Below are 288,358 nucleotides of genomic sequence, written 5' to 3'. Positions count from 1 at the left end.
GTCCCATTTGTTTCAACAGGAGTTTGTCTGAATATCGACACATTCTAGAAATTACTTGCTTAGAAAGGAAATACATAAATGTACTTCATGCATGCTGTATAGTCTAATAAAGTACTAGCATTCTCCTTCTGCCCAGGGAAGAAGGCAATGGCAAACTACTTCCGAAAATCTTGCCAAGAAAACTGCAGGGGCTAGTCCAGGCAGTTGCCAGAAGTCAACACTGACTTGAAGGTTAAAAAAAAATGAATATGCAATTACTGTAGTCCTACAACTTTATTTTTTGGGCACTTTTCAAGTAAGAAGCCTACTGCAGTATGCTGCCAAGGGCCCTGGAAACAGGAACTCCAGGTGGGGTATCTTTCTGCCTGAAGAGGGCAGGGAGTTCAGGTTGATTGCTTATGAAGCTTCTCTCAGATTCAAAAGTGGGGAAAGGATGGTTGCCATTTGGAGAAACAGATTTGATAAGGCCCCTGTGGCATCAGGAAGGCCTTTCACAAGACCAGTGTAGTGACCCAAGCACCAAATGCCTCGGAAGGAACACTAGCCACTTCCATGCAACACAGTTTGCATTTCATTTCCACCTCACAAACCAGTTTAAATCTGATTTTCAGTTGTCTTCAACTGTGGAGCAGTCAGGAAAAAGCAGCAGCCAGTCTGTTCTTCCTCCAGTTGATCAGTAACGGGATTCCACAAAGAGCGCCCTGTCCCCTGAACTGTCACAACTCATGGAGTAACAAAATCTACCCTCCCTCCACTTCACACAAGACAGTAAATAGCTAGCGCCCATCCGACACCTATCTTTTCATACATGCTGTGGGCACTTTTATGGGAGTCTGCACATATATGCAGATGTTACAAAGGAAAGTTGAGAATCTGTTAAGAAGCTGCTAACTAGAATGCTTCACATGCAATTACATGCGTGTATATTTGGTATCATTAAATGAGTGTGCAGGCATTTAATGATACCACAGTGAGATGGTAAGACTGGGGCTTCCAGTGCTGGGCCTTTATCATTCTCATTCAGTTGGAACAAGGAGAAAACGTGTATTTCTTTCCCCCCCGCCAAAGATGTTTCAATGAAACTCTCAAAGTTGGGGTTCATTTATGAGAAGTTTGAAGTGTGTATTTCTGTTTTGCCTGAAGGCTTTTCAACTAACTCCTGCAGTCTCTTTGGCTTTCTAGGCCTCAGTTAAATCCCACAAAAACACTCAGGAGGAAGCCGGGTGACAAGTGAAAAGTGTAAACAGGTATGGCAGATGAGAGACAGGGAATTGAGCACACTAAAACACCAGCAAAGAAAGTCTGATTTTAAAGCATCCTGTAGAGGAGCTAGAAAAACAGAGGGTTCTGCCTTAGGTAGAAAATGTAGGGAAACTGGTAGATCAATTTTCTCATTTCATATACATTTTGTTAAAAGTTTTAAACAGAACATAAAAATCAACACAAACTAATACAAAAATAAAGAAAACAAAGAGAAAGAAAAGTGCAGAAAGAAAAGATAAGAAATAGAAAGAAGCCGCTTCTGATTTCTTTTGCAGAAAATATTATTTCTTACTCTATGATTGCAAAAAGAGAGAGAGAGATTGATATCCTTACAATATTATTTGTTTTTTTGGAGCAGGGTCAGGACAATGATGGAATCATGAAACATAATACTAAGGATTCAATGCTCAATTTTTTGAATCAGCATCTCTGGAGGCTTTTAATTTACTTGGAATTGCTTGGTTAGAACTGCTTACTTCCGAGGTGATCTGATCTATGCTGGAAGTATCCAGAAGTTTCAAAGTTTTGGAAGATTTGGTGAATAAATCCTTAGAACTACATACTGTAGTGGTGGTTGGCCAGAACAATGGGAACTTGCTCTGCACAAATAATTCATATAAACAAATCCATGCCATGGGTCAAATTCCTCTTTTTTAAAAATTAAAATGTTACCTTATTCGCTTCTTTTTTGTGTGTGTTTATTTTTTTATCTTTATACTCCAGCTATTTATTATGTTTATACCTACCCAATTGCCTGACAACTAAAACATTTCCACATTACCAAAATTAGATTGTTAAAGATAAATATTTGGGATTAAAATAGGAGTGGGTTTCTTTGTGATCATACACTCTAGTTCTGGGAGTGTGTTCAGAATATCCAGTTTCTTAATTCTTAGCATATCTGACTCTGGATTAAAAGATTTTAGGGCTCTTTTCTATTTATCAACTTAGAAAAGAATTCCCATATGAAAAGAACTTTTCATTACAGTCTTCCTCCACCATCTTCATTAATATTATCATTTCACTTGTAAATCACTGTTCTTTTCAAAGGGGTTGAGGATGATACATAGCAAAATAAAAATATAGCCATGCTGCCTCACAGTTTAAAAATCTAACGAAACACACACAGACACAAAACACAATAGACGGATGGCTCTCAAAAGTAAACTCAGCTCAGATCACATCCCCCCAATTTTTTTGTACTTGTTTGAAATTAGACAGCATGGGGCCAGGTGCACTTCAGAGGGAGAATACTATAGCTGGGATGTTTGTCATTGAAAAGACCCTGTTAAAGGTGATTAGGTTTAAGTGACACATAAATTAAATAAATAAATACCTGTTAAATCATGTCATCCCTGGCCAACCTTAACTCATGAGTAAATACTTGCCCTTACACAGTCATGTAGGAATATACACAAATATGAACATCTCAAATTGGGGCCTGCCTCAGAGATGGTACTTTAAGGATGGGTATGCGTGACCACAACTTAGCCATGTCTCTTAGCAACCTGGCAGCTGTGTATCATCTTCAACTTCTGACCTGGTTCAAGAATAGCTTGAAAGGCATTGCAGGTCTCCAGCTGTGTGATTATTAAGACATGGATAAATGACATCAAGCTTGTGAATAGCCATAGTTGGTAAACTAAGATCATTCATTCAAGGAACTCACAACTTAGAGCATATCTTCTTCTACCTGAACTCTACTTCCATTGAAATGTGATAAAAAGGCCTGGCTGTGTTTAATTTGCCAAGAAAGTTCCATCAGTCTAGGAAGACAGGGTCTTTTCGCCTGGGACGGTCACTTTTGTTTGTGGCCTGCACAGCAATGCATATTTTAAATAATATTTGCTTATCCTTTGCATATATGTCTGAGTTCCAGTCTGGATCTTCATTGCTGAATTGGAGCTGGGCAATGATAGAATGTGAGAGTTTAAACAAACAAACAAACAACCAAAAAACCTGCTGAATTCTAGCCTTCCTGGCAGTGAATAGCATGGCTTAACCAAAAGAAGCAGAAATACTATCATCCCTCATGTTCCCCTGGGAAGCCCTTGATTGGCTGACAGACTGAAAGGCCGCTTGATTGTAGAAATACTATTGGTTGGGAAACTTGGCTGTTCTTGGCCTCCCGTGTCCTTCCTAGGCAGCCATCCAGGATGGTCTGTTATCTGTGATCTAATACCATAGCTTGTAAGAAAAAAAGGAAGGAGAGGATATATGGAGAGAGAGGAGCCAAATTTTCCAAATTGGGTAAAGTGCCAAAGGGGGATAAGGTGTTAGGAGATGGACAGGGATCCAACAGCTGTATTGGGTTGGCATAGCTGGGCAGCAGGGACGAAAACGGTCAAATGAAGTTGGCTATGGAGAATGTCAGGGAAATAGAGATCAAACAGTAGAATGACAGCAGCAAAATTGAGACAGACAAACAAAATTAGCGAGGAGCAAACCAAGGAGGAAAGGCAATGAGAGATGCAGCCTAACAGCCACAAGCATCACCTTCATCAGGAAACAACAGGAGCACAGGGTGGGTTCCATCCCATTTCCCACACTACTAACATGGGTCAAAGTGGGGAGTCTCACAAACCTAAAAGAGTCTCAGAATCCATGATAGTGATTAAAACAGATGACTTGACTTGACCTGGAGCTGATCCAAGCTTTCCACAATGGATACAATCACTGAGAGGTCAGTAGTGTTATACTGATGTGGCAATCCTCTCAAATGCGAATGACATATCCTGCATCTTTTAACTTTGGGTGGTACATGCACTTGGGGATCCTCGTTTGACTAGGTCTTCTCAACACATGTTTGCTGTTTACAGATAAGGATAAGCCAGCCACCCTTGGTACACTGGCTGTTAACACATCAGTGCAACCTAGGCATAGCACCCTCACTACAGCAGCTGTGACTGCCATGTAAAATATAAGATGCGGAGCTACCACATTTCTCAGTCTGTCAAGATGTGTTTCGAAAGACAGGAAAAACCTACCTCTTAAGTCTTATATTAATCAACTGATTTAAAGTTTTTGGTTGTATTTTAAATCAGGCAGTTAATTAAATCAATGCAATTACAGTGGCTTGTTAAGCCAACCACAATATGTAGATCTAAATGCCTTTTGTAGCTCAAAGAGGAAGGTGAAGCTCATTCTCAGAGGTAAATTGGTGCTCACTCTCAGGCCCAAGATTTGAGTATTATTAAGGGTGGCCAAGCACAAGTCTGATCTGGTCTACAAAGAGGACAATCCATTGGAAAATGTTTCTGCATGCAACTGAAAATTTCAGTAAATGTGCAAGAGCACCATAATTTATAAGTGCATTCCTGTAATCCCTTGAAAAGCCAAGTAAGAGGCAGGGTTTCAATTGCATGGTTGCAGCTACCATCTTCGCTTTTTTGACAGCCCTTGTGTGTGGTTAGCTGCCCAAAATAGCATCTGCGAGATGGGCAGCCACATATATAGATTAAATAAATATATAAATATCCCTGCTGGCAACTTTTTACATTCTAGGGCAGTGTTTCTCAGCCTTGGCAACTTGAAGATATGTGGACTTCAACTCCCAGAATTCCCCAGCCAGCATGGCTAGCTGGGGAATTATGGGTGTTCTAGGGGAAGGGTAGAAAAACCTTCTCAGTCAAGAAAGTTCAGTTATCTGAGACCAATCCTATCAGAGGGTCACCTCCCAATAGAAGCATAGTCAACATAAGATATGAATTAAGCCAGAGCCAGTAGGAAAAGTTTGTAGATGGGCCAAGAACTGTATGAAATTAGGCTGAGGTACACATGCAATCCTTGAACACACTGCCCATCAGAGAGCTCAGCAATCAGAAGCAACCTAAGTCTTCTCTGCTCCCTCTGACCCTCCCAAACACCCTGTACAAATGGCCACAGGATCAAGGAGTACATAAAAGATCATACAACTTGGATGGGAAATTTGTGGCTTCCCAGATGTTGCTACATTTCATGCCCCAGTATCTGTCATCATTGCCCAAATTAGCTGGGGTGCTGGGAGTTATAGTTATATGTATATATGGTTTTTGTTGGGGGGGTTGTGATTGGTGGTGGTGGTAGCAGCAGTAATGTCCCACCTTTCTCCTTGAAGAACATGCAAGGCAACTTTGTTTAGCAATATCAGCCATAATGCAGCAAGATCTGGAGGACTGCAGAATTAAAACTGAGCCCTCAGGTGAGAAATCTAAACAGAATTTCTGAGCAGGACAAAAATTTTCTTAGGATTTGGCAGGATGCTACAGCTGACCAACTTACCAAGGGATCCTTGGTATCTATGAGCGTGCATGAGAGAGTTGGCTACTTGTACACCAAGATTCCCCAAATATTAGGGGATGGAAAAAGATGATGATGGGAGGTTGGTGTCACAGAAAGAACATAATGTACTCAAGGTCAGATGCACAGTCAGTAGTTGAGGTTCTAATATGCTTTATTTGGAAGAAAAAGAAAACTTGACAGACTGTATACCCAACATAGGGGAAAGAAATGGCTGACCAGACACCAGCCATACTGCTGGAAACAGAACCCAGCTGCTGCAGTTCCCTGTCGAATCTCCCCCAACCCCCATTGACAGACCATCAGTGCTTTGACACCACCATAAATCCCTCCCCCCACCTAGAAGCTTGCCAGTTTGGCTGGTAGCCAGATTTCCTTCTGCAGCCCTGCTGTCTATCGCTGAGATGCTCTGGGGTGATGGAGTGGGAATGGTGGCTTATTAATCCGCCTGTGCCCCATTAGAAACATCTGCATCGGTGGGGGAATGTGGATGGGGGAAAGTAGAGGTATAAATGAATTGCCACCCTGCAGGGATGCCTAAATATGAAACTCCTGTGTTCACTGGATGAATCCGTATATGTGTGTAAATGTGTGCACAGGGGTGATGGGGCTGCTGCGGGAAATTGGGGTGCTCTCCACCTCGCATCTCTTCTTATTCTCCTGTCCTTGCAACGAGTCCATTACGGACTTTGTCACTGTGATCTCTTTCATATTCACTTCTCAGAAATACAGCAGCTTGTTCCATCTGGCTCCACTGTCATGCTTCCCCCCTCCCACACTTTCACCAGCCCAAGACTTCCCCTAGCAGCCATTGCTCTGCCACAGAGCAAGGAATTTCACTGAGGACATTGGGCTAGCCATAGTTTGGTCTGCAACAAAGAAGGGAGGGAGGGAGGGAGGGAGGGAGGGAGGGATTCACTTATGTCCATGAAGCATATGTACTTCTCAGTTGGCACCTTTATCTTCAAATCCCAGATTCCCACCAACTGTACGGTATATGGCCCTTAAATGTTAAAGAATTCTGCCCATGCCCAGATGTCATGGTTTGACATACAAAAGTTATCCAAAATTTACACTTCTGTGTCAGCTCCTCTCAGCTTTTCTGCTTCAGATGCACAAAACTACAATTCAGTTTCACTTTTGGAATTTATAATCCCAAGTGCAAGGTTGCAATAGTCAGGGAATTCATACAATTCCTTTTCTGAGACTATTAGAGACACCAAGAGATTGAGAGAGAGAGAAATCGCATTGTTGGACGCCTAAGGCTGACTTACGGACAACATAGTTGGACAAGGACATGCCTCTGCAGTAGTTATGAAGATGTGCTTGTCAGGACACCATGTTTAACTTTTTGGCAAAATTCACTAATGGACACTCATAAAATTTTTTTTCAAAATATTCAGAACATTTCCACATATACAATCACAGTTATTGTTACAACAGCCTTGTGAAGAAGATGGGTATTATTACACCTGTACAATACAGAAGGGGTAGAGCAGTGTTTCTGAACCTTGGCAGCTTTAAGATGTGTGGACTTCAACTCCCAGAATTCCCCAGCCAGCCTTGCTGGCTGTGGAATTCTGGGAGTTGAAGTCCACACATCTTAAAGCTGCCAAGGTTCAGAAACACTGAGGTAGAGTTTACATGCCATCCCAACCTGGTGCCATCCAACACTTGGGAGTTGAAGAACTCAACCATATGGCCAGGATCAATTGTGATAGGCTCTCCGGCAGGAAGCTGTTAATGACCGAAAGGGATTCACACTATTAATGCTGTTCACGTGGCTCATATATTCTCTTCAATTGGAATGGCTCATATTGTGGTGGGATTCCCACACGTATCCCTGCTGAGTAGAGGGGCAACATGTCAGAGTGGCTGCCATCAGTGAAAACATGTGTGAATGGCGGAGAGAGCTTCACATGGTGAGAAAATAATGTCTAAAGGCTACTCTGTTCAGTGACAGCAGAGGTAAAATCTAAATCAGGGACTTCTTTGCAGTTCGCAATTCTGCGACTGATTCATTCTGCTGAAAAAGCAAGCCACTTTTCCGAAGTAATAAAGTATAGCAATTAAGCGATTGCACAGGGGACAAGAAACTTTTGTTTTTTTATGGTATTTTAGTAGCATAGTGGTCATGAGGCAGAGCTATGAACCAACCACATGGCTAGTTTGTTTTGCAGTTCTGTTGCTTCAGGCCTTTCCTCACTAATGAGTTAAAGTGCTATCTATCCATCTTTGTGTCTGTACGAAGCAATGCAGGCATAAAAACGGCGTCCCCATTGCCGATCCCTATCCTGCCTCTGTTGCGTGTGTTCCAGATCGCTGCCAAGTCACGGTGTCCTGATTTGCGAGTGGGCCTGTCACTGTAGACAAGGTGATTGGCTTTCTCCTCTGACTTCACAGCTCTCGCCTTTCAATAGGTCACCAACCAGCGGAGAAAGCAAGCATCAGGGGGTCACTGCTGCACCAATGGGTTGGGTCTGACTTCATGACCCTGCTTGGACTTCCCTAAGCTGATTGGTCAGCTCCTCCTCCTACACCCCATTTGGGCATCTCCCAAGTTATAACAATACTGTATGAAAAAAGGAAGCGCATGGGGAAATAGCAGAAATAGCCCCAGCGAGGAGTGTGGCAGTTATCCATGATTGTCAGCTAGCTAGGTTCTGTAGAATGAGGTAATGGAAACTAACAAACTGTGATGAGCCATCACCTTTTCTACTTTACAGGGAGGGAGAGGTGATTAAAAGGAAGAAAAACAGGGAAGCTGCAGTCCAGCATTCCTCAATGTTTTCTGGAGACTGCCATGAGAAAAAATAAGGTTGCTGCAGATCAAGGTATGGGTACGTTCCAGAATACGACTAAAGTAGAACAGCGCAAGCGTATCAGTACTCCTTCTCCAAATAGAATGGCTGAGGTCTGCACAAAGAGGTATTGAGCGAGCGCCCCCCCCCTCTTCTTCCCTACATAAAACCAGGGATCTCTGCTCTGCCCTCTTCTGCCTCGTTTGAAGCCTAGAACTAAATTGTATTAAAAACAAGGAGGGGAGGGGACTGGTACGAAAGGAATTCATACAACAAAGTGCTAATGGAAAGGGCCGATGCTGGGAGAGAAGTAGCTGTGATTAAGACTGGATACAATAACAAGAGGGACGGGCCATATCCACATTTCCAAGTGTTCCCAAAACACTCCTCTGACCAGGGGCATCTGCAGGTGAGAGGTTGGGGCAGGGTGTTGAAAAGGTCAAGATGGTGGCTGCAACTATATGATCAAAGCCTTGGCCCTTTTCTACATGGATCCTACTTTTTTTCTTTGCAACCTACCCCTCCAGTAGGACTCAGCACTGGGAATGCTGAAAATAATGGATATTAAACCATTCTAATCAGGAGTAATTCCCTGAAAACTTTGAACCTCCAGAGAGCACTTTTTCATTCTTGAGAAATGGCACCACTAAATGACTCTCTCCTTCTTTTCCTGCTTCCTGTGCCACCCTCTGCTCTCTAGAGATGTTTGGAGAGGTGAGCTGAGGATCCTAACCTGCTAAGACAAAGACCATCACTGTCCTATCTTCAGCATGAAGGGAGATGTGAGTGGTGAAGCTTCTCTCACGCCCTGGCAGGAAGAAGGAGAAGGAGGTGGAGATGGAGATGGCAAGCCAGGCAGGCACATGGACAATTGGACCTGTGCTGTATTCTGTGGGAAAGGAATTGGAAGTGAAAACAGTTAGGAACTTGAACTTAGAGCAAGGTACTTATAGTACCATGAAAAGAACAACCTTATTCAAATAATAGGTCAAATTATGAGGTTGCCCTTCTTTTTCCTGCTTTTAGGCATGCCATGTCTGGGCTGCAAAAATCCATGGAGCCACTGGATGCAACAAAAGATTATAATTGGGGGGGGGGGTATTGCTTTGGTGACTACTGGTGGTCATTTGGATTTTTGCAGCCCAAAGATGGAATATCTACTTCTATTGAGCCTTTTCAACCTCATGGCTGTATTCATACTTTTTTTTGGGGGGGGGGCTTTAAGTCATTGTTGACTCCTGGTGAATGCCTGGACAAGAAAGATTTTGGAAGTGGTTTGCCCTTGCCTCCTTCCTAGGGCTGAGAAAGAGAGTGACTGGCCCAAGGTCACCCAGCTGGCTTCATGCCTAAGGTAGGACTAGTCTCCTGGTTTCTAGCCCGGGGCCTGAACCACTACCCCAAAGTGGCTCTCACATTCATGCTACTATTGATATATTAGTATTACCTTTAGAATTAGTGTTTCAGTTATTCAGGCTGGGATCTAATCTTCTGGAAAGCTTGCTTAAGACTTCTCTTGCCCAGACTATCTTGCCAATTTAGCTAAACTAGAGTATAGTGGCTGAGCGCAAGCTGCTTTGTATTTTTTAAGAATTTTGAAACATGGACCTTAGCATCTGGCCAATTTTGTCTGGCCTCAGAAGCTAAGCATTGTTAGGCCTGGTTCCTGGGAAGTCAAGAACATTCCATGAGAAGGCAAAGGCAGCCCATTTTCATGCTGTGGCCAAGGAGTAAGTTCAGTTTGTGGGAATCTTTTCCTTTTTATGGTACATCTATTGCTTACCCCCCCCACACACACACACACACAAACCATATTGCTGGGCTTTGAGTGGAGTGAGTTTTATCACAGACAGCAACAGATTTTTAAACATTTAAAGATTTATTGTTTTTAATATTTGAGATTTGAGGATGTTGTTGTAAGCTGCATAGAGTCATTCAAGTGAGAAGGCATAAAAATAGTTGAAATAAATAAATAGGTCTTGCTCTGGAGGAGGTTCTGTTGGTGGCAAGAAGAATGCTCTGTGAATTGTATCAACTTCTCAGATGTATTTTGTTTCCAAAGCCAGATTTTGTAAAATGTTAAGCCCAAGTAGTATTATTGCCACATCTACAATATCCGTTAGAACAGAGGGCTTTTGTTCACAGAAAAATATTTGGACCACTAATTTATACCAGTTAACTGGCATATCCCACCATAAAGCATAATCTGTGTAATTAAGTTGCAAGAGCTGACCTGCAGCAGTAAGGTGCTCTGAAATTATTAGTTCCCAGACCACTGGTAACCAACTTTCGGCAACTTGATGGATACGGCAAGATGTTATGAATAAGTAGAAACAGGTCAACCTCATGTTATATTTTTGTTGGTTTTCATTTGTTACTAGTTTGTGTTTGCATTTGCCTACACTGATTTTTTTCTGCTATACTGTATACTGATGGGTACAATATCCCAGTGTTTCTCAACCTCAGCAACTTTAAGCTGTGTGGACTTCAACTCCCAGAATTTTGGGAGTTGAAGTCCACATGGCTTAAAGTTGCTGAAGCTGAGAGACACTGCACTATACTATGCAAAGTCTGTCCCTCTGTCTGCCTCTGCCTCTCTCCCTCTCCCCCCCTCCCTCCCTCCCTCTCTGTATGTGTATGGAGAGAGAGAGAGAGAGAGAGAGAAAGAGAGAGAGAGAGAGAGAGAATAGATTCTCAGGTATAGACATGGAGAGAGCCAGTGTAGTATGGTGGTTAAGGTCCTGGGCTAGGAATCAGTAGATCCAGGTCAGGCCAGTAGATCCAAATCCACAGGCCAGGTTTCTGGGGTCAGTCACTCTCTCACAGCCTTGGGAGAGTTGAAAAACATCTCTCAACCAGCCCACCCTGGATCAGCATGATAGGTTATAACTTTTAATCAAGAAATCTTCCTCCTGCAGTGGGCTGGATTTGGATCGGTAATTTGGATCGGTAATATTAATATGGATACAGAATCAGACACGTACAAAGTAGCAAAATGCTTTTTTTCATTACTTCATGAACACAATTACAAATATAAAATGATTTATCTATTCCTATCTCTATAATTACTATATAGCTATTTAATTAATTAAGCATATTCTTAAATCTGTTCTATCCTAGTTTAGCATAAGTCCTAAAGGATTTCTGTGAAAGCTGTGTGGTTGGCATTGTTAGCAATTATATAGTTTTAAATATCAGTTCTTAAGATCTCCCTTTCTAGTTTCTGCTTAAAACCGAGCTAGGCTTAGACATTTCACCAATGAACTTCCTACATATTTAGTTACACTTCCCAGGGTTTCCATCTTCCTCTTCCACCTTTTTCAATTATATGGACACTGAAACCGACTGGTTTCACAACTAAACTTTAGAGCACAATTTCTAAAAAGAGGCAGACCTGCTTACTATGAAGATGAAAGACTAGACTTTGCAAGGTTGTAGATTAGAATATCCTAGAAGGAGCTCATGACAAGGTACTTCTATGATGTTGCCAAGAAGAGTACATGTGTGTGTCTTGGACGTCTCCAGGAGTTGGCCATGACTCAAAGGAGTTTTTACTTTTTCCATAATGTCAGGCCCCAACATTGTATGTGCCCTCCAAAATCTTGGTTACAGCCATCAAGAGTCCCTCCAAACATAGCTGCTGCCTTGTAATTTTTCATGACGCAGAAGAGGAAAGCAACTAAATCCTTGGGGGAGGGGGGTAGTTTAATTAAGTTCAAATTTAGTTTAGCTCTGGCTCTATCCCAGCTTTTGCCTCAGCCCAGCCCACCTTTGAGAGAAAGCCCTCTCAAACGCAAGTTGAGCCCTTGGCCCAGAATTGCAGCCTTAGTTTTAGAGGTGAGGTATGAAGCATGGCTGAACGGTGGGATGAACTCTCCTCAAGTACTTTGTACAGTGTGCCTTTAATGAACAGATTTGCACAGGGTGTACAGTGACACCATACCTTCTCGGGAGGTGCATAGCCTTTATTGTGTTGTGTTGTGTTGTGATTTGTTTTGTTTTGTTTTATTGCCACAATGGTTGCAAGCTGAGCTATGCACAAATGGCCTCTCAAAACTGCCTACTTCATTTGTCAAGTAGAGAAAGGGGGGCGGGGGGATTATTTGCTCCACCAAGTTCTCAGTCACTCACCCATTAGCAATCGCAAGAGAACATTTTCTTCTCCTTTCCTCCTAAGTTAGTTACTGTAGCTGCTGCTAAAGCAAATGGTACTAACAGCATTTTTATGTCAGCAGCTTGGCCATTATTTTGTGTCCTCCACAGACCTAGTATTATTCAAGATATTTTGAAAGGAAAATGATGCCCTTCCCAAGCAATCAATCAACCAATCAAGGAAGAGAATATTCAGAGACTATTCTGCAAAGAGGACTTTTTTCTGGAGATGAGGGGAAGGTTGAAAATAAGAAAGATACCTTTTTGTATTTCAGCAACATGTCTTTGGAGAAATTTCAGCTCAACTCTACATTCTATGGTCATTCAGATCAGCACCACTTGTCTCCATGAGCATCACACAAAATTATTGTGTTCCAGGAAGCCCCAGTACATCCCTTCGTGATCTGAATATTAAATGGATTCAAGTTACCCAATTCTGTGATCTTGAATGTTTTCTCCAGTGGGATTGCTAGTCATACCATAACCATAGCATTCTGTGAGGGTCTGGATGGGGAAGAGTGGGCTCTGACTCAACCCTTGCAAGGCAGAGTGGCTTTGGGTTTTTGCCCCCACCCCAGGTCTGGTGATGGGTTATCTCTGACTCTCGATGAGGTAGTGCTTCCCCAGACAGAGCTAGTGTACAATTTGGGTGTCTTCCCGGACTTGTGACTCCTGCTTGAGGAGCCGGTGGCTGTCATGGCTAGGGGAGCCTTTGCACAGATATATCTTGTACGCCAGTTGCACCCATTTCTGGACTGGGAGGCCTTGCTCATGGTTACTTACGCCTTGGTCACTTCTCAGTTGGACTACTGCAATGCACTCTTCATGGGGCTGCCATATATATATATATATTGAATGTTTCAATATAGTAAAAATATACAAAACAAAAAAGATAGTAAGAAAAAGATAAAAAGGAAGAAAATGAAAAAAGAAAACATACAATTATGCCTTCCACCTTCTTTTGATTGAGTAATTGTCTTCTTAATCTTTTCCCCATCCTCTTCATCCCTTTTTAATCTCTGAATCCCAAAATCATCAATTTGATCTTTTCTTCTTTCAATAAAAAGTCCATATAAGGTTTCCAGTCTTTCAAAAAAATCTGTGTCATTTTTTTCTCTGACCAAACAGGTCAGCTTCACCATTTCTGTAAGTTCAGTTAATTTTATAATCCAGTTTTCCATGGTCAGTATTTCACTGTTTTTCCAACCTTTTGCATACAGTACAATAATCTCGTCACAGTTACCATATATAATATTAATTTCCCATATTTCTTTTTTAACTCCTTGTCCATAAAACCCAGTAGGAATAATTCTGGTTTCATCATGATGTTAGTCCACAATATCTTTTGCATGATGGTACGGATTTGCACATACCCCTTTTTATTTATTTATTTATTTATTTATTTATTTATTTATTTATTTAGGTTTTTCATAAGTCTGCCATGCATGGTAAAAAATCCCCTCTTCCTTTTCACGCTTCCAACACTGGTTGCATGGGGCTGCCCTTGAAGACTACTCAGAAGTTATAACTAGTTTAGAATGCAGCGGCCTGCACAGAATTGGGCACCCCTCAGTTTGCTCCCAGTTCCTTTCCAGGTACATCCAAAGTGCTAGTTATTGCCTTTAAAGCCCTACCTGGCAATTCTTTGTGGCACCGCCTCTTCCTGAGGATATGTGCTTGCCCCACTAGGTTAGATAGAGTAGATACAATCCAGGTCTTTGCCCTTACACGTTGCCATCTAATGGGGCCTAGTAAGTCTGCATTTCCGCAGCAGCTCCTGCCCTATAGAACATCCTCCCCCCTCCCCCCGGGATCTGGCAGGCCCCCACCTTCTTAGCCTTCTAGAAGGCCGTAAAGGGTTGTCTTTTCCCCCAATCACTGGGATAGGGTGAGGTTGGAGCCTCAGGACTGTATTGTTTGATGATTTGGAGATTATTGATTAGATGCCAGGTTTTTGGTTTTATTGTCTTTAGTTTTATTATTGTGAGCTGCCCAGAGCTGTGTTTTATAAGATGAGTGGCTATATAAGTCAAATAAATAAATAAGCATTCACATGATAGTTTCTAAAAATTTGAAATAGTATTTAGAATGCTAGGGAGGTCTTTCAAGAGTCAGTAAATGCAAGGCATTACTTTTTTCCCCCCTCTTGTATATTCTTATATGTTGTTCTTTATAACCATATGTTTCACTTGAACATTTTCTATAATCATACAGTGGGTGCTGAATTAGCAGTTTATTCTATGGACAATTTAAAATTGTGTCCCTATCTGAAGCAAGAAAGAGACCTGCATTATCTTAAAAACTAACGTGTTTATTTTGTGGATCTGATAAATTGAATTCCAGTCCACAAAAGGCATGCAGGTAGTCCTTGTATAGCAACCACAATTGGGACTGGCAACTTGGTCTTTAAGCAAAGCAGTCGCGAAGTGAAATGGCAACTGTGCTTATGATCTTACTTCAGCTTTCCTTTGCTTTACAGACCTGCAAAAGTCATATATGTGAGGATTGATTGTAAAGTTACTTTTTCATCACCATCATAACTGCAAATGATGGCTAAATGAGCCAGTTGACAAATGAGGACTACCATATCTTACAATAATTATATTAATTGTTAAAGTGATCCTGGCCCAGATGTGGATGAGATAGAGAATATAGAATTTGGTCATCTGAATAGTTTTTGTTGTTGTTGTTGTTGTTTTAAGTAGTGGCAATAGTAAGCTTCAGCCAGCAAATTATTTTAGTCTTCCTCTAGAGGACTGGATGATAGAGTTAAAGAATTATTATTGCTTAATACATCTCATCGGTACTTGGACAGATGTAAATCTTTGCTCTCTGCTAAATAGAAACCTAACAAGCTTTATGCATTTAAAACCAAATATTTATTACACTGAACAAGCAACAGAAAAATCTAGTAAGCTGGCTTCTAGTTATAAGCAAGGTACTATTAGATGGACTATTCAGGGTACGAATTAGAATATCTATACAATTTCCAGACTCATTGATCAACCGCTTTTGAATTTTACTCTAAACAATATAATACTAATTCTTCTGCAGAAGATGAGATGGATTTTTTTTAACAGGAGGCCAATTTATACATTTATCATAAGATCAGGTTTCTAATTTTGCTTGACCTTTCCTGTTTTAAGAAATCATCACCACAATTACATTTATAAAATTGGGAAAGATTCCTTGACCTGATAGTTTTCCAGTTGATTAGTATAAAAAGTATACTAGGTTTGTTTCCTATTTTTACTAGAGGTTTTTAGTGAAACTTTTGAAATACACCCCTGCCTTTCAGTTGTAATGAGGCAAACATCACAATTATTGCCAAGTAAACAATACTTCTATAGGTCTTCTAACTATAGACATATTTCCTTGATACATCTAGATCAGTGTTTCTCAACCTTGGCAACTTTAAGATGTGTGGACTGGCTGGGGAATTCTGGGAGTTGAAGTCCACACATCTTAAAGTTGCCAAGGTTGAGAAACACTTATCTAGATGCTAAGATTGCAGGGTATCCTAACTATAGTGTATTCAGTTCAGGCTGGATTTATACAGGATTATCAAGCTAACAATTTTAGATTTTTAATTGAAGTTCTTGCTTTAATTCAGAATAGAGGATTAGGTTATGGGGTTGGTTGGTTGGTTGGTTGGTTGGTTGGTTGGTTGGTTGGTTTGAGGGGAGGAAACGTAGCGGCAAGGAAGAATAATTTCAAGCAAATGTGGTTAAAGTTTTTGGGGTTATTCTTAATATGACCCCATTTTTGTTTTTCCTTTTCTGTTATTTGCTTTGCTGATTGATTCTGTGTTGTGTTCATCCTTTAATCAAGTTGTCTCTATTAGTATTTTTCCTTTGTTGATTTCTTTAGCATAGTAAAAACATTTTATAAAAAAAACAAATATTTCTGTCCTGCACCAATAAGCAACTAAAAAGGAAATACGTATTAATTTTGTAGATATCTGCAAACAGTATCTATTGGATGTTGTATTATAGAAACCATGAGTAAACGTTTTGGACCCTGTAATTCAGTTCCACAATAATGACAGGCAGGAAGTTTCCGGAGCTTTCAGGAGCCTATCGGGAGCCACAGTAATATGGAGAAGATGCTGCTCTGCAAGGTACATTTCCTACTACATCATTATCCAAAACAAATGATGAAATTGGGAGAGTACAGGGAAGCCATGGATGAAACCGAGCCTTGAGCCACTGCAACACATCTTCTGCCCCTTTTGTAGGTCTACTGATGTTGCCTGGGTGTTCGAAAGGGGCAAGTCTTGCATTGTAGCACTTGCTTTATCCCCTGTGCCCCTGTAGAAACTGTGGACTTGGTGGTCACATCTGTACCTCCATCTACTCAAGAAGCATATTCATGCAAAAATGAATCGGGGATAACAACACATTCATTTCTGCATAAATAGGCCATGTACATCCTCATTCCTCCATAACTCCATGTGAAGGTATTTGCAGCTGATGAAATGTAACCTGATGCTCTTCAGGTATGCTTTATTACAATTATCACAATCGCAGTGGACGATGATGGGTGGGGGGCAGTACCTTGGAGAAAGTTGGATTCAGGATGCTGCTGATCTCAAATGGATCTTTTAAAAATGTCCTCCTCAATCATTATCTGTTTTATCTCTTCCAGAAGCTTTCCAATTACGAGTCTTTTTGGCTGTTCTCTTCTTCTATTACTCTTTCCATCTCGGTATCATTGGCACTATTACATCTGCTAGCTACCCTACAAAACCATACATTCAGTTTAATTCAAAGCAGGGGAGGGAAACCATGAAGGTGTGCAGCCACTGAATTATGTAAATATTATGTAATATCCTGAAGTGCCCGGGGAATTCATGAATTCCCCTTACTCTAGCAAGTGCAAGTATAATAAGGAGTCATTTCAGTTTCCTTATTATTTCTGATAGACATATCAGGAATCAGAGAATGAAATAAATAATCAAACAGAGATCAACTGCTTCTTTCCTTTACTTGATGGCTTTCCTACTTCATGTTAGCAGTTTATATAACACCATTAAAAGCTAAAGCTGAAGCTCTTCCATTAAAGATCAGTATGAATTACAAATCAAAAACATCACTGATTTGTGAGCTCAGTGGAGCTTATTCCCATTTAAAATATATGTGTTTCCAGCCATGCTAGTCTTAACAAACTAGTTTTTTTGTTATATCTACATCTCCCATCATGGGCATCTGATTGGAGAATGCTATTGCTTGCACTCTACACTTATATTTCTGTATGCACTGTCATGAAGATATTTTGTTCTTCAAAATTTGTTTATGAGTCCAGAAATAAAGTAGTACATTCGTGTGTGTGTGTGTATTTGTCTTTTTGTGTATATTTGTTTTTTTCCAGAGTTTATTTCTAATTGGCATTAGAGAGATTCTTTGGACATATATGCCCCTTAGGTATTCCACTGTCTTGTCTAGGGATTAAGATGGCATAAATGATTTAATAAATAACAGTAATAATTACTATATTTACAATCAACCAACCAAACATTCCCTGTAGGGATTGACATGCCAAAATTTTACTAATTTCATCACACAGAACTGTTGTTTCTAGCACCCTTGCTCAATTAAAGAAATTTTAACTCTCATATATGTTTTAGTCAAAGGATTGATTGATTACTTTAGACCAGGTTTATGGATAAGCACTGGCTGAAACAGAAAAATAAAACTTTAAACTCTCCTTCAGATGAGGCAGGAACCTGACATCGCTTTAAGAATATGTATTCTCTCTTCCCACACTCACAGAGTGGGGTTTTTGAAGGATGTATGTAATATTAGTAATTGGTAAATCAACTGCCTGAACATTTTAAATCAAACTTTTGACAGATTGTATGGGAATGATCTGTGGACTAGATGGGCCTTTGGTCTGATCCAGCAGGACTTTTCTGATATTTTTATGTTTGGAGAAATTTCAGACATAAAAGTTTCAGATGATTAGGCACAATCCTACATACATTATTCATTTCTGCAAGTAATTTATTTATTTATTTATTTGCTTGCTTGCTTGCTTGCTTGCTTGCAAAATTTTTTATACTGCCCACTCAAAAAGATTCCAAGTGGTATATAATAAAACTTTAGCAGTGTAATACGTCAGCTAAAAAGGCAAATGCTATCTTACAGTGCATGAACAGGAGCACTGAGTCCAGATCATTGGAAGTGACTGTTCCACTTTATCTTGCTCTGGTCACACCCCACTTATATGACTGTCTCTAGTTCTGGACACCACCATTCAAAAAGAAGAATGACACACTGGAGCCAATTCTGGCAAGATAGTAAAGATGGATGTGGAAACCAAGCCCTGTGAGGATTGGTTAAAGGATCTGAGTATTACGTTTTGCATACAGGAAAGATGACTGAAGGGGGATATAATACTAGTCTTCAAATATCTGAAGGACTGTCACACAGGAGAAAGAGTAAAGTTACTTTCTATTGCCCTAGAAGATCGGACCAAAACCAATGGTTTAAAGTGATAAGGAAGGAGATTCAGGCTCGGTATCAGGAAGCATTTTCTGACTGTACAAGCTGTCAGACAGTGGAACGGGCTGCCGCATGAAGTGGTGAGTTTTCCTTCGCTAGAGGCCTGCAAACTGAAGCTGGGCAGACATCTTTCAGAGATGGTGTAGTGCAGTGTTGTCCAAACTTGGCCACTTTAAGATGAGTAGACTTCAACTCCCAGAATTCCCCAGCCAGCATGGCTGGCTGGGGAATTCTGGGAGTTGAAGTCCACTTATCTTAGTGGCCAAGTTTGGACAACACTGGTGTAGTGGATCCTGCAAGGGATTGAACTAGACTTCTGTGGTCCCTCCTCCAGCTCTATATTTCTATGATTCCATGAATATATAGATGCATTCCACAATAACAATATCTCAGTCTTAAAATATAATAAAATCCTAACCCAAATTGCAGAAAATGGTCTCTTAGCACTTACCAAGTAGGTGTTGAATGCCTGTTTAAAAAAAGAAGAATACTCAGTGCTTTCCAGAATGCCAAGAGCAAAGAGACAGAACACACTTTTGAGGGTAGCATCTTCCATAATATGGGAGCAATCACAGAGGAGGTCTATCTTCTAGTCCACATTCTTCTCATCTTTCAGAGAAGTGGGAACATTAGCATGCACTCTCTAGACACCCTCACAGGATGGCAGAATCATACTGGATTCTTGGTGTAATCTAGTGTGATGCCATAATGAACTTTATATGTAAAGCACTTTTGACTTGAGCCTGAACCAGTGCAGTAACCACAAATGGGTATATTCTGCAAAATCAAATTTCCCTTGAGATCAACTTGAGCCATGCATTCTGCACCAGTTGAAATTTCCAAGATGTCATCAAGAGCAGTCCCTTGTATATCACATTGCAATAATCCAGGGACTTGGCGATAAGGACATAAGTTATCACCAAGGCTTCCTGGTTCAGGTAGGTTTGTAACTGGCAAAGTATAGCAAAGGCTTCCTCTGGTCACAAGACCTAACTTCTGTTCAAGCAGGAGATATAAGTCCAGGAGAACCCATAAGCCACAGACCTAATCCTTCAGGGGGAGTGTAACACCATCTACAGCAACATCTGGAGAGCCTAAACATTTAAAGGCAAACAGCAGTTCCATCATGACACCAACTCAAGAATTCTACCTCATCTTCGACCTAGCCTGGGGTAATGATCTAAAGTTGACCCAACATGATGCATAACCTCTCCCAGCAGTTCCATATAGACATGGGGGAGAGGTTGAAGCTCTGTGGTATTCCACACTGGAACAGCCTCAGATTTGATCACTCTTCCCCCATGATTTTTTAGTAGAAGTGGAACCGCTGAAAAATGGTCCCTCCAACCTCCAACCCTTGTATGTTGAACTTGTTTGGAAGGATAACATGGACTTCAAATCAAATCAAACTTTATTCCAGTCATCAGCCAGCAAAGAAATTGACACTCAAATATCCAAAATATCCAAAACTAATTGACAATGTCAGGATAATTAGGAAAAGTACATACAGACAAAGAATTTTGACTAAAAGACAATATTGTTTTCTCCCCTCCTTCCTGCATCCAAGGTACCGTGGAGCCTTGCTGTCACTCATCCCATTGGAGAGAGCTTTGGCTGGCAACATGGTAGAGGGCAGTACAGTGGTGGGGATCCTAAATTGCCATTTCTTATGAGAATCCCCCTTTTATTGTACATTTTGGATAGGACCCAGACATGTTATCAATCAATTCAATTCAACAGGAGAATTAAAAACATGTACTTAAGTGACTCCAACTGAAATCAATGGGATAATGAAATATTTTACATTCACTAGACTATGACCTTGGTTGGCTAATTGCTCCCTGCAAAATTGATCCCTGCAAAAGCTAATTGCACAAACAAGTTTCTAGAACCATCCATGAAATGGTTCTTAGCTAAAGCACCATAACCTTATGGGATTTGATTTTGAGCAGGCTGGGAAATGTGAGGATCAGAAACAAGGTTGAAAAACCATTCCTGGTTGTTGACAGGTCACTTTTGTTTAAAAGCTGTAAAGTGAAAAATAGGCTACCCATGGAATCTTTGATTAATGGGAGCTTTTCAAATGAAATGTATTGAGACATGTGCTAATGATGCTCTATTATGTTCTGTACACCGCAGCATTTACTCATTCTGCTACTCATTCTGCTATGATCCATTATGAGTTTCCAAACATGAGTGAAATTGATCCCTGCACATTGATTCCCACATTCCCACCTTGGCCAACTCAAAGTAGAACCTGGACAAGATCAGCCTATGCCATTTAGGAACCCAAAAGACCAGATTGGGGGAAGCTGGGGTGATAAGGGGGGACGGGGAGGTGGAAATATTGTGTGGCTTGAGAAAATAAGCAGAATTTTCTTGTTTATTTGTCTTTTCTCCTACCAATTCAGCACCACAATCTTGAGTGCATGCTACAGCCTTTTCTTTATGGATGTTTTTATTGATTACATTTTAATCCCATGCTTCCTCTAAGGACTTCAGGCCTAGGCACTTGTTTGCCTCTTAATTCATAACCCCTTGAACTGAAAGACATAGTTCCGCAAGCCACCCCTCAATATGAAGGGCTAGATTCATCACTGGGCTAAGTGGTGCACCTGCATCTCCAGGGAGCCAAGACTGCCAACTTCACTGCAGGCCAATGGCATTTTGCTGCCTGAGGCAGAACAAATAATGACTTCAAGCCACCTGTGTCAAGGTGCAGAGTGCCCAAAGTCAACTCAATTAGGAGGCATAAAAACCAATCCCTGCCAGTAACAATAGAGTAATAACAAAATGAATAACTATTCCTATCAAGCCATGTTCTACCTTTTCATGACATCCCAGATCCGCTGCCTGAGACAGCTGCTTCATTCCTAAGAGCAGAACTGGTCCCAGCTCAACCAGTTCCTGTTTTGCAGCGTCACTACAAGATGCCTGCTGCCAACTGTTTTGCTGGCCAGTCATCAGCAGTCCACATTGCTTCGGTCTTCTCTTGCCCAAGAAAGCCACATCCTAGAGTCTTACTTCTCCCCTCAGATGCTGTGGAGCAGGAAGGGTCCTCCTCATTAACCCAGGTTGGCTGACTCTCTGGAGGAGAACAGACTGTAAATCCACAGGGGCAGAAGAATCTGACAGCTCCACTTGAACCTGTGTGGCAGAAAGGGTGCTGGTGCAGGAAGGGAAGGTGCAGGACACAGGTGTAGACATCAACAGGAGAGAGTGGCAGATCTAACTGAATGCAGCAATCATCTGAATTCCCACTCCAGCCTTCCCAGGCTCAATCAGAATCCTTGATAGTTGCTGTATGAGCCACTGACATTTCCCTCCCTTGCCTTTCTCTGTGGAAGTGCTTCAATTCTTCAGCTACCTCCTGGGCATTGCTGGATGAGAATTCTGGGAACTAGGAGAAGCTAAAAGGGGCAGACTCAGAAACACTAGTGAGATAAGGGCTAAATCTGGCCCATACTCTTCCTTCTGGAGACCCCAGTTACAGAGAATTGGTGTTGTTTTTATCTATCCATCTTGGATTCACTAAAGTATAATGGCATGTTCAGAGAGTGGAATAGAATATTGGTGATTGAGTCTTTGGGTATGTCTGGGCATGTGTGTGTGAGAGAGAGATGGAAGGGAAAAGAGAAATGATATGTAATATGGAAGTTGTCTTTTTTAGAATTTAGAAGTAATTACAACTATTCAATCTACCAGAATGAACACACTTTCCAGTTTGATCAGCAAAACACTAAAAAACAAAAGTTGGGTTAAAACAGCATGTTAAACATTAAATACAGATTAACAAAACACAATTGATGTGTTCATATAACATGTAATGCCCTTCTTCCCTTCCCCCACACCTCAAATATTTTGGATTAATGTGATTGGTTCACTCAACTGGAGTGTCATTCCAGAACAAGCTGAACCATAAACTACCAAACTATTTTAGACTAGCCTAACATGTTGTGGGAAGAACCTACGCAATGCATTCAATAGCTCTATTGCGATAGAGTCACCGTCATTAGAAGTTACTGGGTTAGCTATCACCAGGAGTAAGGTGGCCTTTTAATTCAGTGATCCAGGTACTGAGATCATAATACTGTCATGCTAGTGATGGCCAGATTCTTTAAGAACTTGTGAAAACCTGAAATGCAAGATAGGGTTGGCCCTACATCTAGCCCTCAAGGGCATTGCATGTGCACCCAAACATAACCTTATCATAAAGACATTTCAATTCAACACCAATGTTAGGCACCAAATCATTTTTAATTTATTTTCAAGGTTATTAAATATATCCTATCATACACATATATAAGGGGAAAAAAGTCTATCAGCATTACCATGAAGTATAACAATAATGACTGACAATCAGAACAAATGTTGAAGTTACTTCTCATTCTGATAATTTTTTCCTATTTACTGTAAGCGTGTACCTATGAATCTAGTTCCAGGATTCTTGAGATGGAAGAAAGTTCATTGGCACCCTGGAAATAAGGTTTATTAGGAGTCCTTCATACTGTTTGGATATTGTTGTTTGTCAATAAGTGTAGAGGAAGGCAGAGAGAGCCTTGCGAAGGAACGCAAGCGCTGTTAGCAGATAAAAGAGACAGTAATCAACACCTCAGTCCTGGGAAAGGTGGGAGCATGAGAAAGAGATTCAAAATAACCACACCTCGATTCTGTTTGGGAAACTGGCAGGTTTTCAGGATTCTATTATACCATTAGAAATAGAATCTCATTAGTCCTCGTGGGGTCTGTTTCCTGACCTGGCCTACCTCTAAGTGTTGAAAATGAAATGAGTTCCTGACACACTTTGACATTTGTAATGTGGCTGCAAGGAATGGACTCTGAATAGGGAAGCACCGCAGCATGACTCCATGCTAATTGAAGACTCTCTCTCTCTGCACATGTATGCATTTCTGAAGCTGCCTCAGTATTCAGGCCAACTGAACCATTCAGCCCACTACTGCCCTTGAGCCAAAGAAGCTTGGACAAAAGTCTTTCCTAGCTAAGCTTTTTGTATAACCACAAATGCAAGCGGATGTGTTCAGGTTCTTTGGCATTCACATGTACCTTTCCCAATCACAAATAAATCAATGATCCAATGCCATTCTCTCCCAGAATCAAGGAAGCTCCAGAGAACTGAACTGCTGTTGTTTTTTACAAGCTGAACAATCACTCAAAAGAAGCACCCAAAGAAAGCCTACTTGTCTGACTCTTAAGATGTGAAGGTTAATCTGTTTAGTGAAAGATGTCCAAATTCAGTCTATGCATGGACATTTTTGAGGTCACTTTATGGATACATGAAAAAGTAGAAAGGAGCCATTATCAGCTGAGCTTATGTGTACAGCCCTAAGAAATCATATTTAAATTAATGGCCCAGTACGGAGATTCCATTAGCTATCATGGCTAATAGCTATGGCTAGATCTATCCTCCACAAATAAGTCTAATACCTTCTTGGACCTATATCAGTCAGTGGCAAGGGTCAGATCAGATTGTGGCACTGAATTCTGGAAATTCAGGGAAACCTTTTTACCTTATCTGCCTTGAATGTATTGCCTTCTCCCTTGTTCTAATCATTTAAAAAAGGGGGGGGGGGAATTCCATCCATATGTCCAATTTCTATCACAATTTCTCTTAATTGCTTTTTTAAAAAAATACATTTTAAGCTTTTCCTTTTAGCAAGTCACTCTAATACTATCACCATTTTGGGTTCTCAACCCTACAACATCCATTTTTTGAGAAATAACTATCCATCAGACTTCCCAAATGCAGTTCCAGTATTTACCTTAAACTTCAATGGCTGATGACTATGCCAATTTTAGGGCTTGGCAGAGTTGACTCCAACACATCTGGAAGACACCGCGTTGGGGAAGGTGCTATGAATACATGGTATGAGATACAGTGTTCCAAATATAATTATTTTGTGAGCAAGAAATTAGGCAATTCTGCTACCTAACAGCCAAATATTGCATAAGTTTGCTTCTTTTCACTTCCATCCCATTCTTTTTTTTCTTTTGTCCAATATTTCCTAAATTATATGCAAATTACCCTGTGAGTCTGTTTTAGTTAAAGAAGAGGGCTAAAAAATATTTTCCTGAATTCAGGAAAAATGAATTCACTCAGAAGGGACCCCTGCTGTCAGATAAAGTAGTTCTGTGAGATGGTGGGGTAAACCACCCTGAAGAGCTCAAAAGGTACCCCTTCTTTCCCACTATTGATAGCATTTTGAAAGAGAGCCCTTTCATGTGGCCCATCACCATCTAGGTCAGTAGAATAGGAGATGAGCAGTTCAGATCTAGGGGGCACAATCCATTAAGAACTCCATTCAGTGAAGGGATCTGGGGAGGAACAGTATTTATTTGTTTCCCATTCCATTTCTTGAACGGCAGATTTTGGAGTAGCAAAGACTGACAGTTCTGATCCATGAGATACAGAATTATAGGAATGTTTACTTGTGCAAATCCAGGTGAACTGGATTGGAATGGAAGCAGCACGTTTCAGTTCAGTTCAATTAAGACCCTGCAAAAAAAAAAATTTCCCAGGGTGAGGGGGAATATGCTCCACGTTAATTAGTAATGGTTGGGGGGACAGAATTTGTCCCCTTTGCCACAAAAGAAAGCAAGAGAGGAGCACAACATGGCACATCCCCCCAATGCCCAAATCCCAGTTCTTTTCAAAAATAAAAGAAAACAAAACCAATCAATTTTTTTTTGAACACCAAACAGGAAGGAAGGTTACCCCAAGTGGAGGAGGGTAGGCCCTCTTCTGCCATGGGTGGGCTGTGACCAGAGCGTATGATAGGCTGTGGGGGTCGAGGTAATTTTTTAAAAACATATGGTCTTTCATCCGTTCCTTCAAGGCACATTATGACCAGCCACATCAAGGTACATTCCACTATCTAGTGTTTTTCTAACCCCCTGCCCCCATTCCCAAAACCGCAAATTCTATTGTTCCCACCTCCCCTTGCTATTTTCTTTTCCCCCAATCTCCTTCATGTTGTAGATCTGCAGATCTGGAGTCAGTGTGGTGGCTGGGTGAGATCTTTCTCTCTCTCTCTCTCTCTCTCTCTCTCTCTCTCTCTCTCTCTCTCTTTCTTTCTTTTCCTTTCTTTCTCAAGAGTAGGGAGTGACAGATGGTGGTCTCGCTTTCCCCAGAGAGCGAGATCTCCCTACACGCGAGCGCATGTCAATCTCCGCAGCTCATGTGATAACTCCAGCGGATGACGTGCCAGCCATATGGTCTGGCATCAGAGTTGGTACCCCTCTGCCTGCTCGAAGCGTGCCACTTCCCTCCTCCTTTTGGATAAGACAGTGAAGGAGACGGGGTGGACCTCAAGGCGTCTTTCCCCCCCTTTCCTCCCCCCCATTTTTTTTCCTCCTTACTCCCAAAAGATGCGGGGTCTGAGGACTTGAGGACTCCTCAACTCAGCTTTGGAGGTAAGTTATGTAAGGAAGGGGGGGCAGAAACTTAAACACTAGGTTGCAACTTGTCTCATCTCACCCCACCCCTGGCCACTTTTTAAATCCCCCCTTGCAGTTCTTATCTTTCTCTTTTCTCTCCCCCCCCCCCCCCCAGTCTTTTGCACACCCCAATCGATTTGTATCTTTGAGGAAGAATGAATGAAGTGCAGGGTGGGAGTGGGGAGAGATAGAAAAGCTGTCTCTACATCTCTAAGATGTAATAGATCCAAAACCTTTTATGTAGTAAAGGCCGGTTTTGTATAGGAAGGAAGCTTATTTGACACCCATTCAAAACCACTTAAAAAAAAAAGCAAAAGAAAGCAAAAGAAAATAATTTGGTAATTTGTCACCCTGAAATAAAATTATGTTTTTTAAAAGGTGTGGGGCAAAATGAACACACATACAAGCACATATACATGCATGCATGCATACATACATACATACATACATACTGTGGCCTTATAGAATCAGATCTCCAGCAATTACGGTGCGAAAAGCTTCCTATCTTTTCTAATCTCATCTATCAAGGGATTTATTCTAGCCTCAGGGTTTATCTGCGGCGGGGTTTGGTTCGTCGTGGGCTTCTCTCTCTCCGTCTCTCTCTTAACACTCCCTTGCCTCCCCCCCCCCCCCCCCCGCTCGGAAGGCAAAATAAAATGACTGCAAACACTCGCGCACAAAACTGGCACATGGACCCATCAGTTTCTCCGGCAGCTCAATCTTCTCCCAGGAAAATGGTCTCAGGTCTGGATGTGCGGGTGATTGGGGGGGGGGGAGTGGAGAGGGGGGGTGAGAGAGAGGGAGAGGGAGAGGAGCAAGCAGGAGGAGGAGGAAGACGGATCGGAAAGGGAGAATCTGCCGAAGATGCCAGAGCCTCGAGGGTCGCCCTGATAAGGAGGAGGAGGAAGAGAAGAGGAGGATGGTGATGGTGATGGTGATGATGATGATGATGATGATGATGATGATGATGATGCCATAGCCAGAGAAGGAACGTTTGAATCCTTTCTCCTCCTCCCAGGGAGCATGGAGAGAACCCTCGGACAGGAAAACCGGCGGGGGAAAAAACAAAAACCGGGGCCCGACGGAGAAGTTATCAGGATTTTGACAAGCAAGGGAGGGACGCGGCGTGAAGATTGCGGGGTCGGTGGGGTTTCCGCGCTGCGAAGTGTCTACCTTCAGAAATGTAATGCTCGTTTTAATTCTTCTTGGAATTAAACCTAGGAAAGCTAAAGCAAAGGTTCCGGTTTTCTAAGCGGAGAAGGGGGCAGGAATTGGAGAGAAAAGTTCGAGGTTTAGCTGGGCATTCTCGAGATCTCCGCCTCAGAGCTGTGCTAGCGAGAGCAGCCGCCGTATGCTCTAACGTGCCGGGATGCAGATGAGACAGGTTTAATGATTTTTAATTCCATTAAATCTGGTAAACTAATCAAAAGACTTAAGGGGGGCGAGGCTGAAAAACACAGCTCTGAGTCCCCGCAAGAAACGGAGAAAAATCCATTGTATTTCGATACAACAAAAGGAAGGGGGGTTATTTGTAAAGAACCGGGATCAAACAGAAATAATCAAGCTCAGCTTTGCACCAATTCAGCGGGAAAGCAATGCAGACAGCAATTAATGTTAATCACACTTTTTAAACGAGTCAATTGTTTTCAGGGAAGGAGTGGGGGAAACCTATTTCAGGCAAGTTCTTAACAAATCTTCCTGCCCTCTCCCCCTAAAGCTCTGGCTTTGTGTGTATGTGCGGTGTATGTGTACATACCCGTGCATATGTGCAATACTTTAAAAAAATGAAACGGGGAGGGAACAAGAGAGGTTGGCTGCCACCATGCAAAGGTAAAACGAGTACATTTCAACAGGGGTCCTTGCATGCTCTTCGCGCAAATTGGTTGGGAGGAGAGATTCGTTTGGGAGGCTGCTCAATAAAGAGGTTCAGACAAGCTTTAGAACAGTTGTATCCTGTGATTTGGAAGGTGGAATCCCCCCCCCCACACACACACACACAAAGGTTAGGTGAGAAACCTGGGTAACAAGGAAGACATTAGGCACAAGCTTTTGCAGAAGAAGGTTTGTTTTGGAAACTCCGTGTGTGTGTGTGTGTGTGTGTGTGTGTGTGAGGGGGGGAGGGAGGGAGGGAGGGAGGGAGGGAGGGAGGGAGGGTAATGATAATTGACCTATAGTTTAAAACCGGACCCTAAAATAATACCATAAAAAACTCCAGCTCAGCTGGGAACAGGTTGAGGTTTTGGCAAGAGGTGGGTGTCTGAAGAAAGTCCTTCTTTCTCCCTCCAAACCACCCAAGGATCTTGTGGCCAGGCTGACAGCAAAGGTCTCTATTTGAGGAAGGGAGGGCCTTCCAACATCTTGGCCTGGAAGATTGAAATCTGTATACCAGAGAAACTGACAGCCTTCCCAGCAATTGGCTGGAACAGGATGAGCAACCAAACTATCCGTGGGTTGAGGTAATCTTCCAGGGGTCCAGAGTAGTTGATTAGTGGCTGTTGAGTGGTGGCTGTTGAAAGCAACTTGTGTGACTATTTTTCGTTGCCATTCTTCCCTTCTTTCCGGCCCGCTCAATCCGTGCGCCTTTCCCCTCCCTCCCTTCTTCCCCGCCCCTATGTCACCCCTCCAGCCACCATGTTGACGCGCCTCTTCAGTGAACCCAGCTTGATCCCAGAAGTTCAGAAATTCTCCAGCTGGGCGGACGATTGTGAAGAGGATGAGTCGAGCGACAAAGAGGAGCGGAAAAGCAAGAGCTGCCCTCTCCAGGAGGAGCCGAACGACGCGGAGGTAAAAGAGGAGAACGACCTGGGCGCTGATGAAGAGGAGGAGGAGGAGGAGGAGGAAGGGGTCGAGGAAGCGGAAGGCGATCGGCCTAAGAAACGGGGCCCCAAAAAGAGAAAAATGACCAAGGCCAGGCTGGAGCGCTCCAAGCTGCGGCGCCAAAAGGCCAACGCCCGGGAACGCAACCGGATGCACGACCTCAATGCCGCCTTGGACAACCTCCGCAAGGTCGTGCCTTGTTACTCCAAAACGCAGAAATTGTCCAAGATCGAAACCTTGCGGCTGGCCAAGAACTACATCTGGGCCCTGTCCGAGATCCTTCGCTCGGGCAAGAGGCCGGACTTGGTGTCCTACGTGCAGACTTTGTGCAAAGGCTTGTCCCAGCCGACCACTAACTTGGTGGCCGGTTGCCTCCAGCTCAACTCGAGGAATTTCCTTACCGAGCAAGGCCAGGAGGCCGGGAGATACCACGGGCCCAACTCCACCTTTGCCATGCACCCCTACACCTACCAGTGCTCGCGGATCTCCAGCGCGCAGTGCGCTTCCAGCACCATGGCTAGCTCCCACGCCTTGCGGACGCACGCCTACTGCGCCACCTACGAGTCCCTCTATGGGAACGCCTCACCAGACTACAATAGCTCGGAATACGATGGGCCCCTGAGCCCCCCTTTGTGCGTGAACGGGAATTTTTCCCTCAAGCAAGACTCTTCCCCCGACCACGAGAAAAATTACCATTATTCTATGCACTACTCCGCCCTCCCAAGTTCTCGCCCCTCCGGGCACAATTTGGTGTTCGGGTCTTCCGGAATGCGCAGTGGCGTCCACTCCGAGAACGTTTTGCCTTACGAGATGCACCTCCATCACGACCGAGGTCCGATGTACGAGGAGCTCAATGCTTTTTTCCATAACTAGCGCCTTTCCCCCTGTTCCCACCGGCGCTTTGGGCGTCGCGTTCCCCTACCGGTTCCACGGGTAACCGTGACCACTTGTAGATTTCCAGTGGACTGGACTGGGAAAGGGAGGGGGTATTCGGGTGAAACAAACTAAACAGAAAGAGACAGAATGAGAGAGAGAGGGAGAGAGAGAGACTAAATAGATCCTCGGCCTCCTCTGATATTCCCCTGTACTTCGTCCCGAGAGCTGCAATTTTTTAATTCAACTGTGAACCACTTTTCTCCTAACAGTTAACAAAAAAACGGAGGGGGGGGGGAATAAAACAATAATCATTCCGATCCGTGAACTAATTGAGCCGGACGTTCTTGTTTTGAAGCTGGGGGGGGGGGGGGGAGCCCGATCCAACAGCCTCTTGAGCTGAAGCACCGGGTTTGAATCCTTTCGAATCTCGTTGAATTCGACGGGTCGCATTCGGTTTTCAGTCAAGGGCTTCAGTTGAAATGGAAAGTCGGTGGAGTTTTTACGCGCCTTGGTTTCCGCGGGACTCCAAACGTGATTGGGAGTCACATTATAAACCGAATCTGCGACTTCCCTGTCCCCACTAAGTACTATGAAAAGAAATCTGGTGCAATATATATGCTAACACAATTTTATATTTAAAAACAAACAAAAGAACTCTATAGCTAATAGACTGTTTAGCCGAGATTTTGCCCATCCGAAAACCAAGTTTTAAATCCAAATTGGTATTGTTAGGAGAGAGGATCACATTATTCAAAATTAAGGAGGAGGGGAGAGTCAAAGTTTCACCCTATCCTAATGGATTGCCTATACTAAATCATGCCTTATGGGTATTTAAACTAGAATTTTCTTAAAGTTCAATATGGCTTTAGAATAAAACAGTTTGTAAAGGGCAGGTGATGGGAGGAGGTTTTCCATCCTTCCAGCAGTTGAATCAAGAATTCCCCGAAAAAAGTATCTATGCCGTCTGCAATCCTTTACATGTTTAGCTGGGAGTTAGTCTTATTAAGCTTAATGGGACTTACTTCCGTGTAAACATGTATCAGCTTGCACAAGTAAGGGTGTTAAAATATTTGCAAACTTTAAATCAAACTTTCAATGCAGTGAGAACTTGAAAAAGCAATAAAGGGGCAAACAGATGATAAATATATTCTATCTCTATCTATGCAAGTAGGTACTGAAACTAGGGAAAGAGATTTTTAAAAGGAAGGGAAAGAGGAAAGAAAAAAGAAAAACATCAACAACAAAAAGAATCCATATGAAATGTTAGAAATATGGACCAACAAACTCGCTGAGGTTTAAAATCGTGCACTTTTTTGATTTGGGGGAAACGGACTGTGGGATGTTTCCCTGGTATTTAACAATCACTGACTTTTTGAACCACCCTTGTAACCCCAAGTAACTTATTTTCCAAAATTTGTGTGTCATGCTGTTTTTTACCTGTTTTAAAAATGTTAATGAAAAATGTGGGGGGAAAAGATTTTTATGAAATGGCAAAATGTTTTGTTATGCATGGATAGGTTGGGGAAACGCAAATATGCAAATTTTAAAGGTGATGTGAAGAGAACACTATTATGCTTAATATTTATGTTGGCTTATCCCCCCCTCCCTTAATAGTAACCTACGTTCTTTCTTTCTGTAATGGGTTTTGGGGAGGGGAAGCATATGTTTATGTAACAATACACCATATATAAATCTCTCTATAAAAAAAAACAAAAACAGTAACTTCTAAGGACTCAGACCAGTATATTTTCCCCCAACACAGTAATATTTCATTTCTTGTTCATTTGATGACTTTATTTGAGCAAGAGGAGGATAAAAAAAATATTGCCTCCAATTTTTCCCTCCTTTTAATATGACCTCCATCACCTTTAGACATACCAGCATTTTTAAAATTCAAAGGCAAAGAACTTACATTTCTGAACAATGTTTTTAAAACAAAACAACAAAAATCAACAATGTTTTACAGAAAAAGAAAAGAAAACTAACAGAGAGAGAGAGAGAGAGAGAGAAAGGAAGTTGTAGACAATATGAAATGTCTATGGGACACCAGAAGTGCTTTTTTTTGTGTGTTTCTGTTCAGTTTCCTTAAGATGAATAAATATTTACGTCAAATGATATGCTAAACAAAAAAAAATCTCAAAGTCTTGTTTTAAATAAGAAGGACTATTTTATCTCTATCTATCTATCTATTTATTTATCTATCTATCCATCCTAATCCTTTCTAGTTTGGTTTATAGCACGGTATTCTGCATTTTAGAGAGGAAAAAAAAATTTACAACTCCTTTTAAACAAAATAATACAGGTCAAAAGGCAAAGAGGTTATAAAGTGCAGACCTTCTCCTTGCCCCTTCCAAAATAACAGCATCCACATTTTTTAAAAATCAGGAACATGGGACAAAGTTTAGCTGTGAACTTCAGACTTAAAAAAAGATACATTATTGGTTAGAAAGAGAGAGGGAGGAAGTGTAAAATTCTGGTACACAGTGGCATGCTTTAAACATTAATTTGTTGCTCTTTCCTGAAATTATTTCCAACATTTTTTGATGGTCTGAGTGCTGCAAGTCAGCTATGATCTTATTTAGTGAATTGAAGCAGCATCCTAAGAAGACAATTAATACATAATAGATGTTGACTTGATTCCCTCAGCACTAGTTTACTTCAAAGAAGTAACGCTAAATGTATATATAGGCAAGATCTCATTCTTTCATTCTGGCCAGTCATGTTTCCAAGAGAGGGGACTGAGACAAGCTCTCAGTCCCAGAACAAACTCTCAATCCAAAGATGACCCAAGACATTAAAATAACTTTAAAGCAGCTTTAGTTTGACAATCAGCCTTCAGAGGCCTGCTTAAAATATATTTGAATTCTTCCACCATCTTTGTCTGTTTCTGAACACATAAAGTACACTTTTTATGTGCTGTGGAGTGGGGGAGGAAACCTACTTCTCATTTTATAAAGACTAATGCAGTTTCCTCCTCTTGGACAGATGGCATTTTCCCTGCATACTCACCCCCCCTCACCACGCACATACACACACACATACACATGCATCACTTCTCTCTCTGTTTCTTTCTCTCACACACACCCATACGCATAGCCACCCACACCCACACAACCCCACTTTCTTTGTAGTCACCTAAGCAAGTAGAAATTCAAGACAAAGTACAGACAAACGCAAATGATGTGCTCCAGTTTTAAAGCAAGCAAATCATATCTAGCAACTAAACATTGATGAATAATAAATTGTTGACCGCTCCTCTCCCATCCCGAAAGGTTCCTCTTCATTTATTGAGGGAGCCAGTCCAATAAGGTCATCTGGGAGCTGTCCCAAGCGCGTGTGGTGCTGAACCGGAAGCTCCGGAAAAAACGTGCCCTTGATCTCTAAAACCGCTTTTCTCTCACTCAGGAGATCTCGGAGCTGGTTAGCATTCCTATCTGATATTCAAAAGCTGCATACGGAGACAGGAGAGATGTTGCCCGCAAAGCCAAAAGTTAGACCAGCAGGCACGAGTTATGTCCCGGTGAAAATTCTAACAGAGATAAACATGTATATTTTACTTCTGGTGGGCGTCACAGTGTCCTGGTCAATTATGGAACAGTTATTTGAAACGGGGGTTGAAGAGAGAAATCAGTCACCTTAAATTAATCATGCAGGGGCAACCACTCGCTCCAAATGTTCCTTCTTCTTGAGACAACCCAGCCCTAACCCATTCGAAGCCTAGTTTATCTCGTGAAAAGCTGAATTTGAATTTTTGGCTGCAAAAATGGAGCTCTGGTATGTGCAGGTAACAGCAGCAACCTGAATATAGACTGTATCTTGCTTGCTCCATGATCTCCACTGTTGGCACCGCTATCCCCTAAGGGAGTTGAAGATGGCATAGGAGGGAAGCTTTATTAAAAACCTCCATAATGTGGTAAATTTCCTTGGCTTCCACAGAACAGGTCGTCTACTTCCGGTTCTTGCTGATAGCGAGAATTTGCTCACCTGCTCTTGGAAAGTCTTGGGAAAATGGACAGTTGTAAGTAATTCTCTATCTTTGACACACACATGCACACACTTTCTTTCTCTTTCCTCAAGTACCCCTTTTGAGGAGGAAAGAATGAATCCAATAAATAATAAATAAATATGAACTAGAAGCCATAAGATCTTTAGCTTTTGAGTACTTTCTGAGAAGTTTCATTAGCTTTCATCTCTCTTTATACCTCTCCTTCTTTTTTCCTTCATCATATTCTTCCTTCTCCCGTCCTCGCCTTCTTCATTCTCATCTTTTTCTTTTCTTCCTCCTTCTTCACCTCCTCTTCCTCTTCACCTCCTTTTATATGTAAATCCCTTTTGTCCCCACATCTAATAAAATTTGATTTTAAAAACAAACTGGGTACAAGTGGGGGTGTCTTAAACAGCCCTTGGGCTCATTGCACACCATCTTCAGCCATTTACTCAGGTTCCAAAAAGCCCTTCCCCTCCACCACCTTTCTCTTGCCTTTTCTTTTCCCGCAAGTGCACTTACACATTTTTTATACATTTCTCTGACTTTAGCCTGGGAAGTCACAGGGAAAGTGATGGCCTCCTATGTAGTCCTTCCTGCCCCACCTTCCAAATCAGTGCACCTCTGAAACAAGGGAACCATTGATTTGCCTCACAAGGTCAGCATTTCCTTCCCTTTCCATTGATGGCTGGGCATTCCAGTGCTGGAGTTCTGGGAAAGCCAGCTGTACTCTATGACTCTTCTCAATTGCTTTAAGGCTGATTAAAGCCTAAATCGGCTCCAATCCATGTTTTTCTATTTAAGTGACTGCAAATGGGCTGCACACATTCCCCCTCTGCTTAACTAGGGCATAGGTCTTTCACTGCTGTCTAGGCAAGACCACTGCAGCTTCCTTGGAGGATGTAATCAGTAGGCTATAACCATGGAAGTGATATTAACCTGGTTTAAAACAGGAGCTCGAGACAGGAAATCATGAATCAAAATTGTCAATCCTCCTGATCTTCCTTTTCTACCTCCTTAAGTTATTCTACACATCTACCCATGTTCTCTTTGTGTATGTTTGGGCAGGGTGTTCCCCCCCCCCCAGTTTTCTGGAAGCCTGCACACCTGTGCAAGAAAAGTATGCATGCACATGCATATACACTTGGCACAACCTCTGCAGTTGCAGATTCAACTACAAACACTTTCAGCCTTAAATACATCCGAATTTCTGAACAATTCAATTCAACAGTCATCTTGAACATCCCTCGGGTGAGAGGGCCGGGTATATATTGAAATAATAAATACAAAGTAGTAACAAATGGCTGAGGATGCAAAGGAGCTGCAGTATCCATGCATGCACACATATACACACAGAGAAATAATTCTCATTAAGCCTTATATTTGCAGAAAGTGCTTGCACACTAATATGCATGAGTATACAAATGTACATATATATGTTCCAAAGATTTTTATGCAGATAAATATTCAGTAACAGGTATGGCTCAGTTTCGAAACTGCCCGATTAACTGCATCCTCAGATGGTCTATGGCATTTACCTAGAGATTGACTACATCATCACACCAGTCTTCAGATCTCTATTTTAGGAAGGAAGGAAGGAAGGAAGGAAGGAAGGAAGGAAGGAAGGAAGGAAGGAAGGAAGGAAGGAAGGAAGGAAGGAAGGAAGGAAGGAAGTTGTTTAGAAAGACCCTGAGGACTTAACACTTGCAATTATTTTATCTATTTTATGAGGAAATAGTGGACTATTGGCCACACATGCAACTGTGCCTGAACTCAGTGAAAGTGAAGATGAAAAGCTCTTTTCTCCATTCCAAAAAACAGAAGCTGTTTAGGCATTGGTCCATTTCACACATACCTATTTTCTTGATGGGGTGTATAGAGAGAGAGAGATGAGCAGGAGAAAGATATCTGCACTGGCTTATGAGATTGGACACATGGAAAACCCCTGGTCTTCTGAGCTGGAGTGAAGTCATTCCCAACCTATGAAGCACACATCTGAGCTTCACATATGAAAGTTAGGAGGGGGCATATTTCTTGTTTTCAGATGCCAGTGGTTATATGTGAGCTCAGACATATTTTCTTGGAAGTAAATTCCATTTAGACTTTAAAGTGCTGCAGCCCAGAGACACTTCATTACAGACATGATACAGAGGCCTTCCCATCTCTCCAACATGAACTGTTTGAAGCCATCAATCTACTGCATGTGATGAATTTAGCAATAATGGATATGGAGGTGTATTTCTATACACTGGCATAGAAATACGTGTTTCTGTTATAGGAACAGAAACAGCTGGTCACAGCTGGTCAAAGAAGATAGGGCAGATACTTCATCAAAAGGCTGGTTCACACATGTGCTATCTGAATGCTCATTGCCCTCAGCTGGTTCACACATGCTTGCCCATCACTTGATTTCTCTGTGAGATGTACCACCATTGAAATTCAGGTGCTGTGTGAGGGGTTAGATTTGCGAAGGAGCACTCCCACGAGCAAATTCCTGTTTTGCTGTGGCAGCCAGAAGAGAGAGGAAGGCAACCATTCAAAACTACTCAGCGATGAAACACTCTCACCTGAATGTCTGAACTAGGTAACATGGTCTCCGAGAAGACACTGGCTGTGAGGATTATTCTGCCAGTCTCTGGCTTCTTCAAAGCAGCATCTCTTTCCTTAATGCTGGCAGATCCTTCTTGACAAAAAGACTCCTGAACTCCTTGCCCTTGCCTCATGCATATCCTTCACCGTAATGGACCTCCCTCTCCCAAAAAACGTATACATAGAAAGAAATGACAGCAGCCTTGAGCAACACGGCAAAATATTTCTGAGTCTGGGCTTCTCAGAGGATCATCTTCCCCAATAGGGTGCCCTCCTAATCCAGATAGTTTGGAACTACAATGCTCAGAATTTCTAGCCAGCATAGTCATAGTAAGCCCAGCACATTTGGGCTGGGGAAAACCACTCCTAAATAGCGTTAGAGGTTCTTCTAGAATGAAGACAGAGACCGTCTTAAACCCAACTCCGACTCCCCAAGTTTGAGGACAGAAATTAGAATTTCGATATGAATGGATTAATAACCACCATCATCTTCCTCTTTGTCAAGGTAACATTATATTTTTATCTGCACGGAAAGTGGGGGTAGGACCCGGAGACGTATATGTTTGCTACATCGAGTGAAGCCCTTCAAAGAGCTACTGTAGTTGGTTTTCTATAAAGTGACCTACTGGAGAGATGGATGGACGTTTGGGAACAGTCTGTATCACACAGTCCTATCTTTCCTTCGGGAGGGAGGGAGGGAAACACTTGGAAGATGCCAAGAACGAGGAGCTTGTTGCATCAAGAAAAGGTGGGAAACTTCCGTGTACGTTTAAAAGCGGATATATGTTTAGCGCAAACCTCCCCACTCAGAAGTTGAGTCCTGAAAAGTTCAATGGGACTTACTCTCAAGTAAGTATTATGGAATCTCAGCAGTAAAAACGTCGTGGCAATGTAACAAAAGACTCTCAAAAGGCTGCACACTTTATGTGTTTGAGCCGTGACTGCTTCGGAAGAGTTTTGCTTGTGCGTTTTTGATACAGAGGAATCAAGCGTCAGTTCCGGAGCCTTGAAGGCTCTCCCTCCGGCTAATCTGAAACCCCAGTGGTCGGTGTGGAATCGCCCTTCTCTCCGTGCTTTTCAGAGCAGGGACGGAGTGGCACCCAACGACCGCTTTCCTGCCCCGACCTTTCCCCTAAAGTGGGTGCTGCCGCGCCAAGCGCCTTCTTGAAACCAGGGACTCCCTATAGATACCGCGTCCCCACCTGCGCATTCCCAGCCCCTCCATCATCCCGCCAGCCCTTCGCCCCCTTTCTCCCCCAAATAGGGACAGCTAAGTCCACCCACTTTCGGGCCCCAAAATAAGGCCCTGGGCTCGCCGAAATACAACGTACAGTACAATCCACGTCTCCCCAGCGAGGGATGGAACCGATCAAGGGAAACGGAAGAGTGATTTTTTCGGAGAGTTTCTGGCCCCAGGTTCTCCAAATGAGCTTAGGACCAGACCAGAGAGGGAAATGAGAGCGTGTGTCTTATTTCAAATCGTGTGAGTGTGTGTGTACGCGCGCGCACGCATGGATATAAATATGAAATCTAGCTGAACTCCATTATGTAAGAATGTAAGTTTGGTAACTTTGGAGGGAGGGATGCCAAAATAGCTGCATATATATAATACACACACACACACGTACACCACACGCGCACAGCACACTCTGCAAATCAACTCAGAAAGTTTTGCTGGTGGGCAGGGGAAGAAAAGCGAGAGGGAAAGCACAGGTAGCTCGCAGGTAGCTGTGTCTTGAAAGCATCTTTTTAGTATTACAAAATATGCGAGTATTTTCTCCCTCCCCATGCTTGTCGGCTCCTCAGAATTAGAGCAGGACCCTGATTTCTGGATTTCCCCTTTACACTGAGCGGATTTCCTCGGTCTGGGCGAGGGCAGGGTCTCTGCTGCTGCTGCTGCTGGACCCCTATCTCCAGCTAGCTAGCTTAGCTGGCATCTTTCTGGTTGGCAGCGCCAGCTTCCCGATTTCCGCAGTAGTAAAAGAGAGGCTCTCTGTAGGGAGTTAGATGCCAGGCTGTTGCCCGTGCCAACTGCCAGCCAAGGGCCACTGAAGGGAAGTGGTTCGTTTGCTACAGCGGAGGGTCGGACATCTGTTCACTCCAGAGCGCTTTTAAAGGGGAAGGCCTCTCTTTTAAAGGGGAAGGCCAAGGCATCGGGCACTAGCCTGCCCAAGAGTACTCAGGGACACTCGTCTGGGCGGGCTGCGAGAGCCCTCTGGATCTGGGCAGCGGGAGGGGGACAAATCATCCATATACCTCACCTATAAAATTCAGAGATGGCGTTTAGGTAAGCTGCCAATTGAGAGAGGTTTGGGGGAGGGGCAGGGATGGTTTCACCGAGTACTTTTGGGAGGTGGAGCTATACTCCCCCCCCCCCCAAAGCATCCTTCAACTAACCCCCATTTTCAGATTGGGAGTGCCCCTCATCGTTTGTGACCCCGCGGATTCCCCAGTTTTCTTTGTCAAGGAAAAGCGCTTCACCGGGAAACCAGAGCCCGCACACGCTCCACTTGCGACCCCGGAGGCTTTGGCTGCCCGCTCTGAAGTGTGCTCCAGGGGTCACCCACGGCGGGTCTTCTGAGGACCACTCCACAGCAATCGTAGTGCATTTTCAAGGAGGGCTACGAAGAAAGAAGGGTGGATGAGGCCTGGGAGGAGAGCCAGCCCGCTCCGAAAAGGGCGGTGTGGATTAGATCAGATAGAACACACCTATAACAGTTAAATCTCCCGGTGAAAAGGCGAAGCCACAGCCGAGCCCCAGCGTCACGGGCGCTCACTGCCTCTGCTCGCTCCGGATCTGCGGAGGCGAGCTGGGAAATGATCTCTGTTTGTCGCCCGCCTCTCTTTGGAAAGAAGTCCAAATTAGGATCCGGAAAATCCTTCTTTTATTATTAGTCATAACGCCGGTCATTGTGCGAGGCGAGCTCCCCCCCCCCCCCCCCGCGCGCTCCACATTCCCTACATATATAGCCCTGGAATCCACCTTCTTTACTGGAAATATAACCGGAGCCTGAAGAGAATTTCTCTTAGAAAGTTGGGGGTGGGGGGAGGATGAACTGCCCCCCTTGGTTCTTAACTGCAACTTCCCCCTCCGCTGCGCTAGAATGAGGGTGTTTTCCTATTTTTCTCTTTTTCATTGTACTTATTATTGCTTCCAAATCCAGAGAAATGGGGAGGGCGAGCGAGCGAGCGAGCGAGCGACTAAAAACATCAAGATCCGTGCCAAACGGCCCCATGGCTCCGTCTCTGCCCAGTGGCCGGGTGAATGCCAGGCTAAGCAGAAGGGTGGGCAAAGAGGATGGGGAGGGGGAGGAGGAGACCTTGCTTCAGTTTAGATTTCGTGGCATCTGTTCACTATTATACAGTGTAGATTTTTATATGGACAGCTAAATTAAAGACAGATTTCTGCCAGAATTACAGATATTCTTTTTAAAAAGAGAGCGCGATGGAGTAGGGAAAGCAGAGAAAAGGCACTTGAGATGTGGTGGGGGGAGAGGAGGAGGAGGAGGAGGAGGAGGATATAGGATTAAACATCTCGTCTGTACTGATTTATTTCATAGGTGAGCGGTGTGAGGAATAAAATATACATTATAAAACAATCCCATGACCGTCTTGACATTCTTCCATGTCTACCTGCCCATCTTTACTCTCTAAAGTTAAGTGGCCTAATCGTGGCCCTTTCCAGTTTGCCCCAACGGTCTGCCCGCGTGTCATTCCCAGCCCCTGGATAGACACTGTGCTTCCTTCTGATCCTTCGATTCCTCGATTCCTTGGCCTTCTCCTCCCAGTCTGCCCACTTCTGGTCCTCTTCTACAACATTTCGCGCGGCTCCGACATAGCCTGTCCTTTTCTTCTCCTCCGACCATCCCGCCTCCCTCTCCCCCGCCCCGCCCCGCCCGCGTGGCGGACCAAAGGGGGACCCGAAAGGAGCTCTGGACCCCTTGAAACAGACAGGGAGGCCAGGGGAAACTGACAGGCTCCGGCCAACCGGGGACGGCAGTGCGGAGCCAAATTCCCTCCTTCGGAGACGCTCGGAGGCTAACCTAGGTTCACTAGTGTCTGAGTGTGGAGGAGGAGGAAAAATAGACGAATCCCCACCACAAATCCATGGAAGAAAGTTGGGGCGCAGCGGGAAAGATTCCAATTTGTTGGAAGGAGGGAGCTTGCTGAAAATGCAAGAATTTAGGGTACCTGTGGCAGAATAAGTGCACAAACAATGCGGCCTGACTGGCATTCAGGATGGAATTAAAAACTAAATGATCGATAATTTATTAATCTGTAATGATGCTCCCAAATGTGCCAGTCTGTATTATACATAGAAAAGCAATCCACTCAACTTCTTGTCTGAAATTAATTTATACTCTCTTCTATTGGGAAATCTAATTCACAAAAAAGTGTGTGTGTTTGTGTGCGTCCAAGCAGATGTCTTAAAGTGAGGGAAGCCTTTCAAGAAAGATCTTAAAGGATGGGAGAAAGCTACGAGAGGGCCGTTGTGCTGAAGCCTGGATGGATTTCTTGACTGACATTTGAAAGAGATGCAGCTGAGTGAAGACGAGAACATTTCGGCAGGCTATGCAGAACGGGTAGAAGTGACACCACAAGTCCTAAACTGGATTAAATGTGTTTTTACACACACACACACAAACACTTTCTAGTCTGACAGATTCCCACCGAAAGAGTTAAAGTAGGGACATCTGTGCCTGCGAACTGCGGGGAGATCAGAAACCGGCCAATGAGGGTTGGCAGAAAACGTGGAACAAATGCTTGATACTTCGGAATGCCGAGCCGCCTGGCATGTTTTTGTGTTCTCACACACACAACAATCAGGGGACCTATTGGAAAATGGAACATCATCCTTTGCCCTACTGAGTTTCTGTACTGGTTCCGGCCTATGGGGGGGAAGAAGGGAAGGCTGCCGGAACCAGTACAGCGGTGCTTCCTCTCTTCTCATCAGAGAAAAGGGTTTCAGCTCTCGGGGGGTTCTTTGAAAGAAAAGAAAAACGAAAAGAAAAGTCGCAACGAAATGCTAAAGATGGTTTGGGGCTGCACTCTTAACATCCATTTTCTCGCGGAGCTGAGACGGAGGACATAAACATGGGCTGCGTTCACACACACTAGCTAACTAGCCTGTTAGTCAATTCACCCATTGGCTTGGATTAACTAGGAAGTTTCCCTGCCCAGACGCCACGAAACGACCGTCGTGAGGCTTGCGCAAGAGAACTTCGCACCCCCATAGATTAGGCCCTTAGTCGGGCAACTCTGTTCGGGCCACGCCACATCCAGGACTCACTCTCGATTCCGGTTGTTCCGGGGTCAGACCTGAGTGCTGGAAAAGCTGAAGAGAGTACAGGTGGGCGTGTGCGAAGAGCGCTCCTTGGCTCAGGAGGATCCGTTCCCGCGGCCCATTCATCCCTCCCATCCTCGAGGGCGATTTCTAGGTCTGTATTCTGGGGCGGGGAGAATTCAGTCCCGGCCCTTCTTTTGGCAACCAGCCCCCGGGAGGGACAGATATGAAACTGATGCGAGGGGAGAATAAGGCCGGGGGTGCGACTGGCATTCCCACTCGCCTGAGTTGAGCTGAACCGCCTCTGTTCGCGGCGACGAAGGTTACCGAAACGGGGCGCGTTAATAGCGCGTCTTTCCCCTTCTTGCCTTTTGCAGTACGGTACAATGTCCCGGGTTCTCCTCCTTACTTAAGTAAGGACCAGGAATAGCCTGCTTCCTTTAAGTCCGCCAAGTTAGGCCTCCACACTAGCCAGTCTCCCTCGGGAAAGGCATCTCTGAGCGTACCCTCTCTTAAAGTGGACTTCGGAAGAGAAAGAGACTGAAAAGAGAGCGAGACTAGGAATTGCGACTTGCCACGCTCGCTTTTTGCCAGCCAAAATCGCAGACTGTGGGTTTGGGTATTTTTTTATTTTAAACCAAGAATATGAAGCTTCGCTCCAGGGGGATCTTGGTGCCATTCGGTGCTCGTGCCAGCTGGGGGGAGGAGAGAGGAATAAGGCAGAGAAGGAGGGGAGAAACCGCGTCTGAAATTCCAGGACATCTGTTCGCTATATATGATGGCGCTCCTGATAAAAGGGCCCTGCAGCCGGAGAAGCCAACATCCCTCCCTTGCCGATTTCCCTGGGAAAAAAAAAAACGTGCAGTTTTTCGGGGGGAGCGGGATCGCTATTTCGTATTGCGCGAGGGCAGACCCCGACCTTCCTGGAATAGCAATGCCCTGCCCAACGCACTCTCCTTCTGCAGTGTTGAGGTTTTGGGGAGGGGGCTGCTGGATCGCCCAGACCCCCGCCCCGCACGCGCGATCTAATTAGGGATGCAAATCCGCCCTTTTTCCCCGCAAGCTGGCAGAACCCCGATTTTGGCAGGCTCCTGCGCAAAGGTTAGAGGACAAGCCTGGTGGCAGAAGCCAAAATCAATTACTCCGTGCCCCTGTTATTACCAGTTTAATTTGGATAAAGACTTAAACAACACAGCGCCCAGCCCCAACCCCATCCACGGTTGCGACAGGGTCGGAAAAGGCAGCGCAGGCGAGTCCCGGCACCAACAGCCCCAGCCCCAGCCCCAGCCCCAGCCCCAGCCCCAGCCCCAGCCCCAGCCCCAGCCCCAGCCCCAGCCCCAGCGAGGGCCCGGAAAGGGCTTGGAGGCAGCCTAAAGGTCGGCGGGTTGGAGACGAAGAAGCAGGGAGGGCGAGGGGCACCCTGCCAAACTCACTGACCGGGACGGAGGATAACTTTCACCAGCCAGCCCCCCCCCCCCCCCGCGCAAAGAAACAAAAGCGATTAAGCCCCACTTCCTACAGGGCCGGCCTCCTTCTTTCCTTCCCTCTTTTTTTATCATCCCCTTTTCCTACCGTCTTTCTCTTTCCCTCTTATCTTTTACAGTATTCTCAACTTCTTTTTTTATCTTTCCCTTTTTCATTCCTTTTGCTCCCTCTTTTATTCAGTTTCCCATTCTCTTGGTATGTTTTTCTCCTTCTCTTTAATTTTCCCCTTTATCTTTTCCAAGCATCTTTCTCCTTTCCTTTCCTTTCCTTTCCTTTCCTTTCCTTTCCTTTCCTTTCCTTTCCTTTCCTTTCCTTCTTTTTTCTTTTCTTTTTTCTTTTGCCTTAACAGCAAAGTCACCTTTCTTCCCTCCAATTAAAGTAATCTTTGCAAGCTGAAAACAGAGGAAAAATAATATTTTGGTGAATTTTTTTTTAGGAACATGGGAGGCTGTGGGGAGAAAGTTGTTCCAATTATTTCTCATTCACTTTTCGGATGTTAATAAAACAGCATATTAGACACAGACTATAGCCGGCAGGTCAGTGCCCACTTACGTTTTGGAAATGTCAAAGGGGCTAGGCAGAGATCGGGAAATGCTGGAGGTGCACGTACAGTGTGGTAGGGACAGGGACCTTGAAGGAGGATTATGATGCTGGGAAATACAGGATGACTTAATGGCATTGGCTGAGTGGGGACCTTCACCAAGCCTGTGCTCTTTATCCCAGTCCCTTGTAATCCAACACCTTTATTCCAGGTCAGCCTTCCCTGAGAGGGTGCCCTCTGCATAGGTTGGACTATAACCCTGTGATCTGCAGCCAGCACTGGTTGGCTGTTCTGCGTGACAATGATCAGAGTTGTTGCCTAGCAGGGCTGGAAGGCACAGTCTGGTCCGGTCTGGTCCGGAAGGCTGCTGCAGATTAGCTATCCATTCCCTCCCTGGCTGCCTTCTTTTGCTGTGGCAGTTTTTAATGCCCTGAACTCTGGCACCTCCGGCAAAGCTGACCATCCAGAAGGACTTTTTCCAACAAGGATAGCTGGCAGTGGTACACCATTTGACTGACGAAAGGGGGCAATTTTCAAAAACCCAATATTTAAAGAACACCTGTCAGGCTAGAAACATATTAATAACACCACCACTTTCTTCCTCCACTAAAATAACACAAAGACAAAACACCATTGTGGCAGATTCTTCCTCTGCTCCCTCTAGTTCTCTTTCCCCTTTTACTCCTCCTTCCTTCTTTTGTCCCCATCCCTTCTAAGCTTCCTTCTTGAAGAAGCCAAACCTCCTTTTGTTCTTGGGATCATGAGAGAGTTACTCCTCCTTTTCCTTTCTATTCTTCTGCTATGCCCTGTGAAGTACACACACAGGTCTAGCTGCTTTAAAAGTCTGCAGAGCCAAAAACTAGGACAGGCCTGTGTCCTCTCAGGCACAATGAGCCCTGTTCCAAGGAACCAGGTGGCTGGCACCTGATCCACTCTTCCAAAACGTCCTTTAGAAACAACCCCCCCCCCCAAGTGGAGGAGGGAGTGCTGTATGGCAGGGAGGTGGGGGAAGGAAAACTGGCTCCTTCTGTTCCACATAGCTCTGGTTGTTATTCTCCTGGCTTCTGCTAAAATTGCACAATAGATCCCTTCTGAAGACATTGGGCCTGGAAGTACAAGGTGGTCTGTTTCAAAGAAAGAAGGCCAGTTTGTCTGAATACACATGCAGGCAGATAGAAATGCCATTTCACCACTGCCTTCCTGGTTGCTTTTTATGGTATATACTGATTGGAAGGAAAGGATTCTTCCTGATTGGTTTGCAGAAATGCTCAGAACCAAGCTAATTCTGAAATGGATAAAGTCTGGCAGCAGACCTGGGGAAAAAAATAAGATAGAAAAGAGGAGCTCATCAAGTGATAGATTAGTTGGAGAACATTTTCCAAGAATAAAGTCCTCTGAGGTTTAGGCTGATTTTCATTAAGGGGAACAAACCTAAAACAAGTACATAAAAAGTTGTGGAGAGCACCATTCAGGTAGATAAAACACTGAAAGGAAGAAAGAGAGGAGGGAAGAAAGGGAAGGGGAAAAACCCTCTAAGAATAAGTGATGCTCATTTACAGCAACACAGAGGAGATATTTCTTCGCCCTGTGCATTGGTTCGTTCCTTCAACCATTTTTTATATTCTTCAGCCAAAAAGGCAACACTGACTGACATCCAATCAGTAGAAGCAAGACAACCCTTCTCTGCAGAAATACAGCCTAAAAGGCAAGATACCAAACGCTGCAGGGGGCGGGAGGGGGTGGGGGGAGAGGGAGGGAGAGTTGAAGCAAACAGCAAATTCCAATACAAAGTTAAGCAGGCTTTCTTATAATGACCAGCTGGCATGGAAACAGAAATGGTTCAACAACAGGAGGAGCCAAAAATAGATGGCCTCTCGGCAGAACTGTTGAAAGCTCTTATCTTAACTCCTACCTTTACAACAGCCAGATGGAATAGGTGCCGACAGGTGCCAGTTAATGCAAGGGATTCGGTGCCACAAGATTTGATTAAGGTTACTAGCTTAAATTAAAAGAAAGGACAGGGAATAGACAATTCACTGGGGATGCTGCAGATCTATAAAGCACAGACTTACTCATTTTAACTATGAATGGAACCTCCTTGCTCGGAGGACGTGTGCCCATTAATCCTTCTTGCTGTTTGAATCCCATGATGTCCTGCTTGTGACCTTCCAGAGGCATCTGGCTGACTGCTGACAGAAACTAAATGCCAGACCAGAAATAATCCTGGGTCTCATCTAGCTATGTAATTCTTACATATGCAAGATGTTTTGCAAGCCTAATTCAACAAGTTGGTGTTAATTATTGGGACAGGTTACCTTATCTGGACCCAGCTTAAGGACCATAAAATTATTGGCTACTGCCCTGCTAGCTTGCCTGTCAGTAAATAAGAAAGGTTGACTAGCAGGCGAGACAAGATCTTCTCAGTGGTAGCCCTGTGATTACAACATTCTGGTTAATTTCTACGGAGCTAGTCCTTAAGAATATTAATACAGTATTCTCATATTCAGTAGAGGGGTGTGAAATGAAAGGAAGAAAATATTTATTGCCCAGCAAATATTAATAAATTTCAAGGCAGGGCATAATCAATTAAAGCAATAGGACAATGAAATGAAACAATACAACCCCATGGTTTCCTTCTCATTAACCATAAACCGATTCTTTGCAGCATTCCTCTTTGTATGTTGCAGCTGATAAAAATGTTGACTGACTAAGCAATTGCATGAATAAACAAATGCTCATGTCCCCCTCTTTTGATCCTTTCATGTCCAGTACTACAAAGCAAGTTTTTCAGGAATGTAGAAAAAGAAAAATGAGTTAGTGAAACAAAATTTTTGAAAGCCCATATATCTACTCCCACCTAAAGGAAGATGGGCCACACTTAAATCCTTTGCCTGATCCACTGGACAGACAGGTGAAATTGGGAACAGCAAGGTCCAAGTTTAAATCTCAGTTCAGCAACAAATCCAAAGAGATGTCATGCATTAACTATTACTTTATTTACACACTTTATATACTACCTTTCACTTCAGTCTATTTGTTGTTCTTGTTGCTGAAATACCTACCTCTTGCTTCTCTTTGTAATGTCAGACCTGCAAGGTTGGTGACAAAACATGAACATTAATACAGTATAAAAATTTATGTTGTAAAGGCAGTGATGATTTAAGCAAGTCTTGGGAATAAGTGTCTGGGAAATACCCCCTCCTCAGTTTTTAGATGTTGCTGTTGCAGCTGCTATTCCAGCTGCTGTTCTTCAGAGGATCCATGGTGACCATAGGAGAGAAATGTGTAATACCTAGCAATCATAGCCAGGTAGTACATAAGTTTTGATCCCTTATATCTTTAGAAGTATACCTCAAATGTTGTAAAAAACACCTAAAAATAGCAAGGGTGCCCATAGGCCATAAACATTTCTTTTGGGGCGGTGTCTTTCAAGCTACTTACCTGCAAAATATTTAGTATCCCTGCTGATGTATATTAACATTATTGTGCCCAATTATTTTTTTCCCACAGTGGTGGTTATCATATTCTCCTACTGGTTCTCCAAGCCTTCATTCTCTTTTTCTTTTACTGTTTTTCTGTTGCGTGCATCTTATGATGGGGAGGAATCCAGCAGACCTATTCTTCTTTGTAAAATATTATACCTATACTAATACATCTATCTATATCTCTCTCTAGTTGTACAAAGAACAGACCTCTGTGTGTGTATATGTGTATGCATACATACATACACATTATTCTCTCTCTCTCTCTCTCTCTCTCTCTCTCTCTCTCTCTCTATATATATATATATATATATATATATATATGACATTATATAAAGAAACTAACCAACATGCATCTATTCTGAAAAGGGGAAAGCAACAAACAGGTTCTGGAAAGCAAGCTTACTCCTTAGGGAACCTAGGCTGTTGCAGTGTCCGGTTCAATGTGCACCAAATGGCAAACGTAGCCTGTTGCTGCATAATGTGTGAAGTCACCTTCAATAGTTGAATCTGGGGAAGTCTTTTTAAAGCCAATCTTCCCCACCTTCCAGAATACAAAATTGGAGAGGGAAAAGAAATATTATCTTGCAGAGGCTCACCACAGGCGAATGAAATTATTATTTTTCTTCCTACACAAAGTTACAGAGGCAGTATTTATGTATAAAAATATTTCTGAACAGCTTAGAAATAACATAAACCTTCTGAATACTCTCCTGGAGCAGGTCTCACTATGCTAAATGGGACAACATGTTTGGGAACAGGCTGAACATTTTTTTTTCAATAGCCAAAGTTTGGGGGGGGGAGAGAACCCTTCCCCTCAGAACAGAGGGCATATTTCCTACATGCAGTGGGAAAAAAGCCAGCATAGGCCTAAATTCAGCACAGCCTCAGAAACTCAGGTGATGACAGAGGAGAGTTCCCATACAGGTGTGTGACAGTTTAATGCATTTCACAGAAGACCTAATGCCCATTTATTTCCCATATTCATAGAGTAATTTAAAACATGGGTTTTCTGGGCCTCTTCCAACCCACATTAATTCCAGGACCTGCCCCTCATATCTGCATTTACAGAGCTGCTGCGAACACTTTCCCCTCAGTGGCGGTGCATTCCGGCAGCCTTCCTTCTGCTGGTCCCTCACTCGTACATTCACAGTCTCTCTCCCTCCCGCCCTCCCAAGTGACTATAAGCAGGCTGGTCGTCATGCTGGTACTCACAGCTGCAACCCATCTGCTTTGATTGAACGCTGACATTGATGAGACAGGTTCGCTGTTTGAAGCATCCTTCTTTTGCTTGCACTGGCTGCGGCAAGATGAGGATGAGGTGGGGGCCTTTAAGGGGAAGAGAATCAGATGAAACTTGGAGGGATGGGAGGCCCGCGTGCATTACGGGGAGCATTATGTTTGCAAAGAAACTGAAATGCATTTGCAGTCAATCCTAGAAGCGGAATGCCCTTATTATTTTCTTTGCTCTTCACATCTCAAGCCACTCCAGACGAGGAAAAGAAAAGTGACCCTTGGTTAGAATCGGCTGATCTGGTTATACTAAGTGGGTCTGCCAACACTTACCTGTTGCTGTGTGTGAGAGGAAATATCACCTGCTCAGTACATCTGTTCCTACTGGGTGAAAGGCCAATCTGGTTGGGAAGGACCAGAGTTGAAGTCCAACATATTTGGAGAAATTGGGAAACAGGGCTCTGACCTCTTGGGTACACTCTATACAACACGACACAAACTGAAGGTGGTCCTCTTTTAGCATCGTATTCCTTTCATTACGTGTAATGCAGCCTTTAGTTCAGAGGTAGAAAGCCTTGCAAGCAGCCCCTGCAGTCCTCCAAAAGACGCTGCCAAATTTTAATTTTGAATGTGACAGACAGGGAAAACAATTAAAGTAATCAGAGAGTAATCATAGTAACTGTATGTAATTAATTGCATTTAATATCTTAATTGCATTTAAATTTAAACTAAATCAATTTTAGTTTTTGTCCTGGCTCCACCCACTTTTTTTTTTAGATTTTTTTTATCCCGCCTTTATTATTTTTTATAAATAATATAAAAAATAATATAAATAACTCAAGGCGGTGAACATACCTAATACTCCTTCCTCCTCCTATTTCCTCCACAACTACAACCCTATGAGGTGAGTTGGGCTGAGAGAGAGGGACTGCCCCAAAGCCACCCAGCTGGCTTTCATGCCTAAGGCAGGACCAGAACTCTCCTGCTTTCTAGCCTGGAGCCTGAACCACTACACCAAACTGGCTCTCTTCTTTGTCTTCATCCTATTTACCTGAAGTGCAGTCTTCAGTGCACAACCCCGGGTGTGCCAGAGTTGTACACCCCTGTTTGGAACTGAACTATAATTATAATAGTTCAGAATAACTATAATAATCAGGTATAGTACATCAGTAAACAGTAGCTCTGCGAATACAAGATAGCTAATGCTGGTTCGTCTACGCACTAACCAGTGTATCTGCAAAGGCCCTGGTTTTCTTGGTTATTTGCATTCTGGAACTCAAAGCCACTTCCTCACTAGTGTCATATAGCATCTTCTCAATCCATCACCCTGCCATTACTGAAGTGATATAAAGTTTGTCTTCATTACTGTTATTTTGGTATAACGATGGTTAGATCTGAAGATGCTCTGAGTTGCTAGTGGATAAAGAACCAAAAGAACCAGCAGTTCCAGTTGGCAGCCAGAGAGTAGCAACAGTGGTTACTGTCTACATATAATAAGTATCAGGTTCTGGATCTTTAGCTAAGACTGCAAAAACAAGGAAACCGTCAAGCCCAGAGCAGGCCATAGTACAGTATATGGCTGTTGGGCTGTGACCAGTTTGGTGGATGACACATTATACAGGTTTGCTAGAGTGGGATTGAGAGCCAGTTTGGTGTAGTGATTAAGGTACCAGGCTAGAAACCAGGGGACGGTGAGTTCTAGTCCTGCTTTAGGCACAAAGCCAGCTGGGTGACCTTGGGCCAGTCACTCTCTCTCAGCCCTAGGAAGAAGAAGGCAATGGCAAACCACTTCTGAAAATCTTACCAAGAAAACTGCAGGGACTTGTCCAAGTCTCCAGGAATCAACACTGACTCAAAGGCACCCAGAAAAAAAAGGGGGGGGGGATTGGGTGCAATACAGGAACAGATCTGGGAAGAAGGAGGTGGCAGTGGCCACAATAGGGTGAGAAGTCATTCCTTAGGTGCTGCGATTAGAGAAAATGAAGCTGAATCAAAGAGAACATTCTGGAGGATTATGAGAATCTTTCACAGGCCTTCCGTTGAGGACAAGACATCTGTGTGCACAGTATGTAGAAAAGCATTGCAGCCTCTCTCAGAGTTTTCACACCTACAAATACTGTTGCATCCAAGCTATCAGAATGGACATTTTGCTGCTAAGTGCTATTTACTGTTTGCAGATTAATGGAAAGGATTCACCAGTGTAAGACTTCCTTTAAATTATTATGTTTTTATTGCTTTAATATATGAAAAAGAGGAAAAAAACAAGGAATGCAAAAATAAAAACAAAATTTATTATAATACATGTTTAAGGATCTGGGACAACACCATATTTCCATCATAAAATAACATTTTTTTAATTATACCCCATGCTTGATAAGTTACTAATTCTTCATACATTGATAAATTCCAGTGTTGGGGAATATAAATCAGAATTACATTTAATTTTTAGATTATACTATATTATTGTTTCAAAAGCCATATTAACAAATGTCTGGACTAAAGCAAAATAAGCCTATGTCATATCTGTGAGTATCCTCTTCATCATCTTATACTTCCAAAATAAAAAGCTGACAACCCTTTTAAACATTTTTCTGAGGTTACTAATAAACATGAACAATATTTGGTTAAGTTGATCTCATTTTAAGATCACAATAAAGATACTGTACAAACAAGTTGCAGGCCAGGGTACAGCATGGAAACTGTGTAGCTTGCTCTTGTGGATGATCTCTGTTGGGACAAGGATTGGGGAAATGCAACCTTCCTGATCCTCCTTGGTTTCTCAGCAGCTTTTGATACCACTAACTATGGTACTCTTCTGGAGCACTTCTGCTGGATTGAAAGGAGGGGACCCATTTTGTAGTGATCTTCTCCTTCCTGAGAAGGAGGTTCTATTCAGGGGGTTTAGAAAGAAAAAATTGCCCTTCACAAGACTTCTACACTGTGAATGCCTTGGGCTCTCTCCACTCTCCACTTCTTTTTAACATCTACATGAAACCCTGGGGAAGGTCATCCACTGGTAGTGGGGCTGGTATCATCAATATGCTGATGATACCAACCTATTGTATATATCTTGCCTCTGGTCCAAGCTGGCAATGTAGTAAAAATGCTAACCCAGTGCTGGAGACTGTCAGAATCTGGATGGGAAGAACAGATTCAGATTTAATCCCTGATGGAACAGCTTTGGGTTTATGGGACAAACAATTCCAAAGAAATACAATCCTTGACTCTGAACTGAGTTCTACTCTCCCGTTCAGAGATGGTTCACAATTTTGGGATCCTCTTCAACTCATAACTCCTGCTTGATCAGCAGGTTGCAACTGTGGCTATGAGGACCTTTGTACAGTTACATCTTGTGCACCAATGGTGGCCATTCCCAGATCAGGAGGCCACTCATGCCTTAAGACACCTCCTGCTTGGATTATTTTAATGCACTCTGTAAAGATGTCCTTGGAAAGCATTCTGAAGTTACAGCTGGTACAAAATGCAACAGCCTAGGTAGTGATGAGTATAGTGATATACTCATGTGAACCTGCTGCTTCAGAAGCTGAACTGGTTGCCAGCTGGCTTCCAGGTGCAATTCAAGATGCTGGTTGTCACTTTTAAGACCCTACATAGCTCTGGACCAATATATCTGAGGAAATGCCTTCTCCTGCATTTATTGGTTCATCCAGGTCTCATCTATATAAGACTGTTATCTGTCAGAACTTCAGAATCAGGCATTTTTTATTGCTGCCCCCATCCTTTGAAATGCCCTCCCTTTGGAATGAGTCCGTAGGGAGGAGTTTGGAGATCTCAACCCTCCTCTTCTAGAAGCCCTCTGAATCTACACACCCTGACTCTATCTCTTGCCATGGTGTCTAGCTTGGAAGTTCTTAAAGCCACCTCTTATGTTTTAGGAAGCGCCTCACCTTGTGCCCTTCCCCCTAATCTTTGTGTGAGAAAAACACAGCTTCCACACTCTGTGTTACTTTCTGGCAAGTTAATATGAAAGAAGATGAGAAAAAATAATGAATTAAATTATATACCTCCTGTCCATATAGCATTGTGGCATGTGGCTAAGAGAATAATCCACCACCACCCCTTGAGAAATAGACTACTCTCACAAGAGATTAACAAAATCAAACTTCATATAGGAAAAAAAGGAAAAGAGAATGTAAAAATCCCCTGTAAGCTTTAAACAGTCACATGCAAGACATTCAGTGACAAAAGAAGATAAAAAATATAGAGCTTTTCAAATCATAGTATTTTAAAAGGATCTCCCATATAAAAATATCAAGGAAAATATAAAGGCCAGGTATATCATAAGATGATACTTGTCTGTTTCTATTTGGAGGCAACTCTGCTATAAAGTCCCAGGTTGCAAAGACATACAAGTACTTAGCTTATATGTAGACAATAAATACCAGACACAAAATATTAGACTTAAAAGCATACACAGTCAAAATAACAATCATATGCAACATTCCTAGTTAAACTTGTAACCTATTTCTTAGAGTGACTTGATGCCTGAAACTAAAATCCCCTAATTACTTGCTTTTCACAGCTACAGTACTCAGCTTCTTGGTATCCTTCCTTATGGAGAATTGCCTTCATTTTCCAAAAGAATAAAAGCCTTTCTGCTAGGAGAGGGAGGGATTTAAAGAATCAGCTTTTTGTTATGTGCTAAAATAAGCATCTCTTCCTTTGAAAGATGCAGATTGGGGATGTCTGCTTGAGAAGACATACATATTGGGATATCTGAGTTCTGTTGGCTGGCAAGAGAACTCCATTCATGATAAACCCACTGATTATCTGTTCCCTTCAATTCAACAATGACTCATATGCTGCTCTTTTTCTCATTCCATATAAGTCATTGCCAGGTGACAACAAGGTGTAAGATATCTTGGAACTCAGAGGACTACAGGAGACAGGTCACTTTTCCACTCACTGCTTGAGGCTAGGGATTTCATTTGAAAACTGTATCTTTAGATCTGGTCAGACTATTTGTTTATCTAGTCCTATATTGCTTGTTATTACTGACTGTGATTCTTCTAGTTGGGCAGTGATTTTCCTTATTATCCATTTTATAATGGGAAATACCCATGGGATCTTCTGTCTAAAAGCATGTGCTTAACACCTCAGCTATGATTCTGTGACACCATGCACTCCCATGTGCTATTTTGTCCTTATTCCTTGAGCGCTCCTAAATTCCTGCATTGATGAACTCAAAGGGGTTGAGTAGGGGTGTGTGTGTGTGTGAAAGGATCAAGTGGACTATAGAGTCTCTGACCCATGGAACAATGTAAAGGCCTTTTTGAACAGCTTTCTTGCCCCTTTCTTTCCTACCTGCACTCAAGTGCCCAGCCAGCTTGCTCCACCATTTAAAAGCAGAAACATCATAATATCAACCCTAACAAGTCTTAGAATTGCTTCAAAAATATCGAAACACTCCCCCCTCACAAAAAACTCTTGTTCAAGATCCAGAAGAAAATAGACTATTCTGCCCCCTCCCCTAGAAAGTGACATGGCCCCATCCTTCTGTTGTTGTTGTTGTTGCAGCATATCCCACTCCTGGCACCTCTCCTGAAAAATTAGAAGGCCTGTAGACTCCAAAATGTTGTGTGGAAAACAACAACAGCCATAACAACCGTCATACCCCTTTCTTGCCTTACAGGCTTATGATATTCCTCAGCATTTTTCCAAGAAATCCTCTTCCCTCTGAGAGAATGTTTGTGAACCCACAACATCACTCCTGCAGCTCAGTGTGTAAAAACAAGCCACAGGTGTCAGGTTTGATTGAGTATTTTGACCAGACATGTAAAATTCACCCCACCTCACATAGCTGGTCCCTGGAGAACTGGATCTCTCTATTCCTCTTTGACTTTCCTGGCCTTCATAAGCTCTGTTCCTGCCCCTATCCTTTCTCTCTGTTCCCTATTAACAAAGGGACACAGATTGTTACCAGTAGCTTATTTTCTGTGTGTGTGTGTGTGTGTGTATCTTGAAGCCCAGGAGGTGACTAAACCCTTTTCCTGTTAGAAGCTCCCTGAGTATCTCTGGAGCTTCTACTGCAAAGTAAACATCTGTTATTTCAGCTTTAATCCCATTAATATGGCAACAATCTCGTCAAGCACTGGGAGAACAGAGAATAACATCCTATGTGAATGTTGCTTATAGGCTCTGTGCACTCTTGCTCACAGACAGTCTGAGCTAAGCTTACAAGGTCCAGCCCACTCCATTGTTATGTTGACTTTTATTCTTCATTGGACTGATTTTGCAGGTAATCTTCTGAACAGATTAATAGAGTCTACAGGTCTAGCCGACAAACTACACAAGCAAACCAAACCATTCCTATTTTCATTTAAAGTTCCTAGAGATCATGGGATAGTGAAATAGGAAGAATGCCAGCTTCAACTAGCATGTAAAAGATAAAAAAGGTGAGTTTTTCCCATACCTCGCCTAATTTTGCTTTGATTACATCTGATCTTGAATTCTTTGCAGCTATAGTCAAACATTTGCCTATTGCCTAATAAATGTTAAAATCATTGGTTGAGGATTATAAGAGTTGTGGGCCAATGCATCTGAAGAGCAGGAGGTTGGAGACTGCTGGTGTAAATGGCAGGTATGAGCCATGGTGAATCTCAGGAGAAGAGAATGGAAATGGATGTCGTTGCTTTAGGACACTGCTCACTAAGCTAATCAGTGCCAGAGGTTTTGTTACCATGAGCACGGAAGAAAGTAGCTTTTATAAATAAGACAGATTTCAAAGGCAGGCAAAAGAAAATATCAACATGCTTTACAGCCATCTTATCATTTATTCTACTGAATGTGCACTGATATTAAAGAAGTGAATTACTTCATGGTCAACAGCACAATTTAAGCACAGTTTATGAAGTTCAACCACCTGAATAAATGCAACTTACTTCTTCTAAACCAGGGCCAAGAAGATCAGTTGAATCACAACCTTGATTGTTTAAATGAGTTCTACCCATCATAAAAGAAACTGGTGCCCGACTGCATGCCAGTTGTCCAAATGGTCCCTTATCTGCTTTAGAATTGCAGATCTTAGTCCCACTCTGCTTTTATGATGGTCTCATCTATTTAAAACCCTAGCTGTGTAAACCTGGTTTTTAATCAATCAAAAGGTTCTTCTATGAAAAAAGGTGATTCTAGTCTAGATGCGTGTGTGATGGCAACAGGCAAGGTTCATATGATCAAATGGAGTGTAAGTAGATCAAAGTGGATTTTCCCCTCTTAAAAGTCAAGGTGGTACCTGGACTGTTTCACTGTGAAGTTTATGTGAGAGTTCTCTGCTTACCTGATGCTCTTCCTTGCATTTTGAAGTTATTTTAGTTTGCTTTAGAGTTCAAGCAATAACAAGTCCAATTCATTTATTGTTTACCATTCACAAGGACAGTCTGGTCCAGTGTTTGCATCACAGCCATAAAAATCAATCCCCAAACTGAGCTTTTATTAAACTTGTTGGGTAGAATTATATTTATTTTGTATTTATTTGAATTTATTAGCCACCCAACTCCAATGGATTCTGGGCAGTGTACAAAACATATTGGACAGTGTGGTCATCTTGTGAGTTCAAGCCCAACATTTTCTCCCTCCTGGCACGCTCTAGGTGTGTTAAACTACTGTGTGCCCACTTCCTCAGCCAGCATGAGCTCTTTGGCTGAAGATGATAGTGTTGTAAACTTAAACCATTTTGAGAGCACCAATCTACAAATAGCTGATTTATTTCATGCTAAAAACTGCAATTAGTATCTATACTTAGAACTCTAGTTCAGAAGTATTCACTGTTGTGTTCTTTCTTAGAGGCTTCTTATCACTGATCCCAGAGGAAGTTGTAACTTAAAACTATTATAGGCCTGATCTAGGCAGTACTCTCCAAGTTCTCTATCCCACTCCACTCCCTCTTCCTGTCTGGTTGCATGACTCCTGGGATTTGTAGTACAGATGGTCCTCACTTAATGATCACTCATTCAGCAACCATTTGAACTTGTGACGGTGCTGAATGAGTGGTACTTATGACCGGTCCTCTAAGTTCTAGCCTTTGCAGCATCCTGCGGTCATGTGGTCACCATTTGCGACCTTCTTTGCTGGCTTCCTACAAGCAAAGTCAACGGGGAAGCTAGTAGGAGGACTCAAATGGTGACCACGTAATGCCCTCACTTAACAGCCTATGGTGATTTGCTTAATGACAGCAACTGGAAGTGCTAGAACTGCCATAGGTAAGCAACGTGGTCACATGACATGATGTGGTCACATGACTGTATGACTGCATCACTTTGTGATGGAATTTCCAGTCCCAATTGCTGTCATTAACTGAGGACTACCTGTACTACATTATGCTTATCTACACATCTTACATTTATTTTAAAGCAACGGACACCAGCATAACTGTATCTTTACAATGTCCCCACTGCCATGCACATTTTTATTTTATATATACTTATTGGAAGCTGAAACCCATATTCTTCTCTCATTTGCAAGAATAAATATATGAACTGCCTTTTTTAAAGAAGAGATGGACAATAGCATGACTTCCACCTATCATACTGTACTCTTTCTCCATTCTCTTTTAACAAGACAATCTGCAACATTTCATAGAATCAAAGAACTGCAGACTTGGAAAAGGCCATTTAAGTCATTGCATCCAGATCCCTGCTCTGTACAAGCACTGAATTTAAAGCATCCCTGACAAATGGCTGTCTAGCCTCACTTTAACAAACCCAGTTAAGGCTAGATCAGTCTCCCCCTTGGAAACAAGCTGCACTGTCAAACTGCTCTTACTGCTAGAATGTTTTTCCTAATAATCAAACAGAATCTGCCTTCACTAAAAGACCATTATTTGGTGTCCTGTGCATGGGACAATAGAGAACCAGTCTTGATCTTCTTCTTTTTTCACCTACACAGAGACGTGAAAAAAATGCCATCATTATATTCCCACTAAGTTATTATTTCTCGAGGCTAAACACACTCATTTCCCTTTGTCGCTTCTCATAAGACTTTGTTTCCAGTCCTTTGATCATCCGTGTTGCCCTTCTGTATACCTATTCCAGTTTTTCTGAATCTTTCTTACCAGAACTGGACAGAGTACTTGAGGTGGGGTTTGATCAACGAAGAATATAGTAGAACTATTAATTCCTGCAATTGGAAACTATACTTCCTTTGGTGTTCTCTAAAATTGCACTCACCTTTTTTTAGCATTTTCTTAACTAAAATCACATTTGCCTTCAACTTGCTGCATCTGAATTTTTTATTCTTTGCTTGATGCGCTTCTATCTCATTCCTATGAATCAGTCAGAATGCTCCTCTTCATAAGAGAAGCTCCGAATGTGTCATTACCATTGTTTCAGCCAACCCAGAAGACTGAACCATTAGCTCAATTTAAATTCCCAGAGTTTTCCAGAATATCAGTGGCTGCAAGTGCCAGCTCAGTGGAAATCAAATATCAGTCTCTTGAAACTTCCTCTTATCTTAAAGTGAAATAGCTGGAATGGAAGTGTGGCCAGAGAAGCTGTGATTATAAAATTATTCTAATGTTGCTGTGATATTAGAATTCCTGAACCTTCATTTCCAATTTGCCCCCTTGAATTCACCTTTCCCTCCTGATTTTACCTACAGATGTTGGTTCATGAGATCTCCTGGGTTTTGATTCTATCCTTGACTTTGTTAACTCCAGAAGACATGAAACAGGCTTACGAGACATCACTTGATTAGAATAAATAATAAAACAATGCTTCCAAAAATAAAGGAAAAAAACTTTCTTTCCAACTTCGTTCAGCTATGATTTATTGAATAAACCTCAGTTGGCTGAGCTCACAATGAGTTCATAACATATTCAAAGTCAAAATTGGGGGGGGAAATCATGGCTTAGCACAGTTTCTTATCTGGCTTTGAGAAAAAGAGCTGCCAAAGCTTCAGACTCTCCAGAAATGTGAACCTCTAATATGTAAGTCTTTTCCACTAAAAGCTGGGCAGTTTCATTTGATATATCCTACATGCAGGTTGACCTCCTCAACAATAAATAGCTTACTAGATTTCTCTGCCTACTGTCCTCCAGTGTATTGGAGAACTCCAATAGCTACGTTGGCTAGGGATGATGAACGGTGCAGTCCAACACCTCTGCACAGCATCAGGTCAAAGGAAGCTGTGCTATGCCCAGTAAAAAACTAGAATTAACCCTCAGAGAAAGTAAGAGATGGATCAATCTTTTAGCATGCTCCTAATTAAATTATACTTGACTATAAATCTTTCAGAAAGCCCCCTTAACCCCATCATAAAATAATTTAAAGAGAGAGAAATAAATAAACTGTTTTGGGATCATTGTATTCACCTGCCTCCCCTTTGATTATTATAACAATTGAGCCTATTTAATGTTAGAGCTGGACAAATTAGGCCAGGACATAGCATGATCCCAGTAAAGTAAATAATAAAAAATAAAAGCAAATGAATTCCTGCCAAATTAATCACATTTATCGCCATCTGTGATGCTAATCCTAATTCTGATCCTTTTTGGTGGCAAAAATCTAAACTCCCCACACACCACACTTGGGGAAGTGAGTGTCACAGAAGGAAGGGGAAAATAGGAAACAGGCAGTTCATGCATCTATAAGGGCAAGTGTCACTGGGAAAACATCTGTCTAAAGATATGGGTGATGGGGTCAGGTGCTTTGGGAAGAAGCCAAGAACAGAGTTGTCATCCCCAGCAGCTGGGTCCTCCATAAAGTTACCTAATTTATCTTTTTCCAACCTGGGTACCTACTAATATTTTAGTTCCTATCAACCCCACCAACATTAAGCTGATCATGTGACTAGAGATGATGGGAGTTATCCTATAACATATCTAGAAGTGTCAGGTTGGGATAGTTGCTTTATTTTTATTTTTATTTTGTGCCTTCAAGTCAGTTTTGACTCCTGGCAACGCCTGGACTAGTCCCTGCAGTTTTCTTGGCATGTTTTCAGAAGTGGTTTGCCATCACCTTCTTCCTAGGGCTGAGAGAGAGTGACTGTCCCAAGGTCACCCAGCTGGCTTTGTACCTAAGGAGGGACTAGAACTACTATATTTACCCAAAAGGAAGGCTAGTTCTGTTCCCTAATATAATTCATTGCTAAAATGGGAAGGACATACAGCATTAGATTCTGAGAATTTGGTAATGGAAGCAAACCAGTTTTTGCTTTCATTCTAATCTTGCCTTTTTGCTGTGGAGAACCATCTTAATTTCAGTACTGTTTTTCTTTTGGATAAATTCAGAATTTTAAAAAGCCATATAAAGTATTGGATCACTGCAATATGGAAACATTCTTCCATTTATGGGTCCTCAATCTAATTGCCCAATCACCTTCTAGAAGAGGTATACAGTACTTGAGTTCCAGGGCTGCCTATGCCCCCCCCCCCAAATCCTTAAGTGGAGCTCCTAGAACTTCTCTAAAAATTGCCACCAAATTTAAACTTTTAACATGACAGAAAGGGGAAATTATTAAATGCATGGGAAATAATTATACTAACTGTGCATCATTCAGTCATTATTACATTTAAATAAAAACAATGCTACTTTATCTTGGCCCCATCCATTTCCTTGTTTTGACCCCCACCTACTTTGGGACACTGTCCCCCAATACAGCACTCAAAAACTAAATGTGTTCCTTTCCTTGAAAATGTTTATGCAACCCTGAAGTTGAATCATGAGAGGGAGAAGATAGTTTCCCTTTCTTCACACCCAATGCTTAATTTTCTAGACTATTGTGATGTACGTCCTCCACTTGTTGCATTTTTAGAGGGGAAAAATGCCCCCAACCAGGTATACATACAGTGTGGTCCCACAAGTTTTTTGCCTGCCATTTCCATCTTTGTGGAATTTCTTAGATGGGGTGGCCATTTTGAGAGCTCTATGAAACAGCAGAGAGGCAGTCTGGGGTAGTGGTAAAGGTACCAGGCTAGGAACCAGGAGACCATGAGTTCTAGTCCTGCCTTGGGCATGAAGCCAGCTGGGTGACCTTGGGCCAGTCATTGTCTCTCAGCCCTAGGAAGAAGGTGATGGCAAACCACTTCCAAAATCATGCCAAGAAAACTGCAGGGACTTATACAGGCAGTCATCAGGAACCAACACTGACTCAAAGACACACACACACACATGAAACAGCAGTAAATATCATACATTGTAACTTATTCCTTGCAGGAGACAATCGTCTGGTTCACAGGGACCCCATGATTCTAAGGAATGAAAGACTGTGGCTGTAATACTGTTCTGGCTTCAACTGCCTGGCTCAGCAGCCCTGATGACCCAGGGGATAGAGAATTAGTGCCTCCTCTACCAGGCCCTTACCTTTAAATCTTTGGCACCATCATCCTTCAGGAGCAGAGCATCTTTAGGAGGAATTATCCACAACCAGAACCAGCTCTATCATGGGAGCCCTGCTTGTGAGCTGTCTGTAGGAAGGGATCATGTGCTAGTCCTGAGCGCTCCCAGCACTTGACATGCAGTGAATTTGGACATGCTCCCAAAGTAAACCTGACAGGGAAGCAGTTGACTTAGCATAATAGGCACAGGATCCTCTGCACTCACCATTAGCTGTGAAAGGCTGCCTCTATGTGTGGTACCAGCATTTATCACCCACAAAAATGTAAATACAATTAAAAGCCACAGGAAGAAACACTTACACATTTCACTTCATTCTAATTCAATCTAATTACAATTCAAATATATGTTAAAATGTATTTGCGGTCTCTGTGTATGTGTCTGTGTATAATTATAGTACATACACACATACACACAAACTCATATATGCACACATGTTCCTGAATTTTACATTATATCTTATTGTCCAGTCTCTATCCCCTCTCACCATCATTGGCTAAGAGACTTCTTCATGCGCTAATTAAAGCTGTTTTTTGAGTTCTTGATGTGATTCTGACCCATTCCTGCACAAATCTCACTTTCCCCAAAAGCAGCCAGTGGTCATAAGACTTCAACTGCCAGGGTACGCACACGGGCAGAAGTCATTCGTTCAAGGGTATCCATGGGCTGTGGTCAAAAAAGTCAAGGTGGAAGCCACAACAGTTCAGTTGAAGCTCCACCCATTTTTAATGTGAGAGGCATATAAAAAACAGGTGGAGCTTCAATTGTAGCATCTTGGCCACTATCTTGACTTTTTTACCATACCCTGTGGACACCTTGCATTAGTTCCCCACAAGGGAGAGACTCTTCCTTGTAGCAAAAATTAGCTGCAAAGAAAAGGTCTCTGTAGGTATGGCAGCATTTGGCTGACCTCGTCTGGACTCAGAAGCTAAACTGAATCGGGCCTAGCTAACCCATGGAGGGGAGTACACTTGGAAGTCCCAGGACACACATTAGACTGGGGCTGAATGTTGAAAAAGCATCTTGAAAGAAGGCAAGGGCGAATTGTTTCCCTACTGCTGCCGAGAGAATTTCATGGACCATCAACCATGGTGTCCATGGGGAGGGTCAAAGTGATGCAGGCTGGGTTGCGCATCACTTTGTAGCATTGTGCAACAAGCCCTGGCCCTTTTCTACATGCACTGCAATGTCCATACATGCCCCAAAGGGGTGAGTTTGCAGCATGGGACGGTGACACTGCTTTTGTCATCTTGACGAAAGCGGCAAAAACCCAAGGGCCAGTGACTCATCAGGAGTCAAGAAGGAGACCTAATCTTTTGCACAGGAAATGTACTGTGTACGTGCTTTGGGGCCCACTCTTCGTTGCATCGTTCTAACTTTAAAAATCCTACCTTGCTGGCAAGAACAGCTATTATTTACAAGGTAAAGTCTTTCTCAAGCCTCATTCCCCGAATAGTGCAGAATTCTCGTTTTGCAAAAGCCACCTGGCAAGAGCCGAGCAGTGAAAGAGGGAGCCCTGAGTGGCTGCATCCTTCCTCTTCCAGGTCAAGAACACGGGCAGAAAGACCTGAGCCTTAGGCTTCTTCAAATCCTGAGGCTTCTGGTTGTATGAACATTAGGCATGTTACCATCACAGGGGCCTTCTCTGAACCTAGAAAGGAGGTGTAAGGGTGAAACAAGCGATAACAAAAGAAAATCCCAATTATCCTAATTTTACAAAGCTGGCCGCCTTCCACCTAGGCTGCCGATTCCTTGAGGGCAAACTGCTGAGTAGACTGGGCGACTGTGAATTTTCAGAAGGCCTGGAAGGTCTCAATCTGCTCTTGCCAAGTTGTGATCTGAAATTTCATGGGGGCTGGGGATGTGTATTTCCTCCTCAACACAGTTTGGAAATCTCTTTTCTCCCTTTTGCTGATTCTTCCCAACCCCATTTTCCAACAATACATACAGTATTGCTGATTGACACCTCTACCCTTTTTTAGGAGTATTCCACAACGTAGGAAGACAAATGTCTGGAAGGTTTAAGGGGGGCTGCTCTCTCACTCTCTCGCTTCCCCCCTGTGATACGTCCACGAACACCCCACACACACCCCTACAAATATTTATTCAATAGATACAACAAGGAAGTTGTCAGGAAGAAAGAATGTCAGAAAAGCAGCTACCAAAAAAAAAGAATTAGGAAATTGGAAGGAGGAGGAGGAGGAGGAAGAGGGGAGGGAAGGAGTTGGTGTGAGGAGGGAGACAGAGAATAAAAGGTTATTCACATCTTTCAAAGGTACCTCAGGGAGCATTTGCTGCAAATGTCTATTGGCGCTTTTTTATTAAAGTTGCCAAAAAAATTGTGTTAGCTAATGGATTCTTAATTCTGTCGGAAAATGAGTGCAGGAAAATTATGCTATTCATCTTATATTGGTTCGAAATCACATCTGACATCTAATCGATCATGGTGCGCAACATTAACTCTTTGGATCGGGACCAAATTTCTCCCCCCACCTCGTCCTGTGTGTGCTCCATCTCTCTTTGTGAGTGTGTGGGCGTGCGCGTGCGCATGTACGCCTCCATTTAACTACTTTACTGCTGGTGTTTTGCACCCATCAAAAGGGCTTTAAAAAAAGGTACATGCCATGTGCTGTGTGAGTTCGTTCCGCAGCATTATTTTCATTCCTCATTTGCTGACAGATTGTGATGTTGCCTTATCATCAATTCTCCCCCTCCACCTCTTTTAATGCACATTTTAACTTCTCTATTCCTCCTCATCAATGCTCCCTCAGTGACCTTTACTTGACCTTGTATCCTCCATTCTCCTCTATAAGGAGAAACAATGGAGAAATTGGCTATTTTACTGGCATCTTTGCACAGAATTTTGCTGTGGTTATTGATTTTTTAATGGGGCCCAGAATCATAAAATCTCCCGCTCTGTAGAGGAACATTGCTTCTCTGCTAAATGTTTTTGTGCCTATTCCAAATTAATATGTATTTCCTCTGAAGTTTCTTATAGGGAGCACACTCAAGGTCACCCAGCTAAAGTTGCGTACATTTTAAGCACCTTCATTTCTTTTCTATTAAGGAACCTCACCCTGCTTTCAATGCACGTGTGTTACTTCAGAGATTACTGTGATGCCTGTTAATAATAAAAGTCTCATCTAGGAAAAACTGTCCAATATTTCCAAAATACTGTATTTTAAATAACTACTACTGTTGCTTGAAATGTTTTGTGCATTTCTTCCCAGGGCTGGCATATTTTTCTACACATTTTGAGTTTGCATGGTATAAAACAAGCAAACTTTGGATCTTGTGAATCTACAGCTACTATCAAGGAGCTTACAAGGTTGGATCTTTCTTTCTCCTGAAGAGAGAGTTCTCTCCCCAGAGAGAGAGAGAGAGGGAGTAAGAGAGAGAGCAAAAATTCAATGGCCCCAAAAGGAACAAAATGTAAATAGCCTAAATAAGGAGATAGATGCTTATAAGACTAGTACAGCTACTATCTATGTGAGAATCACAAGAGCAACAAAGGTTCTGACTACCTACAGGGGAGAAGAACATTTTTTTCAGCCACAAAAGTTGCCTGGTCAAGTCTTACCCTTCCCTGCAAACTCTAATCTATGACCTAATTGTGAATGAAGGGTCAGCCTGATATACATTATAGAGACCTGTGGGGAGTTGGGGAGGGAGATTGGTCTCATCCAGCTGTGCCTGCCTGGGTCCTCAGTACAGCACCAGCATAAAGTAGAACAGTAACCAATGTCCCTATGGCCATAATCCACTGTCCTCACTAGAAGACCCTTCTTTGGTGCTGAGTTCTGGGGCTGTGCAGGTTCAGATGTTCCTGGAAGAAAGAGATTGTCAGGACCAGTCTGAATTATATGACTTGAATTATATGATTGAATCAATCTTGATCACCATGATGGATAATCTTTACAGAAAGTGAAATGGGGGAGTGCAATCTTGCTGGTTCTCCTGGTACTCTCTGTAGTTTTTGATGCTGTTGATTATTACTGTGAAATCCTTCTTGATGGGCTTTGCAGCTTGAGATTTCAGGATACAGTATTTTACTGGGTTCCACTCCTGCCTGTAGGAGCATGTTCAGAGGATGGCTTTGAGTCATCATGTCTTGGCTCCATGGCAATTAAGCTGTGGGGCCCACTGGGACACCAATGCTATATAAAAACTACAGAATACCATTGAGGATGGCTTTCAAGAGGTTTGCAGCAAAGTGTTGTCAGTATACTGGAGCTCTAGTTTTTTGTAACATCTGAAACAGAAAAGGCTATGCAGACCCTGGACTAATGTTTGGATGCAATGGTGGGCTGGATGAAGACCAATATACTGTGACTGAATCCTATTTCTAAGAATTAGGGAGGTTGCCTCCTCTGGATGAAATTGTACTCCTGGGTAGACCAAGAGTGCGCCGAGAGCTATGGTTTTCAATGATGGCTCAGACCCCTGTAATTAGGAGTGTCTTTTCCAGCTCATCCTGATTAATCAGCTATGGTTATTTCTGCACAGGGATAGCCTGCCCATAGCAAGTCAAGCCCTGATACTGCAAGGCTGGACTATTGAAATGTGTCCTACATAGGAATACCTTTGAAACTGAACTGGAACCAGCAGCTAGCACAAAAATGTCATGGCTAAAAGGGTTGCTGAAAGAGACAGCCTACTGTGAACCCATTCCATCAGTTCTGAAGCAGCTGTACTGGCTGGCTGTGTGCTATCAAGCCAAATTCAAATTGTTTCTACTGACATATAAAGCCCAAATGCTTTGAGATCATCTTGTTCCTTATATAGCTGCCCAGCTATTACAATCAAGGGTGGTGTTCTTTTGAGCACAATGCAGCAACTCAAAGAGGATATGCTTAACAGAGGAATGCGGAGTATGGAAACCCTTCCACGTCCAGCTATTGGTGCTGAGTCTTGTTAGCTTCTGGCCTCAACTAAAACTTAGCAGTTGCCCAAGACTTGAGCTGAACCTATGCTACTATGTCATTTAATATGTCTACTATCGTATTATGGCATGGTTTTATGGTTTGTTTTATCATACCCCACTTGGCAGTGACTCATAACTAAAAGGCAATTTTTCACAAATATAAATAAAATGCCATGGTTCTAGCCCAGAGTAAATGTAGTATCTAAACAACTGAAACATGAATGTGATGGAAAACCTGCAGAAAAGCAATATTTTTCAGACTGAATAAGTATGACGTGGCCCTTTCATCTCTGGTATTCTTGTTTTGAAAAGCCTGCTCTGGAATCTTCCCCAGTGCCAAGCCAAGCAAATTGTTGCAAGCATTTTCCACTGGCTACATAGAAAGTATTTTTGCCTCTCAGGATTTTTGCATAGATCACTTACTGAAGGTGCTGTCTTCATGAGCATTGGTGGCTGGTGGCTACTAGTTAATGTACATACTTCACCTGCTTAGGCCAAGTGCAGGGAAAAACAGTCTGGGTACTGGGATTATAGTCAGCACGGAAGGCAGAAGTGTGTATAGGGAATTTGCAGCTGGTTGACAAGAAGGAGCTATTACTCAGAGGGCAGGGTGTTTGCTTTTGGGAAACTGGTGGTATTCAAAGATTAACATTGTCTGTCTGGGTGTTTGCTGGCTTCTTTATGTCCATAAACAGATATTATGGAAGTCTTATTAAATCGTCACTGTTGTCATCTCAAAAGGAAAGTGACCACTTAAAAGGTTGCCTTTTCCCTCCTCTCCCAAATGTCCTATTATTCAACAAAGTGGTACGGGGGAAACAATAGAGAAACACCCTCAGTCAATGGGTAGAGAGGCAATGTATGGAAGTCACAGATACATCGCACACAAAGGGAGCCATGCTGCCTGTGCAACCCATTCTTCCAGCATCCAGACCTTTCAAACATTGCACAAGAATCTTCCACACCTGGGAATGGGGGAGATACCAGGAAGTGGTGGAAGGCATTTCAGCCCTCTTACATTCAGCCCAGCCCACACAGCCATCCTAATTTCACATGCTTCCCAACATCTTTTTCCCTGGAATATGAAGTGCTTTTCTCTACCACTTTCATCCTTCCTAATGCACATGTTTTACACACACACACACACACACACACACACTATATACACACCAGTCTGGTTCCTTTTCCATATTTTTCTCCTTTTTTTTTTTTTTTGGCATCATGCCTCTTGTGGGACGGGGTGGGGGAAATGGCAAAATAAATATATAAAAGGAGGCCTTATGGAGCCCACCAATCTAGACTCAGAGATGCCTAGAGGCAAATGTTAATGCAACAACAACTCTGAGAAGAAGAAATCTAAATGACTAAAGAGGGGGCAGCTAGAACCATATGTCAGGAAGTCTTAGGATGGATTTGAGGGACGATGGGCTTCCATCTGCCAGCCTAGGCCTTTCTGCTTCATCCCTGTGGTTTCTGCTTTTGAGAGAAACCCACCCTTCTCATACAACCAGTATCCTCCAACCTACAGCCTTCCTGGGGGTTGAGAGAGGAGTCCAATTCCCAAAGGCCATGCTGGCTGGGAATTTTGGGCTCTGCAGTCTCAATCCATCTGGAGGGAGCCAGGCCGGGGAAGGCAGACAGATACTGAGGGTATCCTCAACACCATTGGCCACAGTTGCCAACCCAGAGGAGACAGTAGGGGGGAAAAAAGGATTGGCATTGTGGCAACAGGACCTGCAAGCCAGCAAGCCGAGTTTTGATGGGGAAGGAGGATTGCTGACCAGACCTATATATAAGAAACTAAATGGCAAACAACTCTCAGATTCAATGTTTCAAAGGAACCACACGTTTATTCTATTTTATTTTTGGTATTCTCCCTTCTCCCTCAACTAAATTTAGACCGTAAATTTAGCTTGTGGCTGCATTTTTAAATTTTTTTCTGGTTAAAATTCTTGTTAACTCAAAACCTTGCATGCTATTTTGTAAGTCTTCGGCCCACTAAAGATATTGCCTGGACTTTTTTCTCCTTGTATTCGAGCTTGCCTTTTTCTTGTTTTTGTTCCTCTTACCTCTGTTCTGTAGCATGCACACTAATGGTACAGCAATAGCTGCCAGAAAACATATGGGCACACTTTGCAATCCAGTCCAATTTATTCCATACTAAATCCCCTTGAATTCAACAGGATTTTAGTTGCTTAGTTGTTCATTTTCCAATATGATAGATGCCATCATTTGTCAACAATGTGCTGTTGCGCTCTACATGGGACAAGCTAGCTTGTCACTGTGCAAAATAATAAATGGATCCCAATCCGACATCAGAAATGACAATATTAAGAAACAACTACAACTACACGAGAATCGTCACAAGGAGGGAATGGTCAGTTCCCCAGGATCCTCTGCCACACAACTAATCTGTTATCATCTTTAAGATGCCTCAGAATTCTAGGCTGGTCTTGCAGCATTCAAACATGAAAACTATTTGAGTCTAGAAGCCACTGCCCTGAAGTTCACAGGAAAACAATTGGATGGAGGCAGACTTGCTTTTTCATTCATCTTAAACCATATGAAACAATACTTTGGTCCCCAGCTTTGTTTGCCACATTCCCCCCCCCCCAGTAAACAAACAGCTGTTCATTTTTCCTATTGTGGCAGCTACAATCCTAGTTTTGTACTTTTGCTAAATCAAGTACTAGACCTCTGGGCCCTGGTGAGGCCAGGAGTAAGACTAGATTAGAAACAGTCAAGAGTAAAATTTAAGAGGAATAGGCAGGTCTGAGCTGGAATCAGACAAAATCTGGAAGATTGTGGATCTTATGGAACACAGTGAATTGTGGATGCGAACCAAGAACCTGGCAAATAACAGAGCATCTTGTGTGGCACCATGGGAAAAAAACCAGGTTTATTGTGGTACAGTATAAGCATATGACACCATAGGCCCTATTGGCAAAAAAGGCTTAACCATATTTATCTTCACCATGGTTTGCTTAGCTCGCTTAGTTCAGTGAACTATAACATGATCTGCTAAAGTGTCATGGGCTAATTATTGGTTCAGTGTGTCATGTGAACACATTCAGAAAATAGACAACCTGTGGTCCTCCAGATGTGTTGAATTACAGCTCCCAGCAGGCCCGGTCTGTTAGCCAATAGCAGAGAGTTGCTGGAAGTATAGTTCAGTAACATCTGGAGAACCTCATAAAATTTTCTATTTCTCCTCTCTCCCTACAATAAACTAACACGGGTTTCTTCATGGAAGCATGTAGCGTTCATTCATCTTTCAGACCTTAATTCCCAGATACAACACAGATTTATTAAAATTCGAGTTGACTGGCAACATATAGTCTCCCAAGCCTCTCCTTTAATTATCTGAGAGCTTGTAGGACCCCAATGTTATTGGTTGTAACACTTTAGAGCTATATGATCCATACAGATCCATTGTATGCATGTGCAAACTTTATTGATCCAGGATGAAGCAAACTATATTGTCTGGAACATCTCAAACTGCTTTCAGTTTGGAGGATTTAATTCTAGAAACGGCCAAATTCCTCCCAGAATAGCATGGTCCTGGAGGAGTTTGGCTTGGTCAGAGGGAAACAGAACAGAACATTCCAGGCCTGGATCAATGAAGTTTGCACATTTCTGAAACACTGGATGCCAAACCTGTTGTAGCAGCAGCTCTGAACAAACAGTACCTCAAGAATCTATTATTGAGGTTCACACAAAGGACTTCAGTGGATTCTTGAGGAAGGGGCATATAAAGATTGTCCCACATATTACTGTTTCCCTCGTACTGTTTGTAACTTGCTGCTGCTTCTTTCATCTCTCAGACACTCTCTGCAGGTGTCCCAAGCAATGATAATAAAAGCTCCCCCCCCCAAGTTATCATATTTCAGCTCCAAAATAATATTGATTGATATTTCCATTTCATCAAGACAGGGACTGATATAGAATAGTATACCTCTTCCTTCCTTCCTTTTGCACCATGAACCTACTGCCTGCCAATCTATTCATTTCTATTAAATTTGGGCCACCAGATGTTGCTCCACTTTAATTTCTAGCAGTCTCAGCCAGCATGGCCATTGGTGAAGAATGCCGGGAACTATAATTCAGGGTCATCTGGAGGGTTATTGACTACCCCATTTTAGATTCTGAAAAATATTCTTACAGCACCCATCTCTTTATGGGCCTCCAACTGTGGTGGAATTGACCCCCCCCAGATTGAATAAACTTGAGAAACACCCCTATAGTGCTCCCCAAGCCCCACCTCCCAACAACTGATATGCTTGCAAAATGTCCCCTCTACTTCAGAGCTTATAAGAGTCTACCTAATATCTCCCACCTAACTTTGGTATCTTCAAAATTGTTGAAGCGATATGGAGCTCACTTTTATTCCTGTGTGGTATAAATGTGGAATATTTCCAGCCCTGGTCATTAGGACTAGTATAACTGAGCAGCACAAACCAAGACAGGTACTTGATGTCAGCAAAGAGATAGAGGAGACGCTAATGCTTTGCTTCCCTCTAGTGGTCATCTGGAGTTTTGCAGTGTCGATCTGGTAATCCTCCTGATCATGGTCCACTTTATAAGTGAAATCTGCCTGGCAAAATGGGTGGAAGTGTTCTTTAAACACCAACACAAATCACAAAAACAGCAGTTTAGATTTTCACAGCTTTTGACTTGTGGGGGGGAAAAACAGGTGTTTATAAATAAACAGGACAGCAGCAGGCTGGGTGGAGTCTCTATTTTTAACATGCAAAAGCAAACAGGTGTGCTTAAAGATCAGATGGGCTCCCCCCCACTCACACACCATACACACACACACACACGCACACGCACAAACTCAAAATTTGCTGGCAGATATCTGGTGGCATTGAATGAATGGTTCATGATGCTCCCAAGACATTAATGAATGATTTTGGAGCCAATGCAGAAAATCAGTTGTTTGGTCATAGAACCACACAGCCTTTCTACAGATTCTCGTACCTTTCACAATGTGTAATGAAAAAAAAATCAGTGGGGACTGCTGCTTCTACTCCCCCCCCCCCAATGAGGAAGCAGTGATGAATCTGCATCCGTTGAATCCATTGAATTTCTTCTGTATTGTGATTGTGTATCTATTGTGCTGCTCAGGCTTTAGCAGACTTCAAATTTCTAATGGGAAAAAAAGAAACTAATCCCCAAGAGGTTATGAGAGCATTCTGCGGGACAGAAGCCTGGGGTTCCACTCAGTGGAATGAACAGGGAGCCAGCCAAAACACTGGGGCAGTTTTTCCACATTTAGAAAAAACACTCTTTACAATTTAAAAAGATAAGCCTATTCAATGCCGCATATAAAATTACCCACTTGCTCTGCCATCCAGCATTCAGAAAAAAGGCAGCCAAGACTATGAGGAGTTTGTAGCTTTCCTCCTACAAAGGAAGGTTTAAGTGCTTTAGAGTAGATACTACCATATCTGGCCCACAAGCATCTGGATGACCACAAGGTGTCAGCCAAGGGCAGAGTTTGTGGGGGGGGGTTGCTGCCATCTAGTGGGCATCTGGTATATTGAATTTAGGTGGATCATCTATTTGCTTAGAAAATAATTTATGTGGGTGAATAAAACAGACATAAAGAGTCATTAGGACATCAAGCTGATATGCAATTTGACAGTGGCACTTCCACGCCACCGCCCGTAACCCATTACTGTTCCACCATAGCTCCAAGGTATATAAAATATGTAATGCTTTGTTTCCCATTATTATGGGAGAGAGATTTTTTTTTCTGCATCTTTTATGCCACAAAAATCAGCAAGAAGTCCTGCTCCTCCCTTAAAAAGCCATTAGAACTCCAGAAACCAGCAAGTAAAACTCTTGATCACGTGTCATGCAGACAAATTTTCTGACTTGCTCATATTGGCAAGTAAAGCTACTTTTCTCAGCATACTTTTAGAAGAACGATTACTTCTTTCCTGAAAAAGCATGCTGATGAACCTTGACCAGCAACCTCAACCAGCAGAGCTTACAAGCCAATAAACATGAAGATGGTTTAAAAGATGGCAACTCTAGTTTAGAACAAGATTACCGTTATTTATTGGGCCAGTTACCCAACTCGACTAAATGATACACTTCCACTCTCCCCATGCCAGGAAAAGCTTCATTTGCTGTATTTCTGCATGGCAAGATGCTATTGAAGGAACTGGAGGTGGGATCTAAAATGAAATGAAATAAAATAAAATAGTCCCTTGGCAACTGTACCCTGGGAAGGAAAGATATCTGAAGTCTTACTTTAAGGCTTCTATGGGGCAAAACTCTGCCTGTTCTGAAGCTTATTGACCACTAGAGGGATTCTAAGATTTTTAAAAAGAGACTCTGGGGAATTAGCATTCTTTTATGAGAACAGGCAAGGGAGGTATAATGGGCTTGCTGCAAATATTGTCTGAGATGTTGAAAGACATTCCTACTTTTAAAATGAAAAAGGTCCCAAATATTCCATTTGAAAAATGCAGCATATCTGCATACAACTGTTACCTTCCCAAAATGCCTTACCAACCTCACCGCCTGAGTTTTGTATGAAATAGATCATACACACTCGTAGACAGAATTGTTCAGCAGTTTCATTTCTAAATTTCCTGATCTTTAGGCTTATAACAAGGAGATATGGTTTATGTTAATTTTAAAAAGTAATGTCTCCTTCGGGTTGAAGTCAACCCCTGGTGACCCCGTGGCTACGTCCACACAATTTGTTTGGAAAGTGGCTTAGGACTGCCCCTAGAGATGATGTTTTCAGCCTCCTGGCCTAGCCCACAGTCCTAGTATTCTGAAGGCATCTCCTACCCAAGTACTAATCAGGCCTGACCCCACTTCGCTTCTGAGCCCAGACAAGCAGGTGGGCCAGGTGCTACCGCCCACTGAGGCAAATCTAAATCGACTCACTTACTATAATTAAAGGATAACATTTTATAAAGGCAGTTTGCACACAGCAAGTTTCTCCCACACCAACTATTTCATGAGCTATGCATTAAGCAGAGATTAGGTATATATTTAGTGGAGTATAGTACGACATTTTTCCCTGTATTGTGCTAGTGCTGCTAGCTGTAAGTGGCTTTGAATAATGGGAGTTGCAGCACAAACACATCCAGGGGACTCTAGGCCAGTGAAAGCTGCCACGTATGTCTGAATGCAACACAAAGCTCGGCCCAGCGTTTTCTTGGACTTGCAGTTTTTCTACATGCTGAGCTTTGTAGTCCTGGGACGGCATTCCAAGAGGCAGCCTTCATCCTCACCTCCAGCAATGCTGTTTGATTAAAGCTTTATCCCTTGATTTGGCATTGGAGTTCCAGGGCATAGGAATACCAACAAGAAGGCAAGGGCAATTCCTCATCCCATTTGAGCCCATGCCAGTCTGAGATTGTGCCGCCTTTGTGCGCTCCCACAATGCCAGGGGTGTTCAGCAGGCTCGGAAAACTGAGCTGATTAACTCTGCAAGCTATTTGGCTTGGCTCCTGCTCCAGAAGAAGCACTGCAGTTACAATCCCACAGCACTTTTTCTAGAGCTATGGGACCGATGGTTTTCTGTTGGAGGGAGCGTCAGCCTGTATCCACCATCTAGGATTTCCCTACTTTCCCGAGAAGTCAAGGTGCCATGGTGCTTTGATGCTCCCTTCCTGGCTTTGCCACTTCCCCATGCTGTGGTCTGTTTGTTTGTTTCCTTGACAAGGAGAGTAAACATGGTAAGATGAGGCTTCAGGTTGGTGATGGGGTGCCAGTGGCCTGCTGTTTTTTTGCACTCCTTTACTGGCTGTTGGCAATAGTGCCAGTTGGCAGAGTAGTGCTCATTGAGACCACTCGTGGGGCAGCAAAACCAATGGAGTTAACTCCCCATGTGGAAGTGCCCCAACAGTAATTCAATCCTGCCACTTTACATTGATCAGATCAATGTTAAATTACCATGGAAATATCCAAAAATCATTTATTCTTGTATCGCCTGGGATATTTGAAAATGCTAGTTAAAATGCTTCAGGAGAAGAGTAGTCTAGAATTTCTTCAACCATGGAGATGGTTGAATAGACAGCCTTCGGGGAGGTAGAGCTCTCCATCTGCCACAAAGCATTGTTTTTCTTTTCATCATAAAAAACAAAGAGAAAACAAGAAAGTGATTGGTATAAAGTAAGATTAGGGAACCTATGGCCTTCTAGAAATGGATGGCTCTCCAATTCTCATCAGTGGTGAAGGACAAAGGGTACTGTGGCTCCACAATGCCTGAAGAACCATCATTTCCCTATATTGCTGGTATAGCCTTCCCCAAACTGGTCTTTCTTCCCATACAATAATGGCAGGGCTAGGCTAAATAATCTTGTACAGTTGCAAATGGGAAAACAGAGTTAATTTACCTTCAGAATTAATATGAAATTAAATTAAACTTCCATGGAAAAGAAGGTATAAAACCAGCCTTCAAAGTCTCCATCTTGGCTGCAAAGTTCCTAACTTTGAGACTTAGGCCAAAAAATAATTATTTTACAGTATTTTCTTAAAATATAGGGTGTATTAGATGCAAAACCAAAGCTGTTCTGTTCTAATGTTGGTAATTTTAACTCTAACTAGGAAAGCATGATCTGATCAGCCTCAAGTTTTGCCTCTCCCTGCTTGTTGTTGCTAGAACACATCTTTATAGGCTGTGATAGAGGCTTTAATTACTCAGTTTGGCAGGGCGAGAAACCTTCATGCTGGCGAGCTACGGCTCCCTGAGCCGAGCTGGGACTGGAGACCGCCAGCCTTGAGCCCCAGCTGCACGCTTCGTTGTTGACATAATGTTGAAGATTTTTCAAATGTCTGTGTCAGAAAAAGGAAATTGACCTGTGGGTCTTGCTTCTTTTATTATCTTGTCAAAAAGAAGAAAGTGATAGAGGGTGGGGTGGAAGTAGGAGGGATACTTTGCTCTCAAACCAGCCAGGTGAGTAGGCTCTTGTGGTTTTATTGCAAGGAGGAGCTCTATGCCAAAAATATTATAAGTCCAAAACAAGGTGGTTAATGCAAAGCCAAAGTCAGCTTCCACCCAGGTCTGGGACAGGATTTTTCCAACCCAAGAAATCTGCTGCTGTCTGTGATTGGAAATGGTGACACAAGCTGGAAGTAAAGCAGGTGGAAAGTGTTGCTCCGTTAGCCAGGCAAGGATAGACGTATCCTATTTTTATATTAGGCCCATCTGTCCATGCAGAAGCACCATACTTGCCTTCCAATCACAGAGGCCAGTGCAGAGCATCTGGGCTTTAAAAAGTGCACCCACAGTCCTAGATAATTTGCTTAGCTGGGTCCCAGGGTAAACCATGAAGCTTACTGATTGAGACACCAGGATCCTTGACAAAGAAGCTTCAGTGGGATAAGTTGACTGGCCAATACTTATATATGCATCAGGTAAAATAGCCGTTTCAAACAGTAGATATGGAAGTATGGAAAAGGTCAACAGATCAAGGCCAGACCATGGACCACTGCCATCTGGCTTCTCCATATCTGTCTTTCTGTTCTGCATATCTTCAGAGGGAAACATTTTGAACTCGAAGGGAAGGTAGAAAGAATGCCTTTGTTGCAGCTGTTGGTTGGCCTAAGATGGATGTAGGGGGCAGGCTCCCACTTCATTGATGGGTCCTTTTTGGCCTGCCATTGTGGCTTTCCAGTTAAAATCTGGTTTATGGACCTTTAAGAAAGTTGAGCAAAAACCTTGAAATTGGCTATCAGCCGTTTGTCCCTGGATTGAACAAACACAAAAGTCACTTGATATAGTCTTCCCCACCATGATAATATGTATTGCATATACATATATATGCTTAAATTATAATAAATATTTCTAAATTGGCATCCGTGTCCTGGGGGGTCGGCAATGCACAAGTGGGAACTCTGCTCTGACATCCAACAGTGTTTCAACTTTGTGTGCCCAGAATTCTCTTCAAGGAACTAGGATTCTGTCACAGGTGAATAGGATCTCTTAGAAGACATACTGATGCAGAATGTATTCTCAGAGACTGAAAAATACTGATCAATGCAACTGATCTTTTGCCACATCCCATCCAGAGAAGAGAAACCCTCTTGTGGTTCCTAATCTTGGTTCCCAGATTCACCCTGCAATTGTTAGGGGGACAAACATGCACAGGCCAATTCTGAACCTTCCTCTCTTCCTCCTCTTTAGACAACCTACAGCAAGTCTTTCCCAGACAAGAACTATAACCCAAAGAAGTACCAAGAAGAAGCTTTTGTGGAAGCTGCAATTCCTTCTTCTTCCCTGTGTCCCCGTTTTTGTTGGTAGCTGGGACCCCACTGTGTGTGAGCTGCTGAAAGAATCAATCATCATAATGATGCCGCAGCCTGCCATGCATGCTGACTCTCTGTGGGAGCACCGAGGACTGGAACTGGTGCCAGCATTCCAGACGGTTCAGAGAGGATGGGCCTGAAACTTGCAGGAGAAGAAGGAGGAGGAGGCTGGTGGAATATGAATAACCTCATTTGTGCTATGGCAATTGCATCTTGGCAGCACTGAAGTTCAGTTGACGTGACCAAGAAGAAGAAAGGCTTGATTATAACGACTTGGTGAATCTTGGATTGATACGGTTGTTAGTAAGGCAACCACAAGGGAGGAGCCAAGTTCTCCACAAAGGTTCAGGAGACTGTCATAGGACCGTCTATCTATTCCCAGCCACGGAAGGTGACTGGACAAGTTTGGGCTTTGGACTTAGCTGCCACCTTCAGCTCCTAGAGAAATATCACACTACTAAAGTAAATCAATAATCTTGCTCTGATCCAAAGTAAGCATTGATTCATGTACACAGTATATTTTCAACTCCATTTGCACCAGATACAAACTTTGCTGGCACTGAACTGGATTCTACTTCCATAGCAACCCGTTTACTAGTAAAGAAACCCTTATATCCAATATTTTGTGAAAACTCCTATTCTGGAAAATTATAGAGTTCTTGAGAATTTAAACAGAAAAGGCCAGTCATAACTGCACCATAGCTTGGGGGAGTTTCCACAAGAATGGCTGTTGGTTCTCTCCCCAAAAGAAGAGACTTCACTGTGGGAGGAGGAGGAGGAGGAGGAGGTTGTGTTCATACAAGGAACTTCAACTTCACCCTCAATTACAAATCTAGCAACTGTAATTGCATAATGTACTTGGTTAGTTTTAACCTTGGTTAAGTTTTTGAGGTTTAGCATGCTATATGTAGCCAGTCCATTTGGTTATTTAACAGTTGACTGTATTGTGCAAATCCAGAAAAAGTTTAATTCAGAAACTAGGTTGAGCTAGTATGTAAACACAGTCATTGCCTTACCAAATGCTAGTTTCTCAGTCTGCACCCAATATAAAACATGGAGACAACAAAACTGATCTACTTTCTAGGATAGTTTATATGGTTACAAAGAAATATACTGAGCATGCTAAGGTTATAGCTTGAACTGCAATCTAAGAAAGCTGGATTGGTTTGTCTTTTTTTTTTTTTTGCTGTGTTCATTATAATCTTAAATCTGGATAAGAAAATACAATTACTGTTTTCTGTATCTCAAATAAATAAAGTATATTAAGGCTGGATCAAATGGCCTGATCCCTACAACATGCCAATGCAATGCCAGGCTAGTCACAAGTTACCCAACCCCATTTCTGCCTTATCTAGTATGTTGTATGAATCCAGCCCATCTGTAACATGGAGAGTGGATAATATTTACAAGATTATTTTGAGGATGTGTTAAGATTTGAGATTCACTTTTGCATACTAATTGGAAAAGCTGGCTCAAAGATTGGAAAGCTGGCTCAAAAAATGTAGTTCCAAGACAGTTACATTGAATTAGAACCTGGTTACTGAACCCAGCAAGACCTACTTCCAAGTAAACATGCATAGGGTCTCTCTTTGCATATGTCATTTTCTTTCTTGTTCTTTGTTCTTTGCTTTTCTTTGGAAATTATTGCACACAAAAAAAGGTGGAAGATGTTAGGGAAATGGTTGGATAAATAGGAGAAGGCAAGGATATTCCATGTGGAACAAGCAGATTTTCTGAGATGAAAAGAGGAAAGAGTCAAGGCTCACTAAAAGGAAACAGGTGCAAGAAGAATGCAAGAAAAGAGACCCAACTAGGCAAAGACCTGGGGTAGCTCTTACAACTGTATGTGAAAATATTGTCAGTTCTGAAGCTATTTCCCTTTATGAGCCCATTGGATCTGGCTTTGTCTTGGGACAGTGGCAATGTAATCTGGATATGGGGAATATTAACATCAGTCCCTTGCCATGATCAGATCACTCTCTGATTGTGTTTTCCTAAGCACCCCCTGCTACAGAGAGGTAGGACCTATTTAATTGGTCTGACCTAGATGCCTAATGGAACCTCTTGGGTTCTTGATGGAGTTTGGAGTTATTTCTGAGGCTCTGGTACATGATTCGACTGAGACCTTAGTCACTTCATGGAATGAGAGGGTGACAATGGCCTTGGATTGGATCTTGCCTGTGTAGCCTCTCCCTGCTCATTGGATCTGGTGAACCCACTGATTTTCAGAGGAGCTCCAGGAGATGAAATGGTAGAAGAGATGCCTAGAATGCTACTGGAGGAGGTCAAAGAGTGAATATGACTGAACATGGGTAAGAACCTTTATTAAATGTTATCTTGTGGCAGTAATAGCAGCAGAAACTAAAAAAACTGTTATTGCATCTGCAGATTGCTGACCAGTGATCCCCTTTAAAGTGACTTGCTTCGGGGGAGGGGGGCAGATGAACACCTCCAGAGCCATGGTGAGGAATATTCTAGGCATCTGTTGGATAAAGTCACTCGGATGCACTCTGAGCAGGACTCTAGCTGTGCAAGTTCATTGGAGCTGACTGATGACAGTCCTACCCAATTTTCTGGGATGAATTTGGACTCATGAGGATCCTCAGGGCTGTTAGCTCAGCCACCTGTGTTTTAAAACCACCTGCCTGATTAAGGCTTCCCAGGAGACAACATGTAGTTGGGCCCAAGCAGTGGGGAATTCATCCTTGAGTGAGAGGTGGTCCCACCTGCACTTAAGGAGTCAGTGGTTCACCTCACTCTACCCCTCAAGAACCCAAGGTCCCAACGATACAGAACAATTTTTGTCCCTCCCCTTTTTGAGAAGGTAGTCAGACTGTAGCTTCAGAGGGCCTTGGAGGAAGTGGATTATCTGGAGCTATTTCAGTCAGGTTTTAGACCTGGTTATAGAATTGAGACAGCTTTAGTCACACTTGTTGATGACCTGTGGATAGACTGATATAACGGAGGTGCATCCATCCTGGTCCTCCTTGACCTCTCAATGTCCTTTGTTACCATCAACTATGGTATCCTTCTGGACATATTTAGTGGCTAAGAATGGGAGGCATGGTGTCTCCTTTCTCTGTGGTTTGTTCCAGCTGGTGAGGTATAGCCCTAAACCCTTAATATGTAGGGTGCCACAGGGCTCTACTCCCTTCCATTTCATCTCCACAAGGCCAGTGACTAGGTTCAAACAACAGGGTGGGGTTTGATATCATCAGTACATCCAGTTATATATTTCTACCCCAGGCCAGCCAAGGTGCTTTCTCAGTGTCTGGAAGCTATCAGGGGCTGGATAGGGATGAACAGGCTCAACCCTGCAACAGGGTTTGAGGAACCCCTAGAGCTGGGGACCTACCATCTCTGGCTCTAAATGGGGTACAAATTGGGGATTCTCCTAAACTCTCAGCTCCTATTCAAGGAGCAGGTGGCAGTCATAGCTAGAAGGGTCTTTGCACAGCTTCAGTTTATGTGCTAATCGCACCCATTCCTAAACTCGGAGGCCCTGCTCACTGTCATTCATGCCTTGGTCACCACCCAGTTGGACTATTGCAACATGCTGTACATGGGGCTGCCATTGAAAACCATTTGGAAGTTGCATCTGGCCCAGAATGCAGTGGCAGAGGTAGTTATGGGTATACTTTGCTTCACCTGTGTAACACCTCTACTCCGTGAGCTACATTTGTTCCCAGTGGACTTCCATGTGTCATTTAAGGTGCTGGTTATCACCTATAAAGCTCTTCGTGGCACAGAGCTGGGTTATTTGTGAGACTGCCTGTCTTCAACTGTGTCTGCTCAACCCCACAAGGTGTGGCAGGCTGAGCATGCTCCATCAAACAATGTTATCTAATAGGACCCAGAAGGGGTGCCTTCTGTGTTGCAGCATCTGTCTTATGGAATAGCATTCCCCCCAAAATTCAGATGGCCGTGACCTTGCTGACCTCCTGTAAGGCCCTAAAGCCCTGGCTCTACCCCTTTGGGCCTGGGTACTGGGTGAACCTGTCAGTGGGGGAACTATTTGTTTACTTGGGCCTTAATCTAGGCATGCAATAATCTTCTGACTTGTTTTTCATTGTTATTGTGGTTATTTTATTGATTGCTAGTCACACAGAATCATGCAATTGGAGGGTCCTATATAAATCTATGAAACATACAAGCAAATAATCTGTCTCACTGTAACTTCTTAAATCACGTAAAACCTAAAATGGAAAGAGATACAACTGAGGCCAAGACTTGGGATAGCTCCTTACAACCATGTGGGAGAATCTTGTCAGTTTTGAAATTATTTCCATTTATGTAGCTCACTATCATTTCCTAAACGATGAAAGACCCGAAATGCAATTCTACCTCCTTTGCTTTCCCACCATTTGAAGGAACATATGACCTCCAGAGATGTGTTAACAATGTCAGCAGAATACTTGTTAGTACCATTTTGCCTCTGTTTTGATTTGAGTTTAGTCTGCAATTAAGCCTAATTTTCCCCTTTAACTGTAAGTGGGCTACAGCATGGACCGCTCCCATCCCTTGCATTACCTGGTGAAAGGACCACTGGGTATAGACAGTGCCCTCTAGACTTCATTTTTAAAAAGTTTAAAATAGACTCAGAAATATTGGGGAAAAAATGGCAAACATATTTTCATGAGTAAGGAAGTGGTATAGCAGCCACTTAAAGAGGCTGTCATTTGTTGACTTTAAGCAAAAGGTGTTTTAAAAATAATTAATTCCAGATGGCATCTTCTTTAAGTGGCTCTGCTTGCACTAAATCAGGACAGGCATTACCAAAGCCTGAAAGCCATAGCTACGGACTTTCTTTGGGGTTATCCAATGGTAGACTGGCAACCTAAGGCAATCTGACAGAAAGACAGCAAATTGTTAGTTACAATATTGATTTATTAATATGCATTGCCAAGTTGAGAGAGTGGTGCTTGATGGACTTCTGCCTCAGGTATCAGAATGAGTGGACTGGACTTTGGTAACATGTAGTCTGCACTCTGAATTGGAGACTGGAAATCATTTGCTATTCTACCTTGGGCATCAAAATGGCTTATGCCAGGGCAGAGCTAGGCTGGCAGGGAGATGGGGTATTCATTGGACTTTGCACTGATTTTAACCAGGGATGCATAAACACTGTAGAAGTGGAGAAATATATACAGAAAATTGAATTGGACATAATGAGTCCCTGAATAATTACTTGAAAAATGTGCAGGCAGTGCCTGGTGAAATCTCAGGATGAAGAGCAGTGGCTCAGTGAAATTTTCCAGGGGAGAGGCAGATTTCAGTGATCTGCATGGCTTCTTGTATCTTCCTCGTATCTATCAAAACATGGATGGAGAGTACATGAAGCTAACCATATTTGATTAGGGTGGGGGATTGTTAAGTACATCATCCTGAATTCCATGACAGAAACACTGCAGAATATAAATATGGATAAACATATAAAACTGGATTGTTAGGCAAAATAATAAAATTTGCACAGCAATCTATGCAAAAACTGAAAGGCCATTCAATATGCATAATTTATACAGATCAAAGAATTCCACTTGGCACATTGTTTGGGTGGCCTTGTCCAGGAGTCATAAACTAGGAAAACTTTTGATGTATTTAAAATTAATAAAGTACCATGTTCTGATCTTTACCACTGCAATCTATTTTGCACTCCCCTCCACATTTAAAAATGAGGGAGAGGGTTGAATTGATTTTCATACCTGAAAAGTAGTATGGTTTTCTTATGGTGCCAACCAGATTTCTTTTTGAGATCTCATTGTACTGTTTTCCTCTTTACACCTTCCCTGCCCCCTTGAATTAGGTGCTAATTGCACTTAATATTCATCCTTGCCATGGAGCAAGGGAGCCCCAAATATGGAAGCAAGCTTTACCTCAGCATTCTATCCCTCTACAAACTGACAGATTGCCAGGCAGGCACCTTAAGCTGATGGCACAACTTTGCTTGGCCAATAAAGCAAAGTGTTTATAGAATGGCATAAGCTTTGCAGAATGGTGCAAGCATGGAAAAGCATGGAAAAGCATGGAAAAGAGACTGTCATATTTCATTTAATGGCCAGAAGAGTGCTAAATGTGCATATGGCGGGAATCCACAGGGGATTTCCAAAGAATCACAGAATGGGCATTTGAATTCAGAGTTCTGCTTTGCAAACATGTCTTTCTGTTTTCCTACTTTCTAGCTATTCTTCCCAAGTGCAACTTTCTCAACCTTTATACTTTCTCATGTTTCTCTACTTTCTCAAGTATAAAGATATTATGGAGAGAGCCAGTTTGGTGTAGTGATTAAGGCACCAGGCTAGAAACTGGGAAATCTAGTCCCACCTCAGGCACAAAGCCAGCTGGGTGACCTTGGGCCAGTCACTCTCTCTCAGCCCTAGGAAAAAAGCAATGGCAAACCACTTCCAAAAACCCTTGCCAAGAAAACTGTAGGGACTAGTCCAGGCAATTGCCAGGAGTCAAAAACTGACTCAAAGATGTCCAGAAAAACCCCACTTGGTGAAATCTAGAAGATTGAGGGGGAGTTGATGAATATTTTCCAGGGCCCTTTCCCATGTTTTTTTTTTGTTTTTTGTTTTGGTAGGGGGAAGGGTGCCTTCAAGTCAGTTTTGATTCCTGGCAACTGCCTGAACGAGTTGCTGCAGTTTTCTCAGCAAGATTTCAGAAGTGGTTTGCCCTTGCCTCCTTCCTAGGGCTGAGAGAGCGCGACTGGCCCAAGGTCACCCAATTGGCTTTGCACCTAAGGTAGGACTAGAACTCATGGCCTCCAGGTTACTAGCCTGTTGCCTTAACCACTACACCAAGCTGGCTCTCATTTCCCAGGGTTACCAGAAGCAAAATTATTGATAAAAAAAATTCACAGATATTGTAGAAGACACTATGCAAATATGACAGTTCACAGAATTCAGCTCTGCTTTCTTGGCCTCAGAACTTGGAATGCCTGGCCTTAACATCTGAAAGGACTGTGGGTGGCCTACAGATCCCAGGAGTGCAGCTTCGGCTGGGCCTCAGGGCCAAAGCGCAAGGCCTCACAACACAAGGTATGGTTCAGAAAACGGTAGCCGATGGGGCCGCAGCACCTGGACCTGCATGGACATCCCGGAGCCACATGGCATAAGTTCCTTTCTTGTTTCTTTTAATCTTTAAAACCCCTTTGTTTTATCACAAAATGGGGCTCATTCTCAGATGGGCAGCGGAAGCAGCCTCCATTTTATTCCTGTAAGTCATCAGGGAGCAATGATTTAAAAGAATTTAAAATGAAAAATATTGTGTATCTTTTTTCCTTTACAAAAATCATTGGGCTTGGAGATGAGTCTTACAACCAAACAGCAAAGCCACTGTAAAGCATGGAAGGGAAGGGTCTGGGGAAAGAGCAGTGCCACTTATGTGACTGCAATTTAAGTATCACTACATGCATGCCATGCCTTACACAGCGAACCGCGATGAACGCAAAATGGCAACACCCACCCACAATGAGATCGCCATCCCAGTGTCACCATTACATACTTGTGCCCCATCATCTGATGCCAGTGCATATGCTGCACCATTTGCATGACGCACATGCCATCATTCTGCTCCTCCCCCACCCACCCCCAGAGTTGCCTATGCATGGCAGTTTGAAGACCCTTGCATTAAAACCATTAATTCTATGACCTAAAATTATCTAGCTGCACATGGAGTAATCCTGATCTTTATTTGGAGTATCAAATGCTGAAAGATGATGTGTTCAGAAAACCCCATAAAGCAGCCCTGGGAGGAGATGTACGTGTTTCACTGTGTGTTTTGACTCTGCAAAAAGATCTTATCACTTGTGTTTGTGTGCATGGAGAGGAACACCGTTCTCCACCTCCCTCCCCCCCCCCATTCCTATCCTGCTGTCGGCCTCTCTTCCCACCCGCCCGTGCCGTCGTATTTTATGTGGCACGACATCTTATGGAAACCGCTCACCCTCCGACCCCACCTGTTCCCAAGCTGCGCAAAAGCCCATTAATGAAGTTGGGCTGGTCCAGGAAGCCAGCCAAATCCTTGTGTCCTCATCAAAAGAGACATCTGTCCTTATGAAGAAGGAAGCGATTCCCCAAGGGACGGAGGGAAGGAAGGAGGGGACGAAGGCTGCCAAGGGGGGTGTTTGTGAGGAGCGAAGCACTATCTCTTTGATACTGATTACCCCTTTCCTATTGTTTTTAAGTGCAACATTCCATAGCAGTCCTAGAGATTCCTTTTCTCCCGACCACAAATAGGGACAACGGTTTGAGTTCCAGGCCTTGAATGCCCTCATCCGCTGCTTCAAACCTGCACCACCTTGTTTCTGCATATCGGGGAGGGGAAGAAATTGTTAAAAAGCTCCTGACTTTCTTTTATTCATGTGTTGTTTTATTGCTGGCAAAAGCTGTCAGAGGGCGACTTCTGCCAAAAAGCATCCCCGAGCATCTTGGCCTAACATACAAACGGCATGCTAATGTGGAAATTTTAAAGAGCCTCTTTTGGTTTTTAAATCAGAATTTTAAATGAATGGCAAGGCACAGAAGGGACCCAGTCAAACGCTAACAATAATAGCGCATCTTTCCCCCCGCTTCCCCCCACCCCGCCCGAGATCCAGCAGGCAAGGAACGTGGCAAGAATTTACCACACTGGGCCTTCTTCAGGTTGATCTGTTCTATGTTCCATTTTTGAGGGAAGTGAATACTAAGTTGGCGTGCTTGGAAGTACAGAATTAGGAAGCTGGAGATATTCTCTTGGAGATAGGCCACAGCTAGCCTACACCTAAATTATCAAAACAGAGTGATCCTGCACATGGGCAGAGTGCTCCTCTCTGCAGCGGTGTAAAAGAGCAGAGCTTTAAATTAGCTGTTCGCAGTGGGCAAAACCTTCTCCTCCCTCCACCCCTTTCCTCTCCTCACTGACACCACTTCTTACAAGAAAGGAACAAATCCATGTCAGCATTACTTATTTATATAGCGGCATTACAATTTCTTTATCTGCAATCATAACACACTTGATGACTGACAACTGAATGTGTGGACTGACTATCAACAATTGGAGAGAGCACTCTGCCTGCAGGCCCTGTTAGAGAGAAAGGTGTCAAGATGTGTGTCCTTCACAATGAAACAGGAGTGTTTAAAGACGTTTAAGGAGCACCTAAGAGAGGGAGGAAGAAGAATCTTTGCTCTGCAGGTCTTCTCCACAATTACTTTTCTCTCCGCTTCCTGAGGTGGTGTTTTGGGGGAGGAGGGCAACACTTATAGGAATGGGGAGGGCTTTGCTGTTCACATCTACAAGCCAAAGTTTGCAGTTAAAAAGGAGCCTCGCCCATTCTTGCTACAAGAGTCGAAGTGATCTGGGTTTAAATACATGGAACAACTCCCATGGAGTCTGTCTGAGTCCTGCGGTGATTAAAGAATACTATGCAATTCAGCCTTCCCTATCCTGGTTTCCTCCAGATGTGGTGGACACTAAGTTGGAGAAGCCTGATGGAGAAAACTAGATCTGGGATGGTCTGCTTACTCAACTGCAACTCACTGTATGTTTATTCTCTCAAATATTGATTGGTTGTCACTGAAGGAAAATCCTTCCTCTTCCCATAGTGTTTTCCATGAATTAAAATACAACTACACACCGACTCATATGCCACACGTATACATGGGATACCTGGCCCATGTGTGAACTACTTCAGCCTAGAAGACCCCCTGGCAAAAACCAGTGATTAATATCACTAGGCACAAAGACGTGGAAGCTAATCACTACTTAAAAGCCATGGCTTGCAGCCATTCTTTTTAAGTGGCAGTTATATATGTGAGGGAAAATATATATATATCTGCAGCTGATGTATGTTGAATAAATATAATCCCAGTGAAGCATCCCTGTGCATTCCTATACTCAATCCTTTATTTCAGGGGAGGAGACTATCTCCACGCAGGCATCCACAAGGAGCAAGGGTTGCAAGTGACAAAATGTGCATTGCAATGTCATGATTAAAATTCTGCTCCTTACATACTTCTAGGCAACATTGTGATGAAAGTGTGATGGGACAGTGCTTACACTATGATGTCACAACGTATGTTTCATTATTTTGGCTTCATCACGCTTAGGTATGGACATCCACAGTATTCCTATCCAGTATTTGCTGAAGTACAACTCACAGTATTCTTTCACCATTGGCCATGATTGCTAGACTATTGAGAGTTGAAAACCATCAGTCCTTCACCCTTGTCCTCTTTTGTTGCCACCTTTGTGTATGTCTCAGACAGGTACACTCACAGTATGTTTAAGTTTTACTAGATAGATAGATAGATAGATAGATAGATAGATAGATAGATAGATAGATAGATAGATAGATAGATAGATAATAGGAGAGAGAGAGAGATCTGAAGTTACTTCACTCTCTCAAACTTCACATAGCTTCCTTACCATGACTTTCTTATCCCTTTTGACACACCGTTCTGAATATTTAAGTTCCATCAGCTTTTCACTCATTCTCACACATTCATACATTTCTCAAAAAGAGGTTGCTCCATGATGAGTCAATGTGAAGCTAAAATATTACATGGCAAAGGTTAAGTAGTGCTTGTTTGTTTTCTTTTTGGCTTCAAGTCAGTCTTGACTCCTGGGGCTATGTAGACAAGTCCATGTAGGTTTCTAGGCAACATTTTTGGAAATGGCTTACTAGGGCTGAGAGAAAGTAAGTGGCCCAAGGTCACCATGATGTAACTTTGTGCCTAAAGCAGGACTAGAATTCAGGTTTCTCCACTCCTAATCCAGCACCTTGGCCCATGGAGTAAACTTCCTCTCAGTGTTCTTCTGTATATCCCATTAATTTCACATGCAGGAGAATCTCTTTCTGAGCCGGGCCCCATACAAATTAATAACAGGGAGCAATCTGCCTTTTAGATTTTCTGCCTTAATCTTCAATATGGCTTAGGCCAGTGTTGTCCAAACTTGGCCACTTTAAGATGAGTGGACTTCAACTCCCAGAATTCCCCAGCCAGCCATGCTGGCTGGGGAATTCTGGGAGTTGAAGTCCACTCATCTTAAAGTGGCCAAGTTTGGACAACACTGGCTTAGGCTGTCCTTTTCTCATCCATCTATTCATCTTTCAGATGCATCTTTCATGTAAAACCTTTTAGAAAGAAGCATCTCTTAGACATGAGCTTTCCACAAATTGCAAATGGCTGCTTCTTTTCTTTTCTCTCCTCTCTTCCTCCATAAAATCTATTTATTGATATGAACCATGCATGTGATCTAGGAAATACTGGGATCTGAGCACACAATATTATTCAATGTTATCTTGTTTAGTATAATGTATCACAAAGAGTTTTGGAGAACTCAGTTGCACATTGTTTTGTAACCTATTTTGTTGCTGTAACAAATAACATGGATTTTGTGATTTTATTTATATTTCTGATTAGATGTAATGGCTTCTACATAAAAACAAATGCATATTAAAACAATGGGAATTCAAAGTAACATCATTTACATCTGGCACAGCCCCCATAAGTAAATTAACTGCATGCGCATAACTCAAAGAACTTTTGAATGAGTAGCCTCACTTAGAATATTTGTCCATGATTTAACAATAAGCTAAGTTTTACAAAGCCAGAGATGAGGGCCATCTATGGATTTCTCCCTTGAATATCCCTTCCTGGCCAAACTGCAGTTTGTGTTATGTGAGTTCTTCCTTATATCCTCATTGGGGAACTCTAACCTAATGTTTCTTACTAGACAGGTATAAGGTCAACATCAGATCTTAGTATGTTACATGAACTTCTTAAACTAGCAACATTAAACTATAATACTCCACTTAGGATGTACATAAACACTCACATAATGAAAACCATGATTGTGGCACAAAATCAGCCAGAGAGAAGCATTAATCCATGATTATTTGAACAACAGCATATAAAGCCGGAATATCTAAATGTAGTCAGTGATTGAGGGACCTACTCTAAAGTTTGTTATTACTACATGAGTCTCCTCTTGCAATTGGGCAACATTTCACCACTCTTAAAAAGATTTGAGTTTACCTTTAAATACATTTTTTTGAAATGTAATACTTCTCCATCTTGTTTGTTGTAAAATCCTTTTGCTAAAACCCATGTTATAATTAAGAATCTAGTGATTTTAATCAAAGCATATATTTTGGACTGTTACAGAAAAATTTGATTGAGAAGTCTGCCATTGTCTCTTCATTTGTTCAAATCTCTTACACTTCCTTTTTAAAATATTGAATTAATTTTGGCAATTGAACTATAAAACCTTCTGAAAAACATTATCCTTACTACAGCACTCAACAAACAGTTGACTGAACAAAATGAGGTCTTTGGTTTAGCTAGCTCATTTGTTATTTCATTTACAAATTTTTGTTTTGTTTGTCTGTAATTGGAATAATTCTGATGATTACTTATGTAATTTAGAACATTTGTATATATGCCACCTTTAGAATCCAATTGAACCACGTAATGCAAATAAAATAGCTAATTAAAAACAACAGTCATCATAATTATCAACCTGTGTGGCAGAAAAAAATCCTGTAACATGAAGCCTGGGTTTACATATTATACTAAGACATAGTTGGCTTTGCCTTAACTATAGTTTATTGAATAGGAAATAACTAGTTGGGTTCTTACAACATAACCATAGACCATGGCACATATATCCACGAGCTGGATTTGCGTAAAACATTAAGCCAGAAGCAAATAAACCACACAGCTATGTCCAGGGGGAAGGGGAACAACCCACAGGCCACATGTGAGTCCCCCCAAAGCCCCTTCTTCAACCCACAGAGTAAAGGGGCAAAATGGGTGCCTTAAGCCTTGCAAATCAAATCAGTAATGTCCAGATAAGGCAGCACTGAGCATCAGGCACACATCAATAATAAAACACTGAGGTACTAGAATGAAAATTGGTATCCCCATGTAGGACATTATCTCCTTTTGCCTCCAACAAGCACTGGGAATTCAAAACATGATTCTCTCTTACAGTTTCAGCCCCACATCCTTTTTATGGGAAGAGGAAAAATGAGAAAAAAAATGTAAAACATTCTGCAAAATACTCTTCAGTCTATTTTGCAACAAAGAGGCCAGTGCAAAATTCTCTTCTCTAACATTTATATAGATAAAACAAGATTGCATCAAACCAGTACAGGGAACAGAGTTTCAAGATCTGTGGTCCATTTAAGCTCCAGCAGCTGCTTATGTCAAAAGCAGACTCAGACTGGCTTCTCAAACTACTAAGCTATAATGTGATTTTTCCCTCCTAGTTTGTGCCTTAGCCTAGTACATGAAATCTGTTTATAAATCATGACTTCTGGTTTACAAACCAAATCTGAACCCAGGCATCTCTACTTTTTGCCATAAATCATCATCAAACAATATGTGAACCAATGTCTCCTTCTACTGCTTTTATTAGTGATAATTTTATTGTGTGTACTGGAGTTAGCAAAGTTCTCAGTCCAGGATCAAATCCAGAAGATGTCATGAACCATCTAGGAAATATTAGGAACCAAAAATGAATGTAAAGAGTTAAACCAGGGTTAAAGACATCAAAGCAAAAGAGTAATACAGATTCAAGAGCATAGTCCAAAGAACAATCAAATGTTCCAAGAGTTAAAGAGACAGGATGTCAAGATCAGAGTTTGAGCAAAATTAAACTGTTGTTCTCAGCAATTAGCTGTGTACAACCTTTCTATAATCAGAGCTTCTATTTTCAAGAAATTGATTTTTGGTTTGCCTTGTTATAAAGATAGAGACCAAAATGTTCACATGCAGATGCCAGCGTTATGGAGAAGTCAAGCTGAGTTGATGCTTCTGTCTTCCAAGTTGGCAGCCTTCAAATCAAACATGGATGGTGATTTTTGTAAGCTTCTTTCTGTTCTTCCTCTGAAAAGGAGGAGTCTTAGTTATAGCAGCAAGACAGAACTATATACTGTAAGATAAAGAAAAAGCATGACTGCCTATGTTGCAGGCTAAATAACAACATCAGTGTGATATGACTGATTAAAATGGCAAATACAATTTTAGGCCACATCATAAGAAGTATAACTTTCAAATCATGGAAGAAATAGTTCTACTACATTTGTTGTTGGTCAGAACCTAACTTAAGGATTAGATCCAATTCTGGGCACAACTTTTAAAGAAAAATTAAAAGAAACTGGGAGAGGTGCAGAGAAGGGCATTGAGAATGATCAGAGGACTGGAAATGAAATCTTATGGGGAGAGACTGAGGAAATTAGGCATATTTAGCCTTGAGAAAAGATGAGGGCTGGAGAAATGAAAACCAGCTGGGTGACTTTGGGCCAGTCACTCTCTTTCAGCACAACTCACCTCACAGTGTTGTCGTTGCTGTGGGTAAAACAGGAGGAGGGAGTATTGTACAAAATAAAGGTAGGGTATAAATCAAATGAATAAATGAATATTTTCAAGTCCCTAAAGAGGTGTCACAGAAGAATATACCCTGTTCTCTATTGTTCCAGACTGCAGAATATGGAATTCTGCATATTAAGAATATATGTTCTTAAGTTATAGGAAGGCAGATTCATATTGGCAAGAGAAGTTCAACAACAGAGCTAATTACCAAGGGAAGTGATGAGTTTCTCTTCCCTGGATACCTGGATTCCTGCACTGACCCAGAGACTTTGGTGGCCTAAATGGTCCTTCCAGCTTTGATTCTGTGATTCCATGTGAGATTTAAAAAACAGAAAGTAAGTGGGTTTTATTTGGGCTCTCATTCAGCTTTTCTTCCTTGTAGGTTTCATCGTATTATCTGGACTGAGCTGTTGAAGCAGGTATAAGTGTATCTGCCAGTGAAAACTATTTCAGTCTTTAATGTTGGCTTTCTGCTGGTTGAGTTGGTTGCACGGCTAGCACCCTCCACAACACTTTCCTGGCAGTCATAATTCCAAATGTGAAGCACAGTCTGGAGCATCACACCTCAACCCCCCCCTTTTATACATATGCACAATATACATGTCACATGTTTGTGATTAGCTACACCCATGTAGCTGGTGAAAGCCTATTCTCATCTATAGGCTGACTCAATCTGGGCTAGTCTGCATCAACAGATTGCATTTTTTAAATGTTTTAATCTTTTCTTCCCCTTTCGTTTTTGCAAACCACATGGTGTTCCCTTAAAAAAAATAAAAATAAAAGTCACCCAAATCAAACTCTCCTCTCTCTCCCTCCCTGCAGTCTTGGCCATCACGGTGCCAGCAATTTATTAAAGATGAATGTACCGATTGTTGCTAAGCAACAGGTCTCGGCACAGGACAATCAGAGAATGCAGCGTGCTGGCAACCTGATGGGAAATGTGCTTGGAAAAGTTGCCCAGAATTGAGTATCACCCTCAAAGCTGGGCACAAAGGTCCTTCTGAGCCTTTCCACATAATTATGTAAGGCATGCCCCAAATACCGTGTTCTTTTTTTAAACCTTCATGCATCATCCCCATAAGACAGAACTAGAAAATGGCAGTGAAGCATCACACCTGCATGTGGTGGATCTGGGAAGGAATAACTGACATTGCTGGGGGTTTTTGAAAGGTATATGAACTACATGGCAAGTTGCCTTTTTTCTGTGCTAGTTGTTGATGTATGTATTTACAAATTACCTATATCAGGGCTAAGCCTGGGGCTCCCTTCCTATTTGGGGAGAGGGGAGGCAGCCACATTGGGTAGGTAATGATGGCAGGTGGGCAGGGCTGCATCACACACTTGGGCACAGCTGGGATTCTCTTTTTTCTGATGCTTGCCAAAGGGGCGAGGTTGAGATTTTTCTCATTATTCCTGTAATCAGACCTTTTTAGAGCTTATTTTGCAAAGGTCACGTGCTCCTCAGTTCAAAATGGTGGGAAGCTGAAACCAGAAGAAAAAAAAGTGGTGTGGGGCCACCTAAACAGCCCTGCTATGATCCATCCCAGAGGGTGTTTGAAGAGAGCAAAAAGGAGAAGCTACCATAGATTTGAGGTGCAAAAGTCAAGACAACCACTAGATGGCAGCAAGGAATTTTTAGGTTTTTTTCCCCTAGTAGATGAGGCATGCTCGGGACTAATTTAGATCAGTGTTTCTCAACCTTGGCAACTTTAAGATGTGGCTGGGGAATTCTGGGAGTTGAAGTCCACACATCTTAAAGTTGTCAAGGTTGAGAAACATTGATTTAGATTGTTATTTAAGAAGCTATTTCCTTATTCATTTGCTAACAATATGTATCAGATTATATTCTTCAACAAAGTTCAAGGTGGCTTACAAATATGTAATATCAAATAATTAATCTAATCAAAAGTTACATTAATAACACTCAAAAGTAAACTCCCAGTATCAATTTAATCCTCTTTCAACAGACATTGTCTCCACTGAAAAACAACTCTACATCACTTCATGTTCTAGCCAGCATTCAACCATGGCTATCTATGTTTGCCATGTGGTCTTGCAGGGTCTTCCCTCCTTCACCTCTTGAGAAATCAGTGTTTTTATTGTTACAGTTTGGGCATCAGGCCTACCCTACTGGAATGACAAGACAATGAGAACAAAATCCAAAGCATTTCCAAAGGGTCAAAGAAACCTGTTCAGACGCTCTTTACATCTATTTGCTAGCCCTGCTGGTTGGGAATTTTGAGACTTGCAGATCCAGTACATCTGCAGACATGGAACATGAAAAAGCTGCAGGATAGAAATCATGGACAGGCAACTTTTTAGGCAATTGGTTTCGTTTCAAATGGTGAGGGTGTGTTGTGGGTCCATGCAGAAAATGGCTGTCCCATTGGGAACTGCACTCACAAAACTCAATGGCCAAAAGTCAGACTACTTTGCAACATCTCACCTCCCAAGTGAATTGTTTGTTTAAATTGCAGTAGAAGAACCTTTAAGGAAAACAGAGAGTCTGGCAAGCACTAAGGGAGATGTTCACTGGCATGTCGGCACTGGTGTGACCTGTAATGCCTCCCTCAAAATAAATTACCAAATAAATAAAGCATGAACTTCCTAAGGTAAGTTTGGGGACAGAAAGGAGACAATCCATGAGGACTGAGTGCACTTTGTGGCTCCGGGAGCCTGAGTAACATGTCCAGTGGAAAAACAAAACAGAAAGTAACAAGAATGGGTTGAACACCTCAAGTCCTCTTAAGAATATTTGTAAAAAGTCATAGTCAGCCACCTGAACAAGAAATGTTCTCTTGGGGCAGAAATACAAACTGCAGGTTGAGAGCCTCTAGAACAGTGTTTCTCGACCTTGGCCACTTTAAGATGTGTGGACTTCAACTCCCAGAATTCCCTAGCCAGCCATGATTCTGGGAGTTGAAGTCCACACATCTTACAGTGGCCAAGGTTGAGAAACACTGCTGTAGAAGCACTCCACTCTAAAATGCAGTCACAGTGCAGCTGCCTCGTGGGTATTGTTGTTCTGTGTTCACATGATTCATTTTGATCTTAGGTGAACGGTTCTACAGTATGTGATTAACTTGTCACTTTGCTGTTTATTGAGGAGGGAGGGACCTACTGGCTTCCCCAAAAGGGTGACAAGCTCTCTGAATGAAAAAAGAAAAAAAAGAAAAAATGAAGTACAGTAGAGGTTCTGACTTGAACACATAGGAAGGAGGGAGGTGTGTATTAAATAAGCTGGAACCAGACTGTGCACATGGAAATGTAGAATCCCCAGTTATCATATTTATCCTTCTTCATCTTTCTGAATGCAAAAAGAGGGCATTATGGTATTAGAAGGAAGGCTTTAAATGAATTGGACTCTGGACTAGCAAATATTTTGGGGAAAGATATATCTGTTCACCCCATTCTCTCTTAGCTATGAGAAACATACATACATACATACATACATGCATACATATTTAAATCTAAATCATGTGAACTATAGAATACAATCTCCCATGAGCGGTGCAGCTGTTAGGATTCTAGATGGTTCTAAGAGCATCCACGGCCTGTAATGTCTATTCACTACGCATGTGCAATTCATTCAGTCATACACTGTCTTGTATTACTGTCAAAAGGCAATTCAAATATGATCCAGCAGCAGAATGGGTCTGAATGCCAGCTTGGATCTGACTTCAAATCTCACTTGACTATAAAACCATTTCTCAATCTAATTTATCTCACAGAATTGTTGTAGGAAAAAGTGGGAGAGAGGATGAATTGTATCATTCATGGATGGATGGATGGATGGATGGATGGATGAATGGAAGGAAGGAAGGAAGGAAGGAAGGAAGGAAGGAAGGAAGGAAGGAAGGAAGGAAGGAAGAGATATAGATATAGATATAGATATAGATATAGATATAGATATAGATATAGATATAGATATAGATATAGATATAGATATATCTGGTAAAAAACAGAGCCTTTAACTCTCATGTTTCTAAAAGACAGCAGAAAATTGACCTTTAGAAAACAATTATTGGCACTAAAGCGTATGTGTGTTTGAGGTCCCTCATTATTTAAGGCACACTTACAACTAATAGAGAAGCAAACAATCCTCCCCGCTTCTGTATTTTTGGGGGTGTTTGGGACCCACCAGCAACCCCCAGTAGCTGTAATTTTACTTGCATCATTTACATATGTTGAAAAACATGCATCTTTCAGGGACATTACAATTTTTATGTGAACATGTAAAATATTTTATATTTATCAATTACAATGACATTACATAAAAAGATTGTCTTTTGGCACAAATTGTAACACAGCCTGCAATTAAATCTAAATATCTGTAAAAGGTAAGGCTTGGTAAGTAAACTAAACCAAGTCTCAACCTAATGCACATGCAGCTGAAACTGTATTTCCTTATTTTCCCCAGCCTTCTCTTCTTTTTACTTCCTCAATTGTTCTGAGGCTTAGATTGTAAGCTCATCTGGGCAGGGACTTGTTTTCCTATGTAAAAGGCTAGGTGCACTGATGAAACTAAAGAATAACAACAGTTTAAACATAAATTTGCAGCTGTCTAGCTGAGCTATATGAAATGCAGACTGATACTTGCCAGATGTTTCTTCTATAAGTAGTACATGTCATCCAGCTCCAACTCCATGCCAAATAACTAGGACAAATAACCTCACCTTGGCCGAAAACACCTTTGATCTGTCTGTGTGTGTGTGTCTGTATGTTCATATGTATCTCTGTGTTTGTGAATTTCTCCCTTCCCCCTCCTTCTGCAACCAAAGAAAAATAAATGCAGCAGGAAGGGTGCAGGTGTGGGGATTCAGTGTGCATTGAAGGGGAAATGGGAGTTGCTCTAAAGTAGGTAGAAGGAACATCTGGTTCAATTTGGAGTGACTCTTGTTCAGAGTCAGAAGGAACCGTTGTCAGATGCTTTAGGAAGCAAGAGGGAGAGGAAAGCTGAAGGCATGCATACCCCAGGAGGAAAATACAGGTAGTCCTTGTTTAGCAACTGCTTTGTTTAGTGACCATTCACAGTTACAACAGTGATGAGAAAGTAACTTTGCAACCAATCTTCACAGGCCTGTAAAGCAAAGGAAAGCTGAAGTAAGATTGTAAGCACAGTCATGGTTTCATTTAGCAACCGCTTCGCTTAACAACTGTCAGTCCCAACTGTGGTCACTAAATGAGGACTATCTGTAAAACTAGTGAGATGAGATTGGAACCCAGAAGATGGAAGATCAATGCTGAGGTGGTCAGTTAGGACTGGCAATGCCAACTGAGCAAGTAGGAAGAGGCTGCCTCCATTTCAAGAGCTTTGTTTCCCATCATTTCCACCTTTGATTATGAACCATGCTTACTTAAAAAAGACAGAGAAGGAAGCTAAAGCAGAGATTCTCACCACAGAATAATGATCTGCACATGATCTGTGTAAAGTACGGGCCTGTACTCTGTAGGTTTATTAGGCTGCCTGAATTTTACTGATGGTCCGAATTTCATCTTCTGGGCCACTTAGAACAGAAGGATTTATGGGGAGAGGGCGGTGAACCAATGTATTTTTTTTGCTTGCAAAAAAATAAATGTTCCTTTTCACATGACAAGGGGAAGGACCTATGAAAGGGCAAAACACTTTGCCCTTACATTGAATCCCATCGGAAGGGGAAAACATTAAATACATGCACAGAGGTGTTCTGCTGGTGGGTACTTCTTTAGGGAATTGGGTGGGGGATGTAGACAGAGAGAGGGCTTTTTTGCCTTGGGAAATAGCATTTTGCTTGAGGGGCAGCATTTCTGAACATAGTCATTGGCAGACTTAGTACTCAGAGATATACTGAGGGAATGGGGCCAGTTTGGTAAGGTTCTTCACCTATCCATTGTGCATCAGAGTGTACACCCAAATAACTATCATTCTTGCTATCTTATGTTTGAGATTTTGTCCAGAGGTATCTCCATGAACTGTGCTTTTGGCTTGGGTCCATTTGTGAGTCATGTATTTATTGCATTTTTCTACATCTAATCTTCCTCTCAAAATGGAGTCCAGGATGGCATGCATAGGCTTCTAAACTGGCCTCCCATCCAGGCCTTGAGCATAATTAAACCTGCTTAGCTTCAGAAATATGACTTCAGATCATAAGCTGTGGGTTACAAAAGTCAATAGCACTGCCCTGAATTAAGGACATTCGGGAATATTTCCAACAGTAGAAATTCTGGAAGTTTCTGTCCAAAGACACCTGGAAGGCACGAGCTGGGGAAAGTTGCCTACAGCCACTTGGATCCGTCAGGGACTGTTAGCCATGATAGCTATCTTCCATCAAAGTTAGGGACTATCACAACCATATCTGTGGCTGTGGAAGTGAATTCTATAAGTGAAGTGCATTTTGATAAAATAGTCCTGACTCTTGCCTGTTTGGAACCATTATTGTCAAATGAATTCAACAGTCCTGATTTATCAGGTATTATGACAGAAGAAGAAGAAAACCTAGTATTCCCTTTTGCTTCCCATTTTCCTCAATATATTTCATGGGGGGGGGGGAGAAACTGTGGGGTCTGGGGTTCTCTGAGCTTGGCTGTTTTCTTGCAAACGTTTCGTTACCCGGCTAGGTAACATCTTCAGTGCTAGAATGGAATGGGGTTTGCCCCCAAAAAAACTGGCCCCAAAGTCCACTGGTGGAACTAAAGGCAGGCAGAATTAAGATATAGAATGTTAACGTATGTCAGGAATAAATGAGTGCCACAAAGGAGTATAATCTGTTTTTCTAATATGACCACAAGCAGAGTGTTAGTGGAATTAGGCCGACAGCTGCTACGTTATTTTTTCCTCTTTCAACCCCCCTTCTTTGCCACCCCTCCTCCCAATCACTCCACGCGCCAGTAGGAAAAAAAAAAAAAACAGCACCCACCACCATCCTATTTCTCTGCCTCCATTCTGCGGTTTTTCCGCAGGCACTGCTGCCGAGTTGGCAGTCCTTCGGCGTCACACCTTACTGCTTTTCAAGATTGCTCCATAGAGAGCTGGGGAAAATGGCAATTTTGTGTTGACGCCGCTTGGCAGCGGGGGAAGAGTGAAGAAAAAGTTGGAACCCGTGCCAAGGCTTCCCTAGGGAGAGATTGGAAAGATAGAGAGAGACAGGCATAGTGAAAGTTCAAACACACACACATCACATACATGAAATACAGTTGACGACTTATGCATGTTCCAGCCTCACGGACCATGTTGAAATCCACAAACTTCATTCTAAACATATAAACATGCAAATACATGTTGTGATGGGAAGATGGGAAGAGAGAAGGTGCTGAAAGTGTGTTCCTTTCTGTGTGTTTGTGTATGTTGCTTAATTTTTTTTTTCTTTTGGATAGCAGTAGAATGCAGTATGCAAATGAGATTGTTATTACCGCAATGTTCATCAAGCTGAGCTGAGAAGACATTAATAGCCTGATGAATATGCATGTGAATTTGTTAATTAAGTTAATTATTCTGCTGAAAATGCATTCGTCTTCCAAGGACATTCTCCCAATGATTTCTACATGCTCCACTCATTAGTCATGCTATATTTTATCAGTGAAATGAGTTTGCTTAAGTTGTAAAAAAAAAAAAAAAAAAAAGGAAAAGGAAATACAAAATAAACGAATGAATTAAAAAGGGAGGCGATAAAGGGTAAAAGTGTCAAAAATAAATAGGGAGCTAAAGAATTTAAAGTGAAAATACCAAACAAAAGTTTGAAGGACTCTGTGGTTTGGAAACAACAATGTGATATTCCTACATTTTTGCTGGAGGAGGGAGCAGTGAGGGCAATCCAAGTGCAGTCAATTTGCCTTTCCGTCTGTCCATCTCTCTTCTTTAACTTCTGTCTTTTGTTTGATGAAAAAAACTTTTTTTTATTCTGGTGCCAAATTTCCAACACATTAATTAATTGTTGTAGCCAATTAACTGTAGTTGTGCAAATGAGTTTAGCACTAATTACCATGCAGTGCTTGTAATCACATAAAAACTTGCTGAGAGAGAGAAGGAGGGGGAGAGAAGAGAGAAAGAAAGGGAAAAAGGGAGGAAAGAGGAATAACTGATAAGGGCTGAGCATTGTTAGCTTAAAACAATGCTGCATGTGGATACTCTAAATTAGGGTCACCAGAATTCCAGAGCCACCAGGACAGGAATAATCAGACAAATATTGGAAGAGGTTCTAGCCAAAGATCTAAATACTGTATGGAGCCCCAAAGATATCTAGGGAGTGGCTTGATAGATCACAGGGTGGAGTCTAGCTGTTGCATCATTTAATTTTTTTAATGAAGGCAAGTATTCAAAAGCAAAAATGTTTCCCATATATATGGTTTCACTTAAAAACAATCAAATGTTCAATGGCGGTTTATGAGTTTTAATATGACAAAAATGTTCCACTATATAAAACCATCTTGGTTGTGGCAGAATATTGATACTCTTCTTGTGACTACCTTTAGGTTGAGAATTGCCTGTTGTTTGCTTCAATGGAGCCATTACTGATCAGCCCAAATAAGAAAAATCTCAGAAAGAACACCTAAGACTCTGTGGTGTTATAAAACAGTTTCCCCAACCTGCAGTTCTCCAGATGTTTCATGGTCCTGCTAACTGAAGATGATGGAGGTTGTATTCCAAAACATCTAGAGGACATCAGCTTGGAGAAGACTGGTCTAAGTAAGGATGGAAAGATACCAAGAAGGAAAATACAAGATCCTGACAGTCTCAGTGAATACCAAGTGTGTGGTCAGAATTACTGGAATGGCCACCCAAGGCCAAATCCAGCCAAGAGGGTCTAAAGACCTCCTGTTGGAATTGACCTATAAAAAAGTACACACAGAATTGAAAGAAGAGACTCCTGTATTGTTAGCTTATGTATGCAATGCTTCAGTTGTTAGCTATTCTTGATCATGGTGTTCAGAATCTGATCACCATTAAAAGTTCAGAGTATGCAGCATAATACTGTATGTTGGCATTGCTCTCTTTGGACCAGCATTTCAAAGAGAGCGGGCATTTCAGGTTTATTTGGACATCCCAAACTGGCCATCCATTTATTAGATAATAATTCTGGAAAAGGATTTATATTAAATTAGAACTCATGCTGTGCTACAAATTATAAAGATTTCAAGAATTGTGAGTTGTGGGGGTTATCAGTAATATTACAGATAGGAGAAGCATCAGTAGAAGTGTATTTTTTACAGACAGTTATTGAAACAATCAAATATGTTTATGACATGAACAACATTCCATATATATGCCTACCTGTTAAAGTACTGTATACATGAACTTGCACTGAATATCCTTTCTTCTATCAGCTCCCATACTGATCGAAGTAGGGTGCATAATGATTAAGAAAGAGAACAAAAATCTCAGTATTTCTATTCAAAAGAAATACTCAATCCACAATGATTGTTACATGCTATATAGTAGACAAGTTGCATGTCTGTGTTTGTGTATGTGTGTGCGTGTGTGTGTGTATCTCCACATGCTCTATCCCAGAGCAATTTACATTACAGCGCTAAAACAGCAACATCAGCTATATAATAAAGTAGTACTTAATAAACACATTAAATAAAACAATAACAACAATAAGAAGCATTTTAAAAGTCCAAAGACACCCATCACACATAAAGTTTAAAAATAAAATACTGAGATTAAGAAGAGAATACTTACTTATAAAAGTAGGCATTTAGGCATACAGTATGCTTGTTTATAGGCACATATAGGAATATACTTGCTTATAAAAGTGTGTGTGTGTGTGTTTGTATCAGTGTTTCTCAACTCAGCAACTTTAAGACTTCTGGACTTCAACTCCCAGAATTCCCCAGCCAGTCTTGCTGGCTGGGGAATTCTGGGAGTTGAAGTCCACATATCTTAAAGTCGCTGAGTTGAGAAACACTGAGTGAGAGAGAGAGGCTGTACACTCTTCAAAAATTATTCAGAAGCAATGCTTCAGAACTGCACAAACACAGCACCTCTCTGCTATTCATTAAAGCAGACCCTCTTTTTCAGGGTTCCATGCCAGCCTTTTAAAAAAAAAGGCACAGCTGGCTTTTTTCCCCATTCATTTTGCACAGAAGCCTGAAAAAAGGCCAGCTGCTTTAATGAATAGCTGAGAAGTGCATTTCTGAATCATTTCTGAAGAGCACTTGCATGCAAGGAACTATTTAAAAAGGATGTCTTGTCTGCTTGTGCTACACCATATGGCCTGAGTAAATAGTGTGTGCTTGCATGCCACTTGTGCAAATGGCAAGGACTGAAGAGTTACCACACCTAAATTATAGTTGGAAAGCAGCTTTCTCCAACCTGGTGCCTTCTGGGAATGTAGTTGCCAACCAGCCATCAGTGTTTGGAAGGCTTTTTCTGTGCTGCCAGGCCTTATTTTTAAGTGATGGGGTGTCTTGCATTTACAACTCTTCACCTCTAAGTGACTGGACACATCTGAGACACTGCCACTCAGATGAGTAGCTTTTGGTTCCGTGCAACACAGCTGACCAGGAGAAGGTAATTCGATTCACATTTGCCCTGGTACAATTTGGAATTAAAACTGCCCTTCTTTTATAACAAACCACGGTCATGTGCTACTCTGCTCTGGGGTGATGGAAGCTTAGGGCAGATTGCACGGCAATTACTCCTGGTATGCCTGCACCAAGTCCTCTATCTCAGTGTATAATTCAAGAATCCCACGGACTTCAAGAAGGAGTTTCAATGCAAAAATAAGGGATAAGGTACAGCATATTGGAAATTATGATAGGAACCTCTTGCCCTCATTTATTAGTAATTCCATAAAGGTGGGGTCTCTTTGAATGCTTTTAATCTCTTCTTCCTGGGCTTTTTACAACTTGGACTGAGCTGTCGTTTATGAAATAAGCTACCAATGAATTCCTCTCCTCTCTGCTCGTCCTTTATGTCTAACAATCTCCCCATTGCTTTCCCAGCCTCCCAACAATCCCTCACAATTTATAAGGACCTGAATATTATAAATACAGATTTTAGGACTGAGCAGTGCTTTGGATGAGATTCCAGAAAGAAGGAACAGGGACACAAGCATACCATTTGCCTGAAACTCTTTAAAACAGACATATTTTCTGTGATTGCCGTTGGCAGTTGCCTGTGATCCCTGGAAAACATACTCTGTTCATGCTCTGAAATGCTTTTTTAGAATTTACTTCGGAGCACTGCACAGCCCTAATATATAGACACAAGGGGTACTGGTGTGGGTATGTCAGTAAACATATAGACAATATTACTTTCCAAGCAACATTAGTTCAAGCCTTCAAATATTTGCTATGCCTTTAAGCATTGCAGAAATAGCCACTTACAGATTTAATCTGGATACCTAGGGCAGATGCATCCCCATGCAAACTGATTATACAACCGAGTTATATACAGAGAGAAAAGAAAATAATACTTCATCTGCGTAGGAAAGTTGGCCATACTGAAAAATTCTACAGCTCTGCAACCTGACATGCTGCTTCATACCTATTCAGCCTTGTACTGCCACTAAAAGTCACAAAGCATTCTTGTGTCTCAGTCTGTGTAAGGAACAGGACACTGAGAAGACCTAAAGGCACCTTCAGATGAGCTTCCCCAGCTAGTTTAGACTTTCTCTAAGCTCTCTTTGCACTCCTTTTCCATTTAAAGAGCAACCTTCTCTGTTCACGTCCTCCTAACTCCACTCTCACACCATGTCCCAATAGCATGACTTCCAGATCACATAGGAAATGCTGAAAGAATGGACTTGTAAAGGCATTGTCCTTTGGAGTTTAACATCCAAGTGATTTCTGAAGCTATAGATTCCTAGAAGAGTCTCGATTGCACTCCAATGCTTCCCTGGACTTTTTCAGACGCTGATATTAAGGTACTACCCACCAGTCCTTAAGCTGATAAAATAATATGCCAGCATAAACTGTGCTGACCCCATTGCTGATCCCTATTCTACCACAGTAATGAGGCTGACAGACAGTGCTGCCCTTACTTATTTAATGCATGATATTAAATTGGTGGATTGTCCCGGCTTTCCTTATCCTCTGACCAGTTGTCACTTTCCACTGAGAAAAATAAGAATCAATCATGTTTTAGAGAGATACTTAGACAATGGGTTTATCTAACTGTCAAGTTGCCTGACTAACAGGTGGCCAAGGCTAAAAGGGAGGTCATGTAATGTGAGGGATTTCTCTCAATGCTCCTTTCAACCCATGCTCCATGTTGGAAACTTCTGGCTTTCTTCCTTGTTTAGATCAACTTCCTGTGCAGCACAAACCTCTTTCAAGAAAAATGCTAAACCAGTGTTTAGAAAGCAGGTTTAGTGCTCTTTCAAAAGAATGCTAAGCCCATGTTTATAATAAGCTCACATAAGACCTGACAAGCTCAATGACAAGTGCTGGCCAGGCTTATGCCTTGGTGAAACCCAGTGCCCCATCACTTCTGCAGCCCAAACCACAATGGCTATGGATGGCAATGCCCAGTAACCAGAGGGGAAGGTTGTGCCCAGCACCCAAAAGTCCCAGAAGTAACTAGATTAGCTGGATAGATCCTAATCTCCACCACCTCAGCAACCAAATGGTAAATGAAGTATGCCAGATTGGGTCCACACACACATACACACACACATCATGCCAGGAAAAGAGGGAAAACACTAATGGAACAACAAAGGACAACTTTAATTTGCCTCAACAGTGGCCTGAGGATGAGACAAATGCAGTGCCACGAGGACATGGCAGAAAGAAGTGTCACTGAGGCATGTTCATGTTGTGGTAAGGGGCAAGTAAGGAATAGTGTCTTGTAAAATAAAGACAGTGTTTAAGGGCAAACATCCAGGGCTTTAGTTGGCAGATAGAACAGGAAGGCTGCCAGACACACCAGAACTGGATTTTCCCATTCTGAAAAAAGAAAAATGAAACACAATAGCATTTAAAGGACAATTAAGTCTTGGATCTAAAATTACATATGTTCCATCTCTATATGCTTATGTAATCATCATTATCCTCAACAACAGCAACAAATCACACATCTCATATTTATTTCTCAAGATGCCTAGCATCTTGATAAGTGGAATAGGGGACAAATGTAGCCAAAAGCATTTACACAACCAACCAAGTGATGGCTTTAGATTACAGTGTATTTTAGCAGAAGAGATTACTGGAGGACAATTTGTGGTACAACTTTCTCTCCTTCCTGAACATATTGCTCCTCTATCTGCAACTTAATTTTGCAGAATAGTGTTCCGTCGGCTACAGTGCTTCACTTCAAACCACGTGAGATCTGCACAACTTAAGTAGCTGAAGTTTAAATGGCTTTCCTCCACATTCCAGAATTGGGGGGGGGGGGGAATAGCTCTGCTTACACAATAAACAAATGAAGAATCAAATCGCCACTTTGTCTAGTCTAGTCCTTCTATTACTTCTGAAAGGCATTGGTTTTTCAAGGCCTTGGGCAAAAGTCATTCTCCTAACCCAGCTCTTTCAGATGCCATAACTTGAAATGCCAGGGATGAAACCTGGAAGTTTCTACATGCAAAGCATGTACCGCACCACCAAACAGTAGCTTCCCCCTTGCTGAACTGCAGATGGGAGGATGATGGCTAAGAAATTGTGAGTTCCAACCCCTCAGCTTTCTCAAAGGGGAGAGGAAAGGCATTTTGTGTATGCTCAGAAACATCAAGGCCTGTATATCACCCCAGACCTTTGGCATTAAAAACAAATGCTGAGGTTAAAGTGCCAGATAGCCTTGGTACAAATTAAACCCTGGTTGGTTGCCTCTCTGCCAAAGAGGGAAGGAGTTAACACATGGTGTGGGCATACTATAAATTTCCTTTTGCAGAATGCAGAGGGAACTGAGTTAGGAGAATGGGGGGGGGGGGTAGCTGGGAAAACGCCAGTAGCTTGTCTCTAGGTAACAATAAAGACTACAACCAAGGAGCATCTGCTTCCTTTACTCCTGCTGCATCACAATGTTGGAATAATGTTAATAAATTGGCAGGCACAAACACACCCTTGCACACAGACATGGATTGCAAGGCCAAGCTAAGCTGACCCCATACTTAGACAAGAACGGAGAGATAATTCAGAAAGAGGAATCTTTAAACTACCGTATCGCCTGTATCCTATATGTCATATAGGGTTATAACAATGCTTGGCACCCTTGGGGCTCGCTGTTCCTAATATCTGAACCTTAGTGCTCTGAGCAGCACATGCCCAGAATGCTGCTGAAGCGAGCAGCGCTGCTTGTGGGCAAGATGGGAAAGTTAAACAGGGGCACTTGCTAGATATGGCCAGTGTTGCTAGGATTGCTGCCAATGCAAGCAGGTAAGTCCACCAGACTCATTAAAACAGGTGGAAATCCGACAGAAGATAATCTGTCCCGGGAGGGAAAGGGAGGCTGGTGCACAGTAACCGATAGAAACAATGTGCCTGCACAGATCTTACTGTAGCCTTAGGAAGATTGAGGACCAAGCAGTGACTATTAGTGATCCACCCTGGATATGGGTAAAGATAAAGGGAAGCAACTTCCGATCTCCTTTGCGCCAGTTACTCACATAGCATTTTTTTAATAATAGATATCTTTCCTTTTCTTGTTTTTTTTTATTACTCTTCACTTTTTTCTTTTACCTTTTATAATCTTTTTCTTTTTCTATCTATTCTTCTATGTTTCTATAGTTCTTTAAATCTTTGTGAAATCTTCTTTTAATAACAATTATAACAATATTCTTATTAATAACAATTATTTTTAAAAAAGGATACGCTAAAGAGACTGTATTGCTCTCCCATGGCCAATATGTAAGAGTCAGCTATCAATCCTTGTAAACCCATACTGATGTGTACACATGTATGCATACATGTATGTACACGCTACACACACTGTAATGTTTGGTTCCCAGACTAATAAAGATTCAGGAGACTGTTACATAAACAACCAACTGCAAGCATCTCCATTATTACTGAAAAGGCCTGTCTCCTTACCCGATTAGAGGGTGACTGTTAGAAAGAAACCAAAAGAATAACACCCCCCACCCACACACACACACAATGTATTAGGAGATAAATGGGATGTAAATGAGAAATAGTTCAATTGTTGTTGAAATTCTTGTAATCCCATCCCTTCCATTTCAATAAATCTTGCTAAAGAAAACCTTATGAGAATCTTGTTTGGGAAGCATCACTTTTGATTTGAGGCAGCTGCCAAAGAACTTGACATACATACACACAAAAAGCCAAATCAGTAGTTTTTAGGCCAGGGTTTCTCAACCTTATCAACTTTAAGATGTGTGGACCAACTCCCAGAATTCCCCAGCCAGTATGTTTAAATGGCTTTTCTCCACATTCCAGAATTGGGGGGGGGGGGATAGCTCTGCCTACACATGCTGACTGGGGAATTCTGGGAGTTGAAGTCCACACATCTTAAAATTGATAAGGTTGAGAAACCCTGTTTTAGGCACTACTTTCACTAGGATCAACCAAAGTGGCACAAAAAGGTTGGATTCACAGAACACAATAATCCTAAACCCAGGTTAACAAAATACAGCAGCTGGGGTTGTATAAAATGCTACATCCAAATAAACCATATTATGCTTTAACCATGTCATAGCCTGAATCAGACAGCATGCTAAGAGAATAGGTGGGTTCACCCAATATTCCAATGACAAATTTTTTATCCTAGACTAGTACATTGTGAAAATCTAGCCCAAATGTGTGATCATAGTCACTTCCTTGTGAGATGGGTGGTGTCTAAATTTGAAATATAAATAATAAATAAATAAATAAAATGTGTATTTAGAATGGGAAAGTCACCACCTTGTCTTCTAGTGAAGACCAGCACAAGAATTTCTCACCTGCACTTTAACTTATAGCAGAAACATTTAAGTTGTGTTACTGAACATTTTTTTATCAAATTCCACTTGTAAGCTCTGTAAAAAAAAAAAAAGAAGGGGATGAAAATGTCTTAATTAAAATAAATAAATGTAAAACCTTTTTTAAAAGAGCTCTCAGTTAAGGATGCCTTCCAATTTAAGAAATGTTACGTTGCAATCCTATACCCTTTTTCCTGAAAGTAAGTTCCATTTAATTCAAGCAAACTTACTTCTGAATAAAGCTGAACAGTCAGTTAATCAACTATTTCATCAGTCAATCAAATTTGCATATGAATGAAATTGCTTATGAGAAACAGGGATTTTATCCCTTCAAAAGATGCGTAGGTATTGCAATAGTCTCATTTTTAGAAGAGCCATTTCTTCTTGGATCATGAAAGATAGAGGGGTCACTTTTCAAAGGCAATACATATTACACAGTTTTTGTACGACGTTGTTTAAAAAACCAATTTCTCTTATTAAATGGGAACACTTTTATCAGTCAATCACATTTTTGGTGGATTAATGTAACTTGTTAGCCAAATAAAACACTGCAATTTCTTTATAGTTTAAAAATAAATATTATTATTTTATAATAAATACTTTTTAAAATAGCTTTATCTAGTAACATTGGAGCCACATTCTTACCGTGCTTTAGTACATGTAAACTTTGAACTCATGGACATATACATATTTGTTTACACACACACACATACACACGAACATCCATACACTCACACAGATGTGTACCAGAATGATGAGGTAAGAGAGAGATGTGCATCTCTTCACGCTGGTGGTGCCAACCTGCCTCTCTCCATTTCTTCTAAATAGGCAGCAGTGAGAGCAGGAATACCAAAAAATGGATGGTCAGTGAGGCAATGGCCATGCAAGGAAGGAGGCGGCATATGCACGAGGGGATTACTTAGCCTGCCAAACGCCTGCATTTCTGGTTTAGTGCACACAGCTAGCCTCTGGGCTCAGCCAACCTCAGGATAGTTAACTGAAAGAAGGGAACTGTAAAGCACTATCATCCTCAAAAGTCTCATATCCTATTTCTGTCCTTTTTGACTACTTCCCTTGAGGCCCCAAACTTCTTTCTTCTGAATGTGCTATTTCTCTCATCCCTCAGTTCTTTTCTCAAACCTCAGCTTTTCTAAGACATTCACTAAACCTTTAATCCTACTGCCAAAATGGTCGACACTTCAGCGTTTTGAGCCCAGCCTTCGCGTACCAGAGTGAGCTCCTGTTTCCTCCCCCAGTTCCTGTCAACCCAACAGTTCGAAAACTTAGGTGAGTAGATAAATGGGTACTCTCACTCCAGTGGGAGGAAAAATGCTGGCGGCGCCTTGCAAAAGGAGTCGAGAGCAGTTGCTGGCGCTCGCCCGAAAAAGGCGCGAAGCAACGGAAACCCCGCCTCCTGCGCTCACCAGTTGGGCTCTGCTCTAGGAAGGAGGCTCTGGCAAACCACTTCCGAAACACCTTGCCTTGAAAATTGCAAAAGACTCGTCCAAAAGCAGTCACTGCAGAGTCGGTAACGACTGAGTGCAGATTAAAAAAAAAAAAAGTGATGATTACTGTATATTTGCCCATACATCTCCTTCTCTTTCCATTTTCTCTGTTGCTTTTCCCACTCACAACATTGTGACTGTGCACTTTCACTTCTTGCACAGATGTACCCAGGTACATATGCACACCCACACACCTAGCAGGTTATGGATGGATGGCAACCATCCTTCCCTATGGCAGCTGTCAGTGTTTGGCCCAGGAAGTGTAGTTTTTATCCTAGGTATTCCTATCTGTCCATTTGTCCGTCTAAAATAATCATCCATTGATGGGCAAGATTAGCTCTGCCTATTTCAGTTCTTACACTCTTCTGCCTCACCCTAGCTAGCAGGCCTCACTTTGCTTTCTTTCTTCTTCTCTTATATCCGCTTGATCCCTAGAACAGCTTCCTCCTCACTATCTGTTTCCAAGCAGTCATGCCCATAAAAGCACACTGGACTGATGGATCTGTTTATACATGAAACATTCTTGCTAGTTATTGTACCTTCCTGCTTCTTCTCACCTACCTAACAGGTGTTTGGAAATCAAATTGTGCCAACCAAATCACCTTTTTTTCCCGGTGCATTCAAGGTTTTCAGAGGTTCATCAGAGTTAAAAAAAATCCTGAGAGAAGCAGGTTTCTGGCCTGGGGTGCCAAGTGATTTGCCTGTGGCAGTCCTGAGTCAGTTATACTGTCATGGATTTGGAGTCAGGAGAGTCAAACCCCTGGAGAAAGGCAGCTACCTAAAGCTCTTCTCCCCATTAGCCTATCAAACTCACCATACAGTTTGCCACGAGCCAAGAATCTGTAGAAAGATATTTTTAGGACAAATAGTCAGAAATGACTTGCAAACTTGAGGCAAGTCACCCATGCCTCACTTTATGTGAACTTTTCTTGCCATTCAATTCATCTTTCTCCATATTCTCCTTCTGTATATTCATTCGTCAGTCCCTGAGCTTTCACTGTTCTCCTCAGCTACATATTCATTCATATATTGCAGATTCAAGTCTGATTAGAGACCATACTGTTTGTGTTTTGTTCAGCACCTTCTAACACTGGCATTCAGCTTCTAAAAAGCTGCCCTTTTCAATTGAAAAGACCTGATTCATAATCCCCAAACGTGCAGATAGGCCGTGACGATTTACAAGTGATCAGTACTGTTACAAGAATAAGGAATACTCTATGCATTGTGTATAACATATACAGTATGCCCTCACACACAGACTTCATGCACATCGTGCACATGGGGTAAACATCTGAACTGGGTATGTGGCTGTAACACTTTCATCTCAGAAAATAGTTGGAAGGAGTGTAAGGACTGTCCATATCATATATCCAAATGTATTGACTGCACAAGTTCATATATTCTGTTCCCTGTGCAGATGGCGGCTTCTCTCTCTGCTCTGTGCATTTCTAGGTTTTCTGAACATGCGAAATAGGTTTTAGGAATGGAGACAATATCTTCTGCTAAGTTTCAGAAACCATTCTAGATGGCTCTTTTAATAAGCAGTAAATTATCACAGTGTGCATACAGTATGTGTGGGATTGCTTTTAGTAGCCAGTACCAACGTAAATAAGAAGGCAGAACATACCATCGGATGTCTTGACCTTCCTGTATTGAGGCAAGAGGTCTGCGGGAGCCTTCTGCTCACACTGGCTTAAAATTGAGTGGAAGTTTCCATGTAACCAGGGAAATCCATCACAACGATCATTTGTGCAAAGTATTCTGTTTGCTTTTAGGTACAGATCACTAAAAGTCTCCTGCAGATTTTGCAATTTAACATAGAGCAACTGAAGACAACTGGCCCATCTGTCCTACTCCTCTTACTTGTACTCGTGTATCCAATTCAGCTATAACTTCTGAACAGAGGTGGCAAAGAAAAATTCATCATACTTCTAGTACTGAACATAAAAACAAGAATACAACTAAATTCACCTAATATATTATACAGACTAATATTACCGAACTAGCTGGACCAGGGCTGGCCCTATCATTTGGCAGAGAAACTACGTTGCTACAGATAGCTGATTGAGGGGTGACAAAAAGGCAGCAAACAGTTAATTATTTAATTTATTACTGTATTTTTATTATCAGGGAGGGGAAAACTGTCCTTAATACTATTTGCCTTAGATGAATGAATAATTTGGCAAGCCTCAGCAATTGTGCCCCTTGGGGAGAGAGAGAGAGAAAAAGAGTCTGTGTGTCAGTATTGGGTGGCATTAACTGCCGTACTTCAGGCAGCAGCATTCTTTGGGCCAGTCTTGTTTCTAGGTAGTCGCCAACTTTTTTTTTAATCAGCACCTGCTCTTATGCCTGTAGCAGCACACTGATGTTAGCCTTACCAGGTAGACCAGACAGGAAACATGACCAGATAACCTGATTCTACTTTATTGTAAAGCTACATTAACAGAATCCTGCAAATCTGAAAGTACAATTCTCCCCCCGTTTCCTTTATACCCCAAGAAATTAGGGAAGGTCTCTTCTGAGCCTTTTGCCCCGCCCAGTTGCGGACTATGCTATCACTTATCTGACCGTTCCCTAGGCAGCATCTCTGGGCCCAGTCTCCCAACGTCATTCCCACATACCATTACGCTGATCCATGCCCAAGCAGATGACATTTCCTGCCATATTAGTTAAATACGAGATCTAGGCTGCAAAAATCCAACCAACTACTACACAGCAGCAAACTGACATAGAAAACTCCCACTCTTTGCTGCCATCTAGTGGTCTTCTAGATTCTTGCAGTCCAAACATGGTACCCCAATGCTACATACATACATTTCAAAAATGCTTCAATTATTATTATTTCTTTTTAAAAGGTGATATTATGTATAAAAAATAGCAATATATCAAGGTAACTACTTATTTATTTACTTATTACGTCGATTTATATAGCTGCCCATCTCAGTACATGACTTTGGGTGACTCACAATATTAAAAGAAATACAAAATATACAAATACAAAATAAAACAAAAAATAAAACACCCAGCAGCCGGAGAATCATAAAAAAGCCCTCAGCACAGCCAGGAAATGGGCTCCGTCACACACCTGGGGCGCACGCTCAAACACAGAAACAGGTCTTCAAGACCTTGCGGGAGGCCAGCAGGATTGAAGCCAACCTAATTTCTGGAGGGATGATGTTCCAGAGGGTGGTTGTCATGGCAGGAAAGGCTCTCCTATGGGGCCCCGCCAGCCAACACTCCTTGGCTGAAGGTACCTAGAGCATGCCCCTCATGCTGCATTGGATAGCATGGGTAGAGACAACTGGGAAAAAGTCCCGTAAGTAACCCGCCCCCAAGCCCTGCAGGGCTTTAAAAAGAACTACCAACATCTTGAATTGCACCCAGAAGCAAACTGGCAGTCAATGCAGCTTGCAGACCAGTGGTTTCACATGCATTGAATAACTGGCACCATTAATTTTGCACCAGCTGAAGCTTCCAAATCCTCTTCAAGGGCAGCCTCATGTAGAATGCATTGCAGTATTCCAATCAGGAGCTCACAAAGGCATAAATGACCATAGCAGTGCCTCTCATCCAGGAACGGGTGCAAATGATGCACAACACAAAGCTGTACAAAGGCCCTTCTAGCTACAGCTGCCACCTCCTCTTTGGGCAGGAGCTGTGAGCCTAGGAAGCCCCCTAAATTGCACAGTGGCTCTGAGGCAGTGCCACCCCATCCAGAACCAAAGATGGAAGGTCCCCAGAACCAAGAGGCCCAAAACCCCAAAGCTACTTGGTCTTGCTTCGGTTGAGTTGAAGGCTGTTGTGTCCCACCCAGGCCCCCACAGCCTCCAGACACTAAGACAAAACTTCCATGGCATCACTTAGACAGCCTGGGATGGAGATACAAAGTTGAGTATCATCAACATACTGATGATGCCTCACCCCAAAACGCCAGATGACCTCACCCAGGGGCTTTATGTAGATGTTAAACAGAAGGGGAGATAGTACCAAACCCTGTGGCACCCCACGAAGTAGGGTCCAGGGGCTAGACCTTTCCCCCTCTCATCAACACCAACTGGAACCAACCTCAGAGGAAGGAGGGCGACCAGCACAACACTGTGCTGCCCACCCCCAACTTTTGGAGCTGATCCAGAAGGATACCATTATTGATACTATTTAAACTATATTATTATTATATAGAAGAACTCTGTGTGTGTGTGTGTGTGTGTGTGTGTGTGCATATACCCACACATATATATATACACAGACAGACAGACAGTATATGATGAAGGAAAAAATGCAAAAGTAAAATCCTATATTAAACTACCTAAAAAACAAAACAAAACAAAAACAAAGACAAAATAGTCTAAATAAATTTAAAAATGGAGAAGAAAACCCTAAACTAAATTAGGAAGCCAAGACAACAAAGCAAAATACCTAAGTGCCTAAATTATATCTACTTCTTGGTATAGATATATAATAGCCCATTCAAAGATAGATAGATAGATAGATAGACAGACAGACAGACAGACAACTGAACTTAGGTAATTTTTCTATTTTTGCATGTTATGATTCAATTTTTAAACAATGAATTAAACCAAGACCATACGGAATCATACTGTCTGGTCTTGCCTTTCCATCAGTACAAAGCTGATTCAAAGTCTCAGAGTTGACAAACTTCATTAAGCTATTATGTAGAGTCTTGGATGCAAGCATATCCAGAATTCTTCATAGCATGAAAGAATCCAAATTTGGGACCTATAATTTAGCAAAACATTAACATCTTTAACCCTTACCTGGCTTCAAAGAACCTGGTTTACCATAGTCATAATATCTGACCAATAAGAAATTACAAGTGGACATGTCCATATCATACACTAAAGTTCCTTTAAATGTATTACATCTCCAGCATAAAAATGGAGAGCCAACCTTTTTTAAACATTCCCTGAGGGATGCAAGAGCTTTTTTTGCTAACTACTCGTGTTTTTAAGTTGTAAGAATCATTTGATATCCTTTAAAATCTGAAGCCACTGATTGAGCAATATAGGACATTCCAATTCTCTATTTTTCTATACTGTCCAAATTTATTTTTGAAAATTTCAAACTATTTTGGCAATAATAAACTGTCAGTCCTACGCGCCAGTGCTACCATGAAAAACACAACTGTAAAGATAGGGCTCTTAAAACCTCAGAAACTGTTGGGGGGGGGGAGTGTCCCTTTTTTCTGTACAAGATTTTTGAAGTTAGTATTCCTTAAGATAGGAATGCTTGGGGCATGCAACCATCCAGTCTTGAGGTGAAATAAATTTCTGGAGGACCATGGCAGCTTTAATCCTTCAGGCCAAATAAATCTCCAGAGGCTTTTTGGGCCTAGCATCTGGTACCCCTAAATGTCTGCCTGGGTAAACACATTCCAACGCAGAGGAGGCGGTGTAGGCCAAGCTAGATGAAATCTCCCTGCCACACATTTGCACTTTCTTCCAATGACACTAAATATTAATGAGTGGCCTACATTAAATCCACAAGCACCTGACTCTCCCTCCCCTCTCTCCTTCTGCAGGGCAGATGCCCTGGCGCATCACCGCAGAAACCATCATCTTTACTAGCAGGAACCCACCCTCTCCTCCTTCCCCCTGCCATCCCCTCCCCCCACCGCCAACTGGGGACTCGCCAGAAGGCAAAGGGAGGCTGGTGCAGCTGAGCAGGAAGAGAGCAGCACCAGCTGTGCATTCATTTCCAGAGGTTTCAATTCTAGCCGGCCTTGCTATTCTTCCTTTCAACAGAGGCAGTGAAATTACAAAGTACTAACGCTGGGGAGAAAGGATAAAATAGGCAAAAAGAAAAAGAAAAAGGTGTACCTGTGTCTGTGGGGCAATCATATCTTCTTTGAAGAACTAGAGTAAATATTAGATTCCTCTTGTTGACTATTCTTCAGCCAAAAAGAATAGGATTGCCATCTGATTGGGGGGAAAGTCACGATCTGGCTAGTTCTGGGGTTTTTTTGCCCATTGGCACACCTGCTCCCAGAAACGAAAAGGAAAGCAAAAAGGAACAAGGCTAGTTATTTATCCACCCCACCCTATCTCACCCCCTGCTTTAGTTTTAGCTATACACCAAATTAGAGGAATCAGGAGCTTGTGTTTCCAGCCTGCCAGAATAAATTGGGTGGCAAGCCTTAGATTCCATCCAGGGCAACCTCAATAACTCATACAGAGTTATAAACTTGCAAGAAAAGCGATCAGTAAGCAAAAATAGGACTGATAGGTTCATCTTTTAAAAATTATTGGTCAAGAGCCGCATTTCTTGAGGAATTATCTGTTTATTTCATTTCATTCTTGGAATTAGTACTTGCCTTTCTGTCAATGGATGACACTCTAGGCAGCTAATAAAATACATTTAAAACACATTAAAAACCATACCATAACAACAAACAAATCTATACACACAGATAAATCAAAGGATTTAACTTTTATTTTACATTTTTCCCATGTGCCCCCAACTTCATCATTTGATCAGCTAAAACCTGCATGCTAATGATGAACTGAGCAAAAGCCGGCCACTGGTGGGCCCAGATCCAAATTGGCACAGGCCTGTTCATTTCCTCCCTTACTTTCTGCCCTCCCGTCTCTCTTCCCCAAACAGCAGGTGTGTCTGGGAAGGGCGGCTCTTGTCACAACTTTGAAATGAACTCCAGAGGACAGCTTGCCAAGTTAAGCCTGAGGGAGGCAGGCTGCCATCCCCCTGACCTATTTCTTTGGCTACTTTATTGGTTGCGCATATTTCTAGAGAGTTGTAAACCATCAAAAGGCCTTATCCATCAAGAGTGCACGCCAAAGGCATACAGCAGGGGTCAGCTTTCCTGAAACGCTTGGGCTACACAATGTGGGGTTCCCAGTGCCTCCCTGGATTTGGGGCCATTATGTAATATGTGTGTGTGTGTGTGTGTGTGTGTGTGTGTGTGAGAGAGAGAGAGAGAGAGAGAGAGAGAGAAATGAGTGCCTTGATTCTTTTGTAAGTTTCAGGCCACCATTCCCTTCCCAAATTAGGCCCCTTGCTGCTTTTGGGGGTTTAAGGCCTGGAGCTTCATGAACCTATTTGATACTTCAATGTCCCTAACACTCTGCCAAACATTTGGACTCCTCCCAGCCCCATAACCCCTGGGAAGCTGAAAAAGTACACCCCCACCCCCACACTGCAGGAAAATTGCCTACTCCTGGCTAAACGGCATCCATAACTTTGTTTCAAAGAGGTGGTTGGCCTCTTCCAATAGTTGCTGTTGTTATTACACACACACACAGGCAGATGCATGAAACATTATTAATACATACTGCCATGAAAAGACCTTTGAGCCTTGCTGAGAATCGGGCCGTGCATATTCTCACCCAATCTGAGAAGAAAGATGTGGGAACTTAACTATGGACACCTAAGAATCTCATCTTTTTGAAGGCCAAAGTAAAAACAAGCTGCTGCAAACCTCTGTCTCAGCATACCTATCTTGAGATTCCTGCCTTGCCCCTGGAGATTTCTTCCCATTGGCCAGGGCTCGTCCTTAGAAGTAGGGAAGGCAAATTATTCTCTTTGATTCCTTGCCTGTCCTACACACACATCACATCCACACTCTACCCATTTCCCTTTATGCTGTGTTCCATCCAAACAGCCCAAAGTGGTCCTTGATTGATGGCAGTGTTTGCCCGCTAAGCGCACCCTGCGGTCCAATCCTTGCACATTCCCCAATTCCTCCCCAGTCCCTATTCAAAGACCGACTGTGTCTCATGTCAGTCCCCGAGGTGCTATTAATTAAAAATACATCCAATTAAATGGCAGGTGAGGACGTGCCACATGAGCTCCCTCCCCCTCCTGCTACGATTGGCTCATCTGTGCTTCGATTTGAACGAGATGCAGAGAGAGGCTACAGGAGAGCTCTCTGAACCTGTGCCAACATAGGCCATGCCAGTCTGTTCGGGTGGTGCTGTGAGTGTATGTTGCTGTGTGTGCATATGCAAAAGAGACGTGGCAGGCTGATTTCCATAGCCAATGGTTGGCATTATTATAGTTTGTCAGCTGCGGCCTGCCCCATTTTTATGCTTGCTTTCTCCCAAATACCAAACTGAAACTAGGGGGAAGAAAAGCTTATCTAATAGAGGGAGAGTTTGCTAAGCCAACAACAGATTCATTTAAAAATAAGTCTGCGGAATGGAGGCCTTACAAGATTTGGCTAGCAATTTTGAAGTGTGACACTAATTTCAATTTCTCCTTGGCAGTTTGGCATGGAGTACCAGTGTCCCAAGCTTCTTGGCCTCTTCTGCCCATTTTAGCAGCCTTCCTCTTCCTCGGCTATATTGTGCAGGCTTTACTTCAGTTCTGTGGTCTCCTAAGTCTCAGAATCCAATTGTGGGAGCTTCATAATCAGTCTGTGGGACCCAGACTTGGACTGGGGATGGAGGTAGCAAGAAGGCTAAATTATTTTTCTCAGTCTGGTTTTTGTAACAGGAATCAATTTCCCAGTCCACTAATATCCCTGGTGAGTATTGTGACACATGCTTAATAACAATAACCAAAATACACTATAGAAGTGGTGAGACAGAGACAGAGATAGGCAAAATATGGAATCTCTGAATGCTGATTTAGTCAACAATGTTAATTTTACTCTTCTCGTGGTGGTACAATTGCAAAACACCCACCTTTTTGCTAAGCTGGCAATATAACTGTGTCCTGTTAAAGGCAAAAATCCAATAGCCTTGTCTTTCAGTAACACTGAGGTAAAGGGAAAAGTATGAAGTTGAACGAACGTTTCAACAAGTTAGTTCTATATCAATATCAGTCATCTACAATGACTCATAACAGTATAAACAACATTTTTCATAACTCATGGGCTCTTTTTGAGTTCTGGTTCATAGTTATGTGTCAGCTGATAGTATCACATATGATTCTATGTTCTAATTCATTCTTTTCTGAAAGAAAACACTGAACGTAGTGGGACTTATTTCATGTAATATGAATCTATAAATTCTATAAATATTTTCCTTGGTCATGGATGATGTACTTAGCTGTTACAGGTAGTTCAGATTAACTGGTATTGATCAAAGATGCACTGAAATTGAATTCTGTTGGACTGAGCCACAAACTGTATCTTTAAATGCCATCCAAGGAAAGCTTGACTCCTACTGCAACATCTAATAGTGACCAAACATGTAGTCAAACATACAGTTGGCATTTTACATTGCAAAAGTTGAGATAGTGACACTGAAAAGAGGTTCTTAGGCTGAAAACTGAGCTTTGCTTGTCAGACAAATTTGGAAACGAAAGTACTCCTTCCAAAAGCGATATTGAAAGGAGCATGGAGCAACATGGAACAAATCACAAAAAACTTGCAATGGGCCTGGAGACGGGGTGGTTAGTTCAGAAGCCTACATGGAGGAACAGGAAGTCCCCCAAAGGTGTTCCTTTTTAGTTTTGGAATCTGCCGCATTTCTTGCCGACTTCACATTCCTGCTAATTGGAGATTTTAATCTTCAGCGACTTTCTGCTCAGGGGTGCTGACAGGATCACCAGCTGTGCAGCTATTCCAGCAGCAGCGGCTTTTTAATCAAGCCATCTTGGCAGGGAAGGTGGGATAGTGGAATTGGGGAAAGGGAGGGTGAGGTTCGGAGGATGAGGAAGGTGAGAGCTTGGTGTTTGCCCCCCTCCAAGGGCAAAGCTAATATGTGGGGGGGGGGAGTAGATTTTCCCTGCAGAAACCAAGGGTGGCAAGACCCCAAGAAAGACGTGCATTTATGCAGACTACAGTTTCCCACCAGCCATGTATTAAAAGGGTAAATATTTAAATGACATCAAGGAGCAGAGAAGGAAAGCCTCAGACTGTTTCCTTTTTGTAGCAATCTTTAGCTACTATTTTAGAAGGCTAGAGAGCAGTTTTTGGCTATATACAGTAAGGATAAAGAAATCGAGTTTCTGCTTACAGTATAATTAAGCGTCTTCCCATTTTTCCCCTCACGGCCATGATTCAACCATTGAGAGACTTCAAGTGTTTGCATTGAAGTGGGGGATATACGAGTCAGCTCCAAGATTTGGCACTATGTTGAGCCATGGGCAATTAATGTCCGTCTAGCCTGCTTCTGATACAACATGGGGCCTAAAGTTCATCAAATGGTCTGACAGAAAACAGCATCCTTGATTTCCTCTGGTTGTCTGGTAAGCAGCATTTTTGGTCCTCTGAAGATGGAGGTTCCTCTTAGCTATCAGGGCTTATCATTGTCATGGCAGATTTTTCTGCCCTTTCTAAAATCTGCCCTTTTTGGAAAAAATTATCAGCTAGGGCAAGAATCTACAATACACAGCTTTGGGGCTGCAGGCCTCCCTTTCAGTCCCTGCTACAAAGCCTTGGCGAGGTCCCACAGCCAACAGCTACAGCTGAATTGTCCTTATTAAGAGGATAAAAGGAGAAAATTACATAGTTGGAGAATTATTCTATGCATGGTATTTAAATTTATTTTTAATGAAACTGTAATTAAATTAAATTCAGTGTTGTTTTATCTGTCTTAACCCTAGCTTTTAGAATGAAGCCTCTGGCATGGTGTTAAAAAGGTTTGCAGACCTCTGATTTAAGAATCATTGAGAAAGAAAAAAGAAAGTGCATTACCAAAAAAGAAAAAAAAAGATGAAAGACAGTGTGCATACATTTGCATATGCTAATTTATATGCATAAATGCCAAATTCAAAATAATTATGCTAATCTAAATGAATATACACCCATCTTGGCAAAATGATAGGATGATAGTGACTAGGAGGTCTGCACCAGCTCAGTCAGTTCAGTCTGTTGTTCTGGAGGGAAGCGCTCTTATCTTTAAAGTCGATAAGGATTGGTCTGTATTTCAAACAGAATGTTGTATAATATAGTTTGTACTCTTATATCTTCACAACATATTTTGGTAATCATTGTGTTATTTATTGTGTGTGTTGAAGCCAATAGACTTCATGTTCTGTTCTTAGGAAAGAAGGTGGAAAATGTCACTTGCTACTCAGCAGTCCTATTTGCATTAGTTTCTGCCATACTCTCCCATTTTTATTTTTATTTTTTTTATTTAACCAATTTATATGGCTGCCCATCTTGCAAATGTGACTCTGGGCAGCTAACAACACACATAAACAAAAGCAATACTAACAAAGAATGAAAACCTACAGTGGTCACTGAGAGTAAACCCAACAGACCAATTAACAAAAACCTCTCAATAGCTTATCCAACCTCCTGACTACCAGGCACACTTATTAGGTCCCATTAGATGACATTCTTTAATTGAAGGGACCTGGACCATGCCCCTCCTGTTGGACCTAGAAGGATGGGTAGGAACAACCAGGGAGTTGCAGTCCTGCAAATAACCAGCCCCATACCATGAAGGACTTTTTAAGTGACAAGCAGCATCTTCAGTTCCACCCAGAAGCACACTGGGAGCCAGTGCAGCTCACAGAGCAGAGATGTAACATGGGTATACCATGGTGCACCAATAATTGTCTGCACTGCTGCATTTTGGACCAGCTGCACCTTCTAAGTGGTCTTCAAGGGCTGCCTCATGAAAAGTGTGCTGCGGTAATCCACTCAGGATGTGATTAAGGCTTGAGTAACCATGGTCAGTGTGTCCTAGTCTAGGAAAGTTGTGCAAAACCTCTCCTGGCCACGGCTGCCACTTGCTCTTCAAACAGAAACTGAGTCCAGGAGGACCCCCAAATTGTGCACCAGTTCTGTTTGGGGTACTGCAAACCCATCCAGAACCAAAGATGGAAAAACACTGGAGTCAGGGGACCTTAAAACCCACAGCCAATCAGTGATTAGATTTATGTCCCACCTTTATTTATTTTTTATAACTATATATTTTCTTGTTTTCTATTTTCCCCACAACAACCACCCTGTCAGGTGGGTTGGGCTAGAAAGAGTGATTGGCCCAAAGTTCGCTTTCATATCTAAGGGGAGACAAGAACTCAACCGTCTCCTAGTTTCTAGTTCAGCACTGTAACCACCACACCAAACTGGCGCTTTATAGATCCTCTACACAGAAGCAAGTCCAATTTTGAGTAGGTTTAAGATTGTGCTGGCATTCTTAATCTTCACCAAGGCCCAAACACTAGCCCAGGCCAGGAAGAGAGAACCTGCGGCTGACCAGGTATTGCTGAACTGGAGCTGCAAGCATGGTTCACGAAGGGTTATGTTAACTAAAGCTGTTGTGAACTATAGTTGAGTTACATCTGGAGAACCCAAAGCCCCCTTAGTCTGTCCTCACAGTAAGGGCTCTGATACTTTTTTAAAAAACATCATTTTGATTGCTTTTTTCTATAACTTTCTCAGCTCTATGATATTTTCCAGAATTAAAATATTCCCCAAAGATAAGGACTTTCACTCCAAACTTGTACAGTTTTCAATATTCTGTCATTTATTCCTTTTGTCCTATAGAATCTGGGAGAAATATTGTCTGGAGAGCATGCTGAAAATACTGCATCAGAAATACTTAACCCTTTCCCCACATTTTACAAATCTAGAGACCCCTGATAAAAAAAAAGAATGGCTTTAAAATCAGTTTAAGTCTATTGTATTGTTAGGATTCTTAATCTTTGTACTATATCTGAGCTTTCACAAAGAATAAGGACAGTAGGAATCCTACTGTAGGATAAAACATACACAACTCCTGAGCTCATTATTAAGGTTGGAGCATTTTGAAATGTCATCTTTAAAAGAAGTTAAAACAGTTATGATTAAGGGATGAATGCAGGTTTTGTTGTTGTTACTGATTATACCAACCTATATCAAGTACAGATATATCTCCATCTGGTAACTCTTTTGGCTTTCATCGGACTAAAGTTATTCAGCTAGAAACTAAAATGTGGTCAATACAGAAAGAGGGCTGGGGGTGGGGAGGGAAAGAGCACCCAGTTTATATAGCAGAAAAAAAAAGAATAATAGGTGAGATCTGTCCTGGATGCAAAATAGGGGATCAAGGAGCTTTCAACACAAAGGGATCCTTTTTATTCCCCATTAGAATCCTTCCTACAATCTTCCCTCCACCAACCCCATTACCCTTAGGTGCTGGAAAGTCTTATGACTTCCAGTCTGAGAAGCATCCTCACTTGGCTTTCTGTGAACCCATATGTCATGCCAACTTTTCCATCTTTCTTCAAATCCATCCTCAAACCACTATTTAGCATGCATTCATTAGCCAGTTACACAATTACTACCCATCTTCACACTCAAGGGAAGTTTGAGAGTTGAAAGTAGGAAAAAAGATGGGGCCTGCAGACCATGTCCATACTTCTTCATCTAGTTTCACCCACCCCATCCCCTCTCAATTTCAGGCATTCATCTTGCTGTGTTGTGTTTTTATTTGGGTTTAACTGGATGCAGTTAGATACTTCTTGTAATTGTGGTTCTCAAGACAGCAAGGGCTATTATCATGAATGTTGTAGTTCTGCACGGAAAGATCTGAAAGGGGCTGGGCCCAGCTCATATAGGATACTTAACAGAAAGGCTGCTATGGGCAACACTTCCCACGTTGAGCTCTCACAGACTCTACACTTATTCATTTTGATGAATATAAGGATATAAATATTAAGTATGTTTTATTCCATTTCATCACATAGGTCCATTCTTATCCCTCTTGCTCTCCATTTGTTATCTTTTCCATTGTCAGTCTTAGTCTGTAAGCTCTGTGATGGCAAGGACCTATCTATTTCTGTTTTGCTTTGGTTAAGACAGACTGTTCACATGGCGTGCTAAGCCATAATGTGTTTTGTTTGACTTGGACTTAGCTGATGTGAACCCAGCCCATATTAAATGCTACGAACACGGCACTCTATATAATCAGCTGACATGCACAAACCATATTGTTCTTCATACTCTGCAGAATGTAATTGGAGTTGTTTGGCCAGTTTGGATTTTCCTTAATGTAAAACTAAGAAAGTGGGAAAGATTTTTTAGCCCTGTGCAGCAGAAACTAGAATGGTTTTTTCCTTCCTTCCTTCCTTCTTCCTTCCTTCCTCCCCTCTCCCTCTCTTTCTCTCTCTTTTTGTTTCCTTCCATTTTAGTGAACAAGGAAGAGTGACTTTGGATACATAATGTTTCTTCAAGAACCTATCCAGACAACTTTGGCTGCAAATATCTTCCTTCCTCAAATGGTAAGAGGAAATGAAACCAAAAGAGAGGTCCGATGGGGTTAACAAGACATGATAACCCAAAAGTGAGATGCCAGAATAGTATTTCCTATGGAAATGCTTGGAAGTTTTATTGGCATGAGCTGCCCTCTTGTGTCTAAAAGAAAAATGCCAGTTGGCATGAAGAGGAAACCAACCAACTACCCATCTTTAAAGATCTGCATTTATTTTATTGCACAGCAGTATTTTGTACAGTACTTTTGTTATTCAGGCTTATGTTTACAGTAATTGTGTAATGTATTTTTATATTTAATTTATGCAGTGTTTCTCTTTATCACATTTCAGAGAGATAGATTAATCATCCATTTCTTAATTTTTTTAATATTTCTATTCCAGTATTCCATCAAAGTAACCATTTTTAAGTTAGTAAAAAATTAAAACTAAAACTATTAATAACAAATATTAAAAACAAGACTTAGTTAAGACAGAACAATAAGCACTCTAAAACAGCCAGAAGCAGACTAAGAAACTCAGCATGATAAAATTTAAAGATCTTCAACTGTATAAGTGGCAATATTGTATGCTTTCAGCAATTACTACTAGCACCACCCCTGGTAAATGTCCTCAACTCTTAACCTGGGGAAGAAGAGCAGAACCAACGGTGATAAACTGAATCTAAATTGGGAAACTGTGTCTCTCCAAAGAGTGACTCTCTCCACAATTGGCGACAGCTTCCATCAGCTATGATCACGATCCATGATGGTGTAGTGATATTAAGGTATTGCACAGAATTGCGAGACTCATGTTCAAGTATACTGTCAATTATGGAAAATCACTTGGAAAGGGCAGAATGTGGGAAGAAGAGAATTATGATGCAATCTTAAAGAGGGAGGATAGATGATAAATTCATTTGTAACTGCTGTAAAGAAGATTGGAAGCCTCTTCTTTATATATTTTTTTTCTTTTCTTTTTCTCTGTTTACTTTCTTTTTTCACTTACTTGTCTGTCTTCACTCTTTTTCTTTTCCATAAATGTATACTGTATGTTTGTCTTTTATTATTGTAAAAAATCTTTTAATAAAAATTATTAAAAAAGAAAAAAGAAAAAAATCCACTTGTTTTCGACTAGTCATTCCATCTCAGGCCAGGCCATGTAATTAGGCAGTTGTCAAAATGAAGTCTCTTGAACTTCTGGATAAAAACTCAAAATATAAATCTAACAAATAAAACGGTGATGGCTGTGGCTGATGGGAGATGGAGTCAAAGAATATCTGAAACTCACAGGTTTCACAACCCTGACCTGCATGAACCCAGACAGCTGAAAGAGTCTGGATTGATGAAGACCACTCACAGGAACATCATTGGTTCATCAGCTCAGAACTAATTCTATCACTGCTACCTGCAAATTGCTGATTCTGGTGAACCATCTAATGAACTCATTTTTGGTTCTATGCACAAAGTACATCACTCTTTTAGAAACCTTTAATAACCTCAATGGTAACAACAGTGCCATATAGGTAGTCCTCGTTCAGCAACCCCAATTGGACTGGCAACTTGGTTGTTAAGTGAAGCGATTGTTAATGGAACCACAACTGTGCTTATGATCTTATTTCTGCTTTCCTTTGCTTTACAGGCCTGTGAAGGTTGTAAATGCAAGGATTAGTCGTAAAGTTACTTTTTCATCACTGCCGTAACTGTGAACAGTCACTGAACAATGCAATTGCTAAGGAAGGTCTATGTGTAATCTCAATCTGCCATAATCTCACCCGGTAACCACTCTTATTATACTGGCTTTCTAATTGTATTCAGGACAGGAGTATAAATTATGGATGTACTTCAGATCTGACTAATCCTGAACTGACTTGTTAATCTGGGCAGATCTGGGAGATATGTGAATGGCAGCAGGGAATCCAGAAATGATTTGGATATATTATTTCAACACCCCATCCCTAAACTGTTGTGACTGAAGTGCCCTCCCTAAGCCACTTACTTTGAATAAAAGCTAGAATACTCAATCACAAAACTAGATCTACCCTTTCCTTCTTCTGTCTACTCTGTGGCTCTCCTTATATAAAAAGCTTGATGAGAATGTATACCATTGTGCAGACATGCATAAATGCTCATTCTCTCATATATACAAAAACACACATAGACGCATGGGGCTTTCATAGCTATGAGATAGCCATGGGCTGGATTGGGAAAGAACATTTACATCGTCGCCCTTTTTTGCCTTTGATTAGAATGCCATCTAGCGTCCTTCCTTAACACTAAAGTTAGAGCAGGAAGTATATAAAGAGGCTCAAGGCTCTGTCTATCCATCCATTTGCCAGCCAAATAATTCTCTGAAAACTGAGAAGAATAGGACCTAGTTTGATGTGGGGAGAAAAACCACAAAAGCAAAAGAATCAGTTTGCAAATGGGTTGGTTCTGGCAAGGGACTGTGGAGGAAAACATTTCAGAAAAAAATCCCTCAATGTAGCCCTAGATTAACCCTTAAGCAAAGTAAGCCAGTGCTTAGGGCCCCGAGGGGAGGGGGGCACCACAGAGTTTTTTCCCTTAGCTATCCTGCCCTTAACTCTTTCACTACCACAGATGACTTTAATCAATTTTTTGGTAATTGTCCTTATCTTCCGTGTTTGACTTTAATCTGCATTGCTAAAAAAAAAAAAAAATGTTTTCTTTGGCATGGTGAGTGACTAAAAGTTTAAAAGTTTGGTTGGAAGGTGTCATCAGATATCATATTTGTTTCCATCTCATGACATAAAAGTTTCGCTTCTGTTGAGGGACGCCATTGTTGGGCTGTGCTTAGGGCATCAGTTGGCCTAAATCTGGTCCTACCTCAATGCACCCTTGTGGGTCCACATTCAAACAGGCAAATACACACAGATTTAACACCAGGGGAGAGCAGAAACCACATACACACACACACAAAGATGTTACACATTGAAGAAAATAGAAACACCTCCTGTGGCCATTGCTGGTAAAGGGGTTGGAAAGAATTCCAGAAGCCACACTCTGCCTGCTTTCCCTACCGTATTTTTTAAAAAAAGAAAGAAAAGAGATCATTCCCATCTCAGTGCTGCTTTTATCAGAAGGGGTGTTGCAGGTTTTTAAAAGAAGTTCTTTTAAATTCTGTCAAAATTAAAGGCAATATTGGGGAGACTAGAACATACAAGCAACTGCTTTCAATTCTCTGAAGAAGAAAAAGCATCCACTGAGAAACACCAAACTTTTTTTCTGTGGGACTTGAATACCCACAGAAAGAACAACTTGTCAGGTATGGTTCAGGTGTCCAAGGCCATCAAGCAGTGCAGTTATGGAATCTGTGCTCAGGTTTATATGAAAGTATACATGAGATATGCTTTGGTCTATTTCCTACTCCAGTTGTTTTGCCTTGACCTTCCCAACCAGGCCCCATTTGCAAATACACCTTTGTTTTAAATAAAAGGATTTTAATAAGACTAAAAATAATAATAAAACAAGCAGAGTACTGATGTACCTTTTAAAAGAGGGAAATGAATATATATATATATATATATATATATATATATATATACACACACACACACACACACACATACACACACACACACATACACACACACACACACCTGTATATGATGCATTATTGTTAAATAACGTTTCAACTGTTAAAAAAAGGGAATTATTTTAAATGAAAAACAGTTTAAGATCCTTCCCTCCTTCCTTCCTTCCTTGTTATAACGCTGTCTTTCCAAGAAAAAATGGTGGATGTTAAGGGCAGTTGAACAGTGATAAATAAAATGCAGCATGCTGTAATTAAAAACACAATTCAAAAATTACAGTTCAACAAGGATGCAGAGATTACAAACAGGAAACCTGAAATAAGTACATTCCTATGAGAAAGTTCTTCCATCCAGCCTACCTAGTCTTGTCTACTCTATTCTCTGCCTGCATACTCCGCTATGTCCTGCTGATGTTCATTCAGTAATGGGGATAAGAAGAGTCTTCTCACTGTGGACCAACCTCTCCATTAAGATATTTTTTGTTTGTTCAGTGAACTTCACAGAGCATGCAAGCCAAGCAATATCGATAGTTTTTAGAGGTGGCTAGCAATGAAATAGTCAGGAAAATACCCATCTCATTGCCAGCTAAATATGTTTGATATTGCATTGTTTAACATTTTGATTGATTTACAATGATTTATTGTTTTATCCTTTATATCTGGGATGACAAAGCATATATAATTTTAAAATGATTATTTAAAGTCTGGCTTTAAATAATAAAACCAATATTAAAACAATGAAAAGGCTAAAAGCTACATTTTTCAATTAAAAATTTTTAAAGGGCATCCTGGCACCACTGTGAAAACAGAGAATGAGATCCATCACAGCTCCAAAGGAAGAGTTTGAGAAATACAGGAGAAGGCCCTTTCTTGTATGAACAACAAGTATGTTTCTTCCAACTAGGTAATCTTTAGATGGGCTTCTCCTTGAACCTGGAAAGCAATTAGCAACCAGTGCAAATATTTAGTATGGGCACAGTACAATTATGACTCCATACCCTAATAAAAAGCCTAGCTGCTGAATTTTGCTATATCAGGAAGTTTCTTTGTGATGTTCAAGGTCCAACTCATAGAACTTATGAGTTCTGTAAATTGGACCTGCTATTAGTCTGCTATAGTCTAGACTGCTATAGTCTAGTTATTACGCAATCAAGGCATGGCTACTTGTTGCCAGATTAGCCAAGTAAGGAATAGTTGCAGTTATTTTACTCACTGTAAAAGAACAAAGATATACTTACTAACAATGCCTGCAAGTCATCGGTCAGTGTAGCATCAAATTAAATCACTTCAAAGTAGCTTGCTTTGATTCTAGATTTGAGCAGGACTAGCCCTTGGAAAAATAGCATTGAAGGCAAAGGGTGCCTTCAGAGCCACCCTCATTCTCATCCAAGAATCAATTTTGCATTTGCAAAATTGTGGCCTATGCAAGATTGTAAAACATAGCAGCATAAGAAGGCCAAGAGCTTCCAACACAGGTGAAAGTACTGTTATTTTGCCTAGAGCCTATCAAACTATGCTGATATGTAATCTTACCTGCTGTTTGTTATTTAGTCAAGATAGATTAATAGCTTTGATAAAATTTGCTTTTGAATGGAAAATTGCATTAGTGGATTTAAGGCATATGGTTTGGGGTTTGCTCTTTTTTCTTTGTAATGTGAACAATATGCTGTGTCTTGTGTTTAAAAATAAGAGTTGAATGTAACAGTTCCTGATTTTTAAAATATAGAGTTTTAAAATTGATGTCTTACAGCCTTTAAACATTTACTGTTAGAGTTTATTTGGTTTGTGGTGTTTGACAAACTTTTATTGCTTGACAAAGTCCATTTAAAGAATCCATTCAGATTTTTGTCCAAAACAAATGTCAACAGACTAGATATTGAAATAGAACTACACTGTCAAATGAATTGCTGGGAGCTAATTTTCATAATTAATAGTATGCATGTGTGCGCATGTATATGCATGTGTGTGTGTGTGTGTGCACACGCATATGTGTGTGTGTTAGATAGCTGTCCACTTAACCTGGAAAAAGCTATATGGAGTTCAGTGGGAACTGTTCCTGAGCAGTCCATTCTGGGATTGCACGTTTGCCTCTCTTTTGTCTAAGCCTACTATGGCCAGTGCACTCAACAAATACCAATCCGGTGAGCTCAGCTTGGCATCGCCTTTAGCTTGGCTCTTGGGTGGGAGTCCAATTCATCCAACTCCAGGGTTGGTCCTGGATTTGGGCATTCATTCTAACAAATGCATGCAGAGCATTTATAAAGAACAGAAAACCAAGATAATAGTAAACAGCTTTTTATCATAACAACACAACGCACCAAATGGAACACGACAAGGTTGCCCCTTTTCGCCTTCTTTATTTTTATTGGCATGAGAACCATTAGCAATGAAAAAACATAAGGAAAACTCCTGAAATGTTAAGTTGGCAACTCAAGAACATAAATTGAAATTATATGTTGACAAAGTTGTACTTACAGTTACCCAACTAAAACACTCTTCAGTCCTGTTAATGGAATGTATAGAGCAATATGGACTTGTGCTAGCTTATGGGATTAATAAAGAAAAAACCCAAATGTTGACATGAAATTTAGCAGAGGAAGAAAAGCAATATTTGAACTTAGTATTGAGGTTCAACATTGCTGTAAAAAAGGTTAAATACTTAGGAATTTATATGACCAAAAATAAGGATTTTTTTTTTTTAAAAACTACCTATTGAGTTAGGAAAATATAACAGGAAATATCTCCAGATGGAAAAAAATTAGATTTGTCTTGGCTGAGTAGAACTGCAGCCATTAAAATGAATATTTCACCAACACTTAAATGGTTCTAGTACATATTGTTCTAGTACATATTGAAAATAAGATATTAAGTGATTGGCATAAGCAAATACTGAACTACATATGGTCCAATAAAAAAATCAAGGATTAAATTCAAAATTCTGTAGGACTCAAAAGAGTGAGGTGGATTAGTGGTTCTGAACTTTCAATTGTATTACAATGCTAGCTGCTTAACATGGATTTCAAAGTGGACTGTACCTCCTTTTGGCTCAGTTACATCTATAGACGGGATGGGACATATACAATAACAAACAATCTATAGGAGATCATGCAATAATAAATAATATATTGGGATAAAAACAGGAAAATGATCGGTCCAGATCTCTCCCCACTCACATCATTATTACATGTTTATTTTTATGAGGAGGAAAGTGCCAAGAAATTTATTCAGTAGAGAGCTAATAATTTGTCCACATTGCAAGATTTAGTTATTAATAAGAGAAAGATAAAATCATCTGAAACTCTTAGTTAACTATGGTCCAGTTTACCTGATTCATGTTAGAATTTTCAAATAGGTAGCATAGTATTAAAAGAATTGTAGAAACAAGGGGGGATGCTGAAAAAGTTGACTGAATTTTAAAAACCTGTAATATATAACTCAGAACATTTATTGGGTCATATTTATAGAGTGCTACTGCAGTATGATTCAGAATCTGAACAAGTGAAGACTGTATGTTTAAATGGATGCAGTAATGGAGATGCAAGAATTGGAATTTCAGTAGAATAAGAATGTTAAACTTCAAACTTGTACTCAGAGAAAATGGATATAAGATGTGTTATTGTAGATGTATCACCCAGTTTGATTGCTAAAATGGACAATTTATTTTCAAAAAACTGCTGGAACCAAAATAAGCAGGTTGGATAATTTTTTCATATTTGGTGGCAATGCCATAAAGCTGAACAATTCTGGAAAACAATTTGTACTGGAATGAAACAAAATTTAAAAATTGAATTCCTATAACTTTACCAAACCATATACATCCCCTCAAAGTATACTGAATTAACTTTATATACCATAAAGGGTACTGCTGCAAGGGTACTATGTTACTTACTGGAAAAGTAATCTGATCCCTTCAAGAATGCCTAACTAAATTGTGGAAATAAGCTTCAATGTCTAGAATATCTTCATAACAAAAGCAAATCTAACACAGATTTCAGCTCAAACTGGAGACCATTCTTAGATTATAATCTAATACATAGTTTGCTACCATATCCAAAAATTGGGTTTACTTGTGCACAGTATCTATATTTCAATTTTATGAGATACCTAAATCAGAACAATTTTTTAGTAATACGGACTGAATTTGTTACAGTATATAATTCCAATGTATGATATATATTGTGTTGACCATGGTTCTTGATGTTCTTTTGTAGCTTAAGTTTAAAAGTTATTGTTAATCCTTTGACATGATATAATATATACAACTTATTTAACTATTTACAACTAAACAATAGTATAGTAGAAAACTATAACCTTGATGACATTTTAAAATCCCTGGTTTATTTATTTGTATTATATTCTTTTATTCTTATTTCATGTTCTCTTTTGTACTTGTTCAGACATTCTTTAAAATGTTCAATAAATAATTTATAAAAGAAAGAAAGAAAGAAAGAAAGAAAGAAAGAAAGAAAGAAAGAAAGAAAGAAAGAAAGAAAGAAAGAAAGAAAGAAAGAAAGAGAGAGAGAGAGAGAGAGAGAGAGAGGAAGGAAGGAAGGAAGGAAGGAAGGAAGGAAGGAAGGAAGGAAGGAAGGAAGGAAGGAAGGAAGGAAGGAAGGAAGATTCAATTGTATACTTCCAATTAGTTCACGGAGTTATATGAAGTCTTGAAGCTCTAAACTCCTGTTCTAATTGCATGTCTTTAGCTCTACTGACCAACATGGGGTTGTTCAAACATGAACTATCAGTCCCAGCCAGCATGGTAAGGGTTTATGAGGGTTGCAGATCAAAACATCCAGAGGACATCAGGTTACTTACCCCTCTTCTTCTCTGTTGGATGCAGAAATGGCTCCAGCACTAAGCACTATTTCTCCAAAGTGCCCTCTTCCACCAGGCAGACCCATTCAGCTCCAATGGAAACACTGAAGCAAGCTGAGAAATGTCTGGAATGCATGACATCGTTGAGTCAATCTGCCTAAACATATTATCAAGCCAAGTAGCAATGGTCATGGCAGCCTGCTACCTTCACCACCACTGCATTCACTGCATGCTGCCAGCATAGTTTTCCTCCAATCAGGAGCTTATTACAATTTGTAGGAAAACTTGTAAGTTACCAATCATCTCATCTCAATAAAATTGCTGATATCTACTTGGATTCAAGTGGTCAAATTATATACCCAAAGAATTATCTATCTTTTTAATGGAGTGAGTTATGATTATTGTGAACTAAGGACATGAACACAATACTTAGATATGACCAAATTTGCTAAACTCTTACCTATTTGGATTGTTATAGTATCCCAGGCAATGGCTAGGAGAGTGAGCAGCAGCTAGGTCCAGGACTTCCCTTCTCAAAAGAAAGGGTCTCAGGGGCCTTTAAAAAGATAGTTGTGGAAAGTACTTGCTTGAACACAGCTGACTGTAATTGCAAATGTCTTCCTTTTCTTGGGCAAAATATTTGATTAGGTGGCTGCCTTGCAACTTTAGGCCGCCTTTGATAAAACCAGTTCATCCCTTTCAATTTAAGTCTGGGCTTGGTTATAGCAGAGCAACTATTTTAGTAATCCTAATAGATTATCTGTGTCAGGAGGAAATGTAATTTTGCTAATTGCTCAACAGCTTGAACACAACTGGACTAGTAAGCTTTGAATAATATTCTTTAGGTTATGAACTGGAACATGGTGTTTCTGTCTCACCTGGAAGGTCAAATGCAGGAGCAATGCTGAGGTACTATTAGTCTTCCTTCCTCAAGATATTTGTTTTCTTGCCACCAATACTATTACATATCAACCTAAAATCGCTGATGGGATTCATATAATCTATTAAGCCATGGTTGTTTTAAACATAGCTTTCTGAATAAACTATAGGGTCCTGGTATATGCATTATGCTATGCTATAAATAACAGTTTAAAACCACAATGGTTCAGTTTGCAGAGCCAAAACTAAGGAAATCATATTATTACGTCTTTTTCTTTTCTTTTTCTATTGTATTGTATGATCCATCAAGATTATATTTTATAATATTGAGTTATTTAATTTTTACTGTGGATATGTAGGTGATGGATATTGCAATTGTATACTGTATGCTACTGGTAGTCCCTGGGAGACTTGGCAATATACAATTGAAATAAATAATTTTTTTAAAAAAAATTAAAAATTATGACTTGACAAAGGTGTTTGTTTTACTATAGCTGAGATAATAAGAAATGGAGAACAGTGATTTGTCAAAGGCTATTCAATAAGTTTATGGCAGAAACAAAATCTCAGCAAAGAACTCTTGTTCACAGCTCCATTTCTTAGTCATGATCCTTCACTGGCTGCAGAGAACAAATCCAGCTCAAGGTTTCTATATTAATTTAGAAGTGATACCATGGCAATTGCAGGAAAAGACTGGGATGCACTCTTATTTTGCTCAATAAGTGGGTGATGCCAAAAGCATTATTAAAAAGAAACCTGGCAGAATCTCTAGATGCATTTTCTACCCATATAGATGCATACAGTACTATAATATATATATATATATATATATATATATATATACACACACACACACACACACACACACACACATATACATACATATATATGCTTTTGTAAAACTTCACCCAACGCTGCCACCCTTGTTTTGAAGTTATTTAATCCCTGACAACTTCCCCACACACTGCATAGCTTGCCTCAATGGCTTGATCTGGAATTATGGACTCAACTAGGGGATGTTTCCATACCAGAATGCTATCAATAACCCAGAAAGTGTAGCAAGGCAGAAAAATAAGACCTCATTCATCTGGAGCCAATGCAGTAACCACTATAGGTAATACTGAACTGTAATGTATTGGCCTATAGAATGCAATTACTTACAAAGTTTGGTTCTCCTTTTCCTGAAGAGCAGGAACTTGCATGCTTCCTGGACTGCTTGCTGAAAGTAGATATCTTTTAGCCAATATCCAAGAATTTAACCTGCAGTTGGAAAAAAAATAAGTTGTTGTTGTTGTTGTTAAAGCAGCTTAATTCAGATAGATACAATCAAGACAGCTCATGTAGCATAATGATTAAAAGCATGGACTAGGAGCTAGCCACCCTCCCACCCAACCAGATAGCTGCTCAGCGTAGTTCCAATTTCAGTCAAAGTTCAGCAAAAACTCACTTGGAGGCCTTCCACAAGCTGTGTTCTTTCAGCCTTCAGGGTCTGGTCTGAAATTTCAAGATTTGAGCCTCCTTCCCTGGGTCTCTAAGGGAAATCTCAGAGTAAGGGGTCAAAACCAAGGACCATATCATTATTTTTATATTTGGCTCAAAAAAAGCCAGGTCATGTTCTTTGCTCTATGCTACCATGCTCCACCCCTTGCTCCAAGGCTCCACCTCCCAGTCAGCCAGATACTGTATTTCTTAGCCAGATATGGGCACAAGAACAATATAGGCATATCTTAATGACTGCAGAGTCTATTAATGATAATGTCACTGTTTTGTACCATTAAAAAAAAACAAATATAAATACTAAGGGTTTTACAGAGCCATGATACTGAGGCAAGGATAAAAAAGAACAAGAGTAAAACAATTTTCTACTGCATAGATCAGAACTGTTTCAGAACTTCTGCAAACATTCAGATTTATACATGTTCATCAAAGATTGCAGTCAAACATCAGCAAAAAGTGTTTGAATTCTAATGGGAAGGTATTCTAAACTAAATTGTTGCAAATTCTATGCCCATAGAAAACTTAAAGTGCCATAGGTTGGCTGAATCAAACATGCAGGCTTGACACTGGAAGGTTTCAGGCTTGCTTGCTTTACGTGTGCAAATAAGTTGGCACACGTCTAAGCTGCAGAATAACATTTTCATATTGGTTAGTGAAGTTGGTCCTCATGTACCAGCAGCACTAAGCATACAACCCTCAAGCAATACATATATGTATGAACTGGTCCAGTAACTGAAACAGATCTAGCAAACGGTTGTGTAGGCAACTTCATTCTGGAGGCAAAATCAGCATTTATGTAGGGTTAGGGCTATTAGGACTATTAACAGAATTGTGCCTTAAAAATGATAACAGTAAGTGGAACACTAAGGGCCACATGAGCTTTAGGTCCACCTACAAAATTGTATGGCCTCCTTAAAGGTTGTATATATTTTGTCTTCTCTGCAGATCTCTTTAAACCTAGAAGTAATTTCTGTTGAACAAATCTGATTTGTTCATGTGTCTTTGAGGGAATTCGCTTAATTTTCACATTTTAATTGCTCGAGATGAACCAGTATGCTTGAATGATGGGTTGTGTTGTTCTTTGTACTTCGGGTAGCATTCCCTGGCCTAGTGTCCTTCAGATGTGTTGGGCTACATCTTTCATAACAACTAACAAGCCCACTGACTGACTCTAGTTGGAGATAATTGGACTTGCACTCCAAAAGATATGGAGTGCCCAAGATTTGGAGCAATTTGCTTTAGATATATCATTAAGAGATTGAAAATGCTGTCAAGATGGAAACTGACTAAATAAAAATGTGAAGGACATATAAACATGATTTTTTCATCCATGTATGATAGATTGTGGAGATGACCCTGTATGTTGTTTTAAAACTGGGTCCTGTTCTGTATGGAAATGTGGATTTTCCCATGGACATTTGGTTGGAGATTAAATGTATGAGTGTACTATCATACTGTCACCATAGCACAGTGCAAGAAAAATGGGCACATAGCACACACACAAGCACACATACCACTGCCATCACCACTACCACCAAATAGTTCCTACTTTCACCCACGAGGAGTGAATTATTCCAGTTCTGTGAGAAGAAACAAGCATATTTTAATCACATGCACCTGTGCAGGAAAGACAAGAAACAGAAATATGGGAGCAATCTTCTTAGGGGGAGTTGAGTAGAAGTCCTACCAAATGGGAGAAGAAAGAAGTCTAATTGTTGTTAATGTTGTAATGAGTACTCAAAAAGAGGAACACTGGTTAATCTTTTGTTATTTGATGCCAGATGTTGGTAATGTGCTCTGTAGTCCTCATTACAGCAATATTAGTTTTGCAGTTCAAATCTATAAATGACGGATAACTCATTGATGTTAGCCAAGCCCATGGAAGGCTCCCTATACTGCCAATTTCCTGTTTAAAAAAATTCTACATAAAATTTCATAAAATTTCAAAGGACAAATGATATTCTGTTGTTTACATTTATGTTTGCATGTTTATATATCTACATAGAGATATCCATATATACAAGCGTGTGTGTGTGTGCTTGTGGTATATGTCATGGAAATTTGAGGGTTAAAAATGAAATATTGTTTAAAGGAAGACCATTCAGAAAAGTATAGCATACAAAAATGTACAGCATATAGCATTCTTTACACTGAACCAAGGAAGCACAAATTTGATAGCAGGAAATTTGAATTAAAATTTTGCTTATGAAATATATATTAATTGGCACAATGACCCAATATTGAAGCAGCGACAGCAGGATGCTGTTCTACCAGCAAATGAGTATCAATGTACAGTAGTGACATGATGTGAAAGATACAGGAAGGGCTTTCCCTGGAATTAAAGTCATGTATGCAGATTTGCACTTCTTGAAACTGTTTTTCATTCATTAAAAAAAGCATGTTCCTAGTCCTTGTGGTTGCAAAAGGAAATACCATATATGCAAATAGCTGGATTAATTAACTTCTGCATTTCAATCTTCTGAATATTTTGCTTTGGTACTTCAATGGAGACATTTTGAATTTAATATTATGAATTAGTTTGCAGTTTATTAACTGCTGCTAAAATGTTAATTGTAAGCAAGCATTCACAAACCTGTAGCATTAATCAAGATCAAAGGCTGGAATTCTATTAAATGCAATGTGGTTTCTGCACAAATATGTATATGATTGCACTGTATCATTTGGAGGTTGTCAGAACTGATGAATTTATGAATTCTTAGCAAATAAAGACAGCCCACTTTTCTACATGCAAGATATAATTTAAGAATGAATACACACAGAACTTATTCTATGTCAAACTCCCCCCTCCCCTTTTCATTTTCTTTTCTCCCCTTTTAGTGATTTTTAAAATAATGACTTTAAATGTATGAGAGGTGGGCATAGCTTGACATTTTGAAAGGCTTGAACAAAGTTTCCAGTAATTAGGAAAGGGAACCAAATGCCGTCTCCTTGTTCTTCTCTTATGACTAGCAAAACAGGAACCACACAATTGTAAATAATGAAAAATAAAATATGCCAATACTGTTTCAACTGTATGATTTAGACCATCTCTAAATTTACCTTTCTTCAGTGCAGAAATTAATTTTTATAAATGTACAGCACACACACAGCTCTGTGCATGAGTTGCAGAGACACTTTATAACACTGAAATTGTAGTGTTGTACATTCCCTAGTATAGGCAATTTACCAACCACCACTGAACTATTTAAACAGGATCAGGGCCTTGGTGTAGCTTGGAATTTCTCAGTTTGTGTTCTTTACTCTTGAACCTTTTTTTTTTTTTTTTACAAATTTCGTTATGTATTTCTAGCATTGTAATAGTATGAGTCACAGGTAAGTGATGGATCATATAGGCTTACAAATAGAATTAAAAATGAACAATTCACAGAGGCACAGACCTGCAGCATGTTTTTCAATTTTGTTCCCCCCCTCCCATTTTACATCTTTGAGCAATCCTTTCTCGGATGAGCACAATATATTTTTAAGATCTCAAAATGCTGTTAACACTTGGTATTGTCCAGATCTGTGTCCTGCATTTGCTTCACACAGAGTTGGAAAACAATCTATTACTTGCCTATATCTATATATGGCATAGGAAAGATCAGTGAACGAACTGTCCTTCAGGGAAGACCTGCCTGTTGTCACTGATCAAAACCTTCAATGAACTTGAGAGATTACAGATAGAACAAAAGTCCTCTCTCATGTTTGTACACCAGAATTTTGCAGGCAGCAACTGCAAGATTTTCAATGTGCTTTCCCAACACCCAAGAATAGATATGGTCTTAAACATACTAAACTGGTATTAGCATGAATTGCTAGATTTTTTGGTGTTTTGTAGAAAATTTTGTAATTAAAGAGTTTTGCAATGATCCCTGAGGGTGCCATTGCTAATGTACTTGACAAGAAAAGCTAATGTTGTTACATGAGCACTGTTGTTCTGAGGCTGTAACAGACAGTAGACGTCTCCAGCTCTGATACACAAAATCTACTATTTTACTAGATGTATTCCACCATATTATTTTGTCAAAAGGTATGTATGTGTCAACTTTCCAACTATTTTGAAAAGTACTACATCCAGAGAACTAAGCTACTTAGTGTGTGATGGGTCTTTCAGATATGTGAGTAATTACTTGCAAGCAAGTAACATCTGAAATTCCAAATCAGGGATTTAGGCCAATCAAAATATTTAATATTTGCCCTTTTTCCTTTTCCAAAGGTTGGCCCAAATGATATTTATATTTTCTTCTACCTCTTAATGGCTTAGTAGCCTTTTCAAAAGAAGTTCCCTCAGTTTCACCAAAGTTAATTCGATATTATGATTCCTTAAGAGTACAGAGAGCACCCTTAAGAGAAACCATGGCAATCAAGATCAGGACACCATCCTATAAAAAGGGGCAGGTGGGGTGTGGAATAAAACAGTGGTCCTAGGTGAACTCAATGTATGTCTCAATTGAATAGCACTAATTCAGAAATGTTAACATGGTTCGATGATGATGATTTTAAAAAAGAACAAGTAAACAACCATGTATAAAAACCGCTAGAATAGTTGTTGAGAATTCTAGGACTAAGATCAGAGAAAGGCTTCTCAACTCCCTCCCAATGTACCCTTAATTGCACTAAAATTCAAAGCAATACCTTATTTCATTCAATGTACCAAAGTAGGTACTGGTATTCTGCAAAGTCTATGAGCCTGGTCTGCAAAGGACTAAGCATGGAGAAGAGAGGGAGGTGAAAAGACTCCCTACTAGAAGAGAAGAAAAAAATGTCCTCTGAATCAATTTGCAACAGCAAATTCTTCATCTGAAGAAAAGTGATCTATAGTAGGGTTGTGCAGTGCTTCTGATTCAAAGGCAAAAAAGTGCTTTGGGATGCATAAGTGTGCACATGTGGCAGCAGTCCTTGAACTAAACACATGTTTTCCAGGATCATGCTCTAGAGGGCAGTGGCAAGACCTCAGGGGGGAAAAAAAGTTATTTTAAGGGGTAGGAGTCAACGCTATAGGAGTGTCCCCATGCATTCCGAAGCACCTATTTGCTTTGGGATCCAAAATGCTGCATAATTCTGGTCTGTAGAGTTTGATTACATGCCATCAAGTCGGTGTCGACTCTTAGCCACCACACAGATTTTCTCCATGACAATCTGTCCTTAGCCTGGTCTTTCAGGTCTTCCAATGGTGGGAAAAAAAACTCGTAAAGCTGGTGGTTGAATCTGGAATGGTCAAATTCTTTCAGGTGAATACAAGAGAAAATGAATGCCCACATGGCTGAATGATAATAATTCTGTCCTTTGCCAAGAGGAAGGATGGAGAGAATATGGAAGGATGGAAAACAGCAAAGACATAGCTGGGGCACCAGGACAGCTTAAGCTTGCTAAGATAAAAAACATCAGGAAAAATACATAATAAAGGAGGGGGGATCAGAGAGAGAAAACCCTCCCTTTTATTTGCCATACTCTACACATATAATACTTTTTTTTTTTTTTTGCACATTAAGTATGAACTGAAGATTCAGTTGAAAAGTACACATGAAATTTACATTTTGAATTTTGCAAACTTTCTACACTTTGCAGAACGGAGAAAAACAGTATTTTTCTAATATAAGGTGGCACATTATTATACTTGATTCCCCCTCCTCCCTTTGTTTCAACTTCCAATTATGACATCACTCCCTCATTATGTTTAAGGCATTTTTTTTTTCTCCAGTCAGCAGCAGTGTGCTTCCCCAAATAATGCAGCTTTTCTTCTCTATAATATGAAAGCAGTTAAAAGTCCAATTTTTATTCATGAATGATTTATAGCAACTGTCAAAATTCCCTTTGCTCCTCAATTTCTGGCATGCTTCTCCCTTTGAAAACTGTCAATTTAAAAGAATTGGGGTTGGGGGGAGGTGGAGATATATTACTAAGAAATTATGTCTCTCCGTAATTCTGCATTTTGAAATCTTGCAGCATAATACAGTCTCCAGTGAAATTTTTCACAAAGATCTACATGGGGGGAAAGGGAGCAAAACATTAAAATTAAAAATTAATCAGGATGAGTGAAACTACCAAAACAAAAAATAAAAATAGAACAATTAAAAATAAATAAGTACCCTCATTTTATCGAGGAATGATGCAAAAAATCTTCTCCAACACTGAAAACAGTGTTTTATCATATAAGAGATAGCAACACTTATTATCTTTTAAAGACTGAGAAAAATAAACTTATTCAGGTTTCCTTCACTTGAGTATTAAATACCCTCCACCCCAAGAATTTAAGAATTACAAAGTTTTTGGTTTTTATTTTATTTTAGCCATTCACTCAGGCTGTATGAACTTCAACAAAAAGACACTTGCCATTCTTAAGAGAGAAAATTAAAAAAGAAATTAATTCCATCCACAAGTCAGTGGACCCATGGACACTACAGAAACTTAATTCAGCTAAGGTCTGAAAGGTGAGTATAACAGCACAGGGCTTTTCACAGTAAACCAGGGAACAGCTTACCCTTGGAAGAATGTAGCATCCTGCCTTTTCACGTAAAGGAACTATAACTAAGAAGGGGGAAAATATCCCGACTTACATAACATAAACAAAGTTCTCCTAATTCAGTATAAAAGGCATGTAGGCACCATCTGACAAATCTTGAAATTCAAGAAAGGGAAAAACAAAACATGTATGGACTTTGCAATACTGAGATTAGATCTACATGAGCCGTAGAATGAGCTGGCTGCATGACTGATGGTGCTGAACTGCACTTTTTGAATGCTCTTCTTCCCATAAAGGCACAGTCTTGCCTCTAGGAAGAAAATTAATACAGCCAAGGGAAGGCTGGCCTAGCATCTCTCCCCACAATCTGAAATTTCTACCAGCAAGAGAACAAATTTCTGTCTCTTGGTCCACATGTGGATTCCTCCACCTGCTAGCTGAAACAGTACAGCTCATTCTAAGACCTCATTCTGCGACATGGATAGACCAGGACACTGATTCACCTCATCCAGATCTTCAGTGGGCTCACTGTCAGAAATAATGGCTCAAGTCTTGCAAGCACATTCAATTCATGTTTCCAATTTATTGTTTTGTTTAAGGAATCTTTCCTTCTTTTCCCCCTCCCCCCATCTCAATGTAGCAAAACTCACCACATCAAACCCAAATCAGTAGATTTTGGGGATGGAATGATGTCACAAGAAGGCTTAAGAATTTTCACTCTAAAGCCCCTGAGGGGAAAGAGACAGCAGCAGCCTGGTGAGCAAAAGGGGGGAAGTATTGACAATAAACCATTTCTATGGTAGGTGGTCAATGGTTTGCCCATCAAACTAGTTGTTCTAAGGTCAAGAGAATAGGAAGGTAACCCCGCCCCCCCATGCCACCTCTTCAGTCATTTTAGTAAGGTACCCCTCTTCCTCCTCTGGGAGGTACTCTATTCTGCCCACGAAAGGCTTTCCCATAAGCAGTGGACTGGATTGGGTTTCCCCACGTGTGGCTTGTTCCTGTGTCACTCGAAAGAGCATTTGTTACTCCCACCTCATTGTAGTTATGAATTTTGGCCTCTGAGTGTACCAGTGTATTGTTACTCCCCTCAGTTTTGATGAAGGACTGCCCAACGGCAGAATGTATCCCTAAGGGGACTCGGGTGAAACGGAGGTCCTGGTCCCCAGGGAATTGAACTGATCCTGCGCTCTGGTAACTGCTCGACTCCCTGATGTGACTTGTGGAACCCAGGAAGGTCCTACTTTTCCCCAAGGTTGGGGATGATGTCTCTGTTAAAGTCTGGCTGGAATTCCTTTCATCAACATCAAAGTTGCAGCCCTCAGGCCCGTCGGTGCTGTAAGTCCTGGATGAAGTTTGTGACCTGGTGTATTCCGAGGAGGACCTCCCAACTTGGGGTTCCTGCTTTGGGTGGCTCAGCAGCCCTGCCTCTTGCTGGGATAAAAGTTGGAGGAGAGCGGCTGTCACAGCCGGGTTCAACTCCTGAGCTGCATTAGAGTTGTTCTCTTCAGCCAGATTGGGTGGTGGCAGCGGTGGTGGTCCAGGAGGCTCAGGGGGTCTCTTCTCTGGTGGGAGAATGTGAGGACAGGCTGTGGAATGGTTACTTCTTTTAAACACCATCTCATAAGTACATGTGAACAAACATCAAACATTTCAGACACAGATATATAGGAAGTGGCCAAACTTAGGGAAAAGCACATTCTTTGAATAAAAGAACTTCCAGTTTATCAGACATAAAAAGGATTTCATATTGCAGGACTCAAAAATTCTCTTTCTGAGATCTTTGAGAGCCACTGCGAGTCAGGGTAACGGTACTAGGTATGAAATTGCTGTGTGTGCTTTAAAACTTTTTTAAAAAGGTAAACAAAAGCAAAACAAATTTCTGCATCAAAGTAATCCAAATTCTGGGACCCAGTTACAAGATAAACATCTCTCTGGTTTTTTACTGTTTATTATACATCTGATAGTCACAGTCAGTTGCAAAGATCTAGGCAGGGTACTGAAGTTGCCCCCACTGGAAAAAATGGTGCTGAGTCCCTCCTTCTCATCTTCTAAAATTTCAGCAGTCATGGCCCATGTATTTTCAAATACTATCTCTGCAAATAAAATGGCTAAATAGACTCCTTTAAACAAATGAAAAGATTATTTTCACTACGAAGAATATCATATAGACAGAAAATTCCATGTAGAACATACAGTAGCCCTTCCCATAATCAAAACCCATATGAAATACCCAAAAGTAAGAAATGTACACTGCTCCAATTGTACAAGAGAGACCAAGCAATATGCTGCTCATTTCCATTCTGGTAAAAATTTAAGGATTCTCCCCATAGTTACCTTGGAGTACTGCTGATATCCCAAACCAGTACAGCTGAACAAGAATGGACCCCCCCCCTCCCCACCAAAATTAGCCTAGTTCAGACTAAGCATCTGGCATTTCTACTTCAGTTTAGACTGGTAGTTTCTTCCATAACAAGGGCGAGATGATGGGGCAGGGCTCAGTCTCAGTGGGAGAATCTGTGTCCTCTCATAAGTAGAGCAGACTTCTTTTGAACTCCTTTCCTCAGCACAGATCAGCACCTATTTTAAGTTCATCTTCATAAAGGGCTTAAAGATATTTAATTTGAATAACATTAACTGCAGGTTTTAGTTGTAGTCTTCTAACATCTAAAGACTAAACTTAAGGTTTCTAAGCACAAAGCTAGGGCAGCAGTGAGGAGGACTATGACCTAGCCTTCTCAGTACCATGCTAGCTTCCACGTGTATGAAAACTGACGTGAGAAGGTATCTGAGCAATCATTTCTCAGTCTAATGTGGAACAAGCCAAGGCTTCCCAACCTTACATCCTGAAAATTCTTTCACGTGAGAGGAACTGGGGGCAAGGGTACGCAACCTGCTCAAGATCTTACGACGAGTATTTTCAGGAACCCAAAGCTGTCGCCAGATTCCACACACACTCAGAGACGACTACCAGGCTTGGTTAAAGAATATTCAAAGTGTTTTTTATTTACCACATGGAAAGACCCATATAATTTCCCCCTTAAGTCCTAGGAGCAAGGGGGTGTCACAATTATTTACCTGCAGTTTCCTCCTGAGGCAAAGTGGGGGTTTTCCGTGGCCCCCGCAGATCGCTGTTCTTCTCACTGCTATTCTCCTCCATGTTTGTTGCAGGCTCTTGGGTTTTAATTAGCTGGCTCAGCAAAACTGCCAGGACGCTCTGCATGTCTCCCTGAGTGCTTGCCGCTTCTGGAGTGGCTTGCTCCTCAGAGGGCTGGGCTGGTGGGGGTGGCTCCTCAACAGCTGTTTCCTCTTCAGGCACTTTCTGAGAATCCTGCAGTTGCTGAGTGGTGGTGGCTTCATTGAGTGCATTGATAGATTGGTTAAGGGCCTCTAGCTGTTGCTGCATCTCAGGGTTTGAATGGATGTTGAGTAGCTGAGCCATCTGTGGAACACTTAGGTCTGTCTGGCTCTGCAACAAGTTCAGTAAGACAGCCAGCTCACTCTGATTCAGCTGCTGTGTGATGTCACCAAGACCTGCTGCAAACATAAGGCAAGACACCAGGGAATAGAAAAACAAGAAACAAAAATGCCTTAGAAAAAGTAGAGCAGGAAATTGTCTACATGCAACTCTACCCCCTGCTTACAGACACATTTGGAGAACTGTTTTTCTCCTCCTCTCTTTCAAGAAATAACTTTTAAAATTATTCAATGCGAGACCAGTAAATGAGTTAACAATCTAAGGACATAGGGTGCATACACAGGGGCAAAGCAGAAATGTCAACCAGAATATTCATTCAAAATGCTGGAGGGAAAAATGCTGTGTAAGCCCAGCTGCTCACCTGACATACCAGGATGGATTGTATGCCTACTTGTGGAGCTGAATCTATGGCAACCTCTCTCAATCTGGTATCGTCTAGTCATGTGGAACTCAGCCTTCGTATTACTGGCTGGGGATTGTAAGAACTGAAGTTCAGGAAAACTGAAATTCACCAGATTTGGAGAGATCAGTCTAAATTATAGAACAGGAAGGCACAGGTTTCAGCTTGCTGGATATGATTACCACACTATAAGGAATTTCCTGTTTGATCCAGTTATATATACACCTGCTAGTTCACACTAATGCCTGTTGGGATTGTAGCCTCAGCTACCTCGGTGCATTTGCCCCATCTGTCTTCAGCTTCTAGAATACTCTGCTCTGGTCAGTGTGGTGGATGATAGATGTTAGGAAAGACAGAAAAATGACCCTGATAATTTTTCTGGAACTCTTCAGCAACTATTAATGCAATAGTCTTCTGGAAAGATCTTCTAAACTGAGAGTGAAAAACAGCATTTTAGGGATTTATATTCTGTTTTTACAAGTCTCCAGGACTGTTTTCGGTGTAATTTGTAACCAGATTCTCAAGTGAGCAGATATGCTAAATAAGTCTCTGAAGTCAGTGATACACTGAGTAAGAAACAGAAGGAGACACTAGGAATACTGTAGATGCTTCAACAGTTCTTGAATGCTTAACTAAATTGTGGGAACATGCCTCGATGTCTAAAATAACCTTGTACCTCAAAAGTAAATCTGACACAGAATTTAATTCAAACTGGAAACCATTCTTCAATTACAATTCAATACATGGATTTGTACCACATCCAAAATTTGGATTCTTCTCTGCATAAATTTTTACTAATAAAATATGGTCAATGACTAGTATTTTGCTGGACTGAATAAAGTCTACATTGTAATTTTATAGGACTTCTAAAGTAGAACAGACTTTTAGTAGTATGGACTGAGTTTAATGTTCACAAATTTCATTTTATGATTTATACTGTATTGACTACGGTTCTTGATATTTACGCTTTGCTTAGAGCTTAATAGTAATGTTCAAGCTTTTAAAATGATATAATATATTCCATTATTCACAATCAATTAATTATATTCTGGAAAATTATAATCTCTGTGACATTTGTAAATCCCTTGCTTACTCTTCTGTCCCTTTCTTTTGCTCTTTTTCCTTTTCTGTTTATATATTTTCTCTAAAATGTCTAATAAAAATATATTAAAGGGAGGGATGGACCCAGTTCCTTAACAGGTGCAAATAAACCCTGTTTGAAGAACACATTCTATTTATTGATGTTAGTGCATAATGCATTATATGTATATTGTTAATTATATACATTTTAGGCATGCATAAATGAGAATGGGATTTTATGCACGTGTAAGATAGTAAAGAGATTTCCATCAAGAGACTGTTGAACTGAAGTCCAGCAAACAAAGGATTTACTGACTCTTCACCCAGGCTTTTGGTGAGGGAGAGTAAAACCCCGTGCTTCATCGTGTTTGCTATCTTTTATCTTTATCTTTTATCGATTTTATTGTAACTTCTTTGTTTGATTATTGTGAGCTGCCCAGAGTCATTGAGAATCAGGCGGCATACAAGTTTAATTATTATTGTATAAATTTCCAAAAACTGCCCAGAAATTTCAATTAAGATACAATACAGCTGTGAAGTATCTAATCAAAATTGGCTGTAGGGAATATATTACTAATATACTTGTGGTGTTAAAAAAAAGCACACTTGTCACTATTCTAAACACATCTAAAAGTGTTGATGCTTAGCTTAAAAGCCTTACAATGGCTTGACACCCAGGTGCCAGAAGGAATGCAATTCCCTTATCAAACTGAATATGTTGAAATAATCTGTGGAGAGTCATCTTTGGATTTGAAACAAGGTGACAGTGCCCACTAAATTTCAAATGAGGAGTTAGTGCCTCCAAGATCTGAGATGAAGTTGCAGTGCCCCAGGATCTGAAATGAGGCAGTAGTGTTTGCAGATTGTCCAGTTTATAGAATTCCCTCCCAGAAAGAATTGCCAAGTCCTACTCTAATTCCCTCCCCCCAAAATTCAATACTTTAATTATAACCTCCTGTTTTAACTTAAAGTTATAATAATAAATATTATACCAGTTTTTATGATGGATTTCTTATAATTTGATTTTCTTGAAAGCCACCTGGGAACAAACTAACTGAAGCTGTGATATAAATACATAAATTTAACATATGTAATGGGATTATCTTTTTTTTCCATGCTATGACATGTAACCCATTTCAAAATAGTTACTTCCATTTAATGAACTTCCCAAGTATTTAAGGGAGCAAGAGGTCCTGCCAGTTAATTAAAACTTGAAGGATTTTCCTAGGCTATAAACTAACCAAATGAGTCTCCAGCACCAGGTTGTGTTTTGATCTGAGCAGGCTGGGGCTGTACTGGGCTGCTATGATTCTTGATGGCATCAGCGCTTATTACAGAGGCTGTGTCCTTCCGGGAGACCTTTGCTAAGGGAGGTTCCTCCACCACAATCCCACTTTGCCGTTGCCGCCGGCGTTTCTTGCTCCACAGTTCATGACAGTCCTGCCAATGTGGGAGGCTAGAAAGACAACACATGAACATTAGAAACAGTAATAGCAAGGGCAGAGAATCAAAAGAAAAATTCTAATATTAGATTACTGGTGGCATTTCTCTCCTCACAGATGACGTTTACCCCAAGAGCCCAACACAAAACTTCTCTTCTTCCCCACGTTTTAGCAACTCTTAGGTAAGTCAAAAAAGGAAGGCATGTCATTTGCATTGAGTGAATGATTCAGACGAAGAATAAAGCTTGTTTCACAATGGGTTTTAAAGGCATACGGAGGCAGCAAGAATTGCACTACACAAAGCTTAGGAGATATATATCTTGGGCCATTTCAGTAAATAAAATTTAGGGTTGCAGAAAAATGTGGTTTGTAATCTGGACATGCCTATTTTTTTTTTTTTGATCAAACAATTCTCTTCTTGCTTCATCTACCTGTGCTCCCAACACATTCCATATGACCCCTGACCAAGAAAAAAAAGGGGGGGGGTAGTGTATGCACAGGTATTACAGGAATAGAGGAGATGGCCAGCAGCATCCTTGCATGTACAAAGAGCAGACATTGGGACTGAAGCTACTTCTAAGATATTCACATCCTGTAATGTAAAGTAGCTTATAAATCAAGGGTGGGGTTCCTTTACCCTGTCACATGCAGGTTGAAGATTCCTTGAATCTTCTGCATTCGTTCATGCTGGTACATTTATGAACATGCTTCCTTCTTAATTGTACAGGCAGTGATTCTAAAGGCATATATTTTTATGAGTGAAGCTAACTTATCTGCCTTGGTGTGAATCCAACAAATCCACCACATATAGATATATGAAGAGCACATCTAAAAGACTGGGTATTTCATTCCTCAAAGTTTCCTTCCCTTAGAGAGTGGGATACTTACTCTGGAGGATCCATCTTGCTGATATCAACATCCTTCAGGAAATCACTCTGCAAGGCTTGCTCTGCTGTACATCGTTTATTGGGGTCCAGTGTTAGCATATGGTCTAGCAGGTCGAGGGCAGCAGAAGGAATGCTGGAAGGTGAGAGAAAATATTGGGGGGGGAAGCCCACAGTCCCCAAGATAATCAGCACTGCTATTTTGTATCATTTTCAAATGTTTAAGGCAACCTGCATACTTTTTATCAGGTGTGGCCAACCTGTAACACACAACTATGTATTTTGTGCCTCCTGTCCCCTCTCCAACTATGAATACTGGAGCTATGTAGTACTTCAGTATCAGTCTTCAAAATGTGCTTCAGAAAACATGGGAACACAAACATAGTCCTTGTTTGCATTATGCCTTTCCCCAGGAAATTCAACTGGCACCTGCGGAACCACATTTTTAGAGGGGAGCACTCCTTGAAAGGTAGGTCAGATTGAAACATTTGGTGTCAAGGACATGGAAAAGAACTTATTCACTGAACATGGATACAAATCTATCTTTCATACTTCAATCTGATACTTGCAAGTGCACAATATTGGCAATTTGTGCTTCAAACCCATGTGTCTATAATTATCAATTATAAACTCTTTGCCTGAAGAACTACTACTAGTCAAAGTAGATGTTTCTGGGTTACATGGACAAGTATGACTTCATATTAGTCATCTCCATATGTTCATGTAAAAGCCAATCACCACCACTAGTAGAAGAAAGGATAGCATGATCTTAAAATCTGGTATCAGCAATGTTAGGATTAAATCACTGAAAAATGAGCCTCGTGTATGGATTTACTCATTTCTTTCCTGCTCAAAGTGTACTGCCTCAAAATACTTTCAAAAGAGAAAACATGGATCACCATGATGTTCAGAGGTCTAATACTCTTACTTTGCTGGCTAACCAGATGACTATGCCTCCATTCATTTCCAGTAGATGTACATGGTCAGGGCACACATAGTAATGCCACCTGGCCTGGGGTGGGGTGGGAATACCTCAAGCATGGGGATGGCTAGCCCCATAGAGGCCTTCTGCCTTCAGCCTCAGATTTTTTCATCCTCTTGGACTCTCCTTCTCCTTTTTAGTAATGTTTTTAATTAAGGTTTTATGTATTTATATATTTTATGTTTTTAATGTTTGTTGTGAATTGCCCAGAGTTCCTCCATTGGGGGGAGATGGGTGGTCGAAAAATTAAATAAATAAATGAAATGAAATTAAATGAAATGTCAAATGAGATCACATATGTGGTCTATGTGCTGACAAAAGAGAATACGGTTTGGGAATTTGGCAGCAAAACCTGTATTTAGTCATACTCATGTGCTTTCAACTCAAGACACAACTGAGATGAACAAACAGTAATACCAGCACCAGTTACTCATCAAAAAAGTCAATACGAATAACAAAGTATTAGGAGTGTATCCCCAATCCCTGAAATGAGAGCCTTGTAGCACTTTTTAGGCCCACCCTCTCTATATTTTCCCAACCAAGTATCGCTAAAGAGTTGATGCTTCGGGTGGGAGGGGTTCTCAAGTATGAAAAAAAGGGAAAATCTATATTTCTTTCCTTATGCTTGCAGGAAGCAATCCCTTTAATATTAAGCCCTACATTCAAGATCCTTATTGGACACTATTAAAAGCAGCTAAGGACTGCAGCAAGTAAAAGTCTCCATTTCCTCTCCTAACCCCCATGCAGAAGCCACTAAAATCCTCTGGCATTATGCCCATTAATGTTTTACAGACCCTAGAAGTTCACAGGTATTGAAGTTCATAGTCCAGAACAATTAACAACACTGGGCCAAATAAAGTTATCTACAGTTGCAATAAGTATACATAAAACATAGCTGCAAACAATTTCACCCTTCTCTCCTTCCCTTCCTCAAATGTTGGTCCCCAGAAATCTATCTTAACCTGCTTCCTGAAAGGGAGGATCCTTTTTAGAAAGACAAGTGGATAGCCTCCACACTACCACATTATGTCATATTCACAAAGGCAGCATATGGAAATAAAAAACTGGACATTGTGCTTTGTAGTGTTATATTAAACATGAGGACCTACTGCACACTATGCTATGCTCTCACCCAAAGAACACTACACAAACTTACAAGGAAAACTCCTCCCGCAGACGCCTACGATATTGCTTCTTCGGTTTCATGGTGTTGAAGTAGGGGAGTTTGATGACATCTGGCCATACAGCTGGACAGGGGCTCCCACAAAGGCGGCTGCAAGGAAATGTAAGCAGTTTTGAATCTCTCAATAAGCATAATACTTGAATTAAAGTCAATCAATTCTTTGGTTATTTTCAAATTACCCACCCAACTATAATGCCAAATAGTACAGTAATCACATGTACCAACATATATGCATCACCCTTCCCTGACTGCTTGATATCCTGCAATGTGGAGAGAAGATGGGTAACTTTATAAGAAAGTTTGGTGTCAAGGTTAAGGTGCTGGCCTAGAAACCAGGAGACTAAGTTCTAGGCCTCCCTTAGGCATGAAAGCCAACTGGGTGACTTTGGGCTAGTCATTCTCTCTCAGCCTAACCCATCTCACATGGTTGTTGTTGTGGAGAAAACAGGAGGCAGGAATATTAGGTATGCTCATCATCTTGAGTTGACCAAAATATATTTTAAAAGGCAGATAAAATATCATTATCATTATCATTATCATTATCATTATCAATAATAATAATAATAATAATAATAATAATAATAATAATAATAATAATAGACTAAAGCATGAACAGAAACAAGAGATAGTTTATGAAGATTAGGCACAAGGTTAACTATATAGAATTGCCCAGGACTATCTTATTTGAAGAACTATCATGATTGATTTGACTTTTAACCAGGATGTTTTTCACAGTAAAGGTAAGAGATAAATCTAGCTACTAAATATTAAAGAGGAAATACACAAAGAGTACACATAAATGCTCTTCAGTTCTGTCTAGTTAAACTCAAATTTTATTTTAAAATATCCCAAAGGTTTCATAACTATTGGCATGGACTAAAACTGAAGTAGAAAGGGCATCAGGGAAAATGAAATATAATTTGGGCAGCAGGGGTGAACTTTCCATTAGGGATCTCTAAATGCAGAAGACATATAAATTCTGTGATCTTAAGTATTTGAAGGAAGTATTTTTCTGTGGTATTCAGAGCACACAGAAATATTTCCCCATTGATACACAACAGGATGGAACTTTCCACACACAAACTGAAGATTTCGACAAGCACAGAGGTGATTAAGATTAGCTAAAGAAGACACTTGGAGATGAATAATAAAAATGGGGCAAGGCGATGGGTTTCAGATTTTAGAAAGATCCCCAGGAAAGAATTAAGTTACTTGAGGAGAGAATGATGTTCCAGGGAAGATTTTGCAGCTGGTGAAACTGGAAACACTTTCTTCCCAGGAACAGTAGATGTTATGTGACCAGCTAATCTATGGCATAAACTGCATAACCATTCTTTTCTGCTCCTGCCTCTTTCCCCACATTGTATGATATTTAAAGGAAGTCTAAGATACCAGCTTCTAGTCCTTCAATAGCACCATCCACAGATCCTTACTATAGATAGGAATAAGCTGCACATACAAAATTCTGGGTTCCTGTCTGCTGAAGAGTGGATTGCCAGGCTGAGGACAGGGACTTAGAAGATAAAATATGGTTGCATAAGTTCAAAGAAAGACATTTTTCTCTTAATAAGAAGAGATCTATGTACATTTCTAACATGAACAATCAGCTGGTATGTATTGTTCATAGATCGGACCTGGACCTAATAGAATTGCTGGCAATTCCAGGAAATACCACAACTGCTCGCACTGCCAAGGCAGAATACACAAATCACTTTCTGTGCCCAATCTTCTTTCCACCACACACAGAATGCTTTACCTGATTAATTCAAGCTGGGACAACTCAAGATTAGCTTGAAAAATAGGTTTCTTTGTAAACAGTTCCCCAAGGATGCAGCTAGGAAGAAAACGGAACAAGCTGAAACATCAATAGCAGAAACTGGAGTATTTGGGGGGGGGGGGCAGCAAGCTTCTCTTGGCTGCCTAGGGGTCTTATTAGATATCCAACAAATTGCCAATGAAAGGTGCATGCAAAGGAGTTCATAATGCTCTCTGCATTTACAGAGCAGCATTTTCCCATTGTGTGGTGGAATAGTTAAGTATTCATCATTTCTGAAGAAAATTATTGCCATGAACAGTAGTAATATTTCAGTTCACATCTATAAAAAAGAATAATAGAATAACAGAATATCTTAAATATAAATATTTCAGAAATGGGTTCTTGCATATGCTTGTGGCTACAGTCCCAAAGAAACAATAAAAATTGGTATTTATCACAGTTATTTAAGCTGGATCAAAAGTATATGCCATTTCAGCCACACTATGCTTAAAGGCTGAGGTATGAGCCACTACAGGTAGTAGCCACAAGCTAACATCAGAAACCAAAATGTGAAAGAGTCACTGGCTTACCCACAGCTCCAGACATCTATAGCTGGTGTGTAACGCTCCTCACCTAGCAGCAACTCAGGTGGTCGATACCATAATGTAATGACTTTATTGGTATATGGACGGCTAAGTGAAAAAACAATTATATAAAACAACATTTTAGGTTCAATGCTTCTGTAAGAATCAAAGTAAATATAGAAGAATTGGATGGTGCAATCAACAGAGTAATTACTTATTGATCCTTTAAGCAGCACTTTTAAGCCACTACCAGTTTTATCTAAAGTCATCCTCAAGCCCAATCAGAGCATTCAGAATGAGAAGTGGTCAAGATGCAGTCGCAGAACACAATGTTTCTGTGCATCTGTGTATCACAGTTCAGAGACAACAAGACATAATAAAACTGCCTCTGACCTCATACAAACACTCCTCTCTACAGAAAACCCCCATGTGTCAGGAGATCAAAGAGGATACCTTCACTGGCAGAGAAAGGTAGGTTAATGCTTTCTCTCTGTTTTTGGTTTTAAACAAACTTAGGAAAATCACTGCTTTTATTGTCAGGGAACTAAGGCTCAGAATAATTTGCCTAATGGTTTCAATCAACTTCAAGACTGAGATGGATTATAAACTATAAGCTTAGTTATAAGTCCAAGATACAACCAAGAAGATTACCAAATTACCTCATGAACACCACCGACTCAAAAAGAGAGACAACAAAGAGAACTCCTATATGCTTGTTTGCAAGTGAATTCAACAGGGTTTGTACAGAAGCCCATTCTGGTGTATTATGTGTAAAATATCTAAAGTCACACCCACACTCCTCTTAAACATCTTACCTTTCTTCTGAACTGTAAAGTCGGGCAAGACCAAAGTCTGCCAGCTTGATCTGCCCACTGCAAAAAGAAAATAGTGGACATTTACAAATAAAGGTTTACACAAAAGGGCAACTATACATGAATAAAAATTACTGAACTGGCAACAGGCACTCACTCTTGTAACTCACACTTTCAAAACAGAGAGATCTCCTACGGAAGAGGTCTCCACAAAAGTATCCTACAAATATATAGATATAACTCTATTTGCCAACTAAAGAGTCTATCTTTTATAGAAGTCAGGGGCAGGAAGTCAGGGGCAGGGGCAGGAAGAATGCATGCAAATACTATTTCAAGTCATGCACCAGTTCCTTTACTCCTTTCTCCTTCCTGTGTAATAGCAGGGAAAATATGCACCAGGAACAGAATTACAGATGAAGGAAGGCAATTGAGAAGCAGCCTCAGAATTTTTAAAATATCGGGCAGTCATCAGGCAAGCAACCTATCAGCAGAGGGCTGGGGTCCAGACCATCCAATAGCTCTGCTGAGGCCACCTGCACTTGGCTTGCCCTCCATTTCCATAATAAGAACTACTATTTAGCTATTTACTATTTAGCTTCTTTCTGTTCCCTCTAATTTGCCTTTCCTGCCATGTATTTTAGTTTGTAAACATGATGTTGGGAATCCAATATGTTCTGAGAAGCTCTCTGGCTGAGGTCAGATTAAAATATATTAAATAATACAAACATTCATGATAAATCCCCATTTGCTATGAAAATGTATATACGAGGCTACATATATGAACTGGATTGGATCTTGTGCAATTAGTCACTTCAATAAGAAAGGTTTATGCTTGAAACACCCTGATAGAAAACTAGCAGCTAATCATTTAATAGAAATGGCAGCCAGCTACTCAAATGCAAAGAGAGATGTAACCCACATGAATAAATAAGAGGTATTACATAAAGGCCATTTTACTTGCTGGAATGATGCCAATGAAGCAGTCAAGTAGATCTCCATTATAAATGTGTTTCATGATACTGGTATGTTAATAAGAAAAAGTTTTACTTTCTGCTTTCAAATTTTTACTTGAGCAGTCAAAAGAATCCAGAGCAAAGCATCTTCCTCAGATCTCAGGAAGGGGAAGAATGCAAAGAAGACATTTCTTAAATATACTGGACAGAACACACAGAAATCCATCTTTAATTGCCACACAGTCATCTAATTGATCCAATATAAAATAAATTCACACAGTTACCTGTTGTTTAATAAGATATTGGAACATTTAATATCTCGATGAAGAAAGTTTTTTTTGTGACAGTAGTCCAGTCCCTCCATCAACTGCTTCATGAACGATTTGATATGGTCCTCTGAGAAATGCACCAACCCAGATTCTAGCAATCCCATGAGATCATGGTCCATATATTCAAATACAAGGTAAAAGGCACCTAACAGAAGATGAAAAAGAGAAAACACCACCACTTTTATTAAGAATAAAAGTATGAACATTTATCACAACACATGTCCTATGAATTTCCTAAGGTAGATTATGTCATAAGTAGGAAAATATAAGTGCCATAAATTTTGCTCTGGGAAAAAAGGAGGATTCAGGATTATTGTTTAATACTCTTTTCTCTATCTCCCTTAGTATTCATCATCAAGACAGTTGTGTCTGCAAATCTAAGTCTCCCTTCCTAAGAATAGCAACATTCCTCCCCCTATCTATTATTACGGTTAACCTGATCATCCTACACAGCACAGAACTCCTCTCAAAATTTCACAAAAGATCCTCAAGATGAATAGAAAACTTCTAACCCAGATGTTTGTTATAAGGTAAGTTTTTGCCATTCTGGTGCTCCAGACAAAATTAAAATATATCTGCACAGAGTACATTAAGTTTTTCATGTACAAAGCATGTTTGTTACTGCTAAGTAAACCAGCTGATTTGAAATGCAGGCCATAATCTCACAATTTATCTCTAAACGATCTTCTTTGACAATGAGTACCTTTGTCCTTCTTGAAATCCAGTGCATCTTGTTTGTCTGTAACAATTTCCTTCATGTTGACAACACTCCGGTGAATCAACTGTCGGAGGATCTTGATTTCACGGATAGCTGTAATAGGGAAGCCTTCCTTTTCATTGTCCAGCCTTACTTTTTTCAAAGCCACCAATTCACCTACCAAATACAGATCACAGCAAATAACAATCAAAGTAAAATTGGGCAAAAGAAAGAAGAGAAATGAAAAATATGGTCTTCTTGAACGTGTCCCTCTCTGTCAATTACCTGAGGGGACACTGTCAGTACAATGAAGACTTTTGATCACATCAGCACTGGGTGTATCAGGAGTATAAAAGCTTTCATATTTCAGAACTCTTCTTCATTTCCATACTTGAAATTGGTCCAATAACAGATACAGGTAGCCCCCAGTTTAAGAACAATTTCCGTTCCAAGCCCTGTCCTTAAGTTGAATTTGTATGTAAGCCAGAACAGTATTATTGTATAATACTGCATAAGTAGTATTGTGCAATAAACTCAAACCATTGTGTATTTAACTCAAATCACTGTGTATTTAACTTGAATTTTGCTACATTAGGCTCCATTCTTAACTATGGGTCGTCTGTAACCCGGGCATTCTTAACCCGGGGACTACCTGTACTTTGCAACCCTTATCACTGAAACCTAGAGGGCAACCAATTTATCTTCAGTTTATTCTTACAAACTATTATAGACAGGTCATTTGTTCCTTTCTTTATATAAAGAAGCCATCGGTTATACTTTTTATTTTATAATAAAAATAATCAAAAACAATCTTATAATCTCAATTTAGACAGATGAGCAGAAAGGAGAGGAAACGCAGTGAAAAGAATGTAATGGGAAAGTCAAGGGTAACACATATGTACAAATAAATGTATTTAAATGGGAGACTTCCTAAAAGTCCAAAATAACCTGAACAACTCTACACTCTTGGAAGACAAGTAATGCTATCTGGATTAGTTATAGATCTGAAAGCATGGAAACATGGATATTCATATGTATTATAGGTTTTGCTAGATACAATCTAGGATAACATATAGCTGCATTCATTTGCGAATGATTTCCTAGTGCTATATGGGCTTTGAAAGCCACTATTTCACAGTTGATAATGTCGTGATCCCCCTCCCCCCTGCTTAGCCTTCTATTCATGGAGTGATCTTCTATACCAACATTCTTTAGTCTAATTTTGCACTATTGATGAAGTGGCAAAAATCTATCTTTTGGGGAAAGGCAAGTATTTCATCATACAAGACTATAAAATAAACTGATGGGCAATAGGTTCAGGACAAAGACTAATAGTGTATACAATGCATACTACCCATGCCTAGTTCATGTTGAGTTGGGTGCAATAGATAGCAAGGATGGCCACTGAATTAGTTAAGAGCTCTATCAATGGGTACAATCTATGATATTGCAATGGAATCTCCATATACAAAGGAAACACAATTCTAAATAGAGCTACTATAGACAAACAATAAGGAACTGCTGTGATATTCAAGCTCTCTTTTTATATTGTTAAGATATCAAAGGTGACCCAAGTTTCTTATGAGAAAGCCATTCCATCACCAAATCATGTGTGAAACCTGTGCTAGCCAATCTACTGCATTTTATAATAATCATATAACAGAAAAAGGTTAAAAATAGTCCATGTTTTATACTCACCTGTATCCTTGTCCTTGGCTTTATACACTTGCCCATATGTTCCCTCACCAATAATACCAATAATGTCAAATTTATCCACACAGCGCTTTCCCCAATCACTTTCTGTCTGCCTCCTTTCACCGTAACGAGGGCAACAGATTCTGGGAGAGATTTTGGGTAGGGGAGAATATACAAGAACTATTAAAATGCAAAATTCTTACTTAGACAAAATTCTTTCATAAACCTTTACTGATCTTCCTACCCAGATTTGCATGTGTGTATGTATGTAAACTGTATATAAGAATTGTTGTTACCTAACACATTTATTTATTATATATATTATGCTCCACTCCTTTTCGAAGAAGCTCAAAGATTATACATAGTTTTCCAGATAGGCAGATTATAGTACTAAATAAAATGAATATGATTAAGTATGAAACTGCATATTCCAGGTTCAGACTGGAACCATGGTCTGTTTACCAGGTTTATTAAATACACAATTGGCTAGATTCATACAACTTGATAAAATACTAATCATAGTTTATAAACCACAATGGTTATGTTCATATAATGTGCTAAACCAAAATCAAAAAACTGACATCACCACTTAGCATAATATCTGAATAATGTCACTTCCAAGTTGTCATTGATTTCAGATTTCTTGTACTTGTGTTGTAAATATGGAGATTCTTTGACTCACATGATTTGTTCATGTCCAGTCTTAAGAAAATATACATGTAAAAGACATCAATGGCAATGATGAATTATACTCCTGAAATATGGAATTTGACATTTTATGAAGAATTCTGGCTTAAGTGTAGGGCTTAACAAAGATAATTGTTTTATACAGATGAAAAGAAATATACAGTGCATTTGGAAAGTATTCAGACCCCCTTCACTTTTTTCAATTTTGTTATGTTGCAGCCTGATACTACAATTGTTCAAATTCATTTTTTTTCTCATTAATCTACACTCAGTACCCCATAATGACAAAGTGAACACAGAATTTTAGAAATGTTTGTAAATTTATTAAAAAGAAAAAACCAAAATATCACATGTACTTAAGTATTCAGACCCTTTACTCAGTACTTTGTTGAAGCACCTTTGGCAGCAATTACAGCCTTGAGTCTTTTCCGGTATGACGCGACAAGCTTTGCACACCTGGATTGGGGGATTTTCTGCCATTCTTCTTTGCAAATCCTCTCAAGCTCAATCAGGTTGGATGAGGACCGTTGGTGGACAGCCATTTTCAGGTCTCTCCAGAGATGTTCAATAGGGTTCAAGTCAGGGCTCTGGCTGGGCCACTCTAGAACTTTCAAGGAATTGTCCCTAAGCCATTCCTGTGTTGTCTTGGCTGTGTGCTTAGGATCGTTGTCATGTTGGAAGGTGAACCTTCAGCCCAGTCTGAGGTTTTCATTGAGGATATCTCTGTACTTTGCTCCATTCAGCTTTCCCTCAACCCTGACCAGTCTCCCAGTCCCTGCTGCTGAAAAACATCCCCACAGCATGATGCTGCCACCACCATGCTTCACTGTTGGGATGGTATTGGGCAGGTGACGAGCAGTGCCTGGTTGCCTCCAGACAGAACATTTAGAATTGAGGCCAAACAGTTCAATCTTGGTTTCCTCAAACCAGAGAGTCTTGTTCCTCACGGTCTTAGAGTCCTTCAGGTGCTTTTTTGCAAGCTCCAAGCGGGCTTTCATGTGTTTTGCACTGAGGAGAGGCTTCCGTCTAGCCACTCTGCCATAAAGCCCAGATTGGTGGAGGGCTGCAGTGATGGTTGTCCTTCTGGAACTTTGTCCCATCTCCACACAGGATCTCTGGAGCTCAGTCAGAGTGACCATCAGGTTCTTGGGCACCTCTCTTACTATGGCTCTTCTCCCCCAATTGCTCAGTTTGGCCAGGCGACCAGCTCTTGGAAGAGTCCTGGTTGTGCCAAACTTCTTCCATTTGAGAATTATGGAGGCCATTGTGCTCTAGGGAACCTTCAGCGCAGAAATTTTTTTGTAGCCTTCCCCAGATCTGTGCCTTGCAATAATGCTATCTCTGAGCTCTGTAGGCAGTTCCTTTGACCTCATGGCTTTTGCTCTGATACAGTATGTATTGTCAGCTGTGAGGCCTTCTATAGAGAGGTGTGTGCCTTTCCAAGTCATGCCCAATCAAGTTAATTTACCACAGGTGGACTCCAAGGTGTAGAAACAGCTCAGCAACTATCAAGAGAAATGGGAGGCACCTGAGCTAAATTTCAAGTGCTGTTGCAAAGGGTCTGAATACTTATGCCAATGTGATATTTCAGTTTTTTCTTTTTAATAAATTTACAGACATTTCTAAAATTCTGTTTTCACTTTGTCATTATGGGGTACTGAGTGTAGATTAATGAGAAAAAAAAATGAATCTGAACAATTGTAGTATCAGGCCGCAACATAACAAAATTGAAAAAAGTGAAGGGAGTCTGAATACTTTCCAAATGCACTGTATATTCTTGATGTTAAGGAATGGATTCAAATATGTGATCGTTATCAATTTTTGAAATGTCTTTATATTCTAAAAATGAGAAGATATTTTCCTATGGATTTAAAAATAACTTTAAGGATTGAATTAATTTTATATTGTTATTATATGGAGCTTATTTTTTTTCCGTGTTTTTCTACATTTTTTCTGTTTTTTCTTTTTATTTTAGTTACTGCACTACAGGTAGTCCTCGACTTACAACCATTCGTTTAATGACCATTCAAAGTTATGATGGCGCTGAAAAAAGTGACTTACAACCAGTCTTCGCACTTATGACTACTGCAGCATCCTCATTGTCATGCGATCAAAATTCAAGTGCTTGGCAACCAGAATGTATTTACAACAGATGCAGCATCCTGGTGTCATGTGACTGCCATTTAAGACCTTCCCAGCTGACTTCTGGCAAGCAAAGTCAATGGGTGAAGCAGAATTTGCTTAACAATCATGTGAGTTGCTTAATGACCGCAGTGATTCGCTTGATGACCACAGCAAAAAAGGTCGTAAAATCAGGTGTGACTCATTTAACAACCGCATCACTTAGTGACAGAAGTTCTGGTCCCAATTGTGGTCGAGGACTACCTGTATATGTATTTCTTTACTGTATTATCACTAAAACATTAGTATTTTTGGTTGGTTGGTTTTTTAACTTTTCAAAATTTTTGTTAGTGAAGTATAACAAACATAATTTCATCAACTAGCATCTCTGAATCTAATCACAGGCAATAATGCAGAATACCTGGGCCTGGAGGGAGAGAAGTGTAAGCAATGATAATGTTCATTCACTAAAGCAGGAGAAGATTTCTAATAACCCAAACACTTGAAAATAGATTTCAAAGTTGACTTCTGGTGTCAAACTATGGTATGGAGAATTGAAAATGGCTCTATGAAAGCAGAGCCAACAACTATGGCAAAGACCAAGGAACCTTATCCAAAGACTGGTTCCTTGGAACCTCTTTGGATAAGGAGAGGTCAGGAGAATGCCCACAGGTGCTCCAGATAGCTGGCCCTCATGAGGAGACAGCAGGACAGCGGTTTTCTCGGGTTTGAGTGTCAGGAGATGATGTGGCAGAGACTTTTAAAGGACACTAAGTTTGCAAACCTCACTCTATAATCACTTTTGGAAATTTTGCATTAACTACTTCTAAGGTACTAGAGAATTTCGGAACAACAACTTTGAAAATGCCGGGTGAGCCTGCCTTCAATCCTGAACAAAAGAAAAATTTAATCATAAGCTTAAGAATTTTAAAAATCTGAAATAAATAGCAAAAAGCTAAATAAGATTTTTATCTTAGAAAGTTATAAATGGACTAAAGGTCCAGATAAAATTAGAATATTGAAACTTTTACAATAAGATTTTGGAATTAATTATAAAGAGCAAACAGTTTCTCATGGGAAACAAATTCTGTTTTGGTTTTTCAAGACGTAACAAAGATAAGCAATTTCATGATTTCAAACACAGGACACTAGAGGGGACTAAAGTTTTTAAGTAAAGGAAAGATTTACAAGCCTGTAAAATGATGCAAAATGTTATAACAATAAAAATACTAAAGGAGACTTTGAAGAATGGAATCAGAAAATAGTAGCCACAATATCAACAATGTCAGTAATGATGTCTGTTTCTATGGATTAGACTATGTCCAAAAGTTGTTATTGAAGAAATGACAGCTGTAGAACAAATTTTATCTGACAAGATAGAGATGGTATCGAAAGTGGATTTACTACTGACAGACCAAGAGAATAACTTAGAAAAGGATGTTTCACTGGATCTACAAAAGAAACTGGCTAAAATTTAAAAAGAGAAATATAAATGACAAACCAAAAGAGTGACCTGAATAATTTTTTCCTACTGGATTTACAAAAGAGGCTTGTTAAAGCCTTGAAGAACTCTGTGCAATGGGACAAAAAAGAAATGAAGAGAAATGAAATCCCACAATAATATTTGTATGAACTAAAGATTAAGACTGTTAGAAGTAAAAGGAAGGAATGTAAAGTTGGTTTATTTGATCAAGGTTAAAACAAGATACATTGTTACTTCTGGCAACCTTTTATGGACTTTCTGCTGACACCAGAATTGAAAAGATGTTTTATGGATTTGTTTATAGATAAGAGATGGGATATGGGATGAAGAGATAAACGTTTGTAACCTTAGAGGGGGCGAAGAGTCACTAAATTTGTTTATACTTGTTGTGATGAAGGTTAGAAGTCACTTCTTTATATATTTTCTCTTTATTATATTCTTACTTTTCTCTTCTCTCTTTTTTCGTTTTTCTTGCACTTTTTACTCCTTTATATTCTATTCTCTTTTCTTGCTTTACATTTAGTTTGTATTAGATTTTTACTATCATAATCAAAATTCTTAATCAAAATTATTTTATATATATATATAAAAATAAATATATATTTCAAAGTTGTTCCCTGTAAAACAATAGCTGAAAGAATATTATTGACTGCATTTGAATTATAATTCTATTTTTCTGCTCTGTACATATGAACTGTAGTCATTAAACTTTAAGGTAGATAAAGGATTAATACACATATGCACTCAAGTACTTGAAGTTCCACTTCTCTTTCCCTGATACCTGCATATTGATCAGAGCATCCAAATTTTCTGGGCACTTGGACCACATCTGACTTCAAAAAAAACAACTTGTGGGTGTTATCACAAAATGGCTGGGAGGAGGTAACATGCCTTATCACAAAATGGTTTCTATAGGTGGTTAACAGTGTATATAGGAGGTCCCCTCTCCAGAATGTTAGCAATTTTTTGTAGACTGGATTCTCACTATACACTAAACCTTAAACTCAGGTAAACAAAATCCAACTACAATGTTCACATAAAATATACAGATATTATTCCTTAATGATAATGACAGGGTTATTGAAATACACTAAAATACAAAGTGCTCAACTCTATTTTACCTCAGTAAAATTACTGTTCTGAGCATTTCAATATTGTTTTGAGCTCAAAACAGAGTTTCAAGTTCAAAATGCTTCCAAAATGCTGAAAAACAGCCAGTTTTGCATCCAAACAGGACACAGCTTATCTTTATTTTCTGGGGAGATAGGTATACTTAGAAACAAAACTTTAGCTGCAACCATCTGCCATTTTATTTTCAAGAACATTTCTGAGTTCTATGTGAGTCCCAGAGGCATTAATAGAAATACAGGTCATATTTGAGGGTGATGCTTTGCAACATGCTTAATTCTTATTTTATTTCAAATTATAGAATATAAAATAAATTAAAACTAGATAGGCATGGAATCTGGCAGATACCAAGGGAGATGTTGTTGGATTCACTGGCACCCATGGATACCAAGCTGAGGACCAAACCTTATCCTCCATGCACGATGAACCAGATCTGCATTGTGAGCTTCTCTCATTTTCCATTTCTGTCCATTTCAAATTGGATTGTATTTCAATTGAAAATACAGTAGTGTTATTTACCAGTACTAATCAAAACAATCTAGACTCATGAGTATAAACAGATATATTAGCAACTCTTACTATATGTCATTGGACAAGATGAAAGGTGATCTGGTTAGCTATGTTGACCATCCAATTTATTCTTCCTGCCAATCCTAAATGTTATCCTAAAGGTAAAGTACTCTGAAACAGATGCCATCAAATAAAGTATATTTAGTTCTTACTTTGGTCTCTTTCTCAATGATTGCTGAGGTGGTGTGGCTGCCTTTGGTTCTGGAGACTCTGGCGGTGAAGGGTCTCCACCAGGAAGCTCTGGAGGGAGTGGGAGGTCTGTAAGCAAGTGTCGTGGTCTCTGTTCTTTCTCTTTCTTCACAGACTTCACAGGAACAATCTCTTTTGGACTAAAGCACCAGAGAAAACAAGGAGAGTGTTATGAATTATTTAGAGGCCGACCACTATTCCACAACTCCAAGTTTTCACACACACGGATAATTTCTAGATTGTAGGAACAATACAGCAGCTGCTACAATTTCAACTTTATTGATAGAAATATCTACTGGAAATCAATCCAACCAAAGACTGTACCAAGTTAGCATTAAAGTTTGTACATTTGTATACCTTGTATACAGTTGGAATCACAACATTCTGGGTTTTAGAAAACATTTCACTTTTAATGTGATGGAAGGAAAAAAATAAATTTAAAGAATACAATCATTAATTGAATTTATTTTAACTGAAATCAAATTAATTTTCTCTTGGCCCCACGTTTTCAAGTACATTCTTTATCCACACCCACCACACTACTCAAACTTTAAGTGCAGCCATTGCTTGAAAGAGACAGAAAGAAAAGCACCCACAGATTACTACAAATACCTAGAAATGAGTGTCTGCAGGTAAACAACTATACTAACTACAGCTTTGTAAATGAACACTTTAAAAATAGCATTCTTTCCATAGATTAGTATTTGTCATTCATTACTTTATAGTTCCTGGATACTACTATGTGCTGCCTCCCCAATTAACAGATACAGAGATAGGTCTGCAGGCTGATTGACATTGGAAGGTTAGCAATGCAGTATCAAGTGATGATGTCTAACTGTGCCATCAAAGATATAATTACAGAACAGAATTCCCATCTCTTCACTTTACACACTTTCAGTGGCCCCAGCCAAACATGGGATGGTACAAATGCACTTGAAAATTAATACTGTTTGCTAGATTTAGAATCAGGAAAATTCCTCTCCCTGGAAATCAAACTAGCTAGAAGTCTGAAAAATAACTGATGGTCCCTGAAGTATTCAACCTGGCTTGTTTATTGGAATATCAAGAATTCTGCTGTACAATTCTGCTTGATGAATATTGTGTTCTGTGGGCTGGTGGATAGAATTGCCTTCTTTTAGACACAGGTTTAAGTTGTCTGGGTTCTGGGTCAAATTCCAACACAATTACAAAGAAGGTAGGAATGCTTAAATCTAAATACTAGAAATTGACTTATTGCTTCCCCTTCTCCCCATAAGTTTATTATACAAACTATTTTTCTAGTGTCTTTGTTCCAGAGGACTTTTGATGCAAAAAAGAAAACTATTTTAATTTAGGCAATATTTCTGCTATAATAATAATAGTAATAATAATCCACACAGTAATAATATCCATACAGGCAAGATTTACATAAATTTCCCTGTTTAGAATTACTTTGGTTTCATCAGACAGAATCCAGTCATGCTGCACCACTCAAGCTCTCAAAGGATCATAAAAATCCAGCTCTGCACCGAGTGTTATGTCTGTGAATAACTAATTGTTACACTTTTTACTAGTTAGAAGCTCCTTACAACACGAGGAATATTTTGACAGACTAGAAGAGAAAAAGACTCAGACTAAAATAAGGAAAATGGAAATAGTGCAGACTATAATCTAGCTGAGAAAAATCAGGTCACAGTCATAGCAAATCTTGGTCTTGCAGAGTTCCCCTATCATCCTCTTTATATATAAAATGAGACAAGTGAAAACAGGATAACATGTCCAATGAGAGGAAAAATTAAGACAGCAACTAAGGTGGCTTAATGAAAAGGCCAAATTATACTTTACCACCAAAAAAAAAAAAAATCTGACTTAAAAAGATCATTCCTGGCTCCAAATATGGCAATCAAATACTGATAACAAAACAAATTGCTACACACTGGCTATTTAAAGGGAACACTGGGTGCAAAAGCACAGTGTTAGCCTGCTTAAAAATTTTCCAGTCATGAACATTTCTGAGCTATCTTCATAAAGAGCACTGCAAGTAAGAGTAAACACTGAAAAAAACAGTAGGATTATCAGCCACATTATCTAAGTCTAAAACTATCCTGACCAGCAATACCTATCAGGCATTTCAGGCTAAGCCCTCTCTCAACAGTGCTACCCAAATTCTTCTCTATTAAGGAGATACATCCTTCATATCCTGCAAGAAATTCCCAGTCTTGTCCACATTACTAATTCAAGGTTCCAGAGGCAGCAACCAGACTACTACTCCTGCCAATATTAACTACTGACTACAGAATTTACTTCACCAGGTCAACAATTTTCAGATACCAACGTTTGCATCAGAACAGTGAAGCAAGCAATCCATTACACTAACAAGCCTTTGTAGAATAGCAGTGTCTATAAACCTTACCTTTCCAACTCATCTTCCCCAGGCAAGATTGGTGGGAAAGGGAGTGGAGGCAACGTTGACGTTTTCAGATGTGGGACAGCTATGGCCACGGAAACATGTCCCTTTGAGGAGGATTGCATGGTGGACTGAGAGTTAGCCTGAGAAGTCAAGGATGTCTTAGAGTGGGCAGAAGATGGCAGACACAAAGAAACTAAAGCAGGGCTGTGAATGGTAGATGACTGGGCAGGTGGCAGAGGGGGAACAACTGGCAATGGAGGCAAAGGGGGCAATGGAGGAGGAGGAATCTGAGGAGGTGGGGATGATGTTGGTAAAGGAGGGAGTGACTTTACAGAAGGCAAAGGAGGTGGGACCTCTTGCTCAGCTGTCTCTATTTCTTTTGGAGTCACAATTTCCTCCTTTGCTATAACAAGTTTCATATCTTTTGTTCCCATTGTTTTTGAGTCTTTAACCGAAGCAGGTAGTTTCTTCTCAGAATTTTCTACTGTCTTTGTTTTGACAGGCTCAGGAGTTGTTTTCGTCTCTGCATTGTGCTGTAGAGTATTTACCGTCTCTAGATCAGGAGGACATTTTTCAGGCTTAGCCATTTTTGTCTTCTTGACATCCATTATAGACTCTTTTACTTCAGCTAAGTTATTTTCTTTCCTAGACAACAGGCTAGGTGAGTCCTTGCTCTCCTTTCCATCAACTTTTGCTGCAGCGGCTGCTGCTGCAGCCCTCTCCTTTTTTTTCCTACTCAGCTCAGCTCCCAAACTGGAGGTCAGTGGTAGTCGAGCAGGTGAGATACTGGAATGGCGACTGCGAGACCCAGTTCTTTGCTTTTTGTTATGAGATGATGAATGCCTTGAATAAGCAGGACTTCTGCTTCGGGATTTCATGGGCTTCCTATGAAAACAGAATAGGATAAGTCAGAATCCCATAAGATCTCAACTGCCATACTTTATGTAAAAATCAACCTCTAGTTCTCAAGAAGTATGCTTGATATTTCTTTTTTTTTTTAACTACACTATATGTTTGGTTTGGAATTACAAGATATGTGAACCCAGCCATTGCAGTTTGTAAACCATGGTTAAGTGCTGATTTATTCATCAAACCATGGTTAAAATAGGTCATGGTCTAGCCATTTGTGAACCCAGTCTATGTACAGACACTGACCATGACCCTAAAGCTCCAATACACATTCTAACTTGCTACAGGCTTCTTCGTTTTCTTCTATAGGCCCACTTTATGTGCATAGCCTGAAACTGCATCTTCCACTTACGTATAACAGATAATATAACAATCTTCATTGTACCACCTGTTAAAATAAAAGGAGTCAAACATTTTAGGCCTGGATATATTTCAGACCTCAAATCTTTTGTTTGGAAGCTGGAAAACATGATATCACTGTGTTTGTATGTGCATACACAGAGATATATTCCCTGTACTAAATGTGACAGAAACTTCTATAAGGCAGAAATCTTTACTACAAAGTTTTTCTTTAAAATGTTCTGACTGAAGAGAGATGGAAGGGAGAGAAGCAGAACTGCCTTTGGTTGGGTCAGCATTGTTTCAAGCTTCACTTTCCCACATTGGTGGCTACTCTCCTAAGATGCCCTTAGAGGTTCCATGTAATCAGAAAAAGAACTCACTGAGGTTTCCTTTTCTTTAGCACCAAGACTGAAAGTTCACTGGCCAGCTCAGAGAGATTTTCAGCTCTGCTGTTCAGCATGGGCTATGTACTTTCTAGTATAGTGTAGCAGAAGACTAGAATAGGGAGACTCAGGTTCTAGTGCATCCTCAGCCATAGAAGTTTACTGTGTGATTATGGGCCAATCACTCTTTTTTAGTCCAACCTATGTCACAAAGTTATTATGATAAAAAATAAGGGGAGGGAGTGCTATGTACCCTACCTACAGCTCCTGAAAGTAGAAATTAAATTAAATTAAATTAAAAGAACTGGCAAGGTCTACCAAAACTCAATACCCTGTGTCAGAAATCTGCACGCTGGTTCTTAGTCTTCCCCAGTCTATCCCTGGCAGTGAGCCTTCTCAGTTCTAACACTACTGGACAAAACTGTTCTAAGAATCAGATCTCAGCAAATCAGTCATCCTACCTAAATCATTCCTAACCCCAAATACTAAAACTCCAACAAAATTAACCTACAAAACACAAAGATTTGAAAGCAATTTTTGCAGTAAACTACAGGCAGAAATTACAGGCAACTGAGATTTTATTTAATCCTGAGGTCTAACAGGAGCACCTCAGGTCTTTGCAGCATAGGTCACTAAGGTTAATCTAAAATTTAGAAGATATAGTAGCAGCTTGAAATGTGAATGTTAACTGCCTTATTTTTTAATTTTATTAATGAAATATATTAAAAGCTGCCTCCTTACTTTGTTACTTCATTATTTTCAGATTATTTAAAAGTTTTAGGTTTTTTTTTTTTGTTACCTTTTTACTATATTCATTATTAAGACAGTATGGCTACTGAGACTTGCAGACAGTGGTGTCCAGAAATCCAATTGCCAGGATCATTACATATACAAGATTGTACATACAGTTGTTTATGACAGGCACTGTTGATTTAAATTAAACTCAAAGATAAATTTGGCCATGGAAGAGGGCAGAAACAGCAGTAAGAGTCCACAAAGCCAGTAGGGGTCACTAAATAAACATGATTGAGAAAAGAGCATCATTAAGTCAGTAAGTAGGGCTGAACTCAGCCTTTAGACCTATTATTCTAATTTTATTCTACATTTTGAATAAGCTATCAATAAGTAACTATAAAGATATAATTTGCTGTTTTAGGTAGTTTAAACAGTTTACATGGCTTCCAATATAGAAAAAGTTAGTTGCATTCTTGGGGATACCAAAGTCATATTTAGTGATGTTATTTTGGTATAGCACAGACATCTATCAAGAGCAAAGGGCTCTTGAATGTAACTTAACTGGGGCCCAGATCAGGGCTCTCTCCTTTGCAATGATGAGTGTCATTACTGGGAAACACCAATTATCTACAGGAATTCAACAATAATAAGAGTCATAATAGTTTAAGAAAAAACGATTTTGTTCTTTTGGCTGAAAGATGGTTATTCCCATGGAACGCATCCACTGGTTGAGTTCACATATCACACTACAGTGTGGTTTGTTTTAAAAGCTATGGTGGCCTAATTTTACCAGGGTGTGTAGACCACAATAGCTGATTCACCCAGCACACTAAGTCATAACCAAACAAACCACCACAAGGTTTAGTGACATGTGAACCCAACCACAGTCAAATAAATGTTAGCTATGCTTCAGGGCACACTTCCAGGTAAGGTAATATGTAGACAGAATATTCTTCACTTGTTCCTCATACAATCCAAGAGGGTACCCTAAAATATTCCCCAGAATTCAGGTCACCAAAGTTTACTAATAAATATGCAACAAAATTCTTCACAGAATATTTGAGCTCCAGTCATCCGTATCCCAATCTCTAACCTTCAATAAAGTCAGCAGTCTGCCAATCCCTGCTCATTTAGGAATTCAACACTGGCACCTGAGAATTAGCTCTTCAACTCACTAGAGACACCATTTGATAGTGGATTCTACCACAGTTTTAGCCCAATTATAAGCAGCCATTCCCCAGTTAATATGAACAGTCAGTTTAGAGGAAGGGCACTTTTTTTTTTTATAGACTACTCTAATGGAGAATGTGAATTAGAAATGGTTAAGAGTTTCAGAACCCAATACATGTAGCAGGTGGGTGGGAAAAAGAGTTTGCAGACTAGTACACCAGAAAGAACTTTGTCAAGCCTATGAAGTGAAATATAAGAGAATATGAAAAATGAATAGGAATGAGATATCCCCCTGCAGTTTCACGTATTTAAATATACCACTTCTTCTTACTCTTTGTTCTATTCAAATCCACTTTACCCAGCACATCATAAAGACTCAACCAAGTAACTTTCATAACAGTTTTCTAAAAATAGTTAAGATCAGAAGATGTTTACTCATATTAACCAATTCTCAATAGACATAGAGATGCTTTCCTGACTTTTGGTCCATAGTGAGCAGGAAACAGCAGCTCCATTTGTCCTACATTATTTAAATATAATTGCCCAGAGTTGATGGACCAACCAACTTAACCATGGAAACAAAAAATATTGGATTCAAAATGTAGCACACCAAGTGCAGGGTTTATAAAAAAAAATATACTTCACAGTCCAAAGGAAAATTATACAATGCAAAGAACCTACTTAATGATACTGACATTTTTTCCTTATCATACTTGGTGGGCAGTTTGCCTAGTAATCAATAATACTTGTTTCACAAGCATTTCCTCCATATAAAGTGCTGTATGTTAACTATTATATACTTTCTCTCAAGATCATTAACTATCTCATTGCAGAGAGGAGAATGGAGCTGTGAGAGACACACTGCATGAAGACCATCCAGAATTCACAACTAAGAAGATTTGAGTCCTATGAATATTCAAAACAATGGGACAAGACTGTTGTTTAGCACTGTCAGAATGTTAAGTGCTTCACTGAACAAAGAGAGCTTATGCTCAAATGCCAAGATTGTGCATTAAAAGTGTTAACAGAAATTGTAGAAACTTATCCATGGACATGTTAACTCTGTGATATCCAGTGATAACCAATATTAGCAGTTTCATACATTCACATTATAAAGAATAACAGGTAATCCCCAGGTTAAGAATGCCCAGTTTACGGATGACCCATAGTTAAGAACAGAGCCTACTATAACAAAATTCAAGTTAAATATACAATGATTTGAGTTAAATGCACAAAAGTTTGAGTTAATTACACAATACTATTTATACAATACTATACAATGATACTGTTCCGACTTATATACAAATTCGATTTAAGGACAGACCTTGGGAATGGAATTCATTCTTAAACTGGGGACTACCTGTATTAGCAAAGTGAAATCTTATTTAAAGTATGGTGAACAGAATAAAGTTTAGAATCAGTAACAAATGTTGATAGGGAAGTGGCCTATTTTCAAAGTTGCTTTCAGGTTTCAATAATTGTTAAAATTAGAGTTTACAAGGAATAATATAAATACATTTTAGCTGCACTGACTTCTCCCACAGTATTCATAAATACCAGAAGCTGCAATCAAAAGTGATTTGAGCACCTAACCACTAAGAGTTTATCAAAAGATAATGTCTATCCCCATAAAAAAAGGTTTAGTAATATCATTCTGATAAAAACTATTCAAGCAAGACTTTATGGAAGTACACTCTACTAAAACCACTGGGATTTGCTCACTTTGTTACTAGCATAAAGCTGAGAGAATAGGACACCATTAAGGCTGATAAAATCTGAAACTTCAGTATTATATCCTTAAGTGGTATAAAATTAAATGTACCTCATTTTCTTTGAATTGAGTTCAGTGTGCTAAAGAAGAAAGTTATTTGCAACCCTGAAGTTTACATTCCTCTTCCTCTTACCTCTTCCAGTTTAATTTTATAAAAACTGAAAAGCCACAATATCACTCCATGGTTCAGGAGTATGAACTAAGCTGCAGTTTCAGTTATCAGAAATCACTGCCTAAATCTGAATTTAGCATGATGAAAACAATTAACAGTAAATCTTGGAAGCTGTGTTCCTCACTTACAAACCTCTGACACAGAAGCTACCTATCTGCATTAACTATAATGTAATATGTCATTCAGATTTAATGAACTGTAGTTTATGCCAATCATTTGATTAATGATTCTAGTTTGCCAGGTTCTGATGATATGACAAATTGTAGACAAACCAAACCAAAATAAAAAGATACACTGAAAAACATGCAAGACTAATGCTCACTGCAACTAAGTTTTGTCATATTCAACTATGCTTTACCATATCCAATCAGATCAGTGTTGATACAGGATCTACGATACAACAGTATTGCAAGACAAACAAATTTGTACCTTAAATCAGCCTACTTTAACATTGTGCCCTCCATAAGTGTTAGACTCCAACTCCAACCTCACTAGCACGATCATGCTACTTTGTAATAGCAGGTGTTATAATCCAACACATATGAACACATCATGGTGGGAAAGGCTATCCTAATGAATCATGATACAGAGGAATATAAAACATTTTCTGTTCTGAGGGACAATAACAAAGATTCTGGGATGTCGGCCCCTTTAGTTACATTTGTACTTATGAGGAGGCCCAACAATTCTGATTTAACTATGAAGACCAAATACCTGGAAACAGGACTACGACTCAGAGACCGCTTGGAAACAAAAGGACTGCTGGAGCGCCTTCGATTGAATGGGCTGGGGGATCTTCCACTGTAGGATCCACTTCCCCTTTCATAGCTGGATGAACGCCTCCTGCTGTATGGGCTGACTGACCGCTGTCTCCTGCCATAAGGGCTGGGAGAACGTATACTGGATTGGTAGGCAGCAGGTTCCTTATAAGGAGGGCTGACTGATGGTCGTCGTGAGGATACACTAGGACTCTTCTTATAGGAATCATAGTTACTGGATGTGTGCGAGCGTGGAGGGCTGTTGTCATAGTCCTGTGTATAGGATGCTCCTGAGGGACTGTCATCTTGTTTGGGACTATCTGACCACTTACGGTGTGGACTTCTGGATTTCCGCTTTGGACTGTCCAGTGACTTGTAGCTTTTGGGGGCATCTCTTTTCCGATGACTTTTACTGCGATCCTTATGACCAGATTTTGCCTCCCGCTCTTTCCTAGACTTCTCCTTATGCAGTTTGGCTGACCGGGACTCTTTGCTACTGCTCTTGAATGATTTAGATGAATGGTCATCATTCTCCTCATGCAGCCTTTTGGAAGTCCCAAATAGTCTATCTTTAGTAGAACTCAACTTGCCTGAGGACTCTTGGTTCCTGTCCAGTCTCTTCTCCTTGTCCCCCAGCTTACTTTTCATCAACTCACGGACACGCTTGTGCTGATGATGACGATGTCTATGTAGGCGATCACTCCTGTCCGATGTCCCTTTCCGCTCATCATTTTCTCTACGTTCCAACTTGAGGACTGCTTCATCTGAGAAGGTGTCAGAATCGGAGCTGATATCATCATATTCTACCAATGGCTTGATCATGCTGCCAAGTGGTGCTCCTCCTTCTTGGGACCCCAACGGTGAATCTTTGGAATGCCTGGATCTGTGTCTTTTATGCTTGGAGAGCCGGTGCCTCTCTCTGCTGTTTGAGCTCCCACTGCCGGATACTGCATCTTGATGCAAAGACCCCCCTCCTCCCGCATCCTTCTTGCCCCCATGTCTCTCTGGGTTTGGCATTCCTTCTCCACTGTGCTTGAAAAAAAGGAGGAATCCTCCAAAAAGCCCAAATTCTAATCTTCAAGACACCCCCTCCTATGATGGAAGGGCTGCTTTCCCTTTTGTTACCTACTTCCTACATTCAACCCACTCTTGTCTCTTTACATGAGAGTAGATGGGGTTGCTCTATGAATGCCTGATTCTACACTGACATGCAGAATATAAGATAAAGTTGTCTCAGAAATAGATCTAAAACTGAGCTGAGTCCACGTTTCAAATGGAGAAAAATAACTCTTTGTCAAAATATCCTCTGATCCCACAAGTACAAAGGGCAGAGAAGGCGTTTTTAACCCTGAGTAAGCACCTGCTCTTCCTTAATTGCAGGTCTCAATTAACCTCTAGTTTCAGGATATGAATTCCCCAAAAGGGTTGGTTAAAGGGGTAAAAATACATATAAACCCCAGTTTGTAAATAGGCAAGGAGTTGAACTTTCCAAGCACAAAAAAAAAAAAAAAAAAGTTCTGGAAAGAGACTAGTTCACTTCCAGATTTTTGAAGCAGGGGTCCCCTAACAGTAGTCCCCCAAAGTACTTAAGTAGTGGACTCCCTTGGGTCAAGGCTGCTTTGCCACTAACTCAAGGCCTCACGTCTCTACAAAATGAAAGTGGGGTCTGAATTTATTTGCTATTTCCTTAACTTCCTGAGAGGGGTTACTATACACACCTCCAGCCCGCCCCGGGGCCTGGCTCACCGGGCAAATCCTGGAGGCCCGTGACCAAGCCCAACGAGCCTCTCCTAAGGGGAGACCCCCTTCCTCAGCCTGAATCTCTAGTGAGTTCCCCAAGCCAGGATCCCCATCTTTTTCCACCTACTTCCCAGACCGAAACGGCGCTGTTTCCAGATTGGGGGGAGGGGTAGGGGAGAGGAAGGTAGGAAAGTGAGGAGGGAAGGTTAGCCACCAACTCTCGCGAGAATACGAAAAAAAAATCGCCGTCGTTGTCGTCCTCCGAGCCGCCGACGCCGTGGCTTCCTTTGGTACAGCTCGGGGGTTCCTTTCCCCCAACTCCTCTGCCTGCTCCTGTTTCTCCAAATACCGCGAGAACACGCACATGCGTGCGCGTACACCCGTTCTCACGCAGGCGCACGCGCTCCCATACAGCCGGAGCTTTGCGAAATCTCGCGACGCCGGCCTGGAGATCGGGGGTGGGACAGGGAATAGGTTACCCGGTTTCTGACCGGCTGGGGTTTTTTTTACACGAGATTTGGTGCCATGGTCTCGCGGGATCTGGGCTTTTTTCCCCTCAAAACTTGGATGGCCCTGAGAAATTAAGACTAAAATGCGCTATTTTTAATTAAAACTTTTGTTATTGAAAAACCTACAAGACCGAAAAAAAGGAGAGGGAGTTTGCTTCCCGGCAGTAACTTTTCCTCTCAACAGCTAACGAACTGGAAAAAAAGTAGATATAATGTACTGTAACGCTTTTGAGCGGTTCTAGATCATTCTGATTTCCGCTATGAAATGTATTAAACCTTATCACAAGTCAGTTGCGGATGGGATTTTTTTGTCTTTCCACAAAAACGTAATGAATTTCCTCGGGAACAGGGACAAACTGATTTAGAAATGGCCGCTCTCCTTCCCCTCCTTTTTCTCTCAATACAGGCTTATTAAACAACTTGGAAGCGGCATCCTGTCAGCATCGGACGTGAGAGAACCGTTGCTCCTTCCACTCCGGATAATGACACTTTATGAGAAAGCATTTTGTACTTGAAAACAGCGAAGAAAAACTGCCAACTACTGTATTCCTGTGGAGGTTAAAGCGGGCGTCTCTTCAACGAGGAATTAGATAGGACGGAGGGAGAGAGAGGGAGGACACGACGTTTTCAAATCTCGCGAGAGCTACTGGCCTGTCTGCCGTTGCATTGGCTGCCACCCGGGATTCTCGCCTGACCTCCTGCTCTGCGTTTGTCATGTTTCGAGGCCGAAGAGGAGGAGCGAGGAAGTCTCGCGCGGTGGGATGGCGGTTGCCGTGTAGTAGCCGCCGGGGCTGAGAGAGGCTGCTTTTGCCCGGTCCCGCCCCTTTCTCGCCGCGGGAGAGGGGTCTGGCTGAGGCAGCTTTAGGCCTCCACATGAGGGAGAGCGGCGGGGGCGCCTGTCCCCTTTCCCCCCACCATCCTCGGAGGTATGAAGGCAGCTCAGAGCAACGCCGAGGGTGAGCTATGGGGCTTCGGGCTGGGGAAAAGCGCCTGCTGCCCTCCTCCGTGGCAGAAGCTTTAGGGATGTCGGAGTCATGGAGGCCATCTCATCGGATGGGAAGATCCCTTTACCAAGTGCTCAGTAGGGGGTTGCCGATGCGGCGGTGATGGTCGAGATAACCATGCGGGGGGTGGGGTCGATCTTAGGGATTTCGGAAAGACTCTTTAAGGCGAGTTCTGGGAAATTTTGCCAACTTCGGATGGAGTTCCAAGAAGATGCTCTTGTAGAATTGGTAGTAGTCGTGGTACTGTATTGAGGCGCGGAAGAAAACGGAGAGGAGGAGGCTTAGCTTGGCAGCAGTACCTATGAAAGGGATCTGGGCATGAGCAGCAGGTTGAGGGCAGCTGCTGAAAAGGCAATTACTAACACGGGGTGCGTTAACAGAAGTATAAGGCCAGTCATTGCCCTAATCAGACCTCGGACTGCCTTGTCCATTTCTGGGCACCATGGTTCAAAAAGGATAGTGACAAATTAAAGCAACTTTTGAAGAGAGCTGTCAAGGTAGTGAGGGGTCTGGAATCCAAGCTTTATGAAGAAGTGTTGGAAGATCTGGGTATATTTGCCCTAAAAGATAACTTAGGGGAGATATGAAAGTTGTCTTCAAATATCAGAAGGATTGCCATGCAGAAAAAGGAGTGGATTTACTCTTTATTGCCCCAGAAGGCAGGTCGAGAACCAACAGTTTAAAATTTCAAGGAAGGAGTTCAGGATAGAAATCAGGAGAAATTTCCTGACTGTAAGACCTGTCAAGTAGTGGAACAGACTTTCTCATGAAGCAGTGGGGTCTTCTCTGTCTTTGAACAGAGCCTGGATAATCATATTTCAGAGATAGTGCACTGAACAGGGGTTGGGCTAGATAATTTCACTTCCAAGCCTATGACTTCTTGGGTCACGTTCATGTATTCTTATAAGTTTTATTTGGGAATTAAATATTGGGAAATTGGGATTGTGTTAGTACTTAGAAATGACTTAATATTTCAAAGTATTTTGAAAGGAAAACATTCTCAATGAGCTCCTCCTGCCTTCTACTGATGTGTGCTAAATCTTCCTTTCTATTTCTTGCTTCCTTTTTCTTCTCCTTTCTCATCCTGTAGATATAACATATGATTTGGCTGGAAATAAATTTTAAAGTGGGATAATTTTGTATTTACTTAATAAAAATCCAAAATCCACATACTTCAGACCTATCCATAAAGATAAATGTCAAGCATCCATGCAGATGGAGAGACAGGGGGGAAAAGAATCAGCTGACTTGATCAAAATAGGAAATGTGCCATTGTGTCTTTATATGTCCTGACAGGCCCTGAAGTCTGTATAGCAGATTCTAATAGAGACTAATCAAATGGTTTGTTATTTCCTCCTATGCTCTCAACACTGAATACATTCAGATTTTTGTGGCTTCTATATCAAGCCCATTCTTCTACCTTCTGTTTTGCTTGAAGAACTTAAATGCTTGGTATTGTGATTCCTCCCTGCACCCTGCACAGATTGCCCAGCTGTGGAGTAGTTTCTTTTTCTGTGATTCTTGTAGGATTCAGTAAAGCCAAATTTAAAAACTTTAGAGTCTACCAAAGGAAATTTCAGTTAGGTGAGAGCTGGAGAGAGAGAGAAACAAAATCAGCTTAAGTACAGAAAGCAGGTGCTAGTTAATCTGTAGTAGATGGACCAATTGCTTGCTTCAGCTTAAAATGAAGTTGACAACAAAACAAACTTCTTCAGTTTAGTGCCCAGCAACTGTATGTGTAAAGGATTTCAAGTGATGTAATAGCTGAGTCAATCTGTCAATTAGAATGGAGAATTCTAGCAGAAGTAGTAGAGAAACTGAATTTTGCAACTGTGTGCAACAACTAGAAATTTGCTATTACCATCAACCCATTTGCTTTTTTTTCCCAGGAGTTCCCTAGGAATTTGAAGTATTTCTTTCCAGACCTATAAATAATGTACAATGATGCATATTGGATAATTTTAGCTATAGTATTGTCTCCTGCACTTATAAAGACCTACCTCCCCCAAATAACTATATTATGATGGTCCATAGGAGAAGATTAGTGGTCACAGCTAATTTTTTCTGAAAAGCTTACCCACGATTCTGAATTTTCTCCTGCAACATGTAGAAAAGGTTCACATACACATTTCAGCCATGGTTCACAAGCCACAATGGTCAGCTTTGTATAATATCCTAATTCCATATGAAACCAACTATATTATGCTTAGCATGTTGTGTAAACCAGTCAGTTTTATAACCATATGATATATATTCAAAATTGCACAGTATTCATGGGGCAAAAATAAGCTCAGGTTTGATTAATGCTGCACATGAATTGAAGTTGGATAAGTCATCATGTGGTTTATTTGATGTAGCTGAACCCACCATGTGAACATAGCCAGGGGAATTGTAAACTAAAAATTAGGATTTGGTTTGTGATGCACACCCAACTAATTGTGATTAATTCATTCTTAAACAAAATGTGGCCATATCCATATCTAGCCGATATATCCAAATTGGCTGTGACTATCAAGCTACAGTAGGCAAGTCAGTATGGAAAAAACTAGCTACAGAGCCTCAAATTAATGCAAATAGTGTACCTTTGATTATCAGACCCCTGGGTTAAACCCAGAGGACAGTTACTATTATGTGCCATGCTTGTTAAGTTTAAATAATTGTGAGCCTGATCTAGTGAGGCAATTTTTTTTTTTTAAAGTATTTCAAACAATTTTAGAACCTTCTGTTGGGCTAAGATTGGCTTATTCATTTTGTTTATTTGTATACCATCCATTCCCAAAGCTAACAATCAAGATCAGCACAAAATAAACAGCAACCCCATAAAAAAAAAAATAAACCTACCTGTAATATAAACAAAATTTACAACATCAAAATAATAAACAGGAAATAAACTAAGTTATGTGCCTGCTAGATTCCACTTACAAACCTCCCTCTTGCACTAGATGGAATAACCAGGTCTTGATTGCTCTTCTGAAATGCTGTAGGGCAAGACTAGACCAGATATCTATGGGGAGGGAACTTCAAAAGTATATCACCTGAGATTTGATTTGCCTTTCTTTCACCCTGACCTTTTCTCTTGTCTGAGGCCACTTTATTGTTAGGTCAGAAACCATTATCTTACATGAATGCAATGCTGAGAATTAATGGTAAAGTAAGTGCTGTTAGTTTTCTTCACAGGTATACACTTGTTTACTAGTTAAACCCTGCAGAATAGTGATTTGTTAGCCATCTACATCTGTAAAAGGAATGGGGGGGAAAAAAAGGAGATGATATATATCCACAACCTAATATGAACATTGTATTAGATAGGTCATGATCTTCTTCTGCAAGCTGTTTTTCTATGAAGAAAACTTGAATCTGCTTTTCTAAGCTGAGATTCAATAATAATTTGTTAAACTTGTATACCGTCCAACTCTCAGTGACAACAATCAAACAATTTACAGTAAAATCAATAAAAGATAAAGATAAAATATGCCAAGCATGATGAGGCGAGGGGTCTCACTCTCCCTTGTGAAAATTCAAAATAAATTACATATGACTGAGTTATGATTTTGCTTATAGAATCAGAGAAACTGAATAAGATGAGTTCCCTCCTGGAAAGACTTCACGTCAAGTTTAATCCCAACAGCAGACCTTGGACAGAAACCATGAAGCTTGTTCGACAAATTATGGTAAAGATTAACAGATTTTAAATTAACTTTTTTTTAATGCTTTTGCTATCATCTCATGTGAATGGAGAATATGTCTAAGGAAAGATTGGCAGAGATGGAGAATTGTTACTAAGAAATTGGGCTACCGAGCAGCTGTCTCAAATCTTAGGAAACACTAATTAGAATTAACTTAAGTTTGAATAACAGTTGTCACAATCTATCATTCCATGAGACAATTCTAAACTGTCTTCAGTCCATTGAGTTGGCATGATCCATATCCTTTTGTTCTTGTTTGCTTTGTGATGCTAAGGACAGCTTCATTGGATCTCCATTTTCTGTAGGTGTAGAAGATAGAAATTGTGTTAATATCTTAACTATTGCTTCTCTTTCATCATATTACTGAATGTATCATGAAATACTTTGCTTTTGAATATAGGAAAAACGAGTTGTCATGAACTCTGGAGGTCACCAGAATCTTGTCAGTTGTTTGGAAACTTTGCAGAAAGCTTTAAAAGGTTAGTGGTTCTGTCAAAAACATGCACATTAAATGTTTAACTTTAAAAAAAGAAATACTCAGTGATTTGTAAGAATTGGCACTAGGAACATCTTTGTGGCTTTAATGCTTTGTTTACAGAGCATTATTTATTCAAAAGAAACTCACAGTGTATTTACTGGGTCTTACTTTTTTGTAACCATATTTTTATACCATCACTTTTGGATTGACTGTAAATCTGATATACGTAATGACTTGCTGCAATCTGTGTCAGTATGTTTTATCAGGTTAACCAGTAGGCAGCATTTGCATATTCATGTACAAAATCCCACATTCCTAATGTGTTTGTGCTTTTGCTACATCTTTGCAATGCAACATGGGTTTGGGGACAAGCAGTAGTGCTTTTTCCTTTTCTCTCCATTCAGAGCCAGCAAGCGGTGGCAGAGGCATGCTTGGTTTCTCTTGCATCTGTGCCTGCTGGCAGTTAGAGCTCCAGCTGGTTAACAGGTACAAAGTTGAGCCTCTGCACCCAGCTCTGTCCCATGTAGCAGAGCTAGAGAAGGAATCGAAGATTGTTTTGCACCCAAGAGGCTTAAAGTAAAAACAATAGCAGGGCTTTTTTGTCTGAATTTGGGATTGGAAAGAAAGTAGACCCTTGATTCACTTGTGTCTGGAGCTAAAGAATTCCATTTGTAGCTTTCAGTACTTGGCCAAGGAGTCAGAGAGCTATAGTCTATTTACTCCAAATACTGTTTGAGGAAATAGACTTAGTTCCAATGTAGCAAATTAATTGGACTCTGTTTCCCAAGAAGAAAAAACAGGAGTCATTTACAACACACAGTGTATAGTAACAGCCACTATGTAGGACAGACAGGCAGAAGACTAGCAGAGCGCATCCATGAACACCAACTAGCAGTCAGAAGACACAATGAAAACTCCTTAATCTCACAACACATGGACACACTCAACTATAGTTTCAACTAGGAAACTCTGAGCATCCTAGATCAAGCTAAATCCAAAAAATGCTAGGGAATTCCTGGAAGCTTGGTACTCAGACACATCACCCATCAATAGACACATAGAGATAAACCATATTTACACACCATTCAAAAGAAACAATAAAAAAGCTAAGAAAGAAACAAAAAGACCAGAACACATCCTCTCCAGCAGCCTACACCCAGATAAGCAGGGATTAACACCAGACAAACAATCAAGCAGAAAACAATACCCTAATCAAGGAACCACCAAGGAGAAAACCACACCCCCACCAATACTGGCAGGGTAAGCTACTGTAGATAAATGGAGCAGGCCCCACATTCACTAGCACTGATGATGTTACTTAGTGGGTAGTGCAGAAACATCTGCAAGCAAACAACCAAGCTCAGAGAGCACCAAGGACTCCACAATGAAATTAATGTTATGTAGCATACAGTCTGATATGGCAAACTAAAATGCTTAAAACAGGTACTTATGGTGCTGAATTAGGATACTTGAATGAGACATACAGAAGTTTCCTTATCATGTTTCTCTGCAATTGCTTTTCTTCCAGCCATTTTGGCTATTCACATGTGGCAGTCTAGAAAAGTTGTTGGATGGAAAATCACAAGATTCTGCCATTTTCATCTGCATGGTTTTTCTGTTCTTAAAACAGATGCCACCACTCCCTTGCTAATTAATCACAATAGGTTATAAGTGCATAGTGCTGCTGTTGTCATGTTTTGCTGTCTCTTAGCAGTCGTTTGCTTTCCATAGGAAAAAAATAGAAAACCTTAATGCTACTTAGTAGAAATCATAAGAGTTAAACTAAAAAATAAAGTCTGAACCTCAACATTTATATGAAGAGAGATACATAAAGTTGATAGAGAACTGGATTTAATTAAACTGTCTTCTTCCTAGTAACATCTCTGCCTGCTATGACAGATCGCTTGGAGTCCATTGCTAGACAAAATGGGTGAGTTGTTTAGTTCTTTTATAGGTGTTGCCTGGTTATTTTCAAAGAATCATACTAATCTAATTGACCCTTTGATATACTATAAAAACACATACATTTCTACTGGTAAGCAGTTTCTACTTCAACTCTTGCAGGAAACATAGTTTCCTTTGATTATACATGGAATATATCAAACAGCCTTGAGCCAAGCTCACTTCTCAACTGTTTTTAAGGACGGTACTGCAGTGCACAGCTTGTTATTGTAGCCCTCTGTGATCTGAATTGTATTATTTTATGAGTGGACTAAAACTATAATTTTCCGTAATTTGATGGAAGTAGAGTACTTCTTAAACATTCATCATTATGTTTGAAAGCAAGCTTGAAATAATTGCTATCTTAATATCAGATTACTCCTTAGTCTTCATAGCTCTCTTTAGCCAGCCCGTTGCTTATTACATTTTTTAATATATTTTCATAATATTTTAACATTGTTTTGAGGAAATAAAAGTGAAAACCTGGGTGGACCAGTGCTTGGTTTCAGGTATCAGAAGCTACTTTTCTAGTTCAGTATATCTCTGCCATGAGCTAAGGAGTATGATGAAGAAGTAGTGGGTAAATATACTAGCAAGCATAATCAGTACATGGAAAAGGGAGCTTATATTTTTTTAAAAATCCACATTGGCTTGGATCCAGATTAAGTTTGCCCCATACAGTATAATTCCAGATGCAATCAATGGAATGAATTATAATTAATTGAAATCTCATTAAATACAGTTAAATTAATCAGGTTTTAATTTGTCAGACTTGAGCTTCCAGGACAGGTCAAGATGTATAGATGTATATATAGATGTATGTCTAAGGACTTGATGAAACTTTATCAAGTTATATCATAACATTTTTTGCAATTTATAATTTTTCCCCCATTATAAAAGCCTTGGATCTCATCTTAGTGCAAATGGCACTGAATGTTACATAACATCCGACATGTTCTATGTGGAAGTCCACTTGGATACTACAGGACAACTGCGTGATGTCAAGGTGGCACATCATGGAGAAAACCCGGTGGTATGTAGAGTGTAGTGGCCAAGTTACTTTTTCACATTTTATGTTGATTTGTAGTATGTATTTAAATAACTCAGACTCTAAGTTCTGATATTATCCTAAGCTAGCATTTGGCACCTTTTTCCCCACCTTGGGTGCTAACCTGGTTAGATTTTTTATTTTAATACCCATTAAGAAAAACTAAATTTTTGATTGGGGGGAACATCCTAGGAGATTTCCCACTCCCCTTGTTAACCTTTAATGTGATTTGCTTTGCTATTGTACTCAATAATCCCAACAAGTTCTAGTTAATATAGGTTATCCATTTTCTTTTTCCTAGAGCTGCCCAGAGCTGGTACAGCATCTAAGGTCAGTACTGTGTTCTTTGGATTGCTGGTTATATCATCCTTTCCTAATTGTATGTTTTCTAGCAGCTGATAACCATTTTATCAACTGCTTTTTGATTTCAGCTTTCGAGTTTATCAGTTGGCCTTCTCCAACTTCTGGATTACGCTTTTAAAATACTCAGTTTTGGTCATGCTGTAATCCATTAAGGCATCAGAAGGAAGTGTGATACAGATTATAATAGAAAATATGAGAGCAACATTTTCAACACCTTTCCCGTTCCTTTCCAACGATTCTCTGCAAATTGCTCTCATTAACAACAGAAAACCAGTGATTTGGTTCCTGTCAGACAGATAATCAAATAATGAGTTAACTAATGGAGACTGGTTTGCTTGCTTTTAAGGCTGGTCAGCAGTGAGATTTCTCATAGCTCCAAAGCTGTAATTATGACTGAGGACCACACAGTATCCACCCATACCCTTGTTCAGGCAGATGTGACCTCCATTGTTATATATCACAGAACTATTGGAGATGGATAGAAAAACTGTGATGAAAAATTAGGTGGGTTTCAAAGAGGGATTTGCTGTGAATGAGGTAAATAGAACTGAATAATGGTGTAGTATGGGCTGGAAATATTCATTCAGTATTTAAAATAGGAAAATTTGAAAGAAAAAAATGTTGAAGACCATCTTAATTCTGCATTCTAGCAGGATAGTAGGGCTATTACATCCTTCTAGGACACACAGTTATGAAAGCTTCTTTTATTATTCTTTCTAAATTTTATTTCTGAAAGTTAAGTTATATGCTTCTTAAAGCCTTAGAAATTGAGGCTTTAAGAAGCATATAAAGAATCCTCTGCTAGAGAGGTATAAGACAATCCAGGATGATTCACAGGCAACATAAGAGTGCAGTTAGTTATCAAGGCTTGCATAACTCAGAGAAATATGCAACCCCACATTTAGGCAGCTTGGGCTGTAACAGTTCCAAGCAGGATACTGAACAGGAAGATTGAGAGCTTGCAATATCAAAACTGTCACTTCTCCCCTTCCGTCTTAGAAATAATATGCTAAATAAAATTGTTAGTGTCAAATGATTTTCTTCTTTCCTAGAGAGAGAAACTTCGATGAATTTTCTAAGCATCTTAAGGGTCTTGTCAATCTGTATAAACTGCCAGGTGACAAGTAAGTATTCCATTAAGCCATAGTTTCTGTAATGGAGAAATATCCTAGAATGCAGTTTGCATGTCCACAAGCTCTTTTGTAAATCATTGTCCTATCCTGTCATGACTCAGCTAATGCTGACTGAGGCAAGGGATAACACAGTATCATGATAGGGAGGATAGCAGGACCCTGGATATGATGTTATGGGAGGTGTGGGTTCTAGCATTATAAAACATTATGAGAGCTTTTGTTCTTGGCAGAGAATTGGGAGCATTGCCTGATTATATAGTCTTCAGCTAGCTCTTATAGTGTGCAGAATCTCTTTTTTCTGTATAATTTTTAAAGCAAATTTCCTCTTCTTTCAGCAAATTGAAAACTAAAATGTATTTGGCTCTACAGTCCTTGGAGCTTGATCTTTCAAAGATGGCAGGGATGTACTGGTAAGAGCAGTTTACCACACTGAACCCAGCATTTAGCTAGAATTTAAAAAAAACAACAAAGTTATCCAGGGAGTGAAACATTGGGCTTGGAAAGAACTGAGTTTAATCCTATTTGAACCATAGATAAACAAAATACCCATGCATCATCTAATTATTTCACCAACATTCTTTCTGTTCTGCATAGGAGAGCATTCACATTAACAAGGTTTAAATCTTTTACCTTTGATGGTAATGAAGGAAGGTAACTTCCTTCCCATATCAGTAATGCCTGTATCTGTATTCAGACAAGGCCATAGAAACCATGTCCCATGTCTTAATATGCTGCCCCTTGTGCTATATCCAGTGTTCTGATTAAATCAGAACTCCTCTCTTAAGTAGAGGAATTGTTTGGCCTGTAGAGAAAAATTTGCATTTTTTATTAGCAGATCAGTCTACAGAAATATCCAGGAAAGCCGCCACATCTTGATCCATTGTGATTGCTGTTAGAAGGCGCTGGGTCTGAGTTCAGTAAGATTGCAAATGTCAGCTTACTATTGCCTGAAAGTTTGTCAGCATATTATATCTGTTATTAAACTACTTTCCTTTTTATTATGTTAATTTCTTACCCTGTGTTACTGGATTGCACCATATTTGTAATTTTTTAATTGTTGACAATTAATAATAACAGTTATTGTTATTATTGTTACAATTATTATGTCACAATATCTTAGCCTCAGTTTGGCAATATATACAGTAATTATACTAAAGAACTGTGTATGTGTGATACATCTAAGATTCCAAATGCGGCTTTCAAAAGATGAGTCCCAAAGCTTTGAATAGGGGATGTGTGAGATTTTGTTTGAGGAATAAGAAAACAATTGCTGAAACAAAACTGAAATTAGGTTTCCCAAATGCAAGAATCTGTCTAGTGATCCTGATTACTTACTCTGGATTTGAGGGGAGAAGGAAGGAAGGAAGGAAGGAAGGAAGGAAGGAAGGAAGGAAGGAAGGAAGGAAGGAAGGAAGGAAGGAAGGAAGGAAGGAAGGAAGGAAGGAAGGAAGGAGTTAGGTTGCATTCCTATCTAAATTTATATTCACTTGAACTTGACAGAATTAATTTGGACATGCATAGGATATGTCTTCTGTACCATGAATGTCTAAAAATTTGTTTTTGTTTTCTATCTGCTTATAGGCAAGCCACCAATGCAAGCCCTTTGGACAAAATTCTGCATGGCAGTGTGGGCTATCTCACCCCTAGGAGTGGAGGTAGGAAGTGTCTTTCGCTAAATCATAATATATATTATGTATGTATATTATGTATATGTATAGGAAGAATTCCTATATACTATAACCAGTTAATGGTGCAGGGTTTTTTTTCTGTAAGATAACCTGTAAAATGGTTGATTCCTGACTTCTTAAAACAAAGTTGGAAATTACTATTACCCAATTTTGTTCTTCTGGCAGTCTCTTGTTTAGATCAGCCTATGCAGTTCAATCCATAGTGCACTACGGGCAAAACATGCATTTCAGAAAACTGCTAGGTCAGCAAAAAACTATAGAAAATGAACATAAACTGCATGTTATAAGCAATCTGTATGTTCAAGAAAATTCTTTTCCAGTCTTAAATATACAGTCAAGTCCAGAAATATTGGGACATCGACACAATTCTAACATCTTTGGCTCTATACACCACCACAATGGATTTGGAATGAAACAAACACAATGTGCGTTAACTGCAGACTGTCAGCTTTAATTTGAGGGTATGTACATCCAACTCAGGTGAACGGTGTAGGAATTACAACAGTTTGCATATGTGCCTCCCACTTGTTAAGGGACCAAAAGTAATGGGACAATTGGCTTCTCAGCTGTTCCATGGCCAGGTGTGTGATATCCCCTCAGTACCCCAATTACAATGTGCAGATAAAAGGCCCAGAGTTCATTTCAAGTGTGCTATTTGCATTTGGAATCTGTTGCTGTCAACTCTCAAGATGAGATCCAAAGAGCTTTCACTATCAGTGAAGCAAGCCATCATTAGGCTGAAGAAACAAAACAAACCCATCAGAGAGATAGCAAGAACATTAGGCGTGGCCAAAACAACTGTTTGGAACATTCTCAAAAAGAAGGAACGCACTGGTGAGCTCAGCAACACCAAAAGACCCAGGAGACAATGGAAAACAACTGTGGTGGATAACCGAAGAATCCTTTCCCTGGTGAAGAAAACACCCTTCACAACAGTTGGCCAGATCAAGAACGCTCTCCAGGAGGTAGGTGTATGTGTGTCAAAGTCAACAATCAAAAGAAGACTTCACCAGAGTGAATACAGAGGGTTCACCACAAGATGTAAACCATTGGTGAGCCTCAAAAACAGGAAGGCCAGATTAGAGTTTGCCAAACGACATCTAAAAAAGCCTTCACAGTTCTGGAACAACATCCTATGGACAGATGAGACCAAGATCAACTTGTACCAGAGTGATGGGAAGAGAAGAGTATGGAGAAGGAAAGGAACTGCTCATGATCCTAAGCATACCACCTCATCAGTGAAGCATGGTGGTGGTAGTATCATGGCGTGGGCATGTATGGCTGCCAATGGAACTGGTTCTCTTGTATTTATTGATGATGTGACTGCTGACAAAAGCAGCAGGATGAATTCTGCAGTGTTTCGGGCAATATTATCTGCTCACATTCAGCCAAATGCTGCAGAACTCATTGGACGGCGCTTCACAGTACAGATGGACAATGACCCAAAGCATACTGCAAAAGCAACCAAAGAGTTTTTGAAGGGACAGAAGTGGAATGTTATGCAATGGCCAAGTCAGTCACCTGACCTGAATCCCATTGAGCATGCATTTCACTTGCTGAAGACAAAACTGAAGGGAAAATGCCCCAAGAACAAGCAGGAACTGAAGACAGTTGCAGTAGAGGCCTGGCAGAGCATCACCAGGGATGAAACCCAGCGTCTGGTGATGTCTATGCGTTCCAGACTTCAGGCTGTGATTGACTGCAATGGATTTGCAACCAAGTATTAAAAAGGGAAAGTTTGATATATGATTATTATTCTGTCCCATTACTTTTGGTCCCTTAACAAGTGGGAGGCACATATGCAAACTGTTGTAATTCCTACACCGTTCACCTGAGTTGGATGTACATACCCTCAAATTAAAGCTGACAGTCTGCAGTTAACGCACATTGTGTTTGTTTCATTCCAAATCCATTGAGGTGGTGTATAGAGCCAAAGATGTTAGAATTGTGTCGATGTCCCAATATTTCTGGACCTGACTGTAAGCAACAGGAAGAATACAAACCTTTTAATAAATCTTCCAAAAGAAAGTATGACCCATTTAATGATATGTTTAAACCACCAACTTCTAAATACATGTCTGGTTAATTAGGTATGCATCACCCAATTCACAAATTGCTTTTTTACTCATTCAGAGCCAATACTGAATTTGGGTTTCTGTGTTGACTTTGGATATAGGAAACTCAGGTTCAAATCCCCATTGAACTTCGTGATCACACCTAGTTAACTTCATAGTTCAGACAAGGCACTTTCCTCATGAGGTGTGGTTGTAACCATAAAATTATATATGCTATGCTAAGGTCTTTAGAAAACTCTGATCGATCTTCAGAAACATACCTTAAATGTGACCCAGGGTAAAGTAATATAATTGACAGCTCTTAGTCTTCCAAATGTATTAATTTGATCTCATCCTATAAATTTGATTTCATCCTATAAAATGACAAGTATTAGGGCTATACACCACTTCAGTTCATTTTTTTTATAATAATTTTATTAAAGATTATAATCACAACAATATGAACTAATATAAACTAAAAAAGAATTTTTAAAAAGTAGAAGGTGCAGAAAAGAAAGAAAAAAGAGAGAGAAAAAAGAATATATATTACAATATAATCTTACAAAAATAAGAATACAGTGGTACCTCGGGATACGAACGCCTCTACTAACGAACTTTTCGGGTTATGACCAGCTCCGGACGCAAAAATTTACCTCGATGTGTGAACTCTGCCTCGGGGTACGGTCATTTTTCCGCCCTGACACGTGGTCCGCGGCCATTTTTCCGCCCTGACATTTGGTCCGCGGCCATTTTTTCCCGCTGCGCGGCGCACAGCCATTTTCCCGCTCCCGCCGTGCAGCGCCCAGCCATTTTCCCGCTCCCGCCGTGCGGCGCCCGGCCGTTTTCCCGCCCCGCTGCGCGGCGCCCGGCCGTTTTCCTGCCCCCGCCATGCGGCGCCCGGCCGTTTTCCCGCCCCTGATGCGCGGCGCCTGGCCGTTTTCCCGCCGCACGGCGCCCGGCTGTTTTCCCGCCCTGATGTGCGGCGCCTGGCCGTTTTCCCGCCCCGACGCGCGGCGCCCAGCCGTTTTCCCGCCCCTGATGCGCGGTGCCTGGCCGTTTTCCCGCCCCAACGCGCGGCGCCCAGCCGTTTTCCCGCCCCTGATGCGCGGTGCCTGGCCGTTTTCCTGCCCCTGACGCGTAGTCCGTGGATGCCAGAATGGATTAACGGTAATTACATTGAACCTTATGGGAAAATTTGCTTCGGGGTGCGACCAAATTCGGAGAGCGGAACGGATTAACCGGATTTACATTGAACCCTATGGGGAAATTTGCGTCGGGTTACAACCAACTCCCGAGGTACCACTGTATAGTAAAGAAAAAGAAAATCAATATATAAAGAAGTGACTTCCCACCTTCATCATAAGTATAAACACTTTGAGTAACTTATCACCTCTTAAAATACAACAAATTATGTCTTCTTCCCATATCCCATCTCTTATCTATAAAGAAATCCATAAGGACTTGTCATTTCAGTCCTGATGTCAGCAAAAAACCCATTAAGGGTTACCAGAGATAACAACATACCTATTTTAATCTTGATCAATTAAACCAACTTTATATTCCTTCCTTTTACTGATTTTACAGATCAACTGTTATATATTCAGACCAACATTTAAGAATTCACTTTTGCTCTTCTTACCTCTGTTCTCAGTTGTCCATTAAAAAACTTTCTTTCAGGTCACCTGATGAATCTGAAGTATTATGTTTCTCCTTATGATTTATTTGAAGAAGGCACTGGTACTCCCTTCATTCTGAATGAGAACAATGGTACGTTATTCTTGCATAGTATTTGCAACCATACATTGACCTTCTAAATTAGGCATTCTAGTATGCTGGATTATTTTAAACCTTCTCCTTAAACATCCTTAATAGCAATAAGGCAAATTAATACTTAAGTATGCAGTATTCATAATACTTTAATAAAGAATAGCTAAATCAAAGGATGCAGATTAAAAAACTTGTAGTGGCCTCTTGCAGCTCCTTTAATCAGTTTTGTTATGAGTGATGAAATTACTGCATTGTGGGACTGAAATGTCTAAATGATGGGACTGTCAAGGGGCTATGCTACTTACTTCACAGGTGTATCCTCAACTTGGGAAATATAGCCTGACTTGCCTTGTTCTGCTCATAGAGATAACTCATCCCAACTCATTTCTGATTCTCAAAAAAACCAGAGCTCTACTCTCTCATAATGTAGCATAGAAAAACATAAATCTTTAATTGCATTTATAAAGTGTACCAAATTTAATAGAAATCACTTCAGGAGTTTTCACGTTACATGATTTTTTGATTGTAACAACCACTAACCAAATAATTGTGCAGTAACCCTTTGTCAGTTCAGTTTGACAAAAGGACACATCCACAAACTGTGGTATCAAAATGAAATGGGAAGAATACTGAAAAAGATAAAAGACAAGAAGAAGGCAGATACACAAATTGATACATTGTTTAAAATTGTTTACACAGCTAAAAAAGTAACTAGTAAGCAGTGAATTGTTTTCTGGAAGGATAATAAATAAGGATTAAATAACAAAGTTGGTACAAATAAAAAATTACTGTCTTTCAACAAAAAAATGTGACATGGAGAGACAGAGGGATGGAAATGGAAAATGAAAAAATGCCTAAACTAAGTGAAAGAGGATTAAATTGATATGAAAAGAAAACATTAATTAGCTGTTTGCAAGAAAGCATCCCCACACATAACAATACAAAAATTCAGGGTGAGAAGGAGGTGCGAATGCAGTGACAGCCAATATAACCAAAAAGCTGAGGTTGAGCCGACAATCACAGAGGCCACTGATGGATGCCTTGATCTCTTAACCAGTATGTATATCTCCCTACCAAAAGATTTGGGGAGCAAAGGTTGTAAAAACCTTTCCCCTTTTTGATGCAGTTAATTGTCTATCATGTCAGATGCATTGAACACCTGAAATATACAGTATATTTCACACAGAATCCCACAGAGGACTTTGAATCAGAAATAAATAAGTTAGATATCTCTTCATTCAGTGTCAGATTCATGGTTTATGTTGAGATGGAGCACAATCCTACTAAATACTGCCGTTGAAGAAGATCTTAGGTGAGATAATCTTGCATGTTAAATTGCTGCCATGTAGTTTTCAAGTTAATTGGGATAATTATTAAATAATAAATGGCCAAGGGCCAAATAAGACCAAGTCATTGCCCTTCACCTCTATTGCTGATTCCATCATAGATACTGCACTTTTGAGCTAGAGAAGCTGAGTAAAAGGATGTGTATGCTTTAAGGTACAGGGGGAAACCATTCTGTGGCTGAAGGCTGTTTCTTAGGCTCTGAAAGTAGGAAGGGATGTGTCAGTGACACCCCTTCCTATCTTCAGAGCCCAATAAATACCTTTAAATAGTATCAGTGACACAGTAAGATCCCTGGAAGGGACACAGCTGGAATGTTTGGTTTTTAAATAAATTTTTGGGCTGTGGGGGCAGGGTTGGAGAATCTCATATAGCCTTATGGGTTTCCCAACCATGCTTTAAAGCTTTGAGAATGAATATGTAAGTGGCAAGCGAAGAGGAAGGAGGAGAAGAGGGGGAGGACCCCTCTTCCTCCTCAGGAAGGTCTGGATAGATGATAAAAATGCCAAATCCAGTCTAAACAACTAGCTGACTATGCAACCAACAACAATATATTAAATTTATATGCTGTCCAGCTCCCAGTAAAAGAAATGCATCAACGAACTGAGATAAAAAGAAGTTGCATTCCCAATTTTTGGGGGAACATAGGACTTAGGTTTGTCTGCAGTATGAAATGGGCAAGTCTTACTTCTATAGTGCAGCCTTTGGGAAGATAAGAGTCATTGCTTACCCAAGAATGCCATCCATTACCAGAAGACAATCTTCACACATCTCTTTTCTGTATAATGGTGAATAATGTTGATCACAAGTTATTGCAGTTTCTAGCATTGCACTTGTTGCTCTACAGCTGTTTGAAAAAAATTACTTTTTTTCTCCTTTCCTTTCAGTTCCTCGTTACCTGGGTATGAATGTATGTGTTACAATTGAGGGAACCTTGACTATGAACAAGCTTCCAATTGCCCCTCTGATTATGGGGACTCACCCTGTTGATAACAAAGGGTAAGAAAAAGGCATTACTTAATGCTTATTAATACAGTATGGTAACAATAAAGGTTTAAATTAGTTCCAAAGGACAAGGGCAACTCTAGTCCCTTTTTGCACATGCACCCCATTCTGTTCTTTTTAATAAATAAAATAGATGAGTTAAGCCTCTGATAGGCTTAATGTATTTATTTTATGAAGCCAAAAGTCCAGAGGGGCTAAAAAAATTCCTCTCACCGTCCCCAGACATGAAATCATCTCCCTTGTAGCCCTCAGCCACTAAAAAAAAGTTTGTCTATTATCAAATTCTTTTCTTTCAGGACACCCTCCTTCTCCTCAGTTACCAGTGCCAATAGTGTTGATTTGCCAGCTTGCTTCTTCTTGAAGTTTCCAAAACCTGTTCCTGTTTCTCAGGCTTTCATTCAGAAACTTCAGAACTGCACCGGTTGGTCATAACTTTTAATAAATTGTTGCAAGAATTTTGTTGGCATCAATGAGATTTTTTCAGTGGTATCATCTGTCATTAGAGGGTAGCAAAATGTGTTTTTTTAACACATCCTTATTCTCTTTCACAGCCAAGACTGTATATTTTCCATGTACCTGCAGAAGCTGTCCTAATTTCTGCTGCTAAAATTCTCTTTTTAGGCAAAGTAAATGTCATATTGTTAGGCGAACAAATATTTATTGTTATAGATAATCATGGAAATATATCATAGTCTGGAAAAGGGTAGCATCTCAGAGTAAGGTTAAGCAGAGTTTTGTGGTAATAAAGCAATATAATTGTCATATTTTTCTCCATTCCCCTCTCTCATTTTCCCCTGCTATTGCAAGTCACCTAAAGCTACTTTCTATACCTTTTTTCCTGGTTTTTTCTTCCTCCTATTTGGGCAAAGCAAAACTTCTAAATATTTGGAGATCTTAATTTTTTTAGCCAAGCAGACGATGTATGTAGAAACATGTAATTTACCTAAAATTGGGGAGAATGGAATACAGGTTTTTACAGTACATAGCTTGAATTATTCGCAGCTCTTTTAGATTACCTTTAGTTCTGCAAGTACTCACTCAACCACACATCCAAATCAGAGATATTTTGCTAAAATATTTAGTGTATTGGAGATGGGCAAGGAACAAGCTGAGTGGGAAAAGATGCAGGTTTTCTAGGCCACTTAATATAATAAACCTATTGATGATTACGCCTCCTTATATCCCAAGTGTAGTACTCTCTCTGTGGACCGTGTTAATTTTCATGTTGGCTTTATTATGTAATTAATATTATAATCCTTGACATCCAGTTGCCAAATGGGAATATGTTTGTGTATTAAACATTCATGGTGTCTGGGAACATAATTATGGCAATTCCATAGTGCAGTGAGTTTTCCCCCCTTGGAGAAATTGCAGAATTGCACTAAACAATACAATATTCCCTCAACTGCAGTGTAATAACAGCTGTTCTTCAGTTAAATCTCTAGGGCTGATAATAATATCTTTCTATTTCTAGGTATCCCATTGTTTGACACTCCTCCAACATATGTCCCATTATATGAGCTCATCACACAGTTTGAGCTATCCAAAGAGGAGGAAGAGGACCCTCATCCATTGCACCATAATATGCGTTTCTATGCTGTAAGTTATCAAGTGAGAGATTAATGTACAGTCAGAACTAGGAAAGTCATAGGCATACAGTCATCTAAACACCAGGAAATATTGATACATAGTGATATAAGTATAGATGTGTTTCATGTTGTAATGCCTTTAACTTTGAACTGAGAACTTTGTTACTATTTAACTGGGAAGTCCTGAACTGACCGAGATTCAAGTATAGGTAGTCCTTGGGTTACAACTCTAATTGGGACTGGATTTCCATCGCTAAGCAAAGCAGTCATTAGGCAAAACATCAGGTGACCACGCTGTTTAGCAATGGCAGTCCTGGCAGTCCAGGTTGCGGCTATTAGGCCAGGACCTCGTGCTTCTCCTGCCCTGTGTGAACTGCCTCCACTTCAACTCCCCCCACACTCTTATCTCCCCCATCTCTGCCCTTTTGGCCACCCTTCACAGCATGCATGGGGGGCGGCAATGGAATACAGTGGCCTCTTCATCTTGGCCATGCTGCGTAGGGCAACCAAAAGGGCAGAGATATGGGGGGAGATAGGCTGGTGGGGGGAAATGAAACACAGGCAGTTCACAAAGGGCAAGAGAACATGACCACAGGAGGCTGTAACAGTCATAAATGTCGACCAGTCACCAAGCACCCAAATTTTGATCACATGACTGCAGGGATGTTGCAATGGCCGCAACTTTGAGGACCTGTAGTAAGTCCATGTTTTCAGTGCCATCATCTTTTTGAACAGTCACTGAACGAATGGACATAACCCAAGGACTACCTGTAAGCTGATTTTTTCTCCTACCTTCTCTCTTTCTCTTTTTCCTTTTACTTTCAGCATTGTGCGATTAATCTTATCCTAAATATGCCTGTTTGGAATAAGCTCCATAGAGCTCAGTAGGATTTCTTCTCATAGACATGTATGGAGCTGCATTGCTAATTACTCTATCTTATGGTCCATTTTACTTTGGTTCCTCTTTACATCCAGAGAAACAAATAGAAACACCCAGGAATTAAGTGTAACAGCAATATCTCCCCTATTTTGGTGGTTTAGAGTAAACCTAGAAAATCCTTTTTTAGGTAATAGTTGGGGTTGGGTCTTTTTTTTTTTTTTTTAAATCTACACAGTTTTCTATTACTGTATACCTGAGAAGTATCTAGAGAGTTTTATAAACACTACCCTTTTTGAATGGTTGTTTCAGTTTCATACTGTTACAAACTTTACCAATTAAGTTTTCTGCCCCAGGAAACAAGGTACCTCTGTAACCAATTGCTACAGTTTAGAAATCTTGTTCAGCACTTCAGCAATACCAGGAGAATAATCTTTATGCTATCCAAACTGGAGTAGTTACAGGAAAATGGAAGTGGATTAGGACATTTTTTACTCTCTCATCACTGTCTCATTGACATAATGAAGATAACCAAACCTGGAAAAATTTCCTGTAGCACCTACCCTGTACGGGACTTGATTTTTTTTCATGCTCAAGTCATGCATTTTTATAGTGCGTTGCTATAAATTTGTAGGGGCTTCAACAGACCACTCTTTCTGTTTTCTGTGCCCTTTATTCTAGCTTCCCCTTTTTCTCACTTCTGTCAACAGCTATCTTAATACTCTATATATCTTGAAAGCTCATAACTCTTAGACAACTTTCAAGATTAAAAAAAATACGTTTGGCTCTTGATTTATAATGTGACTACTTCTGCTTACCTAGTTGCACCTGTACAGAAACTATTAGCTTATCTTTTAATAACCCTTTTTTCTTGCCAGATAATAAGTAGTCTGCAATCTAAATTAGAATAATAAGCCCATTTATAATTTTTTCATGTCAGATTCTGTTAGGACATTATTTGGTCCTAATGGAAATGAATGGGCAATTCCTGCTTGACATGGACAAATCTGCAGAAAAGGTTTTTTCTTAACTCTTTTGGATTTGAAGCATTATGTATTAATTTCTTCCTAGAACAGTCAGTTAAAATTTAACATGTTATAGGTATTAATTTTATTTTAAAATGTCTATAAAATATAATAAAGCAGAATGTTATCTCTATAGAAGAATATAAACCATGCGTAACCATTGTAATGGAACCTAAACAAAGGGGGCAAGTGTAGATCAAGGCAGTCTTCTCCAGCATATCTGCAGATAGATTATAATTTTTGTAAATAATCTCCAATGATTGGTGATGATTGCTGGGTTTGATAGGAGTTGTAATCTGCAGATTGAGAAAGGATGTTTTCAGCATTAGCTTTTGGTCCCATATTATTTAATGAACAAATACATTTGTTACTATATTTATACATTCCAGGATTAGGTAGTTCACCACTGGAATATACCTCCTTTACCCCATTAAACATGCACAGTGATCAGATATTGTAAGAGGTGTAGGCTAAATATCTGAAAGGTTCCAGCATGATTAGTTTGGTACATTTTCTTTGTCAGATGCTTTGAAATTTGGGGAAGGGTAAAATATAAATATTTTTTAAAGTGTAACTTTCCCCTGGAGAAAATCTATCTATGTGGTCACTAGGAGTCGAAAACAACTTGATGGCACATAATCAATCAATCAATCAACTTTCCCCTTGGAAGGTGATTCAGTTCACCTACAAACCATCTTCTGGGTACTCTTGCCTTTGTAATATTCCCCTATGCTTTATATGCGTTTGTTTGTTTCTAACACTAGGCCCTGCCAGGACAACAGCATTGCTATTTCCTCAATAAAGATGCCCCATTGCCAGATGGACGAAGCCTTCAGGGAACACTGCTTAACAAGATTGCTTTCCACCATCCTAGTCGAGTGCCTCTCATTCTCAGTATGATCAGGCATCAGGTGGCCTACAATACGCTGATAGGCAGTTGTGTCAAGCGAACCATTTTAAAAGAAGGTGAGTGCTATGCACTTAAAAAGAAAGCACCCAAAGAACTTTTGAAAGATACCTTAGTTGCCGGCATTTTCAACTTGAGAATAGAAGGTGAAAAATAGATATATATAAATACACTGATATTTAAACATAATTTTTTTTTGTTTAAAAAGCCATTTTAAAAAAAATCATGCATGCTTATTTTACAGATAATATTGCTCCAGAAACATAGAAGATGCAAGTATGTTGTACTTATGCATCTGTCATTCTACTAGTCGACATGTATTTCTAATGAACTTTTTGTGACACTGCTATCACATCCTGTTATGGCTAAGAGTATTTACATGCTATTATGCACCCTTCCTCTCAAGAATTATAGTAGGCTGTATGTCTATCTGAAAGATAAAAAAGTTCCAATACTGCATTTATGGACTTTGTTTATTGATTTGATTTGATTCGATTTGATTTGATTTGGCACCGCCCAACTCTGGAGACTCTGAACTGAACAAAGTACAGGATTAATACAAGCAGGCATAAACTGGATTCATATATGGTACTATTTTTTCCAGAGGAAATCCAAAATAGCTTTTGTAGCATAAAAGGAACTTGGATAAAATTAGGACAGTAGTGACATGGTCCCTTCAAGTATTTCAGAGAGTAGTTAGCAAGAATTTGAACTATGATTTAGGCATGTTAAATTGAAAACTAATTCTATCTGAAACTTAACATATCAGTGTTCTTCCAACATAGTTTGGAAATGCTATGTCTTTGCTGCAGGGAGAAAATGTGTACAGAATATGTTAGCTACTTTGAGCAGGTATTAAAAGAAGGAAATGAAATCAATTTATAGTTAGGAGAGTTTGTTGTGTTTTCTCCAAGGAATCCAGATTGGCAGGTTTAGGATTTTTTCACGACAGTGTCACAGCAAATCTGTGAGGTAGGTTAAGCTACAAATGGGCAACATGCAGCCCTCTGGATATTTTTAGATTGCAACTCATGTTAGTCTCACCGTTGACCTTCCTGATTTTGGCTAATGTATAAATGAGAGTTACATGTAAGACCAAATAGCAGGAAAAAAAGAACAGTTTCAGTGGTCCTATAGACATCCCTTTCATTCTCAAATAGATTTGACTTCAGAATTTTTTTAACAAATAACCTTGTCTTTTCAGCATCAGGAATGGTTCTCCTGTCAAGATTAAGCAAATCTTTCATTTTCATTTGCATAATTTTACCTTTGAATTGCTTCTAAGAGCAACTGAATCCAGTAGGAATAGACAGATTAAAAAGTAATAAAATGTCTAAAAAATGGCAATGAAAGAAAATTGTACTTTATAGACACATACAGATATTATTTAGGCAGCTAAGTATAACAGTGAACTGAGCACAGATTTGTTCTGTGCAGGGACCAAGGCAATCTACAAGTAGTCCTCGCTTAACGACCACAATAGGGACCAGAAAGTTCATTGTTAAGTGGGGCGGTCGTTAAGCGAGGCATCACATGACTGCACCCAATTTTTGTAGTGGTCATTAAGTGAATCACTGAGGTCATTAAGTGAATCACATGGTTCCCCATTGATTTTGCTTGCCGGAAGCTGGCTGGGAAGGTTGCAAATGGCGATCACATGACCCAGGGATGCTGCAACCGTCATAAGTGTGAGGTGGTTGCCAAGTGCCCAGATCACAATCACATGACCACAGGGGCACTGTGACAGACGTAAGTGTGAGGACAGTTGTAAGTAGCTTTAGCTCCGTCGTAACTTTGAACAGTCACTAAACGAATGGTCATTAAGCAAGGACTACCTGTATCAAAAGGGGAGATAGTAGATTCCTGTGTCCCCTAGCAAATGTGCAAACCTCTAAGGAACAGACCATTTTTGAAAAAAATTAGCTTTTAATTCTAAAAATACATGCTCAGAAATAAGTTAGGATAAATGAGACTGACTAAATCACTAAAGTAACCTTAGCTATGTTTTGTCTATGAGAGAAAAATTCATAGTAGCATTAACCAAAATAATATTAAAGGGTGCACAGCTTTTCAGTTTTCCAGAATTCAAGCAAAATGTTACCCAAGAAAAAAACAGTTAAAGAGCTGTAGCATTACTAATGGTTCTGTTGTTCTCTAGCACCAATTCTATTTGGGAAGATCTTTCATTGAATCAAATTCAAAAGCCCCTTCGTTCTCTTTCATTTATGAATCAGATCCAAATTATTTAGCTCTCAATATACTAAAGTTTTCTTATAGAGACAATAGAATACCTGACCTTGCCCTCAAATCCAATTTTTTCCATGTCATAATTAAGTTGCAAATAATAGCATGACTTTTTCTTATGTCCCTGACTTCTGCTGTAAAGTGAACATTTTTTTCCTGAACTTCAAAGACTTATTGATACCCATACTTTAGCAGGTTTTTTTGCTACATTACTAAGTTCTGTCCTTTTTTCAGATTCCCCTGGCATCCTGCAGTTTGAAGTCTGCCCTCTGTCTGACTCCTGCTTCAGTGTGTCTTTTCAGCACCCTGTTAATGACTCCTTAGTTTGTGGTGAGTTATAGGAGGGGAGGAAGCTTGGGACAAGATGTATGTATAAACTGACATAGGACAAATGGACCTATTTTCAACTACATTCTGCTTGTGAATCCTGTCTTTCAGTGGTAATGGATGTGCAAGATTCTACCCATGTGAACTGCAAATTGTACAAAGGGCTTTCTGATGCACTCATCTGCACAGATGATTTCATTGCAAAAGTTGTTCAAAGGTATGTCTGCTTAAACAAAAGAAAACTGATGACTTGAGACTGTAGTAAAATATAAAAGTGATTGTTCAGAGATACACTCAAATAACTCACCATAAATCTTTTTTTATATATGCTCATACTTGATTTCCTACTTCATACACTGCTATTTCTTGGCTGCTACTACAAAAGTAAAAAAGGCTCCAAGAGTGCAGCACTAGACTTCTGAATTTACTTTGCCTAATTTTTTCAAAGCTACACAACAAGATTGGCTGGATTCATTTACTATATTAAGCTATAATGTAGTTTGTTTTGTTATGGCTTCACATAGTTTGTAAACCCAGGCAATGTGGCTTGCAAGCAGTGGTTTATGGCTTAGCATATGTATGAATTAGGCCACTAGCTTGTTCAGCATATGATAGCTTAACATGACTGTGAGCCTAACCAAGTATCAATACTTCCATGTAGAAGAAAATGTGTATAACCCATGCATTTCTAATGAATGCATTTTATGCTGCTTTCCTTGCTTTTGGCTGTTGTTGCCCATAATCTATTCAATAATAAAAAAAAGTTCATTCTTCATTGGTGTGGTGGTGTAATATATAAATTTATGCATACTTTCAGCTAAAATGCACTTGTAGGTAGTACACCATCCATACATGAAAAACAATGTATAACTTCTTTGCCTCCAAAGAGTGCTGAGATCTGAATATCCATATTTTCTTCTTTACTCAGGGGTGGCCAACTTATTTTAGCTGAGGGCTACATGTTAATTGTATGTTTGTTTAATTGCCTCTGCGAACCAAGAGTTGTAGCAATGATGCTTTGAAATTCCCAGTGGGGACGAGGCTGGAAGTTTTCACCTTTCTTTAAAAACAGAAATAATATGGAGGGTTAAAGCCCCTATTTTCAGATGCTTATTTTTTGTTAAACAAACAAATTGCAATACAGCACAGTCTAGGAGGACACAAGTAACCACTGATTGCTCTGACCTGCACTCTAACTTGAGAGCAGTTCCTCAATTTAACATAATCTAAAATAATTGTGGCATATTTTATAAACCTATTGGGCCATACTTACTTGAACAATTATATTACTTTAACAATTCAATATATTTTGTTTTGTTTGTTGATTGAGAAAAGGGGAATCAGGCACTCTCAACTATTCCAAAAATAGTTGGAAGGAATGGGAAAGATTATTAGAGAAAAGCCTCCATCTGTACTTCCTAGGATGCCACTGTCCTGACTTGAAAATAATGCTTAGTTGGTCTTCATTTATTCATTCAAAACAGTTACGTATTGCCTTTTATTATTCTAACGAAGGAAAAGTTAAGGGTATATACTACCATTCATTAAGTATCTGTACTAAATTATGTTCAGTTAAATAAAAAGAAAGACCTATCATTGTTCACATCTTTTGTGATGAGCAGCTTTGCTTTTCCAAGGAAAATCATTAAATAGTGGCACTAAATCAGCTTTTTGCAACATTGTATCTTGTAGGTGCATGTCAATTCCTGTGACTATGAGAGCCATAAGGAGAAAGGCAGAGACAATCCAAGCAGACACACCAGCTTTGTCCCTCATCGCTGAGACAGTGGAAGACATGGTGAAGAAGAACCTGCCTCCTGCCAGCAGTCCAGGATATGGCATGACTACTGGCAACAACCCAATGAGTGGCACCACCACCCCAACCAGTACTTTCCCTGGTGGCCCCATCTCCACTTTATTCAGTATGAGCATGGGCATCAAAGAACGACATGATTCAGTGGGACACGGGGAGGACTTCAGTAAAGTGTCTCAGAACCCCATTCTTACAAGTTTGCTGCAAATCACAGGCAATGTAGGCTCTACCATTGGCTCTAGTCCCACTCCTCCACACCACACACCTCCCCCTGTGTCATCTCCTGCAAGCAACACCAAGAACCATCCAATGCTTATGAATCTTTTGAAGGACAATCCTGCTCAAGATTTCTCAACTCTTTATGGAAGCAGTCCACTTGAGAGGCAGAACTCCTCTTCTGGCTCTCCAAGGATGGAAATGGGACCAGGGGGCAACAAGCAAAAGAAGAAAAAATCACGTGTCTTAGTGGATAAACCAAAGCATCAAACTGAAGATGACTTTCAGAGAGAGCTGTTTTCCATGGATGTTGATTCCCAGAACCCTATATTTGATGTCAATATGACCACTGACACTTTAGATACTCCTCATATTACTCCAGCACCCAGTCAGTGCAGCACCCCCCCGACAACCTATCCACAATCTATACCTCATGCCCAACCCAGTATTCAGAGAATGGTTCGGCTTTCCAGTTCAGACAGCATTGGTGCCGATGTCACAGATATTCTTTCTGACATAGCAGAGGAAGCATCCAAACTGCCGAATACCAGTGAAGATTGTCCTCCTATTGGGACACCAGTAAGGGACTCATCCAGTTCAGGGCATTCCCAAAGTGCCCTTTTTGATCCAGATGTTTTTCAGTCAAACAACAGTGAAAATCCATATACTGATCCAGCCGACCTGATTGCTGATGCTACTGTAAGCCCAAACAGTGACTCTTCAAATCAGTTTTTCCCAGATGGAGTTGACTTCAACCCTGATCTCCTGAACAGCCAGAGCCAAAGCGGTTTTGGAGAAGAGTATTTTGATGATAGCAGCCAGAGTGGAGACGCTGATGACTTCAAGGGCTTTGCACCACAAACGATAAGTACTCTGGGTGTGCAAGTACTGGGGGGAGATGGAGGGGAGAGTAAGTTCAAGGCAAGCAGCCAAGCGGACACAGTCGACTTTAGTATTATCACTGCTGCCAGCAAGGCTCTGGGAGCCTCTGATGTATTGGAGCATCATAGTGGAAGCCAGAGCCCCTTACTGAGTATGGGAGAATTGGGGAAAGAGAAATCACAGAAGCGGGTCAAAGAGGGTAATGGATCTGGGAGTTCTTTAACGGGCCCTGGGCTGGATGGCAAGGGTGGAAAACGCAGTCGCACCCCATCCAGTGATGGAAAGAGTAAAGAAAAGGTCCAGAAGCGGAGGAAGGTGGAGCCAGAAGGCAAATCTCCTTCTCATAGTACATCCACCAGGCCTTTCACCCCACCAGCAAGCACAGGTGGCTCAAAATCTCCTGGAAGTTCAGGCAGGTCTCAGACACCCCCTGGGGTAGCTACTCCTCCCATCCCTAAAATCACCATCCAGATTCCCAAGGGAACAGTGACTGTTGGCAAACCTTCCCATGGGCAGTACACAAGCAGTGGCTCAGTCTCTTCTTTGAGCAGCAAAAGTCATCACAGTCATTCCTCCTCCTCTTCTTCGTCCTCTTCATCGTCGTCATCCTCTTCGTCTTCCTCATCGACGTCAGGCAAAATAAAGAGCAGCAAGTCGGATGGGTCTTCGGGGTCCAAGATGAGCGGCAGCCTCTACTCAGGCCAAGGCAGCTCTGGTTCAGGTCAGTCCAAAAGCTCCACCCAATCAGTGGGCAAGCCTGGGTCCTCCCCCATCACAAAACACGGCCTCAGCAGCGGCTCTGGAGGTACCAAGATCAAACCTCAAGGGAAGCCTTCATCGCTTATGAACCCTTCCATGAGTAAACCAAACATTTCTCCTTCTCATTCTAGACCCTCGGGCGGTTCTGACAAGCTGGCCTCTCCGATGAAACCTGTTCCAGGTACTCCCCCGTCATCTAAAGCAAAGTCCCCTATTAGTTCCGGTTCTGGAGGTTCACACATGTCTGGGATGGGATCAAGTTCAAGCATGAAATCATCTTCAGGGATGGGATCTTCCAGTTCCATGTCCCAGAAGCCGCCGCCTCCTTCAAATTCTTCAATGGGATCTTCATCTTCCTTTTCATCTGGCAGTTCTTCCATGACTTCATCTCAGAATCAGCACGGGAGTTCCAAAGGCAAGTCTCCAAGCCGAAACAAAAAGCCGTCTCTGACTGCTGTCATTGACAAACTCAAGCATGGAGTTGTCACCAGCGGTCCCACAGGGGAAGACTCAGTGGATGGACAGATGGTCCAGAATTCCAGTTCATCAGGTCACACCATGTCCTCCAAGCACAACCTGTCAGGAAATGAATTGCAGGGGAAACGAGAAAGAAGTGACAAGGAGAAATCCAAAGTTTCTGTTTCAGGAGGCTCCTCTGAGTCTTCCAAGAAAGCATCTGACTCAAAGAATGTTGGAAGCACTGGAGTGGCCAAAATCATCATCAGTAAACATGATGGCGGTTCTCCTAGTATTAAAGCCAAAGTTACTTTGCAAAAACCTGGGGAAGGAAGTGGGGATGGCTTAAGGCCTCAGATGTCATCTTCCAAAAATTATGGATCACCCCTGATAAGTGGATCTACTCCAAAGCATGACCGTTGTTCTCCTAGCCACAGTAAGTCACCTGCATATACCCCCCAAAACATTGACAGTGAGAGTGAATCTGGATCATCTATAGCAGAAAAATCCTATCAGAATAGCCCCAGCTCTGATGATGGAGTTAGACCTCTTCCAGAATATAGCTCGGAAAAGCATAAGAAGCACAAAAAGGAAAAGAAGAAAGTGAAAGATAAAGATCGTGACAGGGATCGTGACAAAGAGAGAGACAAAAAGAAATCTCACAGCATTAAGCCAGAAAACTGGTCTAAATCCCCCATCTCTTCAGAACAGTCCCTGTCTATGACAAGCAGTGCCATCCTTACATCAGATAGACCATCTAGGCCCAGCCCTGATTTCTTGATTGGGGAGGAAGATGATGATCTCATGGATGTTGCCCTGATAAGGAATTGAGAATATTTGTAAGTTGTGTGTGTGTGTGGAATGTTTATGTTTTTTTAAAAAAAAAAATTAAAATTGTGAGCACGGGTTCAAGTAAATCAAACCTGATTTGGACAGCTAATGAACTCTGTGTGTATATGTGTGTTTAATAGATACAGATACACACACACACACACACACATATTGGAAGCCTGTCTACTAAGTGTCTCTGCCACACACAAAAAAACCAAAAAACCACACATCAAATTGTTTGGTTATAAGCTTGTCACTTGTTCACAGAATTGCATTCCTTAGAATTGAAACTTAGGCAGAGGATAAACATATTACCTATTTTAGTAGAAATAGATCTTTATTGCACCACTTTTATATTTCTATTTGGTGCTTAATTTTAACTTTTTTTTCTGGCATTTAGGGCTTGGTTGGATTTTATTATTCATATTCGGGAGAGCTTTTCATTAACAGATTATTGGCAGCAATTCAGTGCCTGATATTTCTCCAGTTCTTTTAGGTGCTGATGCATTTCCTGTTAAGAAAGAAAACAATCTGATAAAAATTTTGTGTTGAACAGATAGCACCATTTTTGGCACTCATCCAAAGGGTGAAGTATTTTGATATAGATGTGTTATACCTGTAAGGTAATTTGACTTAATCTTTGTGTTATAAAACTGAATTTTTAAAGAGTACCTGTGAAACTTCTGTTGGCTTTCATGCCTGTTTTCTGTGTAATAGTTACACAGTAAAGACTAACACATGATGAGAAACAGAAAGGGACAGTTTTAGAAACTCTTGAATACAGAATTTAAACATCTCTGGTCTTTTAATTTTGTATGTATATAAAAAATCACAAAGGAGGACATTCTAATAGTAAGTATCGTATCCTTTTGCCTCAGTGGGTATATTTTCTTAACATTATGGACAGAGATAGGAACAGAGTCCTCTTTGATATTTAGAGCCACTCTAGAAATGTAATATTCTTGGTCATATGGGAGGAGTCAACAGTACAGTATTTTAAAGTGTTGTTTTAGCTCCCAAAAAGTTTGGCCACCTCACAGACTCCTTTCATGTTACTGGAACAACATTGAAAGCAGCTAGAACTGAGGAGAAGCACCCTCATTTACACTGTTATATTTTGTCATAAGCAGTGAACCAAGACTCCATGGACTTCCCACACACATATGGATCTTTATTTTACAACCAGTGCTCCCTTGTCTTCTATATGTTAACACTGACATTTGCCCAGTATTTCAGAAAATTGTGCAGCCCATTATCACATAGTGCTCTATGTATGTATCTGGATTAGGCATCAGCAGTATATGGCTATCTCTGTACTGACAGATTTAACTGTGGCCTTAAGACCATGCATTCTAAATAAACTGATTTTTCCAAGGTATTATCTGGTTGGTCTACCCATCCTTGGATTCTTTGTATTAATGAAATATAAGGCAGCTTTCACCCAACCCAGTGCCCTGCAAGATACAAATACTTACATTTCCAGCCAGGTATTTAAGAAATCTGGTAGTTGTAACCCCAACACTTCTGGCAGGTGCCAGCATGGATAAAACCGCTTATAAGATACACCATAGAGACAACACCAACTGTATTTTCTTTGAATTGCATTCTTGCTTTCTTGTTTTTCACATTTAGAGCAAGTTACATTATTGTGTCCCTGCAGGAGGTTGATTGAGAATTGCACACAAGGCCTATGAAACATTAAGACATTTTTAACTGATATTCCTTATATAGCACCATATTATAGAAGTGCAATTCTTTACTGGTCAGGTTGTCATCTGTTCAGTTTCTATAGTATTCTTTTTAACTGAGAAAGCAAGGTTCTGAGTAACAGCACGTATGATTCTCAAAATGGAAGCTTCACTGTTTCAGGCCTTGTGAAAAGCTTACTATAATTCCAGATGCAGCATCTTATGTAGAGGAGAGAGATTCTCTTTCATTTGCAAGGAACTGTTGAAAATATATGCAGAGTATAATATAAGCAAACATAATACAGTTGGTTCTTTAAATATTACAGTGCCTGTGTTGGAGTCTAAAGAGATACTGGCTCTAGAACCATGATTTTACAAATTGGCATTAAAATCAGTAACTGCTATCAGAGTCCTATATTCCCCATATATATTGAGTTGCCCAGACATGTGGGACAGAATAGGATACCTTGTCTTTTTTCTTTTGTATATGTTAGATTGAGCCAATGTGTTCACTCTAAAGCTTGCTGTCATATTAATAAACAGAATAATTTTTAAAAGTATGTTTACTTGTTCACAATATTTTACATCCTTCAGTATTGTCAAACCAAGCATTAGAAGATAGGAAAGCTACATCTTTAAATCTCAGGTGCAGCTGCTTACAGATTGGTTTTTTCTTTTTCATGTAAATATGACCTTTACTTTCACTCTATGAACAATTTGTGTAAAGACTGCTTCCAGTGACAGATGGGGCAAGGAGTATACTGTAATACATTTTAGCTTCTTGGAAAGTATTTTAAACTATATGTTGGTTTTTACATACAAATAAATTTATTTGGTAGAAATATTTGCCTCATTTTGATTATTGCATTTTTTAAAAATGTCAGTTTCTGATTATCAAGTGCCACTTTGGAAAGAGTCTGTTGAAATCTTGACTTAACTATAATGTTTAAAATTAACCGGAAGGTGTGAATAATTATAGATTTTTCATAGTCTCCATCAATATTGTTATATTGGAAAACAAATTATCCATCTGTAGCTCCCAATCAGTAAACACCATTTTTATTTTATTTTATTTATATTTCAAGGAAGCGACTCTGGGCGGTTTACAATAAAAACAGCAAATAAATATTAGTTAAAATAGAATAAAAATAGTATAAAAATCCAATAAAACCAAATACATACATAAATAATTACAAATGCTGCTTGCCTTGATTATTTTGGGGCTCATGACAGTAACATGGGATTTAATGCAGTGAGAACCATTTCTCCATGCTTTTTTGTTCCTTCATCTTCACCCTTTAGTTCCTGAAGACTTCATTATTAGTTGAAATAGATGGCATATGGACTCTAGTATACACCCAACAAACAGCAGGAACAAGTGCTCGTTACTTTTATTTGTGATGCAAAATTACTAGAGAGCCATGAGAATGACACTAATACAGGACAGGTTCCTTGAAAGGCAGCTTGCCAACAACTACCTAACCTCCTTGGCTCATGGGACAATAATACGGCTCAGCAGCCTTGATAAGTACATGAGCTAAATGCATAATCTAGCGCTGTCCTCTACAATTGTGGAGTCCCTTGTAATATTTGAAGCAGGAAGATAGAAACTTTGAGGATGGAAAGCCTTGCTGAATGTGATTGTCTGCCTCCAGCCAAGCTTCACACTTTCTACAGTCCTCTAAAATGAGTCAGGAGGACTGTTACAAAAAGCAAGCACTATTCTGCTTTGCAATTTGAGTGCTGGTGCTGGGTATTTTTTTTAAAGGGCATAAGATGTGTGGCATTCATTCTGCTACGAAGCTAAAACAAAATTCAACTAATACAGAATGGGAGGTCTTTAACAGGCAACTCACTGAACAAGCTGAGGTAAGAATATGAAGTGCATCAGGAGAGGTAAGATTTATTCCCCCCAAATTATTATCTAAGAACCTTAGCAGAGGTCAAAGGGAAGAATGTACCTGAGAGAGAGAGCCCATCAGGGTCTGTAGCTTTTAAGGCCACCTCTTGGAGAATATGCAAAGAATTGGCTTTCTGTTAACAGCTCCATATTCTCTTTCTATTCCAGTTTGTCTTTAAAGATCTTTGTTTCATTCAGTAAAAGGACTTCAGTCTACCAATAATACCACTGGGTATCCTCTTACTATTATTCTGGCTAGCAAATCCAAGATTATTCAGGACTTAATATCTCAGATTACATACTGGGAAACAACAGCAGGGCAGTGGCTTCATAAGCCAAGCTTTCCCTTCTAGCTAGCTGTATCTCAACACTTTGAGGCTCATGCTTATATAGACCTGCCTGAACAAAGCTATAATGTAAGGAAGATAATCTACCCTTACTGATAATGGCAGGTTCATCAAACAGTAAGCAAGATGCATTAAGTTTGCTTGGTATTGACTAATTTTCACACTGTAGTAAAATATGTTTTCTTACACATTTTCTCACTTGCTTATCTTACTATACCTATAGTTGTTCCACAAATGGGTGGTTTCTTGAAGGCCTATAAAAAGTGGTGAAGATAGATAAGCATATTTGTTAATATTTAAGAATATTTTTCTTTAATCACGAGTGATTAATTAATTATGTGCCGAGTCATTGTCGACTCTTAGTGACCACATAGATTTTTCTCCATGATAATCAGGAGTAGATGACATTAACAAAAAGACTAGAGACTTCTGATGGAAAGGCAGTCCGACAGTAAATAAGGAGTATTCAGGTCAGGGAAAACGACTGAGGCTATGTTTAAAGAAAGTATTAGTTGAGAAAGCTGTAATAAGGGATTTTTTTTTTCAAAATCAAAACTACTGTATATGTAAACTGCACCAAAATACTTTTCTAGTATCTTTTAGGATGAATTATGAAATGTTCCTGAGTCATGTCAATTTAAATCCCCTTCATGGTTAATTTGCCCTGCCATTACTAGTCATTGTAAACCATGCTCTCTAGAGCAGCAACTTTGCTGAATGCAGGACAAATTGGAAGATAAAAGACACTTTTCCACTTTCCTCTAAAAATTTAGTACCTCAGCCAGAGAAGAAAAATGTTGGGTGATGAGTAAGGATGTGGGAAGTACAGGATAATTTTATCCTTTGTTTCCAGTTCTACAGCCCCCCTCCCCTTTGGTGTATTAAATCAAAAACAGAACTATTGGCTCAGGTAAAACTAGTGGGAGAATCTTAAATCATCACCAAACTTGCTCAGGATTATTTCTCATATTCACTTAAGTGTTGCTGTTTTTTAATCAATAGATTAAATGAGCTCATAGGATTAGTTCTTTATGTTGATCTTATCAATCTGTTTCGCTACTGCTTTTCACTCCATCTCCCCCCCTTTTTTTTTTCTTTGAGTTACGTGCTGTCCTAAACCATAGATTAAATACCTACATCACTGTAACTTACTTGGAGTGACAACTCTGTTCAACCTCATTTTAATCTCTTGCAATATAAAAAAGGGCAATAAACACTATTAGAAGCTGGTACCATAGGTTTGGTTTGGTTTTAACAGTAAGTGCACGTGTTGATTCCCTTACCACTATAATCACTTATGTCCTATTCAAGTCTACTAAGAAACAATCCCACTAAATTCAGTGGAGTTACTCTTAGATAGGAATGTGGTTTTTTGTTTTGTTTTTTGTGCTTTTGAGTCAGTTTTTACTCCTGGCAACTGCCTGGACTAGACTGCAGTTTTCTTGGCAAGGTTTTTCAGAAGTGGTTTCCCCTTGCCTCCTTCCTAGGGCTGAGAGAGACGGACTGGCCCAAGGTCACCCAGCTGTCTTTGTGTCTAAGGCAGGACTAAAACTCATGGTCTCCCGGTTTCTAGCCTGATGCCTTCACCACTACACCAAACTGGCTCTAGAGAGGAGTGTCTTTTAAGAACAATCTGAGGGTCTTTATTAGGGTAGATTTTTTGTAGTTTTAAAAATACATGATGTAATTATTTTCTACTAATCATTGTGTTCAGTCAATTGCAGGGTATAATGCCTATTTACATTGTACACCCAGAAAAAGAATGTAATGGGGAGGGCATAAGAGAAAAGCCTTGGATTGTGGATTTAATGGATGTCACTGTACTTAAAGGGTATAGGAATCTTGTCAGATGTTAATTACTAAAACATTAGGACTGTTTTCCTTTTTGAGGAGAGATGTCAGTTGGTTTTCCAGACATACAGTAGTTGATGTGCTACATCTTGGCCCCTTTTTTATAATAACCTCTCCCCATCACCTGATTTATGTTAAACAGTTATAATTTGCTGATGCTTTTGAAATAGATCTTACATGATTCAATGTTGGAGAAAAGTATCTCAGATCTTTTTGAGACTAGAAATGGTATAACTGATGATCCTATTAATGGGAGGCATTCTATCATAGCCTAGAGACATAGGTGGAAACTATGGATTGTAATAGCCATGTCTTCAATAATCCCACAACCACTAAATATTTGTATTTGGTATACAGTGAGAGAATAATGCTGGGGTGGGGTGGGGAATACTCTCTGAGATGTTAAAGGTGTCTGTCTTTCTGTCTGTTGTCCTTTTCTTCCAAGTCAAAGGCATTAGTTAAGCTAACTACCCTGCATAAGATTCAGGATTTGATTCTTAAAACTAGATTTGTCAGGGCTTAAGCTTGCTTAAGAAGCCCAACTCTTATTAATCACAGATTGGAGTGTAGGCAGAATCTTATGCATGCTTGGAGGTCACATTTAAAAAAAAAAAGTTTCCTCAAGGATGCTGGAGTAGCTGAAGAATAAGAACTGTAAGTCAACACTAAATTTATTTGTATTAATCAGAGTTCATAAAATAGAATCAGAATAGAAGTTTTGTATAAAATTATATTTGGTAAACACAATTTTGTTCCAGTAATCATAAACAGCTGTTAGCTATAAATTTATTTGAGAATAAGAAGAAGAAATGTTATTCAGTCAATGACCAGCATATAATACAGTACAATAAAACAGGCAAATGTAAATAAAATGTTACTGAAATCTATCAAACTAAGCTGAATGACTAGCCCTATAGTTCTATAAAAGCTTATTAACCAATAAAAATAAACAGCATCTAAAACCTATTAAGACTAAATTATGAGACTAAACCTATAAAGCATGAATTTTGAATTCACATTAAAAAGCTTGCATTTAATACTGGACAGTCACTGGAATTCTTTCCTAATGACTTCTATTGTTCTTGCAATAAACTTATCAGAAACCTGCTCTCTTGAATCCCTTTCAGTTCTAGTATCAGCCAGGTAAGTCCTACATGAAACCACTGTTAATTCATGGAGCACATATCACTGTGTGAAATGAACTATTATAATCATGGAGCTAGCCATTTGTGGTGTCCTGTCCAAAATTTTATCTGAGGCATAGATCCTTACTATTCAACACAATTTTTGGGTGGGATCCACATGAAATCACCATTGAATTGTCTGCATGTAATCATAATTATTTATATGACAATTTTTGGTACCGTTGTGACTCTAGAACATAGATCAGACGCAAATTAATACTTGTTCTGATAAAATCAAAAGCAAACAGCCTGAAGCCTGTAGCGATAACAAGGGATAGGTGGCAACCATTCCTCTCATGCCAACATGGAAGCCTGGAGCGCATTATATGGTGTGGCAGAAGTAGCTTTATTATATATGAAAATTATTGGATGTTTTTATATACCAAATATACTTGTGTATAAGCCCATCTGCAGATAAGCCGACCCTTGAAATGTTTATGTTTTGCTTTTCATAATTGGTTTATCCATGGTTGGTGCATTTTTCATGGTATTTTGGTTAAAAATTTGAGAGTCTGCTTAGCCTTGGATGGACTTATAAGTGAGTAGATATGGGATATACTGTCAGCCTTGTGAAGTAGTCCAGACAGAAAGCATGCCCAGATGAACTAATTCTACTTTATTGTAAGGTTACATTAACAGAATCTTGCAAGTCTGAAAGTACATTTCTCCCCCATTGCCTTTACAGCCCAAGAAACTAGGGAGGGTCCTTCTGAGACATATGCCACATTTACATTCCTCCTGTGGGCTAAGCTGCCTCTTATCTGACTGTTCCCCTGGCTGTGGCTCTTCCCCCTGTCTACCAAGGTCATTCCCACATACCATTATATATACAGGTACTTTAAAAAGTGTTACCGAATATACTCGCAAATAAGCTCATCCACGGATAAGCCAAACCCAATTTCCTGGTTTATTTGGCACCTAAAATTCTCAGCTTATCCACAAGTATATACGGTATATTGGATTTCTGCTCAATTACTCTAATAAAGATTTGAGATGAAAAAGGCTCAAGAATTGAACCTTTGTTTCATTATAAGTAGGGCTTTTATTTTATACTTGGCAGTCACTAGAGTCCCTTCTTAGCAGCTTTCCTCATCTTTGCAGTAAACTTCCTTATCAAAGACTTGTGCGCCTGAATCACTATCTGCTCAGCTTGGGCCTGTACTTCATACAGCCATCATGGTACAAAATCATGGCTCCATCACATGGATTATGAGAAAGCATCACACCTGAAGGATAAACACTAATATATGATCAGGTTTATGAAACATGCTTACCTTTTGCTTTTTTTATATACCTTGTATGAACCAAAATGCAATTGTTTATAATGGCTTATGGTTTTAAACACAGTATGTTAACCCTGCAATGTTGCTTTATCTCACTTTGAAACAGCTTATACAAACCCAGTAGCTCCATTCCACTATCTGCTGAAAAAAATTTAATTCTTTTGTCTTGTCCATTCATAACAGCTTTCCATGTATTTATTTGTTTATGCAACTTCTATGTGATCTCAGTTACACTCAAGACTAAAAAGTTCACAAGTCTAACAACAGTACACTTAATCAATACAATAACAACAATACAGTACAATAATAGGTCTTGTTTAACATTCATTTATGGTGCCATATCTCTCTCAGACATCTAGTCCCTGAACATGTTATGGAATTATTAGATTTTAACAAGCCTTTAGAAGATCATGAGGGAAGGGGTCATTCTTGCTGCAGGGGGCAAGCTTTCACACCCTCTCCTGCCAGACATCCCCCAAAGTGGAGATTCTCAAGAACTTTCTGTACTCAGTGTCAAAAAAGATAGTCAAACGTTTGACAGTTGATTAGATTTCAATAAGATCCTCACAGAAACTTCTTTAACTACTTTATTGAAAGGGAAAAGACAGTTAATGCAACATACATCTGGATGACACTTTTAGGATTCCATTTATCTCTGAGTTTGCTAGGGCAGAGCATTTTTCATTTTCTTGGTAACCACTCTTCGATAAACAGGAGATGGAGCTCTTTTCTAGATTAGGGAGGAATCCCTTGATATTCTGAACCCGTGGTGTTTTCAACAACTCTCTCCTTTTTCCCAGGCTCAGAGAAGACCATTACACAGATTCTATTCAGAACAGGTGGTCTCAAAGGTATCCAAGTCCCAAACCACCTAGGGCTTTATAGATAACAATTGGATGTTATTACCTATGTAATAGATGACAGTGTAGGACAATTACCTGTATAATAGGTAATTATATAGGACATTAACCTATATAATGGAGGTTGTAAGATTCCTTCAAGGACTTGCTTTGTATTGCAGCACATGGCATGAGAGATTATGGGAAGTGGGGGGGGGGGGGAGAGTCAGTTGAATGCTAATTTCAGAAAATGAAACTCAGTCCAGCTGCTGAGAGAAGTGGGAAAAAGTGTTTCAAAGAGACTCTGCCTTAATTAACTCACTATAACGGAGGCTGGGAAATTCCTATTACAGTTTGCAAGATTCTGAATTTACCCTAGACCAGCCTTTCTCAACCTTTTGACCCTGGAGGAATCCTTGAAATATTTTTCAGGCCTCCGGGAACCCCTGCACATTCAGGCTCAAATATAGGCCCGACAAACTTTGTATATAACTTTACAAACTTATTATATTCATTTCATGTGTAGGCCTATATGTGTGTATTAACAGTGTTCCTAAACTAAAAATTAGTTTACTATTTTACATGCTGACATGATTACTTTCTCACCCAAAGCATGATTTTTCCTTTGCTGTGTAATAAGTTCTGCTACTAAATAACTTGCTTCTTGGGCTTTTTTTACTGACTGTCATTTTATTAACAAAAGCCTTATTCTTTTGTTCTGTGATTCCAATAGCCATTTAAAATAATCAGAACTTTTACTTGTCATATGGCTGTGATTTGTAGTTACAGTCATGTGAAAAAAAAAGTACACCCTCTTTGAGTTCTATGATTTTATGTATCAGGACATAATAAAAATCATCTGGTCCTTAGCAGTTCTCAAAAGTAGGTAAATACAACCTCAGATGAACAACAACACATGATGTATTACAGCATGTCATCATTTATTTTACAAAAAGAAAGCCAAAATGGAGAACCCATGTGTGAAAAAGTACACCTTATGATTCAATAGCTTGTAGAACCACCTGTAGCAGCAATAACTTGAAGTAATTGTTTTCTCTATGACTTTATCAGTCTCTCACATTGTTGTGGAGGAATTTTGGCCCACTCTTCTTTACAACATTGCTTCAGCTCATTGAGGTTTGCGAGCATTGTTTATGGACAGCTCTCTTGAGGTCCCGCCACAGCATTTCAATCGGGTTGAGGTCTGGACTTTGACTGGGCCATTGCAACACCTTGATTCTTTTCTTTTTCAGCCATTCTGTTATAGATTTGCTGGTGTGCTTGGGAACATTGTCCTGATGCATGACCCAGTGTCGGCCAAGCTTTAGCTGTCGGATAGATGGCCTCACATTTGACTCTAGAGTCTGTATACCTCTTTGGTATACAGAGGAGTTCATGGTTGACTCAATGACTCCAAGGTGCCCAGGCCCTGTGGCTGCAAAACAAGCCCAAATCATCACCCCTCCATCACCGTGCTTGATGGTTGGTATGAGATGTTTGTGCTGATATGCTGTGTTTGGTTTTCGCCAAATGTGGTGCTGTGCATGATGGCCAAACAGCTCGACTTTGGTCTCATCTGTCCAAGGACGGTGTTCCAGAAGTCTTGTGATTTGTTCATATGCAACTTTGCAAATCTAAGCCATGCTGCCATGTTCTTTTTAGAGAGAAGAGACTTTTTCCTGGCAACCCTTCCAAACAAACCATACTTGTTTGGTCTTCTAATTGTACTGTCATGAATTTTAACATTTAACATGCTAACTGAGGCCTGTAGAGTCTGAGCTGTAACTCTTGGATTTTTTGCAATTTCTCTGAGCATTGCATGGTCTGACCTTGGGGTGAATTTGCTGGGATGTCCACTCTTGGGAAGATTGGCAACTGTCTTGAATGTTTTCCACTTGTGAATAATCTTCCTCACTGTAGAATGATGGACTTTAAATTGTTTGGAAATGGCCTTATAACCCTTCCCAGATTGATGGGCAGAACAATTGCTTCTCTAAGATCGTTGCTGATGTCTTTACTCTTTGGCATTGTGTTAACACACACCTCAATGCTCAAGACCAGCAAACTCCTAAAACTTCGGCTTTTATAGAGGTAGTCACACTTGCTGATGATCAGTTGATCAAGGGCATTTGATTAGCAGCACCTGGCTACTACTTAGCCTCTTCATACCTGTGGAAGCAGTAAGGGTGTACTTAGTTTTTCACACATGGCTTCTCCATTTTGGCTTTCTTTTTGTAAAATAAATGATGACATGCTGTAATATGTCATGTGTTGTTGTTCATCTGAGGTTGTATTTACCTACTTTTAAGAACTTCTAAGGACCAGATGATTTTTATTATGTCCTGATATGTAAAACCATAGAACTCAAAGAGGGTGTACTTTCTTTTTCACACGACTGTAAGTATCTTTTTAATTTTGCTGGAGTCTTGCTGTATTTGTAAGTTGTTGGTCACAGATGAGGCACAATGGAATAGGACAACTTGGATCACCGGTCTATGTAAGACCCATTGATAAATAGCTTTCATTGTAAAGATGGGCTTTTTTTTTTAACCATTGATGTACCAGTGCAGGGAAATGCCTGAGAAGATTTAAATTCTTCATTATCATTATCATCACTAAACTTATTGGTATTGTCCGTTCTAGAATCCTCCTCTTCTCTCTCATACCTCCTCTTCAAAAATTGCCACACTGGACCTTCAGACATGACTGAATAAACATGTACGGAATTTATTTAAAATAACAGGATAAGATGACTACAGGAAAACTGCAGGGGAAAGATGCAGGAGGGAGAGACTGAGGTCACAAACTAAGTTGGATGAGTCCATTAATTTCTTGGAAAATGCATTTCTCCCTCCCTTCCTGCAATATATTCCTCCCTTCCTGCCATATATTCCTTCCTTCCTGCAATATAGTGTTCACCTGTGATCAACGGTCTCCCCTATCTCTCATCAAAAATTAAGAATGGATTCAACCAAATAAACACAGTCCTACAGTGCACTACCAGAGAGCTCAGAGTTGTAACTAGATTTGTATTTGGTCTTTACTCATCACTGTGAGAGCGCATTGCCCAAATTTGAAATAATTTTTTTAAATAAATCATGATCTCCCGGGGGATCCCTAGTGACCTCTCATGGAACCCTAGAGTTCCACGGAACCTGGTTGAGAAACCCTGCCCTACACTAACGTTAAATAGTTTTTATTGAAATCCATGTTGTTCTTGCTGTCTTCATCTTGCCAGCTACATGGGACTTGACCCAGAAGAATTGATGTTGGGTCTGGAGCAACAAATAGTTGATCTAACAGTACAGAGAGATCTACAAGCATAATGTGATTTGGTCAACAATTCAGTGAGCATAATGCAGCAGTCACCATTACCATTCATTTCACTTGTATGAGAGGCATACCAGAGCCAGTCTGGGAAGTAACTAGGACTCTTATCACTGGTAGAGTTGGACTTCCTGGATCGGTGGCTGTATTTAAAATAGGAAGTTCACCAGGGTGACATGGGGAGCTGACAGATGGCTCCACCTGAAGTGGGAGGACTTCCTAACCTGGAGCACAGGTGGGAGGATGCTGTGAGATACAGACACTCTTAGGATTTAATAGGGTTTATTTGGGTGAAGACCCAATGTGAATGGCACTGCCAGATTGCTGGCCTCCACAGATTATGAGTGGAATGAGTGTAGTTCATTGGTAGCCCATGTTCATAGAAATGTACTATAGTAGTGGAGAGAGTGGCATGTCCTTATTATTAAGTACCAAGTACTATATGGCAGGAGACATCTAGCATGTTGCTCTCTACTTCTTGCATAGCAGTCCCATTCCTCTCCTCAGTCCCAGTGGCTGATAATCTCAGCCTTGAGTTGGTGATGGTATATGCCATGTCCATTTGTAACTGATCTGGTAGAAGATAAACAGTCTGACTTAGCAAATATTACTGAAACTTGGTTTGGTGAGATTGGTAATATCACTTTCTCAAAGATCTGGGGGAGAGGGATGGAAGAATCCCTTTCTGAGGCCCTGGGTCTAATCTCAAGATTAGTGTTGGAATCACCTCACCTATTGATATTAAGTGATTTCAATCTCCAAGTCTCTGGGGCTGGGAAGTCTTAGTAGTTCATGGCCTTCATGGCAACCATAGACTTGTCCCAGGTAATGTCAGGTCCAGTATATAGAGGTGTTTCTACATTTGGTCCTCTGTTTCCCTCAAGCAGTTATTTAGTGATCTGGAGATGGAAGACGTAATAGCTAGCCCTTTGCTATGCTCATATCTGTTTCTGGTCCAGATGAGATTGGCTGTCACCCATGATCTCCACAAGGCAATCAGGCTGATTAGAATGGCCTGCTTCAAGTTTATGAATTGGAAGGACTTTGCTAGCCATTTGGGGAATATCTCAACAACCTGATCAGCAGTTCTGTCAACTGCCTACTTAGCTGCTGGCAGCAGGAGGTGGCACAGGTTCTTGATGTGAAGCAGACTCTGGTTGCTGATCCTGGTTGTCTCCTGGGCTATTGTGGAATTCCAGGAAATGTTGGGACAGAAATGATGCCTGCAATCAAAGTCACTCAGATTCACCAACATCTTCTCTTCATGGGCAGAATCCATGGTAGTGACTGGGATGGTGCCCTGCCATGTTAAGTTAGAATTCCTTTTGGCTTGTGAATTCCAGTGAAGTGAATAGAGTGCTTGTAAATGTGTCCCCTGCCATCTGTGGGCTGGATCCATGCCTTCTTAGCTCTTGCAAAGGATGGGAGTGTCAAATCAGCTAGATCTGGGAGGTGGTCTATGCCTTGCTTCATTCCCATGAGGCCTCGAAGAAAGCTATACTGTACCTCCTCTTTAAGAGACCCTCAGCTATATTGGACAATTATTGCTCTGTTTGCAACCTTCTCTTTTTAGGAAAAATTGTTGAGGCTGAAGTGAGAATGCAAATACAGAGTACTGTAGAGGAAGTGCATTACCTGGACCCTTTTCAGTCCGGGTTCAGGCCCAACTCTACAACTACTCTGGGCTCTGTACAGTAAAAACAATCCTACAGTACAATTAAAGGAAACACCCAAACGTGGGAAGAAAAACAATAATTAAAAGACAAACACAGCAAGACCCATCATCCATTCTAACCCAACACCTGAGGAAAGAGCAAGGTTTTCAAAGCTGTTTTGAACATGGCCAAGGTGGGAGCCAGACATATCTTGGGGTGAGATGATGTTGAAACAGAGAAGGCACTAGGTCCAAGTGACTCTGGCTGGGGCCTAAAGCATGCCAGCTCTGCCTAACTGTACAGGCAAGACAGAAGTCATGGAAGATAGATGGTCCTTTAGATAACCAGGCCCTATGCCATAATATTATTATATATATTGAACTGTACTGTGGATATTTTATGTTTTTGTATGCTACTAAGAGTCCCATGATTGTAGTGGTTTAAAATCTGATGAATAGATAAATAACCAGCACTTTCAGGCATGCTCATAAACATATTGGCAACCAATGCAGCTTCCATACCAATGGTGTCACTGGCCTGAATTGAAAGTACATAAGCAACTGCATTTTGCACAAGCTGAAGTTTCCAATTGGTTTTCAAAAATTACCCCATATAAAACAAATTACAGTAATCCAATAGAGAGGTGAAAGGGGCATGAATTACTGTACTCCAGGTCCCTAGTCCAGGAAATGCTGCAACTGGTACACTCATCAAAGCTCAATTAAAGTTCTGCTAGCCACAACCTGTCCTCCAGCAGGAGGCCTGAGTCCAGGAAGACACACAGAGCTGCAAGCCTGCTCTTTTAGGGGGAGCACAACCGTGTCCAAAGTCAAGGTGGGTACAGTCCTGGAATTGGTAGACATCTGGATTAACAGCTACTCCATCCTGATCATGTTGAGTCTGAGCCTGTTTCTCCCCATGCAGGGCCTGACAGCCTCCTGACACTAGATCACGACTTCCACTAAATCTCCCATTTGGACTTATGGGGAGATGTACAACGGGGTATTATCCACATATTGATGAAATCTTATTCTGAAATGACAGATGCCTTCACCCAGTGGCTTCATGTCAATGTTGAACAACATGGGGAGAGGACTGAGCCCTGGAGCATTTCATACTGGAGTGCCTGGGGGATAAACCTCTTTCCCCATAACCACCAACTGGAATCACCAACTGCTTTAAAAGGAGCAGAACTACTGCAATCAAGTACCCCATCTCCCAACCCCTGCAGCTGACCCAGAAGAATATTGTAAAAGATCCAGCAGGACAAGGTTGATCATTTTCTCTCCATCTAAGTCCTATCACAGGTCATCCTTGAGAATGACCAGTGTGGTTTCCATCCCATATTCAGACCGGAATCCTGGTTGCCAACAATTCAGATCTACTGCTCCAGACTTCTTTGTAATTGCCATCCTACCACCTTCTCCACAATCTTACATATACGGAGACTGAGTAGAATGTGCAACCATTTTTGTTCCTTAAATATTAACAAGATCCAATATATTGGGTCCACTCTATCTAATCTACTAGGTCAGACAGAGTAGCAGAAGGTGAGAAAGATACAATGACTAATGGCATCCTATTGGGTGCTATAGCAATGTGGTGAAGGAAGTACTGGGAATGAATGGGATCAGTGCAGACAAGTCATTGGTAGCACATTCTCTCTGTGTTCTGCAGCAACTGCAGGAGCACCCCATCCCAACCAGGAAAGTGTTGGTTTTAGTTAACTACTATCCATGTACAAGCTGAGCAAAAAAGAATAAGTGTGAGAAGACCCCAATTTCCTCTAAGCAAAAGAGCAAATGCTGACATTTTTCCTGGTAACTGAAGCTGAATATGGTTGGACTTCTACCATGAAATCAGCCTGTCTTATCATTACTAATAAACAGATGGAAAACTGAAGAAATCTTAGCTTGATTAACTAAAATAATTCAAAAGCCATTCTTTGGAATTTAGGTTAAAATATGTGGTATAAAAGAGGGAAATTGGCTTAACTCAAGTTCAGACGAAGGTCTATGAACAATAGAGAGATGTAGATACTAATGACTTAGAAGTAGGAGCATCAATTAAGCTGGACAAGAGCTGAGGGATAGAAAGATTAAAAATGATAATGCTAAATATTATAATGTATTTATTTGCTTGTTTGTTTTTAAGATTTATAAGGCTATCCAACTCAAACAATGTAAGTCTGGGTGGCATACAGCATAAAAAATGTTAAATGAAAAAAAATATCATGTTTGGAAATAAACCATAGAAGAGAGAGCAGTTCTCAGGAGGAATGGTGATGGATTCTTCATACAGAACATCATCTGATTCCTCCAGATCTGAGCATGGGAAATGACTTGGAGTGTAGGTTTTGAGAGAGGAACTTTTTCTCTCTTGCCCTGAGTCTACAAACTTCATTTATTTAATATATTTATAAGCCACATCCTAAATTTCAGGGCGAGAGTATTCAAGAGCATAGGTGTCACCACAGAGAAGGCCCACCTGTGAGTAGATTGCTTTTACTAGCTCTCAGTACACATAGCAAGGCCTTCCTGGATGATCTCAATCACTGACCACGTCTAAAATAGCAAAGGCAATCTGACAAGTATTCTGGTTCCAAGTTGTTTAGGGCTTTGTATATCAAACCAAACCCTCAAATCTGGTTTGATACTTAATTGGCAGACAAAACTGTGATCACCCAAGAAGAAAAATCCACAATCCACAATTAGGAAATATTTTTATCAAGTATAATCAAGATGCCACAAAAAAGGCAGGCTGTATCTTCCACCTCCTTCCATATGCAGTCAGATATGGATTTTCCCTAAGGATGTCTGTTTCTTAGTCAGCTACACCTGAGAATGAACATCAGTTTCAAAACTGGATATAATTAGCACATGTCATATTACTTCTTTCTAATCAGTTTTGCAAGAGGGAGGGAAAATCCCTTTGAATGTCTACATAAATACAGCACATCTGCCTTCAGCAGCAGACTGCCAGTAAAAATGACAGTACCACAATTTTAATGCATGTTGCACTCAAGAGCACACAGAAGTCAGAAATTCACCAAATAGTACTGTAATAGGAGAAAAAAAAATCAACAGATATCTTTAAGAAACCAGCATCAAGACAATTGGTGGTGACATACAACTTATATTTTGCGAATGAAATAAGCATCATGCTGACAGGATATGTCTGTGCAGATCTGTTCCATTTAGGGTTATCGTCATCTCCTTATGATCAGAAGAAGAGAAGTCCAGTTGTATGTCATTCATGTGTTACAGCCCAAACCACCAGACAACTTTCCTTAGCAGAGTTGCATATAGACATTAAGAAACAGGACAAAATTAAATCTCAAGAGACCCAACCATAAGCCAGTGTCTATTACACTATTTTCTGAACCCTATGCTCTAAACTAGGCTTAAATTATCCTACTTTAGACACATTATGCGAAGACCCAGCTCTCTGGAGAAGGCTGTAATGCTGGGAAAGAGAACAAGAGGACAACCAAGAGCAAGGTAGAGGAACTCAGTTACAGTGATGATGAGCACACCCTTGGAAGACATGAAAGATTGATTAGGGACAGATCATCATGGAGAAAATTATCTATATGATCACTTAAAGTTGACACCAACTTGATGATACATAATCATTAATCAACATGCTCCAAACAGGGTTGGAGCTATGACCATCCCCTTATTCCATGTCCCAACCTAGAAAGAATGATTTATATGTCTGTCTCTCTTTCTCTATTTTATATGGCTGCCCATTTAACAAGTGGAACTCTGGTGGCAAAGATACTCTGCGACAATATGACTGAGTATGCCACAGCCACTGAGTAAGAGAAGTAGAAGTAAAAGTTCACATTCTCATCATCCATCATCCATCACTGATCAAGACAATCAGGGAAGTTTCAGTCCAACCCCCCTGACCAAAAGCCAGATTGGAATGGATTGAAATGTAAGATTCTAAAAATTGCCAGACACAAAACACTGCAGTTCCATGCTTCAGAATAAAGTATTAGAAACTGGCTGTCAAGTTTCAAAAGTAATTTGGCCTGTTCAAAAGTATTTCAGCTACAAATGTGCTTTATCATGCAACAGCAAATCGGGAAGTATTCCCTGTAAAAATCAAAATGAATTTTGGGGATCCATGCTTTCTATACCTGTTTTTGAATCTTGATGACATAACAAAACAACACGTACATGCAGTACGGGGGGTGGTTGGTTCACTGTGGAGCAGGGTGGGTTACTGGGGGTATTGATCTGGGTATTTTGGGGTGTGATTGGCTATATATATCTTGGCCTAGGAGAAGGCAATGATGCGTGAGAACAGGGTGGGGAGAGCTAAGAGGGCAGGCAAGAATATCACAACAGTGACAGGAAGAGTAAGATATGGTGGGAATCCAAGGGTAGGCTGCACTTGGGGACACCAGGCCCACTGTTTGAAAGCAGTTCCACTATCTGGCCCTCAGCTTCTACCCTCAATGTTTGGTGATTGGATCCTTGGGGCCCTAGGCTTGGCTACTACTGCTCAATGCCAGGTCAGTATGTAACAAGGCTACCCTCATTCATGATCTTATCACAGATGAGGGCACCAACCTAGTGTGCCTGAGACCTGGGTGGGAGATATATGTCTCTCAGAATTATGGCCACCCAGGTTTCGGGTCTTGCATTAGCTTAGACCCCAGGAGCAAGGGGGTGGGGTGAGGTAGCTGTTGTAATTCACAAGTCTCCACTGTTATTGCATCCATGGATAGCTATCCAGTGGCTCTGTTTAGGTGATCCAGTCCTCATTGGGCAGGGACAGACCACAAGACCATCTGCAGAGCTGCTGTCAGGAATATTCTGGCTATCTGGCAGATCAAGTTGCTCAGATCTGCTCCAATTTGGACTCTAACTGGCAGATCCAGCCAAGGTGCCTGGGGCTGTCTTGTGTTATGATCTGGGATGAGTTTGAGTTGATAACTCCTGAGGACAGGATTCTCAGTATTGTTAGTTCAGTCACCTATTTGTTGGACCCAGGTCACTCCTGTTAGTTATGGTGGCCAGGGAGGTGATTTGTACTTGGGTCCATGCTGTAATGGCAACCTCTTTGCATGAGCAGGAGGTGGTGGTGTGCCTCCTCTTCAAGAGGTCATCCCTGGACCCAATAATCTTAGTCAACTATCATTCCAACCTTCCCTTTTTAGAGAAAGTGGTTGAGAAGGTGGTTGGACTGCAGTTGCAGAGGACCTTGGAAGAAGCAGATTATCTAGATCTGTTTCAGTTAGGTTTCAAGCTGGCATTCAGTATGGAGGCAGACTTGGTTGCACTTGTGGATGATCTGTGGTAGTGCTGGGATGGAGGTGGTACATCCATCCTTGTGCTCCTTGATCTCTCGGTGGCTTTTGATAACATCAATCATGGTATCCTGGATCGTCTTCAGGGGTTGGGAGTTGGTGGTACCATTTTATGGTGGTTCTCCTTCCTTTGGGGCCTGTTCCAGTTGGTGTTGACTATGGGAGTAAGGTCACTTTCTAGGCCCCTTTTTGTAGAGTGCCACAATCCTGCAAAGAATTTTTACACTTGCAATGCATTTTTAAAATCCCATTTATGTACTTTGAGAACAGTGTTTCATTTAGGTGGTTCTGAAAGGAATCTTTTCTCATAGTCATGGATCTATACTACGGTAGCATAGCAAATCTATAAGAATTCCCATAGGATAGGAATTCTTGGTTTTCTAGATGCAATCTGGTTATGGGTCTTTTTTTTTAATGGTTCACTTTGAAATAACCTACTGTACACATCTAGAGAATCTAAGTCAATCCATGCCCAGATCTTTAGATAGAAAATATCATGGTGGCGCTGTGAAGCACAGGCTCCATGATTTTTAAGCTCTACTCAGTGATCTTAATTTTGATGGTGTTAGTATATTGACTGATCTCAATAGCATATAAGCACTGCAAGAGCAAGATACTTATGTGTAAATAATATATGCCTCAGATGTTTGTTTTTGTACCATGGGCCCAAAGTTCCCAAATCTGCTATTGTTACAGCTGAGTTCATGGGGACAAAAATAGGCCATGATTTTTTTTAAAAATCCTTATATTTTTAACTACCTTAGCACCAAACATTACCAGATTTGTAATTTTTCTCTGACCATTGAGAAAGATATGATCTATGGCTCGATGATATTTCAGGCAAATTGTGTTTAAAAATCAAGATCATCCATGAGGATTTATATCCCAAATTCAATCACAATTCATGTGATGCCAAAAATCACTATGGTGATGTCAAAAATCATTAAAGCTGTGATTCTAATGGCTGCTTCTATGAAGGCTGTGATCTGTTCTTTGACAATGGTTTTGGGTGTGTTGTGGAATTTTTTTGCTAAAGACAGGAGCACAATGCTGAGGAGAAGAACCATGTTTATTGCAATGATCACTGGATGCCTGCTTTCAAGAAAGAGGGACCCCAAACAACAGAAAAGCATAGAATTTATAAACTTTTGAGGTTGAGAGGCGAGAAATCTAAGGGATCTGATTTGAGGATAGGTTTGAATAGGTGTTAAATGGGGGATAAATGATTTTTCTGCAATAGTTTGGAGTTAATCCAGTTTTGCATGAGCAAAGAATGGCAGGAGGAAGTGGAGAAGAGAGATTGCAGGAGAGGCAAGGGGGAGGGGGGAAGTAAAGAGTTTGCTGCAGGAGAGGTAAGGGAGAGGGGGGGGAGTTTCCAGCTTTATTATTTTTCCATCACAGGTGGATCTCATATAAACATCATGTGGACCTATAAGGTTCTCAGACTGACATTTTTGCACTATGGCAATACTCAAAACTTTTGGGTATGTGATTGTGTTGGTCCATTCCATGCAAACATATGTGATCTGTGGTCTGGATGTTTTATATGAATCCCTTCTGAAATTGTGCAAATTTAAGAAGATCTGTGTTTCATTTCCATGTGTTTGTACAAGTATGGTGCCAAAAATGGTTAGATCTGGGATTGTGATGGCTCACTGTATTCACGCAATAGGATTTTTGTCTTAGATTCATGTTTTATACCATGGGGCTGCTAAAAATGGTCAGATTTCTAATTCTGATTTGCATATAGAGAAATGGCTTCTGTGATTTGATGCTGGTTTAATATGGATTCCATTTAAAAATCATGCAAAGTCAAGATGCTCAATAACTTCATCTATGCTTTTGGGCATGGCAGGGTTGAAAATGGTCAGACCCATGATTGTTAGAGTTCAGGGTATGCAGATAGATGTGATCTATACTTTTGGTGGTTTGATATAGATCCTATGTAAACATCATATGACATCAAGAGAATCTGCCTCAAAACTTTTTGGCTCCACCATAGTGCAAAAAAAAAAGTACTGGCTCCATTATTGTGATATTTAATTGTGGGTAGACAGAAATGATCTGTGATTTGATAGTATTTCCATGAGGTTCCAGATAACAACTATGGCTATTCATGATATTCTAGTGCCTCGTTAATACCCAAAATTGTCAAGTACATTATTACAATGGCTCACTGCATGCAAACGAAGAAGATCTGTAATGTAAAAGTGATTCCATACCAATCCCACACAAATTCACCTATGCCTCAGATCCCAGTTTTTGTAGCAGTCTAGTACAATAGTCAGTTCCATGATTATGATGGCTCCTTACATGCAAACAGATGTGCTCTGTGTTTTAATAGTGATTTTATGTGGGTTCCATAAATTTACACTAGGGTACACTTTTGCTGACCAGGTTCATCTTTTATTTGTATTTTCAAGTATACCCCATGTAAAAAACATTGACAAAAGAGTGATCCCATGTTTGATTCATGACTTCAAGGCATCCCACAAACAGTGTCTAAATAATCAATGCAACACTCTCATTAAACCAAGCCAGTGTGTGCTTCATACTGCTGGTATGCAGACTGTTGTGACTGATAAAATCATGACTTTCTTAGACTCTCATAGTGAACACTTCCAGTTCAGAACTTCAGGTGTGCTGGTAAATTAGGTCTCAGTTTCCAGAAAGTAGAGTTTAGTTTACTCAGCATATAAGAAGCTACATCACACTGTATCACAATATGGCTTATTTGGTTTTGTTATATGGTGTGAACTCTGCTAACATTAATTTATGTGAACCATGATTTTATCATTAATAAATTGTGACTTACAGTACTGTGATGTATGAACCCAATCCTTGAGTTCACAGATGTAAAATATGCTCTCATTGGCTACCTTTTAATAAGTTACCAGTGGTTAATCATGGTTTACGGAATTAATTCAATTTCCTACAGTACACTGAAGCATAATACACAACTACATTCAGACAACACACAGAGCTAAATGTGGTTAGCTAGTTTGTGGTTCAATGTAATATGTAAACACAGCCATTGAGACAAAATGGCTAAATCTAAAGAATCCCACAGAACTTTAAAAACAGCATGTTGCATCTAATGGGCCATAAATCTTATTTTTAAGAAGCCCTTGAAGGCTGGAAGGCACAAAAACAAAAATAATCAGGATATACAATCCAGGGAAAATTTAAAATCCTAGTGTTCAATCACCAATTTGGTACTAGCTTATTTCTTGATCTATGTGTTAATTAATGGCCAGGAATAAACTAGTACCTTATTTAGTAAATAAGTTAAGCAGAAAGCAAGATCCAAGGGTTCGATCCTTACATCCCCACCGCTGAGTGAAACTAAAATGTGTAACGTAGATGTTAAAAGTACAGCGAAAAAGCCTTAATGCGCGTATGTACAGAAGGAAACAAGTACATAATCCAGTGAGCGCAAAGGGCCGGCGAGCATCCCCAGTACCTGAACTTTACAGGAAAAAAACCTGCATCAGACTCGGGTGGGCAGTGGCCGCTGCCGCAGCTGCAAAGATCAGAGGGAAAAACAGACAACTCCTCCCTCTTCCCCGTAGCAGGCGCGGCCACGGCAGCTCGCTCCAGGCCCCGGGGGCGCGCGCAGCCTATACTCCCTCCCCCGTCTGCGCCGTCCTCGTCCAATGAGCGGCACTGTTGCTGGCAGGTGCGGCGTGTTTTTGTTTTGGGTAGAAGAATTAGTTGTAGTTGAGAAAGGCCAGATTCCCTGTTTTCGCCTTTCGGAGTCGCGCGAGCCGGGAAGGAACTCTCGCTGACCGGCAGCCGCACGCGCGCCGAGAGCCTGTTCCCGCCGCTGCCTCGGGGGGGATACGGCTCCTCCTCCCTCGCCATCCCCCTCCCGCGGCGAAGAGGGAGGACGACGGCCAAGCAGGCGACCGAAGCCGCCGCGCCAAGGAGGTGGGGGGCCAGGTCTGGCTCGGCCTGGCCCGGCTTGGCTTGGTCTCGCCCGAGCTGACCCCCGCCGGGCCTCAGCCATGAGGAGGGAAATGAACGGGGTCACCAAGGGCCGGTTTGAGGTGAGCAGACGACCGGTTGGCTGCTTGGCCTTCTTGAAGTTTTGTTGGGTGGGGGAGGCTTTGTTTAGTGTGCGGTTGAGGGGGAATTGGAGCCGGGGGGGGGGGGCGAGGTCTCCCTGCCGGAGATGGTGCTTTTCCTCTCCCCCTCCCCGGCCTGGAGGAGTGATGAAGGGCGGCGGCGGAGGAAGGGTTGTGCGTTTTCCTGAGCGAGTTGGGGCGGGGAGCATAGACGGGTGGAGGAGATGTCCCTGGGCTGAAGACTGTCCTCTTCCTCCCTGCCCAGCCGAAGGAAACAACTGATTGCGGAGGGAGCAAGTTTTTTCTAAGTGGTGGTTGGGAGGATACTAAGTGTTGAGAATTGGGAGGAGAGGCAGGGAGTCGCTCCTCTCGGCAGCGAAGGCATCCCTTCGGAACAGACCCTTTGCCTGCCTGTCTCTCCTTCTCTCTGCAACACGACCACCAGACCAAAGACTGTCAAGTAAATGCCTCCGGTTGTGGGTCGAGATAGCCCGATGACCCAGAGGGAGGGGCTGGTGCTGCTGTTTTTTTCCGCCGATGCTCTGGCGCTGGCTGGAAAGAAGAGGCCGGGGTTTCGGCTGCGCGTCGCGGGGCCGCAGGAGCTGCGAGGAAGTGTTTGGAGTTGAGGGGGGAGGGGTACTACTTTGCACCGAGTTTTGCGTCCCATCCCCCGCGATTCTGGTGGGGAGGAGGAGCCAACAGAGGAAGAAGAGACGGTGGACGGGGAGGAGTCTGAGCACTAGGTTTGTGTGAAGTGGAAGTCCCAGGGTAGGGCCGTCGTGTTCGATCGCGGGATTCCCCCTTGATAGAGAAATATGACAGCGACGTTATTGTTTTGGAGGGTGTGGAGGGTTTGCGAGGGAAATGAGCTCAGAAGAAATAGGCCGTGGGTATGTGACATGAACAAAAGAAGATTGCATGGAGCAGGGAGGTTGCTTCTCCTGTTAATGATAGCTCGAGATAGGCGGATACTTAGAAGGCCCTGGCTAACGATGGTGGTGGCAGAAATATTGAAGGAAGAGGGATACAGGAGGGGATGCAGTGGAAATGTGTGTACCTGTAGGAGCCCTATGACAAGATGAAAATTATAAAGCTGTTGCTGCTGCTGCTATTATCTTGTCTATCATGTATTTTTTTAGTCTGGGGGAAGGGGGGGCAGTGACAGAGCAAGGACATATTGTGGAATCATATAATGTATGCTGTACGTTGTGGAAGTAAAGAGGACAAACTAGGAGGAGGAAAACTTTGTATTAGGAAAAGAACAGAAGATTGAAGATTTTATGTCTAATGTTGACATCGGATTATGTAGATAGATGGATAAGTATGTGAAGCTCATGTAATTACTGTATATGTTGATGAAATGAGAGCAGCTAGTCCTTGCTTTGAAAAATATCTGAGAGGAGGTAGATTTATGGAGAGCCAGTTTGGTCTAGTGGTTAAGACTCCAGGCTAGAAATCAGGAGACTATGAGTTCTTGTCCCACCTTAGGCATGAAAGCCGGCTGGGTGACTTTGGGCCAGTCACTCTCTCAGCTGTTTGGTAAATTCCTGTCGCAACCAATGGATCAACTAACCCTGCACCTGCAGGAAAAACATTAGGAAGAAAAAAATCGATTTATCAATTACAACTGAGTATTAATAACTCTATTTGGGTCTTGACGAGTAGATATGTGACTGTGATTTTAAGGGCATTGTGGTGCTTACAGCTCTTTAGCAGGAAGGAAAGCTGTTTTGAGAATGTTTAGTTGACCATGTCAGTTTGAAATCATTGTGCAAAGCAAATGCTGAAGGGCTATTTTTCAACAGAAGAGCAAGGGACTAGCATTTAATATCAGATTGGGAAAAAGCAGCACAATCTAGTACTATTGTTGCTTTCATATCATGAAATTGAGAAAGAGGAGGGAATTGAACACTTGGAAACTGAAGGAGGGAGATTTTGGAAGGCAAGCAATTAAAGAGTAAACAGTGAGCTATTCAGGAAAATATGGCATGTCATCAGAATGATCTGGGACCACACAAAAGGACCCTATTTAACCAGGGTTACTTCCAGTTCTTTATTGTGACAGCTGTCTTTTCCCCAATACAGACCCTTCCTGAATTGATGATGGTAGCAGGGAAACAACATGGGAGACACAAATAAGAAAAATAAGGAGGAAAATAAACTATTATCTCTTAGGAATATGACACAGGAATAAATTAAGTGCAACAATAAGAATAATCTTCCTCAGAAACTACAACTCTGAACATTATTGCTTCTTCATTTTGTAGTTTAGAAAGGAAAAATAAAACTAACCAACTGGCATAAAAAGCATTTAGCACCAGATAATAAACCTACAAAATGAAAAAGAATATCTTCGTCCAGAAATTGGCTGTTGGATTAAGACAGGTAAAATTATGTTTTGGTTTTATTTTCCAGCTTTTTACAAATATTTATATGTTGATGCAAGGAACAAATAAAAAGAAGAGACGGTATATTCATTGAATTAAATGTCATATGTTGAATAGCATAGTATGATGTCACTAGATTCAAACAAACTAGTTGGATGTTTGTGGCTAGCAAAGAATAACACCTCCCCCCGTGTAATATTTTGTTCAGTTTTAATCACCTTGCCTGAAAGCTTAAAAATGGGTTGAACTTAAAATCCTTGAAAGAGAGTTTAACTGTTTAAACTGTACCATTTGAGCATTTTTAAATTTGAAATGAGTTTGAGAAGAGGAATATATTGACAGATGTTCTCACTGATGTTTTTCTAACAGTATTAGTGAATTCTAGTACTGTGATGGGTAACCATTATGACTGTTTCTCCTAAGTGTATTGGAAATCAAATATATTCAAATGTGTTAGTCTTACATTTTGCTTATGCATATAATACAGTATTCTTATTTGAAAAAGGATATGTATAGTATGGTTTGGGAAACACATTTATCTTATTAGAAAAGGGAAAATGTAGAAATTGCAATAAATCAGAAAGCTTTATAATAAATATACTGTATATTTATTGAATAAAGTAGGATACAATGAAAAGTTATCAAATACTTTCTGCATAAGAAGCTTCTTTTTATATAAAGAAGGTTCTTATGCAGAAAGTATTTGATAGTGCTGTATAATAGAGTTTTGAAAAAATTGAAAATTCTTTGGAAAATATTTCTATTGTGTTTTTCTGTAGAAAGTTTTTCATTCTCAGGAATATCTTTTATCATTAAATTGCCTAGTAATAGTACAAATAAGCATTATGTAGGCTAAAATGGGAAACTGGAATGGATATAATACTAATCAAATCAGAGTTGTAACATACTTTCTTCTAGAATCCATATTGAGGCAGCACTTCATTAGGACCATCAAAGTTTTACAAAACAGACTACAGTACTTCATTAGATAAAGATGGTTAGAGGTAGAAGGGAAGATGCATTCAGAGAATATGCGCAACACAAATTGGGTAATATCAGGATCAAAAGTAGTAATTTTATCTTTTGGTGAGTAGAAATTAGAAATGGGATCAACCAGGAGTCTTTATACTAATAAAGTTGGAAGTAATTTAAGCTGTTATATTTCTGTAGAAAGCAGTTTTGCATACAGTTCTTTAAGCATGCTAAAATCAATATGTCAAGAGATCGTGCCTCCAATTTTTTCTTTAAATTCTGTGTATATTAAATCTATGTCATTCAGTTTTTGCAAGCATTTCAATGTAAATAATTTCTGAGTAAATCCCTGAATATGTTTGACTTTCACATTTAGACCACACTTAATGCAGCTGATTCCAAATGCCTCCTCAGATCAAAATTACATTTAAGCAGTTTGCCTTTCGGGGGAAACTATCTTCATCAATTTAGAATTGCAGAAAATACTTCAGAATTTTCCAGAAAACATGGAGACTGTCACAAATATTTAGTACTTCATATATGCCCAATCTGACCAATAAAGTATTGCATACCATTATGATGACCAAAGCTGTCTATTCCAGTAAAAAGCAACCTAACAGCAGCTGCAGTAGGTCAGAGTCATAAAGCAGATGTAAGGATAATGCCTCAAAAACATTAATCATGGTTAATTGGTCTTTAGGAGAGTTATTAATTATTTATAATAATGAACAGATGAGATACCACACTATGGTTAAAGAGGAAGAAATCTGAGCACAAGAGGACTGAGAAAGAGAGACCATAAATGTACTGTAGGAGCAAGTTTAATAGGTTTGAAAAGAATTGATGAGCAAACAAAGTAATACTGTTTTGAGAGGAGAGAACTAACTTCAGTGATCTTATGTGAACTTCAAAGTTATTCAGATTTTCAGGCATAGGTGCTAAACGTAAACATTTCATAGTGCTAAGAGAAAGTTGATATATGTCCAGAATATTGACTGAACTTCAGAAGACTTTGGCCTGTAACAAACTGGAATTTTCAGGAAGGAGTAAGGTATTTATGTATGTCCCTTGAAAATAAGAAAGCATCTTGCAAGACGCAGTGGTATTGGATTTTTTTTGAAGAATTCCTATTGTGTGGCCCTTGAAAAAGACAGCATTTATCACATTGGATTTTGAGACCAGCAGTGACAATTTTATATATTTACTGTGAACAATATCTGCCCTGAGAATTTTTTTCATGAAGAGCATCTCATAAATAGAATATAATAAGAAAAATTAAATGGCACAGATGAGCAGTGTAATAGGAGAGATTGTGCTTAATTTTAAATCACTATACTTGATATATGTTAACATTTGTTTGAACTGGTGTAGTATGAGCTGAGGTATTGAGCTGCTGTTTTTCATACAAACAGTGTGGTGCAAAACTTAAAAGACTGTAGTGTTTATATCAGTGCTTGTACTAAATAACTTCATAGTATTTAAATTTGCCTGCAAAATTTCTGTTTACTGTAGGAGGGTTGGGTTGTTCATGAGTATTTAAATAGATATTTTGGCAGGAAGGAGGACTTTTTTCAATAGCAAACTACAAAACTATGAATAATGTTGATTATTTATAATTTCTCCTCTTCTCTTGATTGAAAAACCAAAGAATTACAGGGTTTGACCAGTTAACAGTAGATTTCTGAAGAACCTAAAACCAACACTGGAACTTGGCTGTGGATCTCTAATTTATTGCTAGAAATTATTCCCTGCTTTGAAGATTTACAATGTTCACCTGATATAATCCTGACAAATGTGCTTTAGCTTCCTGAAATTGTATACAGAGAAACTCAGTGGTAAGAGCCATAAGGCAAGTATCTGATTTTAAAAGGCTGAACTACTGTACAGCAGTTTAAGTGTTTTCCCTTGAAGTTTAATTTTGAATTCCTTGCACCCATTTTTTCGTACTTCTCAGTTTTTCTTTTTTGTCAATATAGATTCTGTCAAGATCTCATGGAAATAGTTATTTGGCTTCTGAAAAATGACCATGGTATCCTACATTGCCTCAACTGCAACTTTACCTGAAATATACAAGATTCAGACCAAACACATAAAACTAGAAATACTTAAAATTGGTTTTAAGGCAGTAGTGGGGGGAAAACCTACAAGCCACATGTGATACCTTTTGCACATTCATGAAATCATACCAGCAAAAGTTGGTAGCAAACTTCCAAACAATAATGACACAAATTCTCATCAGTTTTCAGTGAGAAACAAAAAATAACAAGAAAGACTGCATTCAATACAATACTAAGCATTACTGTGATTTGTTTGGTTTAGATTTAGCTTGTTATGCAAATCCAGATATTATAGTTTATAGCTTAGTACTGTACCTAAATATAATATACCTACAAAGTTTGTGTTTTGTTTTAAGTGAGCAAAACGTTTAGAAAGTCCTGCTGCAGTCATTAGCTCCCTTAAAAAAATGCACTGCAGTCCTCAGGCACTGAAAAGTCCTTAATCCTTATTCTAAAGTAATGGTGGCTGCTATTTTTGTAATAGTAACACTCATTATACTGATTACAAAATGATTTGATATAATTTAATATTTCAGTTGGTTCAGATAATCCTTTCGGTTCTAAGTTTTAAAGATGTTCTCATTATCATTGTGTCACAGCTTACCATGCTTGTCACTACATCCATGCACTTGGGTATGGATCCGTTCATTTCTTTTATAATTTGTTTCCACTGCATCCAGTCCAAAGCAATTGTAGCTAGTTGCCAGTTTCTGCTATACTATTTCCTCCTATGGTTTAGGGCTTCAGTATAATGTTTCTACAACTTGGTGACTCAGAAAAGGTAGATAGTTTAATCATAGGCACTCTATTTAAATGCACTTTTTGAAATTTGGGTACTGTGACTTTTCCCCGCATGATGTCTCCTTATGTTTTGAGAGCTGTGGAATTAGCTATGCAAACCCCTAACAATTGACACAAATCATTTTACTATATCTCCTTAATCACTTGGAATTTAGCGTAAAGTCAATTACTGCTGAGTTTCAGAATATTTTTGTATGTTAACATCATTATCACTTTGTTGATAACATCTTAATTACTTTGTTAGGGGGTATTGCAACATGCTACATAACAGGGGCTTCAGAAACTATGTACCTACATGCTATAGTAAGCTCATTACAGTAAAGATAAACCTCTCCTTTTTTTGTGGAGAAATGAGCAAGTTAGTTTCTCTACCTGAATGAGAGAATGTTACAGCGTCTGCCCAGATGGTGTAGCTTCTGTGGGGAAAGTCACTTTGACTATAGCAAAACAAGTAGGGCAGAGTGTAACTCCATTACTAAATCCTCACGCATATATATTCCCATCATGCTACTCCCTGTCTGGGTAAACATTATACAAAGTAGACAAAAGGAGTAAAATAGTAAGCCAAAGAAATTAGAGTATGAGATTAAAAAAGCAAAAGAAATACAGCTAAATTTAGTTTACATCAACACAGTTTATTATACCACTCCTTACTTTTCTCTTCTTGCAAACCACCCTTGCTTTCACCAAATCCATGTACTGGTCAATGAATTCCTTTCCTTTGTTTAAATTTCTTACCTCTCCTTTTTTGAGGATCTCATGAGCTTCATTTAACTTTGACTTTCTTGGTGTTCCTGTTTCTCTTAAGCCATTCGCTCTTTCTTCTTAAATTTTTTTTTGCAGTTAGATTCTCACTTATACTCTTTGTATGATCACACCATCTCAACATAGTTCTTTCACAATCCACATTCATTTTTGATCCCATCTCTTCTTGCTTTAGTGCATACACTCAAATAACTAGTTCTGTTGCATTAAACTTTTATATTTCTGCTTACATACCCAACACTCACTTCTGTATAATAGAATGGGCAGAAGCACACTTTTATACAGAGCCATCTTTATTTGTATTGTCGAAGGCTTTCACGGCCGGAATACGATGGCTGGTGTGGGTCTTCCGGGCTGTGTGGCCGTGTTCTGGAAGTTTTGTTTCCTAATGTTTCGCCAGCATCTGTGAACGGCATCTTCAGGGAGCAGGAGCACAGACAGGAGAGAACTGCTCCTGTCTGTGCTCCTGCTCTCTGAAGATGCCGGTCACAGATGCTGGCAAAACGTTAGGAAACAAAACTTCCAGAACACGGCCACACAGCCCGGAAGACCCACACCAGCCACCATCTTTATTTCTCAACAAAGATGCATTTCTTAGAATAGAACACATACTTTTCTGTCAGCATGTGTGCATCTTAAAACTTCTCAATTGATTTTCCCACTTTTTGTAAACATTCTACCAAGATATAAAAAGCTGGGTACTGATAACTAATCCTGTGTTGACTGATGACCTAAACATTTTAAATAAGGGGGGGGGGGAAATGTCAAGTCCTGCAGCACCCTACAATTGAGAAGCCTGGAACTCAGCTCCTCACCTGTCACCACTGACTGGAACCACCCTCTTTAGAAAGAAGGAGAACTACTGTAGGATAGTGTTCCCTGCTCCTTACCCTCAGAAGAGAGCCAGAAGGATACCAAGATCAATGATACTGAAAGTCACAATGATCAAGCAGTGCCAGGAGGATCACACTCCAGAGGCCATCTACATGCATGATCAGTGTTGTCCCCATGCTTTGTCTAAACTGGAAACATCACAGAAATGGATCCAGATAATCTGTTTTCTTCAGGGTTCTCTGGAGCTGCAGCCCCATCATTTTCTCGACAACTTTCCCCAAAAAGCTTAAGGCCAGGTTAGTGTCATTAGAGACTTGATCCTGGATGAGAGGGCTGACCTGGCATGTATTATTGAATCCTGGATGAGCATGGGGGGGGGAGTACTCCTCTCTGAAATGTGTCCACTCAGGTTTTGACCCAAGGGCGGGGGGGGAGGCTAGAATGGTCATTTGGGGGATTCTGGGAGTAGTCAAGTGTGCTACTGTGCAGATAGCTAAGTGTCAAACTCTACATGTGAGGAAGGGCATGATATAAGTTGGGATTACTGCTGTACTAGCCTCCCTGCTATGTGGCAATTTCTTCAGAGTTGTGGCTGGGTTGGTGGTAGAGTTTCCCTAGTTTATAGTACTAGGGAACTTCAACTTGCCTTCTGTGGTTGCAGCTTTAAAGGAAGCCTAGGAGTTCATGGCGACCATGAACCTGACCCAACTTATTGCTAGCTTGACACATATTGGATCTGGCTTTTGTCTTGGTGCAGTGGCAACATGATCTGATGCTGGGGGATATTACCATCAACCCCTTGCCATGGATGGGTCACTCCCTGCTTACTCAAGTTTTATGCATCTCCCCTGACATAGGGAGCTAGAGCTATTCAGTTGGTCCACCTCCAGCGTCAATGGACCCAATTGGATTTTCACAGGGAGTTTGGTGTTGTCCCCAAGCCTCTGATGCATGGTCAGGTCAAGGCCTTAGATGCCACTTGGAATGAGAGGGCAGAGACAGCCCTGAAGCAGATTGTGTCTGTGTGGACTTCTTCTGCACGTAGACCTCAGTGGGCCCCCTGGCTGACAGAGGACCTTTGGACAATAAAATGGATACTGTGGATTTGGACAACTTCTGTCCTGTCTCCAGCCTTTCCTTTCTGAATGAGAAGGTGATGGGACTCTAGGGATTTAGTTTAGAAAAAAATATCTGTTAATCTATCATTATGCTGGTTCTGATTTTTTTTTTTCACATTCTGTTGCTTTAGGCCTTAAAATATATTAGGTGTTTTTAAATATCTTTATTGAACATTCAGCTGTCCATGATACATTTTTGGGAATCTGCTTTACATTAATGATAGTTAGCATAATTTTCCTGCGTTTAATGATACCCTGAGATATTAAGGCTTCTGATGCAGCTGTTTATATGAATACATGGTGCTGTGGATCTCAGTGAGTGGGGTAAGGACAGAAACTTAAAATATAGAGGTAGTCCTCAGCTTACAGTGGCAATTGGGACCGGAATTGCCATTGCTAAGCGATGCAGTTGTGAAGCACGACATCATGTGATCATGTCACTTAGTGATGGCAGTCCTGGCTGCCATTGTGAGGACTACGCGGGTTGTTAAGCGAGGACTTCACGTGACCATGACTTCCAACTTCTTGCTGGCTTCCCCATTGACTTTGCTTGTGAGAAGCTGGCAGGGAATGTTGGAAATCATGACCATAGCTCGCTGCAGTATAATCATGAGTCAGGCACTGAGTGCCTAGATCACAATCACGTGACCACCAGGACACTGCAATGACTGGAACTACAAGGACTCATCGTAAGTACCATTTGTTCAGTGCTGTCGTAATTTTGAATGGTCGTTGAATGAATGGTTGTAACCCGAGGACTACGGGTTATAGGACAGCTGTCTATATCTCCTTCCTCTGCCATTTTGAAGCTTCCTTAGAGGTAAGCAGAGTGCTAAGCTTCACAATTTCAGTTATAGTAGTTCTGAATCTAAGTGGAGTTTCAGTAATCTCTCTGCTACTCCTTGTCCTTCCTCCAAGGTTTCTATTTCCTTTAGACAAGGCTAGGGAAACACATCAGCTTTTTTTTTTTTATGCCAGCTGTGAATTTCTATGACCTTTTTTTTTTTTTTTTTGTCCTTCTCATTTGGAGCCATGACTTTTCTGACAGTTTCCTTTTTTGCTAGGTTTACCTCAAGAGCTCTTTAGGGTGCACAGGAAGGAATCACTAATTAAGCACTGAGCTGGGTTGTAGATATTGGGTCATCCAGTCTTTTATTATGGTCAGTGACCAGAATTCCACTTAGTTAAAGCTTACAAAATAAAGAAGAAATAGACAATATATGATTGGTTACAGCAGGTTTTACAAACAATAAAACAAAATTTGGCTACATTTAAAGAAACTGAATCATATTGCTTGGCTAATAACAACTGTACATAAATGTGAATGACCTGGAAATCTGGTTAATTACAGGTACATGAAATGTAGCTGTGCATTTTTATAAAACAGACAATATATGGATTGTATTTTCAACTGCCCTTTCACCACAATTACACAGTCTTAAAGAATAAGCTATATTCCCGAATTTTCCTTCAAGGATGGCTGTTGGAAGTGCATTAAAACATGCTAGAATTAGTGTTCTCCTAAATTTAGGGATGGATATTTGGTTTAAATATCTTGCTAGTCTAAAAAAAGGAGACTGGTTACTCAAAAAATATCTCTAGGATGGGTAATAGATATTGGGTTTGTGCAACCTGACTAACATTGATATGCTAGCATGGAGAAATATATTTGCTTGCCCTCCATTAAAGTTTATATTTAATATATTCTATTTGAAAAATAAGGTTAGAATATGGAGCAGACTTGTTCTGGCATCAGCCCTCAGTATTTTGGAATCCTTTATCAAACAGAAGCCCACTGTAAGCTCAAACCTGCTAGTTTTTATTTATTTATTAAATTTATACAGCTGTGCATCCCATGATGAGTGACTCTGGGTGGCATACAACAAAGCTAAAACAGGGAGTTAATAAATACTAAATATTATAATTATTACTAAAACATTAAAAAACTATATAAAACTAAAAAAGGGAAGTATTAGGCAAAGAGATATTAATAATAATGTAGCCACCTTAATAATTCACCAGTCCCCTGATATCTCCAGGCCTGATGGCACAGGCAGGTTTTGAAGGAGCTTTTCTTGGAAATGTTCTGAATGGCCAAGTATAGGACTATATTAAGTGTGTGAAATATACATGTACCTGCTACAAAATTCTCTGCTTACCATTTCAGATATTTAGGGAGGATTGTTAGTTAATTAAATAATAAGTTATTTGACAGTAGCAGAATATATCAAGGTATTAGCTGACCTCCAACGTATAACCTGCCTCCTGAATATTTTCTTTTCTGTACAGGCAATTTAGAAGCAAAGTACACTGCATGTCGTTTTCCCCTCAAAGAGCAAACTCAATTAATTTTTATTTCTTTGAGTTACTGATTACAGTTTTGTCCTGCTCTGAGAAGCTCCAGATGTTGTAGATGGTTCCCTTTCACACAGTTTTTCTCTCTGTAGCCTAAATGTTGCAGTAAACGTGAGTAACCCAAGGAATTGGATCTTGTTCTCCTTGGTTAAAGTCCACTCATATATTTATAACAGGTTTTAATAAGTTGCTGGTCTTAGGAAATTAATAACCTGAAGAATTGGGCAATTGTCAATCCAACCCACCCTGCATGGTTGTTGCATGGGGAAAATAGGAGGGAACATTATGTACAGCACCTCGAGTTGTACAAAATAAAGTTAGGGTATAAATCTAATAAATACATAAATGGCAATGTGCTTATTTTATGCTTCCCTCTGACTTTTTTTTTAAACTTAGCTGAGTTTCTCATCCAGCAGACTCCATAGTTCCAAGGAGAGTATGGAAATGCGGAGCATGTACTTATGTATATAATAATCAGACATCCATCACTTCCTGTTTCTCAAGGCTTCTGATGCAAATGTCCAGTATAAGCTACAAAAGAATGAGTTTACTATTGATAGAATTTATCAGACCAGCAGCTGTTAGCCTGGAGATGATATTTCCAAGAGTGGTTTATAATCATAATCTGTACTAAGTGTAGTGTAAAAAGGAAAAGTAGGAAACAAACAGAAGCCATTGAGTAGCAGCGAGGTTCCAAGGAAAAGTAACATTATGTATATGATTTATAAGTTGCAGTAAACAGTAATATTATCCTACATACTGCTTATACCAGAGGAATTGTGATTTTTACATTACATTTTTTATCTCACCATTTAGTAAGGTAATGGGCTGGTAGAATTTATTCTTTTTCAGTGTTACAAACAGAAATTAAAAATTGGTTATTCCTTTTGTTCATACTGAGTCACTAGTATCAGGAACAGTGAATGAGTATAATTCTTCCATTTACATTTTAAGCACAGCCCACTTTTAAGGTTCATTATGAGTTTTAGTGAATTCAAATCTTATGTTCAAGTCTTTAAATTCTGGTGCAGACATTAGCTGGCTCCAAATCATGGCCTGTCAACTGGTAGCTAACCATGAAATGTGCATTTCCCCTATTCCTTTGTTTCCTCACACCAACTCCGAATTTACATCACAGTGGAAGAATTCTGTTTAAATGGGAGCATTCCTTTCAAAGTTGGCTTTCTATTTTTCAAATCCTATTTCAGTTTTATATGAAGCATTTGGAGGGAACATCAACAAGCCATATTGTTGGGATGAATTTTCTATCCTCAGTGATAAATTAGAGTGAAGTCTAGAAAAATGTATTGTACAATAAATATGCCAACCCTAAAGATGTCTTACAACTCTTTGTTGCAATTTTATGTTAGGTGATTTGTTTTCATAGTTATGCTTCTAGAATTAGTAAAACATGATTAGAAAAAAGATGTAGACAATTTCTCAGGATGTCTGACATGCAGTTTTACTTCTAGGTAAACCCAGTTATCTTTAGGTTGAAATTGTGTAAGAAATTACAGTTATAAAATTGGTAATGCTGTTTTCCTTATTTTGACATGGACTGTACATTTCTACGTGTGATGTTCAACATCTTCCATCAAGCACACAGTTTAGAGAGTAATGAGGAAGAAAGAGGACACCAGTATAACAGTGCAGATTAGCTGAATCGATTCTTGTGATCAGTGGGATGGCATTCTTTCCATTTTTTTCCCTTTCTTTTCCAAGATGGTGTAAGTGAGCACCTAATGCACTTTCCCTATCTATGATTGTTACCTGAGTTCTGAATATTATTTTGTTTCCTAACTTTGATAGAAGGTTTACAACTACAAAGTTTCAGACATGGCTCTGTCCTTCAGTATAGGTGTGAGAAAGTACTAAATTAAAACTTATTTTTATAATTCAGTAGAATTTTTAATAGAAGTACAACGAAAATAAATATTCAGTTCTATCTGCATTTACTCTTTAACCTCCTTGTAATGGAGTTGTATCTAAAAGTAAAGTAGAGATTTCTTTACCTGAACAAGTGGGAAACCACATTTAAATTAATTCATATTTAACATTGGGATTGGAGATTGGTAATGGGCAACTTTTCAAGTACAGTACTTCTACATTATTTCAGTTCTTTTTTCAAACAATTATTAAATATTTTTCCAGACTGATTCCAGGAGCTAGGACTTGACAAAGTTCAGCCAGTTTCCATACAGAACTATGCCTATTTTCGGATATGCCATTAGAGAACTATAGGAAGGATTTGTTTTCAGCTTTTACCAGATTTGTACAACTTTTGAGCTTCAGAAAAATTGTTTTTTCTGTTTCTGTTGCTTGCAGATTTTGGTGCTGGTTCCTTGTGCCTATGTAAGCTTAACAAGAAGGAAGGAAGAGACTCAGGTTCTTTCTCAACTAAAGTATTTCAGTTTGTGAACAAATCAATATCAAGCCAGGGCTATGAATATTCCATACTGTTCTACGTCACACAGGCAGAATTCAAATATAACATTGCATGTTATATAACATAAATAGGGAAACATAGTTTTCTTAACTATAGTTGTTAAATAAGCCACAGTTGCTTGGGTTTATATATAAAATGCTAAGCTGTAAATTTACAATCCACAATGGGTATATTCATATGGTACACAACCCCCATCCACCCACTCTGCACACACTTTGTCATTTATATGCAGGAGATCAACCTCTAATATATCCAGTTTGGTTTTAAAAGATTCTTTCCGAAACCTGAAGTTCTGGCTGCATAAAGAAAAAACACGTAGACGCAATTATTATGCAGGTGCATACATTTTAATTTTTCCTTCACCAGGCAGAAATGCAATCCATTACAATGCAGTTGTCTTGGCTTCAGTGTTTTGATTTTTTAAAACTAGATTACAAGCCCCTCTGATTCCTGAAAAGTTTAAAAATAGTTCGCCAAAATTAGATACAATTTGACTGGTAATTCTAAAGGTTAAGGAAAAACCTTTTATCTATCCAGTTCATAATCTTCCTTGTTCTTCATTGGGAAATGTCATAATTAGGAGCAATAGCCCTAAACATAATTCATGAGATAACCAGGCCTCAAATATAGAAATGAAAACAGTTGACTTTGAGTTGTTTTTAGAAATGTGTACCTCTGCAAGAAGTAAATGAAAACTAGGACTCCTGCCATAATAAAGGTACTGCCACAGTGTTTATCACTTGTAAGTGAGCATCTGTATATATTTGTGGTTACATAAATTATATCTGATTTTCCTCTATCCTACTTGTCCTATATGTGTGTTTTTAAAAAAACAAAATGGTCTCAAACCACAAATTAATTTTATACACACCCACACACACTAAAGCTGGTTTACCAGCTTTTTAGGTTTTGGAGGATGAGATAAAAATTCAAGGGGTGAGGTAAGCTCATCCTTAGGCACAGTGGATCTAAATTGGCAGTTTTAATCTCTTTGATTATTGTACTTGGCAATAACCACACAGCAGTAAAAGCTGTTGGAGGCATTGCTGTAGTCTGTTTTTTGTAGATTTCTGTCTCAGCACTGTTGAGGTCTGATTTACTCAAAGACATATTTTTATTCAAAATTGTTCAAATGTGTATCTTTTGCACTAGGGTCCTGTTGGTAGAGCTTGAGTTTCAGTTAAAAAAAAATAGATGCTGCACATGGTTTCACTACAAGATTGATTGCAATGTCTCTGAGGCATACAAAATAATTAATCTCATTAGAAGCATCATTCTGATGCATACTTTCTTCCAGGCCCTTACCCAACTGAACTGTCCTTTATTTTTAAGGTTGAAACTTTAAAAATCAAAGATTTTTAAATATCTTAGTGATTTTGCTCAGTTTCTTAATCAAAACCTTTTTGCTTCAAGATCCTAAATAGTTTCACAAATCTATGTCATACACAATGGCCTCTTGCAAATTGGATCTAATTTATGGATTACATTTTGGCAGTGCAGTAATTTCTAATTAAAATTAACAGTTCGTGCATGTAGATATGTTGGAGAATGTGTTCATCGGTGGAAAATGTTTGAAGGAGTTTTACTTTGACAGTGAAAGTTAACCCTTGTTAATCTAAGTTGTGATACATAATTGGATTGAATAAAGCTAAAGTCAGCAGATATGCTATGGCAAAATGTCTCACATTTTGTTTATAATGCCTGTTTAAGCCTAGCATTAAGGGAGAAAGGGATATGAGAAGGTATTTTTCTTTTTGCTGTAAACAGGCCTCACCTTAAAAGAACAACAATAACATTGTGAACTGTGTACCTCATATACCAGAGGTAATACCTGGTAGCATTGACCACAGGTAGGATCTAGCTTTCTGCATGTAGCAGATGGAGATTTTTTTTAAAACTAAGAGGATTGTCTTGGCTTTCTTCCAGCCAACCAAAGAAACCAGCAAGCAACTATGAAAGATAGTAGCAGTCTTCGGTAACACTTGGAATGCACTGCTAAAGAAAGACTCCTTTTGCTATATGCTGACCTGCATAATTGTCAAGATCTTAATGATACATAATAACTTTCTAGGAAAACCCATGGAGGGTGGTATTCAATTAAATTAGTGCTCCACATAAATATCATTGGGGATTTTTTTATCTATATTTTTGAAAGTGTGGTAAATCAAAACCTCCTTCTTCAACAGATAGTCTCAGTCAGTGAAATCCTTGGTGGCCTGTCTTGTCATATACATTTCCTTAAGAGTCTATCAATTTGAATAAAACATCTGTTTGAAATTAACATTGGGGTGCCATTTAAAGTATAGATCAACTGAGGAGTAATACTTATTTTGATAACATTGATCTTTACCTTACCAACTTAATGGAATTTTAATCCATCTATTAATATCATAGAAATCTTATCTATATTTGACAAACTAATTTCCACATATTTGAAAATATTTTGTGATACAGATAATCCTAAGTATTAGATATATTTTGTGCATATGACAAAACCCAATATCTTTCATTTATTGATATTTCAGATCCCAATGGAAGCAGATGAGATCTTTCCCAGTTAATCTTATAACCTGAATATTTTCCAAATTGTTGAACTGCCTGCATCAAGTTAGGCAATGATATAGAATAGTTGTCCAGACAGGATATCTTCTGAATATACAGGTGATTCTTGTTTAATGACCACTCGTTCAGCAACTGTTCAAACTTATAGCGGCACTGAATGAGTGGTACTTACAAATGGTCCTCAAAGTTCTGACTGTCACAGCATCCCTATGGTCATGTGATCACAATCTGGGCAACCAGCTCACAATTATGATGCTGCAGCCTTCCATGGTCACATGGTCACCATTTGCAACCTTCACTGCCAGCTTCCAACAAACACAGTCAATGGGGAACCCAGCAGGAGGTTGCAAATGGTGACCACATGACGTTGCACTTAACAACAACACGGGATCTGCTTAACAATGACAAGTAGAAGTGCCAGAACTGCTGTCGCTAAGCAGCACAGTTACGTGACGTTGCACTTTATGGCCATGTCGCTTTGTGATAGAAATTCCAGCCCCAATTACCATTGTTAACTAAGGACTACCTGTACTCTGAATCCATCATTGTAATACCAGTGATATTGCTAATGGTTCAAGAATTAAGTCAAAAAGCAGTGGAGAAAGTGGACGATCCTGACAGGTGCCATGATGAAATTCATTTGATCCAGAATAAATTATTTGTTACTTTGTTATACTGGTTGCAAGTAGTAAATTTGAATCCATTTAATAAAAGAAGATGGGAGGCTATACCTAGACATAACTTGCTTTAGAAAATTAAATCCAAACCATGTTAAAGGTTTAATATGACAGAATTCAATCTTTACTGAGGTGTATCCATAATATTTATAAATGAATAAATGTCATATTTTTGATAATCCAGACTGAGATATGTGGATTATACATGTAAGACTCTACAATCACCAAGCCAAAAAAGTTGTTAATATTTAGGTATCTACATTAATTAATGAGATGAGTTTAGGAACTTTTACTTGTTTTAAAATAATATATAAACATTATAAAAAGATAAAGGCAATTTGCCACATTTAAATGATTAATTATAAACCTCTAACAGTATTGGAGCCAATAAATCTATAAGAAATGTACACCATTCAGCTGGAAAGCCATCTGGCCCAGGGGCTTTCCCATTTTTCATCAATTGAATTGTCTCCAATATCTTTTGTAATTTCAGAGGTGCTTTCAAGATATCCACACACCCCTGTGATAATGGTTGAATGTCAGTCTCACTCAAAAAAATATCCATTTGCATGCAATTCATCCAGCATGGCATCAAGCATGTATAAAATTATAGCAACTGAATGGATTTTGTATCTGTGAGTCTCAATCCTTCATTTGTTAATATTTCAGAAATTATATTTTATTTCATTTATTTCAAATGATATGCTAACAGTTTATCTGAATTTACACCAAATTCCTAATGTTTTAGCTTTGATCTCTTCAAAGAAAGTTCAACTTAATCAACACAAAATTTCCCCAATCTGTAACGTAGCTAATGTAAATGCATAATAAGCCTGCTCTGTGGGAATCATCTCATATGCCAATAAAGTTTCACCAAATTTTCCATATGTTTATAATTAAGATTTCTGGGGGTTTTTTCTGCATAAGCAATAACACACCCACATATGCATCTCATACAACTTGTAAATTGGTAGGATTTGACTGAGATAAAATAATTGTGTTCGTTATCTAATATAATCAGAAAAATTATCACCCCATATAAAAGAGTGTTAAAATACTATCCATCATTAACTAACTGAGAGTCTTCAGTATGAACTGTCAATATAATTAAAGCATGATCTGAAATCACAATAGGATTAATTTTTTGAACTGGAAACTTTGTCAAGTAGAAAAGAAAAAATATTCCAGTTTAAAACGGGTCCTGTCAGCATAGGAAATAAAAATACACTATTTTGTAGGATAATGTATCTGCAAATATCCTTCAAGTTAAATTCTTGTACCTCATGTGCAGGAACCTATTTCCATCTGGCTAGTTACATCTTTCATTACAGCAGAATAAGGTTGTACCTTGGACTTGGGCTTGGGAGGATCCCTCAGTGAGAACTGAGGGGGTGAAATTGGCTCCTATGGTGTAAGTGTGTGCTAGAGTGGGTAGGAATGGGACAGTTTTGCAACTAGTGAGAGTGTTGTGGACTGCTTTTGTGATGCATTTAGGTAATTAGAGGGCTTGAGGGTAATGTGCAGTATGGAGAAGTGATGTTAAGGATGTGATGTGAGAATGTAAATGGATGGGAGGTTGGTGTGAATGGCTTGCCAGACTATAAAAGTGTCATGGAGTGTGATTGCCCAGTACTCCTGTGTTGGGAGAGGGTGGGGCCTGGGAAATAAGGAATGGGGCACATAGTTATAGTATCCCAGTAGTTTTGGATCATGGGAGATATGCTCCTTACCTGGAACTCCCTCTACTTCCCGCTTAACGACCCATGTGTCTTGGGTTTTGACAACTGGGACTGCCTGGATTGCCATCGTTAAGCGATGTGGTCACATAACATTGCACTTTACGACTGCATCACTTAGCAATGGCAATTCTGGTCCCAATTCCGGTTGTAATTCAAGGACTACCTGTACTGAGTTATGTTCATATAACAACATCCAAAGTTATTTTTTGCCAGTTTTCTGTTAAGCCATTTTCTTACATAGTTTGATGTGTAGAATGTGTTATGGAGTTGAAGTGAGTAAACCTCCTGAAATTAATTAACTGTAAATTAGTTATTACTAAAGCCCCATTGATTTTAATGAATTGTAAGGTCTAATCCATATTGTTTGGTGTACACCAGCCTTCTCTAGCTTGGTATTTTGCATATATCTGTATGTATGTGTATGTATGTATGACTGTATCTCCCACTAGCATTTGCAACAAAGCTATATTTTATTTATTTAATTTTCAAGAGGTGGAACAATTTATTTATTTTGCAACATAGTAACACTGCTAGCATTCTAGAGTTCACCCCATGTTGGTCCTTTCCCCTTAATGCAGGGAGCACAAGGAAGAGTGATTGTGACTAGCACATTTGGAATCCATGCTGGAACAATGAAAACAAAATGGCCAGAACCAGTGAATTTACTATCCTTTGGCGTAAACCACCTCTGTTGAATGATCTAAGTAAAAAAAAAAAAAAGCTTTACCTCAAAAGAAATTGTAATGACTTGCCAAGATGTGCACATACAAAAAGTGTCCTGCAGTTGGTCTTAGGAAAATCCCATTCCCTACTGTACATGTTCCATACTTTTAAAATTCTTCATAATATTTATTATTTCTTAAAGTTAACAAAAAAATTATTTTAAAAAAATCTGAAAAAATGCATGTCAGACTTCAAATATATATGTTAGTCAAGATGAACTGTGACTATTTTTTTTTTTAATTGGCACTTTGTTTTCTCAGTATGTGATTTTAAATACTATAGCTACATTAACACAACTGTGGCTTGTTGAGCATATCATTATGATATGGTAAGCTATAGTTGCAGGCTTATACATCACACTGTGCCAAACATAAATTACATTATAGCTAATTGTGGTCTGTAAATATGTCTAGTAGAGTTTAGTGTTATATATGCTTGCTCAGTAGTGTCTGGATAGCACTGTGTTGCATTAAGCCATGTTTGCTTAATTGGGTTATTGTATTCTGTGAACAAAACATTTGAGGTTTTTGAACACAGTTAGTGGCTTAAAGCAGTGTTTCCCAACCTTGGCAAATTTTAAGATCTGTGGCATGCTGTCTGGGGAGCTCTGGGAGTTGAAGTCCACAGATCTTAAAGTTGCCAAGGTCAGGATACACTGGCTTAGAGTATTGTAGGAAAGCAAACTGGATCTTATTAAATAAATTGGCCAAATAAAACATGACTTAATGTAATGTGTAAATCCATCCTTTATTTCTGAGTTGTACATTACACACACACACACACACACACACACGTTCTCACTTGGTGTATAAAAAAAATCCACAAACAATGAAGATAAAGTCTACATGCATTTCGTATTTTTGAAATGTGATGTCTCAAACTAAGTGAAGCTACTTTGATCTGATATACCATTGACAATTAACATTTCATAGAACTAATTGAAATAACTAAACCAGGATTTTGACCTTACAGGTGTTGGACCCAAAACGGGGTTCTTGCCCAGAGATGACTGCCAATAACTCCGCCAGACACGAGAAACCCTTTAGAGCAAAATTCCTTTATTGATGCACAGCAGTAAAGGGGATACCTCTATAAAAAGAGGCTCCCGAACACAAAGAAATCAGGGTTTTTATACATTTTGCTTCAAGGAGATATAACATTTAGAGATTAATGATTGTTCAAGAAGTTCTTCATCACCTTAACTGGGATTTCCCTTTGATCTCTTCTGTGCTGTGGACCCATCCCCATATCTTTTGTTTTCTCAGGAGATGTCAACTACAGGTGAATACATTTAATAGGTTACTAAGGTTAGATATAGGCTAACTGAGAAGGGTCAGCTATGGGTGAATACATCCTTGCCCTGAGATAGGCCACTAAGGTCAACTATAGGTTAATTAGGAAAGGTTAACTACAGATTAAAGCTAGGCAAGTAGTTAATCCTTGGTGTCCTGCAAGAATCACAGGCACAGTACTTTTCCATTCCATGCTCCTCACAGGTGATATTGAACCTCAGCTCCTATGAGCCCCAACCAACCTGGCCATTGGTCAAAGGTTATGGGAGTTATAGTCCAACAATATCCAAAGGGCCATAATTCACTACTGCTGAAAAATTGTTTAACATAATATTTAAATATCCAAACATTTGAATGAATGTTTCCAATTCAATGGTGAATGGCATTTCAGCTGCTCATGGCATTCTGGCTAAAGAAATTACAAGTAATCCTTGTTAGTGATCACAATTGGGATTGGCAACTCAGTTATTAAGCAAAGGAGTCGCTAAGTGAAACATGATTTCACTTCAGCTTTCCTTTGCTTTACAGACTTGCGAAGGTTGTAAATGCGAGCATTGGTCACAAAGTTACTTTTTCATCACCGTTGTAACTGTGAACAGTTGCTGTCTGAAGCAGTCACTAAACAAGGACTACCTGTATGTTGAGTTTGTAACAGTTTCAGGAATAACATCTTTTGCTGATGACATGAGGTTTTAAAAATGAGATTTTTAGGTAGTTCGTGTTTACTGAACTTTGTTTTTCAAGTTTTCAGTCTCATATTCTGTAATGCATTTACAAATAATAAATTGGAACTGCTGTATATTTCCATCAAGAGAACATGATAGAAAGCATAAGATCAGAAACTAATGTGGAAAGAATCTCCTTAAGGTAATTCACTGCAAATGCAACAATGTTCTTGTAGACAGTCCTGCATCTACCATACCTTTATCTGTAGTGAATGTCAGGGTCCTGTTTAAAGTCATCATCAGTGATCATATTCTTAATTTTGATAAAACAGTTATAAAATATAAAATATGGATCAATCAAATACAGTGGTACCTCGGGTTACGAACGCCTCTGTTAACGAACTTTTCAGGTTATGACCAGCTCCGGCCGCAAAAATTTACCTCGGTTTGCAAACTCCGCCTCGGGGTACGAACAGGATACGCGGCCATTTTCCCTCCTGTGACACGGTCTGCGGCCATTTTTCCACCCCTGACACGTGGTCCGTGGCCATTTTCCCACCCCTGACACGTGGTCCGTGGCCATTTTCCCACCCCTGACACGTGGTCCGCGGCCATTTTCCCACCCCTGACACGTGGTCCGCGGCCATTTTCCGCCCCTGACATGTGGTCGTAGGGAGGGGGACTCTCCCTCCAAGCAATAGCCTCCTCCCTGTCCTCCACGCCAGAACGGATTAACGGTAATTACATTGAACCTTATGGGGAAATTTCCTTCGGGTTGCGACCAATTCGCGGTGCGACCAGAGTCACAGAACGGATTAAGTTCGTAACCAAGGTTCCACTGTATGAGAGCTAAAGAATTATACCTAGTAATTTATTCCACTGAACATCAGTTACATTATTTAGTATTCTGTGTAACCCAAATAGGTGGGTCAAAGACTCTCCATTGTTCAGTATAATACTGAGGAAGACCTATTAAGTTCAGATGTAGTATAATTTTTAATAACATTTTAATACACTTTCATATATAGCTAACAGCATGAATATATTGTTAGCTAATCTGCTTTACTATTGATAATTGTATAAGGGCCATTATTAGGTAATTTTGGTTCTCATATTCTGTCAGTCTGTATATGTTTACATCTAATTTTTCACACTGAATCTTGTTTTGTTCATTAATGGAATATAATTAGAATTTGGAAATGACTGGTAGCTAGAGAGACAGGCATAAGATAGAAATCACATGCTGCAGTAAAATTGGTCCCAGTCAGAAGTTCGTTGTAGCGTTCTGGCCCAGCTGAAGTTTCCAAATGCTTTTCAAAGGCAGTGTCACAGAGAGCACCATGCTGTGATCTAAAGGTTAAGGATACCATCCTTTGTATCCTTAAGTCTGATGAAGACAATAAGTATAACCATTATGATTGTGTAAAAAACTAGTTGATTCAGTTTGGTGTTTTATTAATTATTTATAAAAGAACATTTCTAGCTGTACAAATTTAAAAAACACACATACACAATAGTCAGACTCCTCAATCTCCCCTGTAGTGGTTGAGCACATTTCCTGGTGACTTCATGAACATGTCCATGTAGTTTCCTTGGCAACAATGTGGAGGTTGTTTGTCATTGCTTTCTTTTGGCATATGTAATAGCTTAACAAATAACTATCACTAAAGAAGTAATGCGATGGTTAGATGTAATCTTCACTTTGCAGTTAAGGTGTCTATAACTGATTGTCCCTCACTGAAATAAAAGATATATACTTAATACAGAAAAGCTAATACGTTGAAAATGTTACATTAGCCTCTGTTTACCTTAGTAGAGTTTATATATCATATCTGCTATAGTCTGACTGTGTAGCCCAGCCACTCCCTCTCTAGGACCTCCAAATTTCCAGTTTACTTGGACTTTTGCCTTGGAAAAATAAAACATCAGTATTGGCCATGCTGACCTTTATCATGGGTGGGATAATGTGTATGCTTTAAAAATAATAAACAAGTTCTCAAGTTTTGTTACAAATTATACATGGATTTGCTTAAATGCCCTGATACTTATTTTGGTTTTCTTAATGTTTAGAAAAGACAAAGATTTAGTGACAATGACAGTCCTCTGGAACAGTCTCCCCATGGAGATCATGCTGGTACCATCCCTGAGTGTATTTAGGAAGATCTTGAAGACAGAGCTGTTCTTGAGAGCATTTTAACCTGCTTGATTCATGTTTTGTTTTACTTTGTTGTGATCTGTTTTTGATTTCTTGTTACTTTATTGTCCAGAAGTTTGTTTCTATTTTTAGACTTATTGTGGACATTTTAAATTTGTTTTCTATCATGCAAGCTACCAAAAGGGACATACAGTTCTACCGCATATCCACTGGAAATCTCACTTACCTGCTGACATAGAGCTTTTGAGAAGTTGTATGGAGATTCCAGGCACTAGCCAGACTCATCTCTACTTAGATTGAACATGTTTGCTGAATCATGTGCAGTCAGACAAACTTTTGGGACATAATTTGGCAAGGCAAGATATATGCTGAAACTCCTGAAGAGATCAGTTTGCAATACAGTGTTAGAATTAATATATCAAATGCCCCAATATTTTCAAGATGATTTAAACAGATGTTTGAACTCCAGTTTCTGGGAATGTACCAATGCTTCAGGATCATGAATCAGCCTGCCCAAAGAGGATGGTTTTATCTTTAAGGAAAACAGAACCTATTCAGTTAATATAATAGAAAAGAAATGTTACTTAGACTCAGATCTACAACCTGTGTCTAACATGCACAGATCCATACGCTCTGGCAACAGTAACAACAACCCTGAGATTTTGGGGGTGTAGTCTTCTTGATCCCAGTGCTATTACAGAGATTAAAAAATAAATATTATCTAATTAATAGTAACAAATTGAAACTTATACATACTGTAGTCCCAACAGTTCAGTGTTGGTTGCGGTATATTTCCAGATTACTTTCAAACTAAATGTACAAAACATAATCTCTAAATGCTGTCAGTCCAATTTGCCTTAAAAATAACTTCTTTGTGCAAAGCTGCCATATTGATTTGTGTTAGTAAGGATATAATCTATAATGAAAATGCAGAAGACTTAATGTGTGTTTTGCTTTTATTTTGCAGATGTTCTCAAACAATGATGAGGCTGTGATCAACAAAAAGCTTCCCAAAGAGTTGCTTCTTCGGTAAGATGCCTTCTGGTTTGTTCAAGGATTGAACAGAGGTTTAGATAATATGCAAGTAAGCCAAGAAGCTAGTTGACTGCAAACAAAACACTCCAGAGTCTAGATTCTGCAGTCTGGGAAGCTGAATTCCAAAATTTCCTGAATCATTTGCTCTGTCAGATTAGTTCTGCTGCTTGCAATGCAGCCTTTCAACAGATTTAGAAAAGGGCTGCTTACAGTGTGGTTTGGCACAGTTAATAAAACCATACAGCTGTGTATCCCATCTCCTTTTGCTTCCATAAGGAGTCATAACTTGAGCAGCATTATGATGCCTTTTTAATCTATCTACAAATACTCAAAGAAAGCTTATTGAAATGAAGATATTCCTAAAACGAGGTGGAAAATTGCTAGGTTTGTTTCAAATTCCAAAAAGAACCATCGTAGACAAGTGGTACACCTTTAAGCTATTCTCTAGTATGCTCAACTATCTATGTGTCCAGATTCATATTAGTTGCAAATATACTGTAAAGTATTAACCTTTTCTTTTGTTTAGAGAAAAGAGAGATTGTTCCATATTTGGAAAGGGTATAGAAACAACTACTGAGGATATAATCTTCTCAGAGCTTCTCTCTGTTCACAATTGCAGAATTGTTGGTCTCATCCTAGAGCAAAAGCCACAGATTTTAGGCTGATTTTAGCATTTCAGTTTAAGCTTTGTGGAAGGAAATGTCTAATCCTGTTTTTTGTTGTTGTTAGCCTGTTAAATGTTCATAAATTCTCATGCTTTCAAACTCTAACGTTATGACAGATCTAAATAAGGAAAGGGAAAGTAAAATTTGCCTTCAGAAGAATTTTTAAAACAATCTGTTTGCCAGAATTTAAGTTTATCATATCCCGAAGAAGTGATTACAGTGATCACATCAGTATGGCCTTAGAGTTAAGACAATAATTGCCAAAAATTCCATCTTACTCCCATATTGAAAAGTTGAAAAAAGGCCTTCAGTGCTCTAGCTAGAAATGCTAATGGAATGTTCACCTTGTTTCATCTTCATTTAAGGCAGAAAGAAGGGGATGACATTTTTTTTCCTTTTTTTGTTTCTGGCTGGCACTTTAAATCAGTACCCTAAACCTAGTGATGCAACCTCAAGTAAAAAATGTTTGTGTATTTTAATTACTAAGGCTTGAGTGGAAGAATACAAGGAGTATCTAGGTTTTAAGGTATGTTCAGTCAAGGACTGTCTTACTCCCTATTCAAGAGAGGAGTTTCTCCCTCTCGTTTCTCTGGGTCTCTCCTCTTGATTAAAAAGAAGCTAAGGAGAGGTTTCATTGCACTCATATCAAGAAATTAGACCAGGTGCTTTTGGCTTTTGCACTAATGTATTTTTTTTTCTGCTTGCTTCTTAAGACAGACCTTTTTCTCTTTTACCATGCACCTCCAGAGCAGAAGCCTTTTTTGTGACTTACTTTGCTCCCATTCCCATCAGTTTTCTCTCGGTTCACTCTCTCAGCTTACTTTTTCTCCATATATGTTTGCATTTAAATCATTCTCTCTGCTGTCATTAGAAACTCATTTATTTTACTGCTCCCTATCCTAGCAGTGCTTTAGTCTTAAATTCTTGTTTCTTCCTGACATAAATCATTCCAGGGTAAAAGTCACCATTCTGATGCCATTCTCCTTCCTTTCTTTATCTTCCACCCCAAAGAATGATACACATTTTCCATATAACTGGGGTTTATTCCCCTCTGTAAAAGAATTCAAAATCACTTTATTATACCATTAGCAACGATATTCAGTTCAAAATTTATTTATGGTCCAAGACCAAACACTAGCGGCAATAATGGCAACAAAGCAAATTTCATGGCATTTCTTATTCCAGCAAAAGAGGGCAATATTGAACAATTTTGAGCCTTTACTTATGAACTGTGTCTTCCTCTCAGAAAAGTGCATAAAATATTTCAGAGTACAGTAAATACTTCTGCCTTCTTTTTGCTTCATCTGTCTCTTCCATTTGCTAACTCCTCCACTTCATTGCTGCCACACCTTTGCCCTTGCCAGGCTCCGATCTATTCTGCCACTTTCCACTCATTGCTTCTTACTCACAAGCACATTATAGAAGCATTGCATTATCCAGATGGTTATAAAATAACTGTGGGTTTTTTGTTACCTGTTGGAGGAAAGAGATAATATGTAAGGTAAGTAAAGTCTTCTTCAAGTTGAGCTCAACTCCTGGTGCATATACATGCACATGTTATTTTCTTGGTTACAATAAGGAAGAGGTTTGCCACTGTTTTTTTCCAGAATGTTCTTTTGATTTCCTAGTCTTGTCTTTAGGGATTTCCTTTTGGATTCCAATCAAAATCTGGTCCTCCTCAGCTTTTTCAAGATCAGCCAACATTGTGTAGCTCCTACCATGTACTATGACATAGTACTTTAATTTTTTTAGTAAGATAATTGCTATCAAGGAGTCCTGGAACATACAATAATGATAGGCCAGTTCACATTAGTGTGGCTAAGATTCCTTCTATCACTGTAGCTTTTTCAAATCACCTATCACATAAGTGCCAGTAAAACTGTTTATTTTGCAGAGCTTGTATGTTGTTCCATTCATTGCCAACTTTGAGCATATAGGTGGTTCTCACTTAATGACCACAATTATGACCAGAATTTAGGTCGCTAAGCAATGGGACCAGAATTTAGGTTGCTAAGCGATGCAGCCATTAAGCGAATCATCACATGACCAGAGCTGATTTTATGACCTTTTTTGCAGTGGTCATTAAGCAAATCACATGGCTGTTAAGTGAATCATGCAGTTCCCCATTGATTTTGCTGGCCGGAAGATGGCTGGGAAGGTCTCAAATGGCCATCACATGACCCTGGGACGCTGCAACCATCGTAAACGTGAGCTGGTTGCCAAGTGCCTGGATCACAATCGCATGACTGCACAGGCGCTGCAGTAGTCATAACTTCGGGTACAGGTCATAGGTCACTTTTTTAGCACCATCATAACTTCAGTCACTAAATGAATGGTATGACTACCTGTATATCATACATCCATTAATAAGTTTAAAACGCTAAAAAACAGTAAAAAGTATAACAATCTTATATCTACTTCATATCTAATGGAGGCAGCAGTTGGTTCCTGCTGCCATTCTTTGAGTCAAAGGTTCCAAAGAGAGCCAATTCTTCCTGAACTTATTAGACAACAGTACCAGATTAGAATTAGGCAGTACCAGATGCCTGTTTGTGAGTAGGATCATAACTGGCACACAATGTGGAGTTTGCAAAGGCCCTTCTGGTCACATCTGTACTGAGCAGGAGGTATGAGTCAAGAAGGGCCCACACATTATGAACCAGTTTGGTATGGGGGAGCATGACCTCATCCAGAACTAAAACTGGAATATTCCTGGAATTGGATGGCTTCCAAACCTAGACCCACTCCATCATGCTAGGATTGGGCCTAAACTTGTTCTTCCTCATCCAGACCCTAACAGCTTCCAGACACTGCAACAGCATCTTGACTTCACTTGTTCAACTAGAGTTGCTTATTTTTGGTATGACTTCATATCCATGTCCGAGGTTTAGAGATATTTGCCTTTGGAAGAGAAAATCATACTTTTTAGAAATCTTTTGGATTTTCTAGGGACTTACAACATGTAATCACTTTCATCTCCCATACTACCTGAGAACTAGAGAATTTTGTGTAGTCAGAATTATACACGAAAGCAGGGATTTTTTAGACTTTTTTAGGCTGCAGAACCTGTTGGTTAAAAACAAATTCCTGGAAATCCTGATCAAGAGCCAAAGCTGTGAGAGAAAATTGGTTGTTTTTGAGTTAACTCTTTTTTCCTTTTCCTTTTCTTTTTCTTTGCTCATAGTCTTAGAACACAGTTTGGAAAACCCCAGTCTAAAGGATCATACTAAAAATGGCACTAGATGGAAATAGGAAGACTTGCAAATCATTTCTGCCACATGAAAATTTTTCTTGTCTGACACCAAGATCTGCCAGCAGAATAGAGAGATATAATACCAAAGGGGTCAGGCTAGGTTGAGGGTAATTCTAAACAATTTCCAACACATTAAATCCTGTAGAATCACCAGAAGGGTCCCCTCTTCTGGATTGGATAAGGAGATCAGCACAGATTTAGCCAGACTAACTAACCATAGCTCATCCTCAGCAGATGGCAGCACCTAGCTAACCTTGCTGCTCTCAGAAAAGTTGAACATGGTCAGACCTGATTAGCAGAGACATTCATGTTGTACCATCACAACACGAACTCTGCCCTTTTCTGTGTGGGCGTCATAATGTTGCATGCGTGTGCGTAAGGGGTGGAGCTTGTATTGAGCCATTGTGACATTCATTTTGTCATTTTGATGAAATTGCTGTCTTCTGTGGATGCCTTTGCTAGATAGTGCTTAGATAAAAGACAACAGCAAAGCCCAGGGCTCAAGCTAGAGCGGGGAGGAAAAGAAACATCCCAGAAGAAGGCAGTAGCAAACCAGTACCATGTTGCTGCCCAAAAAAAGTATGCATCTGTGAAGTCACCAGGAGTTGAACTTGATTTGAGAGTCTTTACCCTTTTAAACATTTGTTCAGCTGTAACTGCTATTTTGATTTCTTAGTATTGGGCTCCTTGACTGCAATCCTAAGTGTATTTTTGTACAAGTAAATTGGACAGGTATCAGTGGGATTTTCTTCTGTGTAAAGGGATTTTCAGGATTGGATATGAGATTTGTAGCTGTTCAGTTGATAGAAAATTTAACTTGGATGTGGTTCGGACTTGGCCACAATATAATTGGATGGCCATGGACAAATTAGTGCTCTCTTTGTAATATTTGTATCTGTAAAAATAGGAACTATTATAGCGTACTATGTGGGATAAATGAGAAAGATATAATACAGTATTTATTTTATTTTATTTAAAAGTATCCCATGGTTTGAATCATACTCATTTCTGATGGGCGGCATACAAGTTTAACAATACATACATACATACATACATACATACTGTGGTAAGCCCAGATCTGCTCATTAGAACTAGGGATGAACAGTCTGTTTTTGATCAGTATCATTATATGTTTACTCATAAGTCCGTTCTGATTAGCTTCCATGTTATTTTTTTTTTTTAATGCAACAGAAGAAAGTTAATCAGTCTCTCAGATCTTAATTTATTAATTTAAAGATAGTGATGGCTATAGCAAATTTGTTTCTTTTTGTTCATTTGTGATGAAAATTGAAGCCTAGGCTTGAAATAATCAAGATCACATGTCTCTGAAACTTAAGACTGCCCCTTTAAAATCTTTTTTTCAACCGCAGATGGGATTCTTACAATTGAATAGCAAATTACCATGTTTAGTTCAACATTAAAGCAGAATAGCAAGTTAGATACTATAATCCCACTGTTCAGTCTGTACATTTTTTGTGATTCCAGTCTGTCTAATGTTACTGCAGACTTGCTGGTTATACCAGTTTTACACTCTCATTTTTTACTTAACACTGGCAGTTTCTTTAGGGTAAATACCAGAGAGCAGCAGTGTTCGGTTTCTTAAATGTGAGCAGAAGATTCTAATGTTACCAGTGAGATTTGGGAACTGATAGCAAAAAGCTACAAATCCATTTAACTCTGGCTCTTGATATTGTAGTCAGCAAAAGGCTATTTCGCATTATGGAATTAAGGAACTAATTTAAACTGCTTTGTCACCATGCCTTGGCTACCAAAAAGCATTACTTAGATTGGTCTTTCCCTATTATAGAGCAGAATAGTTAGTATTTAAAGCTAGTTTGCTTATTGGTTATCATAGTATTTTGCTATAGTTCTACTATATAAATAATTATTTCTGGTTCCTGAAATGTGTTTTTTTTTCAATTTTCCTACTGTTATAGCATATGAATATTAAAAATGTGTATTGATATGACTCTCCTTTCTTGAACACATTGTTAATGGATAGAGTTTATTTGTTCAAGATATGAAAAATATAATAGCTATGATGCAAATTATACACTCTGAACCTAATCTTCTAAAGAGGTGCTTTCAGGATTAGATACATATCGTAACTCACCTGAAATTCTCTATTGCTGTTTATTTATTAATCTGGAAATTGAATCACATGGGATTCAGTCTTTCAGGTCACCCAAAACCATTTATTTGCTTATATACTTTGGAATCTTAGTCTTATTTAACCTTGAGCAGCTTTCTGTTAGTAGATTTTTTAAACTATTACATAAGTTATGATCTTGAAGCCTTCAATAAACTGATTGGCTGTGGCAGCTGGTGAATTAATTATTGCATTGTCCTTTGTTGGAAGATTGTCCCATACATATCTATGACCTTTAATCTCTATTAATAATATAAAGCCTAATGCTGCATCTCACCCCAAATCCTTCTAGTCTAGTACTCTGCTTCCACAGTGGCCAACCAGATGCTTCTGGGAAGCAGTAAAGCAACATACCCTTGATAATTTTTTGTGTTTACCAAATGTTTCAGTATAGCAGTAGGGCTTGGGAGTAGAACAACATACTGTGTTTTGCTGTCCAAGTAACCAAACACTTGGAGTATTCTTTGAGTTAAATTTTGCATCTGAATACAGTCCTGTTCTTGATAGAAGCATTTCTGAGTTTTAACACCACCAAACTACTGGCTTGCCATTGAGGCCTTTTTGGAGGATATTGTGTTTTGCAGTGGATAGTGGGCAGCTGGACAAGTTGACTACCCATTTGGGTTCAGGTACCTCTTCACTTCTGGGTTTTAGTTTAATTTATAAGAAATTAAACATTTATAAAAAATAGTTTTGAGAACTGGAAACTTTTTGCATGCATGCTGTGAAAATTTATTAATGCAAATTAGCATATGAGACTTTGAAAGAGAGCTTTATCAAGGGGATTGTCTTATAAATGGGCTTCAGTTTCTGCAAGACAAAGACTGATGTGTTTTCGTACAGAAATATTGCATAAGCACTTATTCCTACATTTCTTAATATTAATGTCTTGGCTTCTCATGTATGGGGGTGTCAAGTGAAAAGTATTACCTTTTTCTCCATTCAGTTGCAATAGGTGTTCAATGGGTAGTTTCCAATTTTGATGACTTTGCATTAGGAATCTTTCACCCTGCCTGTCACAGAAGGCTTGTTTTCCTCTTCCCATTGCCAGTTTATCATATACTAGAAAGCCAAGAAGACAGAAGAATGAAATAGAAGTATCAGCATCTATTCAGCATCTTCTTTCTTTTACACATTTAGTATTGGTGGCAATTACACACTTGTGGTAGAAATTAAAAAGTATCAATAATAGTGCCAGCAGTGAACTATAACTGGGACCTCCTTGATATGCTGTAGTGTGGCTGGTCATGTCATACTGCAAACAACATTGCATATTAAGTCAGGTTGTGACCTATCAAATTTTAGCTGGTCATTACATCTAAACCCATTCTGTAAAGATGCTATAGTTGGTTTTCCAGTAACAACCCACAGTTAGTTAGAAGCTGACTAATGTTTACAGTTCTATACATCCAAATGAAGCATTCTGGCTAATTCCTGATTGGTTTTTACACTCCATCCATTGGGAAATAGATGGGAGGCAAGAGTAATTAAGAAACTGAGATTGTCCCAAAGATTTATTTGTTTTTCTTGGCACTTCTCCTGAACTAACCCTCCTGCTACAAACAACCTAGCAACAGGAGTCTGTCCAGTTGCCTACCTTCTAAAATAGAGAGTAGCTAGTTTCATAACTGCTATTAGAGCAGAAGGAGATTCAAAGGGACCACCATAAAGTAAAAAGTTGCTTAATAGAACTTCATGTTCCAATCACCATGTTACTGTCTGCAGATAACCTTAACTTTTACAATCTCAGCAGTATAAATACTGCAGTATGAGAATGGGATTTGTTTGTTGCTTAACTCTCCAGTCTTGGTGAAATATCTTTCAAGAGATGTTTGAAGGAGAACTCCCAACTTGCTGACCAATTAATGACCCTAGAAAAGATATCTGCTGTTGTTTGCTTCTCTAGCTCTCCCAGAAGGCTAATATACTTTGATTAAAAGCTAGGCTTTTTACACCATGGGATGCCAAACATTAGCTAGAGTTTAATAATTTGAACTCTTCCCCATCAAAAAGTACCCTCCTATTTTCTTCTGAGAAGAAAATCAAAGTGAAAATTTGAAATGCACTGAACTTTGTGGAAATTATGGTAATTCATTGGGAGCTTTATTTTTCCAAATACATAATTGTATTTTATATCTGTTGTACATAAGTAGTTCTACCACCACACCCAATCTGTAGCTTAGACACAGGATTCCCTGGCATTTGCTTTCCTAGCATCTGCATTCCAAGGCATTCTGTAACTATGCAGTCCCAGGGTTGTAGGCCAAGTATTGAACCATAGAGATGGGGAGGGCTCTTTTAATGATTCTAGAGATATAGTAAGGATTCCAAAATTAATTGTAAAATGGGGTTGTAGCAGCACAGATGACTGAGAAATGTTCTTGAAAGATTTCCATTGTACTTTATTCAGTGCAGGATGAAAATGAATGCCTTGGGGGGTGGGGTGGGGGGAACTGAAGTCATTACACAGACCAAATGTTCAAACATGGAACCCAAATCATGTTCTTTACAAAATGTTAACAGCTATTATCATGGCTATGAAGAATATCTTGCTTTCATTATGGGCAGACTGATCACTATAACTAAGAAAGCCAGCGTCAACTCTTTGGACATCTTCACAGCCACCTGCTACTTAGCCAGTGTATCTAAGCTGCCATAGCTTTTATATCAGACCTGCTTGGTGGTATATATGTTCCACTGTTGCCAGAAACCTGGGGGCAGGTAGAAAAAAGAGAGTGACAGTATCCCAGAAGAAGGAAGAGGTATCCCATACAACCTAGTGTATTTGGATAATAACTTTCTCAGGAAAACTTTACTCCCTGGGAGGAAGAACTGCCCACTCACTGCCAAGAAGAGGTACAAGAGTATCTGAACAGTGACAGTAAGAATGACAGTAAGAATAGATGCTCTATTGTTCCCCTTAATTATTTTCAATAAGGGGGAAAATGTAATGTATAAGGGGAAGAAGTTTTAAAATCTCATAGCATATCTCTTTCCCATCCTAATGCTCCCTTCAGAATTATTCTGTGGTTGGATTCACACATTGTTTTAAGCCTTAATGTGGTTTGTTTGGCTTTGGCTTACTGTGGATTTATGAAAACATTGTGGTTTATATGCCATCATCCATGATTTTGTTGTGTTAACCAAACTAATGGTGCTTTATTTATTAAACCGGATTAAGCTGTGGCTTTGTATGAAGTGTGAACCTAGGGCTTGGTAATGGAGAGGAAGCTTCTGTTATGGGGGAACGGGGAATGGTTTAAATTAGTCCTATGCTATTCTGTTTGGAACATAACTCTGTAACTATTTTAATACTGTGCTCTCAATTTAGACAGTAATAGTGGGGCAAAAGGGAGACTGTTGTTTTTAATTTATAACATGCATCAAATCTGTCCCTAGGTTTAGCATTTACTTCTAGATAATGTTCATGCCTGGGCTTCAGCAAACACTTAAACTAATCTAGCCCTTTCTTAACTACCCTTACAAAAGACAGATCTAAATCCAAAGGTTTGCCTAGTATGTTTTACTTACCTTCCATTCAATAGGTAATGTCTACTGAAAATCTCAGGTGTCAGAGCAGTGTTGAATTAAGATTCCCAGTGGCTGAAGGTGGGGCTTCAGTACCCTGAAGAATTGCTCACTCATAATCAAATATTCCTCAAAGTCAAGATCTTCATGATAAGCTATCTTTTAATTGCATCATAATGATATCTGATATCATGAATGAGGATAGATTTATGCTTTATAATCACAAACATATTTTAAAACAATCTTTTGTGATGTATTGTGAGTTTTGTGATTTAAACTTTGGTTTATTTCATTTTGTTTTTAACAATATGGTACTTTTTTGGTCTGAGATTCCAAATAATAAGACCTTTTGAAGTAATAAATATCACATAATATAGGCATTGTAATTTAGATTGCTTCTATTAGTAGTTTTAATCTTTGTCTCCACAACTTCATTTAACTAATTTTAGTAACTTTAGTCATTACTAATTCTGGTTTGTGGTTTTAAATTGTAAGTAATGCAGAGGCATAAGATATATATCTCCAGTTAATTAAAGTTAGGTACATGATCCAATTGCATTATCTTAAGCAAAAGTTGAGTTGTAAAATCTTTCTCTAATATACTTCAGTTATTCAATTATTAATAAATTAATAATATATTACATCTTGAGATACACAGTTTGTTGTTGCAATAATCAATCTGTATCCTGCTAAATGGTTGCTTTAAATAAGTGACCGATGTCTTGGGTTTGTTTGTTTTTTTAAACTGATCAAATGTCTTATTCTACTTTACATTTTTCAGAACTGAATCCTGGGATATTGAAACCAGGCTTCCAGACAAAACTCTTGGTAGCTCTTGTTTAAGTCATTTGTTACTAACAATTTTGCAGAAGATCCCTATACATTTAGTTTTTGTTTTGTGTGTGTGTTTTAACAGAATATTCTCCTTTCTGGATGTGGTCACTCTGTGCCGCTGCGCTCAAGTCTCCAGGGTAAGAATGTTTGCATTCTAGTACTGGTAAGGCTTTTTCTCTCGGGTATCCCCAGGTTGCTGTCTTGAAACCCAGGAATCAAATCAAATCAAATCAGATCTTTATTATGGTCATAGACCAGCATATGAAACCCAGGAATGTGTCAGCTTTAAGTAATATTTCAGTGTGAGTCCGTGTTCTCCCACCCTCTCTGCAGTTTATGCGTTTGTAACAGTATCAAAAACTTCCACTCATTGTTACTCTGACATGCAGACTCTCATGTTGCTTGGCTATGGAAAATGGTGGGCCTGCAGTTGATGCATTCTCTTTTCCTGTAATTCATGTTCACAGGTCCAGGGTAGCAAGAATTCTGGATGGGTGTGGGTGGGGGAGGGCTTGCATAATGGACTTTATACATAGAGAATGCAGAGATCTCTAGGTGAGCTAATACTTGGCTCCAATAATTAAATGCTTGGCTAGGAAAAAAAATCATAAGATGCTCAGGCTCATATTGTGCTAGACGTCATCAGGAATGGAATTTTAAAACTGGAGATCAGTTACTGAGAACACTTTCCTACGTGCCTGTGTGATTCATTTGTCTCATATACATGCACATGAAGGAAATCTTCAGAGGAGATCTTGTTTAGCAGTGAATGGGATAGGTGAACAGCGCGGCACAGTTATTATAATTCACAATGTGAATTTGGTAATGTAATTTAATGATCCTGGTTTATTCTGTAGCACATTCTTAATATGTGTCTATTACAAGTTTTCCCAACTTGCTGCCTTCCAGATATATTGGACTTCAATTCCCATAATTCCCAATCAATGAGACTGCAAAAACCTGAATGTGGATATTGGGAGTAGTTGTCCTACACTTTTAGAGAATACTGTGTTGGGAAGGTTATCTTAACTTTTAAAGGTTCCTTCATACATTTGATAAAGAAGGGGGTAGCTCCATGTTAAATTAATGCTCTATAGCTGCAGAGTAGATACATTCCAGGTTAGGGTTTGTAAAAAAAAAAAAAAAAAAAGTATTGAGAATAAAACTGCCATATTGCCATGTATTTATACATGTATAAAATTGTATGTCTATGGAATATGGTTTTATTGCTCTGATTGCCCCATCTTAAAAAAAGAATGAAGTGCAAAAAGGGAAATCAAATTAGTCAAAAAGGTTGGAATATTACAGTCTAGGGCTGTGCAAATCCTTTAGAACAGTACTTTGCAGTACCTGGTCCATGCATGTAGAGGCAAATTGGAGCAGCTTCTAAAACAGCTGCACAAGCCTGGAAAAAGGCACAACTGCTTTAATGATTCACAACTCTTTTGAAGGATTTGCATAACCTTGTCGGAGTCAGTAAAATCTGCACTGGGAGACATAATTGTGAAAAATAAGCTTTGCTTGGAAGCACTATTGCAAAAACAATAAGAGTTTAAAGGATTTTTGAAAGTATGAAATAAAGTATGAGTCTCATCAAACAATACACACATCTTTTTGAAAAGGGGAAGCAGATATATAATCTGTTCACTGATTGAATTAAAGCTTCTTTGCAGCTTCTCATACTACACAAGAAAGCCTCTCTGCTGCTTTAAACATCTGGGCTTTTGATGATAATATCATCTGAATTAAACCAAAACAAGGTAATCCAGGCAACTGTGTTGTACATTGCATTATTATATTCATTACACAGAGCCTTCATTCCTAAAGGGTCATGAGGTATTATTATTTGGGAAATGGAAGTGTGGAAGAGTCAGCTGCAGGTTGTTCATGCATGTGTGTGTGTATCTTCTGTAATTTCTTAGATATTCCAAATGTAAGGATTTAAATGGTTAGCAACGGAAAGATTAACTCACAACTGATTTGCACATTGTTTTAAACTTATATATGTTTAGATTTTTTGTGCTTGAATGTATTGGATCTCATGAGGGAGTACCTCACTGACAGTATTATACTTACTAGAGGATAGCAGCTTTGGTGTGGCTTAAATGAGTACAGAGGTTTTATCTGCCTTCAATTTCCCCATATTGAGAGGTATATATCTGACATTTTTTCAACTTTCCATCAATTTCATTACAGGCATGGAATGTCCTAGCTTTGGATGGTAGCAATTGGCAACGCATTGACCTGTTTGATTTCCAGAGGGACATTGAGGTATAATTAAGTGACATGCAAAAGATTTTCTCTGGTTAAACTATAATTACTGTGCTACCTCAGATTAGTAACAAACCATGTCATCTTTTGCAGATCTCCAGAGAAAAATTGTTAATTTTTACTCCTAGTTCCTAAGAGCCTCTATAGTATAGTGCTTTAGATGGTAAAATTACACTGATTTATACTGTGTATGTTTATCTTTGTATGAATGTATTCAGTATGATCTGTGCACAAAGACATATATCCCTAATCTGAAAATATTTCTATTAAACAAAAATCCATTATGTGTGAGGAAGTAATAATCCTCTCAATTTGAACATTGTGCCTTATAATTATATGAATATTATATCTTTGAGGTATATCTACCATTGAGCAGTATGAGGTGACTTGCTTCAAGCGTAGAGGTTTGGGGTACCATTAAAAGTCACCATATTAAAGGTTATTTGGTTTAGATTTTTAATAAATAAATAGTAGTAAGGGTACCACTTGGATTTTTTATCTTGGACACTTAAAACAGTCTCTAGGCATTTCTCCTTATGCAGTTCTTTATATGACAATTATTGCTGTAAGGATGAACCTCAGTAGAAAAAAAATTACCAAAGCTGCATGGACTTTGAAAAGTAGTTAGCTGTGGTGTTTTGCCCCTTGTAAATGTGTCTGAATATTTTCTCGGTGCTTCTAGCCAAAGTAGCTAATTTTGGCCTGCCTAGCACCCAAGTCTGTGCTACTGAACAAAATACCTCTATTGTTTCCATCACAAACTGTAACAGAAAGCCAAAGTCAGCTAAGAAAACCAACCCTTGACCTTCCACTCCCCCGATATAATCATATGATCCTGGAATGCATGATTATGTGATTAACTTAGCTGCAGGGTCTTTTCCAGGCACAAACTGAGAATATAGCACAATAAACAACATATAAGGTGGATTGAATGACAGCATACTAAATTATGATTTGTGCTTATGCTTGAAAATATTCAGTTGACCAGTTTCCCACAGAGAGGAATCTTAGTACCACAAGCATAGCACATACAATATAAGCTTCAGCTTCTATGAACTGATCCTAGAGACACCTGTTTTTGAACCCAATAAATGCAGGCATTCCACAGAGCATAACATCTTGAATACAGTTTAAATGTACAGCCCAAATATGAAGGAGGATAGCAAGGTATGATAAAAATAGTATCAAATAGGAAAGGAGGGCTTTAAAGAAAGTTGTTTTGCTGCATGTAAAATTAAGCAAAGAGAATTAATTTAGAAGATTCTCTTCCTGGTCTTCTTCTTACAGGGGCGTGTAGTAGAGAATATTTCTAAAAGATGTGGAGGATTCCTTCGAAAGCTGAGTCTACGTGGATGCCTAGGTGTTGGAGACAACGCATTGAGGTAAAGAGGTCAACACAAATTATTTAACACTAGCTGAGAACTGGGCATGAGAGGATAGGGCAGTTAACTAATTTTGGGTATAAAAACTGAGGCTGCAACATCCTCAGATATTTGATTTCTGTGTTATCATAATTATCTGTAAGACCAAACTGGAGTATAACTTTGATGCTGTAGGAGGAAAGCATCCTTTCTCTCTCCTGTCCTCCAGACCAGCCCTGTACAACTTGTGGAGGGGAAAGGGTCACATTGATAAATTAAAAATCCTTGTGGGCCACAAAGAAATACCAGGGGTGCCAATCAGCTGTTCCACGACTAGTGGAGAGGCGGAAGTATTGGAACTTGGCAACATGTGTTTTGGGGCAGCAGCAGCTGTAAACTTACCACTTTTTAAAAAAATGGTGGGCTGCACAAGGCCACTTGACGGGCTGTATGCTGTGCAAGCCTGCTCTAGACCTTTCCCATCTCCACACAACTTTAAGTACAACATACATACAACAAGACTTAGTTCTATGTAGTGATGTAATGGTGAAGCTTTTAGGAAATGAGATAGAGAAAAACCATTTTATTTATTTAGCAAATTTATATAGCCGTCCATCTCACAAACGTGACTCTGGGCAGCCATGTTTTAAAACAGTTAAAAACAAATATAAACAACTATTAACAACAATTAGACATAAATATAAAACTAAGATTGCGGGAGAGTGGACAACATTCTACATACAACACAGACTGGCTTCAGCTTTTATCTGGAACAGTCCTCTTAGGAGTTTGGAGCATACTGAAATACTTGGCTGTATGGCCTGACTATAGATTATGATTGAATGAGCATAGAATTCTCAGCTTAGATTGAGAAATGTTCTGCTTCTGTCCTATGCTTCCCCAAGTCACTCCTGGTAAGATATATAATATCCATTCTATTGCTTAGAGTAACTAAAATAAATACGTATCAATCCAGTAATGCTTACTCCAATAGTGGTTGGTGTTCATATGGTACATAACCCCTGGACTCCTACTTTTGTATCATTTCAAATATAATTTAAAAATAGGGGCTCAAAATTGGTAGAAATTCATTCTATCTGAAAAATATGATTAGTAGAGTTGTGTTTGGTGTTTTTATTTTGCTTCCTGAAAGAAATTGGGTATTCTCCCTAGATATTATCAAAATACCACTTAAAGTTTATGTTGCTGACTTTACTTTCCAGTGCATATGAGACTTTTTAAAAGTCAAATCATTGCTATAAAATGTGCCATTAAAAGCCTGAAAGAATGTATACTTCTTTGCATGAAGGACATTTGCACAGAACTGCAGAAATATTGAAGTGTTGAATCTAAATGGCTGCACCAAGATTACAGACGCGTAAGTGACATTTATTTTGGAGCTCTGGAATATTGCATTAGCTGTTTAAAACCTCAGTCTTATACCACTTAACTGAAAGTAAGCTTCATTGGAAATCAGTAGGTCTCCTCAGCAGACATGTCTAAGATTGTACTATGATTCCTCTCCCCAAATGATCTCCCCTGCCCCTCGCCCCTTTTATTGTTAATTTGCTCATATGGTATTTTCATGTAATACTCTATTTCTTATTTCATGAGTGAAGAAGGATGTTGGGGTGGGATTATAGTAAATTGGTGGTGGGGCTCACCTTAATCTCCTTATCCTTACCCATATCCACACAGAGAATTATATGGCCTACATCCACCCTACACAGGGTCTGTGTTCACTTTTTGATTAAGCAGGACATCAGAGGCTGACATGCCAAGTGGTTTGGAAGAATCAATTGTGACTATCAGTTTTCTAATAGATGGGAGGGGGGATATTATAAATTTAAAACATACATGTAATTTCAGTAAAAGTAAATTTAATTGAGCAGAATTCTGACTATCTCACTTTGGATTATTTGGAAAACAAGCTCATATTGCTTGTTCTCTGCACTTCTTTATATAATCTAAAATAGAACTTTCTTGTCTTCCCTAGGGAGATGCCTGGATTTTTTCTACATCAAAAGCTTGAATGTTTTACCATTTGGGGAATGAGAGATGAGAATGTTCTGTTTAAAATTAAATACAGAATGTTACAGAGGTTTATTTAGTGTAATCTCCCATTTGTAAATTTCCAATGTTTTCAACTATTTCTGTTTTTATTTCTTATAAGAAAATTCATTGAGGAAGTTGAGATGGAATAGCAGCACAATATCTTTTAATTGCTGGAGTTAGCTATTGGTATCCATATGAAAATGTCTCCAATGCTTTTTCCTATTTTTTTTTTTTAATAAAAGCACAATGAACCTGTGGGTATTCTATTTTCTTCCAGTACATGCACTAGCCTTAGTAAATTTTGCTCAAAGCTACGGCATCTTGACCTAGCTTCCTGCACATCAGTAACCAACCTGTCCCTCAAAGCACTGAGGTGAGTGTTCAAGATTGTTCATAAAACTAACTGCTTGAACTAGGTTAATAAATGTAGACACATAGACATTTGTTTTAAATATGTACGGTCCCTTTGTGATGCATTTGCTCTCTTCCCTGTCCAATGTGCCTGAATTACTGATAATATTGGAATTGGCCCAGTTTATAAGGAAGAAATATGTGGTTCTTTTGTAGTTAATCTAGCTCGTGAGACTCAAGTGGGACACAGGATGACTTTTTATATGCCAGTAGGCTGTTTTCTGATCCCAGGACAGTCCCTAAATCTGGGATTTTTGATAAGTCTTTCAGCAGTCGTGATCAGCAAGCCTTACATTGGGAATAACAGAAAATATGCACACAGACAACTATCAGTCAAATCAGAGATGCTGTCTTATCTCAGGTCCCTAATGGCAGGATGCAAAAACATGCCAATCCCTTCCTTCCAGCCTTATTCCTATAGCTATTCTGGTTGTTCCAGCTATAACTTTCAATTGGGTTTTCTATTAAGGCTGCATCAGAGAACGAAGCTGTTAACAGTTTAGAGCAATAAGCATAAGCAAGGGATAACATCTCTTGGTTCTTGAAGCAAGATGTTTAGATTTAACATAACTACCTGCATTTTCTTTCTGTACCCATCCCTTTTCCCCTCCCAGTGAGGGGTGCCCTCTACTGGAGCAGCTCAATATCTCATGGTGTGACCAAGTGACAAAAGATGGCATCCAAGCTTTAGTGAGAGGCTGTGGTGGACTCAAAGCTCTGTTTCTGAAAGGCTGCACACAGGTACTGTATAATATCCACTGAAAGCGCAACAGTGTAGAAAACTGTTGGCTGAGCTTGATTTGTTTCATGTAGACAAATGACAGCGTCTCATGACTCACAAGACACTGAAAATTAGAGAAAGAATAATGCTAAAGAAACAAGATTATTCATCTATTTATTGTTTTGTTTTGTTGTCTCAGTCTATCCAAAAGTGTTATACTAATGATTTACAATTTGTTCTTTAAATCAGAGCATTACAGGTAGTCCTTGAGTTATGACAGCAATTGGGACCTGAATTTCCATTGCTAAGCGATGTGGTTGTAAAGCACAGCATCATGTGCCTGCATCGCTTAGCGACAGCAATCCCAGCAGTTCCTGTTGCCAACTTTAAGCGAGGATCTCAGGTTGTTAAGCAAGAACCTCATGTGACCGTGACTTGCAACTTCCTGCCAGCTTTCAACGAGCAAAGTCAGTGGGGAAGCCAGCAGGAAGTTGCAAGACCTGGTCATGACAAGCCTTTCCTCAAGCAGCTTGCAAGCAAGCTGGAGGGCGGATAAGCGCTGTGGAGTGCAGCCAGGTGGGGATGGGGTGCTGCAGCATGAGTGTGGCTGGGTGGGTGCTGTGACACAGTGTGAGTGCAGGCAAGCAGTGTGAGTGCAGGAGGAGCACAGCACTAGTGCGGGCAGGCAGAGGGGTTGCTGCAGGTGTGTGTGTGTGTGTGTGTGTGTGTGTGTGTGTGTGTGTTATGGACTCCATAACAGGGCTCCTCAGAGAAAAAGTGGTAGGTAGGAGCAACTTGCAACCTTCCCTGATGGCTTTTCCATTGACTTTGCTTGTGGGAAGCTGGCAGGGAAACTCGTAATGGTGATCATGTGACTGCAGGACACTGCAACTATTGTAAGTACAAGCTGATTGCCAAATGCCAGAATTGTGATCACATGACTCTGGGGACATTGCAACGGCCACAGCTTTGCAGACCAGTCATAAGTCCCCCTCATTCAGCACCATCGTAACTTTGAATGGTTGCTGAACAAGTAATCATAACTTGAGGATTACCTGTACTTTATACCCAATTATACACATATAAAGCTTATGGTGCAGGGCTTGGGGAAACTTGTTATATTGAGCATAGAACAACTGCCTTTGTTCAAAGGGTTGGGTTGGAAACCAACTACCACGATTGTTAGTGTTTCCATGCCAGATTTACAATTTTATGCATTTTACTGGAGAGCGTGGGTATATGAAAATGGACAAAGCTGAGTATTATTTCCACTATATATCATAGACTTATGCATGTAGGTGTCCTTCAGATATGTTGCTTGCAATTTCTAAAATGCCCAGTCAGCGTTGTTTGTATTGTTTGGCAATCCTGAGAATTGTAGGCAACATGTCCACAGTGTACCAGCTTGGGGAAAGTGAATGTGTTCTGTTTCTAAAACAAATTTGGTCAGTTTACCAAGATTTTGCCAGATGTGAAGTTCAAAACTGAACTTGTTGAACAGTGAACAGGTTGTCTTAACTGTTTTTTTTTCTTTGTAAGTTGTGTTGATGCTTCCTGTGCAAACTTAAATAGTATGACATTCCTGGGCACATTTAAGTCATCATTAATGTAACACTTCAAGTAGCCCAAGAAGTATCAGTACAAATTATAAAGGAAGAAACTATTGTTGAGAGATTTAGCAAATGCAATCTTAATTTTAGATTCCAGTTCTTTTTTTAAAAGAAATATGAGCAGTTTTTTAAATTATCACATTCTAAGAAAAATATTGATGACACTAAGGCCCGTAATCAATTATTTGTCATTTGTTACCCTTCATTCAGCGACATTTATATTAGCAAAAATAATATGTGTGCATTTTCTGCTTTATGGAAAACATCTTTGTTTTCCCTTTGAAATAAAATATGAGTTGAAGCCCTTAATTCTGCACTCCTAATTTTTGAGGAAGAAATTCTGGAACTATTATGCCAGGGATAGCATTTGCTGTTACACTCATAGGGCAGAGATCGGGAATTCATTTGTAGCCAGAGGTCATACTTAATTGGTGTTTGTATAATACAGATACTCCTTGTTTAATGACTACAATTGGAACCAGCATCTTGGTCACTAAGTGACATGGTTGTTAAGTGGAAAATCATTGTGACCATGACTGTGCTTACGATTTTATTTCAGCCTTCCTTTTTCCCCCACTCCCCCACCCTTTGAAATGCCCACCCTGATGCTGGGGTAATTAGCAAGAAGTGAATTAATGTTTGTATTTACATTCATTGCAGAAGAAGGGATTATGAGAGAGTAAGCAGACACACAATGGGGAATACACATTGAAAGGAATGCACTAGCACCAGCTGTTTGCCAGGTGCACTCGGGGCTGCAAGCACTAGCGCATTCCTTTCAATGCGTATGACCCGTTGTGTACCTCCTTACTCTCTTGTAATGCCTCCAATCTCTCTGCTCTGCAAGGGTGGAAAAAAGAAAAAGGGTGAGGCACCGGACAACGCATACTAACTGACTGTAATGGCGAACACATGACTGAGAGAGAGACGCTATGAAGATCATAAATGGGGGCATTGGCTGCAAAGTTATTTTTTTAGCACCATTATAACTTTGAACAGTCACTGCACAAGGCAGCCAGTAAGCGAGATCTACCTGTATATATTTTAAGCAACATACGCTCAAAATTTCAGGGGTTGCAGGAATTATAGTAATGAGTTAATGACATAACAATGTTTGCAGCTTCTTTTGGGTAGGTGTTTTTTTTTTTTTAAAGGAGACCAGTGAAAAGAAAATTGTTTTGTTATAAGTAAATATTGAAATGTGTCACCAAATTTCTGGGTTTTGCTGTGAATTGCAGCATCGTGATCTCTAGTGGGGCAGGAATAAGAAAAACAAGATTGACTGCCCTCATGCTATAAATGAAAAGTACAACGAACAGACCTAGGAAATTGTCTATTTTCTCCTTTTCTGTCCTTCTCCTCTTAGCTGGAAGATGAAGCTCTCAAATACATTGGTGCACATTGTCCTGAATTAGTGACTTTGAATTTGCAAACGTGCTTGGTAAGAAGTTGGCCCTTATGAATCCAGACTTTTCTCTTTTCTTATAATATGGCAGCTTTGTAAATTACCTATTTCCACATCATATGCAATGTTTTATGTTATCACTGTTGGCTTAGCAGAGTGACTGTTTATTTTATTGTAGAAAAATATGGGAGATAGGAAAGTGTTTAAAAATGTGAGCAATAAGATAAGCTGGAGGGAATGGGATGTACAGGTCAAAATTTGTACATTATAGTATCCTAGTTCAACTAGCGTTTTAATGAATCAGTTGATTTTCTTACCATAATTAGAGATTTTTTTTTTTCTGCCATTTTTCTTGTTTTGGGCTTTGTCCCTTCAGCTTTTGAATTGTAAGGACCAGTAAAGGAAAAAAAAATGCATCAAGCCTGAATCAAGGTTTAGGAGCAAATCAGGGAATTACTTAATTGGCCAACCATCTGCATTGTTAGGAAGCCTGGCTAGCACTGGCATGACCTCTTAATTTCCATATCTCCCTTGGCACCCTTCAGGTTTCCTGCTCCACCTGGCCTTGGTGTGTGTGTGCGTGTGCATGCGTGTATCTATGTATATGTATGTATATATGTGAGGGGGGCAGAGTGGTATACTGCAAAGCAAAGCATTCGTCTTTCAGCATTATGTTGGTTCCAAGAATACCTCTGAGCCACCAATGGCCCCCATAAATATGATAGATGACTACAGTCTAGTAGTTTGTTTTCAGATGTATCTAATTGACCAGAAAAAGGATAAAGATACATTGGGAAGTAAAGAGGAGGTAGCAGGTACCAGTCTGATAACTCTATCCTTTTTAATTGATTATGTTCTCCAGGGCAGCTATTTTGTGAATGGACAAGTTCCCCTAGAAGCCATTTTACAAAACTCCTATTTTTTCTCCAAATTTCAAACATGCCAACCAAACTGGCAGAGTTGAGGATTCATACTGCACTTTCTGAATCCCTTGGTGCTTCACCTGCTTTTCCCATATACACAAGAAAACCGACGTGGAAGCAGCATCTGAGTAGAATTATTGGGTAGCAAGGCTTCTTCAGTAACCCACTGATCAATATGTGTGTATTTTTGTGCGTATGTGTCCACGTGCATGTACGCTTATGCAGTATTGAAGCGGCAAACTATCCTTTATAATAATCAGCCTTCAGCTAGCATGTATAGAAGCCTTTCTTTCAAACTGCAACTTTCCTTCCATCACTATCTCTCCCCACTAATGCATTTAAAATGACAGTTTTCCTACGACTGCTTTCTGGCACCTTTCTTTTTAAAATCATATGTGGGTACTTCATACCTGATCTTTTCTATCAGCTGTCATTTTTATTCCTAGCGTAATTTGAATTTTGAGTTGGAGGATTTTAAAATACTGTTTTGGCTGTACACTTTTATGACCTGGATACTGATCTCTGACCAACCAACCCAAAAGCTACTATATTCCACAAAGCAAAACTCACTTTATTCCATCCCCAAACTCTGAAGACTGCTTGACTCCATTCAATGACTAGATGTTTTTAAACTCTCAAATTGACAGCTATTTCTCCACATATCTATATAATGAATATCACTTTAATATCTTGGAAAGTCCTCCAAAATCATTGTAATATTAGCATTTAGTCTGGTAAATCAAATGGTATTCATTTGACCTTGTACATGATTTTTTTTCAAAATTTGTTTGTAGAACAGGCTGGAAAATTTTTTTTATTTTGAACTGCCATGCTTTGTTGGTCTTGTCTGTTTTTTTTTTTTTAAACATGTTAAAAATACAGTCTGGAAGAGGAAGTACATTTTTTTCTTCCAAGAAAATATCCTGAACCAGTTTGTGGTGGTGCCAAAAATGGAACATTTATCCAAAAAAGGAACTGATTTGGGGCGGTTGTATGCAGTTGTCATTCTGGTTTTTCATGTGATAGTTTGCCAAATAGTCATCCATCCAAATGTTTCACTGACAAATCCTTTTTAACATTTAATTTTAGAATTTACAGAGTAAATTGGACACAGCACCACCCCAAACCTGCTTCTCACTATGAATGATTGACTCCCTTTCCTTTTCTAGCAAATAACAGATGACGGCCTCATTACAATATGTAGAGGATGCCACAAGTTGCAATCTCTGTGTGCTTCTGGCTGTTCCAACATCACTGATGCCATCTTGAATGCATTAGGGCAAAATTGTCCAAGACTTAGGTAAGTAGGCTTCTTCTTTGTGGTCTCTGTGATTCACACACATGGGTTATGTGCTTGCTCAGAACCTTTTGGAACTTACAGAATTGTTTGATGGGCACTCTACTCTCATGCATACCATGTGACTAGGCACAGTTCCTGCTGAATCAGTTTTGACCACCATTGTGTTGCATGTTCTTCTTTGAGCCGATAATATCTCAGCATTATTGAAACACTTTACCTTTTTTTAAAATATTTTCTTTAATCTCAGTTCTTCAAAACTCCTTAGGGTTCATCAGAATTAAAAGTGTTCATCAGGAATAGGAGTGCATAAAATGTTTTTAAATTGAACCATTTCAACTTTGAAACCCCCTGTTTTGACTACAAAATATGTTTCAAGTGTGAAACAATCTATTTCAAGTGTTTTGGGAACATTTTGAGCTCAAAACACTCAAAACAACTTATATAGGTGATATGTTAGGAGCTAGAGTTTCCCAGGGCAGGAGTGTTAAAAATATAAATAACCAATTGTCACCTAGTACAAGTCATGAGAAAGGTAAATTATTTTTTCCATTAACCTATGGAAAGGACCATGTTTAAACTTCAGAGAGTATAAGATGTGAATATAACCTCAACTGTCAGAAGGAAGTCAGTTGTTTGAACTGATTTCAGTCCTTGGGTACAATAAAGATGCTTTTCTGGCTGTGTTGTGCCTTGTCAAATGTCTGGGAAGCTTCAGCAAAATTCAAGTCCACTAAGAGCCTTGACATTATTTTGATAAACATTGGCATACCCCTGTTTAGGACACCTTTTGCTCTGATTGCAGGCACCTGGTCATTGGCATTATGGCCTCGTTTCACATATGCTAACATTGGGGAAGGAAGGTTTTTTGCCCCAGTAAAGATCACTCACTAAACTCCTATAAATATTGCCAGGTGTTTACCGGTCGCTTTACAAATACAAGCCACTGTTTAGATGTAATTTCTAAGAGCAGTAGACTCCAAAGCTATTGTAGTCCCCTTGTCTTTCTCCAAGCCTCCTACCATGTACCAAACATTGTCTGGCAACTTCCTCATCTCTTTGACAGATTAATTGAATTCTCCATCACCTACAGAGGATCCTCAGGTGTCTACTGCGCATTATCACCAGCAAGGTTCACATCAGAGGTTCAAAGCTTTTTAAGAAGCCTGCTTCAACAGCTCAGTGAAGAAACAAGAAATAAAAGCTGTAGTGCTTCCCTGATTTCAGCTCAAACAGCTTTGATTTCCCCTCCTTAATGGTCTTCTCCAATTCTAGTACCATTGGCTCCATCATTGATTCTAATTTGTACTGCCCAGTTCTCACAAGTGGTTTTTAGGCATGGAAGTTGATCTTGGAAGGAGAAATTTGGGACAGATCCTGTTTCAGACTGTCCTTTCATCTGCTCCTCTAGATCCTTCAGGGTAGTCAAAACCAAGAACTCTCCTTTCAAACGTTTCAAGATTACCAAGATCTCCTTATGCTCAGGCAACCTCCAAAGGGTGTCTGTGTCTGATTTTGGTTGGTTCCATGCTGTCCTGTTCTTCTAGACAGATCATTGGTCCTCTCAGCACCAAGCCTTTCATGGCCACAATCAGTGAACCTGTACTCTTTGAACAGCTCTAGATATGAGTCAGATAATTACACATAACTTGTTTTGGCTCCATATTCTTTTCTAATTCCACCACCCAATCATGCCTAGTACCAACCACATGACAGGCAGGCTTTGTAAGCATCTCTCTCAGGATTCTTCTTTCCTCCAAGCAATTTCTTCAAGGCAGATCATGCATTTGAATTGCAGCCTGTCATCATCTCTTATCCAAAGTTTACCATCTTTCTCTCAGTCAGGCCTACATCTCCTGAGGCCATTTGATCTTAGATTTTTGTCTCCTGCTATGGGTTCTACCTGGTATATCCCCTAGTGGAGCTTCCATTGATGTCTCCAGACTTAATGATTGCCTCTCATGCCCCTTCACACTATTCAGAATTTCCTTTAACATCATCACTTGATACACCAGTTGGGGACCATTCCCCTTGCTCTCTGTAGGGAAGTACACAGGTAACTTTGAAAAAAGAATGCAAGAACTGTTAAGTAAACATCAACTTAATTCTGGGAGAGGAAAAGGGGTGATAAACTCAAGAGAAGTCTGCCTTGATTCTATTTGATATAAGAAGGGGCAAAGGGAAATCCTGGCAAGCTTTCAAGATTTTGTCATATTATTATTGTATATCCTACAATAATAAAGCAGAGTTCCAGTAGTTCTAGTAGAGTCTGCTCCCTGATCTGGCCTATCTTGAAGGGTTGAAACCAATCTTGAAAGCCTCATTACTCTTTAATCAGAGAGGCATTGAACCATGCTTTTGACTCTGAAGATGGCATCAGATCCTCAGGGCACACACAGAACAACTTGCTGAAGCATTGTTACAATATCAAGAGCAAGTGGGTATATAAATAACCTATACAATGCCGTGGTACAACACAGCACTTGGGACAAGGTTTGCCATAGCCAGGAGTCGTTCAACAGCCTGCAGCCCAATCAGTACTTATTCACTTTCATGGAAGTTTGCTGGAGAAGTTCGGGGGAGCCAGGATCAGTTTCTGATTTTCACAACTCAGTGTGAATTGTGTATGGTGGATTGGCCAACAGAATTTCCCTCAGGTCACTCTAGGTTCTGATTCTGCTGAAAGAAGGGGTAGCCATATGGGCTGTGCCCCTCACTGAGGGCAATGATCCATTGCTGGATAATTACCAGACCTTCATGAAAAGATTTCGAGAACAGCAGCAAATAAAATATTTGCAAGCTGAAACAGAGCAACTGCAGAATTCATGAGTGCATATTAGATTTTCAGTTACATACCAGAGATGTGGGGTGGAATGATCTTGTTCTAACTGACCAGTTTGAGAAGGGTGGACTGAGCGAATTGTTTGTGAGACAGAGCAAACCAGAGAATTTAGAAGAACTGTTCCAACATTTTGTGTTAATTGATAGGCAGTTGGAGGAATTGAGGCACAGAGGAAATAGGAAAGGGAGGAAGTTTTATAGCCTCCCTTTGCCCCTCCCCCCACTTCCTGTGGCTTCCTCAGACACCAACACCCCACACAAATGGGAGCAATAAAAAGATCTCTGTCTTCAGCAGAGAAACAAAGGGGAAACCTTGCTTTTTTGTTTTTACTGTGGAGCCCCAGGACATCTAGCCAAGACTTGCACACCAAAGTACAATGTTGTGAGTCAGCTGTGAAGTACTGCATCTGTGGAGCAGCAGGCTGCATAGCAAGTACGTGCCTGAATCACTCCAAAGCTTCACCTTCAGGAACTTTGCTTGCTCCACTCCCAAGAGCTTGGCACGGGGCCCTCAGCCAATTAAGAGCTCAGGGAGCCAGCAACAGGCAAATTTTATTATCCCTGCTACTCTTCGAATATCTTCAGGTTCTGAAATAAAACTCTCTACTGTTGTATATTTAAGTTGCAATAGCCAATTTCCTTAGATAAGACCACAGTGCAACTTGGTTTAAATTGCCCATCAGTTATTAGAGAAACCTGTGCTTGTAGAAACAATTGATAGGCAACTCCTTTGAACATAACACCTTTGCTACTAACAATAAATGATCATGCAGAATTTTTGCCACTGTATGTCAAAGCTTCCTTATATGCGTTCATTGTGTTGAGCATTGGTTGGTGCAAACTCATAATCCAGATGTTATCTGGGAGCAAAGAACAATTCCTTTTCTGTCTCAAAAGTGTCAACAACATAGTTTGCAGGCTTCCTACTCTCATTCTTCCTCCCCAGCATAATTCTCCAAATCCCCTTCCTTGCTGGAAAATTATGCAGAGTTTGCTGATATTTTGGGGGAGGGGGAAGCAACTACATTGTCTTCCCATTTGGCATGTGAACATACCATCCATTTGAAGCCGGGAGCCCAGATGCCAGCTAAATGGCAATATTCCATGTCTACTCAAGAATTAGCCACGTTGAAGGAGTTTCTGGATGATAACTTGAAATCAAGCTTTATTTGCCCTTCTAAATCTCCAGCATTTGCACCTGTTTTTTGTCCCTAAGGAAAATAACTGTTCATGACTATAGACTTCTGAACAGTGTAATCATTAGAGACCGCTACCCACTGCTTCTTATTTCAGATCTGCTGGTCTGCCTTCAAAAGCAAACTTTTTACTAAATTGGACTTGAGAGGTATACATAATTTGATCAGAATGAAAGAGGGCTGTGAGTATTTAATTGCCTTTGATACCAAGTATGGCATATTGGAATACACAGGTATTATGCCTTTGGGATTGACTAATCCTCCCACGCTCTTCTCCAGATTCATGAATGAAATATTTTCTGATATTTTGGAGAAATATATAGTGGTACTTGGATGGCATAATTGATTTTTTCAGAAGACCCTTCTTTGCACGAGACTCATATTAAGAGTGCTTTAGAGCGAATCCACAATCTTTTTTCTAACTTACAAAAATGTGTGTTTGACTTTCTCTAGTTGTTTCAGTACAGTACCTAATCTGATGGCTGGCACCTAGCTATGGGAAGGATGTCCAACATTTTCTGGGCTTTGTTCCTCCAGTTAACAAGCATTGTATGGTAAAATACCCCATTTTGGGGGGAAGAAAATAGTCCAATTTGTATCTCATTTGCCAGTGGATAAGAGGGTAATAATAAAATAATAAAAATAGTAATAAGATAAATCTAGATTTTTAGACAAAAACAGTATGATTTGCCAAGTAAGAATTAAATACAGATCCTTAAGTTGCAGCTTCTTCTGTCAACTTGTGTCACTATGCCTGGCTGTACTCCACTTGATTTACACAAAAGGCTTAGATTAGAATTGAGGATCGAAATTCCTCCAGTTAAGATGGATTATTCAGCATATAGACTGATGACATTTGGAGAAGCATGCAAGTGAGGGCTGCAGCAACCCCCCCCCCCTTTGTCCCCTCTTGCTAACATTTGTGGTACAGTTCACATCTCAACCATTCAATCTTGTTCTCTGTCCAGGGGCTTTTGCCTACTTGTCCAGCATAGTAGAGCTGTAGGAACTAGTCTTAGGGCTTCAAGTGGCATCTTTGAGTTTGATGCTCTCCTGTACTAGACTCCCAGGGTCTGTTTGCATTAACTTTCAGGGTCCATGAGTTTCTGTAATCACAGTCTTTGGGTTCTGTTGATTGTTTTGCAAAGTTACCATATTAAATTCTTTTTTAACACTAAACCAAACTACACTGTAGCTTCTTAAGGCATCACTAGACTTTTGTCAGAGGCTTCCCTCCTCCTACAAAAAGGGGATTTGAAAGCCTCCTCCCAGGGAACTGTGCTCCTTCATTTTATAGCAGATGGATTCACTTACCAATTTTACAATTAGACATTCAGTCGCCCTGCACTTGCACTTCTCTGCTTCCAGGCTATCATTTTGTTCCTAACTAGATAACTGGTCCCTAAATGCATATTTCCATGCCAAGCTATCTCGCTACATAGTTCTAGCCCTTTGGCTCCTCCTGCACATTGGCGTCCAGGTCACTTATGAGAAGGCTACCCTTACTCCTTAACAGGTTATCCTGTTTGAGCAGTGATAGATACTATCAGAAGATCTGCTTTTTTGTCTTGCTGCAGCTCTTCAGGACTTACACATAAGACCTCCTTCTTAACAAAAGTCAGAACCTACATACATCTTTAGCAATTTGGCCAAATCATGGCTGTGACTTCAGTTGTATGCTTTGTCCATCTTTGGGGGCTTTACAGTCTTACAGGTAGTCCTTGTTTAGCGACTGCAATTGGGACCAGCAACTCAGTCATTAAGCAAAGCAGTTGCTAAATGAAAAATCATGTGACCACAAGTATGCTTACAATTTTACTTCAGCTTTCCTTTGCTTTACAGCGTCAGAAGGGTACGACTCCATACAGCTGGATGAGCCCAAACGGCAGGGAAGGTTTCTGGAACTTGATTCACGAGGAAGCAAAGGGCAATTCTTATAGCCCTTTTTCCCCATTTCCCACCCTTTGGAATGCTCACCCTGGCACTGGGATAATTAGCAAGAAGAGAAGTTTGTATTTACATTTATTGGAGAGGAAGGGATTACAAGAGAGTAAGCAGGCACACAATGGGGAATACACATCAAAAGGAATGTGCTAGCCAGCTGTTTGCCTAGGGTGGGAGCCACTGCTTAGGAAGTAAACAAAAACCTTTAGTGTGAAACTGATTAGGGTCTTGTCAGTGGCAGGCAGCAGAGAGGATTCTACTCAACTAATTAAGGTTAGGAAACTCAGGTTCTTACATTGTCATTAGTGCTTTTCAGGGATGCATTGGGCTGTAGAGAAAAGCCGCTCAGGAAGAGATAGCTTGTTTAGGCAATCTCTCTGCTCCATGGGGGGGGAGAAAAATGGGTTGGGCACGGGACAGTGCATATTAACTGACTATAATGGCAAACACATGACTGAAAGAGATTCTGCAAAGGTCATAAATGCAGGCATTCGTTGCAAAGTTACTTTTTCATTACCATTGTAACTGCAAATGGTTGCTGTCTGGGGCAGTCACTCAATAAGGACTACCTGTTCCACTTTTCTGGGCTCAGACATATGGCAGCTCCTCCACTCAGTTCTGCCCTGCATCAAGGAATCCTTCTTCTGGTGACTGGTTTCAGTCAATCTTCTTGGAGGTATCTCTTTCACATCTCTCTTCCTAGTGGACGTCCTCATCACTGACACATCAATGCTTAGAGGAAACCCACCTATGAGCCCTCTGCATCTGTGGGTCTTGGTCAAGGTACAAAGCTTTATATTATCAGTGAACTCAAGCTGCTAACTGTGCAAAAGGTATTCCAAGCCTTCCAAAACTGTCTCTGTAGCCAAACTGCCCAAATTATATGAGACAATTCCATAGTGGTCTAGCACATCAACATATAAGGTGGCACCAATAGAAGTGAATATGTGTAGCTCAGGGTTGAACTGTGGAGTCCTTGGGGTTCTCTGAGCTTGGTGGTTTTCCTGCAAATGTTTCATTACCCGGCTAGGTAACATCTTCAGTGCTAGAATGGAATGGGGTTTGCTCATTTTAGCACTGAAGATGTTACCTAGCCGGGTAATGAAACGTTTGCAAGAAAACAACCAAACTCAGAGAACCCCAAGGACTCCATATAAGGTAATGTAAGTCTGGCAGTCTTTGGGTGTTATGTTGCACATTTAGCATTGGTGCATCTATCAGTCCATCTTTGCCCTTGCAAACTTTATGCTTGGAAGTGATAGCGTCCTTGCTGATCACCTTAGACATACCAGAACAGCTTTTTTATGAATAGAAACTGCAGCAATTGGCAATGGCTATCACCAAGTCTTATTAGGGCAAAATCAGTCTTTTTGCATCATGGGACAAACAAGCAGTGCTTTACAGCTTGGGGGATTTGATTCCCACAACCTCTCTGGAATGAGGCAAAGCAGCTTACGTTGGTTTCTCTTAAGTCTTCCACAAGGGCTTCCTCTGCAGCTGAATGGAAATCCTCTGCTCAGAAACAGCAGTTCAGTCCTTTGCAATATCAGCTCCATCATGTTTCAATCTTTTCCCCTCGCTTAAAACAATGAGACCTAATTCTGTCTTCAGTGACAGTATATTTTGCAGCCTCTTTTTTTCCCTTTGTTGGAAGATACTTTTCTTATTTTCTAGCCCACTTATAAAGCATTTCATGAAAGGCCTAACTCAACTTTGGCATCTTTGTCATTTCTGGCCTGGAGCCTCTCTCTTGTTCTCTCTGTGTAATACTCTTTGAACCCATGGTTACTTTCCCAATTAATCTCATCTCCTTGAAAGTAGCATTTTTGGTTGGCTTATCAAGAGTAGAATTGTATGTTTTACAAGAAATTTTCCCATCCTCGTTTTGATGGGACAAAGGACAAAGTAATTTTTTACCCATTACTTTTCTTTCCTTTCAAAATCAGCCTCAGTGTTCCACTCAACTCAACTTATTTTATTGCCTGCCTTTTTTCCCAGCCTCTAAATACCATTAGAAACACTGCTTCATTCTTTGGATGCCCATTACTGTACGTTCATACTTTTTACCTGAAGCATACAACCCTGTTTCACCAGGTAAGAAAGTTTATTCCTGGCATTCCAAGGCCTATCTAAAGAGGAAGGCCTTTCCTCACAGCATTTCTCCCAATAGATAGTAACAGCCATGAAGGCTTGTTATGAGCTGGCCAAACAGCTTTGCCCCTCCCAGTCTGCACCCACTCATCAAGAGTGACAGCAGCATTGGCAACATTTCTCTAGCGCACTCCCCTACTGAAGCTATGTGGGCAGCCACTTGATCTCAGCCCTCCATCTTCATTCAACATAAAGATGAGACTTGAGATGCAGGCTTTGGAAGGGCTGTCCTTGCTTTGGTAACTTTATGCCATCCAGACCCTCTTCCAAGTAAGCTTTTACATGCCCAAATGTGAATCACAGAGACCATAATAATGAAGCACCGGTTACTTACTTGTAACTGCAGTTCTTACAATGGTCATCTGCGAATTCACACAATACACCCTTCTGCCTTGTTTCATCTCAAGTGACCTTACTGTTTCTTTAGGTCTATTGTGTCAGTCTTAGGAACTGAGGGGGTTCAGTGAGAACTATGCATAGTCATATGGTACATGTGAGGATGGGGCTCCTTCCAAACAATTTTGTAAGCTCTGGAAGGTTCTGAATGGGGCTGTGTGCAGACACATAACCCATGTGTGTGAAATCACAGACCACTTGAAGAACCACAGTTACAGGTAAGTAACTAGTTCTTTCTCCAAAGGACCATGTAGGAGCATGTAAGCATGTTACGTGCTTAGAATGTATCCCATATGTTTGAGGGAAAAGCATAAAATATCATTGCACAGAGTAGAGTTTCATTATACTGTTATAAACAGTGTCCATCTCCTTTCCTAAAGCTAACTTATCATTCAGAAACAACAATGTGACTCTTCCATAAATTGATTATTAAGATAAGTGTGATTAGATCGGTTTGAGACCCACAAATATGAAGCATTGTTGGGAACCAAAAAAAGAGATAGCAGTGATATGTGTTGGAGAAGTGAGGGGATCGCTGACAATAGAGATGAGTTAAAGATGTTTCCTTAACTAAGAAAGGCAAGCAAGCAGGAATGGAGATTTTTGTTTCTGAAAAATCTTCAGTACCTGTGCTGGGAAGCATAGTAAAAATATTAAAATTAGAAATAAGTGGTAAAAAAAAATGTTTCTGAGATTTATAGAGTCTTATTTTTTTCTTCTACGAGCGTTTGATTTTCTTGATAGGATTGTTCGTACCTAAAATCCCAGGAACGGGTAGGAAGATATTCCACTTTAGAATAGGGGATTTAAAGATTATTCCTTAGTTCACACTGGGTTTCTGAAATTTCAGAAGTGGGCTCTAAACAGCAAAAATTGTTTGTTTATATACTTATTTTCCATGCAGGATATTGGAAGTGGCTCGGTGTTCCCAGCTTACAGATGTGGGCTTTACAACTCTGGCTCGGGTAAGCATTTGATGTCAAGACTGCCTTTTTCATTAGATGCTGTCGTTTGCTGTCTAAGCCTGTACTTCATAGTGAACAGCTTCTGTTTCAGTATTGCCTTGGGAGCTATTATGCTGCTGCTGCTCAGGAACTTTAAGTAAGGATGGGGGGGGGGGAAGCAGATACAGAATCTCACATATTCAGATCAGTAATGCTTAGTGCCTACTAGGTATTGAGCCTAAATGCTGGGATTAATCCTGGTGACAGAAGAAAGAAAAGCTCATTAAAGACCAAACTAGATATGAAAAGGCTATCATTCCCTTGCCTTTCCTGAGATACATGCAAAGCAGGATATGTCCTGCCTCAAAATAAAAAGAGGCTGTGAGAGCAATGAACATAGAATTCTTTTTCCATTCATGCTTTATCACCCACAGTCAGTTGTTCTACCCAGTCCTCTCTTTTTCTACCTTTGAGTCCAGAAATGAGCCTGCAATGCAGGGAAGAAGCTAGCTTATACTGAGAGGAGCTGACGTGAGCTCAGTGCTCTTTTCCTTTTCTGTATCTTTTCAAATAATATACCCTACCTCTGCTTTTTGTGCAAACAGGAAAGATGTGAAAAGAACCAGAGTTGTGAGCTCAACAGGATGTATGGTTCCAAGCATTTTTAAGATGATTATAATTTGATAGCTTCATAGGTGCTTTAACATGGTTGAATGGAAGATGCAGCAGGTTAATATTTTTTATTGGTTGTGCTTCATCCCCCTATCTAAATTCAGTGCAAACATTCCAAAACCTTGTCCTCTAAATGTTTCTTATTTTTAGTCTTTGTATTTTATAACCAGCTTTTCCCAGTCTTGGGCCCATTGGTCTTGGATTACCACTCCCATACCTGTCCATTGGCCACAATGGTTGAATATGATAGGAGTTGAAATGTAATATCATTTGAAAATCAATGACTAGTCTAGACCCATAATGCAGTTACCTGTGTCTCATTAGTATAATCCATTTGAAGTAAATGTGACTGGTGTTGAAAAAAAGATTGGTTCATGGAACAGGAACAAATTGCTTTGATAATTAGACATTTCCATACATTTATATAATCTACTCTCAGATTATATAAATTAAAATTGAGATTTTTTTTTAGAGCCAGGTCAGGAAGAGGGGAAAACAAGGGGGTCATTTTCATCTTTATTCCTGAGCAAAATTAGCTTGTCCTAAAACAGTCCAATACATTATGTGCAATTCAGCTCTCTGGCAAACTTGCTTTTTGTCCTTATTTTTAAAGTAAGTGGTTTCCAAGTGCTTACACTGAAATTATTTCCTAGGAACAAATCAAACTATTCTGTAATACCAGGGCATGCTTCTAAAAAACAAATTAATATTTAATTTGTATGTATGTTCTCTAGAATTGTCATGAGCTTGAAAAAATGGACTTGGAGGAATGTGTTCAGGTAATTGTACCATTTTCACCCTATTTTATAGATTAGTTATTTAGTTAATAGTTATCTAATGCAAAATAAATTATAACTTATTAAGAATCTGCTTGATATTGCTTTTGAGCATCACAACAAGCACTGAAGCCAGGAAATATTTGTGAGTGATAATTTGGCTGTTAGACCACTCCTGTAATGTTGGAAAAGGGAGTGTGCCCCATGTATAATGGAATTTTCATAGGCCTTCATTATCTCTAGGAAAAGATATTCATGATTAGCTGTAATGCCACAAGGTTGAAATAAATCTCCAAATCATGTCTAGTGACTTTGTAATGAAACCCAGAAGTGGAACAAGGTGATTCTCTAGTAGGGAACAGTTGATCCACTTTCACTTCCTCTTTTTGGCCCAGTAAACACTCTTAAAAGTGTGTAATACCATTAGACAGAAAGCTTCCTCCCTCTGTTTCATTAGCTGCTTTGAGCAAAAAAGGAGGAGCGTCTTTGCAGCTTTCTGACATCACATGTCCCTTCTTTATTACACATTACCAGACAGTTGAGAATGCAGCACAGCGGTTCTGCCCTGCTGCTGCTTTGGAAAATAATCAGTTCAGTTGCAAACCACTGTCCTAAGATTCAAGCACATAATAAGTAGAAAAAGCCCTAGATTACATGTTGAGTCTTTTCAAGATGGGGAAACAAGCAGCTGGTACCAGTATCCTTTCTTAGTATCAGCTTGTGAATAAGCAAACCAAAAGAAAGTGGAGGAAAAGGATTTTTAAAGTACAGAGGATTGGTTTCAGTTCTGCATGGTCTAGTGCTTCCTTTTTTTTTTTTTTTTAACCAGAACCCTCCATGATTGTCAGATATAATTCATTTGTGTTTAAGTGACTCTGAATTTACATGTCTTCTTCAGATTAACATTCCTCTTAGTTATTATTTGTAAATAGGCCCAAATTTTAAATTCCCAGGAGAAGAGCTCTATGTAATTTGAATTAGAAAGACAATTTTTACCTAATTTATGGATACCTCAGCATCAGTACTGGCTGAGAAATGAGCATTTTGCCTCTTGGCCCCACCAGAATTCTCATTGTGGAAATGACCAGAGAAGAATCTGTACCTTTCCTAGCAACCATCTCCTTCAAGCTTTGATAGCAACAATCATTGTTATGTTATGCCTGGAGGAATACTAACACAAAATAAATGAAATGATACACACGAAACTCCTTGCGAGTGTGCAGCATTAGTTGCAAACATGTCTCTTTTGTTTTCTTCCAGATAACAGACAGCACATTAATCCAGCTCTCCATACACTGTCCACGGCTCCAGGTTTTGGTGAGTTAAATTTTTCTTGCAAGCTAAGAAGACTTTACCCAAACCCAGTTTTCTCAGCTTTACTATAGAATTTTGGGATGTCAGAAGGGCCAAGAGAATATTTCGTTACATATCTTAGTTGAAGAGCACTTTTAAGAGGCTGAGTTATATAGCTGAACATATGCCATACATACAACCAGCTTAAATAAGATACTCCCTAAATGCTCTCAACAGGACTGCAACTCTGTTAATAAGAGTGTCAACCAAGGAAGCGTTTATATATTATAAAAAGGCTAAGCCTGCAATGACTTGAAGAAACAGTGGGCACTGCAGAAGTCTAAGGAAGAGAAAAGGTATATGAAGAAAAGGGAAAGCAACACATGCCCTATAGAACAGCATCCCTCTGGAGATTAGGATGGCCCCGCCCCATTAGCCTTTTGTAAGGCGTTAAAGACCTGGCTGTTTCCCCAGGTGTCTGGGCCTTGTGGTTAGGCAAGCTCTGCTGGTCAATGCAAATGTGTTATTTTTATGAGCTGGATTGTGTATGGCCTCAGGCATTTGGTTTTTGTTAAACTACTGTGGTAGTGGTTTTAACTGTTGTATGCCACCCAGAGTCACTTTGGGGAGATGGGTGGCTTTATCAATTATTTAAATAAATAAATTTTCAGGGAGAGGGATTGGCATGCTACCCAAAATATATCTGGAATTGGGGTTCTTATCTGAAGAAAAGAGGATCCGTGTGGCCTGTGTAGTTCCACCTCAAGGCCTTAAAATATTGTGCAGGAGTTCTGCAGGACAGATTGTAGAGGATAATTGAGGCATGGGTCCAGTAAGTGCAATTGAAAAATCTGCATAACCAAACCTTGGTAAATGCCACCTGATGCTTTCTTTTCCCTTTTGATGGCAGAGTTTGTCACACTGCGAGCTGATCACCGATGATGGTATTCGCCATTTAGGCAATGGTGCCTGTGCCCATGATCGCCTGGAGGTGATTGAGCTGGACAACTGCCCCTTGATTACAGATGCCTCCTTGGAACACCTCAAGAGCTGCCACAGCCTGGAAAGGATAGAACTATATGACTGCCAACAGATTACCCGAGCTGGAATTAAGAGACTCAGGGTAAGAATAAATTTACATTGTTTAATAGACCCATGTGCATATAGTTCTAGCTCCTATACTTGTTTGACTCTTTTCTCATCCTAACCAGTAGCCACAACTACTTTACTTAGAAACATATTCTTCAAACTGAAGGTAAGGATATATAGCATAATATGGGTAGTTTATTAGACTTAGCATTCATTTTGAACGGGAAAGTTATAGGTTCAAGTCTCCATTCAACCACAGAATGCACTGGAAGTTTGGGACCAGTCATTCTCTCAGCCCAGCCTTTCTCGCAGGGCTGTCATTATGGGATAAAATTAGAGCAGACTTCCATGTAAGCTGCCTTGGCTGAGATAAAAGACAGGATATAAATGTGACAAATCAACAGCAGATCAGAATCTGGGACTTCTTGTCTGCGTAGGTTAAGAGTAACATGGAAATTAGTTTCCAACTTTGCAAAGAATTCACAGGGCCCAGTGACTGTTGGTAACTTTCTACCAAAAAAATGTATCCCTCTAATAGATAGCCAAGATTGAATCTGTCTACCTTATTACCTCCCTCTTTCTTCTAAGATAATTTGATCTGTTTGTGGGCATTTCCTGCTTTCTTGAGGGAACATTGATATTCATGAATACTAGTCAGATCCTTCTCAGTGCAGAAAACCACTTGCACAGTTCAACATTTGAAGGAGCTCAAAATAAAATCATCACTTACACACTTCAAACATCATAAGAACTTAGTTGGCTGACCAAATGATACTTCTTGGCCTGTTTACATGAAGTAGTCATGTAAGTTTGTGTCTCCACACCTCAATTTCTTTTTTGTTTACGAAGCAGCGTCTTTTACAAATCTACAAAAAGTAAGATGCTTCTACAAAATTAAGGGAAATTCTCTTTACTGGCCAATTGAATAGAGAAAATATAAAAGTAAAAAATTTACACAAATCTAAAGTGGGGAAGATTGGAAAGAACCCATTAGTTTTCTTTAAAATGTCTCCCTGATACTTGCAGAGATTTGTTCTGCAAATTACGGGTCCAGTATTATTCCATGGGCAACTTTAAGTTTACAATCATATTTGTTCATGTTTTCAGTATTTTTAAGTTTTTGTAAATGGGAAAAAAATGTGTTTGTCTTTTCAGACCCACTTACCCAATATTAAAGTCCACGCCTACTTTGCACCTGTAACTCCACCACCATCTGTGGGGGGCAACAGACAGCGTTTCTGCAGATGTTGCATCATCCTATGACGTGAGAGCCAGTCTACCTTGTGAAAAACAAACTGAGTATTTAAATTACCCTTCTAGAAGTTACAGTGGACACCAGTATCTCTGCCAACAAAATGATGCCAGTGCTCCTTCACCAGGGCCTTTGGAAAACAAAGCAGGGGAAGCTGGTGCAAAACATCGTTCCCCTTTTTACCCCACAGCTACACGCAAAAATACACACACCATAGTATACACATACTTACTTATTCCAACAGACTGAAGGTCTCTGGAGCTGAGGACCTGGATCAATGGGAACTTTCTCCTCTCCCCCCTTCCCCCGCCCCGTGGGTGGATTGGTATAATTATAAACCATTCCTACAGAGCCTGCTCAGAAGAAATCATGGGGAGGCGGGTGGGAGAAAGAGTTGTTGGTTGAATCACTTCGCACATCAGAAGAACTGCTGTTGCTTCCAAGGGAGGGAGAAGTTGTTCTTTTGACATTGAAAACAGCAAGATAAACAAACTTGATGTTGGGATGGAAGGAGAGGTTTATAACTGAGGAGGGAACAAACGTGAACAATGAACCGTGAAGATACTGTTCAGGTGGGAGAAAAATGTACAAAGCAAAAAGAAAACAAAATGCCCATGGGTATATTTTTTATTTAAAAAGAAAAAAAATCATATGTGTGTTAAGGAATGTTAAAACAGCAGCCTTGTGAGATGTAGATTCCTGCGCTTCTGTACTTCCTTGTTTTCTGTGCTGGCACATACACTGAGCATGCTCATCTTGGAGGTTCAGCAGTTTCTCTTCTTTCATAACATTTGGCTCAGAGGCTTCCTAGATTGTTGTGATGATAAAGCTAGAAATCTGTAATGTCAGGCCTGATATCTTTTTTTCCCCTCTCTCCTCAGTATCTCCATTATTTTTTTTTTTATAAACTAGATGTCTAATTCTGAAACTGTATGAAATGACTGAACATATAATACATATGCCAAGTTAATATTTCTTTTAAAAAGGCATCTTGTACCACTAGGAGACCAAGCTTTGAAAACACAGCTGTGAAATGGGATGAAGTTATAAAAGCAAAACCCCTTTTATAAAGATTCTTCTACATTTTTTTAACAAGTAATGCAGCCTGGGGAGAAGTTCTGTCCTATCTATTCTAGTGTATCACCTCCAATGGAATGGGTGGCTCATAAATCAGAAATGGTATACAGACAGGTTATTCTGATTTCGATGACA

At 40.0% G+C, this 288,358-nt stretch overlaps 4 protein-coding genes and 2 long non-coding RNA genes across 17 annotated transcripts; 3 read left to right on the top strand and 3 right to left on the bottom strand.

The window, feature by feature from the left end:
- The first annotated feature begins 29,080 nt into the window (after positions 1 to 29,080).
- NEUROD2 (neuronal differentiation 2) lies at positions 29,081 to 30,403 on the top strand. The gene has a single exon (XM_007424207.2). The coding sequence runs from the start codon at positions 29,081 to 29,083 to the stop codon at positions 30,137 to 30,139; it is 1,059 nt and encodes a 352-aa protein (XP_007424269.1). The 3' UTR covers positions 30,140 to 30,403.
- Positions 30,404 to 41,274: 10,871 nt separating this feature from the next.
- Positions 41,275 to 63,136, bottom strand: LOC148215442 (uncharacterized). Its single transcript, XR_015796612.1, has 4 exons — positions 61,059 to 63,136; positions 48,724 to 48,837; positions 47,089 to 47,115; positions 41,275 to 42,842 (listed from the first exon to the last, which is right to left on the bottom strand). It is a non-coding gene; the product is annotated as an uncharacterized LOC148215442 (long non-coding RNA).
- A 24,598-nt stretch (positions 63,137 to 87,734) lies between these two features.
- Positions 87,735 to 172,478, bottom strand: CDK12 (cyclin dependent kinase 12). 8 transcript variants are annotated; one of them, XR_015796609.1, is made up of 20 exons: positions 170,333 to 172,476; positions 164,140 to 165,021; positions 161,711 to 161,887; positions 155,573 to 155,712; positions 153,881 to 154,051; positions 153,133 to 153,322; positions 151,899 to 151,955; positions 151,090 to 151,191; positions 150,500 to 150,577; positions 148,717 to 148,833; positions 146,583 to 146,714; positions 145,494 to 145,708; positions 142,373 to 142,831; positions 132,496 to 132,594; positions 130,456 to 130,580; positions 113,826 to 113,984; positions 99,898 to 99,958; positions 97,547 to 97,743; positions 95,623 to 95,730; positions 87,735 to 90,164 (listed from the first exon to the last, which is right to left on the bottom strand). XR_015796609.1 is itself a non-coding variant. In XM_088143399.1 (15 exons), the coding sequence occupies exons 1-15, from the start codon at positions 171,391 to 171,393 to the stop codon at positions 140,189 to 140,191; spliced, it is 4,581 nt and encodes a 1,526-aa protein (XP_087999525.1). In that variant the 5' UTR covers positions 171,394 to 172,478; the 3' UTR covers positions 137,554 to 140,188. The 8 variants fall into 8 exon arrangements, 5 of the variants coding, with proteins under 5 accessions (XP_087999525.1, XP_007424270.1, XP_007424272.1 ...); XR_015796610.1 differs by lacking the exon at positions 113,826 to 113,984 and having other exon boundaries at positions 87,736 to 90,164; XR_003084256.2 differs by lacking the exons at positions 95,623 to 95,730; positions 97,547 to 97,743; positions 99,898 to 99,958; positions 113,826 to 113,984 and having other exon boundaries at positions 87,740 to 90,164.
- A 777-nt stretch (positions 172,479 to 173,255) lies between these two features.
- On the top strand, positions 173,256 to 204,592 carry MED1 (mediator complex subunit 1). Of its 3 annotated transcripts, none has more exons than XM_025164079.2 (17): positions 173,256 to 173,581; positions 177,191 to 177,300; positions 177,716 to 177,794; positions 179,693 to 179,723; positions 180,635 to 180,767; positions 181,084 to 181,112; positions 182,198 to 182,269; positions 182,614 to 182,688; positions 183,860 to 183,933; positions 187,698 to 187,787; positions 190,019 to 190,130; positions 190,433 to 190,557; positions 191,611 to 191,735; positions 194,392 to 194,593; positions 197,013 to 197,108; positions 197,217 to 197,322; positions 198,798 to 204,592. In XM_025164079.2, exons 1-17 carry the CDS (start codon positions 173,554 to 173,556, stop codon positions 202,060 to 202,062), a joined length of 4,752 nt encoding a protein of 1,583 aa, XP_025019847.2. In that variant the 5' UTR covers positions 173,256 to 173,553; the 3' UTR covers positions 202,063 to 204,592. The 3 variants fall into 3 exon arrangements, with proteins under 3 accessions (XP_025019847.2, XP_025019848.2, XP_007424274.2); XM_025164080.2 differs by having other exon boundaries at positions 173,259 to 173,551; positions 179,669 to 179,723; XM_007424212.4 differs by having other exon boundaries at positions 173,259 to 173,581; positions 179,669 to 179,723.
- On the bottom strand, positions 177,307 to 187,795 carry LOC148215441 (uncharacterized). The gene is made up of 3 exons (XR_015796611.1): positions 187,660 to 187,795; positions 186,302 to 186,394; positions 177,307 to 177,614 (listed from the first exon to the last, which is right to left on the bottom strand). It is a non-coding gene; the product is annotated as an uncharacterized LOC148215441 (long non-coding RNA).
- A 20,522-nt stretch (positions 204,593 to 225,114) lies between the features above and the next one.
- On the top strand, positions 225,115 to 288,074 carry FBXL20 (F-box and leucine rich repeat protein 20). 3 transcript variants are annotated; one of them, XM_088143397.1, is made up of 15 exons: positions 225,115 to 225,508; positions 250,042 to 250,103; positions 260,621 to 260,675; positions 262,735 to 262,809; positions 264,097 to 264,191; positions 265,480 to 265,548; positions 266,503 to 266,598; positions 267,251 to 267,377; positions 270,334 to 270,408; positions 272,465 to 272,595; positions 282,025 to 282,085; positions 283,471 to 283,515; positions 284,773 to 284,829; positions 285,716 to 285,928; positions 287,050 to 288,074. In XM_088143397.1, the coding sequence occupies exons 1-15, from the start codon at positions 225,467 to 225,469 to the stop codon at positions 287,155 to 287,157; spliced, it is 1,311 nt and encodes a 436-aa protein (XP_087999523.1). In that variant the 5' UTR covers positions 225,115 to 225,466; the 3' UTR covers positions 287,158 to 288,074. The 3 variants fall into 3 exon arrangements, with proteins under 3 accessions (XP_087999523.1, XP_007422430.1, XP_025033374.1); XM_007422368.3 differs by lacking the exon at positions 225,115 to 225,508 and adding an exon at positions 226,250 to 226,269; XM_025177606.2 differs by lacking the exon at positions 225,115 to 225,508 and adding an exon at positions 227,849 to 227,911.
- Positions 288,075 to 288,358: the final 284 nt, after the last annotated feature.

This window comes from Python bivittatus, unplaced genomic scaffold (genome assembly GCF_059951505.1).
Source record: "Python bivittatus isolate LINGU-HERP-01145 unplaced genomic scaffold, Pbiv_v1 ctg000410_np1212, whole genome shotgun sequence".
Taxonomy (NCBI): domain Eukaryota; kingdom Metazoa; phylum Chordata; class Lepidosauria; order Squamata; family Pythonidae; genus Python; species Python bivittatus.
The sequence above is the reverse complement of the archived record's forward strand: the minus strand, read 5'-3'. Positions and strand labels throughout refer to the sequence as shown.

What these genes read in the sequence shown, in the direction of transcription:
- NEUROD2 (XM_007424207.2), top strand. Translation starts at nt 29,081, where the DNA reads ATGTTGACGCGCCTCTTCAGTGAACCCAGCTTGATCCCAGAAGTTCAG.
- CDK12 (XM_088143399.1), bottom strand. Translation starts at nt 171,393, where the DNA reads ATGCCAAACCCAGAGAGACATGGGGGCAAGAAGGATGCGGGAGGAGGG. An exon ending in GGATTTCAAGAAGGACAAAG is followed by an intron (nt 153,323 to 153,880) that starts GTACTCATTGTC and finishes ATCTTCTGTTAG; the next exon opens with GTGCCTTTTACCTTGTATTT. An exon ending in CTTTACAGTTCAGAAGAAAG is followed by an intron (nt 151,192 to 151,898) that starts GTAAGATGTTTA and finishes TTTTTCACTTAG; the next exon opens with CCGTCCATATACCAATAAAG.
- MED1 (XM_007424212.4), top strand. Translation starts at nt 173,554, where the DNA reads ATGAAGGCAGCTCAGAGCAACGCCGAGG. An exon ending in TCCATTGCTAGACAAAATGG is followed by an intron (nt 179,724 to 180,634) that starts GTGAGTTGTTTA and finishes CCATTATAAAAG; the next exon opens with CCTTGGATCTCATCTTAGTG. An exon ending in ATAATATGCGTTTCTATGCT is followed by an intron (nt 191,736 to 194,391) that starts GTAAGTTATCAA and finishes TTCTAACACTAG; the next exon opens with GCCCTGCCAGGACAACAGCA.
- FBXL20 (XM_025177606.2), top strand. Translation starts at nt 227,864, where the DNA reads ATGAAAAAGAATATCTTCGTCCAGAAATTGGCTGTTGGATTAAGACAG. An exon ending in TGAATTTGCAAACGTGCTTG is followed by an intron (nt 270,409 to 272,464) that starts GTAAGAAGTTGG and finishes TTCCTTTTCTAG; the next exon opens with CAAATAACAGATGACGGCCT. An exon ending in GCTTTACAACTCTGGCTCGG is followed by an intron (nt 282,086 to 283,470) that starts GTAAGCATTTGA and finishes TATGTTCTCTAG; the next exon opens with AATTGTCATGAGCTTGAAAA.